The sequence below is a fragment of the Bufo bufo genome, chromosome 1 (genome assembly GCF_905171765.1).
Source record: "Bufo bufo chromosome 1, aBufBuf1.1, whole genome shotgun sequence".
NCBI classification, from domain to species: domain Eukaryota; kingdom Metazoa; phylum Chordata; class Amphibia; order Anura; family Bufonidae; genus Bufo; species Bufo bufo.
This window is the reverse complement of record NC_053389.1, coordinates 619,111,121-619,399,478: the sequence shown is the minus strand read 5'-3', so window position 1 is coordinate 619,399,478 and position 288,358 is coordinate 619,111,121. Positions and strand designations below refer to the sequence as shown.

Genomic DNA, 288,358 nt, shown 5'->3' with positions numbered 1-288,358 from the left:
ATGTTTTGCAGCCATGTTAAGAGATTCTTCTACATCTAATGCATGTGGCAGCTCTTAAAGGGGTTCTCCTGGCTACGTATATTGATGACCTATCCTCAGGATAGGCTGTCGGTATCATACTGGTGGGGGTTCAACACCAGGAGCAGAAGGCTCTGCACCGCTGTGTTTTTGGCGCTTGCTTACTGAAGCTCAGCTCTCATTCACTGGGAGCTAAGCTTCGGTACCCTGGCATGGTTACTAAAGTGTATGGATCTGTCTGCCACCAGCGCCGTACACTATAGTTTCCAGCACTGTGGTAGTCTGAATTAGCTGATGATTGGGGGTGCTGGGTGTCAGACCCACACCAGTTTGATTATTGAGGATAGGTCACCAATATCCATAGCCAGGAGAACCTCTTTAATTGTAAACATTTAGTCTTCTCTTTCCAGGTCCATTCTGCCTTTCTTCCTGAAAAGTAACTTGAAAAGATAAACTTTTTATCTCATGGGTGATAAATTTGTCCCAAAAGACTACATGAAGGCAATCCAGTCAATGGGTGTTGTCCACTGTATCCACTCAGTACTGTCACTGTCATCCGTAGTGTGTCTACCTCACCTTTTCCTAATGCTTCAGTTAATTTAGGAGGAGACCTTTTAGTTACTCTGTAACAGGTACAGAAGTTTCACTTTTCTGCTGCTAATTTTAGGAATGTAAAGTAGTGACAGACACCAGCAGTTGTGTAGTTCTACAGAGAAGTCTACTCTTCCTGGCTTATGCATATTTTGACTTTTTGAAAACTGTTTATTTTACCTCTGAAGTGTAGATTTTGTTTTATTTCCTTTTATGTATAAGAATACTTGAAGCACCAGGTGCTTGATCTGTTTATTTCACTAAACCCATTCAGAAAAGAGTTTCAATTTGTTCATCTCCTCTGAGGAGTGGTATGCGATTAGGTTTGAAACCTATGTGATGGGTATTAGAGAAAATCCTTCCTTCTGTCTCTGTACAGGGCAGTGAAGAATCGGATTACCCGAGTTATAGCGTTGATTTGCGTGAAATATAAAACATTTTGAGTAACTGGTGCTTTTTTTATTTTATTTTTTTATAACTGAACATACCTCAGATACCAGATTAACCTCTGTCACGGAAAAAAAAAAGGAAAATGAGGATAGATTGTCCATTGGAAGTCTTGAGCCACGGACAAAATCCTCATTCTATAGGCCTGAGTTGCAAAAATAAATCATTACCTCAGTAAAAGTTTTATTCTATTTTAAATTGTTTTAAATATTTCAGCCTTTTAAGAGCCAAGTGTTGAGATACATCACTCTGGCTTTAAAAAGGATTACTTTTTTTTTTTTTTTTTTTTTTTTTTTTTTTTTTTATATTTGTGTGGTCTTGTGTATTTTTTTTTTTTCTTGTGTGTATATTTTTTATTGTTGAACCAAAGAACCTCGGGGAAGGGGGGTATGTGTTTTAATCACTATTTGCAGCCTTAGAAGTAAAGTCTGAATTCCAGGCACTCACTGGGCGTCATAAAGAGAGAGAGGGAAGGGAAAATTTGACGCTGGTACAAAGATAACATTTGTTCAGGAAATTTTTAATATTTTTTTTTTTTTTTTGCAGTAAAGTCATTATTAAACGAGAAAAAAAGTTCAACATCTTTGTGTCATCATTTGTCTACTACACATTAATTTTTCTTATGCCACCACTATCAATTCAAAATATCAATATTTATGTGAATATCGTCACGGATTTCCTCTAGTAACTGTTGGGCCAGACACTGACAAGCGAGTTCAAAGCGAGAAACTCTCTGATCCCTGTTCCTCTGACAGGATTGCACAGCATTATAATGATTTATAATGCTGTTACCTTGCAAGACCTGGAATCTATTGAATTATACTGACCTAATGTCATCAGTGTAAGGGCTAGTTCACACGAACGTATTTTGCGTTCCGTCTACAGGCAGTTTTCTGCGTTCCGTATACGGAACCATACGCAAAAATTATGAGTCCTGTCCTATTCTTGTCCGTTTTGCAGACAAGAATAGACATTTCTATAATGGGCCTCCTGTTCCGTTCTGCAAATTGTGGAAGGCACACGGGCGGCATCCATTTTTTTGCAGACCGCAAAAAAACGGCACGGTCGCGTGAACAATCCGTAATTCTGTAGATTCCAGGTCTCTGTCAAAGGAGCAGAATTCAGAACGTGATATCACACTGCCACACGTGAGTTTCTCACATTGAACACACCCGACTGTGTCTGGCCTTAGGGTCCCAACAGTGGAGCCTCCAATGATAATACATTAATTGCCTATACTGTGGATAGGTTATAATTGTTTATCACGGAATGACCCCTTTAAATTTACCCTCTGGTATATATAATTTTGAAAATTGTACAGGGTGGGCCATTTATATGGATACACCTTAATAAAATGGGAATGGTTGGTGATATTAACTTCCTGTTTGTAGCACATTAGTATATGTGAGGGGGGAAACTTTTCAAGATGGGTGGAGACCATGGCAGCCATTTTGAAGTCTGCCATTTTGAATCCAACTTTTGTTTTTTCAATAGGAAGAGGGTCATGTGACACATCAAACTTATTTGGAATTTCACAAGAAAAACAATGGTGTGCTTGGTTTTAACGTAACTTTATTCTTTCATGAGTTATTTACAAGTTTCTGACCACTTATAAAATGTGTTCAATGTGCTGCCCATTGTGTTGGATTGTCAATGCAACCCTCTCCTCCCACTCTTCACACACTGATAGCAACACCGCAGGAGAAATGCTAGCACAGGCTTCCAGTATTTGTAGTTTCAGATGCTGCACATCTCGTATCTTCACAGCATAGACAATTGCCTTCAGATGACCCCAAAGATAAAAGTCTAAGGGGGTCAGATCGGGAGACCTTGGGGGCCATTCAACTGGCCCACGATGACCAATCCACTTTCCAGGAAACTGTTCATCTAGGAATGCTCGGACCTGACACCCATAATGTGGAGGTGCACCATCTTGCTGGAAAAACTCGGGGAACGTGCCAGCTTCAGTGCATAAAGAGGGAAACACATCATCATGTAGCAATTTCGCATATTCAGTGGCCTTGAGGTTTCCATTGATGAAGAATGGCCCCACTATCTTTGTACCCCATATACCACACCATACATTTTTTTTGTTCCAACAGTCTTAGAGGGATCTATCCAATGTGGGTTAGTGTCAGACCAATAGCGGTGGTTTTGTTTGTTAACTTCACCATTCACATAAAAGTTTGCCTCATCACTGAACAAAATCTTCTGCGTAAACTGAGGCTCCTGTTCCAATTTTAGTTTTGCCCATTCTGCAAATTCAGTCCGCCGATCTGGGTCATCCTTGTTGAGATGCTGCAGTAGCTGGAGTTTGTAAGGGTGCCATTTGTGAGTAGCTAATATCCACCGAAGGGATGTTCGACTAATGCCACTCTCCAGTGACATGCGGCGAGTGCTACGCTGTGGGCTCTTGCTGAATGAAGCTAGGACAGCCACTGATGTTTCTTCATTAGAGACAGATTTCATGCGTCCACATTTTGGCAAATCCAACACTGAACCAGTTTCACGAAACTTAGCAAGCAGTTTGCTAACTGTAGCATGGGAGATGGGTGGTCTCGTAAGGTGTCTTGCATTGAAATCTGCTGCAATGACCCGGTTACTGCATTCACCAGACATCAACACAATTTCTATCCGCTCCTCACTTGTTAACCTCGGCGACATGTCAATGGCTGTAAATAAAGAGAAACTTGTAAATAACTCATGAAAGAATAAAGTTACGTTAAAACCAAGCACACCATTGTTTTTCGTGTGAAATTCCCAATAGGTTTGATGTGTCACATGACCCTCTTCCTATTGAAAAAAAAAAAGTTGGGTGGTGACCATGGTGGCCATTTTGAATCCATCTTGAAAAGTTTCCCCCCTCACATATACTAATGTGCCACAAACAGGAAGTTAATATCACCAACCATTCCCATTTTATTAAGGTGTATCCATATAAATGGCCCGCCCTGTAGTTCATAAAATCTCTGATCTTTAGAAGCACAGTAGTCAACTGGGCAGTTTTATCAATGACAGACCGCTCTCTCTGTATATACACAAGGAAGGCTGTCAACCACAGATAAAACCTACCAATTGGCTACTGAGCTCATAAAGAGCAGAGATTCTAATTAATAAATTACAGGTTTTGCTGAATGTTTTCCCATAAAACTATACATCTGCTCTGCATCTCCTGGTTTATAACCTGCAGATTGCAATGCATTTTCATGGTAAAAGGTTCCCTTTTAAAAAGGATGACCTAATCCTTAGAAGTTGTATTGAAATACCTGATATTTATAAGCATCTGGTTTGTGGATGGAGGTTGAGGAACATCAAATTTAAAATGTCAGACACAGCTGGTCCACTTCAATTCTATCACCATTCACCAAGAGAGCTCACTAACTAACATACACCAGTATGTTAGTATTTAGCTCCCATGTTTTTGGAATCCTTGAACTTGGAACTGTTAAATTTATTTGGAAAAGCTGTTGTACTTGTGTGTATTTAAGGAAGCCTTTGTATCCTTTATACAAGAACTTTTTGCTCAGTGGACAGTCAAATTAGTCAAAAGGACAGACCCATAAAAGTAGCCTTGGACAAGAAATCAACAGAGGCCAGAGTTCTGCTCCAGGGAAAGAATTTCTTCAAAGCCGAATAGGAGAACCTACTAAAGTGAGAGAGAGCTTTTCGATCTCATCCAGGGCTGTTCTGAACTATTGTTGATTATATCCTTTGGACATTGGGTGCTGTATATAATAAAGTAACCTAGATTTGGTTTGAAGAATACGTTCTGGTTTTGGAACACGCTCTAGTTATGTGCAAAACGTCCACAGCCTTTCCAGAACAAAAGTTTATATAAGTCACCTGTTTTCTGTGAGAAAACCAGAGGGGTCACTGAGAAGTTTCACTGTGAAGCTTCTGAATGGGTATATAATAGTAATTTATTAAGACTGCTGTTTTATACGCCGGTCTTAATAACCCCTAAATCTTGCAGTGGATCCGCCAAAGTTATGAAGAGGCAGTGGCCTCTACATAACTGTGGCGCATCCAGCGCCAATCTAAATGTAACAGCTTCCTAGCTGTCTTACATTTTAGACCATTTTCTGTGCCTAGAAAAACAGGCATAGATAATGATTAATGAGACAGGCCTGCCGATCTCGTCCTTTTCCCCGCCCACTTTTTTTAGACCCGGCGTGAGTAGGGAAAAGTTGCCGATTGCGCCAGAGACACGCCTAATATAGGTATATTTCTGGATAATAAATGACCCCCAACATGCCTTTTAATAACTTTTTAACAGGAATGTGTCATCAGAAAATGAACTATTGTTAAAAAAAATTATATTTTTTTAAAAGAATTTTTGTTTTAATTTTCTGTCTATCTGATTCATCTGATCATCTTATAAAAATCCAGCAGTGTTTGCAATGGCCCCTAGGCCTAGTAAGTCAAAACTTCCTGTTTTGTACAGGTAACTTTTCAGCAGTCATTACTTTGTCATCACAGGCAGAATTACAATGACAACTATCACCTTTCTATGGATAACATAAGATCCACCTTTCACAATAGGTGATATCACAACTTGAGCTACTTTCACACTAGCGTTTTTGCTTTCCGTTTGTGAGATCTGTCATGAGCTCTCACAAGCGGTCCAAAACAGATCAGTTTTACCCTAATGCATTCTGAATAGAAAAGGATCCACTCAGAATGCATCAGTTTGCCTCCGATCAGTCTCCATTCCACTCTGGAGGCGGACACCAAAACGCTGCCTGCAGCGTTTTGCTGACCGCTTGACGAAACTGAGACGTTTTCTCGGACACAATCTGGCACTATAGATAATGGATCAGTTTCCCATTGACTTTCAATGGAGTTCATGACGGATCCGTCTTGGTTATGTTACAGATAATACAAACGGATCTGTTCATGACTGATGTATGTAGTTGTATTATTGTAACAGATCCGTTTTTGCAGATCCATGACTGATCCGCCCAAAACGCGAGTGTGAAAGTAGCCTTATCTACCCCCCTCCAGACCTCTGCTCAAGTCACAAAACAAGTCTAGAAACTCTCCCAAGTCAAGGATGTCCCCTCAAGTCCATTGTGTCTATGGCCCATGAAGCTGCTCTAGGTCTTGTGGCAAGCATGAAAACGGCATGATTTTTAGGAACCTTTTTTTAAATATAGTAACAAAAAAAAAAAGAATCCAAAGTTCTAAAAAAAAATAAGTTTCACAAAAAAACTTGATTTAACTAATAAGTCTTGTTGACGCATTTTCCTTTTTGTTTATGCATTTACAAGGTTAGTGAATGCTATCAAAACTCACAGAAGAGCAAAAGGAGGAGTTTTCCCTAGACAGGGATGGGTTTGAATCACCAAGAGAATATGAGCATGGTGTATAGTAACATAGAATGTGTCGGCAGATAAGAACCATTTGGCCCATCTAGTCTGTCCAATATACTGAATACTATGGATAGCCCCTGTCCCTATCTTATATGAAGGATGGCCTTATGCCTATCCCATGCAGGCTTAAACTCCTTCACTGTATTTGCAGCTACCACTTCTGCAGGAAGGCTATTCCATGCATCCACTACTCTCTCAGTAAAGTAATACTTCCTGATATTACTTTTAAACCTTTGCCCCTCTAATTTAAAACTATGTCCTCTTGTAGCAGTTTTTCTTCTTTTAAATATTCTCTCCTCTTTTACCTTGTCGATTCCCTTTATGTATTTAAAAGTTTCTCTCATATCCCCTCTGTCTCGTCTTTCTTCCAAGCTATACATGTTAAAGAGGACCTTTCACCTAAAAAAAAAATTCAAACTAAGACCATAGCTTTACTTACATGCCCCCATGATTTCTTGATCGTTCATTTTCTTTTCATACTGGGCCCCCGTTTGTCCGCTATGCTCCCCGGAATAATTCCCGCCGTTTATGTTAATGAGCTAGCCTCAAATGGGCTGGCTTTAAAAGTTCTTCTCGGCGTGCCTTTACATCTTCTCCCTGGCACGGAGCGCATCCAATCAGCGCGCTCCGCTCTTAGCCAGGGAGAAGACGCTCCAGTTCTCGCGAGACTTCAGAGAACTGGAGCGATTTCGTCTATCCGGAGCCGGCGTCAGCTTGCATTCCTCGGTGAGCATCGCAGACGGCAGCAGCAGCACCCGGATCCCGTAGGTAAGTTTGTCAAACACCCCTAGACAACGAGCAAAGTTGTTCATATGTACCCCCCTAGACAAACGAGCATGATGGGGGTTGTCCTCCCTCCCCTATGACAACGAGCATGATGGGGGGGATTCACCCCCCCACCCTATGTCAATAATAATGATGGGGGTGATCCCCCCCCCCCCACCCTATGGCAATACTAATGATGGGGGTGATCACCCCCCTCCCACCCTATGGCAATACTAATGATGGGGGTGATCACCCCCCACCCTATGGCAATACTAATGATGGGGGTGATCACCCCCCACCCTATGGCAATACTAATGATGGGGGTGATCACCCCCCTCCCACCCTATGGCAATACTAATGATGGGGGTGATCACCCCCCCCCCCCCCCCCTAGACAAACGAGCATGATGGGGGTTGTCCTCCCTCCCCTATGACAACGAGCATGATGGGGGGGGGGATTCACCCTCCCACCCTATGTCAATAATAATGATGGGGGTGATCCCCCCCCACCCTATGGCAATAATAATGATGGGGGTGATCAACCCCCTCCCACCCTATGGCAATACTAATGATGGGGGTGATCACCCCCCTTCCCACCCTATGGTAATACTAATGATGGGGGTGATCCCCCCCCCCTAGACAAACGAGCATGATGGGGGTTGTCCTGCCTCCCCTATAACAACGAGCATGATGGGGGGGGGGGGGATTCACCCCCCCACCCTATGGCAATAATAATGATGGGGGTGATCCCCACCCTATGGCAATACTAATGATGGGGGTGATTCCCCCCCCCCCCCTGGCAATAATATTGATGGGGGTTACCCCCTCCCCACCCCTATGGCAATAATAATGATGGGGGTGATCCCCCCACCCCTATGGCAATAATAATGATGGGGGTGATCCCCCCACCCCTATGGCAATAATAATGATGGGGGTGATCCCCCCACCCCTATGGCAATACTAATGATGGGGGTGATCCCCCCCACCCTATGGCAATACTAATGATGTGGGTGATCCCCCCACCCCTATGGCAATAATAATGATGGGGGTTATCCCCCCTCCCCTATGACAACGAGCATGATGGGGGGGATTCACCCTCCTCCCCTATGGCAATAATAATGATGGGGGTGATCTCCCCCCCACCTTATGGCAATAATAATGATGGGGGTTATCCCCCCCCCCTATGGCAATAATGTTGATGGGGGTTACCCCCTCCCCACCCCTATGGCGATAATAATGATGGGGGTGATCCCCCCCCCCACCCTATGGCAATAATATTGATGGGGGTTATCCCCCCTCCCCTATGGCAATAATAATGATGGGGGTTATCCCCCCTCCCCTATGGCAATAATATTGATGGGGGTTACCCCCTCCCCACCCCTATGGCAATAATAATGATGGGGGTGATCCCCCCACCCCTATGGCAATAATAATGATGGGGGTGATCCCCCCACCCCTATGGCAATAATAATGATGGGGGTTATCCCCCCTCCCCTATGGCAATAATAATGATGGGGGTGATCCCCCCCCCCACCCTATGGCAATAATAATGATGGGGGTGATTCCCCCCCCCCACCATATGGCAATACTAATGATGGGGATGATCCCCCCCCTATGGCAATAATAATGATGGGGGTTATCCCCCCTCCCCTATGACAACGAGCATGATGGGGGGGATTCACCCCCCCCCCACCCTATGGCAATACTAATGATGGGGGTGATCCCCCCCCTTTTGCCAATAATAATGATGGGGGTTATCCCCCCTCCCCTATGGCAATAATAATGATGGGGGTTATCCCCCCTCCCCTATGGCAATAATATTGATGGGGGTTACCCCCTCCCCACCCCTATGGCAATAATAATGATGGGGGTGATCCCCCCACCCCTATGGCAATAATAATGATGGGGGTTATCCCCCCTCCCCTATGGCAATAATAATGATGGGGGTGATCCCCCCCCCCCCCCCACCCTATGGCAATACTAATGATGTGGGTGACCCCCCCCCCCCTATGGCAATAATAATGATGGGGGTTATCACCCCTCCCCTATGACAACGAGCATGATGGGGGGGATTCACCCCCCTCCCCTATGGCAATAATAATGATGGGGGTGATCCCCCCCCCCACCTTATGGCAATAATAATGATGGGGGTTATCCCCCCCCCCTATGGCAATAATATTGATGGGGGTTACCCCCTCCCCACCCCTATGACAATAATAATGATGGGGGTGATCCCCCCCCCCCACCCTATGGCAATAATATTGATGGGGGTTATCCTTACTCTCCGCCACTGTTTTGTAGATGGTCATAATATATATATCGGACAGTAGAGGCATTGTCCGAAATAGCACCCCCATCGACCATCTCATTATAACTGTTACTCACACCTTATTACATGGAATTATGTACCCTTCAAATGAATACCATGAATACTATTTTAATTATCAAAATCTCAAATTTTTTATTTTGTTAAAACAGGTATAAGAATGGATAGTGACTCGCATCAAGTATCATCGAGTGCGTCAACAACAAGAGCTGAAAAAGTAAAAAACTTATTACATTTGCATTTTAATTTTGACTAGAATTTATTTGATAATTCTGATTATTTTTTTGTCATGTCTAGTTGGAATGGATAAAAAAGCGTCTCCAAGAAAAATATGGTTGTCCTGACAATTCAGAACCCTGTTTTCCTGAAAACCCCACTAGACCCTCAAACTCGGAGGACAACGTTGAAATTGAAGAGTCAGACTACAGACTTGGAAATAAGCTATGGTGTACTTGTAACAATTGTGAACCAATGCCAACGCCAGTCGAATCAATATGCTGCCAAGAAGTCTCAAATATTGAACCTTATTTAGAAGAAATGGGATGTATAATCGAACATGACTACTTTCATCAATTTTGTCAAGATCGAGGAAAAGTGGAGGTGTCGATGAGGTCAATAGGTCAAGTGTTGCATCCACCCCCGGACAAAGATTTGAACAGGTTAGTAAATGTTTATAAAGGATGGTTCAACAGATTATTGAATTGATTCAGAAACCAGAATTTGGCTTTTCAGTTTCTATTCAATTCTATGTAAACCTGATAATTTGTTTAAAAATATAATTTTAAAGTATTTACTATTTCATTATAGGTTACTCAGAAAAACAGCTTATCGTGGGTTCACATCGTGGATACATGGCTATCTTGGCGTGGCCAAAAGAAGACCAATTCCTTCTTGTGCTGTTTCCGTCATAAGAAAAGTTTTCCCTGACCCAGAGCAGGATTATTGTGGGTTTCTGATGTTTAGAGAAGAGCCAGCGGAGTATCTTGCCATGGAGTAGATAAAGGGCATCTGTCATCATAATTGAACCTATTACAGTGGCTGACCTGTTACGTGTATACTGGTTCCTTGATTTTTTTATTTGTCCAAAATTCACCAACGAATTATGTTGTAGTACACGCAAATGAGACTCTATTTGCAACATTTGGGTCGTCGTTAGACCTCTGCTCTCATCATGGATGCGGAACGGGACACCTTGGAAGCACTACCTTACTGGTTCAGGGGGGTTTCGTCCTATACTTGCAGCGGATAGATTTACTTTAATGGATCCGCCCGTATGACAATGGGGCACACACCTACTTGTAAACTAGGACTAACAGCGACGACAATGTTTCTTATAGAGATTTTTTTCTGTGTCTATTTTCCCTTTTTCTCCCAAAAAATATTAAATAAATCTTATTTTATGACAATAAACTAACTTTTACTTGAATATTGTTATTTATTATATAATAACACTTGAACACGATTGTCGAAAGATAATGAAACAGCATAAAACATGTCACCATTGTTACAAAGTATTTACTATACAAATAAATACATTTCATAAAATTATTTTTAAAATGAAAACTTGGGCTCTTTCAAATGAACGTTTGGTTCTTCACGCTCGCCTATTTTCAGATACGCAAAACACGGATGCTGCCTGTGTGCCTTCCACTATTGGCTGAAGGCTCAGCCCATAATGAACAGACATATTCTTGTACTCAAAACTGCCAAGAAGAGGACAAGTTGCATTATTTTTGAAGGGACTCGTAACAGAGACGGATGCTGACAGCACATGTAGTGCTGTCGGTATCTTTCACTGACCCATTAAAACAATTCATTTGGATATACAGACCGTCTACATAAGCAAGTAAAAGGCCTGTAAACAGAACCATAAAAACGTTCTTTTTAAAGAGACCTAAGTCATACTACCTGTATACACTTGTGCATCCAAACAAAATTTAAAATAAAAATTTAGAACTATATATAAATATATATATATTTTTTTTTTTAACAAGGCCTCCTCCATATCCCCTCATAGCCTTGACCAATCCTCACACAATTTTTTTGGACATTCACATATAAATTTTATTTTTTTAAAAGAAAATATTTTCCCTTCCAAATATATATATTTATATAAATCTGTCCAAAAACTTATTAGATATTTATATATAATTTATTTTGCAAATATTACTTGATATATACCAGGGATGTCAAACTCGTGGCCCTCCAGCTGTTGCAAAACTACAACTCCCATCTTGCCTGGGCATACTACAGCTATCAGGGAATGATGAGAGTTGGAGTTTTGTAACATCTGGAGGGCCATGAGTTTGAGATCCATGATTTATACATATCATACAAAAAATTTTTAGTTCCTGACATGGTTACAGCAAATGTAAGTTGTAAAAAAAGCATCAGAGGTCTCTGCAAGGTTGGGGCTCTTCACACTGCTGTGCGCTCACATGTTGTCCGCTGTCTTGAGTCCAGGTGGTGTCAAGAATTGGGTGGTACTGGTTCTCCACCTGAGTGAGAAAAGTACTGGTAAGGCATTGGATGGAGAGGTAAAGAAGCAGACACAAACCGTACCTCAACGGGATAGTCAAATAACTACCACCTACCGTGGAGACGCTGATACAAATCACACTCCACGGCTAGAGAGCTTTCCTACCATGCGCCGGCTGTCCACCTGTCCAAAAAAGTCTTGAAAGGTCAAGAAAAAAAATATACTTATTAATAAACGCAAATGAAGCATCAGAGGTCTCGGCAAGGTTGTGGCTCTTCACACTGCTGTGCGCTCACATGTTGTCCGCTGTCTTGAGTCCAGGTCGTGTCAAGAATGGGTTGGTACTGGTTCTCCACCTGAGTGAGAAAAGTACTGGTAAGGCATTGGATGGAGAGGTAAAGAAGCAGACACAAACCGGACCTCAACGGGATAGTCAAATAACTACCACCTACCGTGGAGACGCTGATACAAATCACACTCCACGGCTAGAGAGCTTTCCTACCATGCGCCGGCTGTCCACCTGTCCAAAAAAGTCTGGAAAGGTCAAGAAAAAATATATACTTATTAATAAACGCAAATGAAGCATCAGAGGTCTCGGCAAGGTTGTGGCTCTTCACACTGCTGTGCGCTCACATGTTGTCCGCTGTCTTGAGTCCAGGTCGTGTCAAGAATGGGTTGGTACTGGTTCTCCACCTGAGTGAGAAAAGTACTGGTAAGGCATTGGATGGAGAGGTAAAGAAGCAGACACAAACCGGACCTCAACGGGATAGTCCAATAACTACCACCTACCATGGAGACGCTGATACAAATCACACTCCACGGCTAGAGAGCTTTCCTACCATGCGCCGGCTGTCCACCTGTCCAAAAAAGTCTGGAAAGGTCAAGAAAAAATATATACTTATTAATAAACGCAAATGAAGCATCAGAGGTCTCGGCAAGGTTGTGGCTCTTCACACTGCTTTGCGCTCACATGTTGTCCGCTGTCTTGAGTCCAGGTCGTGTCAAGAATGGGTTGGTACTGGTTCTCCACCTGAGTGAGAAAAGTACTGGTAAGGCAATGGATGGAGAGGTAAAGAAGCAGACACAAACCGGACCACAACGGGATAGTCAAATAACTACCACCTACCGTGGAGACGCTGATACAAATCACACTCCACGGCTAGAGAGCTTTCCTACCATGCGCCGGCTGTCCACCTGTCCAAAAAAGTCTGGAAAGGTCAAGAAAAAAAATATACTTATTAATAAACGCAAATGAAGCATCAGAGGTCTCGGCAAGGTTGTGGCTCTTCACACTGCTGTGCGCTCACATGTTGTCCGCTGTCTTGAGTCCAGGTCGTGTCAAGAATGGGTTGGTACTGGTTCTCCACCTGAGTGAGAAAAGTACTGGTAAGGCATTGGATGGAGAGGTAAAGAAGCAGACACAAACCGGACCTCAACGGGATAGTCAAATAACTACCACCTACCGTGGAGACGCTGATACAAATCACACTCCACGGCTAGAGAGCTTTCCTACCATGCGCCGGCTGTCCACCTGTCCAAAAAAGTCTGGAAAGGTCAAGAAAAAATATATACTTATTAATAAACGCAAATGAAGCATCAGAGGTCTCGGCAAGGTTGTGGCTCTTCACACTGCTTTGCGCTCACATGTTGTCCGCTGTCTTGAGTCCAGGTCGTGTCAAGAATGGGTTGGTACTGGTTCTCCACCTGAGTGAGAAAAGTACTGGTAAGGCAATGGATGGAGAGGTAAAGAAGCAGACACAAACCGGACCACAACGGGATAGTCAAATAACTACCACCTACCGTGGAGACGCTGATACAAATCACACTCCACGGCTAGAGAGCTTTCCTACCATGCGCCGGCTGTCCACCTGTCCAAAAAAGTCTGAAAAAAAAAAAATACATTGAAAGGTACAAGCATTTTCAATTTCAAGTGTTTGTGGCACTTTACGATTCACAAATTGCTTTTTCTCAAAAACCACTCTGTAAAGTACATGAAGTGTAAAATATAGATTTTCTAGATTTAAAAAATAGAAAAATACAATAATACTTACCTTATAAATTTTTGATGTCGAGTTGATACCGCATATCCTCTACTTCATTGTTGATCTGCACATATAAAATAACTTTTCAAATAGTAAAAATTAATAACAAGAATAACTATTAAACGTAACTAAACCAGAAAGTAACGGATGAGCTAAACAAAATTTAGGAACTTTTTGAATAAATTTCGGTTTTTATGGATTTTAATTTATTTATTTTTTGCAAAATCTAGACCAATGTTGACGTACAATATCAGCTTTTTTTGGGCGCTCAACATTTGCTATGTTAGGCGGAAGATCGGGTGTTCGACTGTTCCATTCAGGAGTTATGTCTCCCAAGGCTATTTTCAAACAGTCGACTAAAATATTCTCGACATGTTGTACACTCATCGGTTCATAGACGTTTTTCACCGTCCAGCGTTTTTTTCCCTTTGGCAGAATTAATTTTGTTCGTTTGGTACCGATGGGTGCGGAGACTGATGTTGGCACATGAAAAACAGCTTGATCTCTTCCTATATTATTATTATGTGCCAGGATGGCTAGTTTTGTTCGTGCTTCCATGCCGTCAATACCAAAATGTATCCTTTTAGTACGATATTTTAATACTAGACTATGGAAGGCTTCTAATGGTCCCGTGTGGCAATTACGGATCAAGTGGGGAACATCACTGTTAAACTGTTTATTTCGAACAATCTCTTCTAATCTGTGAAAAGCATTGCTTTCCTTTTTTAACCATAAAACAGAACTGTTTGGAATTTCTAATTCTGCATGGGAACATTTTTTATAGTGTTCTCCATCCTCCCACTCATGCTTGTTGACTATGTGATAGAGAACAGAATTCCAACGTTCCCTGAAGAAAAGTTCGTTGTGATCACAAGTTTTCACGGTCCACCAGAAATGGTTTACAATTTTATCAATCCATGGTTTGAGTTCCTGTCCAGCTCTTCCGTTACTTGCCTTTATCAACTTTTTCTTAATTGACTTTGCGTAATGCCAAATGTCAAACTGATGATCTATGTCAGGGTACAACTCACGCATCACCTTTTGTATACTGACATGTCGATCAGAGACAAAGACACAAACGTCAAAGCCATTGGTAATCACTCTTTCCATAACTGTTTTAAAACCGAACTTCTCCATTGCAACCGAAGAATTGCACTGGCTGCGATGAACAACTTCAAAATCGATAATTTTTTCTGTATACAGTTCCATAACAGTATAAATACAATATTTAGCTGAGTGACCAGGACTATCACATTGGCCATCTCCAGCTAAACACATTGGAAAAGTATGCATTTCTTCTTGAAATTTTCTCTTTTGTTGCTGCCAGGCAATATCGATTGCAGGGAAAATAAATCTTGTTTGATATCTATAGAAGGTTGTCTCTGAAAATGTTGTCAAACCAAAAATATTAAACAACTCGTCCACCTTTTGAAAGTTTAGTCCACTGCACAAGATTGATGCTGCCAAAAGGACATTCCCACTCCAAAAACGACCAATTTTTGGTTGGGTATTCCATAATAAAGACTGGTGCCCTTTCCTGCAACTCCCGCAAACTATTAAAGCACTACCCTGTCTTTGTTTGGAAAATGAATTGACGGTCAGATTGCAACCTTCGGGATACTGACACTTCACCTGCCGTAAGAGGATATCTAGGCAACTTTGGTTAATTATGAATTTAGGTTCATTAACCATGTCTTCAACATGTTGTTCATGAAAGGAAGATTCATTATCAGTTTCATCAAAGGACTGTAATGCTAACAAATCAGAGGAACAGTGGCTAACCATCAAAGGGTCGTACGAGGTATCCCTACAATCAAGAACTTCGCCTCCATCTACATGAGAAGTAGTGTACTCATTATCCGACTCATCCATTTCAGCTGTCAATGGAAATATTCCACTAACATTATCATCATCACGGTTACCCACCTGTTCTTGTTGCACCAAGTTGTGGTCATTTTTCCCACAAATTGGAGAAAGAATATTACCAAATGGAATTATATTTTTAGGTTGATTTACAGTAGTGGAACACTCCGGCAAAGGTGTAGATTCTATAACTATATTGGTAAACGGACGTACAGGGGACTGTTCTTCCGTAAGCACAACATTTCGGTCAATACCAATAAGTACAGAATTGGTCAGATCAAAATCTGTCTGAGTGCAAGCGTCCATGAATTTGGTAGTTGGAATTTCAACATTGTCTGTAACAAGTTGAATTTCATGGTATGAAACCGAAGAAGTTTGACCACTAGACTCTAAAGTTACAGATGATTCAGATGATAATGCTCTGTTGTCTAATTGTGGTTCTGAAACTTTTGCTTTAGTCGTTTTTGTTTTAGGCACTTTTCGCTCAAAATCTGATAAATTTTCAAATATGGTTGGCTTTGCACTGTCACAAAGTGCACGGCCACCAACATTGACAATGAAATTATTAGGAGCAAAATGTAAAGAGCATAATCTATACTTATTATATCTTTTTTGCTTTAATGCCAAAATTTCTTCTGCTAGATAATTAACATTCTCAATATCAGAAGGCATTAGCAGTGACAACCATTCTATAATTCTATCCTTACTGTATGGAAAGCTATGCAATTTTATTTCATTGCCATTGACCATTCGCCCTGGGACAAATTTGCAGTTTTTGACCCAACACGTTGAAGGCATTTTGCAAATTCCTGTGAAAAAAAAAAAAGGGATTAGTAAATACATTCTGAGTGCGTACATAATGAAAATTAAATGTTAACTTACCACGTATGTAGTCCGTAAAAATAAACTTGGTATCGTCAAAACGTAGAACTCTTAAAAGATGTATTCCAACGGGGAATAAACTTTGTGCGCAAACAAATTGGGATAATCTTCTTTTTTCCATTGTCGATTCTTTAAAGGAATATTTTTCCGTTCGCTTCTTGTTCAATACTTACCTAATGTATTTACTTACCATCATTCGTGTTAAAAAGTATAAACACAAAAAACAGTTTAACAGTTGAACCGCCAAATAAACTTTTGAAACCATGGATAGGGTTTCCGAACTCCAAAACTTTACGGAACATGTTTCTTCTTCCAGCGAGGAACGTTGGATTGAAACTTACCGGTCTGGTTGTAAAACGCAAATCCTTACCAAAAAAATTAGAAATATTAAAAATGAATGAATAATAAGGAATATATGGGTTTCTATTATTATCATTACTATTTTTTTCTTACTATAACCGAAAAAGTATTTTTGTATTATAATTACCTTTTTCAAATGGTTTAAATTTTGAAAATATGAATAGATTACTAACAGTGTTGAGATCCTAAAAAAAAAAAAAAAAACGATGATACTTGATGCGTCACTATATATTCTTATACCTGTTTTATGGATCTATTTTGATGATTAAAAAAAATGCATTTATGTTATTCATTTGCAGGGTACATAATTCAATGTAATAAGGTGTGAGTAACAGTAGTAATGCGATGGGGGTGCTATTTCGGGCAATGCCTCTACTGTCCGATATATATTATGACCGTCAACAGTGGCGTAGAGTAATGTCCACAACTTATGATTGGAAGAGGGCGGTGGTTGTGAAGCGTATATTTCAATAAATTTGTCCAAAAATGGCTACTATGAATGTACTATGAATGTACTATGAATGGATAATATTTTTTTTTTCACAAAATACTTGCAGTGGTAAAACCTGAGGCAGCAGTAATGTGACAGAGGCTAAAGTGATGATTACAAGCTGGTAAACACAGCTTGGAGTGAATACTTCAAAGACACCAGAAGTAAAGAGATTCCTCCATCAACAAGTAGTTGGAACAGCTTGTCTGGGTGTCTGAAAATAGCAGGAGGGTAAACCATGGCAGATTATGATAACAGGTGGTGCCACAGGGCTTATTTTATACAAAAAAAAAAAAAAAGGACTTGGGGTCCCCCCTAGTTTTCATAACCAGCCAAGGGGCTGTGTGTTGACATTATCAGGGTGAGAAGGTCCATGGTTTTTGGCGCCTTTTCAGACTATTAATAACAGCTCACAGCCACCACAAGAGCAAAACCATAAAATAAAATTGTTTCACACTTGGCGGCAACCTGGCTCTTCACAGGACCCCTTGGGCTTTGGGTACCGGGATAATTGTCTTTGGGTTTTACTTTTGGCACAGTTATGACACTATACCACACGCTGGCTGACAATAAGACCCGGTAAAAGTTATGGTAGCGTCTGGACAGAAGCAGCCATTACTACCAATGTAAGTACTGTAGAGCAAGAATACAAGTAGCCATCTCTGAAACAAGTTTATTGAAACAAAGTAAAGTAAGACCCTGTTGACCATTTTAATGAGTTAATTTTTAAATTTACTATTTTCTGCTCTTCCTCCGCTCAGATGAAGTCCAAGGAATAATCCTAAAATAAAAAAAAATAAAAAAATCAGTGGATCAACATATGGATCCACATATGGTCATACGGAAAGACAGTTTTTGGGAATTCACAGACTAGAATGGGTTTCGTAATGTCCCAGACTAAGAAAAATTAGTCTAAATGGCTTCCTCCATGCAGTGCTATGAGAGGAGGGTGGGGGGGTTTGTATAACCCCCATCATGCTCGTTGTCATCGGGGAGGGGGGATCACCCCCATCAATATTATTGCCATAGGGTGGGGGGGGGGATCACCCCCATCATTATTATTGCCATAGGGGAGGGGGGATCACCCCCATCATTATTATTGCCATAGGGGTGGGGGGATCACCCCCATCATTATTATTGCCATAGGGGTGGGGAGGGGGTAACCCCCATTAATATTGTTGCCATAGGGGAGGGGAGATAACCCCCATCATTATTATTGGCAAAAGGGGGGGGGATCACCCCCATCATTAGTATTGCCATAGGGTGGGGGGGGTGAATCCCCCCCATCATGCTCGTTGTCATAGGGGAGGGGGGATAACCCCCATCATTATTATTGCCATAGGGGGGGATCATCCCCATCATTAGTATTGCCATAGGGGAGGGGGGTGAATCCCCCCCATCATGCTCGTTGTCATTGGGGAGGGGGGATAACCCCCATCATTATTATTGCCATAGGGGGGGGATCACCCACATCATTAGTATTGCCATAGGGTGGGGGGGGGATCACCCCCATCATTATTATTGCCATAAGGTGGGGGGGAGATCACCCCCATCATTATTATTGCCATAGGGGAGGGGGGTGAATCCCCCCATCATGCTCGTTGTCATAGGGGAGGGGGGATAACCCCCATCATTATTATTGCCATAGGGGGGGGGGATCACCCACATCATTAGTATTGCCATAGGGTGGGGGGGGATCACCCCCATCATTATTATTGCCATAGGGGAGGGGGGATAACCCCCATCATTATTATTGCCATAGGGGGGGGATCACCCCCATCATTAGTATTGCCATAGGGTGGGGGGGATCACCCCCATCATTATTATTTCCATAGGGGAGGGGGGATAACCCCCATCATTATTATTGCCATAGGGGTGGGGGGATCACCCCCATCATTATTATTGCCATAGGGGTGGGGAGGGGGTAACCCCCATCAATATTATTTCCATAGGGGAGGGGGGATAACCCCCATCATTATTATTGCCATAGGGGAGGGGGGATAACCCCCATCATTATTATTGGCAAAAGGGGGGGGGGATCACCCCCATCATTAGTATTGCCATAGGGTGGGGGGGGGGGGGGAATCCCCCCCATCATGCTCGTTGTCATAGGGGAGGGGGATAACCCCCATCATTATTATTGCCATAGGGGGGGATCATCCCCATCATTAGTATTGCCATAGGGTGGGGGGGGGGAATCACCCCCATCATTATTATTGCCATAGGGTGGGGGGGGGGATCACCCCCATCATTATTATTGCCATAGGGGAGGGGGGATAACCCCCATCATTATTATTGCCATAGGGGTGGGGGGATCACCCCCATCATTATTATTGCCATAGGGGTGGGGGGATCACCCCCATCATTATTATTGCCATAGGGGTGGGGAGGGGGTAACCCCCATCAATATTATTGCCATAGGGGAGGGGGGATAACCCCCATCATTATTTTTGCCATAGGGGAGGGGGGATAACCCCCATCATTATTATTGGCAAAGGGGGGGGGGGATCACCCCCATCATTAGTATTGCCATAGGGTGGGGGGGGGGGGAATCCCCCCCATCATGCTCGTTGTCATAGGGGAGGGGGGATAACCCCCATCATTATTATTGCCATAGGGGGGGGATCATCCCCATCATTAGTATTGCCATAGGGTGGGGGGGGGGAATCACCCCCATCATTATTATTGCCATAGGGTGGGGGGGATAACCCCCATCATTATTATTGCCATAGGGGTGGGGGGATCACCCCCATCATTATTATTGCCATAGGGGTGGGGGGATCACCCCCATCATTATTATTGCCATAGGGGTGGGGAGGGGGTAACCCCCATCAATATTATTGCCATAGGGGAGGGGGGATAGCCCCCATCATTATTATTGGCAAAAGGGGGGGGGATCACCCCCATCATTACTATTGCCATAGGGCGGGGGGGGTGAATCCCCCCCATCATGCTCGTTGTCATAGGGGAGGGGGGATAACCCCCATCATTATTATTGCCATAGGGGGGGGATCATCCCCATCATTAGTATTGCCATAGGGTGGGGGGGGGGAATCACCCCCATCATTATTATTGCCATAGGGGTGGGGGGATCACCCCCATCATTATTATTGCCATAGGGGTGGGGGGGGGATCACCCCCATCATTAGTATTGCCATAGGGTGGGGGGGATCACCCCCATCATTAGTATTGCCATAGGGGTGGGGGGATCACCCCCATCATTATTGCCATAGGGGTGGGGAGGGGGTAACCCCCATCAATATTATTGCCATAGGGGAGGGGGGATAACCCCCATCATTATTATTGCCATAGGGGAGGGGGGATCACCCCCATCATTAGTATTGCCATAGGGTGGGGATCACCCCCATCATTATTATTGCCATAGGGTGGGGGGGTGAATCCCCCCCCCATCATGCTCGTTGTTATAGGGGAGGCAGGACAACCCCCATCATGCTCGTTTGTCTAGGGGGGGGATCACCCCCATCATTAGTATTACCATAGGGTGGGAAGGGGGGTGATCACCCCCATCATTAGTATTGCCATAGGGTGGGAGGGGGGTGATCACCCCCATCATTATTATTGCCATAGGGTGGGGGGGGATCACCCCCATCATTATTATTGACATAGGGTGGGAGGGTGAATCCCCCCCCCCATCATGCTCGTTGTCATAGGGGAGGGAGGACAACCCCCATCATGCTCGTTTGTCTAGGGGGGGGTGATCACCCCCATCATTAGTATTGCCATAGGGTGGGAGGGGGGTGATCACCCCCATCATTAGTATTGCCATAGGGTGGGGGGTGATCACCCCCATCATTAGTATTGCCATAGGGTGGGAGGGGGGTGATCACCCCCATCATTAGTATTGCCATAGGGTGGGGGGGGATCACCCCCATCATTATTATTGACATAGGGTGGGGGGGTGAATCCCCCCCCCCCCCATCATGCTCGTTGTCATAGGGGAGGGAGGACAACCCCCATCATGCTCGTTTGTCTAGGGGGGGGGGGATCACCCCCATCATTAGTATTGCCATAGGGTGGGGGGGGGTGATCACCCACATCATTAGTATTGCCATAGGGTGGGGGGGGATCACCCCCATCATTATTATTGACATAGGGTGGGGGGGTGAATCCCCCCCCATCATGCTCGTTGTCATAGGGGAGGGAGGACAACCCCCATCATGCTCATTTGTCTAGGGGGGTACATATGAACAACTTTGCTCGTTGTCTAGGGGTGTTTGACAAACTTACCTACGGGATCCGGGTGCTGCTGCTGCCGTCTGCGATGCTCACCGAGGAATGCAAGCTGACGCCGGCTCCGGATAGATGAAATCGCTCCAGTTCTCTGAAGTCTCGCGAGAACTGGAGCGTCTTCTCCCTGGCTAAGAGCGGAGCGCGCTGATTGGATGCGCTCCGTGCCAGGGAGAAGATGTAAAGGCACGCCGAGAAGAACTTTTAAAGCCAGCCCATTTGAGGCTAGCTCATTAACATAAACGGCGGGAATTATTCCGGGGAGCATAGCGGACAAACGGGGGCCCAGTATGAAAAGAAAATGAACGATCAAGAAATCATGGGGGCATGTAAGTAAAGCTATGGTCTTAGTTAGAATTTTTTTTTTAGGTGAAAGGTCCTCTTTAAGGTCCTTTAATCTTTCCTGGTAAGTTTTATCCTGCAATCCATGTACCAGTTTAGTAGCTCTTCTCTGAACTCTCTCCAAAGTATCAATATCCTTCTGGAGATATGGTCTCCAGTACTGAGCACAATACTCCAGATGAGATCTCACTAGTGCTCTGTAGAGCGGCATGAGCACCTCCCTCTTTCTACTGGTAATGCCTCTCCCTATACACCCAAGCATTCTGCTAGCATTTCTTGCTGCTCTATGACATTGTCTGCCTACCTTTAAAGAGGACCTTTCACTTGTAAAAACTATGTGAACTAAGTATGCTGCCATGTAGAGCAGCGCCCGGGGATCTCACTGCACTTACTATTTTTCCCCGGGCGCCGTTCCGTTCTCCCGTTATGCCCTCCGGTACCTTTGCTCCTTAAGTTATAGTAGGCGGGTCTTCCCTTGTCCTGTGGGCGTCTCCTTCTCCTAGGCTGCAGCGCTGGCCAATCGCAGTGCACAGCTCACAGCCTGGGAGTTTTTTTTCTCCCAGGCTGTGAGCTGTGCGCTGCGATTGGCCAGCGCTGCAGCCTAGGAGAAGGAGACGCCCACAGGACAAGGGAAGACCCGCCTACTATAACTTAAGGAGCAAAGGTACCGGAGGGCATAACTGGAGAACGGAGCGGCGCCCGGGTATAATAGTAAGTGCAGTGAGATCCCTGGGCGCCGCTCTACATGCCAGCATACTTAGTTCACATAGTTTTTACAAGTGAAAGGTCCTCTTTAAGTCTTCTGAAATAATGACCCCTAAATCCCTTTCCTCAGATACTGAGGTTAGGACTGTATCACTGATTTTATATCTTGCACTTATCAACATTACATTTTAGTTGCCAGATTTTTGACCATTCCTCTAGTTTTCCTAAATCCTTTTCCATTTGGTGTATCCCTCCAGGAACATCAACCCTGTTAAAATTCTTTGTGTCATGAGCAAAAAGACACACCTTACCATCGAGGCCTTCTGCAATTTCGCTGATAAAGATATTAAACAATATGGGTCCCAGAGCATATCCCTGAGGTACCCCACTGGTAACAAGACCATGGTCTGAATATACTCCATTGACTACAACCCTCTGTTGTCTGTCCCTCAGCCACTGCCTAATCCATTCAACAATATAGGAGTCCAAGCACAAAGACAGCAATTTATTGATAAGCCTTCTATGTGGGACAGTATCAAAAGCCTTACTAAAGTCTAGATAAGCAATGTCTACTGCACCTCCTCCATCTATTATTTTAGTCACCCAATCAAAAAAAAATCAATAAGATTAGTTTGACATGATCTCCCTGAAATAAACCCATGCTGTTTTTCATCTTTCAATCCATGTGATTTTAGATGTTCCACAATCTTCTCCTTAAGTATGGTTTCCATTAATTTCCCCACTATTGATGTCAGGCTTACTGGCCTATAGTTGTCCGATTCCTCCCTACTACCTTTCTTGTGAATGGGCACAATATTTGCTAATTTCCAATCTTCTGGGATGACTCCTGTTACCAGTGATTGGTTAAATAAATCGGTAAATGGTTTTGCTAGTTCACCGCTAAGCTCTTTTAATAGCTTTGGGTGTACCCCATCAGGCCCCTGTGACTTATTTGTATTAATTTTGGACAGCTGAATTAGAACCTCTTCCTCTGTAAAGACACATGCATCAAAAGATTCATTAGTCGTCCTTCCTAACTGAGGTCCTTTTCCTTCATTTTTCTTTGTAAAAACTGAACAGAAGTATTCATTGAGGCAGTCAGCTAGTTCTTTATCTTCTTCCATATACCTTCCGTCTTTTGTTTTTAATTTGGTAATTCCTTGTTTTAGTTTCCTTCTTTCATTTATGTATCTGAAGAATGTCTTATCGCCTTTTTTCCCTGACTGAGCTCATTTCTCTTCTGCCTGTGCTTTAGAAGCTCTTATAGCTTGTTTGGCCTCTCTCTGCCTAATCTTATAAATTTGCCTGTCATCTTCGTTTTTATTTTTTTTATAATTACTAAATGCTATCTTTTTGTTTTTAATGATTTTGGCCACTTCTGCTGAGTACCACAGTGGTCTCTTCCTTTTTTTGCTTTTACTGACAAACATATACAGAACCCATTATATCGTGTATATATAGTATGCCTTAGGGACTGTTCACATCTTTTCTTTTTGCTCTATGTCAAGTGTATCCATTGTAAACAGTAAAAACGTATTGAATCAGGCAAGCGTAGTTCAGAAGTAATTTTTTTCGCTACTTTTTAAATTTTTTGTTGAAGGACAGAATAGTGTAGCATACAATGCTTTTCTGTCCTACAAAAAAAAAGTATAGAAACTTATCCTTTATTTTTATTTTTTTTACACATTGCAGTCAATGATGGATGCAAATGTAAGAGAGTACTTTTCCATCTGTTATTATGCCTTCAAATCTTTACTTAACCAAAAGTGCACATTACTTAAAAATAAAGGAAAGATAACCTTACCATTTCATGTTTGTGTGTTTTTTCATGTACTTAATGTATATATTAAACACAGCAAAAACGAGATGTGGACAGTCCCTTATATCCTTGGCTATGTCTGCTAGATAAATGGATGTTAAAGGCTATGAACCCCTTCTGGGACAATTTTTATTTTATTTGTGATTGCATTTTACTTTTTTTGTGCTAAAAATATTATTTTGAATCTGCATGAGGCCGATTGATGGCTACTGCATGTAAATGCAGGTCTTCACCTCCACAGGCAGTTTATTAGGAAACTTGCTTGACGTGTCCAAAAGCCCCATAAGATATTTTACAGCTAGTCTTAAATTTAACTCTATTGCAGAAATAACTTATAAAAAAATTGTAATAGACTAAATGGAAAAAATATTTTTAGTCCAAAATGAGTAAAAGGAAATCGTTAAAAAAAATTGCCTCCGAAGGTGTTTATAGTCTTTACGTAATATAGCCTGAGGAACAATTGCTTTCACGAATCCCTAAGTGGCACCATGTAATCATAAATGGAAAACTGTCAACTGGAGCTCGACCTCGGGCGGGACCAATCCTTGTGGGTGAACTTATTAAAAGAAGTCTTCAGTTATGGCCCTCGTTTGAAAACTACACAAGGGATAGTATTCTACAGTGAATCACATTGATGGCCCCTTAATTGCAGAATTATTCATTTTGCGGGCATTGTGTGACTTGCAGTTTGACTGCCTGCAATTAAGCATCCAGTAATGTGGTTCACTGCAGTACCTTATCCCTTGTGCAGTTTACTGACTGCCTCTATTAAACAAAAAATAAATGTTTTGGGGAAAAAATGAAATGTTTGGAGATGACAGCAGCTCTAAGGGACACACAAATATATTTGTAACTGATCAAAATACCTTTTAGAAAGGCAACAACCAACACCATCAGGGGGATCCACCCTCACTGATAAATGGGGGAATAGACACAAGTATGGATGCAGCGGCACATTCTCTAAGAAGTTGTGCTACATACAGAGGGGAAACCAAGGGGCTACCATTAGGTTATAACTAGAGATGAGCAAATTTCCGGTTATAAAATTTGTTCGCGATTCGTTTTCCTGGTAAAAAGGGATTTGTGTTATGGATTCCGTTACCACGGACCATAACGCAATTCTAGGATGGAATGCATAACGGAATGCCTTTAGAATAGAAGTCTATGGGCTGCAAAACTGATTCATCCCGTTTCCGTTATGCAGGGGAGTCCTCTCCTGCATAACAAAAACGGGACGGATCCGTTTTGCAGCCTATAGACTTCTATTATGACGGAATCAATAACAGAATGCCTCTAAAGGCATTCCGTCATAGAATTATGTTCTGGTCCGTGATATTGGAATCCATAACACAATTTACCTTTTAACAGTAAACAAAGCGTGAACACCTTTTTTTAAATATGAAATTCGCACATCTCTAGTGATAACAGCAGCTAGTTGGTCCTCAGAACCTTTGTGAAACACTCCTGGTGACCCTCGGATATAGATCTATGAGAGCCACTACCAGATGTTCTCTTCTACCCATAATCTGGTGCTAGGTAGCTGCCTCCTGTGGAACCAAGTACAGTTTTAAGGAATCTATGATCTGCAAATGGCAATTGTTCTTGGCCAGGCATCATCATCAACCTCTGGCACTCCAGCTGTTTAGAAACTACAACTCCCAGAAGGCTTCATTTACTTCTATAGGAGTGAGAAGAACAGCCGAGCATGTTTGAATGCTGGGAGTTGTAGTTTTGCAGCAGCTTGAGTGCCGAAGGTTGCTGATCTCTGTTCTAGGCAATAGTGAGCTTTCCTTAAAACAGATCTGTGATGTCTAACAGCTAATGGGTGCCAGAACTCCTGAACACCTCTAGAATGTTGTGCGATGGCACAATCACATCAGGCAATCTCATTCTAGGGTCAGATTGTGTTAGCCATTATTCCTGTTGGCCTCTAGAGCTGCCTAAAAAATGAATGTGCTTTATCTTGTAACAACTACTATTTACAGAACATTGCTGCTGCACGGATAAAGGAAGTAATTTACCTGGAATTATTTATCACAGAATCAGATCTCGGTGTACCATTCTGCTAATATACTTGTGTACTTTCAAAAGTGATAAACTCAGCATGTGGATTCAGTCCAACAGAACAGTGCGCACTGAAGGTATTTGATGACTGTACAAGATATAGGATAAAGTTAGAAAAATAGAAGATGCACTCCTCAAGGGGGAGGTGCAGTGGTATAAAGGTAAGTACCTGCTAATAGTCAATATGAATGAAACCACGCACTATAAAAGTAGTATGCAATGGTAGATTTAATTTAATGCTCCTTAATACCAAGTAGGTATATATCTCAGGAATGCAATCAACAAAAAATTATTTAAAAATAAGAAAAAATCTAAAACATTAAAAATTATGAACAAATCTCCATATGTGTTATAGATGAAGCACTTAGTATTGTGATTGCTTGGGGAGACGTTTAGGTCCGTTAGACCTTTATCAACTCATGGCTGCAAAGATAGTACAAATAGAAGCATATTAGTGCTAGGAATTGGAAGTAAAAAAAATTAGTCATAGGGAGGGAAGTAAAAGAAAACTCAATAGTAAACTAAATCAGAGAGATTTGTCGGGGGGTAATAATTCAATTAAGAATGATTAATTATGGTCATAAAATAATTAACCATAAAAAATAAAATTTGTCATAAATTCTTAAAATCATGACCTGGTGAATTGTAGTCAACCTAATTGATACAATTCACATCTGAGGCCGACTATTTCCTCAGATACAAAAACACAAATGCAATAGCACTCTGCCCTGCCTCTATGCTGGATGTTGAATGAGGAATTGGTGTACATTTTGACCAAAGCTTAATAAGCCACTCACCACGTCAAGGTCGCCTCTATGAGTGGTCCCTAACACTAGTTCCTACCTGTTTATGGGCCATGATAGCCACACAAAGTCCAGGGAGCGCAGGTACAGCATGCACGCCAGGCACACTCTGCTTTTAACCCCGTCCGGTGCCGTGACAGCTTTCATCGGATCCAGGGATGCAAGTACCAACATGCATGCTGAGCCCACTATATACTTCTCCTGGAGCCAAATGGCTACTGGTAGGCGCTGTAAAAGTAGACTCAGTTTTATACTGACTTTAAAACTAGCCTCCAGGGCAGACTAACTGGTCAGGTGTGCATGACTGCATGGAGTTTGCCACGCCTCTAATATATACTACAAAGAAAAAATGTGGGGGATTCAGTCAGCACAACCTTGTATGCAGGTGCACATCGCTATGGCAAAATACACATACAAACGCAAAAACACATGCAATAGCACTCTGCAACCAGCACTCTGCCTCTATGTTGGATGTTGAATGAGGCATTGGTGTACATTTTGGCCAAAGCGTAATAAGCCACTCACCACGTCTCACCGACAGCTTTCATCGGATCCAGGGATCCCCCACATTTTTTCTTTGTAGTATATATTGGAGGCGTGGCGATCTCCATGCAGTCATGCACACCTGACCAGTTAGTCTGCCCTGGAGGCTGGTTTTAAAGTCAGTATAAAACTGAGTCTACTTTTACAGCGCCTACCAGTAGCCATTTGGCTCCAGGAGAAGTTTATAGTGGGCTCAGCATGCATGTTGGTACTTGCATCCCTGGATCCGATGAAAGCTGTCACGGCACCGGACGTGGTTAAAAGCAGAGTGTGCCTGGCGTGCATGCTGTACCTGCGCTCAGTGGACTTTGTGTGGCTATCATGGCCCATAAACAGGTAGGAACTAGTGTTAGGGACCACTCATAGAGGCGACCTTGACGTGGTGAGTGGCTTATTACGCTTTGGCCAAAATGTACACCAATGCCTCATTCAACATCCAGCATAGAGGCAGGGCAGAGTGCTGGTTGCAGAGTGCTATTGCATTTGTGTTTTTGCGTTTGTATGTGTATTTCGCCATAGCGATGTGCACCTGCATACAAGGTTGTGCTGACTGAATCCCCCACATTATTTCCTCAGATAAATAAGTTCTTTTGACGTGAGATGACGTTAATGATAAACATGTAGTTCTGCATTATACAATAATACACAGGTATAAAAATATGCAGATTTATTGGTTGCAAGGTTATAAAGATATATAAGTAAATAAACACAATGATACATGCAAATGAATATATATAGCGTTAATATAAAGCATTTCAAGCTTAACAATACATGTGAGTGGAAATAACTTGTCACATTATAACCAAGCTATTATTAGGTTAGGATATCAAAATATGAACATAAGTTATATACATTACTTCTGTTCAGAGAAAACCTCATGATATCAGGATGGGCATGTCGAATCCTAGACATCAATATAGAATGCTAAATACATTCCACCCCCCTCTAACCAACTACACATCACATGACTTCAAGATGGGCAAATCCATTGAAGGATATAACTTAGAAGAGATAACTATATCCTTCCACCCCATCCTGGACTATTTTCACATATATTACTTTGGTAAGAATATTAAGACAAATAACAGGGATCTAAGATCTTGCTAGACCATATCTTAAATGGGAAGGACTTGAAACAAGTCTTTCCTGTGGGAATCCATCACTTAGCTTGGCAAAGAATGTTCTATCAATATATATATATATATATATATTGTGGGGGATTAGCTCTTTTCCGGGGGGTTGCAATCACACACTTCTTCACAGACACCAGGATTTAGGGGCCAAACTGTGCTTTATTGTGGCACACGGCATAAAGAAAAACACACAAAGCCAAAATAAAATACCTTGCCCGTCTGGGCCCTATCTAAACACACAGGTTTCCCTGACTCACCTAAAGCGTACCACAGTTCACACCCGTGATGAGATGCGGCTTTCCCAGCCCAACCTCCAGCAGCCTCCAGGCTGCTCCCACACCAGTGTCTCTTGTGGGATAGTGGTCTCTCAGCCCTCCCGGCTCAGACCACACAGAGCCACTCCAGCCTTCTGTGTGCAAGTCCCCCAATGTCCAGGCTATTGCCTAGCCTCGTGTCCCCTCAGCCTTGCCTAGCTGAGACCACACTGACAGAGCCTCACCAGGCCTCTGTCTGCACACTCTCCAGAGTGAGACACACCCAAGATCCAGTAGCAGGATTAAATAGGATCCCTGGACATGAGCATGCCCTAAGTCCCGGACTGGAACCTGGGGAAACACCACCTCAATGTTCACATTGCCACATATCCCCCCCCTCTGTTCAAACCTGTGGGGGTGAACACATGTACCAACTGGATGCTCATGACAGGGCATCCACATTTTCTTGCCATTGCCTGGCTCAACCTTCCCCCTGGAAGATGTGGTCAGCGTCAGAGGCTTCCCTTTATTTTGCCAGACCCATGCCATCAATGCTTGGTTTGTTACCCACACTGACATCTTGCCCAAGAGACATTGTCTACAATGTTCCCATGTCCATGTGAACGGCAGACCCTCTCTTTCTATTTTTTTATCTTTCTCTCTCTTTGACTTACACAGCTGCTTCAGCCGAGCACGCTTCTTATGACTCGCCTCTTTTTGTCTCTTTATTTTAACAGCAGATCGTACGTTTCTTTTTCCTTTACTCTTAGAATTTCGATCTCGGCTTCTGGAACTCCCTTCAGAATATATTTTTATGCAAACGACAGACTCTCTGTTTGACTTCACTGGCTCTTGCAGACGCTTAGGCCTTTTCTTCTTGTCTTTGCGAAGCTCCGTCAGCAGAGCTGGCTTGCCCCCGCTCGCTTCTTTTCCAGCAGTGGTTTTCTCAGATGGTGCCTCAGTTTCAGGGTCTTCTGCCTCTTCACTGCCTCTCCCCACTTCGGCCTTACCCTTGATCTCTGGAACATCCAAGGATTTCTCCCACTTCAAGAGCTCGGCCTTAGCTTCCTTGGCCTCTGTCTCTTTGGCCTTTACTTTATTAGCCTTCTCACCATTCAGGGACATGGCATCATATCCTTGCTTTCTTAATTCCTCCTTCCCTGTCGCATCAAGGTTGGAGGCACTGGGGTCTTCAGCATACTTCTTGTCTTCTGGCGTTTTCTCCAGAGGCTCACCCAGGACACCGGTCTCCTTTTGGGGAGGAGTCAGGAGAGACAGCCCATCGTAATAACCCGGATCCGAAAACTGATCGTTCACCTCCTCGTACTTCTTCCCCAGCAGCCTGCTGGCTATTTGGAAGGCCTTGTATGCAGAGGGGACGTCTTCCAGGCCTAGGCTACACGCTACCACGGGTCTGTGGTCTTCGGCATCCACATCAGCCCCATCATCTGGTTTAGCAGAAGCATCTTCCATCTTCTCTGCCACAGCCAGCACCACAGTGCCACCATCTCCAGACCCATTCTTAACAGGCTCTGGCTTAGACTTCTTCATCTCATAGACGTTCTTCCTGACATCATCCTTTGAGCTCATGAGATCTTCCATCCCTGCTCCGAGTTGTCTGTTCAGCCTCTCACATTCATCTCGCTCCTCAAGCGCTTCTTCAAGGGATCGAGCCGAGGAGAGGGTCTCCTGTTCCAGATGCTCTTCACTTGGCTCTGCTGCAGCCGATGTAGGAGTATCACCATTCCCCCCTGTGGGGGTTTCACGCAGGGTCTCTTTAAGCACTTTGTTTGTATCTACTGCAGTCTTCTTCGGTGACTCTGTGAAGACATCTAGTCCCTTCTCTATCATATCTAGGGACTGTGTGGAGAGAGAAAAATCTTCAGGATTGCAGCTGTACTGACATGTCAGGTCATCTACCCCTGTCTGGGTATGGGTCTCAGACACTAGGCTGCCATCTCCCCACTCAGCTCTCGTCACGTCATGTATAACTGTCGTCTGGCCGCTACTATTGACCACCAGAATTTTGCAATACCTTGACTTGGTAGCTTCCTTCTCGGAGTTGCTAATGGTCACAGCACATATATCGCCTATGTCACTGGTGTCATTATTAACACTGAATTCTAGAGGCACTGCCGAGTTAATCCCTACCTGGGACATTACATTATTGACCATAAAACACTGTGGAGACTGCATGTCCACCTCTGGTACGTGTGATACTCCCTCTAGGACTGCTACCCTTTCTTGCACGTTTACCAGAGTAGGATTGCTCCACTCGGTGCTCACAACATTTATCTGCACTTCTGCATCATTTACATGTTTCTTATCAGCACCATTGTTTTCTATAGGCAATATTCTTTCCCCATGACAGTCAATGTGCAGCTCCCTTAAACCTTCATTTACACGGGCAAGTACAGGTTCTGCAGGAGTTTCGTCACTATCTGCAGAAGTGTCTACCTTGCCCCATAACAACGAAACGTTATCACAACCCAACATCACATCATATAAGAACATATTGGTAACATCAGGTCCACAAGACCCAGTTCTCACTGGAGACTCCCCCTCAGTGAGAACCACCTGCACTTGCTCAGGCTCTCTTTTAGGTGCCTGGTTCACATTACTTATATGCAATTCTTCAAACACCCTGATCATGTCATAAAGTTCTTCATGAAAAATAGCAGATGAAGAAAATAAAGCTTCATCATCATCTACATTTTTATCACCAGGGGGCGCTTCTCCCCTGACCACAGCCTGCAACGGAAAAGGCATGTTATCAACATCAGATATTTCACATGACATCCCACTTTCATTATGCATTTCCGCTAACCTGGCACAATCACCTTGCACCTTATCCGCACCATTGTCACTTCACTTAAAGGATTAGGTACCAGTTCTGCAGGAGTTTTGTCCCTGACTGCAGAAGTGTTTCCACTTCCCCACAAGTCACGGAACAACGGGAAATCATGGCCCAACCGTCCCTCATGCATGAGCGTAGTTCTACCAGCAAGTCCATAAGTCCCAGTTCTCATGGTAGTCTCACACTCAGTGAGAATCATCTGACAATTCTTATTAACTGCATGACTGTCCCGTACACTTAGCATTATATTACTTTCCATATGGTCACACACTTTTGAGACAGTTTCTAGCCTCGGTGACATATCACCCACCGGCCCAGCGGGTAGCAACTGCCGCCTGCTCAATGTCACTGGGTCAGTTACACACGGGATAATCGGAACGATCTTACCGATTGTCGGCACGGATTCAGCACTCACGGGAGATGAGGGGAGTCCAGGAATATCTCCAGCACGGTGATCACCCTTCTCCTTAATATAGTAGTTGCCACGGGAAACGCCTTGGCCTTGACTCCAGCCTTTTTCCAGACAGTCACTCCATCCGCACCCTTTAGGACTTTGCGCACACGTGCAGGAAACATAGGATCTCCTGAGAGCTGCACCACTCTCCATCTCCTTTTCTTCCCGACGGTTGCCCTTGGCAACGGCATATCTCTGCTTTTTCTCTGGCGTTCCCAACACACTGCCAACCTCTGGGAACTTTGTGCAGGGTCCATACAGCGTTGAGGACCCTCTATTTAGGGCTAGCTGCAGCTGCGCCTCCAGAGCCTCTCGCTCAGCATCAAATTTCGCCAACTCACTTGGGGTACAACCCATCTGTTTTACCAGTTTTTCCTGCCGTTTAATCTCCCACGTCCGTCGGACGTATTCTTCCCCGAGACCCATGGCAACAAACAGTCTTGTAGCAGGAAAAACTTTTAGCAGCGAGTCCCCTTTTTCTGGGCTACTGGCCCTTTAATTCACTGCACAGTAACTCCTTTGCAACCCAGCAAAAAGTGTCCAGAACAGCATGAGCAGCACCTGCTCCTTTCAGTGAGGTCGTTGTCCCTAGCAACCACGTTGTTTTTTTTTTTCTTTTCAGCACGGACGTCTGCCCGCATCCTCCACCATATGTGGGGGATTAGCTCTTTTCCGGGGGGTTGCAATCACACACTTCTTCACAGACACCAGAATTTAGGGGCCAAACTGTGCTTTATTGTGGCACACGGCATAAAGAAAAACACACAAAGCCAAAATAAAATACCTTGCCCGTCTGGGCCCTATCTAAACACACAGGTTTCCCTGACTCACCTAAAGCGTACCACAGTTCACACCCGTGATGAGATGCGGCTTTCCCAGCCCAACCTCCAGCAGCCTCCAGGCTGCTCCCACACCAGTGTCTCTTGTGGGATAGTGGTCTCTCAGCCCTCCCGGCTCAGACCACACAGAGCCACTCCAGCCTTCTGTGTGCAAGTCCCCCAATGTCCAGGCTATTGCCTAGCCTCGTGTCCCCTCAGCCTTGCCTAGCTGAGACCACACTGACAGAGCCTCACCAGGCCTCTGTCTGCACACTCTCCAGAGTGAGACACACCCAAGATCCAGTAGCAGGATTAAATAGGATCCCTGGACATGAGCATGCCCTAAGTCCCGGACTGGAACCTGGGGAAACACCACCTCAATGTTCACATTGCCACAATATATATATATATATATATATATATATATATATATAAGCAATTATTTAATGCTTTGCTAGATTATGAGTCTAGATTCTTCTGCAGGTAGAATGAAGCCTCACAATATCCTAAGACTACATCTCAATATGGAGATGATCAATTAATTTAATTATTTATTTATTCACCAATCTAGATGGTATAATTTCACACTATCAAATTAGTCTTAATAAAATGAAATATTATTTTCTGTCTCTCTTACCAAGTCCTAGTAGGAATCTCACTTCTGCTCCTAGGAAAGCTGGGTGGTCCATCAGAGCGCATCTCACCATGGCTTTCATCTTGATAGACCCCTCTAGAGAGCTCCACTTGTTTTCCTCTCTTTTTTTTTTCTCCTTCTCTTCTACCTTCTGTGTATGGTTTATGATCACAAACTTATCAGTTAGACACACCTTCCTAGTTTGGAACTTTCCAATCATTGTCGGATGGGCGTGACCATTGATACAAAAATGGGACATCATAACCTTACCCAGAATGCACTTTTGTTACTGTTGTAATGTCACCTACTCATACCTAGGTGGCACTGCTGTGTAAGCTATTTGCATCATAGTATAAAGGGTTAACTTATGTAAGTCTGAATAAAATGTATTCTATACATTTGACCTTAGAAGCTTTAATTCAAAGCTATAGGGATTAATTCTGACACTTGTAGCAATTAGAGACAGACCTCTAGGAGTCTCTCTGAATGTTTCTCACACTGTTGATTTATGGACCATGATAGTATGAATGGCCTTGTTTTCTCACAGAGATATCAGTACCTCCTGTCATACCAAAGATGTGAATAATTGTTACAAAACACACATCTTCACAGACACTCTTTTAGAGACGAATATTCTCCTAATGAGAAATATATACACTGCTCAAAAAAATAAAGGGAACACAAAAATAACACATCCTAGATCTGAGTTAATTAAATATTCTTCTGAAATACTTTGTTCTTTACATAGTTGAATGTGCTGACAACAAAATCACACAAAAATAAAAAAAATGGAAATCAAATTTTTTAACCCATGGAGGTCTGGATTTGGAGTCACACTCAAAATTAAAGTGGAAAAACACACTACAGGCTGATCCAACTTTGATGTAATGTCCTTAAAACAAGTCAAAATGAGGCTCGGTAGTGTGTGTGGCCTCCACCTGCCTGTATGACCTCCCTACAACGCCTGTGCATGCTCCTGATGAGGTGGCGGACGGTCTCCTGAGGGATCTCCTCCCAGACCTGGACTAAAGCATCTGCCAACTCCTGGACAGTCTGTGGTGCAACGTGACGTTGGTGGATAGAGCGAGACATGATGTCCCAGATGTGCTCAATTGGATTCAGGTCTGGGGAACGGGCGGGCCAGTCCATAGCATCAATGCCTTCGTCTTGCAGGAACTGCTGACCCACTCCAGCCACATGAGGTCTAGCATTGTCTTGCATTAGGAGGAACCCAGGGCCAACCGCACCAGCATATGGTCTCACAAGGGGTCTAAGGATCTCATCTCGGTACCTAATGGCAGTCAGGCTGCACAAAGGCGGAGGTAGCGGTCCTGCTGCTGGGTTGTTGCCCTCTTACGGCCTCCTCCACATCTCCTGATGTACTAGCCTGTCTCCTGGTAGCGCCTCCATGCTCTGGACATTATGCTGACAGACACAGCAAACCTTCTTGCCACAGCTCGCATTGATGTGCCATCCTGGATAAGCTGCACTACCTGAGCCACTTGTGTGGGTTGTAGACTCCGTCTCATGCTACCACTAGAGTGAAAGCACCGCCAGCATTCAAAAGTGACCAAAACATCAGCCAGGAAGCATAGGAACTGAGAAGTGGTCTGTGGTTACCACCTGCAGAACCACTCCTTTATTGGGGGTCTCTTGCTAATTGCCTATAATTTCCACCTGTTGTCTATCCCATTTGCACAACAGCATGTGAAATTGATTGTCACTCAGTGTTGCTTCCTAAGTGGACAGTTTGATTTCACAGAAGTGTGATTGACTTGGAGTTACATTGTGTTGTTTAAGTGTTCCCTTTATTTTTTTGAGCATATTATATAATATACTGGATACATGTCTTCATAACATATAACAATATAATATAAAGTAATATATATATGTCCTACTGATTGTCTTATGCTAAGGACTAACTAAGGCTCATTAAATGAATACATGAATATTATATATTTTGCTTCATTAATAAATGCCTAATTGTATAGGTAATTATTACCAGCTGCATAGAGCTTATCTTTATCTACCGTCATAAATGTATAAGTAGACAAGGAGGATTCTTCTCAGACTGGTACATTCATGAGAAGAATAACACTAAAAAGTAGAAACCTTTGTACGACCTTACTTTGGCCTACTCAAGACATACAAAATTATAAATATAGTCGAGCATGACTCTTAAAGGCAATGAACATCCATCTTGACTAGAATGAATTGGATATCAATGCATTTACCTATGAAAAGGCACAACAGATTGTATAAGTTAGCTATAGTTCCAGGAAGCTAAGAAACCAGGTCTGTACGACACAATTTAGTAAAGGAAATATATAGATAGAGGGCTGAATTGATGTCACAGGGCATAAGATATACAGTACAGACCAAAAGTTTGGAAACACCTTCTCATTCAAAGAGTTTTCTTTATTTTCATGACTATGAAGGCATCAAAACTATGAATTAACACATGTGGAATTATATACATAACAAACAAGTGTGAAACAACTGAAAATATGTCATATACTAGGTTCTTCAAAGTAGCCACCTTTTGCTTCTTTGATTACTGCTTTGCACACTCTTGGCATTCTCTTGATGAGCTTCAAGAGGTAGTCCCCTATAATGGTCTTCCAACAGTCTTGAAGGAGTTCCCAGAGATGCTTAGCACTTGTTGGCCCTTTTGCCTTCACTATGCGGTCCAGCTTACCCCAAACCATCTCGATTGGGTTCAGGTCCGGTGACTGTGGCACCCCATCACTCTCCTTCATGGTCAAATAGCCCTTACTTTCAAAGTTTTCCCAATTTTTCGGCTGACTGACTGACCTTCATTTCTTAAAGTAATGATGGCCACTCGTTTTTCTTTACTTAGCTGCTTTTTTCTTGCCATAATACAAATTCTAACAGTCTATTCAGTAGGACTATCAGCTGTGTATCCACCTGACTTCTCCTCAGCGCAACTGATGGTCCCAACCCTATTTATAAGGCAAGAAATCCCACTTATTAAACCTGACAGGGCACACATGTGAAGTGAAAACCATTTCAGGGGACTACCTCTTGAAGCTCATCAAGAGAATGCCAAGAGTGTGCAAAGCAGTAATCAAAGCAAAAGGTGGCTACTTTGAAGAACCTAGAATATGGCATATTTTCAGTTGTTTCACACTTGTTTGTTATGTATATAATTCCACATGTGTTAATTCATAGTTTTGATGCCTTCAGTGTGAATCTACAATTTTCATAGCCATGAAAATAAAGAAAACTCTTTGAATGAGAAGGTGTGTCCAAACTTTTTTTTTTTCAATCAAATCGTTTTTATTGTTCAAATAAAGTTGGCATATTACAAGACAGTTTGCATCACAATTTCTCTGATATTTTCTCCCCACCACAACTCCAATACACAGAATTGTATAAAACATTATCATATGTCCATATATTTGATACATCTTCCACAGTCATTGTACATAATGAATATACCAAGATAAAAACAAAACAATTACAGAGTAATTTGACTGTTAAAACCCCAACAACTCCCACCCCCATGTCCAAACTTTTGGTCTGTACTGTACGTACAGGAGTAGAGGTGAAACAGAGAGGAAATACAGAACTAGATCAAGTGGTAGACTGAGATACAGGGGTAGTGTATATATTATACAAGGAATTGGAGCGCAAATCTAAAAAATTTACTTGCACATGAATTACATAGTGCCACATTAGCGGAATACCATAAACTAAGCAGAATCCCAAGGGGACTCAGATGCCATTTACGCCCCACATTATTTTCGGATGACAAGGAATTTAGTGCGGTCTCCTATATATCTATTACTACTCACTTCTGCATATCCCTTACATCTTATTGTGTGCCTTAGTTCTCTCCCTCTTATTACCTCATTCCTCCCCTTTTTTCCTGCTTCCCTCTATGCACCATTTTTCCCTCCCTCTACATCGTTTCCACATTTGCCTATTTTCCCCTTTGCTGTCCCCTTTCCCTCTGCATCGTTTATACTTTTTCCCCTCTTGCTGTCCCGTTAGTACCATGTCACACATTCCGACACACACTTGCCCATCCTTAACATGGCCATCTCCCCGATCCGTAGCCACTGCGCCTGCACCTCCCCATTCCTCCTGCGCCCACTTCCAAGATGGCCACCACAACTACATCTCGCTTACGCCGTCCCCACTCAGTGGCCGGATATCCCTGCATCTCTCCCCTCCAGCTAAGTTGCCTTTGATTACTCTCATGCGAAAAGTGTGGTCTAAAGTTAAGCAGGTGAGGGGAGTAGTGGGTATTTGTGAGCTTACTCTGCTTTGGAATAACTCTCTCCTCCCGGAGTTTCTTTCCATACCAGGCCTTCGGGTCTGGAGGGAGAAGGGTATCCTAAGGATAGGAGATTTAGTGGTTGATGGAGTTTTTAAAGCCTTTTCGGACATACAGAAGGAATTCATGTTGGCACGTACACATTTTTACCAATACCTACAGGTACGTCACGCATATGATGCCATGAGAAGGAGAGGAGGGAGGGAGACGGCGGTTCAGGTAGTCAAGTTGGATGCGGCTCAGAAGTATATACTTACAGGCTGTGATAAAAGGGGAATGATATCCATGCTGTATGCTATGTTATTGGATAAGTTTATGGTGCTCCTTCCGCTGTCCAGAATGAAGAAGTGGGAGTCTGACCTTGGGGACATTTCAAGTGACCTATGGAATGATGTATTGGAGGCGTTTCCGCTGGTTTCTCTCAGTGAGCAAGGGAAATTATCCCAACACTTTATTATTCATAGGGTGTACAAAACGCCAGTATTTTTACACTGCATCGGTGTAAGGTCTGATGCCTGTTGTCCGAGATGTGGGGTGGAACCGGCGGATCTGCTTCCTATGTTATGGAGTTGTAGCGTTATAGAGAGATACTGGGTAGAGGTGTTAGAGGTTATTCACCGGTGTATGAAGCTTAGAGTTGAAAAAGACCCCACAGTTTGTGTCTTGGGATATGTCTCCACTTTAGGAGCGGATGAATATAGTAAGACGGCGGTGGGTAGGCTATTATATGTGGCTAGGAAGCTTGTTGCTTTACACTGGATGCAGTCGTGTCCTCCAACCAAGGAAGAATTTGTAGCTAAAGTACATGATATGCTGGTTTGTGAGAAGGCAGTTTTCCTTAAGAGAGGTTGTCCCCAAAAATTTGAGAAACTGTGGGGTACTTGGCTACTTGCTCAACGCATTAGTATGTGATGGTAAAGGTAATATGTGTCATGTCAGGGGTGGTTGGGAGGTGAATCAGGGTTATTCTTGCAGTTTGTGTGTATTTTAAGTTTGTAATTGATGAAACTATGACTGTACACAATGAGTTGTTCCCAACAATTTATTTGCAATGTGTGATGGTCAAGCTGTATGACTGTTGTAATATCATCTTGATTCTCTGTCAATAAATAAAAAAAACTATCTGATTTAAAAAAAAAAAAAAAAACATATACAGGATGTCTAGACCAGCACCATTTATAACAGTGGCAGCCACGCGTCGTTTTGTGCTCCGTTTTGGACAAAACAATAAACCATGTACGGTTTTTGGAACAACATACCTGTGCTACCTTCCTGCAAGGGTATACTCACAGCAGACTTAAATTACATTAATATAACTCATTTTTGTAATTAATCTAATTCAGGTTTGCCCTGTGTAATTTCCTTTTGCTGGAAGAAATTTCGGCATCAACGCAGATGTAAACACCACATGGTTTTTTTGTGCCACATCCAAAAAGCAGCACCATAAAATCAATTTACCCAGACACGCCAATTATTGGGTATGACCTGTGTAAAAAGTGCTTGTTCATCAGAGGATTGTGTCTTTGAGCCGGAACCAAAAACCATCATTTCTATACTGCAGTCTGCTGTGTAAACGGGGATCTGCTGCTAAGAGATCACTTGTCCCCATACAGTGGAGGCGATTTTTGCATGTACATGTTTGGTGTTTGGTTCTTTCCCAATAATTGCCTGAAACACTGGTCCATGTAAAAAGACCTTAAAGGGAACCTGTCACCATGAAAATGCAATGTAAGCTATAGGCAGCATATTATAGAGCAGGAGGAGCTGAGCAGATTGATATATAGTTTTATGGGAAAAGATTCAGTAAAACTTGTATTTTATACATTTAATTTCCTGTTCATTCTGGGCTTTGAAGTCGGGGAGACGGTCCTATCAGTGATTGACAGCTACCTCTGTATACACAGTCATAGAGGGAAGGCTGTCAATTACTGATAGGACCGTCTCCCCGACTTCAAAGCCCAGAATGAGCAGGAATTTACATGGATGAAATACAAGTTACATTGACACTTTTCCCACAAAACTATATACAATCTGCTCAGCTCCTCCTGCTCTATAACATGCTGCCTGCAGCACTGATACCATTTTCAATGTGACATATTCCTTTTAACTCTGACAACCATTGGTTGGCTTTGTCTAAGGCTACATGCACATGACCGTATGTGTTTTGCGGTCCGCAAATTGCGGATCCGTTGTTCCGTTATTAGTTTCCGTTGTGCTTCCACATCCTTTCTGTGTTTCTGCAAATTACGTCCGTGTGTCTTCCGTTTTTTTTGCGGACCACAAAAACAACAGAAGGAGGAAATTGTGTAATTTTAATATCCCCACCCAGGATACTTGTATATAAGCTGGTCATCTGAGTGTTTGGTGGGCATTTTATAGGCTGTGTTTCCAGGTTACAGAGTGTCGTTGTATTCCTTGGCTTTGCTCGCGTCGTATTCTTGCAGTTTGGGTCTTGCTTTCACCATGGCAGATGACTCTGATGATGAGGTCCTACTGCACTGGCTTATTTCTCGGCGATTTGGACAGCAGTGCCTTCTGTTGGAAGAGGAACCGAGGAGAAGGAGGAGATTTTGGGTCCATCCCATTATTTCCCAGCGGTACAGGAAAGGACACTTCCATACACTCTACACTGATCTTTGTCAGCATCCGGAGAAGTTCTTTGAGTTCTGTCGGATGTCAGTGTCTACCTTTGATTGTCTGCTGTCGTCTCTACGTACCAATATGAGGCGCAGCATTTCTCCTGAGGAAAGGCTCATCGTCACGCTGAGGTAAGCAATGTGTTATTTATTGCTAACATTAATGTCCAGTGCTTCTGTCATTAGTAAAATGTTGTTTAAAGTGGGTGATGTTAGACAATGTGCTGATGTAAGCTGAAGTTACCATTGTTTGTTCCTTCTTTCTATGTGCCATTGTGTAGTTAATTTGTTATCTTTTTTTTCCTGCCAAATAACATGCAAAGATTGAAAGGTAGTGTTGTGTTTGCCACGTCATCATCGTGCTGATAGAGTACTCACATCATCCTGCGTTGTCCATACATTGTGCATGGAAATGGCATGACCACAGTAGTCGTAACAGAGCTTGTAGGACTACGGGCCACACACCCATTTTTGTTAAGTTTTTTTGTCAGAAGTGAAACTTTTAAAGTTGTGTTGTTAAAAAGGGACATTTAATTTTTTAACACAGTTTTTGTAAAAAACATTATAGGAAACATATTCATGATGACATAAATATGTTTGTTTAAATATATTCATTTCTACTGGTAACTCATTTGCATCCCTGCATTTTGAGTTTCTTTTGGGAACCTCAATGATTTCTCGGATCGTGCGTCACACTTGCCATGTCATCTGGCATCAACTCCGAGAGACGGTGATGCCACAGCCCAAGGCGGCGGATTGGGTTCCAATCGCTGAGGGCTTCAATCTTTCTGTGCAGTTTCCAAACTGCATCAGGGCAATGGATGGCAAGCACATTCGTGTGAAGAAGCCTCCTCACTCAGGGACCCGATTCTTCAATTATAAACAATATTTTTCGGTAGTGCTGATGGCTGTTGCTGAAAGTTACTACCAGTTTATAAGTATGTTGAGTGCGCCTTTGGAATACTCTCTGGCAAATGGAGGGTGTTTTTGTCATCCATACAGATGGATCCGGAGAATGCTACCCTGGTGATTCAAGCTTGTGTCGTTTTACACAACTTCACCAGGATTCACAAGGCTTCCTCTTCTGTTGACCTGGATGAATTTCCAACGTCATCAGGTTTGGGTTTGGATCTGACCCTGCATAGACGCCCTGCGACTGCAGGCATTGCAGTTCGGGAACTATATGCAGATTTCTTTTCCAGCCCAGAGGGGTCTGTGCCATGGCAAATGGATGCTATTCGTGGCGGGATTTGATTTCTTCTGGGCTTGTTAGTTTTTTTGTTATTTTCACAGATAGATTGTAGAATTTATTATGGTGTAGTTGAGTGTAGGGACTCGCAAGATAATGAGGACCCTTGACGTGGGCTTGCGGGCTGAGGTTTTGGCCCATTTACAAATTGAATGTTCAGATAATTAATAAACAAACTTTGCAAAGTGTGTTTTTGAAAAACATAATTCATCAATTTGCACTATGGACCCCAAAACCTTCTAATACCTCATTAGCAAATTACTACTTTGAAAAGTATGTTGATTATATTAAAATTATAGTACTTGAAGGATAATTTGTGTGTGTTTGTTTTTTGATAATGTGTAGAACTGTAATTTGGGGGAGAATCAATAACACAAGACAAGTGAGTTTTCAAATACTTCTTTGAAATATACTCCTAGCCCCCAAAACAAAAACATACATAAAAGCCATGTATGACATTATTTTTACTTTCATTTTATTGTATAATTAAAAAAATACAACTTTTATAAATAAGAGATCCCTGGTGAAGGATCCTGCTGCATATGAGGGTCCAGGACGTACTTGTCCTGGATCCTGAGCCACTGTTGGATAATGGGCAGGATAATTGGGTTGGGCCAAAGGCTGGTTTTGGCTTCGGGACATATACACATTTTGTGGTGGGCAAGATGGCCCTTGGCTGGGGGCTGGGGATTTTGTGACAACACCACTTGGCGCCTGACCTATTCGATTAGAGTATGTATGTCCCCCTGGTATGGGTGGCCATACATCTCTAACACCAGGGTCAGGGAATCCATGCATGTTGCCTGGTTCTCAACTGGGACCTGCTGCAATCATGGAGCCAGGCCCCTCATCAGAATTTCGTCCCGGCCTTCAGTCCTCTTCTGGACTAGGTACTGAATGACTTGAGAGTCAATAAGTTCTTGTGTAACTAGCCCAGAAGAAGCCTGAGGGGCAGCCCTCCTACGCCGAATCTGTGGCCTTTGGCTTTCTTCTGGGAGAACTTCAGCTGGCCTTGCAGGTTCAAACTACAAATTGGTGTGGTATTAAAAAGCAGGAAGTGCTCAACCCCATATGCAGTGGTGCATCTATACCGAGGGGGGGGGGGGGAGGGGGCAGATCCTGCACTTGTGGCCCGTTGCTAATGTCAATTCCCAGCAAAAATGCATACAATGGAGGATGCCTGCAGTGGACCACAAGAACCACAATGGACATCCTACACAGGATAGCAATTGTGTGTGTCATAAGCAGTCAAAATAACATAACAAAAACAAAGACAGGTGCACTCTGCGGTCTTACTAACCCTCGTACTGGTGTAAAATTGAGAATTAGCCAACATATCCTGCTTGGAGGACATGTCTGAGCCCGAGCACCGCGCCAAAGTTTCTCAAGTAGCTCGAGACCTAACGCTAAACCTACCTGGGCCGTATGGGCAATACCAGGAGCCAGTGGGCGAATTACAGGCGTGCAAGGTCCGACTCAAAGCAATCTCCCAGTAATCTCCAGCATGTGACCATGCATACAATGGGAGGAGGCAGAGAGCTCTGAGACCCACCCAAGACTGGCTGATATAGCCCGGGCCTCACATGTGCACCAGAATGCTGCCTGTGGATGGAAATAAAGGCGGTGCTCGGGCTCAGACATGTCCTCCAAGCAGGATATGTTGGCTAATTCTCAATTTTACACCAGTACGAGGGTTAGTAAGACCGCAGAGTGTACCTGTCTTTGTTTTTGTTATGTTATTTTGGCCTTGCAGGTTCCCCAGGCTGCTGCTCATGTTCTTCTGCGGTGGCTGTGTAGGACTGGGTTCTGGGGAAAACACAGCTGGGGTCTCTGCCCCTTCATCATCGGAATGCTGTGATTCCTCGAGGTCTGGATCATCAAGACTGTTCATAGTACTGTAGGTATAAAACATATGAAAATATATCTTAGACATTTTAAAAAACATTTAAAAAAAATATATAATCCTAGTATGTCAAACATAGTGCTGCATGTCCACAATAAGGTGAGCATGCACAGATTGCACAAGGGTTGTAAATAGGAATGTTCGCAATAAAACCTTTCTGGAAACATTATATAAACCAACAATTGTAGGACTGTTGATTAGGACACTGTGCAAACAGCAACGGAACATTTTGGAGGTAGCTGTGTGTTTGGAGCTGTCCAACACGAAAACTCGTTGACCCGTTTAGGAGCTAACCAAGTTCTGAAATTTGTGTCATGTATATAAATGGGAGAGGGCGCTTCATATTGCTTGGCATACTTTAACAAAAGTGATTTTGGGGCCTTTGCCACGGGTGGGTTGAAAGCCAACATTACAAGAGGCAAAATCCCGAAAACCACTAAAGTATAAAATAGCATGTGAAAAAAAGGTAAAGGTTTATTTTACACACATGTCAAGCGCATGTCCACTTCAACAGTCTACAAAGTCCCACACTTCAAAAAGGCCACTTTTTCAAAATGTATTATCCATATTCAGGGCATAAACACGTTCTGGAGTTACAAACATCGTTTACCCATGATTAGGCAATTGGGGCCACAAAAGGCACTAACTGTGCATCCTCTGTAAAAACATGATAATCTGATGAATAGACGACCGCCATCATATATTGCAGACCAAACCTGGAAGAAAGGTCTTCAATATATTATCATATTGCCCAATGTGTGTGTGTGTATATATATATATATATATATATATATATATATATATACACTTCCTAACATGATTTATTTTCATATATAAACTTACGGCCTCAAATCCATGACTGGCTTCAGAAAACGCAACTGCTTTGTGTACATCTAGTGGCGTTTTCGTGGGGCCCCATCATCACTTCTGCCCATCTCTGTCAGTTTGTGACAGAATTGGTCGCGGCAACTGTTCCATCTAGTTTTGGTTTTCTTTACTGTGAAAACATAAAACATTACAAAATAAATATAATTTCAAACCACAAATAAAATAAAAAAAAGTAACATCAAAAGAGGACAATAACCACATAACTTTCAAATGGGAGAATCCACAGCACATGGTACAGTAGGCCTTCGATCAATGACAGGCCACATCCTACAGTTCACACAGGTCCATGGGCAGGCCACAATAAATAAACGGCATACGCATGGCCCAGTATGAGTCAGGTCTGTATATACAGCTAATGCGTTTCTACATCATCTAGCAGGGATTATACTCTGCTCGTCGTTTATACACTGTCAACTGACCTGCCCAAACTACACACCAGCAAAACAATGTCCTGTCCAACCTGGCGAGGCAGGGGTGGGTATCAGCAGCATTTCAAAACTGACATGATCAGCAAACGCAACACAAAATACACAATAGGGCAATGTCGGACAGTACATGGTGGTACTGATGTGGAGCACTGGATACTAATGTTAGAGAATTGTATGAAGTATGAAAAGCTTTGGGGTACCCCTTTTATCAATAATATTTTATGGGAAGGGTACAGATGTCACCAGATCTATTCTAACAGGCCCACATGAGTCCGAAACCGCATAGTCCGCAGGCTGTGCAGACATTACTACTGTGGGCTGGAGCAAAGGTTGTGACATGCATTGAAACATTGGGGTGATGAGGAAATTGGAAGACAAATTCTATGACAAAACATGCACAGCTCACACCACATTTAAGGCTGTCCACAAAAGGGACATGAATATGAACTCATGCTACTAGTACGGCAATCATTTGGAACAACACAGGGCCAAGACACAAAACGACATCGATAGCACTAACCTAAATCCGCACGACCTCTGTGGTTGGCTAGATCCCATTCAGAAGGCCTCAAGAGTCTTGCCACTTCTTCCCATGAGCTGTCCTTTTTAATGCGGTCGTTGTACACACCGCTCCTTGTGTCCCACAGCACTGGCCGTTCCTGGACCAGGATTATACGTTTTTCGACATCCCAAAGGGGCATTATTTTGGCAAGTTGCACACAATCTCTCCTCACAAATCCTAACTGTTGGCAAACTGCCTTTGAACTTCCTGTCCAATAATTTTTTTTTTTTTAATAAAGCTTCAAGCCCTTGGACACAGGTGGCAACGGATCCGCAAAAAATACGGATGGCTTCCGTTGGGCATCCGCATTTTATGTGGACCTATTGACTTCAATGGATCCGCAAACCATGTTTTGCGGACAAGAATAGTACATGTTATATTTTTTTTGCAGCCAACGGAACGGAGCAACGGATGCGGACAGCATACGGAGTGCTGTCCGCATCTTTTGCGGACCCATTGAAGTGAATGGGTCTGCATCTAAGCCGCAAAAAATGCGGCTCGGATGCGGACCAAAACAACGGTCGTGTGCATGAGGCCTAAGGCAGCAGTTTACACTAGAGTTTTTTACATTAATGGTCATTACTTGGTTACATAATAGCTTATTATCGTATACGCAGTCCCTGCCATAACTACATGAAGTTACAGCTGAGCTCTGATTGGTAGATCTTTACTTAACCCACACTTGTTACATGTTACTTGGCGCCTGTTCCAAAGTTTTATCCCACAACCTCTACATTGCCTTTCCTTACCATTTCAATAGCGCTGACAGGCTACTGAATGTTGACACAGGCTGATGTGAGAGATCCTGCCCACCCCCTCCCCTTTCTAATCAGACCTGTTCTAATGCCCGCTGTGTACATACCTTTCCATCATCCGCTCTGTGAACACAGTGCCTGAAAGTTCTTTCTCAATACTGCCTTACCCCTCAGGCTTTTATGTTTGAGCCTGCAATGGACTCCAGGGACCTTGGAGTGGCATCGTACCCAACTTTAGGAGCCTGGGAAGGTCAGTTACTTTCTTTTCCATTCTTTCTACCTTAGGGCTCATGCACATGAACGTATTTTCTTTCCGCTTCCGTTCCGGGTTTTTTGCGGACCGTATGCGGAACCATTACCCTTCAATGGGGCTGTAGAAAATACAGAAGTTACTCCGTGTGCATTCCCTTTCCGTTTGTCCGAATGGTCGTTCCGCAAAAAGGTATTGCATGTCCTATTATTGTACGCAAATCACAGTCCGAGGCCCCATTCAAGTCAATGGGTCCACAAAAAAATACGGAATGCACATGGAACACATCCGTATGTCATCCGTATTTCATGGATCCATACTGTAGAAATGCTATGCCCAGCCCATATTGCTCATGTGTTTGGTGATTAATAAGTTACTGTTTCTGTATACGATCCGCAAAAAAACCCTGGATGAAATACGGAAACCATACGGATATGTTTTGTGCAATAACGGAACAGAAGAGGACTTAAATCAGAGAAAGAAAAAACTCAGATACGGAACAACGGACCCGTGAAAACCAGACCGCAAAACAACAACAGTCGTGTGCATGAGCCCTTATACTGTATATGTTAACTGCTGTACTGGAAAATGTGTTTCTTCTGTGTGCAGAAATCTAGGTACTGGTGGATATAGTAGATGCTGTTTTTTATATAGCACAAAAAATGTATAGTCTGTATTTTTTACAATGATTAGGCAAAGAAAAGTGAATGATTGTGTTTAGTGTTTTTTTTACTCTTTCCTAAAAAAAGGTCTGTGGCAATCTGAAACAATCTTTGTATGTGACACTTAAATTTTTTTTTTTTTTTTTTTAAGTAAGACTTAGTTCCGTTTTGGATAGATCCCCCACCCCATTCCTTATTGATTTATAAATATAGTCTGAGTCCATCATGCAGTTTCTCCAGCCAAAATCTGGCAGGTACATGAGCGCTTACTCAGTGGGACCTAAATTGGAATTGTCCAGACTTGATATTTACAGGTGACGCCAGTGACTGTCATGGGGGACATGTTGGAATTGAAGGTATCATGTAAACATGCTATCTAATGTTGGGTCCAAGCACAGCCCTGCACCACCGTGTGTTCTTGGAAAGCAGCCATCTAGAATTTTTGTTGCCAGTGCTAGTCAGTGGATGTGCCAGCAAGCTCTGTACAAAACTAGTAGTTTAGTAGGTTTCAAGTAGCTCAGGCATGTCTATGCGAGTACAGGCGTAGGGATACATTGCTAACTCTGCATAGCATTTTCCTGCTCATGACTGCGTCGGTAATGGAAGACACTTGTTCAGTTCATTTAGTTTATACACATATTGTGGCTAGGGCTTTTTAATGGAAACTGATTTTAAGAATTCTTAAGAGATCAGAAAATATTGAAAAAGGATGTCCTCTCGTCAGTCGGAAACTCTGGAAACATTGGGCTATGCAACAAGATATCAATCCAAAGCACAGAAACAAGTCCACTTCTGACTAGCTTACATTTTACAAAATTAGGCCTCATGCACACGACAGTATTTTTTCACGGTCCGCAAAATGGGGTTCCGTTGTTCCGTGATCCGCTTCCGTTTTTCTTTCCATGTGTCTTCCTTGATTTTTGGAGGATCACCAGACAAGAAAAGTGAAAAAAAAATCAAAGTCAAGTTTGCCTTGAAAATGATAGGAAAAAAACAGACACAGATCACGGACGCGGATGACAATCTTGTGTGCCTCCGTGTTTTTTCACTGACCCATTGACTTGAATGGGACCGCGAACCGTTGTCCGTGAAAAAAATAGGACAGGTCATATTTTTTTGATGGACTGGAAACAATGATCACCGATGCGGATGACAAACGGTGCATTTTCTGAGTTTTCAACGGACCCATTGAAAGTCAATGGGTCCGCAGAAAATCACGGAAAACGGAACAACGGACACGGAACCCAACAACGGTCGTGTGCACGAGGCCTTAAGGTTCTGGAGTCCCAGTGGCCTTTTTAAAGTCATAGCTTCAGGACTTTCAGGACCAGACATATCTGTCCCCTGACGCATCTATTTTAGCAACTAGTTGCATCCCTCATGTAATAATTCTGGAGCATCTATTTTTAAGGGCTTACGCACACTACTGTTGCCAAATCGCGGATTCCCAAAACACAGATACCTGCCGCGTGCATTCCGCATTTTGCAGAATGGAACTGCCGGCCCCTAATAGAACAGTTCTATCCTTGTCCATAATGCTGACAAAAATAGGACATGTTCTATTTTTTTGCAGGGCCGCGGAATGGCCATACGCATGCGGACAGCATCCTCCTCCGCCTGCAGCTCTGCCTCTAAGTGCACGGAGAACTTATTTCCATTACAAGACAGAATAATAATAAAGTACTAATTACTAAACTACCAATGATGAAAAGCTGATCATCAGGTGACACATACTGAGGGGCAATAAGTCTTGCAAAAGCCCTATTCACACTTGGTCAATGTAAGGGCTCATTCACACAACCGTATGAATGGGTTCACATCCGTTCCCCAATTTTGCGAAACGTGTGGAGGCCCATTCATTTCAATGGGGCCGCAAAAGATGTGGACAGCACACCGGGTGCTGTCTGCATACATTGCTCCATTCCATGGACCTGCAAAAAAGAATAGGCATTTCTATAATGAGCCGTTCCGAATATTTCGGTAATGCACACAGGCGGCATCCGTGATTCACAGACCGCAAAACACGTCGCAGTCGTCTAAATAAGCCCAAAATCAGCAACATGGAAGCTAAGCAGAAACCAGTATAAAGGAAAAATGTGCACCTTTTTCTGTGCTTTGGACCCACTCTTGGTTTGGCTTACAAATGCTAAAATAATGCCAGCTTCTGTCCAAACTACCCAAATCTGAATAAGGGGTGAGTGGGAGCCTGGAGAGTTATTTTAAAGGGAACCTGTCTGCAGATTCACATGTAGCCCTAACCACAGGCAGCATTCGAAGTCGATTCGCATAAAACTTTGTTGTAATACTGTACGGAGCAGGAACTTCATACAGTATTAGAATGTAGTGGCTCCGATGAGCCGAAGTTATTACATCGCGAAGTCTCGAGAGACTTTGTGTAATAACTTTGTGAATTATTTATTACTGTAAAAAACCTTGATACCAAACTCTGGTTCGGTTCCAAGTGGTACCTTGGAACCGAACCAAAGGCTGAGTCATGTGTCTGATCACGTGACTCTCCATAAGCGGCCATTTTGTGGACAGCACAGAAGATTTGCCAAACAAGGAGACATGGGAATATAGAAAGCGGTACAGAATATCAACAAAGGCTATATTAGTAAGTGCCATATAACCATCTTACATATCCATTGGTTAACTGTAGAAAAACAGACTAGTAATTACCCAGAAATGTAACATTATCCTAGCCAGAGTGGCCAGTGGGGAAGATGAAATGATCAATATGATATTTGCTCATTCGACTATTACTTGAGCACACAATCACTGCCAGGGGCTAACCGTTATTTAGGAGAATGTATTGATTTAGAAAAAGTTTAGTGATTGATAAAAAAAAATTGAATATATAATATTATTTCCCTACTACTCACTGTAATGTATGATAATGTAGCTGTGTGCTCTTCAGAAGCAAATAGGAGACAATAGGCCTTATTTCCATCACTATGCAGCAGCCATGCATGTTTTCATCACTTCTTATCTCTTTACATTCCCATTAATTGCTTCTCTCCCTCCTTTTTTTTTTTCATTGCTTTTAATCATTGTATTATCTTGTGTCTACAGGCTGCACAGTTTGGCCTTTCCCAGAATCCACACTTGCAGAAAATCCACTTTATCACTTAAATAGGCAGCATATGCAAACAGTGTTTCCTGCATTTGACACTTAACCCCCTGAAGTCTGTGACTGCAGCACAGAACTACAAAACTAAAACTCCTAAATATACAAAAAGTTCTACTATTGGCTCTCCAACACCATATTCAAACATTACTCTTTAACCCCTTAAGGACCCCCGCCGTACATGTACGGCGCTGGTGGACGTCACTTAACCACCTCAGCCCCCCTTGCTTAAACACCCTTAATGACCAGGCCACTTTTTACACTTCTGACCTACACTACTTTAACCGTTTATTGCTCGGTCATGCAACTTACCACCCAAATGAATTTTACCTCCTTTTCTTCTCACTAATAGAGCTTTCATTTGGTGGTATTTCATTGCTGCTGACATTTTTACTTTTTTTGTTATTAATCGAAATTTAACGATTTTTTTGCAAAAAAATGACATTTTTAACTTTCAGTTGTAAAATTTTGCAAAAAAAAACGACATCCATATATAAATTTTTCTCTAAATTTATTGTTCTACATGTCTTTGATAAAAAAAAAAATGTTTGGGTAAAAAAAAAAATGGTTTGGGTAAAAGTTATAGCGTTTACAAACTATGGTACAAAAATGTGAATTTCCGCTTTTTGAAGCAGCTCTGACTTTCTGAGCACCTGTCATGTTTCCTGAGGTTCTACAATGGCCAGACAGTACAAACACCCCACAAATGACCCCATTTCGGAAAGTAGACACCCTAAGGTATTCGCTGATGGGCATAGTGAGTTCATAGAACTTTTTATTTTTTGTCACAAGTTAGCGGAAAATGATGATTTATTGTTTTTTTTCTTACAAAGTCTCATATTCCACTAACTTGTGACAAAAAATAAAAACTTCTATGAACTCACTATGCCCATCAGCGAATACCTTGGGGTGTCTTCTTTCCAAAATGGGGTCACTTGTGGGGTAGTTATACTGCCCTGGGATTCTAGGGGCCCTAATGTGTGGTAAGTAGTTTGAAATCAAAATGTGTAAAAAATGGCCGGTGAAATCCGAAAGGTGCTCTTTGGAATGTGGGCCCCTTTGCCCACCTAGGCTGCAAAAAAGTGTCACACATCTGGTATCCCCGTACTCAGGAGAAGTTGGTCAATGTGTTTTGGGGTGTCATTTTACATATACCCATGCTGGGTGAGAGAAATATCTTGGCAAAAGACAACTTTTCCCATTTTTTTATACAAAGTTGGCATTTGACCAAGATATTTATCTCACCCAGCATGGGTATATGTAAAATGACACCCCAAAACACATTGCCCAACTTCTCCTCAGTACGGGGATACCAGATGTGTGACACTTTTTTGCAGCCTAGGTGGGCAAAGGGGCCCACATTCCAAAGAGCACCTTTCGGATTTCACCGGCCATTTTTTACAGATTTTGATTTCAAACCACTTCTCACGCATTCGGCCCCTAAAATGCCAGGGCAGTATAACTACCCCACAAGTGACCCCATTTTGGAAAGAAGACACCCCAAGGTATTTCGTGATGGGCATAGTGAGTTCATGGAAGTTTTTATTTTTTGTCACAAGTTAGTGGAATATGAGACTTTGTAAGGAAAAAAAAAATCATCATTTTCCGCTAACTTGTGACAAAAAATTAAAAATTCTAGGAACTCGCCATGCCCCTCACGGAATACCTTGGGGTGTCTTCTTTCAAAAATGGGGTCACTTGTGGGGTAGTTATACTGCCCTGGCATTCTAGGGGCCCTAATGTGTGGTAAGTAGGTAAATGACCTGTGAAATCCGAAAGGTGCTCTTTGGAATGTGGGCCCCTTTGCCCACCTAGGCTGCAAAAAAGTGTCACACATGTGGTATTGCCGTACTCAGGAGAAGTTGGGCAATGTGTTTTGGGGTGTCATTTTACATATACCCATGCTGGGTGAGAGAAATATCTTGGCAAAAGACAACTTTTCCCATTTTTTTATACAAAGTTGGCATTTGACCAAGATATTTATCTCACCCAGCATGGGTATATGTAAAATGACACCCCAAAACACATTGCCCAACTTCTCCTGAGTACGGCAATACCACATGTGTGACACTTTTTTGCAGCCTAGGTGGGCAAAGGGGCCCACATTCCAAAGAGCACCTTTCGGATTTCACAGGTCATTTTTTACAGATTTTGATTTCAAACTACTTACCACACATTAGGGCCCCTAGAATGCCAGGGCAGTATAACTACCCCACAAGTGACCCCATTTTGGAAAGAAGACACCCCAAGGTATTCCGTGAGGGGCATGGCGAGTTCCTAGAATTTATAATTTTTTTGTCACAAGTTAGCGGAAAATGATGATTTTTTTTTATTTATTTTTTTCTTACAAAGTCTCATATTCCACTAACTTGTGACAAAAAATAAAAACTTCCATGAACTCACTATGCCCATCACGAAATACCTTGGGGTGTCTTCTTTCCAAAATGGGGTCCCTTGTGGGGTAGTTATACTGCCCTGGCATTTTAGGGGCCCAAATGCGTGCGAAGTAGTTTGAAATCAAAATCTGTAAAAAATGGCCGGTGAAATCCGAAAGGTGCTCTTTGGAATGTGGGCCCCTTTGCCCACCTAGGCTGCAAAAAAGTGTCACACATGTGGTATTGCCGTACTCAGGAGAAGTTGGGCAATGTGTTTTGGGGTGTCATTTTACATATACCCATGCTGGGTGAGATAAATATCTTGGTCAAATGCCAACTTTGTATAAAAAAATGGGAAAAGTTGTCTTTTGCCAAGATATTTCTCTCACCCAGCATGGGTATATGTAAAATGACACCCCAAAACACATTGCCCAACTTCTCCTGAGTATGGCAATATTACATGTGTGACACTTTTTTGCAGCCTAGGTGAGCAAAGGGGCCCACATTCCAAAGAGCACCTTTAGGATTTCACCGGCCATTTTTTACAGATTCTGATTTCAAACTACTTACCACACATTAGGACCCCTACAATGCCAGGGCAGTATAACTACCACACAAGTGACCCCATTTTGGAAAGAAGACATCCAAAGGTATTTCGTGATGGGTATAGTGAGTTCATGGAAGTTTTTATTTTTTGTCACAAGTTAGTGGAATATGAGACTTTGTAAAAAAAAAAAAAAAAAACATAATTTTGCGCTAACTTGTGACAAAAAATAAAAAATTCTAGGAACTCGCCATGCCCCTCACGGAATACCTTGGGGTGTCTTCTTTCCAAAATGGGGTCACTTGTTGGGTAGTTATACTGCCCTGGCATTCTAGGGGCCCTAATGTGTGGTAAGTAGTTTGAAATAAAAATCTGTAAAAAATCGCCGGTGAAATCCTAAAGGTGCTCTTTGGAATGTGGGCCCCTTTGCCCACCTAGGCTGCAAAAAAGTGTCACACATGTGGTATTGCCGTACTCAGGAGAAGTTGGGCAATGTGTTTTGGGGTGTCATTTTACATATACCCATGCTGGGTGAGAGAAATATCTCGGCAAAAGACAACTTTTTCCATTTTTTTATACAAAGTTGGCATTTGACCAAGATATTTCTCTCACCCAGCATGGGTATATGTAAAATGACACCCCAAAACACATTCCCCAACTTCTCCTGAGTATGGCGATACCACATGTGTGACACTTTTTTGCAGCCTAGATGCACAAAGGTGCCCAAATTCCTTTTAGGAGGGCATTTTTAGACATTTGGATCCCAGACTTCTTCTCACGCTTTAGGGCCCCTAAAAAGCCAGGGCAGTATAAATACCCCACATGTGACCCCATTTTGGAAAGAAGACACCCCAAGGTATTCAATGAGGGGCATGGCGAGTTCATAGAAAAAAATTTGCCACAAGTTAGCGGAAATTGATTTTTTGGGGTTTTTTCTCACAAAGTCTCCCTTTCCGCTAACTTGAGACAAAAATTTCAATCTTTCATGGACTCAATATGCCCCTCAGCGAATACCTTGGGGTGTCTTCTTTCCAAAATGGTGTTATTTGTGGGGTGTTTGTACTGCCCTGGCATTTGAGGGTCTCCGCAATCATTACATGTATGGCCAGCATTAGGAGTTTCTGCTATTCTCCTTATATTGAGCATACGGGTAATGAGATTTATTTTTTTCCATTCAGCCTCTGGGCTGAAAGAAAAAATGAACGGCACAGATTTCTTCATTCGCATCAATCAATGTGGATGAAAAAATCTCTGCCAAAAAAAAAAAAGGAGGGGAAAGGTGTCTGACAGGACATAGGAGCTCTGCCCAAAATCCATACCCACTTAGCCCGTATGCCCTGGCAAACCAGATTTCTCCATTCACATCAATCGATGTGGATGAATAAATCATTGCCGGGATTTTTTTTATTTTTTATATACAGTACAGACTAAAAGTTTGGACACACCTTCTCATTCAAAGAGTTTTCTTTATTTTCATGACTATGAAAATTGTAGATTCACACTAAAGGCATCAAAACTATGAATTAACACGTGGAATTATATACATAACAAACAAGTGTGAAACAACTGAAAATATGTCATATTCTAGGTTCTTCAAAGTAGCCACCTTTTGCTTTGATTACTGCTTTGCACATTCTTGGCATTCTCTCGATGAGCTTCAAGAGGTAGTCCTCTGAAATGGTTTTCACTTCACAGGTGTGCCCTGTCAGGTTTAATAAGTGGGATTTCTTGCCTTATAAATGGGCTTGGGACCATCAGTTGCGTTGAGGAGAAGTCAGGTGGATACACAGCTGATAGTCCTACTGAATAGACTGTTAGAATTTGTATTATGGCAAGAAAAAAGAAGCTAAGTAAAGAAAAACAAGTGGCCATCATTACTTTAAGAAATTAAGGTCAGTCAGTCAGCCGAAAAATTGGGATAACTTTGAAAGTAAGGGCTATTTGACCATGAAGGAGAGTGATGGGGTGCTGCGCCAGATGACCTGGCCTCCACAGTCACCGGACCTGAACCCAATCGAGATGGTTTGGGGTGAGCTGGACCGCAGAATGAAGGCAAAACGGCCAACAAGTGCTAAGCATCTCTGGGAACTCCTTCAAGACTGTTGGAAGACCATTTCAGGGGACTACCTCTTGAAGCTCATCAAGAGAATGCCAAGAGTGTGCAAAGCAGTAATCAAAGCAAAAGGTGGCTACTTTGAAGAACCTAGAATATGACATATTTTCAGTTGTTTCACACTTGTTTGTTATGTATATAATTCCACATGTGTTAATTCATAGTTTTGATGCCTTCATAGTCATGAAAATAAAGAAAACTCTTTGAATGAGAAGGTGTGTCCAAACTTTTGGTCTGTACTGTATATACAAAGTGTTTGCCAAAGTATATGAACACCGCCGCCTCCTCAGCTCATATGCCTCGGCAAACGTATCTTTTACTGCAGAGGAGAAATCTCGTCTTGCAGCGCCGCATACACCGACTTGTGTGTAATCTGACAGCAGCGCAATGCTTCTGTCAGAATGCACATCAGTGCTGCAGCTAGTCGATCGGTTGGTCCACCTGGAAGGTAAAAAAAACTAAACAAAAAAGAAAAAACCAGGCCGCAACGCAATAAATTTTATTAACTTTATAATAACTTTTGAACAGAACATATAAACTTTTTTTAACTTTTTGAACTGAAAGTTCACTTTTTTGCTTACTGGTGTTTTTTTTTTTGTTTTGTTTTTGTTTGTTTTTTACCTTTTATAGGACAAACCTCTCCTTCCCCATGGGACAATGTGCAAAGCGCAAATCGCCCAAAGATGTGGCGAAGTACATTATGCACTTTATCCCAGGTGAAAGGAGAGGTTTGCAGCAGCTGTGAGTAAAAGGGTCCTAATAGCCCTGTGTGCCTGTTCTGTGAGATGCAATCCCTATGCTAAGTGTACCTGTGTGTGGTACTTCCGGAAACACTCTCCAAAGCATAGGGCAGGGTGGTCAGGGCAGTCAGGACAGAAATAGCGGGTGTCACGCCTTATTCCACTCCTGCTACAGACACAACATCTTTTTCGGGGTGACGGTTGGGTTGAGGCATCGGCAACGACACTGGGGAAATGTCGCTCGTGTAGACGGCTAACTACACTGGTGTATGGGGCCACGGAACCTTCTGGATACAGGAGGTTCTCGATGATCTCTTCCTGAAATTTGAGGAAGGATCGTGTTCTCCCAGCCTTACTGTAGAGAACAAAACTATTATATGCAGCCAATTGAATTAAATATACAGACACCTTCTTATACCAGCGTCTGGTGCGTTGGGAAACTAAATACGGAGACAACATCTGGTCATTGAAGTCCACCCCTCCCATGAGCAAATTATAGTCGTGGACACAGAGGGACTTTTCAATGACACGGGTTGCTCGCTCAATTTGTATTGTCGTGTCTGCGTGAATGGAGGAGAGCATGTAAACGTCACGCTTGTCTCTCCATTTCACCGCGAGCAGTTCTTCGTTACACAAGGCAGCCCTCTTCCCCCTTGCAAGACGGGTGGTAACGAGCCGTTGGGGGAAGCCCACGCGACTAGTTCGCGCGGTGCCACAGCAGCCAATCTGTTTTAGGAACAAATGCCTGAAGAGGGGCACACTTGTGTAGAAATTGTCCACATAAAGATGGTACCCCTTGCCAAATAAGGGTGACACCAAGTCCCAGACTGTCTTCCCACTGCTCCCCAGGTAGTCAGGGCAACCGACCGGCTCCAGGGTCTGATCTTTTCCCTCATAGATCCGAAATTTGTGGGTATAGCCTGTGGCCCTTTCACAGAGCTTATACAATTTGACCCCATACCGGGTGAGCTTGCTTGGGATGTATTGTTTGAAGCCAAGGCGCCCGGTAAAATGTATTAGGGACTTGTCTACGCAGATGTTTTGCTCAGGGGTATACAAATCTGCAAATTTCTGGTTGAAGTGGTCTATGAGGGGCCGAATTTTGTGGAGCCGGTCAAAAGCTGGGTGGCCTCTGGGACGGGAGGTGGTGTTGTCGCTAAAGTGCAGGAAATACAGGATGGCCTCAAATCGTGCCCTGGACACAGCAGCAGAGAACATGGGCATGTGATGAATCGGGTTCGTGGACCAATATGACCGCAATTCATGCTTTTTGGTTAGACCCATGTTCAGGAGAAGGCCCAGAAATTTTTTTAATTCGGAAACTTGGACTGGTTTCCACCGGAAAGGCTGGGCATAAAAGCTTCCCGGGTTGGCGGATATAAATTGAGTGGCATACCGATTTGTTTCTGCCACGACTAAGTCCAAGAGCTCCGCAGTCAAGAACAGCTCAAAAAATCCCAGGGCCGAACCGATCTGAGCTGTCTCAACCCGAACTCCAGACTGGGCGGTGAAAGGGGGAACAAATGGTGCGGCTGAAGTTGGGGACTGCCAATCAGGATTTGCCAGCACCTCAGGGACTCTAGGGGGTCTACGGGCCTGTCTGTGCGGTGGCTGCGACGGGGTAACTATTGCACGTGCCACCGTACCAGCTTCAACTGCCCTTCTGGTGCTCGCCACTTCACCATGTTGTACGGCAGTGCTGGTACTAGGTCCAGGGAGGGCTGCGCTGCTGGTGTATGCCTCACCACATGATCCGACAGCGCCAGCCCCACTCTGCTGCTCTTGAAGCGGATCCTGCACAACCTGTGGTCTAGCGACACGGGGCCGGGTACGCCTGGTGCTATCAGGGACCTCAACCTCCTCGTCCGAACTTTGGGTCAGACTGCCGCTGCTTTCTACAGGTTCATATTCTGACCCGCTAGATTCGTCAGATGAGGGTTCCCATTCCTCATTCGACTGGGTCAGAATCCTGTAGGCCTCTTCAGAAGAATACCCCCTGTTTGACATTTGGACTACTAAATTTAGGGGTATTCCCTGAGACTACCCAAGAAAAAAAGCAAGCCTGTCTTACAAAGGGGAGGCTAGCGAAGTACCGGAGGCCACTGCGATTGATAAAAAATATCAAAACAGATTTTTTTATCGCCGCAACGCTTGGAAAGTGATTGTGCAGTGATCAAAAAAATATTTTTTTTTGGTCACTGCGGCAGGGCGGGCGTGGGTGAACGCACGTGTGGGCGACCAATCAGGCCTGATCGGGAAAACACTGCGTTTTGGGTGGAGGGCGAGCTAAGGTGACACTAATACAATTATAGATCTGACTGTGATCAGTTTTGATCACTTACAGATACTATAAAAGTACAAATGCTGATTAGCGATACTGCGGTGCGGTGGGCTGGGCGCTAACTGACGCTAAACTACCTAACCAAGGGACCTAAACTATCCTAAAACCTATCAGTCAATACCAGTGGAAAAAAAAAAGTGACAGTTTACACTGATCACTTTTTTCCTTTCACTAGGTGATTGACAGGGGCGATCAAGGGGTTAATTGGGGTGATGGAGGGTGATCTGGGGCTAAGTGAAGTGTTTGGTGCTACTCACTGTGATGTCTGCTCCTCTGCTGGAACCAACTGACAAAAAGGACCAGCAGAGGAGCAGAGAAGCCATTTAACACATCATATTTACAAATATAATGTGTTAACTGGCTTCTGATTTGATTTTTTGAAAATCGCCAACCTGCCAGCAACGATCATTGGCTGGCAGGGTGGTGACGAAATACTCCTTTAACTTTTGCGGGCCCACGATGCGCATGCGCGGGCCGGCTTTGAGCGAAATCTCGTGTCTCGCGAGATGGCGCATATATGCGTGACTGTGCGCAGAGCTGCCGCCTCCGGAACGCGATCCTGCATTAGGCGGTCCGGAGGCGGTTAAAGGGGTTGTCCTCTTTTTTTTTTTTGATTAAATTTTTTATTGAGTTTTTCAAATGAGTAGATAAAAATGCGATACAAAAGGTAACAAATTGCAATGTCATGCAATGCCTTATACATTGTAGAGTAATCTCCAGACAAAGGAGGTAACAAGGTATAATTTCATGAGCGGGAAAAAAAAATCACATTGTTTACTTAAGCAAAGAAGGCTATATGAATCTAGGCCTAATAAACATGTACATAACAAAAAAGAAAGGGAAAAAACAAACATAGGGGAGCACAGAACAGTAGGACACAAACAAAGAGGAAAGGCATAGGGGAAGGAGAGGGTAGGGGAATGCGGGATTATAGACTGGCATTACGGAACTCATCTGATCCTCGGAAAGTTTCCCAAGGGCCCCAGGTTTGAACGAATCGAGAGGTGTCCTGAGGAGAAACGCAGATGAGATCTTCCATCCGCTGATGTAGGGCAATTTCTTCAAACCATTCCTCCGGGGAGGGAGGCGTAGGTGACTTCCAATGGCGAGGGACGACCGTTTTAGCAGCCTGTAACATATACTTAAGGAGCGAAACCTTAAAAGCAGGGATGGTCAGATCGAAGATAAACAACAAAAGTGCTTCAGGAGCGTTGGGAATGGCTATTCCCGTCACTACCCGCACAATACGGTGCACAAAGTTCCAGTAAGGTTGCAGGATGGTGCAATTCCACCAAATGTGTAGCAAGGTGCCTTCGTCAGTACAGCACCTCCAACAGCGATCCGAAGCAGATGGAAACCATCTGTGGAGCACAGACGGCACTCTGTACCACCTGGAAAGGACTTTATAATTCATCTCCTGCGCCTTAGTGGAAATTACTGCTTTATGAGAAAGAAGAAAAGCCCGTTTCCATTGAGATGGGGTGAGGTCATTCCCCAGATCACGATTCCAGGCGTGGCAGAAGGAGGGGAGCTGGTCAGAGGTCTGGAGAACAAGCAAGTTGTAAATGGTGGAAATGTCCCTGAAGACAGCAGAGGGGGCAAGACACATTTGTTCAGACACCGTAAGGCTCCTGCGTAAAGTGTGGGTGGCACGTATAGAGGAGTAAAAATGTTGGAGTTGTACGTATTCAAAGTTATGCCTGGGGCGTATTAGAGAGGGCTCCATCAATTGATTTAAGTGCTTCAATCCCGCGGTAGTGAGGACATCACAGAACCGAAGGGGGCGCAATTTAGTAGCAGTGAGGAAGGGTTTCGAAGATTGTCCTGGGCGAAATGCTGGGTTATCAGTGATCGGCGTTAGAGGGCCAGACGTATCAATGAGGAGTGTACGCCGATTAATGGACGCAATTGACGCGAAAGTGTGATTGGCTGTGAAGGACAGTGGGGGGATTTTAAAACCCGGCTTGCCTGCTAACCATGGAAGGACCGTGAGCGCGTATGAGGAAGAGGCGCGTGCAATATTGACCCACGTTTTACTGGAATCTGAACGCAACATGTCCAAAAGTCTGGCGTATACCGCGGAGTAGTGATATAGTTTACAATCTGGCAAACCAACACCCCCAAGTTCTTTAGACCGGGTCAGAACCTCCCATTTTATTTGCGGCCTACCAGGGGCCCACACAAAACACGTGAAACAGCGTCTGAGTTGTGACCAAAAATTGAGCGGTAATCGGATGGGTATGGTTTGCAAGAGGTAAAGCAGCTTGGGCAGTAGGTTCATTTTCAAAATGCTGACCCTGCCGAACCAAGAGAAGTCTCGGCGGTGCCATGCATCTAGGTCTTTCTGGAAGCTTCGTAGAAGTGGGGCAAAGTTTAACTTGAAAAGGGCGGGTAGCTCCGTCGAGATTTTAACCCCAAGATATTTAATCCCCGCCGATGGCCACTTGAATGGGAACGTAGATTTAAGCGATGAGACTAGTGTTTGAGGTAAGGATATATTCAGTGCCTCTGATTTGGTCATGTTGATTTTAAAATTTGTCCATTTACCAAAGAGTGCGATCTCTCGCAGAAGGGACGGGAGGGCGATATGGGGGTTAGTGATATATAGCAAGAGGTCATCCGCAAAGGCCGCGCATTTATGTTCCACATCGCCAATCGTGACCCCTGAGATGTCTGGGTTAGCACGGATCGCGGAGAGGAGGTGCTCCATTACTAGAACGTACAGAAGAGGAGACAGGGGACATCCCTGGCGCGTGCCATTGCGGATGAGAAGGGGCGGAGAAAGGGCACCATTGATTCTAATTCTGGCCGAGGGCTGATGGTAGAGACTCAGTATTTTTCCCAAAAAGATTTGGCCCAAACCCAGTTTAGACAGGACAGATCGAAGAGAGTGCCAAGATATACGATCGAAGGCTTTCTCCGCGTCTAAGGACAAAATCATAAGAGGGGTGTTGGAGACTTTTGCGTGGTGTATAATGTCCAAGGTCCGGAGAGTGTTGTCGCGAGCCTCCCTTCTCGGGACAAAACCCACCTGGTCGTTGTGTATTAGAGAGGGCAAGAAAGCGTTCAATCTATTAGGTAATAATTTGGCGTATATTTTTAAATCTACGTTCAACAAAGAGATGGGACAGTAACTAGCACACAAATGGGGATCTTTGTCATGCTTAGGGATAACCGCGATGTGGGCCATAGTGGATTGGGGGGGAAAGGGGTCTTGGGGAGACACCGCATTGAAGACCTTCACCAGAAAGGGAGCAAGGATGGTGGAGAAAGATTTAAAGAAGCCAGCGGTGAACCCATCAGGGCCCGGACTCTTACTGCCCGGAAGGGTCGCGATCACTTCCTTTAGTTCCCCTTCTGAAAAAGGCGTCTCCAAGGTAGTAGCCTGTTCGGTGGATAATTTAGGACAATCGCTCAACGGGTAGGGAGAATCGTCGGATTCCCTAGCAGAAAGGTCAGGAAGATTGTACAAGTCAGTATAAAAGGACTGGAAGGACGAGGTAATCTCCTCTGTCGTGTGCAATAATTGGTCCCGAGAGTTTTTGACCGCTGGGATATGGGAAGCAGCAATATGACCCCTAAGTGCCCTAGCCAACAAGCGGCCACACTTATTACCGTATTCGTAGAACTTACTGTGACATTTTTGAACTATTCGCTTGTAGGAAGAGTCCAGTAACAGACGCGCGTCCATTCGTGCACTATGGAGGTCTCTGAGCACCGGTAGAGAGAGGGCACGCCTGTGGGCTAGTTCCAAGGAAGCCACTTTCTGCAAAGCAGCCCTGAGTGAGGCAGCTTTTTCTTTTTTAAGGCGCGAGCCATGTTTAATGAGGATCCCCCTGAGAACACATTTAAGGGCTTCCCATTGCATAGGGAGGGGCGTGGGGTCCGAGGCATGATCAGACATGAAATTAACAACAGTGTCAGTGAGATCTTGTGTGCATACAGCGTCGAGGAGGAGAGACTCATTCAGACGCCATGTCCATTCACTTTTAGTTAAGAACGGGAGGGTGAGGGAGCAATACACCGGGGCATGGTCAGACCACAAAATACTGCCAATGGAGGTGGAGTCCAACCATGACAGGGCGGACTGCTGGATTAAAATGTGGTCTATTCTACTATAAGAAGAGTGCGGGGCCGAAAAAAATGTGTAGTCTTTGTCCGAGGGATGTTGCAAACGCCACGGGTCAAGCAGTTGCAGTTGCAGCAGTGCTCTTTTCACTTTCTTAATAGCTGTATAGGAAAGGGTTGCCCGTCCCGAGGAGTTATCAAGCATGGGGTCAAAGGTGAGATTAAAATCCCCGCTAAAAATGACCGTTCCGCGAATTAGGGGGAGGGCCTTGTCCACTAAGTCAATTAGGAATGCAACCTGATTTTGGTTTGGGGCATAGGCGTTAATAATTGTGAATTCCCGTCCTCCCATCAGGAGCGTGAGAATAATATAACGAGCTCCGGGGTCAATGACACAGCCCAGCACCTGGTGAGGGAGAGATTTATGTATCGCTATGGCGACACCTTTTGACTTAGTGTCTGGATTATCTGCAAAGTGCCAGGAGGTGTAATATTTATTACGAATGGCAGGAGCCTTACCGTGCCTGAAGTGAGTCTCCTGGAAGCATACGATCTGGGCCCTTTGTCGATGGAGATGATAGAGCACCTGGGATCTCTTTTCTGGGGAATTAAAGCCCTTCACATTAAACGATGCCAGTTTGAGTGACGTCATACCTGTGACAGGGGGAGGGGAAACACGCAAGGAAAGGACACTAGGGTTAAGGATAAGGAGGGGAAGAAAAATCGACAAACAGTAGGAGAAAAAAAAAAAAAAAAAAGGGGAGTTAACTATCAGGGTCCAAGAGACCAAAGGAGGCAGTCACTAGGGAGCTGAGATTCCCCAGGGGGTGCCTCAAACTACGAGGGAAAGGTGACAGCTTAGGAAGAGCAAGCCAGCCACATTTCCTGACATGAAAACAGTGAACCAACAATAAGTCCCGCCATCCAGACGGGGTCTAGAAGAGAGAAACGAACATGGTTAAACGTGGAGCAAAAGTGTCCAAGACCATTAAACCAACAAAAGCCGCCTAGGGGTAGTCATTCAGACGGCCCGGCCAGTATGATGTCTTCAATGGCAGCCCACCTGCAAAACAATGTAAATACAGTTCCTAAAACAGAAGGAGGAAACAAGGTTAAGCATTATAAGTGCCAATGAGAAGCGAGCACGGGGCTCCAAAAGGGCGTTCAAGTGTCCCAGTCAGCTGAGAATCTCCGGCGACGGTTCATAGGACGCCGTCTTCTTTGCCCAGATGGGGGCATTGTGGACGCTATAGGTAGACCAGATCTGTCGGGCTCAGGTGAACGGGGACGACCCAGTTGGGCGGGTTTAGGGTTCAGTATGGTGGGCCAAGGGCCAATAGTGACAGGCGGCAAGTCCAGAGCCAACAAGAAGTCCGGCAAGTCCTCTGGATTATGCAGAACCACTGCTTGTTTCCTGGGTCCAGCAAAGAGGGCAAATGGATAGCCCCATCTGTAGGGGATTTTGCGTTCCCTCAGGAGATCCAGTAAGGGTCGGAGCGCAGCCCTCTGTGCGAGAGTGTGGCGAGAGAGGTCCTGTAGCAGTTGCAGGGAGGAACCTTCGTAGGATAGAGGCAACAACTGACGTGCGTAGTTCAAGATCCGTTCTTTAAGAGCATAGAAGTGAACTCTGCAGATAACATCTCTCGGCCTAGAGCTATCTGGATTGGGAGGTCTGAGAGCTCTGTGTACTCGATCAATTTCAATGTGGGTGCCCGGCGGCCGTCCCAGGATTTTATTGAACAGTCCGACCAAAGTGGGCATGAGATCAGGTGTCGTGACAGATTCAGAGAGGCCACGGATACGCACATTATTGCGTCGGTTGCGGTTCTCAATATCATCTAGGTGGTAATGAAGCGCATTGAGTTGTTCGCTATGAGAGTGTACCGCATCTTGGAGAGTAGACACTGTAGCTGATAGGGCCTCATGATCACGGACCATGGAGTCGATTTTAGAGTCCAGTACTTTCATGTCAGAGCGGACCTGAGAGAATTCTTGACGGCATTCTTGCAGTATGTTAGTAGCAAAAGCTGATAAGTCCTCTTTAGAAGGTAATGTGCTAATAAGAGTACGCAAGTCCGCCAGCGATGGAGGCCTGGTTTCCTCACTATGCTTGACCGGTGATGCTGATGGTTGCACGCCTAGAGGGGCAGGGGATGCAGCGTGTGAAGCGGGTCGAGCACTGGCCGAGGGACTGTTTGCGGTCACCTGCGGTTCCAGGTGTTGATGGCGCGGACTGTCCCACGATGATCCAGAAGACCAGTGTGGTGAGGCGGCTAAGGAGTTCACTGGAGAGCGGGATGGGATGCGGAATGTATCTAGAACCCCCTGATGAGTGACCTCTGGGCCGGGAGGAGTAAGGGGCAATTGATGTGTCAGCCCATTGAATAGTCCCATCACAGGAGGGGTTGCAGCTGCTGGCAAGCCTGATAGCGCGGGGCCCGTTCCATTGTGAGTGGGCTCAGTAGGGCCTATCAGAGGCTCATGTGGCCGGAAAGAAGGGGCTGCAGGCCTCAGGCCTAGCTCGCCTGTGTGAGCACCAGTGTGTGGGTCTAAGTCCACATTAGGAGGCATTGGCAGATGGGCCGACGGCTGTGTTTGCGGCCCTCCAGCCGGGCTTGAGCTTCCGGCGGGGGGGAGCGATCCAAGATCTCGGGCGGCAGATGGGGAGGACGCCTGGGGCATCATCAGCGGGCGGGGAGACGGGCTCTGGGACCCGCCGTTACCTGTTGCCGGCGAGGATCGAAGAAGTGGAGGCACCGAGGAGGATCGCCGGCTGCATGAAGACCGAGTCGGGCTCTCCAGGGCGACAGGCGGTGAGTGCAGCAGCGGCTTGGCGGCGCCATTTTGCAGGCCTGTGCGGCGGTCTTGGCAGGCTGGAGACAGAGCGGCCGATTGTCTGGCAAAAAGATGAGGTAAGTCTCCTTGGGATGTAGCCAGGGGAGCCAACGGACGGGCTCTACCCTTTTTCACCGATTTCCGCGCCCCCGGGTTGTCCTCTTTTTACTACTAATGACCTATTCTCAGGATAGGTCATCAATATCGATCGCCGGGGGTCAGACACCCGGCACCCCGCCAATCAGCTGTTTGAAGAGAGTGCAGCACTCATAGGAGAGCTACAGTCCACAGTAGTAAGCACGGCGGCACAGCTGCGGGGTATACAAAACGCCAACCACACACTCCAAAAATAAATCCACTACACGTCCACGTCTACAAAATATATAGCAGTATAGCGGTGCACAGCCCTTAAAGAGGCGACATAATCCAATAATAAAAAGAAGAAATGTGGCGGCACTCACCACTGTAGTGTTGCTAAAAGCAGTCCTTTAATCTTGCATAACAATGCTCAGGGTTAGAGGCGGGGGCGGAACATGCAAAGCTCACACATCTCAGCAGCGACGGCACTGCAATTGCAGTGGTGAGCAGGTAAACAAAACAGGAGGCAGCACTCGTCCGAAAAAAAAAAACGGACAAGCCCTTTAACCCCTTAAGGACTCAGCCCTATTTCACCTTAAGGACTTGGCCATTTTTTGCAAATCTGACCAGTGTCCCTTTAAGTGCTGATAACTTTAAAACACTTTGACTTATCCAGGCCATTCTGAGATTGTTTTTTCGTCACATATTGTACTTCATGACACTGGTAAAATGAAGTAAAAAAATATAATTTTTTTTGCATAAAAAAATACCTAATTTACCAAAAATTTTGAAAAATTAGCAAATTTCAAAGTTTCAATTTCTCTACTTCTGTAATACATAGTAATACCCCGAAAATTTTTGATGACTTTACATTCCCCATGTCTACTTCATGTTTGAATTATTTTGGGAATGATACAAGGCTTAGAAGTTTAGAAGCAAATCTTGAAATTTTTCTGAAATTTACAAAAACCCAATTTTTAGGGACCACTACAGGTCTGAAGTCACTTTGTGAGGCTTACATGATAGAAACCGCCCAAAAATGACCCCATTATATAAACTACACCCCTCAAGGTATTCAAAACTGATTTTACAAACTTCGTCAACCCTTTAGGTGTTGCACAAGAGTTATTGGCAAATGGGGATGAAATTTGAGAATTTCATTTTTTTGCCTAATTTTCCATTTTAACCCATTTTTTCCACTAACAAAGCAAGGGTTAACAGCCAAACAAGACTGTATCTTTATTGCCCTGACTCTGCCGTTTACAGAAACACTCCATATGTGGCCGTAAACTACTGTACGGGCACACAGTAGGGCGTAGAGGGAAAGGTGCGCCGTATGGTTTTTGGAAGCCAGATTTTGCTAGACTGTTTTTTTGACACCATGTCCCATTTGAAGCCCTCCTGATGCACCCCTAGAGTAGAAACTCCATAAAAGTGACCCCATCTAAGAAACTACACCCCTCAAGGTATTCAAAACTGATTTTACAAACTTTGTTAACCCTTTAGGTATTGCACAAGATTTAATGGAAAATAGAGATACAATTTAAAAATTTCACTTTTTTGGCAGATTTTTCATTTTAATATTTTTTTCCAGTTACAAAGCAAGGGTTAACAGCCAAACAAAACTCATTATTTATGGCCCTGATTCTGTAGTTTACAGAAACACCCCATATGTGGTCGTAAACTGCTGTACGGGCACACGGCAGGGCGCATGGCGTTCACCATGCGGGGAAAGTAACATGACCGTTTTATAGATCAGGTCATTACGGACGCGGCGATACCTAATATGTGTAGTGTATTTTTTATTTTTTATTTTTATTCAGTGATAAATGTGTTTTTTTTTTATCTTAACTTTTTTCACTTTTTAATTTTTTTTTTTTACCCAGACCCACTTGGTTCTTGAAGATCCAGTGGGTCTGATGTCTGTATAATACAGTACAGTACACTATATAGGGTACTGTACTGTACTTTATTTACACTTTGTCTGAACAGATCTATGCCTTTAGCACAGATCTGTTCAGCACCATGGACAGCAGGATGCCTGAGAAGGCGTCCTGTTGCCATGGGAACCTTCCCCATCTGCTCAGTTGTAGCCACAACTTCGCAGACGGGGAAGGGTAAGGACGGGGCTGTCTGGGGGCTCTCTCCCTCTCCATCGGGGGGCTGCAGCACAGCAGCCCCCCGATGGGAGAGGGAGCGTGCTCCCTGAGCTGTTAACCTTTTCCATACCGCGGTCAGTATGGACCGCGGTATGGAAAGGGTTAAACGGCTGACATCGCATCACCGATGTCAGCCGTTTATACCAGGGTGTCAGCAATGTGCTGACACCCTGGTATACCACTGCACACCAACGAATTTTCAAGGGGAGGAGGGCGGGGGATCGCGATCCCGCCTGCAGCACCGCCCGCCTCCCGCATCGCCCGCACCGCCTGCAACACCCCCCCCTGCACCACCCGCCCACATAAAATCATTCAGGGGTGCAGGGGGGGTTAATAAAACTTTATTTGGGGCATTTTAAAGTTTGATCCCCGATCAGAATCGGCAGAAAGCGCTGCAAACCGCACGTCTGAATTGACCTGCGGTTTGCTGCGATCACCGATACGGGGGGTCACATAACCCCCCCCCCCCGGCGTTGTGTTGTGACAGGATGCCGGCTGAATGATTTCAGCCGGCATCCCGTTCGGATTAACCCCCGCAGCGCCGCAATCTCATTTTAAACTCATGACGTACCGGTACGTCATGGGTCCTTAAGGACTCGGGAAATATGCCGTACCGGTACGTCATGCGTCCCTAAGGGGTTAAGGACTCTGCCCTATTTCACCTTAAGGACTTGGCCATTTTTTGCAAATCTGACCAGTGTCACTTTAAGTGCTGATAACTTTAAAACGGTTTGATTTTTCCAGGCCATTTTTAAAATTGTTTTTTCGTCACATATTGTACTTTATGACACTGGTAAAATGAAGTAAAAAAAAATCTTTTTTATTTATAAAAAAAATACCAAATTTTACCAAAAAGTTTTTAAAAATTGAAAATTTCCAAGTTTCAATTTCTCTACTTCTATAATACGTAGTAATACCTCCAAAAATTGTTATTACTTTACATTCCCCATATGTGTACTTCATGTTTGGATCATTTTGAGAATGATATTTTATTTTTTGGGGATGTTACAAGGCTTAGAAGTTTAGAGGCAAATCTTGAAATTTTTCAGAAATTTTCAAAAACCCAATTTTTTGGGACCAGTTCAGGTCTGAAGTCACTTTGTGAGGCTTACATAATAGAAACCACCCAAAAATGACCCCATTCTATAAACTACACCCCTCAAGGTATTCAAAACTGATTTTACAAACTTTGTTAACCTTTTAGGTGTTCCACAAGAATTAATGGAAAATAGAGAGACAATTAAAAAATTTAACTTTTTTGGCAGATTTTCCATTTTAATAATTTTTTTCCAGTTACAATGCAAGGGTTAACAGCCAAACCAAACTCAATATTTATGGCCCTGATTCTGTATTTTACAGAAACACCCCATATGTGGTTGTAAACTACTGTACGGGCACACGGCAGGGCGCAGAAGGAAAGGAATGCCATACGGTTTTTGGAAGGCAGATTTTGCTGGACTGTTTTTTTTTACACCATGTCCCATTTGAAGCCCCCCTGATGCAACCCTAGAGTAGAAACTCCATAAAAGTGACCCCATCTAAGAAACTACACCCCTCAAAGTATTCAAAACAGATTTTACAAACGTCGTTAACCCTTTAGGTGTTCCACAAGAGTTATTGGCAAATGGAGATGAAATTTCAGAATTTAAATTTTTTGGCAAATGTTAAATTTTTTCCCAGTAACAAAGCAAGGGTTAACAGCCAAACAAAACTTAATATTTATGGCCCTAATTTTGTAGTTTACAGAAACACCCCATATGTGGTCGTAAACAGCTGTACGGGCACACGGCAGGGCGCAGAAGGAAAGGAATGCCATACGGTTTTTGGAAGGCAGATTTTGCTGGACAGTTTTTTTTGACACCATGTACCATTTGAAGCCCCCCTGATGCACCCCTAGAGTAGAAACTCCAAAAAAGTGGCCCCATTTTAGAAACTACGGGATAGGGTGGCAGTATTGTTGGTACTAGTTTAGGGTACATATGATTTTTGGTTGCTCTATATTACACTTTTTGTGAGGCAAGATAACAAGAAATAGCTGTTTTGGCACCGTTTTTAGATATGTATACTTTTTTTTATTTATGTAAGTTTTACACAATGATTTCTTTTTTTAAGCAAAAAAAATCATGTTTTAGGCCCCTTTCACACGGGCGAGTATTCCGTGCGGATGCGATGCGTGAGTTGAACGCATTGCACCCGCACTGAATCCCGACCCATTCATTTCTATGGGGCTGTTCACATGAGCAGTGATTTTCACGCATCACTTGTGCGTTGCGTGAAAATCGCAGCATGCTCTATTTTGTGCATTTTTGACATAACGCAGGCCCCATAGAGACCCATGGAGACCCGATCATTATTATTTTCCCTTATAACATGGTTATAAGGGAAAATAATAGCATTCTGAATACAGAATCCATAGTACAATAGCGCTGGAGGGGTTAAAAAATTATAAAAAATAATTAAACTCACCTTAATCCACTTGATCGCACAGCCGGCATCGCTTCTGTCTTCTTTCTTTGCTGTGTGCAGTAACAAGACCTGTGGTGACGTCACTCCGGTCATCACATGGTCCATCACATGATCCATCACCATGGTAAAAGATCATGTGATGGATCATGTGATGACCGGAGTGACGTCACCACAGGTCCTGTTACTGCACACAGCAAAGAAAGAAGACAGAAGCGATGCCGGCTGCGCGATCAAGTGGATTAATGTGAGTTAAATTTTTTATTTTATTTTTTTAACCCCTCCAGTGCTATTTTACTATGCATTCTGTATTCAGAATGCTATTATTTTCCCTTATAACCATGTTATAAGGGAAAATAATACAATCTACAGAACACAGATCCCAAGCCCGAACTTCTGTGAAGAAGTTCGGGTTTGGGTACCAAACATACGCGAGTGCAAAACGCATTACAATGTTTTGCACTTGCGCGGAAAAATCGCGCATGTTCCTGCAACGCCACCGCACCTTTTTCCGCAACGCCCGTCTGAAAGAGGCCTTAGTGTTTCCATAGTCTGAGAGCCATAATTTTTCAGTTTTTGGGCGATTACCTTGGGTAGGGTATGATTTTCGCGGGATGAGATGACTGTTTTATTGGCACTATTTTGAGGTGCGTGTGACTTTTTGATCGCTTGCTATTACACTTTTTGTGATGTAAGGTGACAAAAAATTGTTTATTTAGCACAGTTTTTATTTTAAATTTTTACGGTCTTAATCTGAGGGGTTAGGTCATGTGATATTTTTATAGAGCCGGTCGATACGGACGCGGCGATACCCAATATGTATACTTTTTTTTTAGTTATGTAAGTTTTACACAATAATATCATTTTTGAAACAAAACAAAAACATGTTTTAGTGTCTCCATATTCGTAGAGCCATCGTTTTTTCAGTTTTTGGGCGATTATCTTAGGTAGGGTCTCATTTTTTGCGGGATGAGATGACGGTCTGATTGGAACTATTTTGGGGTGCATATGACTTTTTGATCGCTTGCTATTACACTTTTTGGGATGTAAGGTGACAAAAAATGGTTTATTTAGCACAGTTTTATTTTTAATTTTTTACGGTGTTCATCTGACGGGTTAGGTCATGTGATATTTTTATAGAGCCGGTCGATACGGACGCGTCGATATCTAATATGTATACTTTCTTTATTTATTTAAGTTTACTTTATTTGGGGAAAATGACGTTTTTGTTTATTTTTACTTGAAACTTTTAATTTTTTGGGGGGAAATCTTAATTTTTTAAACTTTTTTTTTCATTTATTTTTTGTCCCACTTTGGGACTTGAACTTTTGGGGGTCTAAACCTTTACAATGCATTCCAATACTTCTGTATTGGAATGCATTGGCTGTATGAGTAAGGCCTCATGCACACAACCGTTTTTTTTTTAAGGTCCGCAAAAACGGGGTCCGTAGGTCCGTGATCCGTGTCTGTTTTTTCTTCCGTGGGTCTTCCTTGATTTTTGGAGGATCCACGGACATGAAGAAAAATTCGTTTTGGTGTCCGCCTGGCCGTGCGGAGCCAAACAGATCCATCCTGACCTACAATGCAAGTCAATGGGGACGGATCCGTTTGACGTTGACACAATATGGTGCAATTGCAAACGGATCCGTCCCCCATTAACTTTCAATGTAAAGTCAGGAGTCCCTATTATACCATCGGATCAGAGTTTTCTCCAATCCGATGGTATATTTTAAATTGAAGCGTCCCTATCACCATGGAAACGCCTCTATGTTAGAATATACCATCGGATTTGAGTTAGATCGTGAAAACTCATATCCGACAGTATATTCTAACACAGAGGCGTTCCCATAGTGATGGGGACGCTTCAAGTTAGAATATACTACGAACTGTGTACATGACTGCCCCTGCTGCTTGGCAGCACCCGATCTCTTACAGGTGGCTGTGATCTGCACAATTAACCCTTCAGGTGCCGCACCTAAGGGGTTAATTGTGCATATCATAGCCCCCTGTAAGAGATCAGGTGCTGCCAGGCAGGAGGGGGCACATCCCCCTCCCTCCCCAGTTTTAAATTCATTGGTGCCCAGTGCGGTCCCCCCTCCCTCCCCTGTATTACTGTACATTCATTGGTGGCCAGTGGGCCCCCCCTCCCTCCCCTGTATTACTGTACATTCATTCTTGGCCAGTGGGCCCCCCCTCCCTCCCCTGTATTACTGTACATACATTGGTGGCCAGTGGGCCCCCCCTCCCTCCCCTGTATTACTGCACATTCATTGGTGGCCAGTGGGCCCCCCTCCCTCCCCTGTATTACTGTACATTCATTGGTGGCCAGTGGGCCCCCCTCCCTCCCCAAGGTATTCCGTGAGGGGCATGGCGAGTTCCTAGAATATTTTGTTTTTTGGCACAAGTTAGCGGAAAATTATTATTTTTTATTATTTTTATTTTTTTCTTACAAAGTCTCATATTCCACTAACTTGTGACAAAAAATTTAATTTTACATGAACTCGCCATGCCCCTCACGGAATACCTTGGGGTGTCTTCTTTCCAAAATGGGGTCACTTGTGGGGTATTTAAACTGCCCTGGCATTTTAGGGGCCCTAAAGCGTGAGAAGAAGTCTGGAATATAAATGTCTAAAAGATTTTACGCATTTGGATTCCGTGAGGGGTATGGTGAGTTCATGTGAGATTTCACTTGTGCCAAAAAAAAATAAAAAATTTTACGGTGTTTTTGCAGTGATCAGAAAAAAATACATTTCTGTCACTGCGGTGGGGCGGACTGAACGCAAGTGTGCGCACAAGATCAGGCCTGATCGGGCGAACACTGCATTTTTTTGTAGAGCCTATAGAACATGTCCTTTTCTTGTCCGCAATTGCGGACAAGAAAAGGCATTTTCTATTTAGTTCTGGCAATGTGCGGATCCGCAAAATGCGGAAAGCACATTGCCGGTGTCCGTGTTTTGCGGTCCGCGGTGTCTGTGTTTTGTGGATCCGCGGATCCGCAAAACACATACGGACGTCTGAATGGAGCCTTACAGGGGGTGATCAATAACAGGGGGGTGATCAGGGAGTCTATATGGGGTGATCACCCCCCTGTAAGGCTCCATTCAGACGTCCGTATGTGTTTTGCAGATCCGCGGATCCATGGATCCGCAAAACACATACGGACGTCTGAATGGGGCCTTACAGGGGGATGATCAATGACAGGGGATGATCACCCCATATAGACTCCTTGATCACTCCCCTGTCATTGATCACCCCCCTGTAAGGCTCCATTCAGATGTCCGTATGTGTTTTGTGGATCCGTGGATCTGCAAAACACATACGGACGTCTGAATGGAGCCTTACAGGGGGGTGATCAATGACAGGGGGGTGATCAGGGAGTCTATATGGAGTGATCAGGGGTTAATAAGGGGTTAATAAGTGACAGGGGGGGTGTAGTGTAGTGGTGTTTGGTGCTACTTTACAGAGCTGCCTGTGTCCTCTGATGGTCGATCCAAGCAAAAGGGACCACCAGAGGACCAGGTAGCAGGTATATTAGACGCTGTTATCAAAACAGCGTCTAATATACCATCTGCGATCCGTCTGTGTGAAAGTAGCCTACGGCCACGGATCACGGACGCGGATGCCAATCTTGTGTGCATCCGTGTTTTTTCACTGACCCATTGACTTGAATGGGTCCGTGAACCGTTGTCCGTCAAAATAATAGGACAGGTCATATTTTTACGGCCATACATGTGGTATCGCCGTACTCAGGAGAAGTCGGGCAGTGTGTTTTGGGGTGTCTTTTTATACATGTCCATGCTGGGTGAGATAAATATCTCTGTCAAATGACAACTTTGTATAAAAAAATGGGAAAAGTTGTCTTTTAGAAAGATATTTCTCTCACCCAGCATGGGTATATGCAAAAAGACACCCCAAAACACATTGCCCAACTTCTCCTGAGTACGGCGATACCACATGTGTGACACTTTTTTGCAGCCTAGGTGGGCAAAAGGGCCCACATTCCAAAGAGCACCTTTAGGATTTCACAGGGCATTTTTTACACATTTTGATTTCAAACTAATTCTCACGCATTAGGGCCCCTAAAATGCCAGGGCAGTATAACTACCCCACAAGTGACCCCATTTTGGAAAGAAGACACCCCAAGGTATTTCGTGATGGGCATAGTGAGTTCATGGAAGTTTTTATTTTTTGTCACAAGTTAGTGGAATATGAGACTTTGTAAGAAGAAAAAAAAAAATCATCATTTTCCGCTAACTTGTGACAAAAAATAAAAAGTTCTCTGAACTCGCCATGCCCCTCACGGAATACCTTGAGGTGTCTTCTTTCCAAAATGGGGTCACTTGTGGGGTATTTATACTGCCCTGGCATTTTAGGGGCCCTAATGCGTGAGAAGTAGTTTGAAATCAAAATGTGTAAAAAATGCCCTGTGAAATCCTAAAGGTGCTCTTTGGAATGTGGACCCCTTTGCCCACCTAGGCTGCAAAAAAGTGTCACAAATGTGGTATCGCCATACTCAGGAGAAGTTGGGCAATGTGTTTTGGGGGGTCATTTTACATATACCCATGCTGGGTGAGATAAATATCTCGATCAAATGCCAACTTTGTATAAAAAAATTGAAAAAGTTGTCTTTTAGAGAGATATTTCTCTCACCCAGCATGGGTATATGTAAAAAGACACCCCAAAACACATTGCCCAACTTCTCCTGAGTACGGCAATACTACATGTGTGACACTTTTTTGCAGCCTAGGTGGGCAAAGTGGCCCACATTCCAAAGAGCATCTTTAGGATTTGTGGGGTGCTCAGAAAGTCAGAGCTGCTTCAAAAAGCGGAAAATCACATTTTTGTACCATAGTTTGTAAACGCTATAACTTTTATCCAAACCATTTTTTTTTTATCCAAACATTTTTTTTTATCAAAGACATGTAGAACAATAAATTTTGAGAAAAATTTATATAGAAATGTAGTTTTTTTTAAAAAAATTTTACAACTGAAAGTGAAAAATGTCATTTTTTTGCAAAAATTTCGGTAAATTTCGATTATTAACAAAAAAAGTAAAAATGTCAGCAGCAATGAAATACCAGCAAATTAAAGCACTATTAGTGAGAAGAAAAGGAGGTAAAATTCATTTGGGTGGTAAGTTGCATGACCGAGCAATAAACCGTTAAAGTTGTGCAGTGCCGATTTGTAAAAAAGGGCCTGATCACTAGGGGGGTATAAACCTGTGGTCCTTAAGTGGTTAAAATGCCTCGACACAGTGTGTTTGTCTGATCCACTTCTAATTTTGGTAAAATGCTCAGAAATTCTTTCTTTCAGAGTTCTTTTAGTGCGTCCTATATATTGTTTGTCGCATGGACATTGAAGAATATAAATAACATTTTTACTGTTACATGTTAAACACCTGATTGGCGAATATCCATCGAACCTTCAGAATATCGGATTTTAATCGATTTTATCTATTATAAAGGTTGCATATGCCATTGGAATCTGTCACAGCACCTTCATTCATTCAACCTTTTTATTCTTTACCTTATGTAATTTTATTGCATGTTTATATACTTAGTATGCTGTTCTTATTCCAAATTGTTCCCAATTAGAGTGCTATTTATTGTTCTATTATCTGTTAGTCGTCATTGTTTTAGTATTTTATATTTTATTGTTGAATCTGCATTTGGTGTAATAAATATTGTCACCACTATCCATTGTACCTGTATCTCTGTCTGGTCCAGGTGGAGAGTGCTCAGCCTTTCCATTTTCTATACTTTCACACTTGCGTTGTTGGATTCCGGCAGGCAGGTAATCCAATTGTTTTTTGCATGCAAAAATGATCCTTTACCAGCAGCACATCGTGCTGTGTAAATACGACAAGTCAGTATAGGGAAAAGAAATGGCATTAGTTATGGCCCCTCCCTATACTCTGGAGATCTGTGCATGCAGTCTCGTCCACCAGCGATCAGCAGATTGCCGGGAAGAAACACTTCCTTCATGGCTATCTGCTGTAATATTGTCCTGTGTAAAGGGACCTTTAGTTAGTGGAATGCAGGCTAAGCAATTGCCCAGTTCCCCTGTCCAAAAGGGGGGCCCACTGGCACTGTTAACTGCCCCCCATCATGACTGGACAGAGTGCTGATAGAGCATTCTGTAAAAGAGGAATGGGAACATGGGAAGCAGTCTATGAAAATAGGGGAGCATGAGGTTCTGGTTATTTATAACCATTAGATCGATGGGAGTCCGATCACCAGGACCCCAATAATCATGAGAATAGGGGATCATACCCCCAAAAAGGATGGAGAGGTTGGACAATCATGCACACTGCTGCTCCATTTATGTCTCTGCTGGAGATAGTCTAGTACAGCATTGGGCTATTTCCAGCAGTCCCAAAGGGATGAATGGAAATGTAGCTTGGATCAGCCCAGCGCAAGCTGGCCTGTGAAAAAGCATGGAAGACGAAGAGCACATGCATGTATGATGGCAGCGCAAGGAAAGAAATACAATATCATCTTTATTCATATACAAAAAGACTGGACATGTTACCACACTAAAACAATTAGAAAAGCTCTGAACCATTCATAGACCAGGCGCTGGACCCATTGTGAGGTCAAAAAACCCACACAATATGCAAAATAGCTAAAAATGCAGAACAGCATACAATGTACATGACATGACATGAAAGTAATGCACAATATAACAAAGAAGTGCAATAAAGACATACATTCGAGACGTCTATGCTGTGCTACTACCTAATGACCTATGAGAGTGAATGGTGGGGATGGGAACTGCCATATTATTCAACTGTATCGCCGTTCGAAGCGAGTTTAACAGTTGTATCTCCGGTGGCCATAAAGTTTGGTGCCCTAGACAAAATATCCAGGGCCCAAGCCCCGGATGTATTGGTTTAGCGATGCCCTGCATTGGGTAAAGGTAACGTAACCTGTTAAGAATAAAGTGTGCAAGACCTGAAGATGGTCATAGCCCTTGCAAGGAGGGAAAACCAGACATTTTGTCGTTAAGCTGGGCTTCATCAAGGATCATAGAGATGAATCGAGCGGCAGTACCTATGCTCAACCATCAGTTCCATTCATTTCGGGATTACAGGGGCCCATTCTGGTGATCGTGGGATCTTAAAGAAGCACTCCAGGTTTGTTTTCTTTACCTATATAGTGCAGGATAGGCCATTTTTAAAGAATGAGCATCTCTTGTGTATGCCTTGTGTATACCTGTATACCATGGTTTTCCTAATAAATCCTACATTTCCTATCATGCCTGCCTTTGCAGAGACAGAGGGGTGGCGTCTCATCACATTGCACTGCTCTGTGTAAGGCCAGCCATTACAGATCAGTGACATAGCTGCTGTCCCCTCACACTGCAGGGCCTCCATGTTCTCCTATGTGGTGCAGCTTGAGCCTGTCTCCCCTCTCCTGTTGTCTCTCCTCTGGCGAGGCCAGTGTGAAACTACATCTCATAGAACTGCATTACACAGTGGTCTGAAATCAATGGGCTGTCAGGTCCCCCAGGAAAAGAGTCGCTCTTTGTAGCAGTCAACCTCCACTGTAGCCAAGAGAAGAATATTCTGTACAGGGGATCCCCCTCTATTGACTCAAAATTTCCTTATAGGGTATATGAAAATTGATGGATAAACTGGACAACCCCTTTTAGCTAAAACATGATGATGTGCCAGGCTTTTATTGTAAAGGCAGTGTTACACTGGCCGATTGTCCTACAAACGCTTCTTATTGATGATCTGGCCATGTAATACAAATGCTGATTACCCAATGAACTAGGTCATTCATCGGGCAATCCAGATTTTTAAGCAGGCTTAAAAATCAGTGTTTGCCGGCGGCAGATTGTGCTGTCAGTATGGGGAAGAGTGATGGCATACCGATCTCCTCCTATGGAAGAGATTGCTGCATGTAATAGCAGCGGTCTCCTCCGCTGACGAGCAGGTGATTGCCGGGAAGAAAGGCTTTCCTCTCGACAATCACCTGAATGATCGCTTAATGTAATACTGGCCCTAGCGGACTTGAAGAATCAATGTACAATTGACTGGCACAACAGAAGCTAAATACTTCTAAAGGGTTTGGTTGCTTTAACCCCTTAGTGGCCACCCATAAGTGTTTTTACAGCGGTCACTAAGGGGACTTGGGCTGGAGCGCTGCCTTTTTACTGCGGCACTTCAGTCCAAGCTAGCACTATAAAAAAGTGCAGGCACTTCCTGCCCGCAGCTACTGCAGGCAGCTAAGGGCTGGAGACAGTGATCAGAGACTGTGAAAAGCGGTCTCTGATCACATGATCGCCGTGATGCAGTGTATCACGGCGATCATCAAAAATGCCGGCAGCAGTAAACTTTCTCCCTCCTCTCATGTAAGAAAGTCTCCGGTGTGAGGATCCAGTCCCACAGCTTCCCCATAAGAGAAAGCTGGGTCCTGATCTCACCCCACCCCCACTACCCTAACAAAGATGGTGGCGGCGGCCCAGCGCATGCGTAGACTATATGCCGGTCGCCGCCACCCTTACAGTAGTTCTCTCTCCTCAGGAGAGGAGAGAAAATAATTAATTATGCCCCGATCAGCTCCCCCAGCACCCTGATCGGGGCAATATGGCCCCCAAACGTTTTAATAAAGGGCAGTAGCCCCCCTCCCCCATAGAATAAGTGTAAAAAAAATGGCGCAGACATGCATACTGGTTACTGTGCTGAAGATCTGCCTTCAGCACAGTAACCATCAGGAACTATTACTATTGGTCCCTGATCATGTGGTCTCCATGATAAACCTATCATGGAGATCACATCCATTATATTTACTAGCACAGCCAGGACATGGGCTGTGCTTCTCTCACCCCTCAGTGCAGTTGTTCTGTGAGGAGAGAGAGAGATCAGACTTCTGTCCTGGCTGTGCGATTCATTGTGAAAAAAAAAAAATACATTTTTATAAACTGTCTGTCCGTAACCGGCGGGTAGTGGGCGTCCGTCACGAAGCGCCTGTTACAGTCGGTCAGTGGGCATCCGTCATTAGGTGTCTATTAGGGGCGGTCAGTTACCTCCTTTCATTAGGGACCGTGTATCCATCTGTCACTGTTGGTCAGAGGCCATCTGTCACTGTCCATCTGTTAGTCGGTCAGTGGGCATCTGTTAGGGTCCATTCATAATTGTCGGTCAGTGGATACACCGCTACTGACGCTAGTGTAACACCCCAGAGTTGTGTTACTACACGCCTCTACCCCGCTACTATCTCCTAGGAGCCTTTATACTGTCATCAGATGTGATTTTGCTTATGTCCTCCACAAATGTGCATATAAACCTATGTTAAATGTAATTTCTCATGTAATTTGCCTGGTTACAGTAGGTGGCAGCATCATTGGCAGACATAGTCTTAATGTTATGACAGTTCAGAGTGGAACAATCCTGTTCTACTCTGCCCCCCCCCCCCTTCTAGGGAGAGGCGGGCTATTCTGTCTTCCTGCAGCAAGGGAGGGAAAAACCAGTTAGAAGCAGTTTAGTTTTACCCCTGCATAGGGAAGACAGCAAGGACCTAGTCTCGGCTGAGACTTGGCCATATTCCCAGTCTGAGCACCTTCAGCTCAGCTGGATGAAGAAAGCAGAAAAGTACAGGCAACCTCCAGAGTTCCAGGAAGAAAGCATCCCCTGAGAATCCATCTCTGAGATAACTCCAGAGACCTAGGGGAAGCCAAATCCTCCTCAGCTAGTCTGTCTCCATACAGCAGAAGTTACCAGATAAGTGCAGAAGCTAACCCTGCCATAGTTACAGAGCTACCAAGCAGACGTTTTATCCTGCAAGATCCACATTTAAAGCAGAAGTACTCATTCCTGCCAATGATTGCCAAAACCTGCTGGGACCAAGAGACCAAAGCTGTATACAGCTTAGATGAAAGTTATTTCAAGTAAAGAAAAGTTTGAACTTCATCTAAAGGTCTGGACAGTCACATCATTTATTCTGCCAAGTTCCTCTATTACTCCTACTATCACTACACTAAAATCTATTGCAAATGAGCCAGGTGTCCAGCCATACCCAGGTAGGAGACACCGTGACGCAATTATCACTACCCTACAGAGACATTATAGGCCATTACACCACTCTGGCATTCCTAATCTGGGACGTGCGTTATAACACCTTGGAAGGGCCCTGGGATAGTACCCTGTGCTCTCTGCAATTGGCGTCACAAACAAATTCAGGATATATTATCCATCTGACCTTGCCACTGCATTAAAGTGGCGTCAGCGTACCCGTTCCTGGTCATTGCACTAGCGAACATTTGCTTTAAAAAAAAATTCTTTCTGAGCTTTTTAGTAAAAAAAAATTGCTCAGAGGTTATTCAGTGCAGAGCAGGCATATGAATTTCTATGCGCTGAACACTCTGAATCCGACACCGCTTCAGAGGCGGAAATATCTTCAGATAGCGGGGACTCTAGTTCCGCTTCCATCCCCAGACCCCATAGCCTTATGGTGGTAGAAGTCGCCACCTCATCTCATTCTCCACCCAGCATTCCCATCCCTTCTAATACGTGGGTTCCTGCTTCATCATTCCTCTCCCCCAAGTACCCCAATTTTTATCTTTTCCCCAAATTAATGTGGACATCACCAATTTTACCCCTTATGATTTTTTTCATTTATTTGTGGACAATAAAGTCCTGGAGTTAATTGTGCAGCAGACTAATCTGTACACCACACAATTTGCTGTACAAAAGCCCACATCTATTTATATAAGAAGGTGGACCCCCACAAGTGTCCCTGAAATAAAATAAAAAATTAGGGCTTACCCTGGACATGGGTATTGTAAAAAAGCCATCTGTCCGATCCTATTGGGCTGCGAGTACTGTCTACTCAACCCCTGTGTTTGCAGCAGTTATGTCCCGAAACCCTAATGCGGTTTATGCATTTTTCAGATAAATCCCAAGTCCCCCCAGAACTGACCCAGCCTAAATAAATTGAGAATCCTTATTTCCCTCCTAAAGGATTTATTCTTAAAACTATTTACCCCTGATAAAAATCTATCCGTCGATGAATCCCTTTTTAGTTTTAAAGGCCGCCTTACCTTCCGTCAGTTTATTCCCTCCAAGCGTGTCAGATATGGGGTAAAATTATATAAGGTGTGCGAGAGCACAACCGGCTACACCTGCGGTCTGTCTGTATATGAGAGCAGAGACTCCCAACTTAACCCCCCTGGCTGTCCCGAAAATATTGGGACATCGGAAAAAATTGTGTGGGATCTATTGGCGCCATTACTACACAAATGGTACCAGCATACCTCTTTTTAAATCCCTCCATGCTGCAAACAGAGGGGCTTGTGGGACAGTCCGTAAAAATAGAGTGGGATACCCACAACCGCTGGTGTCCAAGCGTTTGGAGAGAGGAACATCCTTCACCCTTGCAAGTGACCAGCTGCTTGCAGTGAAGTGGAAGGACAGGAAGGATGTCTACATGCTCACCACTGTGCACACAGACACAACAATAACAGTTAGGGAGAGGGGGCTACTGCTGACAAACACAAACCGGTCTGTGTGACAGATTATAATAAATTTATTGGAGGTGTAGACCTCTCGGACCAGGCGCTTCAACCCTATCTAGTGGCCTGGTATAAAAAGCTAGCCATCTAACTCATTCAGATTGCTACCTGTAATAGTTTTGTTTTATTTAAAAAGGCCCAAGGAACCCTCAACTTCCTCGAGTTCCAGGAGAAAGTGGTTGAGAGTCTCCTGTTTAAGTACCCTGCACCTGGGCAAGCCTTTGAATCTGAGGCTGTTCGAAGGCTTTCAGAATATCACTTCCCTCACCCCGTCCCTGCCACTGCCAGTGTAACGTTACATTACCCTACTTCGTGAGATTTCCCTACCTCCTAACTTCCGGTCGCACCGCTAATGACGTGAGGAGGCGTTCCTGAGTTTTGACGATCTGCGCATACGCAAACGGACAGTTTAGGGAAAAATCTCACAGCGGAGTTCAGATGCAGTGTCCCATATATATTTATTTAACAGAAAATATGGCCTTGAGATCTCCCTACCCCCACACTGCGCAGGCGCGGAGATCGGATGGATGTTCTGGAGTTAGCCGCGCTTGCGCACTGGGCCGTAATATTTCCCTACTGAGGCTCTCCGGCGCATGCGCAGTGGGACACTGCAGCTGAACTCCGCTGTGAGATTTTTCCCTAAACTGTCCGTTTGCGCATGCGCAGATCGTCAAAACTCAGGAACGTCTCCTCACGTCATTAGCGGTGTGACCGGAAGTTAGGAGGTAGGGAAATCTCACAAAGTAGGGTAATGTAACGTTACACCAGCAAGACATATCCTCAGAAACAATGCCAGGTGTGTAGCAAACATGGAAGGAGGAGGGACACCCGATTTTACTGCCCCAGTTGCCCATCACAACCAGGCCTCTGCAATTACCCCTGTTTTGAGACATACCATACGGTTGCTAATTATTAATTTTATTTAATCCCAAAAATGGTGGGTGCGGGGTCTTTTCAGGAAGTCAATTTATTCTCATTTTCTGTTTAGTTTGTGAGCTTTCCAGGGAGGGAGGGTTCCTTTTGGGATGGGTTGTGGAGCTAATTTTTTTTTTCCAGACATTGGAACAAATTTTACCTTTTCTGATTTTGTTTTCTTAATTTTCATTATTTAATTTTTTATGACTATGCCCTGCCACACAAAGCTGTTAATTCAATTCACATTACTGTATCTTATTTGGAGGATCTCTAATGATTGAGTTGTTCCTCACCAGTACACTAAGGGCTTTATTAAGAATTTTTTTGTGTGGACCTCTTACACCCCACAACACGTCTAGAAATCCTGACATCATTTTGGGAATTAGTGATCCATTACTGTTCCTACAGACGGTTCTGGACACTGTCCTTTTATATATTCTGTAGGTGACTGGTTGTGTGCATAGCGGTTTCTATCTTGCCGGGCAGGGGCCTGTTATGGTGCACCACGTCACTTAGCACATTCGACTCTCATATAGGGAATGATGGGACTAAAGAAACGTTGTACGACCAGTTACTGTCCCTGAATTCCAGCTTGTCATTACAGCCCTATCGGTGTTCTTTTATCTTGTGAACAAACTGGAATTTGCCACATAGTTGGAGACATTTTGCTCCGTTTTCTTGGACATGTTGCTTTTCACTACAGTTCATTATTTTTTTTTTTCTGCAATAAGTAATTATATGTCAGACCAGAACGCTGCTCACAACAGCATCAGAATGACAGAAATGCAGGACAACTGCTTTGTTGGCGAGACATAGTCATACAGTATGTACAGGCAAATGCCTTTTTAGAAATCTACCTCCCTTATAAGTGCACAGCTTCACTTCTCATCTGTACGCGCCACAAAGATTAGAATGTGGCAGTAACAGGGTTACCCATCTAAAAAAAAAATAATTTTAGAATTTCCTGTGAAAATTTTATTAACAATTTGAATAAAACCATATATACTCATTATTTCATCCTATAATAATTTTGCGCTCAGCATGCTCACTACACCACTAGATGCATGCTTTAAAGGATCTAGTTTTTAAAATGGGGTCATTTATAAGGGTTTTCTATCATTTTGCAGCTCAACGCCATTACATGTGTGCAATGGGGCTTGAACCATTTTCAGTTTATTATCTGAAAGGCCCCAGGTGCTCCTTTATGTTTGGGCCATGCCGTGTGTCATGACATAAGATTAGGGCCACAATGGTGGTATTTATGAAGACAGGAGAAATGGGGTGATACTTTTTGGGTTGTACTTCTTCATTTTTATGTGCTGTGTAGAAAAAAACCTGTCTTTAAATTGACACTTTTGTGTAAAAAATGAAAATATTTATTTTTTGCCTGCTTAGCATTAATTTCTACAAAAAACTAGGGGGTCTAAAAATTCACTACACCCCTATATGAAAACCTTAGGGGGTCTAGTTTTCAAAATGGGGTCATCTATGGGGGTTTACTATTGTTTTGGCAGCTCAACGCCATTACAAGTGTGCAATGGGGTCTAAAACATTTTCAAGCAAATTTAGTGTTCTGAAAGCCACTTGGTGCTCCTTTATGTTTGGGCCCTGCCGTGTGTCAAGACATAGGATTAGGCCCACAATGGGGGTATTTATGAAGAAAAAATAACATTTTGGGGTGTACTTCTTCATTTTCATGTGCTTTGTAGAAAAAAAACTGTCTTTAAATTGACACTTTTGTGTAAAAAATTAAACATTTTTTTTTCACCTTCTGAGCCTACTTTCACATTTTGCGTTTTTTTGCAGATCCGCATACATCCGTCATGAACAGATGCGGTTTCATTATGTCTTCTATAGCCAAGACGGATCCGTCATGAACACCATTGAAAGTCAATGGGGGGACGGATCAGTTTTCTATTACTTGCAGCTTTATTCTGTCTGCAATGGGAGAGCAACTAAATGGAATGGAATGGATTTTGGTGCATTCCGTACCACTACAACCACTGCAATATGTTCAGCTCCTGATACCTTATGCTTGTTCAGGATTCCATGGCTGAGTTAAAAATTCTATCATGGAACATCAGGGGACTAGGCACTCCACAAAAGAGATCAATGGTGCTTGCCTTTATCAGAAATTCCAGCCCACAAATTCTGTGTCTCCAAGAAACACATCTCATAACTAACACCTCTCGGGTCCTAAAGAAGCCTTGGGTACAGTGGGCCGCACACTCCTATCACACCTCTTCCTCAAGAGGGGTATCCCTGTTAGTACATAAACAATTACGTTGGGAGGCAAAGGAACTAGTCATTGATACGGAAGGCAGATATGTCTTTGTTCATGCTCTTATTGATAATGAACATTATACCTTATTAGGCATTTATAACCCTCCCCCTGGCTCTATGTAGATCTTACACGCAGCTGCAACTTTTGCGCCCACTTATCCTCATGCTAAAGTAATTTGCATGGGAGATTAAACATGATGCTAGACCCCTCTCTAGACAGATTTCTTGACGTGGCAGATCATCAAATACAAGGAGCCCTTCAAAACTAAAAAGGTTCTTAACTGAATTCAGATGGTTTGATCTTTGGAGGACTAAACACCCCGGGGGCTAGGGTGTACTTCTGCCATAGTGGCGGCCACAACTCCTTAAATCTAATAGATTATATGTTAGGCAATGGATTAGCGATGTTAAATCTCTGATTCATGATATACTTACCTCGGGGGATATCTGATCACTCGCAAATACTAAGCACACTAATACGTATCACCCCCTCAATAATGTACAGAATGAATATACACCCATTCTGGCTTAATCTCATGATCCCTTACCAAATACACAAGTTTCTGAAAGTGCATGAAGAAGAGCCCAACCTAGCTCTTTGTCACGGATGAGGTATGGGAGGGAACACTACACCGACAACAAGAGGGAAGGGAAAAGCCACTAGGCCTCAATGCTAGGGAAAGGGTCACCTCCTATAGAACCCTACTCCTTGCCCTGATTCCTATCCGTATGGGCACACCTTAACGGTAGGAATGCCCATACACCTGGAACCTGGAGACCCTAAAGAGCCCTATTGGTATTGGCAGGGCTTGAGACGATCCGTTCCTTCCCAGATGAACGAACGGCATCTCCCTGAGGCCTAGTAACAACAGACACGGGGAGGGACAACAAAACACAAAGGAACGAGACACTTAACTTCTGTAGTGAGCTGGTTGAGCACGAACTCCAGAGAGGACAACATACCAGCTCTTCCAAAACCAAATGAAGCTATGAACCGCATAGCCAGAAGGGTGAAGTCAGATATATAGGGGTGTAATGACCACTAAGCTACACCTGAAACAAGGGGTGCAGTCACTAACAACAACAACACTGAAGCAAGAGTAATCACAAAGGCTGTTAGATCCCTTCACATGTAGCCAGTCTCTTCGATCTTCTGACATCTGTCACGGGAGGGACACACTAAAGGCATTTCTCTGCTTTTCCTTACATTCCAGCATAAACTATATAAAAAATGACACCAAACACTCAGAAATGGAGCTGGAGTCTCGGTGCGCTGAGCTGGAACAACATTATATCCGTCACCTGACTGATGCCAACAGGACTGCATGGCTCCAGGCGGGCAGACAATACCTAGTGGTACTTAAAGATAAAGCCGCTAGGAAACTTTTCTTCATCAAACAGACCGCTTTCGAACTAGGTAACCATCAGCTAAGCTACTGGCTCAGCTGATTCGACATGACTCACCATCTTCAGCGATCCTAGCGGTTAGGAACCATGCGGGACAGGAACTTAGCACTCAAGAAACAATTATTCGCACCTTCACTCATTTCTATCAAGACTTGCATAGATCCAGTATAACAGTATCTGAAACAGAGATAGCTAGGTACCTAGGAGGCATCTGTTAGAGATGTGTGATTTTTATTCTATATTTTTTGTATCTCTAGGACTGTAACTGGTTAATCTTAAGTTGTTACAAACTTCTTATCTCAGGAGCCTCCCCCCTCCCCTTTCTGCTGTTAGTCGAGCTCTGTCTATGCAATGCTATGAGGAGAAGAAGGGGGGGGGAAGCAGAGAACTGTGCTGTGGGCAGTATGTGTGTCTTCTATCTCCTCACAGATGCTTTGAAGAAGATGTGTGCACTGTGAAAGGATGCTAAGCCAATCCCTTGGCTGGATGAATATGAAACACACATATTACTCACTGCCTATAGAAGAACACCTCTTTGAAGTGTCATATATGACGTGTGCAGTATTATTGTTAGGATAGACGCCATTACAACATGGCGACGATAACCAGATGTTTACATTAGTTCACATTCCAAAGTAGTGCACAGTGCGGAGATGCTAGAGTGTTATCTCTTTTTCTCTTATCTCTTCTTCCTTTTGAGCCAATGAAATAATGCCTGGGCCTCAGAAAGAACTGCCCTCTTCTGAAGATGTTTACTTTCTGTAATAAAGTAGAGATTGCATTGACCATCTATGTGTCAGCGTCTAGTCTCTCAGCCACACGTGGATATTAACCCCTGGGGGGTACTTTGATTCGGAGCACCAGAGTGTATCTTAAAAGGGTTTCTGTCACCCCATTAAACCGTTTTTTTTCTTTTCTTTACTAATAATCCCTATAGTGCGAGCTCATGATACATAAGCAAATTAATCATTTTGGTTCAGTAGAATTTGCTAAAAATCTATTTTTAAAATATGCTAATTACCTTGCTACCAGCAAATAGGGCGGCTACTTGCTGGTAGCAGCCGCATCCTCCGATGGTAATGACGCCCCCTCGGCATGCTGATTGACAGGGCCAGGGAAGGGAATCGTTCTCTGCTGGCGCTGTTAGAATTTGAAATCTCGCGCCTGCGCCGTACCTGTCTTCAATCGGCGCAGGCGCACTGAGAGGCGGCCACTCTCTCGACCGCTCCATCCTCAATGCGCCTGCGTTGATGATGTCATCAAGTACACCCGGAAGAGATTTATTATTAATAATCGTTGGTGGTATAGTGTTAATAACTGTCATTTTTATAAAATTATTTATTCCCATTTCGTTGGTGGTTTTTGTGGCAGCATGCTTATTATGTACATACTTACCTGATTCGAGCATCCAGCGACGTCACCAGACTCTCCGCCTCCTTCCAGCGATGCCGGCGTCTTCTCTTCCGGGTGTACTTGATGACGTCATCGACGCAGGCGCATTGAGGATGGAGCGGTCAAGCGAGCGGCCGCCTCTCAGTGCGCCTGCGCCGATTGAAGTCAGGTACGGCGCAGGCGCGAGATTTCAAATTCTAACAGCGCCAGCAGAGAATGATTCCCTTCCCTGGCCCTGTCAATCAGCATGCCGAGGGGGCGTCATTACCATCGGAGGATGCGGCTGCTACCAGCAAGTAGCCGCCCTACTTGCTGGTAGCAAGGTAATTAGCATATTTAAAAAATCGATTTTTAGCAAATTCTACTGAACCAAAATGATTAATTTGCTTATGTATCATGAGATCGCACTATAGGGATTATTAGTAAAGAAAAAAAAAAAACGGTTTAATGGGGTGACAGAAACCCTTTAAAGGCTTTAATTAAAAGCCGCTTTGTCACATCCTTCTTCCTAAACTCACCATAACACAAAGTGCCCAATTAGATCAACTGATTAGCCTGGAGGAGGTACTGCAAGCGATATCGGATCTTAACAATGGGAAATCTCCAGGCCCAGACAGGCTACCCAAGGAGGTGTACGCTAGATATGTGGAGGTGCTGTAACATTTAATTGTTGGCCACTTTCCATTCGGCGCTAGAGATGGGACGCCTACACGACTCATTTATAGAAGCCACTATAATACTGTTGCTTAAACCCGACAAAGATCCCCTCGACTGCAGTTCCTATAAGCCCATAGCACTGCTAAACGTAGATTACAAAATTCTGACTAGAATACTGGCAACTCGCCTTAACCAGGTAATTCTGTCACTGGTTCCCCAAGCCCAGACAGGTTCCATGCCAGGGAAGTTCACCACTGAGAACATCAGATGGGTTCAGGTAGTTACGCAGATGGGCTATGCCCTGAACTCGGATTGGGCCTTGGCCTTATTGGATGCTGCCAAGGCATTTGACTCTATAGAGTGGACATAGTTGCTAGGCTGCCTGAGGGTCTTTGGGTTTGGTCCACAATTCCTCAGATGGATTAATATCCTGTACAGCAGTCCAGTAAGCAGGCTACTAATAAATGGAGAACTGTCAGAAAGTTTCCCCCTTTACAGAGGAAAGAGACAGGGTTGTCCCCTGTCACCACTCTTATTTGCCCTGGCAGTTGAGACCCTGGCAATTAGGGTGAGGAGTAGTAATAATATAACTGGAGTGACCATGGGTGAGAGAGAGGCCCGCAGAGGACTTTATGCTGATGATATGATCTTATATCTGTCCTCACCTGAGTCGTCCCTCAGCAACGTGGTGGCTCTGATAGATGAGTTTGGGAAATACTCGGGCCTAAGAATAAACTGGGAGTATACATGCCTCTGGGCAGAACAGACTGGACGGGCCCTTCGCATGTAGCTAGATTAAAGGTGGTAGATACATTTAAATATCTTGGGGTAAAAATCACTAAACGACACTCCCAGGCTATATCACTCAACATTTACACCTTAATTGATCACATGTAATATATAAAGCTGAGTGTATGTGTATGTGTGTGTGTCCGCTAAAGGAATCCGTACCGTCACATTTACAATCACGAAATTTGTCACACAGGTATTTCAGGTGTCCGGGAAGGTTTTAGACCAGGTCTCAGCTCTTTAGGATGTACCGTTCCTGAGATATTCCCAAAAAATGCATTAGCCAATAGAAGCTTGGTCCCATGACCCTTATCAGCCAATCGAAGCTCGCAGGTCCTCCAGCCTCCACATACACAGTTTTACTCCAGGTTTCCATAACAACTCAGCCATTTTTCTTCACTGCTGTAGGAGAGCTTTAAAGAAAATCTGTCACAAGTATAATTGCTATTGAAGTAAAGCCATGGCCTAATAGCACTTAGTACCTTATTTCAAGATGTGCATTTGTTCCATCAGTAGATATTTTTATCCTTTAAAAATCCAGTTTATTTGGTATGCAAATGAGCCAGTAAGGTGCCCAGAGGGGCGTCACTCTTGCAGGAAGGAGCCCAGACACGCCCCCTGCCACAATGTGTCCACCCTTAAAAGACTTAAAACCACACCCCCAGGTCCCACTAAGACACCCCTATTCTGAAGGGCACGCCCCCTCCCTGTTCTGGAGTTAGCCGCGCTTGCGCACTGGGCCGTAATATTTCCCTACTGAGGCTCTCCGGCGCATGCGCAGTGGGACACTGCAGCTGAACTCCGCTGTGAGATTTTTCCCTAAACTGTCCGTTTGCGCATGCGCAGATCGTCAAAACTCAGGAACGTCTCCTCACGTCATTAGCGGTGTGACCGGAAGTTAGGAGGTAGGGAAATCTCACAAAGTAGGGTAATGTAACGTTACACCAGCAAGACATATCCTCAGAAACAATGCCAGGTGTGTAGCAAACATGGAAGGAGGAGGGACACCCGATTTTACTGCCCCAGTTGCCCATCACAACCAGGCCTCTGCAATTACCCCTGTTTTGAGACATACCATACGGTTGCTAATTATTAATTTTATTTAATCCCAAAAATGGTGGGTGCGGGATCTTTTCAGGAAGTCAATTTATTCTCATTTTCTGTTTAGTTTGTGAGCTTTCCAGGGAGGGAGGGTTCCTTTTGGGATGGGTTGTGGAGCTAATTTTTTTTTTCCAGACATTGGAACAAATTTTACCTTTTCTGATTTTGTTTTCTTAATTTTCATTATTTAATTTTTTATGACTATGCCCTGCCACACAAAGCTGTTAATTCGATTCACCCCATTTCTCCTGCCTTATTAGGCATTTATAACCCTCCCCCTGGCTCTATGTAGATCTTACACGCAGCTGCAACTTTTGCGCCCACTTATCCTCATGCTAAAGTAATTTGCATGGGAGATTAAACATGATGCTAGACCCCTCTCTAGACAGATTTCTTGACGTGGCAGATCATCAAATACAAGGAGCCCTTCAAAACTAAAAAGGTTCTTAACTGAATTCAGATGGTTTGATCTTTGGAGGACTAAACACCCCGGGGGCTAGGGTGTACTTCTGCCATAGTGGCGGCCACAACTCCTTAAATCTAATAGATTATATGTTAGGCAATGGATTAGCGATGTTAAATCTCTGATTCATGATATACTTACCTCGGGGGATATCTGATCACTCGCAAATACTAAGCACACTAATACGTATCACCCCCTCAATAATGTACAGAATGAATATACACCCATTCTGGCTTAATCTCATGATCCCTTACCAAATACACAAGTTTCTGAAAGTGCATGAAGAAGAGCCCAACCTAGCTCTTTGTCACGGATGAGGTATGGGAGGGAACACTACACCGACAACAAGAGGGAAGGGAAAAGCCACTAGGCCTCAATGCTAGGGAAAGGGTCACCTCCTATAGAACCCTACTCCTTGCCCTGATTCCTATCCGTATGGGCACACCTTAACGGTAGGAATGCCCATACACCTGGAACCTGGAGACCCTAAAGAGCCCTATTGGTATTGGCAGGGCTTGAGACGATCCGTTCCTTCCCAGATGAACGAACGGCATCTCCCTGAGGCCTAGTAACAACAGACACGGGGAGGGACAACAAAACACAAAGGAACGAGACACTTAACTTCTGTAGTGAGCTGGTTGAGCACGAACTCCAGAGAGGACAACATACCAGCTCTTCCAAAACCAAATGAAGCTATGAACCGCATAGCCAGAAGGGTGAAGTCAGATATATAGGGGTGTAATGACCACTAAGCTACACCTGAAACAAGGGGTGCAGTCACTAACAACAACAACACTGAAGCAAGAGTAATCACAAAGGCTGTTAGATCCCTTCACATGTAGCCAGTCTCTTCGATCTTCTGACATCTGTCACGGGAGGGACACACTAAAGGCATTTCTCTGCTTTTCCTTACATTCCAGCATAAACTATATAAAAAATGACACCAAACACTCAGAAATGGAGCTGGAGTCTCGGTGCGCTGAGCTGGAACAACATTATATCCGTCACCTGACTGATGCCAACAGGACTGCATGGCTCCAGGCGGGCAGACAATACCTAGTGGTACTTAAAGATAAAGCCGCTAGGAAACTTTTCTTCATCAAACAGACCGCTTTCGAACTAGGTAACCATCAGCTAAGCTACTGGCTCAGCTGATTCGACATGACTCACCATCTTCAGCGATCCTAGCGGTTAGGAACCATGCGGGACAGGAACTTAGCACTCAAGAAACAATTATTCGCACCTTCACTCATTTCTATCAAGACTTGCATAGATCCAGTATAACAGTATCTGAAACAGAGATAGCTAGGTACCTAGGAGGCATCTGTTAGAGATGTGTGATTTTTATTCTATATTTTTTGTATCTCTAGGACTGTAACTGGTTAATCGTAAGTTGTTACAAACTTCTTATCTCAGGAGCCTCCCCCCTCCCCTTTCTGCTGTTAGTCGAGCTCTGTCTATGCAATGCTATGAGGAGAAGAAGGGGGGGGGGAAGCAGAGAACTGTGCTGTGGGCAGTATGTGTGTCTTCTATCTCCTCACAGATGCTTTGAAGAAGATGTGTGCACTGTGAAAGGATGCTAAGCCAATCCCTTGGCTGGATGAATATGAAACACACATATTACTCACTGCCTATAGAAGAACACCTCTTTGAAGTGTCATATATGACGTGTGCAGTATTATTGTTAGGATAGACGCCATTACAACATGGCGACGATAACCAGATGTTTACATTAGTTCACATTCCAAAGTAGTGCACAGTGCGGAGATGCTAGAGTGTTATCTCTTTTTCTCTTATCTCTTCTTCCTTTTGAGCCAATGAAATAATGCCTGGGCCTCAGAAAGAACTGCCCTCTTCTGAAGATGTTTACTTTCTGTAATAAAGTAGAGATTGCATTGACCATCTATGTGTCAGCGTCTAGTCTCTCAGCCACACGTGGATATTAACCCCTGGGGGGTACTTTGATTCGGAGCACCAGAGTGTATCTTAAAAGGGTTTCTGTCACCCCATTAAACCGTTTTTTTTTCTTTTCTTTACTAATAATCCCTATAGTGCGAGCTCATGATACATAAGCAAATTAATCATTTTGGTTCAGTAGAATTTGCTAAAAATCGATTTTTAAAATATGCTAATTACCTTGCTACCAGCAAATAGGGCGGCTACTTGCTGGTAGCAGCCGCATCCTCCGATGGTAATGACGCCCCCTCGGCATGCTGATTGACAGGGCCAGGGAAGGGAATCGTTCTCTGCTGGCGCTGTTAGAATTTGAAATCTCGCGCCTGCGCCGTACCTGTCTTCAATCGGCGCAGGCGCACTGAGAGGCGGCCACTCTCTCGACCGCTCCATCCTCAATGCGCCTGCGTTGATGATGTCATCAAGTACACCCGGAAGAGATTTATTATTAATAATCGTTGGTGGTATAGTGTTAATAACTGTCATTTTTATAAAATTATTTATTCCCATTTCGTTGGTGGTTTTTGTGGCAGCATGCTTATTATGTACATACTTACCTGATTCGAGCATCCAGCGACGTCACCAGACTCTCCGCCTCCTTCCAGCGATGCCGGCGTCTTCTCTTCCGGGTGTACTTGATGACGTCATCGACGCAGGCGCATTGAGGATGGAGCGGTCAAGCGAGCGGCCGCCTCTCAGTGCGCCTGCGCCGATTGAAGTCAGGTACGGCGCAGGCGCGAGATTTCAAATTCTAACAGCGCCAGCAGAGAATGATTCCCTTCCCTGGCCCTGTCAATCAGCATGCCGAGGGGGCGTCATTACCATCGGAGGATGCGGCTGCTACCAGCAAGTAGCCGCCCTACTTGCTGGTAGCAAGGTAATTAGCATATTTAAAAAATCGATTTTTAGCAAATTCTACTGAACCAAAATGATTAATTTGCTTATGTATCATGAGATCGCACTATAGGGATTATTAGTAAAGAAAAAAAAAAAACGGTTTAATGGGGTGACAGAAACCCTTTAAAGGCTTTAATTAAAAGCCGCTTTGTCACATCCTTCTTCCTAAACTCACCATAACACAAAGTGCCCAATTAGATCAACTGATTAGCCTGGAGGAGGTACTGCAAGCGATATCGGATCTTAACAATGGGAAATCTCCAGGCCCAGACAGGCTACCCAAGGAGGTGTACGCTAGATATGTGGAGGTGCTGTAACATTTAATTGTTGGCCACTTTCCATTCGGCGCTAGAGATGGGACGCCTACACGACTCATTTATAGAAGCCACTATAATACTGTTGCTTAAACCCGACAAAGATCCCCTCGACTGCAGTTCCTATAAGCCCATAGCACTGCTAAACGTAGATTACAAAATTCTGACTAGAATACTGGCAACTCGCCTTAACCAGGTAATTCTGTCACTGGTTCCCCAAGCCCAGACAGGTTCCATGCCAGGGAAGTTCACCACTGAGAACATCAGATGGGTTCAGGTAGTTACGCAGATGGGCTATGCCCTGAACTCGGATTGGGCCTTGGCCTTATTGGATGCTGCCAAGGCATTTGACTCTATAGAGTGGACATAGTTGCTAGGCTGCCTGAGGGTCTTTGGGTTTGGTCCACAATTCCTCAGATGGATTAATATCCTGTACAGCAGTCCAGTAAGCAGGCTACTAATAAATGGAGAACTGTCAGAAAGTTTCCCCCTTCACAGAGGAAAGAGACAGGGTTGTCCCCTGTCACCACTCTTATTTGCCCTGGCAGTTGAGACCCTGGCAATTAGGGTGAGGAGTAGTAATAATATAACTGGAGTGACCATGGGTGAGAGAGAGGCCCGCAGAGGACTTTATGCTGATGATATGATCTTATATCTGTCCTCACCTGAGTCGTCCCTCAGCAACGTGGTGGCTCTGATAGATGAGTTTGGGAAATACTCGGGCCTAAGAATAAACTGGGAGTATACATGCCTCTGGGCAGAACAGACTGGACGGGCCCTTCGCATGTAGCTAGATTAAAGGTGGTAGATACATTTAAATATCTTGGGGTAAAAATCACTAAACGACACTCCCAGGCTATATCACTCAACATTTACACCTTAATTGATCACATGTAATATATAAAGCTGAGTGTATGTGTATGTGTGTGTGTCCGCTAAAGGAATCCGTACCGTCACATTTACAATCACGAAATTTGTCACACAGGTATTTCAGGTGTCCGGGAAGGTTTTAGACCAGGTCTCAGCTCTTTAGGATGTACCGTTCCTGAGATATTCCCAAAAAATGCATTAGCCAATAGAAGCTTGGTCCCATGACCCTTATCAGCCAATCGAAGCTCGCAGGTCCTCCAGCCTCCACATACACAGTTTTACTCCAGGTTTCCATAACAACTCAGCCATTTTTCTTCACTGCTGTAGGAGAGCTTTAAAGAAAATCTGTCACAAGTATAATTGCTATTGAAGTAAAGCCATGGCCTAATAGCACTTAGTACCTTATTTCAAGATGTGCATTTGTTCCATCAGTAGATATTTTTATCCTTTAAAAATCCAGTTTATTTGGTATGCAAATGAGCCAGTAAGGTGCCCAGAGGGGCGTCACTCTTGCAGGAAGGAGCCCAGACACGCCCCCTGCCACAATGTGTCCACCCTCAAAAGACTTAAAACCACACCCCCAGGTCCCACTAAGACACCCCTATTCTGAAGGGCACGCCCCCTCCCTGTTCTGGAGTTAGCCGCGCTTGCGCACTGGGCCGTAATATTTCCCTACTGAGGCTCTCCGGCGCATGCGCAGTGGGACACTGCAGCTGAACTCCGCTGTGAGATTTTTCCCTAAACTGTCCGTTTGCGCATGCGCAGATCGTCAAAACTCAGGAACGTCTCCTCACGTCATTAGCGGTGTGACCGGAAGTTAGGAGGTAGGGAAATCTCACAAAGTAGGGTAATGTAACGTTACACCAGCAAGACATATCCTCAGAAACAATGCCAGGTGTGTAGCAAACATGGAAGGAGGAGGGACACCCGATTTTACTGCCCCAGTTGCCCATCACAACCAGGCCTCTGCAATTACCCCTGTTTTGAGACATACCATACGGTTGCTAATTATTAATTTTATTTAATCCCAAAAATGGTGGGTGCGGGATCTTTTCAGGAAGTCAATTTATTCTCATTTTCTGTTTAGTTTGTGAGCTTTCCAGGGAGGGAGGGTTCCTTTTGGGATGGGTTGTGGAGCTAATTTTTTTTTTCCAGACATTGGAACAAATTTTACCTTTTCTGATTTTGTTTTCTTAATTTTCATTATTTAATTTTTTATGACTATGCCCTGCCACACAAAGCTGTTAATTCGATTCACCCCATTTCTCCTGCCTTATTAGGCATTTATAACCCTCCCCCTGGCTCTATGTAGATCTTACACGCAGCTGCAACTTTTGCGCCCACTTATCCTCATGCTAAAGTAATTTGCATGGGAGATTAAACATGATGCTAGACCCCTCTCTAGACAGATTTCTTGACGTGGCAGATCATCAAATACAAGGAGCCCTTCAAAACTAAAAAGGTTCTTAACTGAATTCAGATGGTTTGATCTTTGGAGGACTAAACACCCCGGGGGCTAGGGTGTACTTCTGCCATAGTGGCGGCCACAACTCCTTAAATCTAATAGATTATATGTTAGGCAATGGATTAGCGATGTTAAATCTCTGATTCATGATAAACTTACCTCGGGGGATATCTGATCACTCGCAAATACTAAGCACACTAATACGTATCACCCCCTCAATAATGTACAGAATGAATATACACCCATTCTGGCTTAATCTCATGATCCCTTACCAAATACACAAGTTTCTGAAAGTGCATGAAGAAGAGCCCAACCTAGCTCTTTGTCACGGATGAGGTATGGGAGGGAACACTACACCGACAACAAGAGGGAAGGGAAAAGCCACTAGGCCTCAATGCTAGGGAAAGGGTCACCTCCTATAGAACCCTACTCCTTGCCCTGATTCCTATCCGTATGGGCACACCTTAACGGTAGGAATGCCCATACACCTGGAACCTGGAGACCCTAAAGAGCCCTATTGGTATTGGCAGGGCTTGAGACGATCCGTTCCTTCCCAGATGAACGAACGGCATCTCCCTGAGGCCTAGTAACAACAGACACGGGGAGGGACAACAAAACACAAAGGAACGAGACACTTAACTTCTGTAGTGAGCTGGTTGAGCACGAACTCCAGAGAGGACAACATACCAGCTCTTCCAAAACCAAATGAAGCTATGAACCGCATAGCCAGAAGGGTGAAGTCAGATATATAGGGGTGTAATGACCACTAAGCTACACCTGAAACAAGGGGTGCAGTCACTAACAACAACAACACTGAAGCAAGAGTAATCACAAAGGCTGTTAGATCCCTTCACATGTAGCCAGTCTCTTCGATCTTCTGACATCTGTCACGGGAGGGACACACTAAAGGCATTTCTCTGCTTTTCCTTACATTCCAGCATAAACTATATAAAAAATGACACCAAACACTCAGAAATGGAGCTGGAGTCTCGGTGCGCTGAGCTGGAACAACATTATATCCGTCACCTGACTGATGCCAACAGGACTGCATGGCTCCAGGCGGGCAGACAATACCTAGTGGTACTTAAAGATAAAGCCGCTAGGAAACTTTTCTTCATCAAACAGACCGCTTTCGAACTAGGTAACCATCAGCTAAGCTACTGGCTCAGCTGATTCGACATGACTCACCATCTTCAGCGATCCTAGCGGTTAGGAACCATGCGGGACAGGAACTTAGCACTCAAGAAACAATTATTCGCACCTTCACTCATTTCTATCAAGACTTGCATAGATCCAGTATAACAGTATCTGAAACAGAGATAGCTAGGTACCTAGGAGGCATCTGTTAGAGATGTGTGATTTTTATTCTATATTTTTTGTATCTCTAGGACTGTAACTGGTTAATCGTAAGTTGTTACAAACTTCTTATCTCAGGAGCCTCCCCCCTCCCCTTTCTGCTGTTAGTCGAGCTCTGTCTATGCAATGCTATGAGGAGAAGAAGGGGGGGGGGAAGCAGAGAACTGTGCTGTGGGCAGTATGTGTGTCTTCTATCTCCTCACAGATGCTTTGAAGAAGATGTGTGCACTGTGAAAGGATGCTAAGCCAATCCCTTGGCTGGATGAATATGAAACACACATATTACTCACTGCCTATAGAAGAACACCTCTTTGAAGTGTCATATATGACGTGTGCAGTATTATTGTTAGGATAGACGCCATTACAACATGGCGACGATAACCAGATGTTTACATTAGTTCACATTCCAAAGTAGTGCACAGTGCGGAGATGCTAGAGTGTTATCTCTTTTTCTCTTATCTCTTCTTCCTTTTGAGCCAATGAAATAATGCCTGGGCCTCAGAAAGAACTGCCCTCTTCTGAAGATGTTTACTTTCTGTAATAAAGTAGAGATTGCATTGACCATCTATGTGTCAGCGTCTAGTCTCTCAGCCACACGTGGATATTAACCCCTGGGGGGTACTTTGATTCGGAGCACCAGAGTGTATCTTAAAAGGGTTTCTGTCACCCCATTAAACCGTTTTTTTTCTTTTCTTTACTAATAATCCCTATAGTGCGAGCTCATGATACATAAGCAAATTAATCATTTTGGTTCAGTAGAATTTGCTAAAAATCGATTTTTAAAATATGCTAATTACCTTGCTACCAGCAAATAGGGCGGCTACTTGCTGGTAGCAGCTGCATCCTCCGATGGTAATGACGCCCCCTCGGCATGCTGATTGACAGGGCCAGGGAAGGGAATCGTTCTCTGCTGGCGCTGTTAGAATTTGAAATCTCGCGCCTGCGCCGTACCTGTCTTCAATCGGCGCAGGCGCACTGAGAGGCGGCCACTCTCTCGACCGCTCCATCCTCAATGCGCCTGCGTTGATGATGTCATCAAGTACACCCGGAAGAGATTTATTATTAATAATCGTTGGTGGTATAGTGTTAATAACTGTCATTTTTATAAAATTATTTATTCCCATTTCGTTGGTGGTTTTTGTGGCAGCATGCTTATTATGTACATACTTACCTGATTCGAGCATCCAGCGACGTCACCAGACTCTCCGCCTCCTTCCAGCGATGCCGGCGTCTTCTCTTCCGGGTGTACTTGATGACGTCATCGACGCAGGCGCATTGAGGATGGAGCGGTCAAGCGAGCGGCCGCCTCTCAGTGCGCCTGCGCCGATTGAAGTCAGGTACGGCGCAGGCGCGAGAATTCAAATTCTAACAGCGCCAGCAGAGAATGATTCCCTTCCCTGGCCCTGTCAATCAGCATGCCGAGGGGGCGTCATTACCATCGGAGGATGCGGCTGCTACCAGCAAGTAGCCGCCCTACTTGCTGGTAGCAAGGTAATTAACATATTTTAAAAATCGATTTTTAGCAAATTCTACTGAACCAAAATGATTAATTTGCTTATGTATCATGAGATCGCACTATAGGGATTATTAGTAAAGAAAAAAAAAAAACGGTTTAATGGGGTGACAGAAACCCTTTAAAGGCTTTAATTAAAAGCCGCTTTGTCACATCCTTCTTCCTAAACTCACCATAACACAAAGTGCCCAATTAGATCAACTGATTAGCCTGGAGGAGGTACTGCAAGCGATATCGGATCTTAACAATGGGAAATCTCCAGGCCCAGACAGGCTACCCAAGGAGGTGTACGCTAGATATGTGGAGGTGCTGTAACATTTAATTGTTGGCCACTTTCCATTCGGCGCTAGAGATGGGACGCCTACACGACTCATTTATGGAAGCCACTATAATACTGTTGCTTAAACCCGACAAAGATCCCCTCGACTGCAGTTCCTATAAGCCCATAGCACTGCTAAACGTAGATTACAAAATTCTGACTAGAATACTGGCAACTCGCCTTAACCAGGTAATTCTGTCACTGGTTCCCCAAGCCCAGACAGGTTCCATGCCAGGGAAGTTCACCACTGAGAACATCAGATGGGTTCAGGTAGTTACGCAGATGGGCTATGCCCTGAACTCGGATTGGGCCTTGGCCTTATTGGATGCTGCCAAGGCATTTGACTCTATAGAGTGGACATAGTTGCTAGGCTGCCTGAGGGTCTTTGGGTTTGGTCCACAATTCCTCAGATGGATTAATATCCTGTACAGCAGTCCAGTAAGCAGGCTACTAATAAATGGAGAACTGTCAGAAAGTTTCCCCCTTCACAGAGGAAAGAGACAGGGTTGTCCCCTGTCACCACTCTTATTTGCCCTGGCAGTTGAGACCCTGGCAATTAGGGTGAGGAGTAGTAATAATATAACTGGAGTGACCATGGGTGAGAGAGAGGCCCGCAGAGGACTTTATGCTGATGATATGATCTTATATCTGTCCTCACCTGAGTCGTCCCTCAGCAACGTGGTGGCTCTGATAGATGAGTTTGGGAAATACTCGGGCCTAAGAATAAACTGGGAGTATACATGCCTCTGGGCAGAACAGACTGGACGGGCCCTTCGCATGTAGCTAGATTAAAGGTGGTAGATACATTTAAATATCTTGGGGTAAATATCACTAAACGACACTCCCAGGCTATATCACTCAACATTTACACCTTAATTGATCACATGTAATATATAAAGCTGAGTGTATGTGTATGTGTGTGTGTCCGCTAAAGGAATCCGTACCGTCACATTTACAATCACGAAATTTGTCACACAGGTATTTCAGGTGTCCGGGAAGGTTTTAGACCAGGTCTCAGCTCTTTAGGATGTACCGTTCCTGAGATATTCCCAAAAAATGCATTAGCCAATAGAAGCTTGGTCACATGACCCTTATCAGCCAATCGAAGCTCGCAGGTCCTCCAGCCTCCACATACACAGTTTTACTCCAGGTTTCCATAACAACTCAGCCATTTTTCTTCACTGCTGTAGGAGAGCTTTAAAGGAAATCTGTCACAAGTATAATTGCTATTGAAGTAAAGCCATGGCCTAATAGCACTTAGTACCTTATTTCAAGATGTGCATTTGTTCCATCAGTAGATATTTTTATCCTTTAAAAATCCAGTTTATTTGGTATGCAAATGAGCCAGTAAGGTGCCCAGAGGGGCGTCACTCTTGCAGGAAGGAGCCCAGACACGCCCCCTGCCACAATGTGTCCACCCTTTAAAAGACTTAAAACCACACCCCCAGGTCCCACTAAGACACCCCTATTCTGAAGGGCACGCCCCCTTCAACTCCTGAGCTGACGGGGATTGAGAAAAATGAAGGTAAAAATCAACTTTTGTCAGCTGCAAGGGTGGGAGGGAGGGTGACTTTCTCCCTGCAGCTTACACTCAGACAGCACAGTACTGCTGTCTTAGGCTCCATTCAGACGTCCGTAGTGCATAGCGGATCCGCAATACACCCTGCTGGCACCCCCATAGAAATGCCTATTCTTGTCGCAATTGCAAACAAGAATAGGACATGCTCTATTTTTTTCCGGAGCTGCGGCCTGGAAGATCGGGGCCGCGCTCCAGAAATGCGGAAAAGCTGTTCAAAAGGACACGCACCCGACCTGGTTAGGCCACGCCCCCTCCCACTCCTCAGCCGACTGAAATTGAAAAAATTAAGTTAAAAATCAACTTCTAGGTTGTGCTAAGCCACGCCCAGATCTGGTAAGGCCACGCCCCCTTCTCTCATCAGCCGACAGGGATTAAAAAAATGAAGGCAAAAATAAACTTCTGTCAGCTGCAGAGGTGGGAGGGAGGGTGACTTTCTCCCTGCAGATCACACTCAGACAGTACAGTGCTGCTGTCTTAGAGTGAGCTGTTCAAAAGGACCCCCCCCCCCCCGATCCAGTAAAGGCCACTGTTAAGGGGGTGGGCCCCTGTGGAGGTCACTGTCAAGGGGGTGGTATGCAGTGAAAGTCACTGTTAAAGGGGAAGGCTGCTGTAAAGGACAAAGTTAAGGGGGTGGGCTGCTGTGGAGGTCCAATTTTAAGGGACGGGGCACTGTGAGGGGGTCAGTGTTAAGGGGTGGGATGCTGTGGAGGTCATGGTTTTGGGGGAAGGGGTGCTGTAGATGACATTGTTATAGTGGATAGTGTTAATATCTTTTAACGACACACACAAACATTAAATGAAATAGATTAAATATACCCGAGCGAAGCCGAGTCCTTTAGCTAGTTCGGAATAAATGTAAAAACTGGAAACCGTTGCCTGTCTCGGTAGCAGGGCGCATTAACTTAATCAAAATGATCATACTCCCTAAGGTGCTATATACAGATCAGCATTCAGAAACGCACATACCCAAATAGATCTTTAAAGAAATGGACTCCTGGACTAGGGTCTTTATTTGGGGCAGATCTCGAGCCAAGTTTAGCTTAGATATATTGAGGCGCTCCAAAACGGAGGGAGGCATTGCATTACCGGATTATTTTATGTACTACCTGGCCGGCCAACTGCGGCTCATGAACACCTGGTATACAACTGAAGACCTGCCCACTTCAGAGTATTTTTTAAAACTATATCTAAATTGTAACACACTATGGTCAGTGTTGGAGGCGACCCCCAAATTTTAGAAGCCATTGTTGCCATTGCACAAATTGCCTCAAACGGTCTGGAAAGAGGCTAAAGCATTGTCCCAATTTACGGAGGTTGTCTTAGACATACCCCTATGGGACAATCAATCCTTGCCGCATTTGCAGGTGGTTATGGGAGCGGACAGATGTAAACTGGCAGGGGTCAAAACCCTTGGTGACATTTCTGATCAGGGAGTAATAATGACATTCATGGCACTGTCACAAAAGTATGATATCCCTCGTACCCACTTCTTCTCATATCTACAACTCAGCGCTGCCATACAAACCAAGTTGCCATATAATGGAAACAGGATCTCTAAGTATCCACTCATAGGAGTTGTCAAAACCCAGGGTCTCAGAGGACTAGTCTTGGCGATCTACTCATACCTGCACACGGGGGGGTTGCTCAGCGCCAGTCCTCCCCCAGCAATAGATAAATGGAAAAGATTGATACCAACACTCACAGAAGAATCTATAACGGTTTTATTGGAATCACATTTACATGTATCACCTGCAGTTAATAACAAAATAATCCAGCTTTACATCATTCATCAGACATATCTCACACCAATTAGACTGCATAGAATGGGCAGGGTGCCTTCCACGGTAGGTAACTGGAAGCGGACTTCTGTCATATGATATGGAGCTGTAACCCGATTGCTGTGTTCTGGGAGGGGGACTGGTCTTCTTTTCCCTTTATTGCCGGTGGGGGTGGCCTGCACCCCTGGGGTCTGCCTGCTGGTAGTGCTGGACGAAGACAGTTGATATCACTATATGGCAACATTCCTGAAAGAATCACTGTTTATGGCACATAAATGCATTGCTCTGAGATGGTATAGCCCCAATACACCGAACTGGACCATGTGGAAATTACAGATAAATAAGATCCTACCTAGAGTTGAGCGAACACCTGGATGTTCGGGTTCGAGAAGTTCGGCCGAACTTCCCGGAAATGTTCGGGTTCGGGATCCGAACTCGACCCGAACTTCGCCCCGAACCCAAACCCCATTGAAGTCAATGGGGACCCGAACTTTTCGGCACTAAAAAGGCTGTAAAATAGCCCAGGAAAGGGCTAGAGGGCTGCAAAAGGCAGCAAAATGTAGGTAAATCCCCTGCAAACAAATGTGGATAGGGAAATGAATTAAAATAAAAATAAAATAAATTAAAATTAACTAATATCAATTGGAGAGAGGTCTCATGGCAGAGAATCAGGCTTCATGCCATAGCAGAGAATCAGGCTTCACGTCACCCACCACTGGAACAGGCCATTGTCAGATATTTAGGCCCCGGCACCCAGACAGAGGAGAGAGGTCCCATAGCAGAGAATCAGGCTTCATGTCATAGCAGAGAATCAGGCTTCAAGTCATAGCAGAGAATCAGGCTTCATGTCATAGCAGAGAATCAGGCTTCACGTCACCCACCACTGGAACAGGCCATTGTCAGATATTTAGGCCCCGGCACCCAGACAGAGGAGAGAGGTCCCATAGCAGAGAATCAGGCTTCATGTCATAGCAGAGAATCAGGCTTCAAGTCATAGCAGAGAATCAGGCTTCATGTCATAGCAGAGAATCAGGCTTCACGTCACCCACCACTGGAACAGGCCATTGTCAGATATTTAGGCCCCGGCACCCAGACAGAGGAGAGAGGTCCCATAGCAGAGAATCAGGCTTCATTTCACCTACCACTGGAACAGGCCACTGTCAGATATTTTTAGGCCCCGGCACCCAGACAGAGGAGAGAGGTCCCATAGCAGAGAATCAGGCTTCAAGTCATAGCAGAGAATCAGGCTTCATGTCATAGCAGAGAATCAGGCTTCATGTCATAGCAGAGAATCAGGCTTCATGTCATAGCAGAGAATCAGGCTTCATGTCATAGCAGAGAATCAGGCTTCACGTCACCCACCACTGGAACAGGCCATTGTCAGATATTTAGGCCCCGGCACCCAGACAGAGGAGAGAGGTCCCATAGCAGAGAATCAGGCTTCATGTCATAGCAGAGAATCAGGCTTCACGTCACCCACCACTGGAACAGGCCATTGTCAGATATTTAGGCCCTGGCACCCAGATAGAGGAGAGAGGTCCCATAGCAGAGAATCAGGCTTCACGTCACCCACCACTGGAACAGGCCACTGTCAGATATTTTTAGGCCCCGGCACCCAGACAGAGGAGAGAGGTCCCATAGCAGAGAATCAGGCTTCATGTCATAGCAGAGAATCAGAATTTAAGTCATAGCAGAGAATCAGAATTCAAGTCATAGCAGAGAATCAAGCTTCACGTCACCCAACACTGGAACAGGCCACTGTCAGATATTTTTAGGCCCCGGCACCCAGACAGAGGAGAGAGGTCCCATAGCAGAGAATCAGGCTTCATGTCACCCAACACTGGAACAGGCCATTGTCAGATATTTTTAGGCCCCGGCACCCAGACAGAGGAGAGAGGTCCCATAGCAGAGAATCAGGCTTCATGTCATAGCAGAGAATCAGAATTCAAGTCATAGCAGAGAATCAGAATTCAAGTCATAGCAGAGAATCAGGCTTCACATCACCCAACACTGGAACAGGCCACTGTCAGATATTTTTAGGCCCCGGCACCCAGACAGAGGAGAGAGGTCCCATAGCAGAGAATCAGGCTTCATGTCACCCAACACTGGAACAGGCCATTGTCAGATATTTTTAGGCCCTGGCAGCCAGACAGAGGAGAGAGGTCCCATAGCAGAGAATCAGGCTTCATGTCATAGCAGAGAATCAGGCTTCATGTCACCCAACACTGGAACAGGCCATTGTCAGATATTTTTAGGCCCCGGCACCCAGACAGAGGAGAGAGGTCCCATAGCAGAGAATCAGGCTTCATGTCATAGCAGAGAATCAGGCTTCATGTCACCCAACACTGGAACAGGCCATTGTCAGATATTTTTAGGCCCCGGCACCCAGACAGAGGAGAGAGGTCACATAGCAGAGAATCAGGCTTCATGTCATAGCAGAGAATCAGGCTTCATGTCACCCAACACTGGAACAGGCCACTGTCAGATATTTTTAGGCCCCGGCACCCAGACAGAGGAGAGGTTCATTAAACTTTGGGTTGCCCCGCAATATAATGGTAAAATGAAAATAAAAAAAGGATTGAATGAGGAAGTGCCCTGGAGTACAATAATATATGGTTAAGGGGAGGTAGTTATAAATGTCTAATCTGCACAAGGGATGGACAGGTCCTGTGGGATCCATGCTTGGTTCATTTTTATGAACGTCAGCTTGTCCACATTGGCTGTAGACAGGCGGCTGTGTTTGTCTGTAATGACGCCCCCTGCCGTGCTGAATACACGTTCAGACAAAACGCTGGCCGCCGGGCAGGCCAGCATCTCCAAGGCATAAAAGGCTAGCTCTGGCCACGTGGACAATTTGGAGACCCAGAAGTTGAATGGGGCCGAACCATCAGTCAGTACGTGGAGGGGTGTGCACACGTACTGTTCCATCATGTTAGTGAAATGTTGCCTCCTGCTAACACGTTCCGTATCAGGTGGTGGTGCAGTTAGCTCTGGCGTGGTGACAAAACTTTTCCACATCTCTGCCATGCTAACCCTGCCCTCAGAGGAGCTGGCCGTGACACAGCTGCGTTGGCGACCTCTTGCTCCTCCTCTGCCTTCGCCTTGGGCTTCCACTTGTTCCCCTGTGACATTTGGGAATGCTCTCAGTAGCGCGTCTACCAACGTGCGCTTGTACTCGCGCATCTTCCTATCACGCTCCAGTGCAGGAAGTAAGTTGGGCACATTGTCTTTGTACCGGGGATCCAGCAGGGTGGCAACCCAGTAGTCCGGACACGTTAAAATGTGGGCAACTCTGCTGTCGTTGCGCAGGCACTGCAGCAAGTAGTCGCTCATGTGTGCCAGGCTGCCCAGAGGTAAGGACAAGCTGTCCTCTGTGGGAGGCATATCGTCATCGTCCTGCGTTTCCCCCCAGCCACGCACCAGTGATGGGCCCGAGCTGCGTTGGGTGCCACCCCGCTGTGAACATGCTTCATCCTCATCCTCATCCTCATCCTCCTCCACCTCCTCCTCCACCTCCTCCTCATCCTCGTCCTCCAGTAGTGGGCCCTGGCTGGCCACATTTGTACCTGGCCTCTGCTGTTGCAAAAAACCTCCCTCTGAGTCACTTCGAAGAGACTGGCCTAAAAGTGCTAAAAATTACCCCTCTTCCTCCTCCTCCTCCTCCTGGGCCACCTCCTCTTCCATCATCGCCCTAAGTGTTTTCTCAAGGAGACATCGAAGTGGTATTGTAACGCTGATAACGGCGTCATCGCCACTGGCCATGTTGGTGGAGTACTCGAAACAGCGCAACAGGGCACACAGGTCTCACATGTCTCACATGGAGGCCCAGTCATTGGTGGTGAAGTGGTGCTGTTCCGCAGTGCGACTGACCCGTGCGTGCTGCAGCTGAAACTCCACTATAGCCTGCTGCTGCTCGCACAGTCTGTCCAGGATGTGCAAGGTAGAGTTCCACCTGGTGGGCACGTCGCATATGAGGCGGTGAGCGGGAAGGCCGAAGTTACGCTGTAGCGCAGACAGGCGAGCAGCGGCAGGATGTGAACACCGGAAGCACGCACAGACGGCCCGCACTTTATGCAGCAGCTCTGACATGTCAGGGTAGTTGTGAATGAACTTCTGCACCACCACTTCAGCACATGCGCCAGGCAAGGGATGTGTGTCAAACCGGCTAGTCCCAGAGCTGCAACGAGATTTCGCCCATTATCGCACACCACCAGGCCGGGCTTGAAGCTCACTGGCAGCAACCACTCGTCGGTCTGTTGTTCTATACCCCGCCACAACTCCTGTGCGGTGTGGGGCCTGTCCTCCAAACATATGAGTTTCAGAATGGCCTGCTGACGTTTACCCCGGGCTGTGCTGAAGTTGGTAGTGAAGGTGTGTGGCTGACTGGATGAGCAGGTGGAAGAAGAGGAGGAGGAAGCCGAGTAGGAGGAGGAGGCAACAGGAGGCAAAGAATGTTGCCCTGCGATCCTTGGCGGCGGAAGGACGTGCGCCAAACAGCTCTTCGCCTGGGGCCCAGCCGCCACTACATTTACCCAGTGTGCAGATAGGGAGATATAGCGTCCCTGGCCGTGCTTACTGGTCCACGTATCTGTGGTTAGGTGGACCTTGCCACAGATGGCGTTGCGCAGTGCACACTTGATTTTATCGGATACTTGGTTGTGCAGGGAAGGCACGGCTCTCTTGGAGAAGTAGTGGCGGCTGGGAACAACATACTGTGGGACAGCAAGCGACATGAGCTGTTTGAAGCTGTCTGTGTCCACCAGCCTGAATGACAGCATTTCATAGGCCAGTAGTTTAGAAATGCTGGCATTCAGGGCCAGGGATCGAGGGTGGCTAGTTGGGAATTTACGCTTTCTCTCAAATGTTTGTGAGATGGAGAGCTGAACGCTGCCGTGTGACATGGTTGAGATGCTTGGTGACGGAGGTGGTGGTGTTGGTGGTACATCCTCTGTTTGCTGGGCGGCAGGTGCCAACGTTCCTCCAGAGGCGGAGGAAGAGGCCGAGGCGGCGGCAGCAGCAGAAGAGGTAGCAGGGGGAGCCTGAGTGAGTTCCTTGTTTTTAAGGTGTTTACTCTGCAGTTCATGCTTTGCATGCAGGTGCCTGGTCATGCAGGTTGTGCTAAGGTTCAGAACGTTAATGCCTCGCTTCAGGCTCTGATGGCACAGCGTGCAAACGACTCGGGTCTTGCCGTCAGCACATTGTTTGAAGAACTGTCACGCCAGGGAACTCCTTGAAGCTGTCTTTGGGGTGCTCGGTCCCAGATGGCGGTGGCCAGTAGCATACGGAATCTCTTGGCGGCGGGTGTTCTGCTTTTGCCCACTGCTCCCTCTTTTGCTACGCTGTTGGCTCGGTCTCACCACTGCCTCTTCCTCCGAATTCTGAAAGTCAGTGGCACGACCTTCATTCCATGTGGGGTCTAGGACCTCATCGTCCCTTGCATCGTCTTCCACCCAGTCTTCCTCCCTGACCTCCTGTTCAGTCTGCACACTGCAGAAAGACGCAGCAGTTGGCACCTGTGTTTCGTCATCATCAGAGACGTGCTGAGGTGGTATTCCCATGTCCTCATCATCAGGAAACATAAGTGGTTGTGCGTTAGTGCATTCTATCTCTTCCACCCCTGGTGAAGAGCTAGGTGGATGCCCTTGGGAAACCCTGGCAGCAGAGTCTTCAAACAGCATAAGAGACTGCTGCATAACTTGAGGCTCAGACAGTTTCCCTGATATGCATGGGGGTGATGTGACAGACTGATGGGCTTGGTTTTCATGCGCCATCTGTGCGCTTTCTGCAGAAGACTGGGTGGGAGATAATGTGAACGTGCTGGATCCACTGTCGGCCACCCAATTGACTAATGCCTGTACCTGCTCAGGCCTTACCATCCTTAGAACGGCATTGGGCCCCACCAAATATCGCTGTAAATTCTGGTGGCTACTGGGACCTGAGGTAGTTGGTTCACTAGGACGTGTGGCTGTGGCAGAACGGCCACGTCCTCTCCCAGCACCAGAGGGTCCACTAACACCACCACGACCATGTCCGCGTCCGCATCCCTTACTAGATGTTTTCCTCATTGTTACCGTTCACCACAATAAGAAAAAAATTATTTGGCCCAATGTATTGAATTCAAATTCAGGCCTTTTTTTTTTACAGGCACCTAACACTATCTGGCTATCTATTTAGGTACTGTATTACACTAATACAGGCACAGCAGTAACGACAGATTTAGCTGAATATAAATTGTAGGCCTAGTATTTAGGCGCTGGATGACAGGTATCCCTTTTACGGACAGAATTAGACTTGAAATCCACGGTAGCGTGTGAAGTTGTTGAGGATGACCCTATCCGCACCTTCAATCTAATATACCCTTTTATGGATAGATTTAACCTTGGCCTGATAGAGCATAAACAACTAATTTAAGGAATTGCTAAGTTGGGAATTGTATTTCAACCCAGAACAAAAACTGTGCTTCAGCAGACAGCAGACAGTATTACAATTGGCTAGCCACAGCTGAAACACCAGATTTAGGGTACTGCTATTTTGGCAATTGTATTTTACCCCTCAATAAAATAGCAAGCACAGCCAAGCCCCTGATGTAGGATATTGCAAAAAAAAACAACACACTATTGATGGTTAAAAATGGACCTGGTGGCAGCTTGTGCTGGCGCACCACAAGACACAGAATGGCCGCCGATCACCCCAGAAAAAAAGTGACTGAAAAATGCTCTGGGCAGCCTTAAAACAGTGAGCAATTGAATAGCAGAGGTTGTATGATACACAGCTGTATATCGATCACTTCAGTAAATAAATCCCTGCCTAATCTCGCCCTAACAGCAGCAGCTGCATCCTATCCCTACACTGATCAGAGCAGAGTGACGTGCGGCGCTACGTGACTCCAGCTTAAATAGAGGCTGGGTCACATGCTGCAAATGGCCAATCACAGCCATGCCAATAGTAGGCATGGCTGTCATGGCCTCTTGGGGCAAGTAGTATGACGCTTGTTGATTGGCTGCTTTGCAGCCTTTCAAAAAGCGCCAAGAAAGCGCCGAACACCGAACCCGAACCCAGACTTTTACGAAAATGTTCGGGTTCTGGTCCGGGTTCGCTCATCCCTAATCCTACCATATATAGGGTTAGTATTTAAACACTGCAATAAACCACAAAAATTTTACAAGATCTGGGGCCTGTGGTGTGGGTCACCTCATACTATGTACTCGGCTTCGAGACTGCGACAAGCCCTGTCGTCAGCTCGAGGAATCGTGGATCAGCCGGTTTAGTGGGGCCACCGGTGAGAAAATGTATTTTATAATACTGTATCAGCCAAGGAGTAAGGAACTCGTAACAATGCAATGGTTGGCTAGAGAAGATGATAATAAGGTCTCTGTACAACTGTTTATAATTTATTCGGTAGTAAGAGTGTATGATGGCAATGTTATTTCATTTTTTGTTAATAAAAGAGTTTAAAAAATAAATAAATTATAACATGAGGTGAAATTTAATTACAGGTTGTAACTGCTATAAGGTTGCTATTTTATTTTTATTTTTTTAACTAAACCTTTAAGATGTCTTAAAGACCAGAATGTTTATATGAGTGGATATACTGATTGGTGAAGAATCTAGAACACATGCATCATTTACGGTGGTGGCAGAACATTTACAGTGTAGTGCCATCTGGTTGTAGATGGGTTAAAAGCAGTGGATGTGCATGACTGCTTTCAAAAATCTAATTAATTTTGACAGTGCTGTGTAAGGATAAAAGAATGTGTCGGAGCTTTTCTATTTCTACCTAAAATGTAAACTTGCAGCGGAGTGATCCCTTTTCATTCCATGTATGACCATTACTAAAAACATTATCCATTTTCTGAAAGGGTTGGTTAATCACTCAGAAGACTGGCAAAGGGTGGAAACTCATTTTGTTCCCTCCCTTCAATGCAGTTGGCACAACAGACAGCATTGTGCATCCCGAAAAGGAGGGAGGAACTTAGCTCAGACCTTTGCAGAAAGGCCCCGTAACCACTGATATCAACCACAGTCAACAAGGTGACCTCTTATTGTCTCACCTAGAAGAAAATCCCTTAAAGAAATGAAAATCTTTTCTGGTTCCTGGAATTCTTAACACTTCAACCTGCCACCAGTCACAGAAGGTGGCTGAAGGTCAGAATCCTCAATTACTGAAGATGACCTTACTCATTCATTTGCCCATGACATGAAGACTGTATTTGGCTCCCTCCATGACCACATCAGGCACAGTGTTAAAGAAGTGAGGAATGATGGACACTGAGCCCCCGATGGCAGAGGAATTAACATCACCAGGGGCTGTGTGTCATTCGGTTATCTTCTTCTGCTCCAAAGGAATGATTGAGGGTGTGGTTGTGTTCCTCTTCATTTGGCTACTGATTCAGGTCCTCCTCAATAAACATCAGGAAGGTGCAGATATTATTTACGCTCTTCATTCTCCAACCTACCATTACTATTCCTTATGGGTTTTATTGTGTTTACATCATCTTCCATTTCTCCAACCCACCTCTGTTATAACTTACCAACTATTATAATTCCTAAAGAATATCTACATATCACTACAGTTAAAGGATATTGATGGGATGTAAGGTAATTTTTTTTATATTTAATAGTATGTCTTCTTTTTGAATTTACATGATAATAATGTATAAGAAATAGCTTGACTGTCTTCTCTTCTGATCATTTCCGTACATTGTTTTCTCTGTAAATCATGGATGCACGAGATGTATTGCTTTGGGCACACAGACACAGAAGATAGTTTGGTATTTTTTTTATACTTATAGTATTCAGTTTTGCTACTTTGTTTTAGGGGAGCAAAGATATTGGGGCTTAATTAAGTTACATTTATAAATGTAAGTTACAGAGCATATATTCTCTTGGAAATAATAAACTGTTTCTCATTGTTTTACTGTCTAATTAAGGTGCAGAACTCTAGAGTTGGCCATATACATTTGTCTAAGTTGATCAAAACAGACGATTTCAATCAAAACGAACATTCGTTGGTTGAAATTTAACAACAATCGTTTTAGCTAACAGATGACAGACCATTATAATTTGAAAAGAAAGTTGGCCATGTTTAATATTTTTGGCAGATAGTTGGATGAAATATCATTTGTGAACATAAGATCTTTCTTTTAAAGAACGTTGCCAGAAAGATCTTTCGTCCATCGCCTGGTTTCATTGAACATATATGGGCAGTTTGAACAACTGTAACAGCCAATATGTACTAAAATCTGTATAGCCGTATCCAGGAGCGGACACAGACAACAGAGGGCCCCTGTGCAAAGAATGTGCCTGGGCCCCCCCAAGCTAAATTCTCAACCTAACTTATTTCCTCCTAACTTTACATACAGTAAAACAAAACATACAGGGTAAGGCTACTTTCATACCTGCAGCTCTACGATCTGGCCACCTGATCCGACTAAGAATACAAGAAATTGGCCGGACACAAACTGCAGCTTGTGGAGGTTTGTGTCCTGCCGATTCTCTGCATTTTTGTTAGATTGCGTCCGGGCCTCTGCCGGACCCTATTATAGTTAATGGGGCCAGTGGGCTTTCCGTCTGCATTCAGCATTGCTGGATCCAGTGAATTTCGGCAGGCTGTTCTCTGCTGGAACAGCCTGCTGAAATCACTAACGCAGATGTCGAAGTAGTCTAATACAGCACAACATACCTCTTACATCCAGTGACATCACCTTAGATGTAGATGTTCTCTGTCTTCATCTTCTCCTTTCAGACCAGACCACGATGATGATTTCTTTCAGCCATCTCTCGTCTCTGCAGAGTTTGACAGACAGACATCTTAGTTTCCTACTTTTCCATTATCCTCCCACCTTCTAAACACCCCATCCCGCCTCCCCCAATACTGTGCCCACTGTGCTCCCCAATACAATACTGTAGAAACAGTCCCCCTGAAAATACTAGTACCACACAGGGAAATGCCCCCTTCAATAATTATTGGTACACAGTGCCCTAAAATAATTGCACCCAGCAAATAGGGTCCATCACTAATAGTGTAAACATAATGTTCCCCAAAAATAATTATTCTAAGCTAATGCTGTGCCAGGGTGCCCCACAAAGTAATAGTGCTCTCCAAAGTCCCACCAATAAAAATAATTATCTGCCAGAGTACACTTAGTGCCCCTACAGTAATAATGTCCCCACTGTGCCCCAGCAGTAATAATGCTCCCATAGTTCCCATACTAGTATTTATGTTCCCCATGTTAATAAAGCCCACCATAATGCCCCCGGTACTAATAATTCTCTTTATAATGTGTGACAGTAGAAAAAAGCCCCCTTATAATGTGCACTAGTACAAAAAAAGTACACTGTGGCAGTATAAAAAAATACCTCCTCCTTGTGCCCCCCAGCCAATGTCCCCATAGTGCCCTCATAATATGTGCCAATGCCACCTACTGTGTGCCCAAAAAAAACCTTTCTTAGTGCCCCCAGTTGAGCTAAGGTCCCCATAGTGCCCTATAATTTACACCAGTATTGAATATTCCTATATAGTGCCCTCAGTAGATGCCCCCATAGTGCCTGACATAATGTGCCAGTATAAAATGCCCCTATAGAGTGCCCCAAGTAGATATCCCCATAATGCTCCTCTCCCCCCTTCCCCATAGTGCCCCCATGTGTGCCAGTATATAATGCCCCCAGTAGATGCGCCATAGTGCTCCTCCTTCCCTTCTCCATAGTGCCCCCCACATGTTCCAGTATATAATTCCAGTATATAGGGCCCACAGCAGATAACCCCATAGTGCTCCTCTCCCCCTTCCCCATACTGGGCAACAGCATAGTGTAAATGAAAAAAATAAACTCACATACTTAGGCCTCATGCACACGACCGTTGTTTGGGTCCACATCCGAGCCGCCGTTTTGGCGGCTCAGATGCGGACCCATTCATTTCAATGGGGCCGCAAAAGATGCTGACAGCACTCCGTGTGCTGTCCGCATCCGTGGCTCCGTTCCGCGGCCCCGCTAAAAAAATATAACATGTCCTATTCTTGTCCGCGCTTTGCGGACAAGAATAGGCATTTATATTGCCGGCGCAAGTTCCGTTCCGCAAATTGTGGAAGGCAACACGGGCGCCTTCCGTTTTTTGCGGATCCACGGTTTGCGGACCGCAAAAAACGGCACGGTCGTGTGCATGAGGCCTTACCTTCATGCCACTTTCAGGAATGCGATGCAGACCTCTTCCAGCCTGTCTCCCACGCTGTACATCATCGCGCCGCCTGCATGGCCTGCAGCCTATCAGAGAAACAGGGAAGGGAGACGCCTCTCCCCTGCCCCGCCGCAGCAATCATCGGTATCACTGTCCTGAGGACGGCGATACAGATGAATATAGAGATGAGCGCTTCCACAATGGAAGAGCTCATTTCCCACTGCCCTGCCACCAACAGCTTGTAATGGGCTCCCCTCCCACACTGGGCCCCTGTATAGCCGAATCGGCTGCACAGGGGGTATGTCTGACTCTAGCCATATCTATGAACGTTCACCAGATGTTTGCGTGTTTAACTGCTGTTAAACCATCAACCAACTTCTATCTAATGTGTATGGCCACCTTAATTGTATGTCTTCCTAAGGCCTCATGCACTATACCGTTGTTTTATTCCGTGTCCGTTGCGCCGTTTTTCGTGATTTTCAGCGGACCCATTGATTTTCAATGGGTCCGTTGAAAACTCGGCTGATGCACCGTTTGTCATCCGCGTCCGTGATCCGTGGTTCCAGTCCGTCAAAAAAATATAACCTGTCCTATTTTTTTCGCGGAAAACAGTTCGCGGACCCATTCAAGTCAATGGGACCTTGAAAAAATGCGGAGGCACACCCGATTGGCGTCCGCATCCGCGTCCATTTTATTTCTATCTTTTGCCATGGCAAAACTATCTGCCAAAACTTGTGCCAATAAAATGAAAAAAAATATATATATACAGGAAGTTTAAGGTCACAGGTTATGCTAATTGCTAGCCACCTGTGCCGAAAATCAGTAGTGTGGTGTGGAAGTCATTGCTGATCGATTTTCAGTCAAAATGCCACGCTGGAATGTAGAGAAATTAATAAATTTGGTACAGGAGAGGCCCGAACTATGGAACACCCGGTCCAGTTCCTATCAGGACCGAGTCCGTAAGGAGGCTGTGTGGGAACAAGTGGCCCGTAGCATGAGGCGGGCCGAATGGGCCAAAACAGATGGCCGAGGCCGGGCAGATTTAGGTAAGTGCTAGCAATGTAGTTGTACTGTCCTTGCCCTGTGTGTGCCACAATGATGTAGCTATAAATTCCATGAGGTCAGAATACTGTATATTTTGTGGCCCAGCTTCATTTTGCATAAAGGCCTGTACATGGTTTTTAAATGAGTCGTGCACTAAATACCATACCCCACCATTTCTAACTTTAAATGGCTGTCCCTCCCTTTGCTACAGCATACAGTACTCATGTATAATAACATGTATGGGCACTTTTTATTTGGTGACACATGTGTCCCTGTTGTGATTGAGCATCTTATAGTTGTCACCCTCACATATTCTAAAGTATTTTAGTACAAATGGCTTGCACGACTAGTTCCCTCCCTCCTGAACTTGTACATTAGTATCCACACACCTGCAGTACTGTACCATGTGCTGTATAATCTTGCCAATTCAGACATTTATGAGATTTGTCTCCTTGATCTAGGTTAACATTTGCACTTTGTTATTTTGTTTTTGATTCAATTTAATTTTTAGTAATTTGTATATTATGTCATTTATTTACAGTCAAACAGACTAAAACCCGGTGGTCTAGTTGCCGGGATCAAATTCGCCGGGAGATTACAAATAAAGGCCGGAGTGGGGAAGAAACCTCCAAAAAAAGGCCCTATCTGTACACTGCCCAGTTGCAGTTTTTGCGACCAGTTATGGATTTGAGGCCGTAAGTATTTTTGATGTTTTATTTTTTTAAAATGTTGGTTAAAATTAGTTCCTAATCTTTGTGAGCAATAGTGGAAAAGAAAGTAATGGGTTGTGTTACGTTGTACTATTGATGACCTATCATTTGTGTAGGTCAGGCATGTCCAAACTGTGGCCCTCCAGCTGTTGCAAAACTACAACTCCCAGCATGCCATAATAGCTGTAAGCTATCCAGTCCTGCTGGGAGTTGTGGTTGTGCAACAGCTGGCAGGCCGCAGTTTGGACATGCCTGGTGTAGGTGATCGCCATCATTTTTGTGGGGGAGTCACACCAGGCACCACCGCTGATGAGCTGTATGATGAGACGACAAGTGCAGTGCGCACATGGCGCCTCCCCTCTCTCTTTTGTTCCTGTGAAGCAATATTTTCACGGTCAATGAACATAGATGTTTGCAATCAGAGCAGGAATAGAGAAGGGAGATGGCACGTGCTCACTGCACGCATTGTCTCCTCATACAGTTGATCATCGTGTTTGCTGGCTGTTGGTCCCACACTAATATAATCTTGTGTACCTATCCTGTGGATAGGTCACAAATCTCAAAAGGTTGGACAAACCCTCCTTTTATTTTTTGGCCCTGAATAGTGTAGCCATTTGATTATGTTTTGATTGGTTATAATTTTTTCCTACATACCTACTATCTTACTTTTGTCTGTTTTTGAATTTGATACCTGTTCTGTACTGTAATTGTCATTTACATAGGTTAAATGGTATATTACAAACCACAACATGGATTCCTAAAAGTTCCCATATAAAATGGCAATTACATAATCCGATGATAATCGAGTATAATGATGCTCCAACTACGTCCGACCAGCAAATTTTAAACTACTACTCCCACCATGGGCTTGTGTTGCCTGGTACATGTTGTTTCTCAGGAAATTATGTTCATTACATCAAGGATGTTTGGATGGTGGAAGCAGGCCACATACAGACGAGATGGACCGAATATCAGCACTGGTTTTGGTCCTTGAATGACTAAACCTCTTTTGGTGCTGGACAGCTCCAAACGCCAAACAATGTATTCCAAATAGTTTCACATTAGGCCTTTACATCAAATATCCAAATGTGTTTTTTTTAAAGTTTAAATTTTTTATTTGTATTATGAACAATTCACATTGAAGGTGTTATTCCTTTTTTTTTAAACCAATATGTGATGTATGCAGCCACACCGTATATATTGTACACACACAGCTGTTTTAACTTAGTAAAAATGATGTACTTTTGCAATGAGGTAGTCAAATGATGTAATATATTTTTTCTTGTTTCTTTCAAATACAGTACTGTGGACAGTCTGGATGCCTCAGATGACTCTGAGACGGCGCGAAGTGAGACACCGGCTTTTTTTCTCCCGCAACAAGTCCAGCCCCAATGCCAGCAGAGGAGCCTGAAGAGTCGTCACTGGCCCAGCCCACCCTAGCAATGGCGAGCCCAGAGAGAGGCCAGCAGCCGCAGCCCAGGCGTCGCCGCCATGTCCCTCCCTCTTCCTCTGGGCAAGCGAATCGTGAAATGATTGACGGACGAGTCATAGAATTCCTTGCCCAGAGGAGGAGTGATGCCATGGAGGAGGCAATGTTAAAGGGACTAGGACCATTAATGAAGCAGGTCACTGCGGACAAGTACCATGAGTGCATGGCTTCTCTGGCCATAGTCATTAAAATGTATTCCTCCCCTTACCAGGGAGACATAAACTCTAAAATAAATGTTTTAAAAAATAAAATATTAAATGCTGCTCATCAGCTGCAAACACGCAGCTACCTCCAGCATCCCCAACCAACTCAAGGGCCATCTCCCCCCCCCAACCACCATTCCCAAGACCCGACACAACATGTGGGTCAGCCAAATTACCCGGCCACTTTGGCAACTGGGGCCACACAACAGGCCCATGTACGCCCACGCTCTTCATATGGTCCTGGGTCATTTACCCAAGACCTCTTTGAACTTTGATATGGTATGTTTCAAAATGTTTTCATAGCACTTTTTAAATATGTGTTTATTATTTATGTATAATTGTATGGTTTTAGTATTTGTGATCCACATATTTTATGTAAAGTTTGTTTGGGAACAAACAATTTGACTTGTGTTAATTTTTTTGATACACAAATCATTTATAGTTCAACACATCTCAAAAACACATAGACACGCACAATAGCTCACAAATAAACACTTTATTTTGAAGAACAACATCTGTATTTTTGGATAATGTGATCATGAGGTATTAGAAAAAAATTTGGACCATATAAGCAAAATACTAAAGATGTTAATGTCAATTAACATTTTGTAGAAAACATCTTTAGTATTTATTTATATGGAGTTTAAAATATGTGATGTCCAAAAAATCTCAGCCCGCAAGCCCACGTCAAGGGTCCTCATTCTCTTTCGAGTCCCTACACTCAACTACCACAATAAATTTTGATTAGCCATCTAGAAATGTAAAAAAAACTAACGAGGCCAGAAGATATCAAACACTGCCACGAATAGCGTCCCTCTCCCATGGCAAGGACCCCTCTGGGCTGTAAAAGTAGTCTGCATAGAGTTCCCGAACTGCAATGCCTGCAGTCCCAGGTCGTCTATGCAGGGTCCTTTCCAAACCCAAATCTGATGACGTAGGAAAATCTTCCAGGTCAACAGAAGAGGAAGCCTCATTAATCCTGGTGAAGTTGTGTAGAACAACACAAGCTTGAATCACCAGGGTAGCATTCTCCGGATCCATTTGTATGGATGACAAAAACACCCTCCACTTGCTAGAGAGTATCCCGAAAGCGCACTCAACATAACGACGGGCACGAGTCAACCGGTAGTTGAAAATACGCCTCCTGACATCCAAACCACGCTTTGGAAAGGGCCGCATAACATGGGGAGTCAATGCAAACCCTTCATCCGCCACGATGACAAATGGAGCCGGTGGACCTGCATATCCGGGCAGTCTTCTGGACTCGGGCAGGGCAAGTTGGTTGGCACGAAGCCGCTCACCCATTCTAGAAGCACTAAAGATGCGAGCATCCGCAGTGCTTCCATAGGCCCCGATATCAACCATTATAAACCGGTAGTTACTGTCAGTAACAGCCATTATAAACACTACCGAAAAATAGTGTTTATAATTGAAGAATCGTGACCCTGAGTGAGGAGGCTTCTTCACACTGATGTGCTTGCCATCCATTGCCCTAATGCAGTTGGGAAACTGCGCAGAAATATTGAAGCCCTCAGCGATCCGAACCCAATCGTCCGCCTTGGGCTGTGGCATCACCGTCTCTCGGAGTTGCTGCCAGATGACATGGCAAGTGTGACTTACAATCCGAGAGATCGTCGAGGTTCCTAAAAGAAACTCAAAATGCAGGGATGCAAAAGAGTTCCCAGTTGCAAGGAATCTGTAGGAAAAAGAAAAAAAAAACATCAGTAAGCAGCAAATCAAAGGGAACATCAGATACATGATTCGCCTATAATGTTGTATACAAGACATGTTTTTAAACAATCTATGTCCATTGTCGAGTAAGCAAAATTTAAAATAGTGATTTTGTGTGTATGAACCAAACACTACAAGCTATTGGGGTGTGGGCAGTACTACCACAACTAAGTTACAACAACTGTGTTTAGACCCTTGACATGCTGAAGGTTATGGGCGACTTAAGAATGATGTGAACATTATGCATGATGATGACAATAGCTGAACACAAATTGGAAACTGATAAAAAGAAACGACGACCTTTAATATTGCCATGTTATGTATCAAGGATTCAAGTAAAAAAAAAAAAGGACATAACAATGTTCGCAATACATTATGGGCAAAGAAAGGTTACTTCAGCAAACAGCAGCACATGTCTAACAGCAGCCATTTCCAGAAACATGTTCCTCCTGACAGAAGCAGTGCACATTACTGTTGAAACTATAAACGTAAAATATTGCTTACCTCAACGTGACGATGAGCCTTTCCTCATGAGAAATGCTGCGCCTCATATTGGTGTCCATGAAGGTAAGGACAGTACGAAGAGACGACAACAAGTGATCAAATGTAGTCACTGACATCCGACAGAAGGAAAAAAACTTCTCAGGATGCAGACGAAGATCTTGGTAGAGGGTATGAAAGTGTCCTTTCCGGTAGCGTTGTGAAACAATCGGATGGACCCAAAATCGACGCCTTCTACTAGGTTCCTCGTCCAACAAAAGAGCGCGCTGTCCCCATCGCCGAGAAATAAGCCAATGCAGTACGACCTCTTCCTCTGAGTCATCCGCCATGGTGAAACAGCAAAGACAAGCAACCAAAAGAACCTCTGTACTCTGTGAAGACTACAGAAAATGGCCACCAAACCAAACTCAGGTGACCTGCATATATACCAGTATCCTGGGTGGAGATATAAAAAAAAAATTCACCCTTGCTTGTTTTCTGACGGTCCGCAAAAAAAAACGGAACACACACACGGAAAAACAACGGAAGCAAAAACGGACACGGATCACGGAACAACGGAACCCCATTTTGCAGACCGATAAAAACAACTGTCGTGTGCATGAGGCCTAAGACTGAGTTTATAGTATGGAGCATTTAGACTTTCTCAATGCTTTGCCGAATCAGACTTAGGCCTCATGCACACGACCGTTGTTGTGTTCCGTGTCCGTTGTTCCGTTTTCCGTGATTTTCTGTGGACCCATTGCCTTTCAATGGGTCCGTTGAAAACTCGGATAATGCACCGTTTGTCATCCGCGTCCGTGATCCGTGTTTCCAGTCCGTCAAAAAAATAGGACCTGTCCTATTTTTTTGACGGACAACGGTTTCGCGGACCCATTCAAATTAATGGGTCCGTGAAAAAACACGGAGGCACACAAGATTGTCATCCGCGTCCGGGCGTCCGCGTCCATTTTTTTCCTATCATTTGCAAGGCAAACTTGACTTAGATTTTTTTTTCTCTTTTCATGTCTGGTGATCCTCCAAAAATCAAGGAAGACACACGGAAACAAAAACAGAAACGGATCACGGAACAACGGAACAGCTTTTTGCTGACCGCAAAAAAATACTGTCGTGTGCATGAGGCCTAAGGCCCCTTTCACACGGGTGAGTTTTCCGCGTGGGTGCAATGCGTGAGTTGAACGCATTGCACCCGCACTGAATCCGGACCCATTCATTTCTATGGGGCTGTTCACATGAGCGGTGATTTTCACGCATCACTTGTACGTTGCGTGAAAATCGCAGCATGCTCCTCTTTGTGCGTTTTCCACGCATCACAGGCCCCATAGAAGTGAATAGGGCTGCGTGAAAATCGCAAGCATTCGCAAGCAAGTGCGGATGCGGTGCGATTTTCACGCACGGTTGCTAGGAGACAATCGGGATGGGGACCCAATCATTATTATTTTCCCTTATAACATGGTTATAAGAGAAAATAATAGCATTCTGAATACAGAATGCATAGTACAATAGGGCTGGAGGGGTTAAAAATAATAATAATAATAATAATTTAACTCACTTTAATCCACTTGTTCGCGCAGTCGGCATCTCTTCTGTCTTGTTCTTTGAGGAATAGGACCTTTGATGACGTCACTACGTTCATCACATGGTCCGTCACATTATCCATTACCATGGTGATGGATCATGTGACGGACCATGTGATGAGCGTAGTGACATCATCAAAGGTCCTTTTCCTCACAGAACAAGACAGAAGAGATGCCGGCTGTGCGAACAAGTGGATTAAGGTGAGTTAAATTATTTTTTAATTTTTTTTAATCCCTCCAGCCCTATTGTACTATGCATTCTGTATTCAGAATGCTATTATTTTCCCTTATAACCATGTTATAAGGGAAAATAATACAATCTACACAACCTTGAACCCAAACCTGAACTTCTGTGAAGAAGTTCGGGTCTGGGTGCCACATTCAGTTTTTTATCACGCGCGTGCAAAACGCATTGCACCCGCGCGATAAAAACTGAACAACGGAATGCAATCTCAGTCAAAACTGACTGCAATTGCATACCTACTCGCGCGGGTTTGCCGCGTTGCACCGGGACGCTTCCGGACCTAATCCGGACACGCTCATCTGCAAGGGGCCTAAAGGTTTTTAGCATATATATCACCTATCCTCAGGATAGATCATCAAATATGTTTAACATATACCTACAAAGATTGTATCACATAATTCACTGGAAATTATTTCATGGGCGACTCATGAATTTCCTTCTGTGTTATACTTTGTTGTACTTGCTTGATCTATTTTTGTATTCTTGTTTATTAATAATAATAATAATAATAATAATAATAATAAAAAAATATGCTTAATATAAAAACATGGGCGGATATTTATCAAAGCTGGTGCAATGGAAAACTGGGTTAGTTAACCATATCAACCAATCAGATTCCACCTTAAATTTTTTTGCACTCCTTGAGAAAATAAATTGGTCGATCTGATTGGTTGCTATGAGCAACTAAGCCAGTTTTCCTTTGCACAGGTTTTGATAAATCTCATTGTTCAAACAATATGTCATATTCTGATGACACATTCCATTTAAGGCTGCTTTCACATCTTCTCTATTGTTTTCCATTCTTCTGCTCAGAAAATGGAAATAACGGATGTGACGGATTCAGCAAATAACTGACATGAATGGAAACTAACCGATCCCATTGACTATAATGGTATCCGTTCGGTTTCCGTTCTGAAGAACATTTTTTAGTGGAAGAAAAAGTTCCTGCATGCAGGACTTTTCTCTCTGCTATTTTTTACAATTTCCCAAACAGAGCTGCTGCTGTAGATGTGAAAGGAGCCTACGGTGGTTATTTTGTCCATCTATAGGCAGCTTCTTGTGGAGTATTTGAAAGCATTACCTCTGATGATTAGGAATAAGTGGGAGATGGATTTTAGGAATATTACTGATGAGCCATGGAATGAGGATCTGGAGCGGACCCACTATCACTGTGCGAAGCCAAGCAAATATCTCAATTGTACCTTTTGCATACAGTCTACAAGACTCCCTTTTTAGGCCCCATTCAGACTACAGTATGGCCAACATGCCTGTTCTGCAAAACGCAAACAGCGGGTCCACAATACACGAGAACCGTCCGTGTGAACTCTGTGCTATGTTGCGGACCCATTGACTTCAATGGGTCTGCGATCTGCAACATACAGCAAAAGATAGGACATGTTAACATGAAGGGCTTCCAAGTGTTTCCGTGGGCTTCCGATCCGTGCTTCCGCACTGCAAAAGATAGGAGTTGCGAATCTCGGACCCATTATAGTCAATGGGTCTGCACCGCAGCATGCAGTTCACACGGCCAGTGCCCATTGTCTGAATGTTCAAAATTGGCATCCGATCAGACTCTTGCTGTTCCAGGTGTGGTATGGTTGAAGCACCTTTGTTCCAGGTGTGGTATAGGATTGAACAAAGTCGGGTTTCTATCTGGAAGGGGATCCTTGATATTATTAAAAGGGTTTACTCTATTAATTTTGCTGCAGAGCCACAACGTTGTATTCTAGGAATTACTGATCTGAATAGGGGTGCGGTGCTGGGTATTCACAAGATACTGTATCAAGCTTGGAAAGCTATTGATTGCAACTCTTTGGATTAACCCTGATCCTCGTACCATTCAAAAGTTTCTCTCTAGAATGAATGAGATGATTAAGCTTAAAAGGTTGGAGTACCTTAGGATAAGTTGTATATGAAAATTTGAGGCAATTTGAGAAAGATGGCTAGATACCCCATGCTAGCCTACTCGGGCCCAAGTTCCATTCAGGTTTGATGTGCAATCAAACTTTGGGGACAATTTTTGTGAATAACACCTAGGTTTTTACTGTTTGGTCTCTCTTGATCTGCAATGTCTCGTACTGTTCCTATGTAACATAGTAACATAGTAACATAGTAACATAGTACATAAGGCCGAAAAAAGACATTTGTCCATCCAGTTCGGCCTGTTATCCTGCAAGTTGATCCAGAGGAAGGCAAAAAACCCTGTGAGGTAGAAGCCAATTTTCACCACTTTAGGGGAATAAAAAATTTCTTCCCGACTCCAATCAGAATAACTCCCTGGATCAACGACCCCTCTCTAGTAGCTATAGCCTGTAATATTATTACGCTCTAGAAACACATCCAGGCCCCTCTTGAATTCCTTTATTGTACTCACCATCACCACCTCCTCAGGCAGAGAGTTCCATAGTCTCACTGCTCTTACCGTAAAGAATCCTCTTCTATGTTTGTGTACAAACCTTCTTTCCTCCAGACGCAGAGGATGTCCCCTCGTCACAGTCACAGTCCTGGGGATAAATAGCTGATGGGATAGATCTCTGTACTGACCCCTGATATATTTATACATATTAATTAGATCTCCCCTCAGTCGTCTTTTTTCTAAAGTGAATAACCCTAATTTTGATAATCTTTCAGGGTACTGTAGTTGCCCCATTCCAGTTATTACTTTAGTTGCCCTCCTCTGAACCCTCTCTAGCTCTGCTATGTCTGCCTTGTTTACAGGAGCCCAGAACTGTACACAGTACTCCATGTGTGGTCTGACTAGCGATTTGTAAAGTGGTAGGACTATGTTCATATCACGGGAATCTATGCCCCTTTTGATGCAACCCATTATCTTGTTGGCCTTGGCAGCAGCTGCCTGACACTGGTTTTTGCTGTTTAGTTTGCTGTTTATTAAAATTCCTAGATCCTTTTCCATGTCAGTGTTACCGAGTGTTTTACCATTTAGTATGTACGGGTGACTTGCATTTTTCCTTCCCATGTGCATAACCTTACATTTATCAGTGTTAAACCTCATCTGCCACTTATCTGCCCAAGCCTCCAATCTATCCAGATCCCTCTGTAGTAGTATACTGTCCTCTTCAGTGTAAATTACTTTACACAGTTTAGTGTCATCTGCGAAAATTGATACTTTACTATGCAAGCCTTCTACAAGATCATTAATAAATATATTGAAGAGAATAGGGCCCAATACTGACCCCTGAGGTACCCCACTAGTGACAGTGACCCAATCTGAATGTGTACCGTTAATAACCACCCTCTGTTTTCTATCACTCAGCCAGTTACTTACCCACATACAGATGTTTTCTCCCAGTCCGAGCATTCTCATTTTATATACTAACCTTTTATGCGGTACAGTGTCAAATGCTTTGGAGAAGTCCAGATATACGACATCCATTGATTCGCCGCTGTCAAGTCTAGAACTTACCTCCTCATAGAAACTGATTAAATTAGTTTGACATGACCGATCCCTCACGAAGCCATGCTGATATGGCGTTATTTGCTTATTTCCGTTGAGATGCTCTAATATAGCATCTCTCAGAAAACCTTCAAACAGTTTACCCACAACAGATGTTAAACTTACCGGCCTATAGTTTCCAGGCTCTGTTTTTGGCCCCTTTTTGAATATTGGCACCACATATGCCACGCGCCAATCCTGTGGGACATTCCCTGTCAGTATAGAGTCTGCAAATATCAGAAATAAGGGTCTGGCTAGGACATTACTTAATTCCTTTAGGATACGGGGGTGTATGCCATCCGGTCCTGGCGATTTGTCTATTTTAATCTTTTTAAGCCGCTGATGTACTTCTTCCTGGGTCAGACAGGACACTTTTAATGGGGAATTTATTTTTGCATTCTGCATGTCATCTGACAATTTATTTTCCTCAGTGAATACATTGGAGAAAAAAATATTTAACAGCTTTGCTTTCTCCTCGTCGCTCTCTGCGACTCCCCCCTCATTACTCTTTAAAGGGCCAACACCTTCAGCTTTATACTTTTTAACATTTATATAATTGAAGAACATTTTAGGGTTGGTTTTACTCTCTTTGGCAATTAATCTCTCGGTCTCTAGTTTGGCCGCTTTTATTTGTTTTTTACATGTTCTATTTTTTTCCTTAACCTTTTATTACCATACGGTATGTACCTCTGACAATGAGTTTTTAGGATGTTTTTAAAGATATCCCATTTTGTGTCTGTATTTGTGAGGACTTTGTCCCAGTTAGTTTGGCCTATGGCCTCTCTTAGTTGGCTAAATTTAGCTTTTTTGAAGTTTGGTATTTTTGTTCCTCCCTGTAGAAACGCTCTTTTGAATGATAATTGGAAGGTTATTACTTTATGGTCACTATTTCCCAGGTGTCCCCCGACCTGCACGTCTGTTGTTCTGTCAGGTCTATTGGTTAATACTAAGTCCAGTATGGCCGTCCCTCTAGTCGGGTCCTGAACCAGTTGGGAGAGGTAATTGTCTTTGGTTATAGCCATGAACCTGTTTCCCTTATGAGATATACAAGTTTCAGTTTCCCAGTCTATATCTGGGTAGTTGAAGTCCCCCATAATAACCACCTCATTATGATTTGCCGCCTCGTCTATCTCGTTTAGTAGTAGATTTTCTGTGGACTCTGGTATATTAGGTGGTTTATAGTAAACTCCTATTAGTAATTTATTGTTGTTTTTAGCTCCATGTATCTCTACCCATAGTGACTCCACATGTTCATGTCCCTCACTTATATCTTCTCGGACTGTGGGCTTTAGACAGGACTTTATATAAAGGCAGACCCCTCCCCCTCTCCGGTTTTGACGATCCTTTCTAAACAGACTGTAACCTTGTACATTAACTGCCCAGTCATAGCTATCATCCAGCCATGTCTCAGTTATTCCCACTATGTCATAGTCCTCCTCACACATCACTAATTCCAGTTCACCAGTTTTATTAGTCAGGCTTCTGGCATTAGTATACATACATTTGAGAGGTTTATGTATATTTTTTACCCTACACCTTTCCTTCTGAATTGTTCTAGTCCCTCCTTCCATTCCTCCCCCATTCTTATTACCTTGCCCCCGGTCTCTATCTGCACTATCTTCCCCTCCTATAACGTAATTACCCTCCCCCCAGTCCCTAGTTTAAACACTCCTCCAACCTTCTAGCCATCTTTCTCCCCAGCACAGCTGCCCCTTCCCCATTGAGGTGCAGCCCGTCCCTACGATAGAGCCTGTTGCCGATAGAAAAATCAGCCCAGTTCTCCAGGAACCCAAACCCCTCCATCCTACACCAGTTCTTGAGCCACTTGTTAATCTCCCTAATCTCCCATTGCCTTTTTTGTGTGGCTCGTGGTACAGGCAGTATTTCGGAAAATACTACCTTAGAGGTCCTTGCCCTCAGCTTTTGACCTAAATCCCTGAAATCATTTTTAAGGACTCTCCACCTACCTCTAACTTTGTCATTGGTTCTGATATGGACCATGACCGCTGGATCGTCTCCAGCCCCTCCCAGTAATCTGTCAACCCGATCCGCGATGTGTCGAACTCTAGCGCCAGGAAGACAGCACACTGTTCGGCGATCACGGTCTTTGTGACAGATTTCCCTATCTGTTCCCCTAATAATGGAGTCTCCCACTACCAGCACCTGTCTGGCCTGCCCTGCTCTCCTGGTTCCCTGCTTACTGGAGCTGACATTCCCCTGACTGGCAGAGGAAGTGTCTGGCTGCAGCAGTGCCGTCCCCGGACTGACATCCCCCTCATCTGCCAAACGTGCAAACTTGTTGGGGTGTGTCAGATCAGGGCTAGCCTCCCTGGCACTCTTCCCTCTACCCCGCTTTCTAACTTTTACCCAGCTAGCTACCTCACTTTCCTCAGCCTCCTCTCTGTCACCCTCCCCCTCATCTACCCCAAAGAGTGCTTGCTCGGTGAGAAGCAAACTCTTTTGCAAATTATCAATGCCTCTCAGTGTTGCAACTTGCCCATTTAGAGACTCGATCTGCGATTCCAAACGGGTAATTTGCTCACATCTAGAACAAAGATATACACCCTCGAATGGCTGTTCCAGGACTGCATACATCATGCAAGATGTGCACTGGACTGCGTTGTAAATTGTGCAACACATACTAAATGGGGATTACAACTGTAAAAAAGTAAAACAGTATAAATGATTTAGATTTAGACCCTGTCTGCTGTAGTTGAAGGACCACGTAAAATTAAGCCAACAACACACAAGGAAATTATATCCAACCTTAGTTTCCAAACTCCTTTTCTTAAACTCCTTATTTTTTAACTCCACTTAATAAGAAGTCACTTAGTAGAGCAAGCCTCAGAAAGAGCAGGCTCTGAAGAGTATAAGTGGCTCAATTTATAGCACCTGGTTGCCCCAGGCACTCGCCTTAATTAAGCAGAGAAAAAAAAAAAAAAAAAACGATTTTAAATGCAAGTACAAAAATACAAACACTTAACTTTCAATGATCTCTGCTGCAATCCACACTCAGCCACCTGCAATCACTCCCACAAAACCACACACAGCTCTAGAACTCCTTATTTTTTAACTCCACTTAATAAGAAGCCACTTAGTAGAGCAAGCCTCAGAAAGAGCAGGCTCTGAAGAGTATAAGTGGCTCAATTTATAGCACCTGGTTGCCCCAGGCACTCGCCTTAATTAAGCAGAGAAAAAAAAAACAAAAACGATTTTAAATGCAAGTACAAAAATACAAACACTTAACTTTCAATGATCTCTGCTGCAATCCACACTCAGCCACCTGCAATCACTCCCACAAAACCACACACAGCTCTAGAACTCCTTATGTGCTGTACACGTAATTACATACTACAAGAAACAAATCTTTTTCTCATGTAGCCCATAAAATTGCAATATAACCAAGTAAATATAGTCAGAAGTAGTTGGGCTAAGACCACACACATTCATCTTCCTTGGTTACCGCAAAGGGAGAACAATTTTCTCTATTATGAGTTTAAAAAAAGGCCCAAATTTTTAACTATCTTTGCCACTCCATCATTTGGACACTATCATCAATATCAGTTGGATAATGTATATTAATCTACATTAACATTTTAGCAAATGATCATCACAATTTCATGGAGTGTGGACTACATACATTACTTTAATTATGAAATCCATGCTGTACAGTAGACCTGAATGGTTAAACCCATGTTGCCTTGTAGTGCAATGGTTCTAGAAGATTTGTGTAATGCAGCATCCAAAGAAGTATGCCAGATGTATCGTATAGGTCTGTACCAGCACTGGAGCATTGTATTACAGTTCTATACATCAGGAAACTGTAATAAGCCCATATGTATGAGGTGCAATGCAATATTAGATTGAAATGTGTTTACCAGCTCCACCTGGTTTTGCAGCCAACGACATTACTTGAAAATAATCTTGGCATTCATTATGGCTTAATTGATACAGAGAATATGCTAGAGAACCTTTTAAGAAACTCCTTACTAAAAAAAACACATCAATAGCTCAGATTCTTTCAGATGTCCATGCTCCAGCAATGTGATAACGACTTACTTAGGCTACTTTGAAACTAGCGTTTTTAAAGGGTTCAGCAAAAACGCTCCCATTACTGATAATACAACCATCTGCATCCGTTGTATTATCTTTAACATAGCCAAGACGGATCCGTCATGAACGCCATTAAAAGTCAATGGAGGACGGATCAGTTTTCTATTGTGGCAGAGAAAACGGATCCGTCCCCATTGACTTGCATTGGGGGTCATGCCGCTCCGCATCCCAGGGCGGAAAGCAAACTACAACATGTTGCGGTTTGCTCTCCGATATGGGAACGCAACTAAAAAGAACGGAATGCATTTTGAAGCATTCCGTTCGGTTCGGTTCAGTTCAGTTTTGTCCCCATTGACAATGAATAGGGACAAAACGGAAGGGTTTTATTTTCCGGTATTGAGCCCCTGTGACGGATCTCAATACTGGAAAACTAAAATGCTAGTGTGAAAGTAGCCTTAAACTAGTATTAGTTTTTATTTAGATAGTCCAAACATATGATGCAACAATGTGCAAATAATCTATAAACTGATCCCTGGTGTAGTTTGCTTTTACGGGGCTGTTTACTATTATAATTTTCTATGGGTTTTGTGTAGACCAGTTGGCCTGTGTAAATACACCTATAAAGTTCTGGACTTCAACACTTCATCATTGCTTAAAAATAATTGTTCTTTCTATTTTTCATCTATACTCTTTGCTTTTAGATTTAGTTTTCTTATCAGTAAAGCTGGAGATTGAAGTGTTATTTTTTCCATGACTGCACTCTGATACTTAGCACAGAGATAATTGTAACATGCACATTATGCACAGCGTCACATAACATACATTTTTGCAGTAGTGTTTTAGGATATCCTATAGGGTAATCTTTGTCTATTTCTCAGGGGAATGTAGTGTTTGTCTCTTTCCCAGGCTCAGACTGGTCACAGGGGAACAGGCGAGTCCCCCAATGGGCCCCTAGTCTCCCACCCCCTGCATAAGTGGCACATGGCACAGTAGACTGACTGCACTACATACAGATATTCTGTGTACAGAATCCTAAATAGGCTATGCGTTCATATAAAAACCTGAGTAGATTAACAAACTACCCAGTTTATTATTATAGATCAGGCATGCTCAACCTGCGGCCCTCCAGCTGTTGTAAAACTACAACTCCCAAAATGCCCTGCTGTAGGCTGTTTGGGCATGCTGGAAGTTGTAGTTTTGCAACAGCTGGAGGGCCGCAGGTTGAGCATGCCTGTTATAGATGAATCAGGTGGGTGAGATGATGTCATGCCCCACTCTGACGATGTGCGGAGGTCGGCCAGGATTGCAGCACGTGTTTAGTGGTTCTTTTGGAGCTGTGCTGGATCCGCCTCTCATCAGGTGCACTGGGTGGGGTCAGTTTAAATAGCACACTAGCCCAGTGCCCTTAGCGGATTATACTAATCATTGTGGTCTTGGAAGCTAGGAAGGAAGGTTAGCTGTCTGCTCCAGCTCAGGAAGATAAGTGTTATTTCAAGTTTGGTTGTTTTGTGTCATCTATCCCTTCCAGGTTCTGTGCGAGCAGGCTGCTCCTATTTCCCTACTTCCCCATCTCAGGGAATTCAGGGTTTTGTCAGCCCAGGCACGGGGAAACCTCATACCTACCTTAAAGGTCTGTAGGTGGGCTGAGCACTGCAGGGAAAGAGGTCAGGGATTAGTTAGGAGGTGACCCTTCCCCTGTCTCTCGCCCAGAGCCTGGTTGGTGCGTTATCTGTTAGACTGAGTGCACGCCCGCCGTGACATTATAATCCGCCATACTGTGACTACCATATTTTTGTGATGGCGTCAATTGATGCACTGGTTGACCGCATGCAGGGTTTATCCCTAGAGGTTGCGGATCTGCGTAGTTCGGTCGCACAGTGTCAGAGGGTTCTGGCATCAGGTACAGGTCAAATTGGTGGGGAGCCTAAAGTCGCTCTTCCCGAGAAATTTACAGGGGGTACGGATGATTTTTTCCGCTTTAAAGAGTCATGCAATTTGTACTTTCGACTGCGTCCATTTTCGTCAGGTAATGAAGATCAGAGGGTTGGTATCATCATGTCTTTGCTTAAAGGGGACGCGCAATCCTGGGCTTTTTCTCTGCCGCCCGGTTCTCTGGTTCTCCGATCGGTGGAGGAATTTTTCAAAGCCCTGGGATTGATTTACGATGACCCAGATCGGGTCTCGATGGCAGAATCGAGATTGCGTAACTTACTACAGGGTAAACATACTGCAGAGGGTTACTGCACAGAGTTTAGGAGGTGGGCTACTGAGTCGGGGTGGATTGACCCCGCGTTACGTAGTCAGTTTTGTCAGGGGTTATCTGAAAGGTTGAAGGATGCCCTGGCTTTTCATGAGTACCCGGATACTTTAGAGAATGCAATGTCTTTGGCTATACGGTTGGATAGACGTATCAGAGAGAGGGGTAAGGGTCCCTCCGTGCAGGGGATCCCTCCTGCGTGTGGTTTTGTTTCTCCTACCTGATCTGAAGACCCATCAGGATCATGTGAGACAGGTTTTGACGATCCTTCGGGAGAATAAGTTATATGCCAAATTAGAGAAATGTTTGTTTGCGGTGCAAGAGCTTCCGTTCTTGGGATACATGCTTTCTGATTCCGGTTTTCGTATGGACCCCGAAAAGGTCCGGGCGGTTCTGGAGTGGGACCGACCAGAGAATCAGAAAGCTTTGATGCGGTTCTTGGGGTTTACGAATTATTATAGAAAATGTATTTCGAATTATTCTACCCTAGTAAAACCTCTTACTGATATGACCAAGAAGGGCGCCGATGTCTCTGTCTGGTCGGATAAGGCATTGCATGCCTTTTCGGCTGTTAAGGAGCGTTTTGCGTCTGCTCCCATTCTGGTGCAGCCGGATGTGTCTCAGCCATTCGTAGTGGAGGTTGATGCATCAGAGGTGGGGGTTGGGGCGGTGCTGTCACAGGGTTTATCTCCTGGCAAGTGGGTCCCGTGTGCCTTCTTCTCCAAGAAGCTCTCGGTCACCGAGAGGAATTATGATGTTGGAGATAGAGAGTTGTTGGCTATCAAGTTGGCCTTTGAGGAATGGCGTCACTGGTTAGAGGGGTCGTCTCACCCCGTTACGGTGTATACTGACCATAAGAATTTGGCTTATCTGCAATCTGCCAAGCGTCTGAACCCTAGGCAGGCCAGATGGTCACTGTTTTTTACCAGGTTCAATTTCGTGGTTACCTTTCGCCCAGGGGTAAATAACATCAAGGCAGATGCCTTGTCTTGCAGCTTTCCTCGGGGAGGTGATTCAGAAGATCCGGCGCCGATTTTGGCAGATGGGGTGGTGGTCTCCGCTCTGTACCCTGAATTGGATTGGAGATGAGGGTGTTGGGAGCCCAGGAGGGGGCTCCTGGTTCTTGTCCCCCAGGGAGGTTGTTTGTTCCTGAGGGCCTACGATACAAGGTGTTCAAGGAACATCACGATACTGTTCTCGCTGGACATCCTGGTGGTAAGTCCACCTGTGATCCCGGAGGTTCTGGTGGCCAGGGTTACGTAAGAGCATTGAGAATTACGTGACAGCTTGTGAAACCTGCGCTCGGTCAAAGGTTGCTCATACTCGACCGCCTGGTTCACTTCTTCCATTGTCTATTCCATCTCGTCCTTGGACGCATTTGTCTATGGACTTTATTTAGGATCTGCCGAGTTCCTTTGGGAGAACAGTGATTTTGGTGGTAGTTGACCGTTTCAGTAAAATGGCTCAATTTATACCACTAACGAGTCTGCCTAACGCTAAGACTCTTGCGCAGATTTTTGTGGATAATATTGTGAAATTGCATGGTATTCCTTCGGATGTGGTCTCTGATAGGGGCACGCAGTTTGTCTCCAGGTTTTGGAGGGCGTTCTGCTCTCGGCTTGGCATTCAACTTTCATTCTCTTCGGCTTTTCATCCGCAGTCGAATGGTCAGACGGAGCGCACTAATCAAAACCTGGAGACCTACTTGAGGTGCTTTGTGGCTGAGAATCAGGAGGACTGGTCCTCATTCTTGTTCTTAGCAGAATTTGCGTTGAATAACCGTAGGCAGGAGTCCACGGGTAAGTCGCCATTTTTTGGCGCATACGTTTTCCATCCTCAGTTTGGTACCTTTTCTGGGTCTGGTTCCTCTGGGATGCCAGAGGAGGAGAGATTCTCTTCTGCCTTATCCTCTATCTGGCGGAGGATTCAAGGGAATTTGGGGAGGATGTGGATTCCGGCAGTGGATGTCAACGCCAGCCGACTGGTGAGGGCTTTTCATAGGTCCCATCCGGATAAGGTTGGTCCGGGGTGTCCGGAGGTCACCCGTAGAAGGGGGGGTACTGTCATGCCCCACTCTGACGATGTGCGGAGGTCGGCCAGGATTGCAGCACGAGTTTAGTGGTTGTTTTGGAGCCGTGCCGGAGCCGCCTCTCATCAGGTGCACTGGGTGGGGTCAGTTTAAATAGCACACTAGCCCAGTGCCCTGAGCGGATTATACTAATTGTGGTCTTGGAAGCTAGGAAGGAAGGTTGGCTGTCTGCTCCAGCTCAGAAAGATAATTGTTTTTTTAAGTTTGGTTGTTTTGTGTCATCTATCCCTTCCAGGTTCTGTGCGAGCAGGCTGCTCCTATTTCCCTACTTCACCATCTCAGGGAATTCAGGGTTTTGTCAGCCCAGGCACGGGGACACCTCATACCTACCTTAAAGGTCTGTAGGTGGGCTGAGCACTGCAGGGAAAGAGGTCAGGGATTAGTTAGGAGGTGACCCTTCCCCTGTCTCTCGCCCAGAGCCTGGTTGGTGCGTTATCTGAGTGCACGCCCGCCGTGACAGATGACTTCTAGGTATAGAGGCAGGCCAGCCAGTATTCTCTTTCATCAGGGACCTGTCTTCTCAAAGTCACTGGAGAGACCCCCATAAACAATCCTCTTGAAGCGTCTTGCTGCTGTGTGAGCAGATAATATTTGCATGTAGCTTTACAGTGGACCCCCAGTGCAAATTTTACTGTTGAGCCCAAACCACCCCAGTCCGACACTGCTCTTCCCAGTAGAGTACTTGAGTAGCCATGGTGAAAGAACTACAAAAATGGGGTCATTCCACAGTTTACGGAACTTTTTCATATTGTTTTTCCTATAGGCGTCACTAAGTGAACCAGTGGTGGTCAATGTATGGGAATCTTAGAAATGGTCCTATGCTGTATCCAAGGGCATCACATTGCATACAATGCCCCCTGCCTGCAAACTAGGAGAGATACAGATGAGTGAGCATGGTCATCTATGTTCACCTATGGTTTCGTCCACTGACTATCATGAAGGGGCTGTGTACTATACAGACTGTGCAGTATTCAGTATACAGATGAAGGAGGGGAGGCAGAGATAGCAGGGTATGTTTGCTTGTATAAAAACTACGGGAGGAATTTATCATGAGGGGAATATCTGAAGTCTGTTTTGATTGAATCTGAGTTGGAATAATTTGCTCCAAAATGTATCAAATGTCAAATATTTTTTTAAGTTTGACACATCTTTAGACCTAACACTTTTGTCTAGAAATGCTACTCTAGTATTTTTTACACCACCCATCATCTAATGATGTGAATTTGTGACTTTTTAAAAAGATCACTGTGTTGTAAAATGTTGCATGTGAGATTTTGTGCAAAATTTTGTGACCTTTGGTGTGCTACGCATTCCAAAGCCGCTTTCAGAAGTGGAGTGAGAAATTGGTCAGGTTTTGCCAGTAAGAACACTTCTAAGTCACATTTTAAAATTTAGGGAAAAAAAAAAGGGTGCAACCAGTCACAATTCAACACCAGGTATCTCCCAGGCGTACTGTCATTGAAATAGGTACAACAATACTGCACTTGCGCTGAATTTATAAAAACCATGCCCCATTTGGCGCAGATTAGTATAGCAACTTCAATCTTAAAATTGACTTCAAATACACCTACAATGATAAATTGCCCCTACATTTTTGTGCAAATAAGTCCAAAAGGTTGCAAAGGATCTATTTTGCGACATTTTAAAGCCAGAAATCTGGAGTGCAGCTAGTGATACATTTCCCACTATATAAGCATACTATTAGGTATCTAATGTCAGGTTTATTTATTTTGCACTTCAAGCTGGATTTCAACTGCCCAATCCTTTTGCTCTTGAGCAGATGTCAATGCTAAAAGAGTCTAGCAGCGGTTTCCTCCGCCTTTTATAACTAGGAACAGACACTTGCCCACATAATGTTGAGATTAATCAACTCGTCCAAGATGCTTTGTAGGTAACAAGATGTTCTAGATAGCGGTAGACTAAAATGAATGCATTATTATGCAAGACTGCAAATGCTGGTAATTTCATACAGCGCAATATCTACAGCGCAGCATCATGACCTTGATAGGTTGTGCTGGCAGCTGAAAGTTATGAATAATACATGGGTTATAGGCCAGGAAGAAATAACATAAGAGAAAACTGTTGGTATAGCTGCGTTACTTTTATATTAAATCCAAATTCTTTTTCTCAGTCCATTTGCAGGTGCTGCTAGGAGCTGGTCTGGCACTTCTATCCTTCTGCCTGCTGCTTGGCTGCGCCATCTGTTGGCATAGAAGTCGCAAGCAACAATCTTCAACCAGCACTGATGGTGGGGACAAAGGCTGTACACAGCAGTGTAACAGAGACATAGAGTTATCTGACTGCCTTGAAAAGCCTATTAATGTTGCCATTCATCAAAGTTATGAAACTGTGGACCTCACTCCTAAAGGTGGGGGCGAAGGATTGTCCCCAACTCAGCAAGAACTGAACAGCATATCTGAGAGGAACCGTCATGTTAGAGCTTCTCTGCCCAGCCTTTACCAGCTTTCATCAAAGACTAAGCGTGCTTTAAAGCGTAGGAGCACTGTTATGGGGGGAAGTTCATTAGATGGGGATTGTGACCGGCTGATGAGGGTGCCACAATCTCGCACTGATCCCAATGGGCTCTCTTCCATCAAGCAAAAGTCTCAGCTACTTGTGCACTTTACTTTATGTTACTCTTTGGCTGATGAAATGTTAACTCTTACAGTCACTGGTTTTTCCAATCTGCCGAAACGGTTGTATCAGAAAAGAGACTCTTTTGTCAAGGCATACCTCCTGCCTGGATTTAGGGAGCCACACGCTGGGCAGACAGTGAATTCAGATGGCATACAGATGTTCACTTTCCTTGGCTATATGCCAGACGATCTAAAGGACAAAACCCTGAGGCTAGCAGTATATGCCCGTGACAGAAGCTCAATGAGGGAAGGCTTCATTGGGGAAGTGCTTTTTTCCTGTGCCAATTTGGACTATAACTCTCAAGCCACATCAGGCTTTACGAAAGAGTTGTCAATCAATAAAGCAAAGCTAAAGAAGGTCAGTGTCGCTCTTAGGCCTCACGCACATGGCCGTTGTTTTGGTCCGCATAACTGCGGCTCAGATGCAGACCCATTTACTTCAATGGGGCCGCAAAAGATGCGGACAGCGTTTTGCGGACAAGAATAGGCAGTTAAATTAATGGCTGTCCATGCCGTTCTGCAAATTGCGGAACGCACACGGACGCCATCTGTGTTTTGCGGATCCGCAGTTTGCGGACCGCAAAACACACAACGGTCGTGTGCATGAGGCTTTACTGCACATTTCATAACTGAGTGTAACATTTTGTGCATACAAAAGGCTGGAAGCATCACAAGCATCATGGGACAATTATGCTTGCTGTCAGTGACAGGCCTCCAGGTTCTAAATTTGTAAGAAATAATGTGCAGTTTACTTTTTTGCTATGACTCCATCTGTAATGTCATTATAGCCAATAGGAAATTATTAGAACCCTCATCACCCCAGGTTGATCTGTCAGACTAACATAATGTAAAGAAGTATCAAAATGGCCGATTCGCCATATTTTTATTGCTTTTCTCAGCCCAAAAATTTGAATAAAATGTAATCAAAAATACACACACACACTCCAAAATGGTATCAATAAAAACTACAGATCATCCTGCAAAAATGAGCCCCCACAAAGCTCAGTAGATATAACTACAAAAAAGGTATGGAGGTCAGAATATGGTGATGTAAAAAAGGTCAGTTTTACCGCATAGGGAGCGCCGTAGGGACAAAATCTGTAAAACTGTGGAATTGCGCTTTTTGTCCTATTCCACCACATTTGGAATTTTTTTCCTGCTTCCCACTGTATTGTATACCATATTAAATGGTGGCACTAGAAAGTACATCTTGTCCTGCAAAAAACAAGCAATCATATGGATATGTGAATGGAAAAAGAAAAAAGTTCTGGCTCCAGGAAGACGTATGAAAAATGAAAACACAAAAACGCAAAAACCTCCGGTATCCTGAGGTTTAATCGCTGACTCCTGCACTTTTTTTTCCTCTTCTAGCTTCTTCCATTCGGCCGCTACCATTGCTGTTAGTTTCAGAAACCGATAGAAGTGAATTGTCATGTGTGCTTTCTCCAGCCCAGTGTCAAAGCCTGAAATTAACTTCCATTGACTGACCACCCACCTGACAGGTCACTGCTATTGGGGGCCGAAACTAATAGCAGACAAATGGGAGAGACTAGAACAAAAAAAAAGACAGTATATGAGTTAGAAATTTGAGGTATAGGCCCTTTATAATTGCAATCTGTATAATTCCTATAAAAATATATGACAATTTGCATGGCTCTATTAGAGCAGCGTTTAACACATTCACACAGCCAATATGCCTGGAGATTTGCTTCTGGCAGATGTTTGCTTGGCTACTTCTGTAACTCCAATGGAACAGAATGGAGGCCGTTGTGCATGTATGAGGCTACCCCTGCAGTCATACTCTGCCTGGATGCGCTGGTCACCTCATTAGGTGGGACAGGACTCGGCATAGACTAGACACATCTAACAGACATTTATGGTATATCCTGTGGAATGTCATTTTTTTCTGACAAATGATTACTTAACATTAATGCAAATAGTCTTTCATCCAAAATGTTATGCCTCCCTGTCCAAGGCTAGGTCTATGTGAATATTGACAGTCAATACATTGCACAGGGCAATAATTGGAAACAAACCATTCCATCCCGATCATTGCCTGGTCATTCACCTTCATTCACATGCAGCAATTTTACTCTCTGTATGGGAATGAGAAATTACTACCACCATACAGATACATTTTTGACAGCAGCACATTCCTGTTTACATAATGTATGATAACTTATGATTTCTTAAATACTATCCATAGTATATTATGAAATACTATCCATAGTATATTATGTACTGTAGAGTTTATATAGCACGATTGGAAGCATTTGCAGTACACTTTTAGAACTTGCACAGTGATCTGAAAGTGATAGGCAATAAGTGTCTCTTTGTAACCTATTGTATATATGTTAATAGAGTTTGAGCGTTTTGGATGTTGTTTTGCCTTCCACATCCAATCTCAAGTCACCTGGACAGATATTGATCCTTCTGCAGCACCAAGTATTAGCCAATCGTATCAAGGTGATGGTACAGAAGGCAACGAACCTAAGCAAACTGACCCGTATTCCTGGAGCCCCTGGTAAGATGCCAATAATCATCAAAACCTCGTGCACAATACACATCTACTTCACATAAGAGGACCTGTCATCTCTTCTGATATGTCATGTTTTCACATAGCTCTGTGTTGTGCTATTCATCTGTTAGGCCTCTTTCACACGGGCGAGATTTCCGCGTACCTACTCGCGCGGGTTTGCCGCAACACATCCGGACCTTATCCGGACACGCTCGTCTGCAAGGGGCCTTAGGCTTCATTTATACGAATGTGAAAAACAGCCGTCACATGCCATTTTCAAAACCAATTAATTAAAGTCAATGGAGCTATTCACATGACCATTTTTTTTACCAATATCCAATGAAATTAATAGGATTGTTCTTAACAGGTGTTTAGAAAGGACCATTAAAAACTGGTACACAATGTAAAAAAGGGTATTTCAGCAATTAAAAAAAAATAATGATACTCAGCTCATCCACTTGCACACATGGGCACCCTTGCTACTCACTGGAAGCAGCAGGACCTGAGTCTCCCTGCGTGGTGACATCACATTATCACACTGGGAGCGTTAGGTCCTGCTGCCTGCCATGTGGAGCTAGAGTCTCCATTTATGCAAGTGGTGAGGAGAATAATATTATTTTATTTTTTTGGGCTCAAGCTGAATGGGGGCCATTAAGGCTGGCAATGGAGCATTATTCCTACTGGGGAACACAAAGGGGGCCATTAATCATATTGAGGGGCACTAACTGGGGCATTAATCATACTGGGGGCTCTAAGGGGTCCATTAATCATAATGGGGACACTTTCAGGGGCATTATATATACTATGAAGGCACTGCAGGGATTGGGATATTAAATAAAAACCCAATGAAATTCATCTGTTTTAATTACATAGTAACATAGTATATAAGGCCAAAAAAATACATTTGTCCATCCAGTTCAGCCTGTTATCCTGCAAGTTTATCCAGAGGAAGGCAAAAAAAAACTGTGAGGTAGAAGCCAATTTTCCCCACTTAAGGGGAAAAAAAATTCCTTCCCGACTCTATTCAGGCAATCAGAATAACTCCCTGGATCAACGACACCTCTCTAGTAGCTATAGCCTGTAATATTATTACACTCCAGAAATACATCCAGGCCCCTCTTGAACTCTTTTAGTGAACTCACCATCACCACCTCCTCAGGCAGAGAGTTTCATAGTCTCACTGCTCTTACCGTAAAGAATCCTCTTCTATGTTTGTGCACAAACCTTCTTTGCTCCAGGCGCAGAGGATGTCTCCTCGTCACAGTCACAGTCCTGGGGATAAATAGATGATGGGGGAGATCTCTGTACTGACCCCCTGATATATTTATACATAGTTATTAGATCTCCCCTCAGTCGTCTTTTTTCTAAAGTGAATAACCCTAATGTTGATAATCTTTCAGGGTACTGTAGTTGCCCCATTCCAGTTATTACTTTAGTTGTCCTCCTCTGTACCCTCTCCAGCTCTGCTATGTCTGCCTTGTTGTACCGTTGTGTACCGTTAATAACCACCCTCTGTTTTCTATCACTGAGCCAGTTACTTACCCACATACAGACGTTTTCTCCCAGTCCGAGCATTCTCCTTTTATATACTAACCTTTTATGCGGTACAGTGTCAAATGCTTTGGAGAAGTCCAGATATACGACATCCATTGATTTGCCGCTGTCGAGTCTAGAACTTACCTCCTCATAGAAACTGATTAAAGTAGTTTGATATGACTGATCCCTCATGAAGCCATGCTGATATGGCGTTATTTGATTATTTTCATTGAGGTGCTCCAGTATAGCTTCTCTTAGAAAACCTTCAGTTTACCCACGACGGATGTTAAAATTACCGGCCTATAGTTTCCAGGCTCTGTTTTTGGACCCTTTTTGAATATTGGCACCACATTTGCTATGCGCCAATCCTGTGGAACACTCCCTGTCAGTATAGAGTCCTTAAATATCAGAAATAATGGTCTGGCTATGACATTACTTAATTATCTTTGGATACGGGGGTGTATGCCATCTGGTCCTGGCGATTTGTCTATTTTAATATTTTTAAGACGCCGCTGTACTTCTTCCTTGGTCAGATAGGGCACTTGTAATGGGGAATTCACTTTTACATTCTGCATTTCATCTGACAGTTAATTTTCTTCAGTGAATACAGTGGAGAAAAAAATATTTAATAGCTTTGCTTTCTCCTCATTGCTCTCTGCAACTCCCCCCTCATCACTCTGTAAAGGACCGACACCTTAAGATTTATAATTTTTACCATTTTTATAATTGAAAAACATTTTAGGGTTAGTTTTGCTCTCTTTGGCAATTAATCTCTCGGTCTCTAGTTTGGCTGCTTTTATTAGTTTTTTACATATTCTATTTTTTTCCTTATAGTTTTTCAGTGCTTCCTCACTACCCTCCTGTTTTAGTGACTTAAATGCTTTCTTTTTGTTATTTATTGCTTTCTTTACAGTTCCATTTATCCACATTGGTTTCTTTTTGTTATTTAACCTTTTATTCCCGTAAGGTATCTTACAATTATATTTTAGGATGCCTTTAAAAATATCCCATTGTGTGGCTGTATTTTTATTTTTGAGGACTTTGTCCCAGTTAGTTAAGCCTATGGCCTCTCTTAGTTGGCTAAATTTAGCTTTTTTGAAGTTTGGTATTTTTGTTCTTCCCTGAAGAGACACTCTATTGAATGATAATTAGAAGGTTATTACTTTATGGTCACTATTTTCCAGGTGTCCCCCAACCTGCACATCTGTTGTTCTGTCAGGTCTATTGGGTAATACTAAGTATAGTATGGCTGTCCCTCTAGTCGGGTCCTGAACCAGTTGGAAAAGGTAATTGTCTTTGGTTATTGCCAAGAACCTGTTTCCTTTATGAGATGTACAGGTTTCAGTTTCCCAGTCTACATCTGGGTAGTTGAAGTCCCCCATAATAATGTCCTCATTATGATTTGCCACCTCGTCTATCTCGGTTAGTAGTAGATTTTCTGTGGACTCCAGTATATTAGGTGGTTTATAATAAACTCCTATTAGTAATTTATTATTGTTTTTGCCTCCATGTATTTCTACCCACAGTGACTCCACATGTTCATGTCCCTCACTTATATCTTCTCGGACTGTGGGCTTAAAAAAGTCATAGACGGACAAAAAATGGATAACACACAGATGCAAAATGGCCATGAAAAACTGACAGCGTATCAGTCTTAATTGCCTAATTCTTCCTGATTATTTAGGAATGAATGGACAACTGGGTGTTACCTTTCTACTTGTCAAAGGGGTGTGTCCCTATATCGCCTGTCACTGTCAGCACTGATTCAATGTCAGAGTGTGTTGAGACACCACCGCAACTGGTAAAACCATGGTAAGCAAGAAAGCTGCAGCACTCATCCAGAAATGTTCTTTATTGTATATGAAGCATATAAAATAAGCTGGGATGTTAATCCATTTTATATGCTTCATAAATAATAAAGGACGTGTCTGGGTGAGTGCCGCTGCTTTCTCGTTTATTTGGAATTACCTACACTTACTAGATCTGTGGTTGCAGAGTACTGTCCAATGTTATATAACCCAGGAGCCACTCACCGCCGGCAGAGCTGTTACTAATTTTACCTTTTGTTATGATTCCCTAGTTGTCAATTTATTCACAAATATCTAGGAGAAATAATGGTTGAAAGGCACAACGCAGTGTTTTAGGAACCGATGCTCCAGAATTGTTATCCCATAGGAAATATAAGCATTTACTAAAACAGACATGTCAGGACCTCAGGTGAAAGATGTTAAAATGAAGAATAAAAATATGTATTATGTTGTATCTCACTTGTATCATTCACCCCTGCTTCTAGATCATTTTGTCAGCATTCGGTTGATTCAGGAGAACCAAGTGATGGACATTAAAGAGACCCGGACAGCGTCAGGTTCCTGTCCAGTGTGGAATGCCCCATTTCTATTTGATGCCCCTGTCGAATTTGTGCAGAGTCCACACTTACACCTAGAATTTTTAGTCATGCAGGTGAGTAGTCAGATAAGAGAATATTGCAATATTGCATTTCTGCATTTTTAAATAGATTCTTTACTTCTCTATTCGCTGTAGTGTGAGCACGTTAGTTATTTTAAACTCTGCAATGCAACATTAATTCAAACTGCTATTTGTGTCAATGTGTAAATGTAAGAAAACTGCACGACTTTTCTTTATACAATAAAAATATGTATTTGCCTAAACTAGAATACCCCATTAAGGCTACATTAACACAAAGGCTGTTTAATCCCAGCCCTTGGAGAGCCCCCATTAGTGGACTTCAATATTATTAATGCCCTTATTAGTGGCCACCAGTATGATTAATTGGAGTATGGTTTTCTTTAAAACCTAAAAGGCCATTCTTTACCTAATGTACCTGTTTTTAATGGCCACTAGACGGGAGCACTCCAGTCTAAATGGCCATTAAAAATGGTCCCATTGATTTCAAACTGGCCATGTGAATAGCCCTATAGACTTTAATCAATTCTAAAAATGGCCGTGTGTAGTGTGAATGTAGCCTAAAGGTAAAGTGAATGATTATGAATGTTGCTGTGGCTCCTCTATTTTATACAATAATTCCAGTCTTTTTCTACTTTTAGCCCAGACATATACGGTAGATTTCTGCAGCTGTCTTTACCTACAATTAATCGTGAGCTCTCTGTGCTTACTTTCTAGGGCCGAATGTACAATCGTGCTCGTATTCTTGGGCGTGTAGTAATTGGTGCTGGTACCTCAGAAGCTGGCATGGCTCACTGGCAGGAAATGTGTAACAAAGCACCAGTGGAGTGTTTCCAATGGCACACAATACAGTCAGATACGTTTTAACATGTTTTATTGCCACTCTATGGAATCTAGAGATACAGGAAAAAAAAACTACCAGACTTGAAAATAGTTTGAAGAAAGTGAAGTCACTGAATTACATAATGTGTTTGTTTCGTATACTATCGGGAAAACGATGATCAAGGCATATTGTACCAATCTTCTTTTATTTATAAGTTTTGGATAACATGATGACACACAGAAACACACAGGCGCTTCTCCAGGTATATAAAATTAATATATACAAAGTTAAAAAAAAACGTAGCTACACACAAGTGCTTGAACATGTGCTTGGACGAACTGTAGAAAATTAATATATATAGTATGTGTTTCTAAGGTAATGTCTGCTTTATGTAAGTATGCATGTAATGTAGTTCGGGAGATAAAAAAAAAAGGCACAAGCCCAGTTCTGTATTTCATCCATGAGGATGTGCATGTCCCATCTGTTTTTCTTTTTGCTCCACATGCCTACTTTTTGCCCTCCATGCAGTGGCGTACCTCCAATAGAGGCAGACCACTCAGCTGCTATGGGGCCCGTGGGTAAAATGGGCCTGCAGTGAATCAAAGGCCCTGCCCCCTAATTACACTCATTACTTTCCAGCTCCAGTATAGTATTCCTATCATCAGTGGAGAAAGCTAAAGGAACTGTGATGATGTCATCACAGGTCCTGTACATCTAGTAAAGGAACTGCACAGAGCATGGTGTAGTTCCCAGGAGAGATAGGAGCATCTGCCAGGACCTGTGGTGACATCATCTTCAGCATCACAGGTTACATTTAGCAAAGGAACTCACAGAGCATGGTGTAGTTCCCAGGTTAGATAGGAGCATTTTACAGGACCTGTGATGACATCACCACAGGTCCTGTATATCTAGTAAAGGAACTGCACAGAGCATCATCACAGGTCCTTCAACCCCCTCAGGATAGGTCATCAATATCACATCGCCGGGTGTCCGACACCTGACACCCTCACCGATCAGCTGGCTGAAGAGAAGATATAAATCCTTATTTATCAAGTGCCCCCTACTTTGTACTTTGAGGAAGACTTTCCTGTTCTATCCTTATTCTTAAGCCTTGAATGATCTAGGAGAATAGAAGATTATACTGTAGGCTCCGGACTTCCTTATTTAATAAAATGCTTTCACTACATATAGGGCACATCTATGCCATCTGTACAATATCTATAAAATAGTGTGACAAAATTAATGTCTACAAGATTTAATTTTGCCTAAAGTAAACTATTTTCTATATCCTAAAGGACTGCACATGATTGTGCACCTCACTGTCATGAACTGGGTGATTCCTGTACAATCATAGTTTTTAAGTGGCTGAATAGTTTTTAATAAGTTCTACCAAGTCATCCAACCTTTGAAATGAAGGAGTCTAAATGGATCATCAAAATACTGTATATGAATAAAACTTGTAAGTGAAAATGCATGTTATGCATCCATATATGGGTTCTATCCATTCCATGGTTAACTGTAAATCAGTCAATATCCTCATACATAGAAGATTTGTTGAACACATTTCTGTGATTGTCCATTTCATCTAAATGAGGCTTGCAGAAATTAATGCGCTTGCCTCCAAAATAACCCCGTTCAGATGAACAGATTTTTAGTCACAGAAATTGATGAACAAAACTGCGGTGTATGAACTCACCTTTACCTGTTGGTATACATTTATTAAATTATATATTTAACATTGCAAGAAAAAGATTTAAGTTAACCTTTTGGTTTCATTTTTGTTACATGACATTAAGACAGATATGTGAATTTTGCTTCAAATTCCTTTAATAATTAATTTCCAGATTTTACTTGGTATATTTGCAGACAGTTGGTCATTTAATACAAGATTGGACATAGTCCATCAGCACAGACTTCAGAGATACAAATACTTCAAGCCAGGCGTACATGAACAGCTCTGTACAGCAGGCTCATGACAAGCTGTTCTCCTAGCAGTTCCATATGTAGGCTGAGCCATGACAGTAACATTTATATGTAGTCACAGCCAGCCGAGAGGAGCAAAGTTAGTTTAGCTGCTGAACTTTATGGTCTAAAACATCAATCCCAGAAAGACAATGATAGATGCTCAACCAGTTTAGAAAACCTGTTCATATGTTAAAGTCAATATCATTGCTATAGTTGAATTTGTATGAGTTGTATGAGTTGCAGTGTAGTGCCATGAAAAACAGAAACGACACATAGATATAAAAAAAATACAAAAGAAAACACAAGTGACAAAATCAAAGATTTACTGTTATAAATTCTATGCTCATCATAACTGATCCATTACAACATGCACATTCTAAAATACATTTTAGTATAGAAATGCTAATTTTGTATAAATATAAGATCTCAGTTATTTAGTAGTGTAACTCCTTTAACTAAACAAACCTGTAGTCCAAAAGTAATGATCACTCATGATAATTTAGGAATACAACTCCATAGCCAAAACCTGTCATTTTAAACCACAGTACATTAACCTTGTGTGAGAAAAATAATAAATATACAAAATAAGTTAAAGGATTGCAATGCATATAGTAAATTTTGTAATCAAAAATGGGGCTTTAAATGACATTCATTATACTTAATACATTTGTTCATCTTTCAATGCTCTTTCTCCATGCATTTGCATATATTATTCTTGAAAATTTTATCAAGACTAGTCTATAAAGATGCACTTTTAAAGGGGTATTCTGAGACTGTACTTTTGTATTTCATGTTCCTCTCTTGCTGTGTGTATTCATTTTCTAAATCATAGTTAGCATCATTTTCTTACTGAGCCAACGATCTGCTCCCTGATTGCATGGTACACTCCAGCTGCTTTCTCCTTGCTCCATGATGCTTTTCATAGTGCACATGATCCTAGCCGTCAATGACAATGAATGTGTCAATCATCACCAATGACATGTTCATGGCCTACCCCCTGCTCTCCTTCACCGCAGTGCATGCGCGAGAATGAATCTCTGCGCTATCGGTGTCAGAGCAGAGAATACTAGCCTGCCCCCAACCCAATCAGCTGACTTGCATGATGTTAGCTCCAGAGGCTGCCTGACTGTGCAAAACACATCAAAACTTGCTTCAAAGGTACTGAGTTAGTGTTAGGATTCTTTCACATCTGCGCTTTCCCTTTCCATAGGACCTCAATAGCGGGGGAAATCTCTTCCGTTTTTGTCCCCATTCATTGTCAATAGGGACAAAACTGAACTGAACGAAATGGAATGCAACAGAATGCATTCCATTCCATTTGGTTACGCCCCCATCGCGGACAGAATAACACTTCATTGTAAGTCGATGTTGGCGGATCAGTTTTCTCGGACACAAAAGAAAACGGATCCGTCCTCCATTGACTTACAATGGTTTTAAAGACGGATCCGTCTTGGCTATTTTAGAGATAATACAACCGGATCCATTCAAAATGGATGCAGACGGTTGTATTATTATGACGGAAGTTGTGTTCAGCAAGTTTTTTATTTTTTTTATTTTGCTGGAGCTGGATGCACTTTGGCGCATCAGTTTTGAGGACAGATGTAAAATAGCATCATACAGAAAACTGTTTCATTAATTTATGTTCAATCTTGTCAGAGTATGGAGGATGGACTAGTACACTATTGCCGGATATATATGAAGAAGCCCTTATGATGGGATAACCCCTTTAGCACATATTTAATGGCAAAGACACCATTTTTGTGATGGTAAATTACTGCAGGCAAGGTATACATGTTTATTTAAATGGGGAAAGCGGAATCATTATTTCCCCTAATACCTGCTGTCAGGAGAGTATCAGGAAGTCCATACAAATTAATTATAATTAAGGAAATAAAACTGCATTATTTATGTAGGTCAACATGTTTGCATTAGAAAATCATTCATGTCTTATTCTAATTATGTCATCATCTCCCTCCAAATGTGTCTTCTTACGTTGTTTTCCGAGGCTGATACGGTCTAGGGGAAAGAAGTGCTGAAGCCCTAGGTGTGAAGGCTCCCTGTCCATCGCTTGATCCCTCAATCTCACCATGGCTTCTTGGACTTAGTGGAGATCCCTCTGTGTAACTCCTCCAGTTCTTGCTTATTGCTCCAGTAATATTAAGCCTCACAGGAGAATGTGTAGCGTTGGTATTTATAGGTGTTGGAGATCTGGAGCTTTGAGCAGAGTCTGTCCAGAACCCTTCTGGAGTTTGAGCTCCAGTTACTGGTGTTAATGATCCATGGCTGCCTGACTCAGCTTCATAAAGATTTCTGGAGCCTCCAGATAAACGGGGCACGGTAGGGTCTGCAGGTTCTTTATCACGACCAGGTTGGGAGATGCTTCTTATCTGTTGGACCTGCTGCTGGAAACGTAGCTTAGCTTCGTAAAGAGAAAAAAATACCACTCATGTAAGAAATACATGGAAAGTAGGAAATGTTTCCATTGTACAAACCCATCCAACCAAAATACTGCAAATAATAGAGGCATGGGAATGCATTTGACAACAAGAGTGTCAAGTCACTTTCTTAAAGCAGACCTTTCATGGTTTTTGTTTATTCTAGATAAATACCTTTACTTGCGGGGTACCTTCTCCCTGGCTGTGACGCTCTCCGCTGTGACTGGATCGCAGCACAGCCAGGGAGAAGGAGACGCCCATTGAGAAACCCTGGCGTCCCCTCCTCCCTGTACTGATGCTTAGTATTAACATACTGAGCGGGAAAAATACAGGGGGGCACAGTGGGGCGCAGGAGCGATATTTTAAAAAAACAGGCAGGGTGGCAGCATCAGCGGGGGTTACCCCACAAGTAAAGGTATATATCTACGATAAACAAAAACCATGAAAGGTACGCTTTAAGCAGACCATCAAAGTTCAAAAATAATTAAGCCAACATGACAAGTAGCGTGCGTTCAGACTGAGCTCAGCTAATGTAATCAACCTATTTCTAATAAATTCATACACATATCTGAAACTATGCTATATAAACACACACTATATGGCCAAAAGTGTGAGGACACACCTTGCCACAAGTCAATTTGAGAAATGTATGATCCGTTATCTCTTTAAGTGCCATTACTGTCAAGTGGAAATATAATACGAAAAAACAGCTCCGCCACAATGAGTAAACCATGCAAACCACAAGTGCTGAAGTGTGTGACATGTAAAAATCACCTGTCCTCATTTGCATCACTCCCTGCACAGATCCATGCCTCCTCTGGAAGTGACATCAGCACAAGAACTGTGTGTCAGAAACTTTATGAAATGGGTTTTCATGGTTGAGCAGCTGCATACAAGCCTAATACCACCATGATTTCAGGCGACAATATGAATCATTTAGTGGGCAAGGGTTTGGTGAGGGCACTACCTACCTGAATGCATAGTGTACTGTACAGTGTACAGTGGCCTCTAATTTACATTGAAGGGCAATGTTAAAGGGGTTATCCAGGAATGGATAATGATGACCTATCCTTGGGATCAGCTATTTCAGGGAGCTGCCGTGCTCACCGGAGCTCTGGTGAGTGCGGCCAGCTCTCAGCAGCTTTTCAAGCACAGCGCCGTACATTGTATAGCGGATGTGCTTCGTATTGCTGCTCAGCCCCATTCACTTCAATGGAGCTGAGCTGCAACTAGGCCTTGTGACCGACGTACGGTGACATAACATGACCTAGGAGGAGGCCACGGCGCTCAAGGAGTGCTGCCCTTTTCTAACAGCTGATCAATGGGGGTCCCAGCTGTTGGACCCCAACCAATCTAATAACGATGACCTATCCAGCGAATAGGTCATCAATATTAATTACCAGTTAATCCCTTTAATGATATAGCAAACAAATGTATTTTACACAATTGTAAGGTTCCAACTTCATAGCCAAAGTTTGAGGAAGGCCCTTTTCTGTTTTGGCATGACTGTGCCCATGTGGACAACGTGAGGTCTATAAAGACTTGGCTTGATAAATCTAAAGTGGAGAAACTTGACTGGCTGCACAGAGCACTGACCTTGACCTAATCCAACACCTTTGGGATGAATTAGAATACTGATAGTGTGGAAAAGTAAAGACCTTCCTTCTATATCTGAAATTGTACCTAAAGTACACTATAACTACAAAATGGAACTACTAGTTGCCAAACGATTAAACCAGTTACCTAGATATAGTGTGAGATGGAAGAAATGGTCTATATTCGTGGCGAGTAATTATCCTTCCTTGCCACAACCTCAAATATAATTAAGAGTCATGCCACAAAAGGATGCTATGCAAACTCGATGAATATGGTGTAGCACTTATTTATTGTTTTGTTCTCTATTTCTTTGTGTACACTGAATATTTTATTGTTATTCCATTGTCATGTCATATAAAACCTTTGGAGTGCACTTCACCTCATTGACAAATCATTGCACTATAATACTTTGTGACGTGTAACCTTTTAGAAGCACTCTGTAATGTTTAATCCTCAATAAAAAATATGTTAAATAACCTAAAAAATAAAAATACGCATAGTGAGCCAGATCGTCTTGTCTAACATTTGTACCTAACCTCAAAAATGTTCTTTTGGCTAAATGGGCACAAATATCCACACACACTTTATGGTAAGCTTTTACAATTGCAGCTATTGTAGCCAAATAAGGGGGCCAACAAAGTATTATGTCCATAAAGGTCATATAGTTGTGATTGTCAGGTGTCCATATACTTTTAGCCAGATAGGGGGGAATTTATCATCGTAGTTGAATTTGCAGTTAGTTTTATGCCTCATTCACATGTCAGTGATTTTGAGCCAAAACCAGGAGTGGCTCTAAACACAGAACAGGAGCAGATCTTTCCATAAGGCCTCATGCACGCGACCGTTCCGTTTTTTGCGGTCCGCAAACCGCGGATCCTCAAAAAACGGAAGCCTCCCATGTGCCTTCCGCAATTTGCAGAACAGAACGGGCGGCCCATTGTAGACATGCCTATTCTTGCCCGCAAAACAGACAAGAATAGGACATGCTAATTTTTTTCGCGGGGCCTCGGAACGGAGCAACGGATGCGGACAGCACACAGAGTGCTGTCCGCATCTTTAGCGGCCCCATTTAAGTGAATGGGTCCGCACCCGAGCCGCAAAAACTGCGGCTCGGATGCGGACCCGAAAAACGGTCGTGTGCATGAGGCCTTATATCTTATGTCTGTGGAGGCTTCAATACTGGTTTTGGCTCACAATCACTGATGGAAATCACTGACCAAACACTGACGTGTGAATGAGACTTTAAGATTGGAGTTGCTAGGCTAATTTGTGGCAAACTTACAAACGTGGCTTATGACTTTTATAAGTTTGGCAGAAGTGTATAAATAGAACTTAAAGGTGTTATCCAATTTCAAGAAAACCCCCCCACATGTGCCGGGCCCCTCACCGGTAATATACTTACCCTTTTCCTGGCGCCGCTCCTGGTCCCCGCACTGCCGCCGCTGCTTCTCCCTGCACACGGATGAAAACATCCGGTGTCGGGGGTCACCCGGGACGCTAGGGAGGCTCGTCCCCGTCCCCACCTGCCATTGGCTGCTCCCCCCCCCCGACACCGGATGTTTTCATCCGTGTGCAGGGAGAAGCAGCAGCGGCGGTGCGGGGACCAGGAGCGGCGCCGGGAGCGGGGTAAGTATATTACCGGTGAGGGGCCTGGCACATGTGGGGTGGTTTTCTTGAAATTGCATAACCCCTTTAAGTTATTTACTGGCAAAACCTGACCAACTTCTTACTCCAATTCTGAAAGTGGCATGAGAAGAGGCAGCTCACAAAAAGTTGCTAAATTTGCATCTTTTGCTACAAAGTGTTGCATACAACAGTTTTACGCCACAAAACTGGTGTAGCATATTTGATAAATGTCCCCCATGGTGTACTTCTAATAGGGAAGCCCTTTTTTAGTTGTCAGATCTCATTGTTCCTGGTGGAAAAACTTGGCATCCAGTTGATGACATAAATGCTATTGGCTGATGGTGTCCCACTGTCTGCCCACATCCAAATGGCCGTGAGGCTTAGCCATGCTAGAAATTTTAGTTCCACACAACCATTGCTGAACTAGAGTACTTGGTAGATGGGCGTTTCAAGCTGACCACATTCATGGCTGTCTGACTTCCTCTGCAGCAGGTACAGTTGAGAAAAGCAACAACAGAGCCCTTTGAATCCATTTCTCCCCGACCATTATACTGTATATACACTAACAAAATATGATAATGATCCATTTTAATATCAGATTTTTTTTTTCAAAGAAAAGTACACAGTCTGTAGTTTATGTTACCATATAAATAGATGGACTTACTAATACTAATAATTTCTAATATTTATTGGCTCATGCTGGATGATAAATTTTTTGCATTTTTAGATACTCTGACACCACATATTTGTTGGCTTACTTTGCACAACATTTTGCCAAAATTTAAAGGCAGTAAAAGTAAAGGAGTATTCCCATCTTGGACTTTTATGGCATATCCATAGGAAATTCTATAAAAGTCCAAAAGAGACATGTATCACTGCATGTATCACTCTCTCCGTATTCAAATCTATGGAAGTTCCGAGAACAGCCAAGGAACTGTGAAAAAGCAAATGCGCTCTCATAGAAGTGAATGGATAGAGTGGTTCAGTTTTTCTGTGTAGAATTTATGCCAAAACGCTGCACCAATCCTGCTGCATATAAGCCCTTCTGTAAAGTAGTTGAAAGGTAGATCTGAATCTATATTCTGCAGTACTTGCCACTTCAAAGCTGGTATTGATTTAACAAATTACTTGCACAGACCTTTCATTAGAGATTCATTTTTTTCTTTCAACATTTTGATTTCTGAAGCCATTGTGGATATCTGTACAGAATAAAGCAATAAAATACAAGTCATTTTTTTTTCACATTGTTAAATATTCTTATCCATCCTCAATTGGGTTTAAGCTTTGGGCATTCACTAAAACTTTTAGTTCGGAGTTGCCCTTTGGATTTCAATGCAGTTTTTATTCTGCACTGAGTGTGAATGGTTTTAAAAAAAGAAATGTATTAGATTTATGCACCATACAGACTATTGATTTGTGTTGTACGGATCTATAATATGGAACCTGCACCTTACCTTAATATGCTTATGAAGGGACGTGGAGTTTATTGTATAATTCTGTGAGGAAAACAATTAGGATATGTTCTACTGCAAGGTGGTTTACCCTGGTATAAAATGTTGCATTCAAGGGGAATACAGTGCCTCACGAGGAGCATCATACAGCAGCACATGCTGAACAGGGTCTGTGCCCAATGCTTTGCCATGTGCATTAGCCTTAAAGGGGATGTCTAACTTCAGCAAATGGCATTTATTATGTAGAGGAAGTTAATACAAGGCACTTACTAATGTATTGTGATTGTCCATATTGCCTCCTTTGCTGGCAGGATTCATTTTTCCATCAATCATACACTGCTCCTTACCATGGTAACGACCACCCTGTAATCCATCAGCGGTGGCCGTGCTTGCACACAATAGGAAAAAGCACTAGCCTATGTGCTGCCCCACGGTCCCAGCCACCAGAGAAACTGGTGCTTTTTCCTATAGTGTGCAAGCACGGCCACCACTGCTGGATTGCAGGGTGGTCATAACCATGGAAACGAGCAGTGTATAATGTGATGGAAAAATTGATCCAACCAGCAAAGGAAGCAATACAAATAATCACAATACATTAATAAGTGCCTTAAAGGGCTTCTGTCACCCCCCATTGTGCAATTTTCATTAGCCGACATTAGCTATTTGCTAATGTCAGCTGAGTGTAATCATACATGTCCTATCTTTGTCTGTGGCTTATTTCTTGTAAAAATCATACTTTTATCCTATGCAAATTTCTTCACTACCAGCAAGTTGGGCGTGTACTTGCTGTTAGCCGCCGCATCTGCCGCTTCTAGACACGCCCCATTTCCTCTTGATAGACAGGGCCAACGAGCGCTCTCCTCCTCCCGCTGGCCCCGTCTGCTGCTGAATTCCCATGCCTGCGCTTGGCAGCTCCTTCGTCAGTGCACCTGCGCCGATTACGTCACACTACACCGGGAAGAGAAGACTGCAGATTATCACTGATGCCGGCAGTCTTCTCTTCTGGGTGTAGTGTGACGTAATCGGCGCAGGCGCACTGAGGAAGGAGCTGGCAAGTGCGCGTCCTTCACTCAGTACGCCTGCGCCGATCGAAGAACGTTACGGCGCAGGCGCGGGAAATCAGCAGCAGACGGGGCCAGCGGGAGGAGGAGAGCACTCGCTGGCCCTGTCTATCAAGAGGAGATGGGGTGTGTCCAGAAGCGGCAGATGCGGTGGCTACCAGCAAGTGCACACCCAACTTGCTGGTAGTGAAGAAATTTGCATATGATAAAAGTGTGATTTTTACAACAAATAAGCCACAGACAAAGGTAGGACATGTATGATTGCACTCAGCTGACATTAGCAAATAGCTAATGTCGGCTAATGAAAATGGCACAATGGGGGGTGACAGAAGCCCTTTAACTTTATAATAAATAATAAATGCTATTTGCTGAAAGGACACAACCCCTTAAAGGCTATCAATAATAAGTCTCCTGCTTCTGGACTAAATTAAAGGCCCCCTTTCACGGGCCAATACAGCAGGCAATTATCGGAAATGAACTGTTCATGCATGATAACAGTCTGTTGGTCAGAGCAGGTGAGAGTTGCATTTATATGCAGCAATTACCTCTTCTGTATGGGGACGCGCAAAATCTCCATAAACCTTTATAGTTTTTGGGCAGCAAATTTCTGTTTCTGCCCGGAAGCGATGATTTAGGTGACTGCACCAGTGATGCTTTTACATGATGAATGTGATGAATGAGCATTTGCTCGTTCACTAGGTGATCAGTGGTACCTTTACACAGGGCAATTATCAGGCAGTGCATTCCTGGGAACCTTCCTTCCCAATAATTGCCCTGATTATTGGTTGGTGTATAGAAGTCTTTAGGCTATGGCTATAACAACTGTTTGTAGCCATGCATCATAAGATTACAATGTTACTAATAATGATAGTGAATGTGGTCAAGCTGCAACCCATAAGCTATGTAGGCAGTAATTCAAACCTTTATTTCAGCGCAACCTCATCTACTTCATTAGTTGTATATTTCACAGTGCGATATTGCTATCATATTCTGCACAGTTGATGTATAAGGATGCTGCATGATTATACTACATCAAAATGCAAAATGTGAAGTAAATATGTATCAACCCAAGATTATTGATAATGACCACCTACTAAGTGCAGACAAAGAAGGGATGCAAGATAATGTCACTTGATATTTCACTACATTGCAGTATCATGCATGCTGTCTCTCTGAAGTGAGAAGGGTGATTTATACTGAATGTACAAAGAAATTGTAACTTCTGTTTAGAATACAGTGGCTTATACGTTATATTGTCATGAACCATGAAAACATTTTAAATACTTGTATGTGAGTTTATGCACATTAAAACTGATAGGTACCAATTATTGAAATTACTGGGAGACAAAAACCATCACACACAGGTAAACAAATAAGAAAAATTGTTTGTTGTCTACATGCCTTATTATAGCACATTTCCCCATGTTTATAACCTACCCCTATTAGCTAGATCAGAGAATAGCTCCTGCCCTAGAGTGCTCAGCATGGCCATCTACTACTAAATTTCACTTAACGGATCCGGTTGCATTATCGTTAAAATAGCAATGACGGATCCGTCATTAACTCCATTGAAAGTCAATGAGGGACGGATCCATTTTCTATTGTGTCCAAGATCCGTCCCTATTGACTTGCATTGTGGGTCATGCCGGATCTGTTTTGCTCCGCATCCCAGGATGGAAAGAAAACTGCAGTCTGCTGCGGTTTGCTCTCCGGTATGGGAGTGCAACGGAACCGAATGCATTTTGGAGCATTTTGTTATGTTCAGTTACGTTTTTTCCCCATTGACAATGAATGGGGAAAAAACGGAAGCGTTTTTCTCCAGTATTGAGCCCCTATGAAGGATCTCAATACCGGAAAATGTAAACGCAAGTGTGAAAGAAGCCTTAGACATGGTGCTGACTAGTCAGAACAATCAGATATTACAGAAGCAATGAAAATTAGGGCTACTGTACTTTTTCAGTTTTTTCTTCAAGCTGCCTTTGCAGTTTGCTGATGTCTTTTTCAACCATTTCTCTTGATGGGTCTTGCTGATCTTCCTGAAGATCTCCATTGTCATTTGATATCTCCTGCTTGGCTTTGACGGATCTCAACACATTCTAGAAGTGAGGGCAAGTTCAGAAAGGAAACACCAGTGCAGGACAATAACTTACATCATGACATACCCAGCCATTTTCAGATTCTAATTAGTTAAATGATCTGTGAAATGAGCCATAATAAGAGCACAAGGGGAACCTGGCCGTCAGCTCTTTGAAGTCTGAATGTTCTCCCCATGCTTGTGTGACTTACATGCTCATAATGCTGGGCCATGACCCAACACATTTTCTATCTTGTCTCATATGAAAACACAAATTGCCCTGATTTATCATGCCTTCCCCCCAAAATATTGTCTTCAAAAAGTAGCAAAATGAGGCTTTCTGACTTTTTGGAAAATTTGGGACTTTTTCCATTTTTATTCCACTCATTCCAGTTTTGAAATATGGGTGGGAAAGTGGGTGTGGCCTTCTATGTTAAAGGGGATTTCCGACATTTTAATACTAATGACTTATCCTCTGGGGATAGGTCATCAGTATTAAGATGGCGAGAAAACCCTTTTAATGAGTTTCACTACAGATTTATTATTGAGACTTTTTTTTAAAGTCACAAAAAAAGTTGTGGACTAGGAAAACTGAAGTAGCTTTTCGAGACAAAAGTGTTAGGTTTAAGGATGGGACAAATTTATCAAACACGTGACATTTGATAAATATGGCATAAAGGGTTTTCCGGGATTTTAATATTGATAACCTATCCTCAGAATAGGTCATCAATATCAGATCGGTGGGGATCCGACACCACTGCCGATCAGAGAAGAGAAGAGATAGCAACGCTCTGTGTAACACCGCAGAGTTGTGTTACTACACGCCTCTACCCCGCTACTGTCTTCTAAGAGCCTGTATATTGTAATCTGATGTAATTTATATTACGTCTTCACATATGTGCATACAAAACCATGTTAAATTCAATTGTTCCTTGTAATTTTCCAGGTTCACCAGCAGGTGGCAGCAATGAATTGGCCAGGTACAAGTCCTAGTTTAGTGTATCTAGGCTGGAATGGATTATTCCAGCTTAGCTCCCCCTCTGTGAGTGAAATGGGCTGTTCCCACATCCTGCAGCATGGGTGGAGAAGGAAGTTAGTGTGCCAGCCACCCCTGTTGGGGAAGGCTGTGTGATAGCGTTCAGGAGATCCCCCTGCATAGGGAAGACAGCAAGGATTTTGTCTCGGCTGAGACTTGATTAAATTCCCAGTCTGAGCTCCTTCAGCCTCAGCTGGATGAAGAAGCAGAGAACCACAGACAGTCTCCAGAGTTCCAGAAAGAAAGCATCCCCTGAGAAATCATCTGTGAGTTAAGTCTAGAGACCTAGGAGAAGCCATTCCTCCTCAGCTAGTCTGTCCCCATACAGAAGAAGTTACAGAAAAGTGCAGAAGATTAATTCCTGCCACAGTTACAGAGCTACCAAGCAGACAAATTATCCTGCAAGCTCAGATAAAAAGCAGAAGCACACCTTCCTGCCAATCATTGCCAAAACCTGCTGGGACCAAAGACCAAAGCTGTATACTGCTTGGATACAAGTTATCTTCAGTAAAGAAACGTTTGAACTTCATCTAAAGGTCTGGACATCATTTCTGCTGCAAAATTCCTCTATTACTCCTCCTATCACTACACTCAAATTTATTGCAAGTGAGCCAGGAGTCCAGCCAGGGCCGGCCTTAGGTGTCCAGGCGCCCTGTGCGAGCTAACCTTGTGGCGCCCCCCCCCCCCCCCCAAAAAAGAAAAAACACTGCTTGTTGCTGGCATCATGGCATAGGCTGGCTGACTATCCAACCAAGTAGTTACCAGCCCACACACCCCAAAGGCCGGTGTAATGTCATACTTCCCTACTTCGTGAGATTTCCCTACCCTCGTCACTTCCGGTCGCACCGGACATGACGTGAGGAGGTGTGCAGCGCCGCGCAGGCGCACAACGTCAGGTTAGGGAAGTTTCACAGCAGAGTGCGCATGCGCCAGGAGTCTCGCCGGCGGTTAGGGTAGGGAAAAACTATGGGCCAATGCGCAGGCGCAGTGATCGGATGGATGTTCTCAGCTGAACACCGGCCGACACTGCGCATGCACCGGGAGCCTCACCAGCGGTTAGGGAAGAGAAAAATTACGTACGGGCCAGTGCTTTTTCCCTACCCTAACCGCTGGTGAGGCTCCCAGCGCATGCGCAGTGTCGGCCGGTGTCCTGCTGAGAACATCCATCCGATCACCGCACCTGTGCACTGGCCCATAATTTTTCCCTACCCTAACCGCCGGCGAGGCTCCCAGCGCATGCGCACTCTGCTGTTAAATTTCCCTAACCCATCGTTGTGCGCAGTGCGCCCCCCCAATATAATAAACATTGGTGGCACAGTGCGCCCCCCCCGACACCCCAGTATAATAAACATTGGTGGCGCAGTGCGCCCCCCCAACACCCCAGTATAATAAACATTGGTGGCGCAGTGCGCCCCTCCAACACCCCAGTATAATAAACATTTGCGCAGTGCGCCCCCCAATATAATAAACATTGGTGGCGCAGTGCGCCCCCTCAACACCCCAGTGTAATAAACATTGGCGCAGTGCGCCCCCCTCAATATAATAAACATTGGTGGCGCAGTGCGCCCCCCAACACCCCAGTATAATAAACATTGGTGGCGCAGTGTGCCCCCCCTCAATATAATAAACATTGGTGGCGCAGTGCGCCCCCCCTCAATATAATAAACATTGGTGGCGCAGTGCGCCCCCCCCTCAATATAATAAACATTGGTGCAGTGCGCCCCCCCTCAATATAATAAACATTGGTGGCGCAGTGCGCCCCCCCTCAATATAATAAACATTGGTGGCGCAGTGCGCCCCCCCTCAATATAATAAACATTGGTGGCGCAGTGCGCCCCCCCTCAATATAATAAACATTGGTGGCGCAGTGCGCCCCCCCTCAATATAATAAACATTGGTGGCGCAGTGCGCCCCCCCTCAATATAATAAACATTGGTGGCGCAGTGGGCAGTGCCAATGAGGGTTAAAAAATAAAAAAATAATTAACTCACCTCCTCCAATTGATCGTCTTCTGTTCTTTCTTTATGACCTGTCAAAGGACCTGTGGTGACATCACTGTGCTCATCACATGATACATCACATGATCCATCACCATGGTAATGGGTCATGTGATGAGCTCAGTGATGTCACCACAGGTCCTGAAGAAAGACCGGCAGCTACGCGATCAACTGGAGGAGGTGAGTTAATTTTTTTTAATTATTTGTTAACCCTCATTGGCACTTCCCACTGAGCCCCCAATGTTTCTTATACTGGGGGGGGGGGGGCGCACTGTGCCACCAACGTTTCTTATACAAATACAGGAGGCGGGTGCCGGAATCAAATAGCCGGCACCCGACCTCTGTGACAGGGAGCTGCGATCAGCGGCAGTTAACCCCTCAGGTACCGCACCTGAAGGGTTAACTCAACTGATCGCAGCTCCCTGTCACAGAGGTCGGGTGCCGGCTATTTGATTCCGGCACCCGCCTCCTGTATTTGTATTTCAGGTCAGTTCTCTTCATTGGTGGCGCAGTGGCCACAGCCCCTCCCCTCCTCCTCCTGTCTCTCTTCTTATTGGCAGCGGCGGGGGCAGCAGACAGGTCAGACAGGGGAGGGGGAGATGGAGGGGGCGCCCCGAGGGAGAACACAAGTGCCGCCTCGCCTGCCGCAGATTACATTGCGAGCTGTCAGCCGCCCAGCGCCCCTGTTACTATGGCGCCCTGTGCGGCCGCACAGCCCGCACACCCCAAAGGCCGGCCCTGAGTCCAGCCATACCCAGGTAGGAGACACCGTTGACACAATTACCACTACCCTATAGAGACATTATAGGCCATTACACCACTCTGGCATTCCTAATCTGGGACTGCAATTGGCATCACAACAAATCAGAACTTTAAATACCCGTATCCTGGCCCACTGCATAAGTAGCGTCAGCGTACCCTGTTCCTGGTCACTGCATCTGTACAAGCGCAGACTTCCCTTCATTGTTTACCTGCTCGCTGTTGACATCGCAGCGGTGAGCAGTGTAATTACAAGAAGCCGTCCCATTCATTTCAATGGGACAGCTCGTTCCTAAACACTTGAATAAGAAGGAGCCATCCCATTGAAGTGAATGGGACGGCTTCTTGTAATTATACTGCTCACTGCGGCAATGTCGACAGCGAGCAGGTAAACAATGAAGGGAAGGCTACACTCACATGGAGCATAGCCTTCTCTTCAACAGCTGATCAGTGGGGGTGCCGGGTGTCGAACCACTGACGATCTGATATTGGTGACCTGTCCTGTGGATAGGGCATCAATATTAAAATCCTGGAAAACCTCAGGCAAGATGGATGCCGCCATAATCATGTTCAGGAAACAGAATAAAAAAATCTGAAATCAGAAAATAAAGTGTATGCATCCAAAGCTTTCTTTTTCCTGGCAAAGGACATTCCGTTACATGCTGTAAGGCTGTAGTTATCCGCTGTTGTAGGTTATATGAGGTGAATGTCAGTTTGTATATAAATTACCTTAACTAATCTGGATTTCTCTGTCCAGTCATCTGCTGGCTTCTCGTCCTGGGGAAATTTCTTGTAGGCATTTGCCAAGTTTTGTTTTTCTTTAAACAAAACCTTGAGCTGCACCAAAAGACATTGCATAGAAAGAGATAAACCCACAGAGAAAAGTAATGTTTCTGATAAAAATGTGTCTACTATTGGCCATCATAACATGTCAACTATCATAGAAATAATACACAGAGTGAAATCTTTATGACAATATGAAACTCTACAACATCAAAACTGTTTATAGACCAGAGCCATCTGTACCGTAGACGCTGTCAACACAACCAGGAAGGAAATGGAGAACAACTGCCGTTGTCCGGTGATCCTACTGATATTGTAATGTCCTAGTGCCCTGCTACAGTCACTGCTATGAATGCTGATAGGTGACTTCAGCCAATAATGTAGATTTATTATGAACATTCTATTTTAGGCATTGGTCCAAAAATGTTAAAAACTGCAGGGCAGAAATCATGCCAGATTTTAGATTTTTCACTTGTAAAAATGATAATTAATAACATCCAATTTATTACAGTATCAGCAAAGTGGATAAGCGGATTTTACAAAAACTCATCCACACTGCAGAAAAAATCTGCCCCAGAAATGAACCTGTGGTGTGGATTTTAATTCCCCAGCATATCAATTTAAAATGTGGATTTCATCCTTTGCACTGAGGAAAATCCGCAACAAATGCAGATTTGCCATGGATTTCAGAATTGCTGCAAAATCCACAGCAGAAATACCACCCTTTGTTGCTGTGCTCCTAGAAACAAACCGCACAAAGTTTTTGTTTTTGCAGTTTTTGCAGTTTTTTTGAGTCAAAGCCAGATATTGATTCAGCAGGAAGGAGATGTATAAATCCTTCCTTTATATTTCCTCTTCCTTTTTGGCTTTAGCTCAGAAGACTGCATGAAAAACTGCCAGAAAAACTAAGGCCTTTAAAAAAAAAAGAAAAAAAAGGCATGTGTGAAACCACCCAAGGCCACTTTCACTCGATCAATATTTGGTCAGTATTTTTCATCAGTGTTTGCAATCCAAAAAGAGGAGTGGGTCCAAAACACTGAAGAGATGGAAGCCCCTGGTTTTGGCTCACAAATACAGATGCAAAATACTTTCCAAAATATGCAGAGTGAAAGTGACCTAAAGTTAATGTCATACATTTTAAAGAACACCTCTTCTCTACCCCAGTTTGCCATTTTATTGCCATTTGTTATGATGGGATTCAGAACCCTTCAGCCACAATTCATACAGTAAAGAATTTACTGTATTTACCACCTCATTAAAGTGGTATTCCCATCACAGACAATGCGTGCATATCGCTAGGATATGCCCCCATTGTCTGACAGGTGCAGGGCCTACCTGTGGGATCCGCACCTACACTGAGAACGGAGCAGGGAAGGTGGTGGCTGGAGGACCCCGGTGTGGCGAAAATAACCTCGCCACTGGGTTTTGGAGGGGCCTGGTTGCCAGCCTCTTGCCCCAGGATTATGGGCCCTCTCATCAGCCCATGCAAAACTTAAACCCCATGGCGATTTGACTGTGTTTGTGGCATCTGAGCGCTCAGATCCAAGCCATATGGGGACATGTGGGGTTTTGAGGTGTGTGACAGAACCATCTGTCTGTGTAATTGTATTGTATGTTATGTGATGGTACCCAGATAGCTAATTTTATTGTATTTGTGTATTCTGAGTGCTATTCACCTAATGATATGCACTCAGACTTGAGCTATCTGGGAATATGTTAAATGTCTGTGTTTGCTGTGAGGGTGTGACATTGTGTGTTTGGGTGGTGATTCCTGTCCTGTTGTTCCCACATGTGTATTGGTGATTTCCCTTTGTCCTGAGAGATAATTGAATTGCTCCTCGGGTGTCTCCAGGGCAGAGAGGAGGAAACCATGATGCATTGTGGGGATGTGTTGTGTCTGTGTATCCTGAGTGCTACGTATCTGTCCTGTGTCACAGTCTTCCTTCTGGTCCCCTAGGGGCGTGTACACCAGATGGGGACCTGCATAAATACGGGCGGGTAGCCCTCAATAAAGTGTTCCTGTTTTACACTCAACATAGAGCCTCGTCTCATGTGTGTGGGGATTGCTATACGTGTATACTCCCCTGGCTATTACTCCTAGCTCTTGTAAGAGCTGTTCCTGTTCCTGGTTCCTGTGGTGGTATAGGTGTCGAGCGGAGTGCTTGGAGTCCTCGGGAGGCACTGGAGGTACCCGGTTGGGGTGCCAGGAGATCCGTTACATTGGTGGCAAGCGGCGGGATCGTTCCCACAGCCAGAAGGACAGCTACAGGAGACACCATTCCATGGATTTTACAATTTGAGGGCAACGCATGTCCTAGTACAGCGACCCTGACAGCACCAGAATGGAAACAGCAGTGGAGTACGATGAGGGTGTCATGGATGACCGAGATGAAGTCCGCAAAGGCATCTGGTACCAGGTACTGGGTATTGTGGAGTATATGCGGGACGAGAGACTCCCCACGGAAGACCAGCGGTTGCAGAAGCGAGTAGCCCTGCGGATGCCCTTCCTGGGAGAGCAGCCCCGGGAGGAATGGGTAAAGAAATTGGAACACCTAGCATGGCAGGAGCTGTGGCTGGAAGATGCCTACCAGGCGCTCTGGTGGTATGGGGCACAGTACCTACCCAGGACAGCTGAGCATGACAAGCCAGAGGGAGAGGAGTTTGATGGTCCTGGCTTGTTATGGGAGACTTTTTCAGAGCTGGAGTTTGGGAGCCCTACACAAGCCCGGTTCAGGGACCTCTTTGAGTGGCGGGAGAGCAGGTATGACTGGGACGACACTCATGAGATTGAGCAGGACCTGGTCCACCTGGTGACCCGGGAGATGGAGCTGGAACAGGGCTATCAGCAGCTGTTCCACTCCAGTGAGAAGGCTCAGCAGGAGAGCAGAGTGTCAGACCCAGGTCCAAAGCCCTTCAGCTGGGAGGATATTGTGTATGTTTACTGGGAAGAACCCCAGGTGGCCGGTGGAGATGGGACCGAGGTCTCTCCACTGCTCCTGCAGGGAATTGGGAGCCCAGTCTCCATTCCCCAGCGGCAGGCTGAGTTACAGGGGGCAGAGACAGTCAGTCCTGTCCCCCAGCGGCAGAGTGTTTCTACAGGGAACAGAGAGCCCAGTCTTCTTTCCCCAGCAACAGGACACTGTATTGGGAGCGGAAACAGTCGGTCTCCCTCCCCAGAAGCTGGAAGTATGTATGGGAGAGGAGCTTGTTACCCCCTCTCCCTATCGGCAGTGTGAATTGCAGGCAATTGGGAGCCCAGTCTCCATTCCCCAGCGGCTGGGTGATTTACAGGGAATTGGGAGCCCAGTCTCCATTCCCCAGCGGCTGTGTGATTTATTGGGAATTGGGAGCCCAGTCTCCATTCCCCAGCGGCAGGCGGAGTTACAGGGGGCAGAGACAGTCGGTCCTGTCCCCCAGCGGCAGAGTGTCCAGCAGGGAATAGGGAGCCCAGTCTCCTTTCCCCAGCAGCAGGACACTGTATTGGGAGCGGAGACGGTCGGTCGCCCTCCCCAGCGGCTGGAAGTATGTATGGGAGAGGAGCTCGTTACCCCCTCTCCCCAGAGACAGCTTAACGCACCAGGGGGAGAAAGTAAGCCCCACAACAGTGCAGATGGGACCGTGGTCTCTGCACTTACAGCACAGGGGGTAGGGACAGTCGGTCTCCCCCTCCAGCAGCAGAGCTGGGTATCCAAAGGGGAGACAGTCGGTCTCCCCCTCCAACAACCAGGCTCCAACCAGGCTTCTTCCATGGTAACGCTGGCACCAGGGCAAAGTACCGCTGATCCCTGCCCACAAAGCAACCTCCACTCCAAGCCAGGGAGCAACACAGAGACCGGGAGTACCAGCTACCAACATAACCATGGTGGACTCACTGGACAGAGACAGGCTACCAAATTCAACAGGTCCAGTATTTGGTTGTGGGTGGGCTGCCAGACTAACTCAGGTACCGACCGGCGTGAGGTCGGGTATCTGGTTAGTCTTCCCTGGGAGGGGGAGATGTGTGGCGAAAATAACCTCGCCACTGGGTTTTGGAGGGGCCTGGTTGCCAGCCTCTTGCCCCAAGATTATGGGCCCTCTCATCAGCCCATGCAAAACTTAAACCCCATGGCGATTTGACTGTGTTTGTGGCATCTGAGCGCTCAGATCCAAGCCATATGGGGACATGTGGGGTTTTGAGGTGTGTGACAGAACCATCTGTCTGTGTAATTGTATTGTATGTTATGTGATGGTACCCAGATAGCTAATTTTATTGTATTTGTGTATTCTGAGTGCTATTCACCTAATGATATGCACTTAGACTTGAGCTATCTGGGAATATGTTAAATGTCTGTGTTTGCTGTGAGGGTGTGACATTGTGTGTTTGGGTGGTGATTCCTGTCCTGTTGTTCCCACATGTGTATTGGTGATTTCCCTTTGTCCTGAGCGATAATTGATTTGCTCCTCGGGTGTCTCCAGGGCAGAGAGGAGGAAACCATGATACATTGTGGGGATGTGTTGTGTCTGTGTATCCTGAGTGCTACGTATCTGTCCTGTGTCACAGTCTTCCTTCTGGTCCCCTAGGGGCGTGTACACCAGATGGGGACCTGCATAAATACGGGCGGGTAGCCCTCAATAAAGTGTTCCTGTTTTACACTCAACATAGAGCCTCGTCTCATGTGTGTGGGGATTGCTATACGTGTATACTCCCCTGGCTATTACTCCTAGCTCTTGTAAGAGCTGTTCCTGTTCCTGGTTCCTGTGGTGGTATAGGTGTCGAGCGGAGTGCTTGGAGTCCTCGGGAGGCACTGGAGGTACCCGGTCGGGGTGCCAGGAGATCCGTTACACCCGGGTTTTCCGGGCTTCAGCCACCACCAAGTGCTCTCCCCGTAGTAGTGAATGGGAGTGCACCGCGCTTGCGCAGCCACTACTCCCATTCATTTATATGGGACCAACGGAAATAGCCGAGCGCTGGCTATTTTCGGCTGCCCCATAGAAATGAATGGAGGGCACCCTCCACAACTTTCAGGGCTCCACAACTTTCAGTGCACCCTCCACAACTTTCAGGGCTCCGTTCAAAGTGTAGGTGTGGGTCCCAGAGGTGGGACCTGCACCTATCAGACAATGGGGGCATATCCTAGTGATATGCCCCCATTGTCTGAGATGGGAAAATCCCTTTTATTACCATTACTCATTAATTACCACCTCATTAACTAACACCTTGATTTCTTTATCAACTGAAAGCAGTAAACTATTAGGCTACTTTCACACTCACGTTTGGTGCGGATTCATCATGGTTCTGCACAGACGGATCCGTTCAGATAATATAAACGTCTGTATCCGTTCAGAACGGATCCGTTTGTATTATCTGTAACATAGCCAAGACAGATCCGTCCTGAACACCATTGAAAGTCAATGGAGGACGGATCCGTTTTCTATTGTGTCATAAAAAACTGATCCGTCCCCATTGAATTACATTGTGTGCCAGGACAGATCCGTTTGGCTCAGTTTCGTCAGACGGACACCAAAACGCTACAAGCAGTGTTTTGGTGTCCGCCTCCAAAGCCCTGAATGGAGACGGAACGGAGCCAAACTGATGCATTCTGAGCGGATCCTTTTCCATTCAGAATGCATTAGGGCAAAACTGATCGATTTTGGACCTGATCTCACAAGCGGAAAGCCAAAACGCCAGTGTTAAAGTAGCTTTACTTATAATACTATTTGAAAACAACTGATCATAGCCTATGTCCAGAAAGGCAAGCTCCAGTCTGGGCAGTATAACCCAGGCTATTTGGAAGATTAATCTGAATATATAATTCCATTCATCTCAATATCTCCTCCCATGAATATACCTTTCTTGTATGCACATTGGAGTTTACATGCTTTTGAGGAAACTTTGATTACTAACCCCAAGGATGGAATTATATTTAATGAGCAGAAACAATATATTACAAAATAAGTAGTTTAACTACTCGGCTCTTTCGATAACTTGCTTTTGGGCTGTTCCTACCAACGTTGGATACTGGCGGTCATGTCTCTTGTCAGAGTTTTTAGTAAATAAAAGGGGTTCTTCGTGGTTTGCACCAAGCCATTGTTAGCATCTGATCTCTGCAGATTAACCTAATGAAGAGCTAGCAGCGCTCCTGTGCAGTGATAGCCAGTTCGCCAGCGAACACATGCGAGCTGCTATCTTAACTCACAAGTCCGGCGAGGCGGTCTGAAACAAATGCGGTCAGCGGGAGCAGGCAGTTCCGAGAACAGCCGTCGGGTGAACACGGCGAACTGGCCATCACTGCTCCTGTGAGCTCAATGTCTGTCCTTCTAAACACAGACCATTAATGTAGAATAGTGTTGAGCGAACTTATGTTTTAAGTTTGGCGTCTAAAGTTCGGGTTCGGGTTATCGGACCATTCCGTGGTAGCGGAATCCATAACGCGATTCTTTGATAACCCGAACTTTAGACGCCAAACTTAAAACACAAGTTCGCTCAACACTAATGTAGAAGTCCTGAAGAACCTCTTTAAATGTGTTGTCTAAGATAAACATATTTTTTTGTAAAAAAATGAGGTTCTGCTGTTTTAGTGGCGATAAAAAAGGCCATTCAAACACTGGTTTTGCAAACAAAAAAAGGCCAATAAATGCCATAAAAAAAACACATGCAGCATGGAACAAACATTATTCATTTCTATGGTGGGAAAATGCCAAATCATGTGTAGGGGCCTTTAAAGGAGTCGTCTCACTTCAGCAAGTGGAATTTATCATGTAGAGAAAGTTAATACAAGGCACTTACAAATTTATTGTGATTGTCCATATTGTCTCATTTGCTGGCTTGATCCATTATGCACTGCCTGTTTCCAGGGGTTATTGACACCCCTGCTATCCAGCACTGGTGGCCATGCTTGCATACTATAGGAAAAAGTGCCGGCCTCTCTGGAGGCTGGAATCGCAGGAGTGTGCATTGGCACGAATGTGGAGCAACCCCCGGTCCGGCCACCTCGTATCTGCGCTGCAGCGGTTGCAGTCAGCCCTTGAAACGGGCAGTGTATATGGAAAAATGAATCCAGCCAGCAAAGGAGACAATATGGACAATTACAATACATGAGTAAGTGCCTTGTAGTAACTTTCTCTACATGATAAATGCCATTTGCTGAAGTGAGACAACCCATTTAAGGTTGCATTCACAGAGGCATAATATGGCACTGTGCAGTACACAAATATTTAGTGGCAGAAAGGGGATCAGAAGGTTTTACAGTTTCTTTAGCAGATTTGTTCTAGTAGGTGACTAGAAGTAGTTTTCAAATGTCTTACCTGTTCTGTTACAAGTTTGTGTTGATTTTTAAGGGTCTCATTGTCCGTCTGCAGAGCCTGTGCCACCTGTTCATTGACTTTAGTCTGCTTCGAGAGGCTCTGTAATTAAAAGAAAATAATTAGGAGAGACAATATCCTGAAGATATGAAAGGAGGATATTGTATAGCAGTGTTAGGCTACTTTCACACTAGCGTTAATATTTTCCGGTATTGAGATCCGTCATAGGGTCTCAATACCGGAAAAAAAACGCTTCAGTTTTGTCCCTATTCATTGTCAATGGGGACAAAACGTAACTGAACAGAACGGAATGCTCCAAAATTCATTCCGTTCCGTTCTCATACCGGAGAGCAAACCGCAGCATGCTGCGATCTGCTTTCCGTCCTGGGATGCGGAGCGAGACGGATGCGTCATGACCCACAATGCAAGTCAATGGGGACGGATCCGTTTTCTCTGACACAATAGAAAACGGATCCGTCCCCTATTGACTTTCAGTGGAGTTCATGACGGATCCGTCTTGGCTATGATAAAGATAATACAACCGGATCCGTTCATAATGGATGCAGATGGTTGTATTATCAGTAATGGAAGCGTTTTTGCTGAACCCTGCCGGATCCAACAAAAACACTAATGTGAAAGTAGTCTAAGGCTAGTATTTTGCTGTTTATTTATATTTTTGCTTATATATCAATATAATTTATATTGTTAAGTACGCATAATTGAGATTCATAACATGAAATGCTGGTAATAAAGGGGAAAAGTCGGAGATTCGGCTCTTACTCTTACTCATAGGAGAAGTAGGGAAGATGACTGCTTCTTTGATAAAAATGTATTAGGTATATATACCTTGAATATAATAAGAATACATAAAGAAAGTAAATACTATAAGACATATAGGGGGTCATTTATTATTAGATATTCGCCAAATTTTGGACAATATATCTGTCGCGGATTCAGTCGCAAAGGGGATTTGCGGCCGAATCTCCGACTTTTCCCCGCTTACACCAAGTCTAAAAAAGAAGGCGTGATGTGGGCGGAGAAGGGGGAGGGCCAGCCTGTCCATATCATTTATCATTTTCAGCGCGTGTTTTAGGCGTAGAAAATGATCAAAATCTATGCCAGCGTCTACGCCGGTCTTAATAAATTACCTCAATAGTTCAAAGGGTGACAAATTAGCTCTTTCTGAGGTTTTAATTGGGTATGTTACTACCACTACATGAGAGAGAAAAACTATATTAGACAGTAATTTTCAAAGGGTTGTCACAACAGGACAAACCACCACCATTTGTCTGAACAGCTGTCATGTAATACAACATTAATCATAAATATATTAATACTAACAGAAGGACCCGGCTTCACACAGGTATATTTCATCTATTTCATTTAATGTTTGTGTGTGTCGTTCAAAGATATCGACACTATCCACTATAACAGTGAACTCCACAGCCCCCACCCCTTAACACTGACCCCCCCCCCCCCCACAGTGCCCCATCTCCCTAAAATGGGACCTCCACAGCAGCCTACCCCCTTAAAGGGGTTCTACAGTTTGTTTTAACTGATGATCTATCCTCAGCATCTGACTGGCGGGGGTCCGATACCCGGGACCCCCGCCGATCAGTGACGTCACGACTAGTATCACTGGCCTAAGCGCGGCTAAACTCTGTTCACTTGAATGGAGCTTAGCCTGGAGCTTAGCTGACCTACAGCAGTGAAGAAAAATGGCTGGGTTGTTATGGAAACCTGGTGTAAAAAAGTGTATGTGGAGACTAAGGGCCTGTGAGCTTCCATTGGCCGATAAGGATCCTGTGACCATGCTGCTATTGGCTAATGCATTTTTTGGGAATATCTCAGGAACGGTACGAGCTAGGGAGCTGAGACCTGGTTTAAAACTTTTCCGGACACCTAATGTACCTGTGTGCCAAATTCGTGATTGTAAGTGCGATGGTGCTGATTCCTTTAGCGGACATACACACATATACACATACACTCAGCTTTATACATTAGATGGAGACAGTTATCAGAAACTGGGATAAAAGGGCTGGCTGACTCCAATAAATAATTTTCTTTGGTGAAAAAAATGAAAAATAAAACATTATATATTGTAACTTTCTAAACTTTACTAATGGCCCAGTTTCAATGTCTGCTGCGTGATCTCCAAAGCGGAGCTTCTGCTGTAAATGAAGATGTTCTGACCCAGGCTCCGGTGGCAAGGAGCACCCCCCCCCCCCTCTCTCTATATTGGTCATGTCATGAAGAGGCTCTCTGTCTGGCTCAATTCATTAGCTAAGCCAGCCCCCCTTGTCTGTCCCTGCATCAGTTGTGATGGAGAAGAGAGCTGGCTTAGCTAATGATCAATGCCCCTTGTAAAGTGTGGTGGAAAAAGTTTCTAAAGCCCTAATAAATGGGGTGTTAAGGCATGTGCTCTAAAATTTGGAGATTATCCGCAGTGTAATTTTTTGCTGAACATTCCCAGTGTTTACAATATCACTGAAGCGGATGGGATTTCAGAAATCTCATCCAGACACTGCGGATAAAATCCAAAGAGTAAACTGACTTGTGCTACAGATTTTCAATCCACAGCATGTGAAATTTATGCTGCAAACAGAGGTCACACAATGGTTTCCGAAAGACTAAAAATATTCCTCTTAGCATTTTAACGGGGTATTTTCAGCCGAGGAGTATGAAATAAGGGTGAAATAGGTTTTTTTCTGTAGTCATATAAGGGCAAATTGTATTTTAGTGGCATCATTTTGGGGTAAATATAATATATATTTTTTTAAATCAAATCGTTTTTATTGAACCAATAAATACAGAGTATAACATAAAACAATACGTTGTATTTTCTTTGCTTTATCCACCGTGTGGAATCAGTGTACAACAGTAATCATAGAAATACCAACACACAGTTTTATCAAGTATCTATACATTGCGTGTACACATGCTAAAACAAATATTTGAGACAGAGAGTTACCAATATCTTAACCTCCCCAACATCCCTCCCCCCCCCACCCTGCCCTAACCCCCCCCCCTCCCTGACAACTGGTCCTGACCATTACGAGCCTATATAACCACGTGAGTATGAGATAACCATTCACTTCACATTTTATCAAACTTCTGAGGACACCCTCTCTTCACATACACCCCTTTTTCAAGTATCAGCATGTCATGCACCCTCCGTTAGAACTCACCCAGTGTAGGCGGACTTCCCTGGATCCACCTCATAGCAATCAGTTTCCTGGCCACATACAGCAACCTCCCCACAGCTACCTTGACCGATTCAGTCCCTCCAATCTCAGACACATACCCCAAAATACACACCTTAGGGTCTTTTTGAATTTTCAATGTCATTTTGCTATTAATCATATTTCTAACATCCTCCCAATAATTACCAACTACTGGACAAGACCACAGCATATGTAACAAGTCCGCACCATCTTCCATACACTTTGGACACTTGTCATCACTTCTCACTCCAATCTTTTTTAGGAACACTGGTGTTTTGTACACTCTATGTATAATAAATAATTGGGACAATTTGCCCTGTTCGCTCAGAGACACCTTGGGGACCCCTTCCAATATATCTTCCCACTTATCTTTAGACATATCCCCCACGTCAGCCTCCCATTTTTTCATTCTTGAAAGCGGAAACCCCTCTAAGAATTTTTCCAGTAAAAGAGCATACAACTGTGATATCAGCCCTCTTTTTCCCCCACCTGTCGGGAGAACAAGCTTATGAACCACCTCCATTTGAGCTATCACACATCCTTTCCGCAGTGTGACCTCAAGGGCATGCCTTATTTGAAGATATTTATAGAACCACTCCCTTGGAATATTAAATTCCTGCTGCAGGTTTTGAAATGACTTACATATCTTGTCCTTAATTAATTGGCCAATTCTCGTCACTCCATAAGTTTCCCAGTTCCTAAGTTCTGGTATGGCAAATAATTCGGGCAACAGGTGATTCTTTCCAATAGGGGAAAGTTCACTAATTCCACCCACACCTCTTAGCTGCTTCACCTTTGCCCAAACTCTTTTCATAAGTTCAATAAGAGGGAGTTTTTCCCTCCCAGCATGCATTCCTGAGCCTTCCAGAATACCCATGAGGTCACGACTGCCCAGCCAATGCTGCAATATCTGCCCAGTCATATCCGGTGCTTGTAGATCAATCCATCCCTTAAAATGCTGACATTGGGAAGCCAGAAAATAAATCCATGCGTTAGGGACAGCCAGGCCCCCTTCCGACTTAGGATACTGCAATGTCTCCAGTTTGATCCTAGCCTGCCCATACTTCCAAATAAGATCCCTAAATATAGAGTGAATTTTCTTGAATCTATCCAGGGGGATCCATACGGGAGCATTATTCAGTATATATAGCAACTGGGGCATCATAACCATTTTTAAAAGGTTAACTCTACCTACCACCGAAAGAAAGAGTCTACACCATGACCTCACTTTAAGCCTAAAAGTAGCCAGCAATGGGGACAGATTAAGGTCTTCAAAATCCGATAGTCTCGGTGTTATATGCAATCCCAGATATTTAAATTTATCCACCCAAGGCACCAGACTATCTACTTGTCTGCCTGACAGGGCCTGCCCATCAATTGGCATCAAAGAGGATTTTTGCCAATTTATCCGAAGTCCAGAGAAGCTACCAAATCTGTCAATCAATGCCATGGCCGCATCCAGGGACGCACCAGTATCGCCCATAAAAAGTAGAGTATCATCAGCGTACATAGCCACTTTATTGTGCAGCCCACCATATCTAAACCCCTCTATATTTGTTGATAAGCGGATATGCGCCGCAAGCGGCTCTATTGCAAGAGCAAACAATAAGGGCGACAATGGGCATCCCTGCCTGGAGCCCCTGGCAAGGGGAAAACAATCTGACAACCCTCCATTCGCTCTAATTCTCGCCTTAGGACTAGAATACAGGACCTGTACCCACTGAATGAACCGCTCTCCAAAGCCCATAGCTCTCAGGACCCCCCACAAGTACCTCCATTCCACACTGTCAAACGCCTTAGCGGCGTCAAGCGCAAGTAAGGCCCTGTCTCCACTGTTATCCGCCGGAATATTTAAACTAGTGTACAGCCTACGAAGATTAATAGCAGTCGATTTCCCTGGCATAAACCCCGTTTGATCCGGGTGTACTATGGTCAGAATCACCTTGGACAGCCTGTTCGCCAACACCTTCGCCAGGAGCTTAACATCAGCCGTGAGAAGTGAAATTGGTCTGTAGGAATCCGGTATTTTAGGATCCTTTCCAGGTTTAGGTATAACCACAATTATAGCTTCCTGCATCGAATGTGGTAACGAACCTGCCTCCAATGAGTGCTCAAACACCTTAAGTAATTCAGGAAGTAATATCCCCTGCAGCTTTTTATACACCTCTACTGGGAGACCATCAGCTCCCGGCGCCTTACCACTTGCCATGTCCCCAAGTGCAGCTTCCAGTTCCTCGAGTGTAATCGGCTCCTCCAGCCTTTCTCTATCCTCCTCTGACAGCACCGATAACTGTGCCTCCTCTAGGAAATCATTCAGAGCCTCATCAGAACTAGATCCAGTGGAAGTATATAGAGATACATAAAAGCTTTTTAGAATATCTAATATTCCTTTCGTGTCCTGGCTACTATTCCCCATGTCATCTCTCAGTTCCTGAATACAAGAGGAGCCTCTCTGGGCCTGTGAGACCACCGACAACAGATGACCCACCTTCTCGCCTTCATCAAAGGATCTCTGACGATAAAATCTACTCTTTCTTTCTGCGGCCTGGACTAAATGACATCTCAGCTGCTCCTGAGCTACCACCAGCGCCTCACTACTAACCATGGTGGGGGATCTGCTAAACTCTCTCTCAGCCTCAGCCACTAGTACATGCGCCTTAACATCCGCCTCGCTAGATCTGGATTTGTGCTTGCTGATTTCTTTCATCAAGACTCCCCTCAGGAATGCTTTCATGGCGTCCCATACACCTGGTATCGAAGCCGTCCCTGTATTGATATCAAAAAATTCCTTAATTTCCAGAGAGATCCCCGACAGGTCACCCAACACATTCAGCCAATGAGAGTTACACTTCCACAGCCTCGGTCCCTGTCTGAGCACCCCCAGGCACAAGTCAATCTGCACCAGAGAATGGTCAGACAACGACAGAGGATGATAGACAACATCCTTAACCAGTGGTAGCATTATATCGTTAACAAGGGCCAAATCTATACGCGATAGCGAATGGTGCGTGGCTGATCTACACGAGAATTCACGCTTATCTGGGTTACGCAATCTCCATACATCCTGTACACCTATTTCACCCATAATATTCCTGAGAGCCACACTCCCAGGTAGACCACCTGCTCCCTCCACCCGGCATCTATCTAGGGAGTCATTCAGCGTGCAATTGAAGTCCCCCACCAATAGCCACGGCAACCCAGGGAAGTCCGCCACAAAGTTCATAATCTCTCTTATTAATGGGGAAGCAAACGGCGGAGGCACGTACACAGACACCAGCACCACTTGTATTCCATCCACCTTACACACAACACACACATATCTACCCTCAGCATCCACACAATCCTGCATATGTTCATACCTAATACTACTATGCACAATCATACTTACCCCTCTAGAATGAGAGGAATGAGTTGAATGTAACGCATGGATCACCCAATTTTTACTCATCCAGTGTAAATCTTCTCCAGTCAAATGCGTTTCCTGAAGGCAACATATAGCCGGCTGAAACCGCCCCAAGTATTGAAAAATGCACTGTCTTTTCCGTGCATCCGCCATCCCTCTCACATTCCAACTTAAAACTCTAATCACCTGTGACATGGTAGAACATCAAACCATACTTGAATCTCACAACCCACTCATACAACATTTGCTCATAGTTCAAGACCTTAACCCTTCCCCCCAGCCTTCTCCCTGCCCCCTCACCCCCTCCCTCCCTCTCATAATCAGGTTACTGTAACTGGGGATCACTGTCCCCTCTGTATCCACTTCACACATTAAAACAGGGCAATCCGAGAGCAACCTGCCCCCCAACCTACAATAAACATAACAGTTTATAACACGTTTCCTCAGGTAGAGAATCCTCCCCACATCTGAGAAATACATTTTACTTTCTCTACCGCCTGCTCCCTCCTCAGGATCTACCATGTGGTAGCATTACATAGTACACTCCTTAACTGGTGCAACATTTAAAGCAACCCTAGAGTGCAAATGCATATATAAAGTGAACAAATGAAACCATATATCTGCCTCCTTCAAGTGTCCAGGGCTCCACTTCTCAATTGTCGCTCGTGGACGTCCAGCCACTGCGCCGCCTCCTCCGGATCTTCAAAAAATCTGGTGGATCCCAATGCCACCACACGCAGTTTAGCAGGAAACAGCATAGCGTACTGGACTTGTAGAGCTCTCAGCCTTTTCTTTATATCCATAAATCTACTTCTCCTCCGCTGCACTTCGTTGGAATAATCCGGAAATATGGACACTTTAACCCCATTCAGGACCATCTCCTCATTGTCCCTTGATTGCCGCAGGATAGTGTCCCGGTCTTTAAAATGCAGGATCTTCGCCAGTTTAGGACGGGGAGGTCTGCCAGGCGGAAGCGGCCGCATGGGGACTCTGTGCGCCCGCTCCACCGCATATAGGGAGGATAGACCTTTCTCATGAAATAGTTGATGCAACCATTTTTCCACAAACTCTGTGGCATTATCCCCCTCCGTCTTCTCTGGCATACCCACAATCCGCAGGTTATTCCTTCTGGACCTGTTCTCCAGATCATCTGTTTTGGCGTATAAAGCAGCTATATCTTTAGCAGTTGTTTTTGCCGCCATTTGCAAAGGCTGAATAACGTCCTCTATGGTGGACACCCTCTTCTCCAATTCAGAGGTGCGCTCAGAAATTTTGTGTAGGTCATGCCTAATTAAAGACACATCCGACCTCAGGCTACCAACTTGCACTGTAAGCACCTTCAGTGTGCTGTTACAGCTGGCCACAGCGGCCATGATATCTTTTAAAGTAGGCTCTGCATTGACCACAGCTTTAGGCCCTACCGCGTCTTATGCCGGCCGTGCAGGGGTTAATGGCGGCCAATTCACCGCATCCAGGGCCTCCCCATCGATGGATCCATCCTCCTGTTCAGAGGAGGTATGAGCGTCCGTCTCCTTTCCCTCGGCCCAATCTCCCACATCGCTATCTGTGCGAGCAAACCTGCTCAGCTTTGCGGCCGCACTCTGGCTCAGCTTGGGCTGTAAGGCCGGCCCCTCTTCTTCCTCGGCGCCATGCCGGCTCACCTCTGGCCTGTCGGATCGCGGCCCTTTACTGGACTTCCTCGGCATGTCGGAGCTCAGAAATTTACCACCGCACTCTCCTGTCACCTCTCAACCACCAGGTAAGGAAGGATCAGCGATTCAGGGGGTTGCTACCACTCGAAAATCAGGATATCTGCAGGAGCTATGTGCGGTGCGACCTACTCCATGCGCTCTCAGGCCACGCCCCAAAATATAATTTATTTAATTTACATATAATTTATTTTTATTACCTTTTTGGGGTGGTAATGGCAAAAAAACTGTTCTGCCATTAGTTTTTGCACTTTAAATGTATGAATTTCACTGTACGGCAATAACTAGTGTGTTGCTCTAATGATATGCAAATTTACCTCTCTGGTCCAGATGTCAACTCCTTACTATCCAGAATCCCACAATGTCTATCTGCTATATCTTCCTTCCCTCCTCTCGCTTTCTAAAACTTAACATGAATAATTATCTTTCCTCCATCTCACTTGGCCCACCCAAAAGCTCTCCCTGGTACCACAAGTCCACTGCTTGGGGTAAATTATAATTCTGCTCTGTTCTTCAAACCACACATCCAAGCCCTTTTCGCCTCCAACTCAAAAACATCTTTCGGATACGCACATTCCTTGACCAGGTATCTGCAAACATGTTTGTACATGCCCTCATAATCTCCTGCCAGTGGCGTACACACATTCCATGGGGCCCCGGTGCAAAACTGATCTATGGGGCCCCACCCGCCGCCGCCCCCCCACTTATGGGGGATATCTGTGGAGGGCACTTATGGGGGATATCTGTGGAGGGCACTTATGGGGGATATCTGTGGAGGGCACTTATGGGGGATATCTGTGGAGGGCACTTATGGGGGATATCTGTGGAGGGCACTTATGGGGGATATCTGTGGAGGGCACATATATAGCATAAGATGCTATATATGTGTCATCCACAGATATCCCCCATAAGTGCCCTCCACAGATATCCCCCATAAGTGCCCTCCACAGATATCCCCCATAAGTGCCTTCTAGTAAAGTAATGTATTGCTCCATAAGTCTCCTGAGCGGCGGCCGCTTCACCACTCCACCACTCCTCACATGGCCGGCAGTGGGCAGCCGAACTAGAGCGCCGCTGCCCGCCCTTCTGCTGCTGTGCTGCCTGTGCGCAGCGTGACATCTCTCCCTCCGTCATGCGCCTCCTGCCCCGCCTGCCTGCTTCATTCATAAAGTGGAAGGAGCAGACAGACGGGGCAGGAGGCGCATGACGGACATTTTGCAAGCAGCTTGAGTGCCGGGCCCGGTCGCAACTGCGACTCCTGTATGTATGCCACTGTCTCCTGCCTAGCCTACTGCAACATCCTCCTCTGTGGCCTCCCATCTAGCTCTATCACACCCCTTTAATTTATTCTCAACTCCACTGCCTGACTAATCCACCTCTCCCTCCATTACTCCTCTGTCTATTCTCTCTGCCACTCTCTTCACTGGCTCCCTGTTGCCCAGAGAATCCAGTACAAAACACTAAGACATACAAGGCCATTCATAACCTGTCCCCTCCATACATCTGTGACCTGATCTCCCCGTACCTTCCCACATGTTATCTTCGATATTCAAAAGACCTCCTTTGCTACTCTCCTCTTATCTGCTCCTCCCACAATCGCCTCCATGAGTTCTCCCATACCTCTCCTGTATTCTAGAGCTCTCTACCCCAACATATAGGATTATCACCTACCATCAAAAGCTTCAAAAGAGACTGAAAAGCCATATCCGTAGCTTTCTACTCTCACCTACTGTATCCTTCCCCATCCCTCGCAGATTGTAAGCCCTTACAGGCAGGGTCCTCTCTCCTCCTGTACCAGTTTATAACTTTTTTCACTCCTATTGAATTTATTTTGCTTTATGTAAGCCCATCTGTTTTCATATGTACAGTACCATGGAATGAATGGCACTATAATAAATAATAATAATAATTAGTGATGGCCAGTTCGCAGTGTTCGCCCGCGAACACATGCGATCTGCCATCTTAACTGACAAGTCCGACAAGGCACAGGTAAGTCCTTACCTGTGCGCGAGCCGGTCAGAAATGAAATGCGGTCTCTGGGAGCAGGTAGTTCCGAGAACGGCCCCCGGAGGCTGTTCTCGGAACTGCCTGCTCCCGGAGACCGCATTTCATTTCAGACCAGTTCGCGCACAGGCACAGGTAAGGACTTACCTGTGCCTCGCCGGACTTGTCAGTTAAGATGGCAGATTGCATGTGTTCGCGGGCGAACACTGCGAACTGGCCATCACTGATAATAATTACGGACCAATAATAATTACAGGCCAACACAATTAATGCGATACCAAATATTTACAGTTTTATGTGTTTTTTACTACTTTTAGACACTGATTGCATGCCTTGTTATGTTGCTGCATTCCAAGAGCCAGAACTCATTCATTTTTGCACTGTTGTAGCCATATGAGCGCTTGTTTTTTGTGGGTTAAGATGTGTTTTTTCATTTGTAGCAATTTTTGGCGTACATGGGATTTATTGATTAGCATTTATTATTTTGGGGGGTGATGGTGAATGGATGCAAAAACAATTCAGTATATTTTTTATTAAGTTGTTCACAGGATTGTTTAAATAACATGTTACCTTTACTATGGTGTGATATCATATATGTGTGGGCATGTTTTTTTTTTACAAAATAAAGCCACTTTTTATGGAAAAAAAAAGTTTTTTTTTTAATATAAACTTTATTAACTTTAACTACTTACTAAAGTTATTCTTGTATTATATACACTGGTATATCTTGTATTCTAATGCATTATAGCCTATAACTGTACCAGTGACAGTCTGTCCATTAGGCTGTGTCTGTGGTCCAATCTAGGGCTTCCTGCACACGACCGTAGGTGTCCCGTTGCCGTATTGCGGACCGCATTTGAGGATCCGCAATACATGGGCATCGTTCCGTGTGCATTCCGCAACACAGATGCGGACTCATTCACTTAAATGGTTCTGCAAATCCGGAGATGCGGAATGGTGCGGAACGGAAGCATGGAACGGAACCCTACGGAAGCACTACGGAGTGCTTCCGTGGGGTTTCGTCCCGTACTTCTGTTCCGCAAAAAGATAGAACATGTCCTATATTTTTGTGGAACGGCCGGATCGCGGACCCATAAAAGTGAATAGGTCCGCGATCCGCTGCGGCTTCCACACGGTCGGTGTTCATGCCATGTTCATGTGCAGGAGGCCTAATAGACATACAGTCATGTTAGGCCCCCGGCTGCCATTCTGATCGTTGATAGTGGCATAGTGAGTCCTCTCTCTCTAACTGCCTAGATGCCGCTGTGTTATTAAAACCTCTGGCAGCAGGTATTACTGGTGGCTTTCAACCTTTGCAATGCAAAGGTTGAAAGAAGAAATATCCTGGCTGCAATGCCACTGCAAAAACCAGCCCATTTCGGGAATTTTTTGTGGTAGTGGATTTTCGACTCCAAGAGTGGCCATACCCTAATAGTTTCTGTCAGTGACATTTACCTCACTTAGGCCTCATTCACATGGCAGTGCTTTGGTCAGTGCTTCCCATCAGTGATTGTGAGCCAAAACCAGGAGTGTAGACTTCATAGAGATCAGGTATAGTGGAAAGATCTGCACCTGTTCTGTGTTTAGAGCCGCACCTGGTTTTGGCTCTAAATCACTGACCAAAACACTGACGTGTGAATGAGGCATTAGGCTACATGCACACGACCGTATGTGTTTTGCGGTCTACAAAAAACCCAAACGGATGACATCTGTATGCCATCTGTTTTTTTTGCGGATCCATTGTAACAATGCCTGAAACGGACAACAATAGGACATGTTCTATTTTTTTTGCGGGGCTATAGAACGGACATACTGATGCGGACAGCACATGGTGTGCTGTCTGCATTTTTTGCGGACCCATTGAAATAAATGAGTCCGCATCCTATCCGCAAAAAAACCGGAACAGACATGGAAACAAACAACGTTCGTGTGCATGTAGCCTTAGGCTAAGTTCACACGAACGTGTGTGATCTGTGGCCATATTGCGGCCCGCAAATCGCAGGCCGCAATACACGGCCACAGTTCCGTGTGAATTCCGCATCACGGATGCGGACCCATTCACTTCAATGGGTCCGCAAATCTGGAATCGCGGAACGGCCGCACGGGACGGGACCCCTCGGAAGCACTACGGAGTGCCTCCGTGGGGTTACGTCCCGTACTTCCGTTCCGCTAAAAGATAGAACAAGTCCTATCTTTTTGCGGAACGGCCGGATCGCGGACCCATTAAAGTGAATGGGTCCGCGATCCGATGCGGCTGACCTACGGCCGGCTATTTGCGGACCGCAGCACAGGCACGGGTCACACACGTTCGTGTGAACTCGGCCTTAGGCACATAACAGGAACACTCTTGTGCTTCCTGATGCAGTATCTAGAAATAGTTACCTTTAGAATATCTTTCAGCTGGTAAAGAGAAGCCAAAGTTTGGTTCTTTTGCTCCTGTAATTCCACATCACGTGATTGGCATCCTGGTTAAAGTACAGACCATGTGGTTAATTTTATATAAATATATAACAATGTAAATTAATACAATTTATGATAATGAATTATTTCCCATCAGGAAAACCTCTGTCCATGTACTCTACTAGGACCATACTACATGTGCGGCTGGTCCTGGCTTTCCCCAGAAAAATCAGTTGAGGGTCTGTAGCGAAACATTTACAGAAGTTTTTGTTGTAAATTGTTATTGTAATGGTTTTTTAGAAAGTGGTGGCATATCGCTGGGATATGCCATAACTGTAAAATGGGGGAAGGAGTCTAACCTCTGAGACCCCCACAAGCATTTTTCACTTTCTGTTTTGCAGGGAACTGCAGTGCAGCCCATTCATTAGGATGGGTCTGGCCTCATTCTTAGGCCCCTTTCACACGGGGGAGTATTCCGCGCGGATGCGATGCGTGAGTTGAACGCATTGCACCCGCACTGAATACCGACCCATTCATTTCTATGGGGCTGTTCACATGAGCGGTGATTTTCACGCATCACTTGTGCGTTGCGTGAAAATCGCTGCATGCTCTATAGAAGTGAATGGGGTTGTGCAGGCCCCATAGATATGAATGGGGTTGGTGAAAATCGCAAGAATCTGCAAGCAAGTGCGGATGCGGTGCGATTTTCACGCAAGGTTGCTAGGAGACCATTGGGATGGAGACCCGATCATTATTATTTCCCCTTATAACATGGATATAAGGGAAAATAATAGCATTCTGAATACAGAATGCATAGTAAAATAGCGCTGGAGGGGTTAAAAAAAATAAAAAATAATTTAACTCACCTTAGTCCACTTTATGGCGCTGCCGGCATCTCCTTCTGTCTCCTTCTTTGCTGATTGTAGGAACAGGACCTGTGGTGAAGTCACTCCGGTCATCACATGATCCATCACATGATCTTTTACCATGGTGATGGATCATGTGATGGATCATGTGATGACCGGAGTGACGTCACCACAGGTCCTGTTCCTACAATCAGCAAAGAAGGAGACAGAAGGAGATGCCGGCAGCACGATCAAGTGGACTAAGGGGAGTTAAATAATTTTTAATTTTTTTTAACCCCTCCAGTGCTATTTTACTATGCATTCTGTATTCAGAATGCTATTATTTTCCCTTATAACCATGTTATAAGGGAAAATAATACAATATACAGAACACCGATCCCAAGCCCGAACTTCTGTGAAGAAGTTCGGGTTTGGGTACCAAACATGCGCGATTTTTCTCACGCGAGTGCAAAACGCATTACAATGTTTTGCACTCGCGCGGAAAAATCGCCGGTGTTCCCGCAACGCACCCGCACATTTTCCTGCAACGCCCGTGTGAAAGAGGCCTAAGGATTAGCAGAGGTCTCATTTAAATAGATTAAAAATTAAGGTAAATATGGCAATAAGTGGTTTGAGGACTGTCAGGCCTCTTTTCCCCTTTTATGATCACAGTTCCATAGCAACTTGTGGTTTGTGCACAGAAACATGAATAATCTGAGGCTAGCTGGATACTGTGGACATGCTGTCTGGAAATCCAGTTGAAATGTTAGCGCTGTAAGGCTACCTGCACACTTTGCAGATTATATGTGTTTTTTCTGCATGGAAAAAGGCAATGTAATACAGTACCAGAAATACAGTACCAGCAAAGGGAATAAGATTTAACACATGTGGATTTTGATGCAAAATTTCTCTTTTGAAACCCACACCCAGTGCATTCAAACGGAGAGGCTAAGCAGGCAGCAATTACCTCTACTGCATGTGGTTGAGCCATGGCTTATTGCAACAGCAGATCAATGTGCTGCATAAACAATGATTTTACCAGATTAGGCTACCTTCACACTTGCATTTTTGCCGGATCCGGCAAGGAACGGGCTGCATCCGTCATAAACAGATCCGGTTGTATTATCTTTAAAATAGCAATGACAGATCCGGCACCATTGACTTGCAGCGTTTTTCTGTCCAGTATGGGAACGCAAACCAAACGGGACGAAATGCATTCTGGTGCATTCCGTTCTGTTCAGTTTTGTCCCCATTGACGGAATGCCGGATCTCAATACCAGAAAAGATAAACGCAGATGTGAAAGTAGCCTTAATGAGCATTTCGCTTATTCATCGGGTGATCTGCGGCAGTGGCACCTTTAGGCCAGTTTCAGGCGTGTATAAATTGCAATGACATAAGGCCAGCAGTCTAATTCATTAGAGGTGACATCGGGCAGGGAAACACAGCATTATAAATCATTATAATGCTGTGAGGTCCTGTAACAAGAGCAGAGTTCAAGATGGGAAATCATGGTCCCATGAAGAGCGTGTTTCTCGTAGTCAACTCTCTACTCTGAAACTGAGCTTACACAGGCCAACTATCGGGAACGAGCGTTAGTACTAACGTCTGCTCCAGATAGTCTGCCTGACAATTTCCCAGTGTAAATGCGGCTTTAGGCAGACTGCCAGACGTAGCTCAGCTAATTAGCTCCAGGCTGGATCTGCACTGTATGGAGAAAGGTAAAAACAGCTTGGCTGCAGTAAAGACATGCCCTGTCTCAAGCTGATCACATTTTTCCACCACCTACAGATTTACAACAAAATACTTATTATTTAGTGGGCAATACAATACAGTATGGGGTTACACTAATAATAATAGTAGGATTTGAGGAACCAGCCAACTGTAATCCCAATGGAGACATAAATAATGCACCAGTCACAGTCAGTGTTCGGCTGCATGGAGCTATTGGCCCAAGGATCACAGTGACATCACAGTGTAGCGGCCGTAGCATAGGAATGAATGAATGGGGTTGCAGCATGACTTACACATGTGCTGCGGCCACGAACCCAGAATTGCAAAAAAACAACAACAACAAAAAAACACTGTTGCATTCTTTTGTGATTATGGGGTCTGTGCAAACGTGTGGGTTGCACTGTGACCCCATTAATTTCTATGTTAGAACCACTAAACCGCGATACCACTGCGATCCTTGATCTATGATCTGCGGTCATAGCTGCAATACACTTGGGTCACATAGCTGCAACAGATATTATTCTAGCCTGAGAAAATCACTCCATAGAAAAGGTGAATTACACATGTCCCACCTTTAATTGCATTGTCTAGTTGCTGCAGGAAGACTTCACAGCGAGGACAATTATGTGTACTTGCTTCATTTTGGGATCCTGCTGGACTCCAACTCTTCAGTTCAGTGTGGGAATCCTTATCAGTATTAAATGAAGAGACTTTTCCATTTTGCTCTTGCATTTCTGCGAGCTATAAAGTCCAGGAGGACAAAGTTACAACATACCAGCATAAGAAAGTAACACATTATGGCAGATTTCAGGTTCTTGCTCACTGCTAACAAACAGACCAAAAAACGGAATACTGTTTAATGCCTAGCTGCTCATCAATGACAATGTGGCCATATTACTGAAGTGAACGCATTGTATATTACTGCAAGTTTTACTGCTATCTGCATGGCGTACGAGATAAATATAGTCAAGCAATGCTTTTTGAAAAAGTATAGTGACTTGCAGAGGATGCTGTCCATGTCCAGGAGACTGTCTTTTTGTTTAAGCCTTTCTTATGTGGCAAGGAATTTCCTCCTGGACTTGCAGTAACAGAACAGTCTGCCGTTGCACTGCCTGAATCGCGGCATTCCAACTCGCTGGAATTCTACCTTGCATATGCTTGAGCATCTGTATGAGTAGCGTAAAGCACTGAATGATTTCATCATGCACCAGACCACCCCAGCAAGTAGCATGTGTTTTGAGTTCAGGTAGTGGCAGCTCATCAGAGATGCATGTCGCATACTCAGGCCCTTAGAAAAGGCCACCAGATTTGTCAGTGGGGACAACTGTGGTATCAATAATGTCACCCCCATGATATTTATCTCACAGCAGACACTCACGCTGATAAAGCAAGGGATAGCAGAAGCTTATGCATCTTGCTGGCCTCCCTGTGGCTGTAAGGGACCCACATGGAGAAAGTCCCAATGAAGGAGGAAGTGGATAATGAGCATGAGGAGCTACCATTAGAGGACTAGGAGAAGGAGGAGTCGCTTGTGCAGAAGGATGAGGCTGATGATGATGACAACTACACTGGTCATGATGAGCAATCATCTGAGTGGGGGGGGGGGCAGAGTCGAAAAGGACTGGGTCCTTTCACATTGGTGAACATGGCAAGCTGCTTACTTGCCTGCTTACACACTGATAGGCATATGGTTTGCATGAAGCAATCTGATGATTACTGGATAGCCATGCTTTTAGACCCTCACTATTAATGCAAAATGGGGCATTACAAAAAAAAGGCCAAATTACTTTACCAGGATACACTGTGTATGCAGCTTGCTGCGGCTTTCAGCAAGCAGATGCCTGCTGCTTGCATGTCTGGCCATGAATCCCCTCTCAACCTCTCCTCTTCAGCCTGCAGTGTTACCTCAGAGAGGGTTTTCAGCATGGCATGGCAGCCAAGCTGAGAAAGTTGTCATCCTCCAGTGTACAAAACATAATATTTGCGAAAATGAACCAGGCATGGATTTGTGAGAATTTTTACAAACCTGGCTCAGGACAATAAATAGATCTGCGACTGCTGATGGTGTCCCATCATGTCACTGATGCTGTCTGCCTACCTATCATCAAGTTCTGTACTGTATGGCTGCTGTTGAGCAATCACTGCAGCTGTTACTCCCTGCTGGTAAACACCTACTGCCCCTTCTATTACCCCTACTGCCACTACACAGCCTCCACTACTACTACTACTACTACCCCAATGCAGCCGCATACATATACTTACTGCTTTGTCTGTTCCATGCTGTGCTGCTACATCTGACACTACTCTGGGCGCTTGTGCAGAACAAGCCACTGTTTCTTTTTACCTTAAAGGCTATGTACGCCTTTGGAGGCAATTTTATTTTTCCATTGGCCTTTATTAAAAATATTGAGATGTTATGTTACAAAGGGTTAACTGTTTTTCTAGCTGTGTGGTACAATCAATTTCACTTTGTGGTCATCTGATAAACCTTATCTCTAAACTTCTAAGAGGTTATACACACTTATTTAAGCCACATTCTTATGAGTGTTTATAATATCAGAGAGCAGAGATAAGGAGTATGTCTGCTTCTGGTCTGACGTAAAAGACAGAAAATCCAAAGGGTGCTACTAGAGCATGTCAGCTCTGTACAGAAAAAATGATGCTATATTTTTAATAAAGACCAATTAAAAAAATAATTTCTAGCTCAAAATAACTACAATGCAATAATAAAACTAATTGCCCCCAAAGGTATACATAGCCTTTAATTTATGTGTGTATAAACAGGGGTAGGGATCTGCCCTCGTTAAGGCATAATTTTTGGACACTTGGATCCAAAACGCCACAGTTTGTTCCCCCATAACATAGTATGTATAAACACCATCTGCCCACAATAAAAGACAATTTTTAGAAGGCTCCTAATGTGAAAATACATAACACATGCAACAGCGCATTGTGTTTATAAGCACACTGTTTGTTCACACCATCAACCATTCGTTTACCCATACCTATATGTCAGGGTCACTCTGTCAGAGCTTAAAGAGGGGAGAGGGGAAGAGAAAGTGCACAAATTTATAAAAAATAAATTAAAAAAACAGATAATGAAAATATATATAAAAAAAATTGGAGTCTTAGGAGATTTCAGAGTGTCATATACCAATTTTCAGGCCAACTGGAGCACATTTGATTTGCGTACAATTATTATTATTTTTAAATCCAACAAATTGGACACAAAACAAATTTCAAGAAGTCCATCAACTCTACTTTGTACCTTCAACTGCAGGGAGGACTTTTCAATGTTCATCTCGGTCTTCTCCATCTCCCTAATCTGCTGGAGATACTTCATTGCATGGTCCCTATGTAAGTTGTGAAAAACAAATTATTTTTGCCTCTTAGTGTCATGCAGCCATTGTAAGTTTAAATGGTCAGTAACTTTTCACACAACTTTGCTTTAAAATATTACAGGTGAATATAAGAACCTTTGTTTGTTTAAGCATGCATGGGATAGGCATAAGGCCATCCTTCATATAAGATAGGGCCAGGGGCTATCCATAGTACTCAGTATATTGGGCAGACTAGATGGGCCAAATGGTTCTTATCTGCCGACACATTCTATGTTTCAATGTTGTAATATATTGTCAGAAAAAAAAAATGATATTCCTGATGAGAATATCCGCAATTGGTATGTTTCTACTGCTGTCCCCAGCACCTACCTAGTGCTGTCAACAGTATAGCATAGTCAAAACAGCTGGAAGACTCCAGTTAAATTTATTTTATGGCTGGAAAAGTGATTCATAACTTACTTCTCTTCCATCTGTTTCTGTAGAGACATGACCAGTTTCTCCAGTCGCACTTTCTCTGTACTGCATTCTGTGTACTATGGAGAGTATAACAAATTATGTGTACATACAAAGAAAATAAAGTGTGTATTAAGACTACTTGTATGTACTGAGTTTCATTTCTAAACACATGAAAGGACCAGACATGTGTTTTACCTTATTAAATGTCTGGTGATCACTGGTTGTTTATATTCATAATCTTCATCACAATACTTATATGCATGGCTGCCATGGAAGAAAGTTGATGCTAGCATCATGTATGTTTTTTTTTACTTGGTTGTAGAATAGCACAGGGGTAGGGGCACTGGGTACTTTTTGTCTCCCTGCAGAAATTCATCTATAACACAGGGCAGATTTGCTGCAGATATTTCTGCAACCGTCAAAAACGTCTGAATACAGTTTGTAAAAATCCATACACCTGCTGCAGAAACAATCCCATTCAGATACATAGAACTGATTCTCAGTTGCAGAAATATATAATTACAAACCTGGTCCCGAGCAGACTCCAGTTCATGATATTGTTCTTCTAGTTCTGTGTCTTTTGTCTTCAACATGTCCCAGACCTTTTGTAGTTCCTCCCGAACTAGCATTAATTCAGAGTCCACTTCCTCCAAGGAGGCCTGATTAAAATATCCAGATAAGAGACAACTGAGGCTGCAAGTATTTGAATGTAATAACAACAGCACTTTATCAACTTATTAAAAACATTTAAAGAATACTTGTACTTTCAGAAAAGTTTTGATATGTCATAGTGGCATTTCAAAGGGTTTGACGGGGGTCTGAGTGCTGAGATTCCTGCCCATCACTAAAATGATAAGTTAGAAGAGCTCACACAGAGTAGCGTTTCTCCTCACTGCTGGTGACGGGCTCAGTGACTTTCTACCGAGCGTGTTTTTAGCAGGGAAGGGGGGGTGACAGTGCTCTTTGTGAGCGCTTCTAACTCATTTTGGCGATCAGCAGGAATCTCAGCAGACCCCCACCGATCAAAATCTTTGATATGTCCCCATGCGATATGAAAATGTTTAAAAAAAACAGGCACACTTTCAAAGTTTCATAATCCATATTAACAACAGGACACAACAGAAATATTTTATTTGATACTCACCTTTATATATCCAGATTTCTTACGTTTTAACTCTTCCAGTTCCTGTTTTACAGGCAGAACAAATGTTTAGGCAAACTATAATGAATACTAGTAATATATGATAACAGAGTGTTGCATAACAAAAAGGAGATCCCTTCATTTATCTTTGCAACATTTAATCTCAACAGTGGAGCTTTTTTGTCTAAAGGGAAAACAATAGGATCTGACTTGTTAAACTTTAACCACAATCAAGCTACCTCTAATTTAGGCCTGAATCAGACTGAAGTATTTTTCATCCATGTGCTTTCTGTATGTTCAACAAACTGCACACAAACAGTAGGCAGTCTGTGTAAAAACAAGCTAAAAGTCAATGGTACAATTCACACCTCACTTTTCTACACAGAACTAAGGGTGTGCACTACTTTTCTCCGTATCTCAAAGAACAAGGATCTGGAAACCACTGGAGACAACTGTCATTGGCAGCTGCCAGGACAATGTCCTACACAGACATAAGAACCACTGCAGACTGAATGAAGCCTAAAGAGGAAATCCTGAAGATACTGGCAGGGTTGGCTGATAAAAATCTCATGTCTGTTGCTCGCTTTAAAGTTTCTCACCTCCTTTAAAGTAAATATAAGTTCATCCTTCTGCTTCTTTGCTTCTTTTTCTTTTTCCAGCTGCTGCTCTAAACTGTAAATTTCAGACCTGAAATCAAACAGAATCATATTGAAAAACAGTGCAAATCCAGAAATAAGAAATCAACTTACTATACTATGGAAATTCATTGTTATCCAATCAAAATGTATAGTTTCTTTGGTTTAAAATGCTCTGTTAGCTAGCATGATGTATGTATTGTGAGGTCCACAAACTTCAGATCTGCAAAATATGGATACAGGCTGTGTGCATGCTGCATTTTTCGCAAAACCAATAGTAGAAATGCTTATTCTTGTCCGCAAAATAGACAAGAAAAGGACAGGTTTAACAATGTGAAGGATGGACAGATGGATGCAGACAGCATTAAGATGACATATGTATGCTGTCTGCATTTTCTTCAGTCCCATAGAAATGAATGGGTCCACATCTGAACTACAAACAATGCGGATCAGGTGCAACAAAATTTGGACGTGTGCATGAGGCCTTATTCAGCAGGAACTACTCCCAGGGCTGATCAGTTTTGATTGACACAGAAGTGTACGGCTCATGATACAGCTCTGATATACATACTATAACTGTACACTGTCTGTGGGTACGTTACATGACCTGGACAGAGCTTTTTATTGAGCTTTATTGTTCATTGAGTAGAAATCTTGGAACGGGTAAGAATTTCATAATGAAAATATATTTTAAAAACTGCATAGCTTTTTGCTAAACAGAAAATACCCTTGACTTGCTGAAACCAGGATACTTACTTAATACATGGGTTAATCGCACTCACCCGCTCAGAATACTGTACTACACTGCCATGTATAGACTGTTTCTTTCTTTTTAGTCAGGAGGGTCAACAGACTCAAACATTGCCCAGTTTAAAAAATAGGTTCTACCAGATAACAAACCTTTGCGATTGGCTCACAGAGCTCTGGACTTCCACATCACCATGACAATCCTGAAATGACATACAATATACATGTATCATTTGTTAGTGGCCTTATTTGAAATAAAATTAAAAACCACCTGCCTAAATTGTGTAGGTCCCTCTTCTGCAGTCAAAACAACTTTGAATTGTAAAGGCATGGAGTCCAGAAGACATGCCATTAGGGAATAATGCTGCCATGAAGGGGTGTACTTTACCTGCAATAATGTTTTTAGGTAGATGGTATATCTAAAAGTAACATCCTCATGATTGCCAGGACCCAGCATAACATTGTCCAGATCACATTGCCTCAGCCAGATTGCCTTGTTCTCATAGTGCATCATGGTGCTATCTCTTTATCAGGTAAGGCTCTGTTCACATTTTCGTCTGACTATTGTAGTTCATCGTATACAGCATTGCCAAATACGAAAGTGTACCGCCGGATTCCCATTGACTATAATGGGATCTGGCTGGACAAAAACCGCTATCATTACAAGGTAACAGCTTCCCCGATCTCAGCGAGAGGAAACTGTTACTAGTGTGGGAGCACACAGCTCCTGCATCTTCACCACTCATGTTCTGTGATCAAAATTGACCACGGCATCTGAGGGGTTAAATGTCATAGATTGTCGTTATTGCAGATCTCAGTTTAAAAGAGCAGAAACCTGCCAGGTATGGCGTCTGCTGTACGGTGGTGGCAGTCAAGGGTTTAATTGCCCTAGCTGTTCTGCCAAAATCTTGTATTGAACAGTTCCAGGACATGCCAATGAGTCTTCAATATTTATGAGCTCCAGGCTCTCCCCGCTCACCTGATGCTCATTGCAGTAGGAAAAAAACCTCTTGATCAGTGGTGGGAAGGAAGGAAAAGGCAGGCAGTAGAAAATGGGTGACAGATTTTCTTTAAAAGGGTTATCCAAGTTATATAATGCCCTCCCCCCATATGCCCGGGCCCCTCACAGAGGTTGTACTTACCTCGTTCCCTGGCACACGCGTCACTTCTCATACCTGCACGGCTGCCATTGCATCTCCCCATTGCGCGGATGAAGGAGGGCAGCCAATAGCAGGCCACGATGGAAACAAGCCTCCCTAACCTCACCCTGGATGCTAGGCCTGCTGTTGGCTGCCCCCCCAACACTGGATGCTTTCATCCACACGACAGGGAGATGCAACGGCGGCCGTGCCGGTATGAGAAGTTATGCGGGTGCTGGGGAGCAAGGTAAGTACAACCGCTTTGAGGGGCCCGGGCATATGGGGGGGCATTATAGAACTTGAATAACCCCTTTACGGTAGCAGACAGGAGTCAGCATGGACAGTTTTTGACTTCACAGCCCCATAAACAGCTTCAGTGCACTTGGTGTTCTGATTCTTTTCTATCATAGTCAGCATTAAAATGTTCAATTTTTTAAATTTTCAACTCAATTCTTTAGGACACCTACCCCTAATGCACACTGTTTCGCTCATGGACTATGTTGTGAATGTTGTGTTTGCACACAAAGACACTGACCTGGCTTCTTCTCTCTTCTGCAAGTTTAGATTCCAGTTCTCCTACCCTGCACTGTAGCATCTCCCGACGGCTTTTCTCCAATTCTAGCTGCTGTCGGCGTGCATCCAACTCAATGCGCAGGACAGATCCATTTTCAGTCTGTGTAGCATACAGTATATAGGTTAACAGGTGCTTTTGTAATTGTTCATTAATGTCATACAACCCCTACCTATAAAAAAGGGTATTATACATAGTGTACCTCCTCCAGGTCCACCAGTGGCATCCTTTAGACATATATACAGTTGAAAACGGCCCCAGGAACCCCCTCCCCTGCCTCCTAATAGGGGATGGGGCAAGCTGGAGGTAGAGAGCCCAGGTCTTGTCACTGTTGAAGGGACCTGCTGTCACAGTGTAGGGGAGGAACACCAGAATGACAACAGAAGGAAAATAACCAGGAACTAGGCCTCAAGGCTAGGGAAAGGGAAATGGTGACCACCTACGGTGACCCTAAACCTAGCCGTGACTCCTGTCAGTATTAATAGACCCTGAAGGTGGGAATATTCATACACTGGAAACCTAGGCCCTAGTTACCCTGAAAATCCCTAGGATTAGTGACAGGGTCTGAGACTACTGGTTCCTTCCCAGATGAATGAACCAGCGTCTCCCTGAGGCCTAGTAAACAATGAGCAAACGGGAACAACAAAATACCAAGAGAAGTACACTTATCTTCAATAGAAAATGGATGAGCAGGAACTCAGATGAGGACCACACACCAGCTCTTTCAACTCCAGGCAGAGAATTTCAACCGCATGGTATGAAGTGTGAGTCCAGACTAAATAGTATTTATCAGCAGCACATCCCTGATTTCACAGTCTGATGTGCTGCCGATAACTGAGCACCTTTTATGATGAGTTTTTCTTCGTTTATCAGCTGAACTGCAGGACAATTACAAAGGCCAATTACTGGGAACAAGAGCGTCAATAAATGTCTATTCCTTATAATTGTCCTGAAAAATCAGGCAGTGTAATAGACCCTTAAATGGCTTGGCCATGTTTTTTACATTTTTTAAAATTCCCCTGACTACATCCAGTGGGACGTCACTGCTGAGGCCAGTCATTGGCTGCACCAGTGAATGGACCCCATCCGTGCAAGAAGTTCACATGCAGTGCCAGAAGTGCAGTGAAAATAGCACGGGATACACAGAGCCAGAACAGGGTGGCGGGGAGCAGGTTAGTATAAAAAAAAAAATGGATTGCACTTTGTTGATCTGAAGACATCAGTGGCTGCAGCACCTTCAGGCTGGGTTTTACACATTGCTTTAAAAAAAAAAAAACGCCTCATAAATGCATTACAAAAAAAAAAAAGCATCAAACCCAGTCTCAGAGTGTTAGTGTGCAGCCTCATGTTCAGGTTTAGGTTTTCATGCAGTTTTTGAGGCCAAGATCAGGAGTAGATAAAAAAAAAAAAGGGAAGTATTATCTGTCCTTAAAGGGAACCTGTCACTATGAAAATTCAATATAAGCTACAGGCAGCAAGTTATAGAGCAGGAGGGGCTGAGTAAATTGATTACATATATATATATATATATATATATATATATATATATATATATATATAGGAAAACCTTCAGTATAACTTGTATTTCATTCATCTAAATTCCTGCTCCTTCTGGGCTTTGAAGTCAAGGATGCGTTCCTATCAGTGATTGACAGCTGTCTCTATATACACACTTATGTCTCATTCACACACCAATGTTCAGTCAGTGATTTCCATCAGTGATTTTTGAGCCAAAACCAGGTGTGGCTCTAAACACAGAACAGGTGCAGATCTTTCCCTTATGTATGTGGAGGCTCCAATCCTGGTTTTAGCTCACAATCACTGACCAAAACACTGACGTGTGAATGAGGCTTTACACAGAGATAGCTGTCAGTAACTGATAGCTGTACATGGGGGAGGTATTATCAGTGATTGATAGCATTCTCTGTGTAAGGCCTCATGCACACGACCGTTCCGTTTTTTTGCGGTCCGCAAAAAAACGGAAGCCACCCGTGTGCCTTCCGCAATTTGCGGAATGGAACAGGCGGCCCATTGTAGAAATGCCTATTCTTGTCCGCAAAACGGACAAGAATAAGACATGTTATATTTTTTTGGCGTGGCTACGTAACGGAGCAACGGATGCGGACAGCACACGGAGTGCTGTCCGCATCTTTTGCGGCACCATTGAAGTGAATGGGTCCGCACCCGAACCGCAAAAACTGTGGCTCGGATACGGACCAGAACAACGGTCAGGTGCATGAGGCCTAAGTGTTTATACAGAGATAGCTGTCAGTCACTGATAGTTGTACACAGGGAAGGTGATAGTAATGATTGATAGTATTCTCTGTGTAAGTGTGTATACATAGATCGCTGTCAGTCACTGATAGTTGTACATGGGAGATGTGTTATTAGTGATTGATAGCATTCTCTGTGTAAGTGTGTATACAGAGCTAGCTGTCAGTCACTGATAGTTGTACTAGGGAGAGGTGTTATCAGTGATTGATAGCATCCTCTGTGTAAGTGTGTATATATACAGTAGATAGCTGTCAGTCATTGATAGTTGTACATGGGAGAGGTGTTATCAGTGATTGATAGCATCCTCTGTGTAAGTGTGTATATATACTGTAGATAGCTGTCAGTCATTGATAGTTGTACATGGGAGAGGTGTTATTAGTGATTGATAGCATTCTCTGTATACATAGTTGCACAGAGAATGCTGTTAAATTCCTGCTCGTTCTGGGCTTTGAAATCAAGGAGACGGTCCTATCAGTGACTGACAGCTTTCCCTTTATGACTGAGTACACAGAGACAGCTGTTAATCACTGATAGGACCGTTTCCTTGACTTCAAAGCCCAGAATGAGCAGGAAGTTAAAAAGGTTTTCCGAGCTTTAACCCCTTTGGGACACAGCCTTATTTCACCTTAAGGACCAGGCCATTATTTGCAAATCTGACCAGTGTCAGTTTAAGTGGTGATAACTTTAAAACGCTTTGACTTATCCAGGCCATTCTGAGACTGTTTTTTTTTGTCACATATTGTACTTCATGACACTGGTAAAATGAAGTAAAAAAATTATAATTTTTATTTATAAAAAAATACCAAATTTACCAAAAATGTGTAAAAATGGCAAATTTCCAAGTTTCAATTTCTCTACTTCTATAATACATAGTAATACCTCCAAAAATAGTTATTACTTTACATTCCCCATATGTCTACTTCATGTTTGGATCATTTTGGGAATGATATTTTTGGGGATGTTACAAGGCTTAGAAGTTTAGAAGCAAATCTTGAAATTTTTCAGAAATTTTCAAAAACCCAATTTTTAGGGACCAGTTCAGGTCTGAAGTCACTTTGCAAGGCTTACATAATAGAAACCACCAAAAAACCACCCCATTCTAGAAACTACACCCCTCAAGGTATTCAAAACTGATTTTACAAAACGTCGTTAACCCTTTAGGTGTTCCACAAGAATTAATGGAAAATAGAGATACAATTTAAAAATTTCACTTTTTTTGCAGATTTTCCATTTTACAAATTTTTTTCCAGTTACAAAGCAAAGGTTAACAGCCAAACCAAACTCAATATTTATGGCCCTAATTCTGTAGTTTACAGAAACACCCCATATGTGGTCGTAAACCGCTGTACGGGCACACGGCAAGGCGCTGAAGGAAAGAAATGCCATACAGTTTTTGGAAGGCAGGTTTTGCTGGACTGTTTTTTTGACACCATGTCCCATTTGAAGCCCCCCTGATGCACCCCTGGAGTAGAAACTCCATAAAAGTGACCCTATCTAAGAAACTACACCCCTCAAGGTATTCAAAACTGATTTTACAAACTTTGTTAACCCTTTAGGTGTTCCACAAGAATTAATGGAAAATAGAGATACAATTTCAAGATTTCACTTTTTTGGCAGATTTTCTATTTGAATAATTTTTTTCCAGTTACAAAGCAAGGGTTAACATCCAAACAAAACTCAATATTTATGGCCCTGATTCTGTAGTTTACAGAGACATCCCATATGTGGTCGTAAACCGCTGTACGGGCACACGGCAAGGCGCAAAACGAAAGGAATGCCATACGGTTTTTGGAAGGCAGGTTTTGCTGGACTGTTTTTTTTGACACTATGTCCCATTTGAAGCCCCCCTGATGCACCCCTGGAGTAGAAACTCCATAAAAGTGACCCTATCTAAGAAACTACACCCCTCAAGGTATTCAAAACTGATTTTACAAACTTTATTAACCCTTTAGGTGTTCCACAAGAATTAATGGAAAATAGAGATACAATTTCAAAATTTCACTTTTTTGGCAGATTTTCCATTTTAATATTTTTTTAACTTTTACAAAGCAAGGGTTAACAGCCAAACAAAACTCAATATTCATGGCCCTGATTCTGTAGTTTACAGAAACACCCCATATGTGGTCGTAAACTACTGTACGGGCACTCGGCAGGGCGCAGAAGAAAAGGAATGCCATACGGTTTTTGGAAGGCAGATTTTGCTGGACTGTTTTTTTTTTACACCATGTCCCATTTGAAGCCCCCCTGATGCAACCCTAGAGTAGAAACTCCATAAAAGTGACCCCATCTAAGAAACTACACCCCTCAAGGTATTCAAAACAGATTTTTACAAATGTCGTTAACCCTTTAGGTGTTCCACAAGAGTTATTGGCAAATGGAGATGAAATTTCAGAATTTCAATTTTTGGGCAAATTTTCCATTTTAATCCATTTTTTCCAGTAACAAAGCAAGGGTTAACAGCCAAACAAAACTCAATATTTATGGCCCTGATTCTGTAGTTTACAGAAACACCCCATATGTGGTCGTAAACTGCTGTACGGGCACACAGCAGGGCGCAGAAGGAAAGGAATGCCATATGGTTTTTGGAAGGCAGATTTTGCTGGACTAGTTTTTTTACACCATGTCCCATTTGAAGCCCCCCTGATGCACCACTAGAGTAGAAACTCCAAAAAAGTGACCCCATTTTAGAAACTGTGGGATAGGGTGGCAGTATTGTTGGTACTAGTTTAGGGTACATATGATTTTTGGTTGCTCTATATTACACTTTTTGTTATTTACAACATTCATCTGACAGGTTAGATCATGTGATATTTTTATAGACCAGGTTGCCACGGATGCGGCGATACCTAATATGTATACTTTTTTTTATTTATGTAAGTTTTACAAAATGATTTCTTTTTTGAAACAAAAAAAATCATGTTTTAGTGTTTCCATAGTCTGAGAGCCATAATTTTTTCAGTTTTTGGGCGATTACCTTGGGTAGGGTATGATTTTTGCGGGATGAGATGATGGTTTTATTGGCACTATTTTGGGGTGCGTGTGACTTTTTGATCGCTTGCTATTACACTTTTTGTGATGTAAGGTGACAAAAAATGGCATTAATTACAAAATTAAGTTACAGTAATGTATGTCAAGTCTGTTGTGTGTTTTTCCTTGCTGGAAGGAAACAGCATGATATGTTGTTTTTTTGCGGCATTTAAGGCTAGGGTTATAAGTCAATGATGTTGCACTACGACATACCACGACTGCGACAAAACAGTCGCAAAAAAGTTTTATTTTTGTGCAACTGTCGCTTCGCTGTCGCAGCATGTCTTGAGATTGACAATCATTACAAAAAATGTCGTGCGACAGACACGTGACAGTGTAGTTGTACCCTTTTTGTTGTGTGACACATGTCGCCGTATAGCCTAAAATGCAGCCACAGGTGGCAGTACCCTCAGCCTGAAGCTACAACTACGGTAGAATTTTTGCAGCACTTTTAATTGATTTTAACTATTAACTATTCAGCTACAGCTGTAGTACAAAGCAGTAGATTGACTTGTATACAATCTAGTGCACTCTAGCTCTCTCACAAGTTAAAACAGTCCTTGAATGGGACGTCATGCTACCTCTGAAGCCAAAACCAGGAGTGCATTAACCTGTAGAGGACCCGCACCGTACATGTACGGCGCTGGTGTATGTGACTTAAAGGGATATTCCCATCATAATGATCACTGTTAAATCTGTTAATCATTTGACAGTGATCATTTTTGTAAATATATTTGATTAACCAATTCCCACCCTTTAGGAGAAAATTCATCCCCACTTACCTCATTGTTGTCATTCGGTCTCCCCTGGTTACGGCCACCGCTCTTCTCCAGAATCCCTGTGGCCACGCTTGTGCAGAAGACTCCTTCTTTTCTCCCGGCCGGGCCGCACACTGTCCTGAATGCGCACGCCACCGCGCATGCGCCATGGTGACTTCTTCCTGGCCAGAATAGTACAGAGCCGAGAACGCGCACGCCAGCTCTGTACTATACTGGCCAGGATAAGTCACCATGGCGCATGCGCGGCGGCATGCGCATTCAGTCCAGCGCGCGGCCCAGCCGGGAGAAGACGTCAATCGAGATGAAGCCGGCCCCCAGCCAGAATCCAGGAAGTGAACGCCGCGCTGGCAGCAGGTAAGTATGAAAAGGCGCCAAGGGAATACCCCTTTAAGGACCAACGCCGTACTTGTACGGCGGGCTGATCGGGCGAGTGCAGGAGCTGCGCCCACCTGATCAGCGGTACAGATCCGGCAGTCACTGACACCCAGGCCCCTGCAGCATACACCGGCATCGGTTAAAACACAGATGCTGGCGTGATAACCACTTGTACGCCGTGGTGAAAGCTGACCGTGGCATGCAGAGGGTTCGCGGAGGGTACGGGTGCCCTCCGCTTCCCCATCGGGTTCCCGCGCTGCAGTGGCGGGGACCCGATGGCAGAGAAGGCAAGCCCGATGCCTTCCATAAGCATCGGAGCTTGCCTTATACGGAAGCCTGTGAGATCCAGCCCTTAGGCTGGGTCTCACAGGCAGGCTGTCAGCATAAAAGCTGACAGCCAATGCATTACAATACAGGTTGTATTGTAATGCATTGCAGAGGGGATCAGACCCCAGAAGTTGAAGTCCCAGAGTGGGACAAAAATTAAAAGTTTATAACAAAGCAAAAAAATGTGTTTTTCATAATAAAAAAAAAGTTTCAAGTAAAAAAAAAAAGTTCCCAAAATAAGACACAAAATTGTAAAAAAGAAAAAGAAAAAAAAAGAAGAAAACCAGACATATTGGGTATTGCCGCATCCATAATGACTGGCTCTACAAAATATCACATGATCCACCCCCTCACCTAAGCGCCGTAGAAAAAAATAAAATAAAAACTGTGCTAAAACAATCATTTTTTTGTCACCTTACATCACAAAAAGTGCAACACCAAGTGATCAAAAAGGCGTATGCCCCCAAAATAGTACCAATCAAACCATCACCTCATCATGAAAAACATGAGCCCCTACATAAAACAATCGGGCAAAAAATAATATGGAGACACTAAAACATGATTTTTTTTTTGTTTCAGGTGTTAAAAGTAAAAAAGTTGACATATTAGGTATCGCCGTGTCCGTAACAACAAGGTATATTAAAATATCACATGACCTAACCCCTCAGGTGAACACCGTAAAAAAATTAATAAAAAAAAAATGGTGTCAAAAAGCTCTCACAAAAAGTGTAATACCAAGCGATCAACTCATCCGGCAAAAAATGGGACCCTACCTAAGACAATCGCCCAAAAAAATAAAAAACTATGGCTCTCAGAATATGGAGACACTAAAAAATCTTTTTTTCAACAATGCTTTATTATGTAAAACTGAAACAAACAACCAAAAAAACTAGTCATATTTGGTATTATCGCATCCGTTACGGATGCTCTATAAAATAGCACATGATCTAATCTGTCAGATGAACATTGTAAAAAACAAAAAATAAAAACAGTGCCAAAATAGCTATTTTTTGTTACCTTGCCTCACAAAAAGTGTAAAACATGATTTTTTTGGTCTTAAAAATGCTATTATTGTGTAAAACTTAAATAAATAAAAAAGTATACATATTAGGTATCGCTGCATCTGTAAGAACCTGCTGTATAAAAAAGATGAACTAACCCCTCAGGTGAACATCAGAAACAAAATAAAATAAAAACTATCAAAAAAGCCATTTTTTGTCACTTTACATCACAAAAAGTGTAATACCAAGCGATCATACGTACCCCAAAATCATACCAATTAAACCGTCATCTCATCCCACAAAAAAATTAGCCCCTACATAAGACAGTCACCCAAAAAATAATAAAAAACTATGGCTTTCAGAATATGGAGACACTAAAAAATCTTTTTTTCAAAAATGCTTTATTATGTAAAACTGAAACAAACAACCAAAAAAACTAGTCATATTTGGTATTGTCGCATCCGTTACGGATGCTCTATAAAATAGCACATGATCTAATCTGTCAGATGAACATTGTAAAAAACAAAAAATAAAAACAGTGCCAAAATAGCTATTTTTTGTTACCTTGCCTCACAAAAAGTGTAATATAGAGCAACCAAAAATCATATGTATCCTAAAATAGTACCAACAAAACTGCCACATTATCCCGGTGTTTCGAAAATGGGGTCACTTTTTTGGAGTTTCTACTCTAGGGGTGCATCAGGGGTCTTTAAATGTGACATGGCAACTTAAAATTATCCCAGTGAAATCTGCCTTCCAAAAACCATATGGCGTTCCTTTGCTTCTGCGCCATGCCGTGTGCCGTACAGCAGTTTACGGCCACATATGGGGTGTTTCTGTAAACTACATAATCAGGATAATAAATATTGAGTTCTGTTTGGCTGTTAACCCTTGCTTTGGTACTGGGAAAAAATTGATTAAAATGGAAAATCTGCCCAAAAAAGGGAAATTCTGAAATTACATCTACATATTTCTTTAATTCTTGTGGAACACCTAAAGGGTTAACAACGTGTGTAAAATCTGTTTTGAATACCTTGAGGGGTGTAGTTTCTAAAATGGGGCCATTTATGGGTTGTTTCTATTATGTAAGCCCCACAAAGTGACTTTAGACCTGAACTGGTCCTTAAAAATTGGGTTTTGGAAATTTTCTTAAAAATGTTAAGATTTGCTTCTAAACTTCTAAGCCTTCTAACATCCCCAAAAAAGATAATGTAATTGACAAACTGATCTAAACATGAAGTAGACATGTGGGAAATGTAAAGTAATAACTATTTTAGGAGGTATCACTATCTGTTTTAAAAGCAGTGAAATCGAAATTTTGAAAATTGGGAATTTTTTCCAATTTTTTTTATGAAATATTTTGACTCAAATATACCACTGTCATGAAGTACAATATGTGACGAGAAAACAATCTCAGAATGGCTTGGATAAGTAAAAGCGTTTTAAAGTTATCACCACATAAAGTGACACATGTCAGATTTGCAAAAAATGGATGGTCCCTAAGGTGGAAAATGGCAAGGTCCTGAAGGGGTTAAAAAAAAAAGAGGTAAGGCAGTGGGGCACATTTACTAAAGTATTTGAGCCTGTTTTTAGTCCAAAAAATACTGTTTTAGGCCTATTGCACATAACCGTATGGCTTTTTCAGTATTTTAGGGTCTGCAAAAAACAGATCCGCAAAAAATACGGATGACGCCTGTGTGCATTCCGTTTTTTGCGAAATGGAACAGCTGGCCCCTGATAGAACAGTACTATCCTTGTCCGTTATGGGGACAATAATAGGACATGTTCTATCTTTGAACGGAACGGAAAAACGGAAATACGGAAACGGAATGCATACCGAGTACATTCCCTTTTTTTACATTTTCCCTTTTTTTGCAGACCCATTGAAATTAATGGTTCTGTATACGGATCGTATACGGAAAGCAAAAAACGGAACATAAACCGGGAAAAAATACACGAGCACCGTTCCGTGTGCATTCCGCATTACGGATGCGGACCTATTCACTTCAATGGGTCCGCAAATCCGGAGATGCGGAATGGTGCGGAATGGAAGCACAGAACGGAACCCTACGGAAGCACTACTGAACATATCCTATCTTTTTGCGGAACAGCCGGATCGCGGACCCTTTAAAGTGAATGGGTCCGCGATCCGCTGCGGCTGCCCCACGGAAGGTGTTCGTGCATTGTGGCCCGCATTTTACGTTCGTGTGCAGGAGGCCTTAGACAGTCTTAAGTTTTGGTCACATTTACTACTGAAATTGCGCCTGTTTTGGAGGCTTTTGCACCTTGTTTGCCTGCCGATATCTGAGCTAATTCAAAAATGTTCTAACTTTTTGCAGAAAATGGCAGCGCTGAGCAGTGGAGACCTGTGATGCCATGGAATTTATGTAAGTGCCAGAGAAATGCTGAGAGTTGTGGTTCTCCCCTGTTAAACCTCCTCCCTGCTTAGTGGGATGGAAATATGTTATTTAACTGGGACTGTATGTTAGAGGGGCTGAAGGGAGGGGATGGGTGTTAGCTACATGGGACTGGATATTATAGAGGACTGGAGGGTAAGGAGTGATGTTATTTACATGGGACTATGTGTTGGAGGAGGCTGATAGAGGGGATTTAAGTTATTTACATGGGACTGTATGTTATAGAAGACTGTAAGAAAGAGATGTTATTAACGTGGGACAGGAGGGAGAGGACTGGTGTTATTTACATGGGACTGCATGGTATAGAAGACTGGAGGTAGATGAGTGAAGTTATTTACATGGGACTGTATGTTATAGAAGACTGTAAGGAAGAGAGGTTATTTACATGGGACTGTATCATATAGAAGACTGGTGGGAGAGGACTGGTGCTATATCCATGGGACTGCATGGTATAGAAGACTGGACTGAGAGGAGTGATATTATTTACATGGGACTGTACTGTATAGAAGACTGTAGGGAGAGGACAGGCATTATAATTTATGGGGACACTACAGAGAAGATTATAACTCCAGGGGGCACTGCAGGGAACATTATAAATACTGTGGGCAGTGGTGGGGGCATTACTACTACCGAGGGCTCCATAGTTGTGCCTTATAGATTGGCCTTATTTCTATTACGGGTGCCTTATTAGTACTAAGGGCACTGTGGAGTACTATGGAGGGGAAGGGGGGCTTCCAACTAGCAGTGAGCCCTGTGACATCACCGGCACTAATGAACGGGCTTTAGCACTGCCCTAGCCTGCAAAGCCACTCATCAGTGCGGGTGACGTCACCGGGAACACTGCTAGCGCTGTAAACAAAACAGCCCTTGCCCTACCCTTTACAGCGCAGGCCAAGGGAGAGCATCGGAGTATGAACTGTCAGAGGGGCTGAGTGAGGCGAGAAGGGGATATGTCCAGGTTCAGCTCTGAACCCGGACAACTGCTTTAAAGGGCATCTGTCAGCAGTTTTGAACCTATGAATCTGGCTGACCTGTTACATGTGCACTTGGCTGCTGAAGACATCTGTGTTGATCCCATGTTCATATGTGCCCACGTTGCTGAGAAAAATTATGCTTTAATTTATGCAAATGAGCTTCTAGGAGAAACGGGGTGTTGCAATTACACCTAGAGGCTCCGGTTTCTCTGCAACTGCCGCTCCCTATCTACTTTGACAGGGCCTGGCAGTGAAAATGTCATCAAAACTGGTCATTTCAAAGTGCAGAGGGTGTGGCAGTTACAGAGAGAGCGGAGCCTCTAGGAGTAATCGTAACGCCCACGTTTGCATATAATAAAGCATCATTTTTCTCAGCAAACCGGGCACATATGAACATGGGACCAACACAGATGTCTTCAGCTGCCAAGCACACATGTAACAGGTCAGCCCTTTAATTGTGCAAGCGTATGATGGAGTCCTGAGGGATATCTGAAGGCCTAGGGAGCATTTTACCGTCAACTATCTAAAAAATATGGACTTCATTGGGGGAAGGAAGCCGGCACTAAAGTGCCTAGGGCAGCATCAAATCTAAATATGGCCTTGGCTCCACAGCAGCAGGATGTAGTGTCACAAATCTGGGCATAACTACTGTGAATGGGGCACATATCTGGGCATAGCTACTGAAAAGGGGGCAAATACCTGGGCATAACTGCTGTGAAGGGGGCACATATCTGGGCATAGGTACTGTGAAGGGGGCACATATCTGGCCATAACTGCTGTGAAGGTGGCATCTCTGGGCATAACTACTGTGAAATGGACCCAGATATGGGCATAACTGCTGTGAAGGGGGCATCTCTGGGCATAACTACTATAAAATGGGCACAGATCTGGACATAACTGCTATGAAGGGGCACATATCTGGGCATAAGTGCTGTGAAGGGGCACATATCTGGGCATAAGTGCTGTGAAGGGGGAACATCTGGGCATAACTACTGTGAAGGGAGGGGGCACAGTGTGGGCATTGCTACTATGTGCAGGTAGAAAGGTGGAATAATTACTATTTGGGGGTATTAAGGGCACTGGGTGTGTATAGTTATGCTTTTGTCAGAGTTAGGTGTGACCTAGTATGAAAAAAATATATATACATATTGTAAACATATTGACCCATATTAACAAGATGTTTTTTATTTTATTTTTAGTCACGTATATATTTATATTTGTATGTGTGGTTTTTTTTTTGGGGGGGGGGAAAGGTCTAGGTACATTCCTTGCACAGGGGCCCTCTGCTGTCTGTGTCTGCCCCTGCAGAGGTCAGTATAATACCAAAGCACTGAAAAGCAGGTGAGCTTGATAAACATGCCCCAGTATCTGTCCTTTATACTTAGGGTGCTGCCACGTGTTGGGGTCTATTGATGCAGTTTGTGAAGCCAAAATCTGGAGTAGGTCATAAAAGGAAATTAGTAATGACAGGTTTTTTTTATCTACTGCTGGTTTTTGGCTTCAAAAGCTGCATTAAAAAGCCTAAACATGGAAGCTTTGTGTTGCAGCCAGTTTGAGCAGGCATCTTAGGAGTCGTGACCTGAATCTTACTGGGTCTCTTTTACCAAAGTGTCTGCCCCACTTTTTTGTCTTATTCTCTCATTGATACCCTTGTTTTTTAGTGTCTGCACTATTTATCAACATTATTGCGCCTGTTTTGTTGTATTTTGTGACGCCTGCACCATTTTCTGATTTTAAGACAAATTCTTAAGGCGCACTTAGGTACGCCTTTTTGATGATACATTTAACATGTGCACCTATTTGTCTGTACAAAGTTGCTTAAAACTACAACCCTCTGGGGGTGGGGTATTTTTTGTCCACATGTGTATGATTATGTGGCGCAATTGAGATTTTTTGCCGCACTTTTTCAGATGTTTAGTGTTCTACAATGTAATATTTGACCCTTTCCAAATAGCTTTTTGTCTAATAAACTTAAAGGGGTTCTCCAGGAATTAAAAATAATGAAAATACTTAAATATTATTTTATGATAAATATATTCACAAATGCCTTTCATTAGGTATAATGGCTAGTTTTCTCTGGGGAGAAATCATTAGGAGAAATAAAATGGCCGCTGTCCTGTCAGTACACACAAAACCTGTCCTAATCATACAGGAGGACGTTACTTCACTACAATGAGCCATAGTGCTGCCTCATCCTCTTCTCTGCTTGTCAGGAATTCTGATCCTTAATACAGGTGAATCTCTGTGGGAATGGAGAAGATGAGGAGACATGACAGAAAGGTGAGGTGTGGCTAATGTGCAGAAGTACTTGTTTACAGTCTCCATTACCACACCCTGTCCTGTCCGTCCTCTCTGTACTTCATGTCTCCTCATGAACTAAATTCCCCAGAGATTCAGCTAAAGTTCTTATCATCTGTATTCAGGATCATAATCCCTGACAAGTAAAGAGGAGGAGGAGGCAGCTCTTTAGCTCAATGCTGCGTGGTAACTTGGCTTTCTGTCCAGGAATTAATGCGACAGCGGCCATTTTGTTTCCCCTGATGATTGCTCCCTAGACAAAATGAGCCATTATAAATAATGAAAGGTATTTGAGAATATATTTATAATAAAGTAATATTTAAGTATTTTCATTTAATTCCCGGAGAACCACTTTAAAGTTTTAGTGGCATATTTTTTCTTTTTGAGCCACAATAATACATTAAGGTGCAATAGTCTCGCACCACAATTGCTAAGTACTATCAGGCGTAAAACGTCTGCGCTGCAAACAAAATACGGCTAATTTAAGATCAGCTGTGCCTCAAATAATAAATCAAACCCTAAATGCGTGCACATGATGGGGGGGGGGAAAGGGCAGAAAATGACGGAGAAAACGGCGAGCTTAGTAAATGTGCCCCACTGTGTTTCCTTTTTATCCTTAGCAGATTTAGGTCTCTTTATCTATAGTTTTGGTGCTTTATTTGTTTATGTATGAGATTGGACCTTTTACAGTAAGGCTGGGTTCACACCTGAGCGTATTCGATAAGCGCTTTTTACAGGCGTTTTTATCGGGCGTTTTTGAGGCGTATTTTGGGGCGTTTTTGTATTTTGGAAACGCGCGTAGTACGCAGGTTTGTGTGATTAACCACAGAGGCATCCAATGAAAAACTGCCACAATACGCGCGGTTCACACCAGATACGCGCGGTTCACACAATACGCGCTGTAAAACGCTCAACAGGCAAAAACCAATGTTTCCCTATGGGCATGGTTCTCACCTGAGTGCTTTACAGCGTGTACGAACGCGCTGTAAAACGCCCTACGCCCCAAGAAGTACAGGAGCTTCTTTGGGGCGTATTGTCGCGCGTAACACCTCTGTTTTTCATTGTACGCCTCTGTGGTCAATAGCAAGAACGCGCGTACGACGCGCGTTTCCAAAATACAAAAATGCCCCAAAATACGCCTAAAAAACGCCCGATAAAAACGCCTGTAAACAGCGCTTATCGAATACGCTCAGGTGTGAACCCAGCCTTAAGGTCCTTTTAGGCTAGATGCACATCTGTGGCTAAATTCAGGTATTCTTTTCCAGCATAGGAATAGAATACCAGAATGACCAGATCTGGCATATGCCGGACACCATCAGTGCTTGACGGATCATATTGACTCTGCTGGACAAATTACTGCTGTTCTTTTTTTGCTGGAATCTGAAACAGAGGCTCCTGCTGGAAGCTCAACTGCAAATGTGAACTCAGCCTTACATGAGCAGATAATCTGGCAATAAACATCATATCGATGATACAGTACAGCGTCTTGCACAGCACTTGTTTAGTACATTTACATGTAGAGATCGTTGTACCGTATGAGGATGAGCTGTCGTTAGTACAATCACTCATCACCGCATATTTTGCATATAGTTGGTAGCTCTACGCCTGTTTACATGGGGAGATGTGCTGCCAAGAAACAATGGGGAGGATTTACTGTTGTGCCAAAAACCTGGCGTCTTTGCTATGTTTCACATTTATTAACTATTTTAGACAACTTTTTACACTTTTTGGAGCAGATTTACATAAAAAGTGCTGTAAGTCCCCTTCTTTGTCCAGCTGTGCGACAATATTTTTCAGGGGCTGGTGTAGTTTTTACTCCAGGCGTACGGACTGAGACAGATGCGCTTAATTTATGATGGGGTGCACGCCTTGTCATAAATTAGATGGATCTTACGGCAGCACAGAGGGGAAAACTAAGACCGGCGTAAAAAGCTGGTCTTAGTAAATGTGCTTCTTTGTGCCTTGTCCAATGAGGGCTGTGACTTAATGGAAAAGGGTGTGGCTTCACGCAAAGTGTGCGTGGTTAGATGTGACATAGAGCACCAAAAATTTTTACTTTTTTTTTTAGGTAAAATAAGCCAATAGGTGGTGTAGTCAGATTAGACAGTCTTAAGATGTGCGGATTCTGGCCATCTGAGGAACGTCCGGCTCACAATAGATCTGTGATATGGACATGAATAGGACATGTTCTACAAAAACTGCGAATAGTGTGGTAGGTGAAAACTTAACACTGAAGTTTTAAGTGCTAGTAATAATAATGGGCAACCATTTGTCTTAGAATGTGAATTAATACATAATTTAATTAATTGATTTAATTATATATTATTTTGCAGTTACATTCACAACAACAAATGCACTATGGTAATAAAATATAGGATTATAGGATTAAAAAAAAAAAAAAAAAAAGGTCACCGTTAAAACAGTCTTCTAGTACATTTTACATCTGGTGGGAGGCAGCTTGTACTACAGCATGTCAGCGCTTGTTAACATATGACTGGGGAGTGTGGGAACGAACAATTGTTAATACGATTGTTTGTCCCCTTACGGTATTCTTTGGTTGGCAGCACATCCCCAGTTTACACAGGGAAATGCACTGCCTGCAAATTATGATTTTTGGTGTCACATAAAAGCTGTGGTCACCCAAGTGCTTGCTCATTTGTCGGGTGATCAGGAGCATGTTTACACGGTCATCAGCCATACTCTAACCACCTTGGCTTCACATACGTTGCATAGCTGCAAGTTGGGTTTAAAAAAGTAGAAAAACCATACCAGAGACAGTTGTCTCACCTTCAGCTTTCTCATCTCTAATTCCAGGTCTGATCGCTCAGTTTCCAGCTCCTTTACTTTGTCACTGTAGAGATAACGTATCCAGTCATCCTCAACCCAAATCATTTAGACAAATATTTTCTACATTCCAGCAGACAATCATTTAAGGCACATAAGGGAGTGCCAGCACAATACATTGTGCATGGACAATATTCATTTGTGGTGCCAGCTCCCGTAAATAAGAAGGGCCTGGCAATAGCTCTACTTACGAAAGGCAGGACATAACATTAGAGGCTACAAAAGACGACTTACAAGCAAAGCTCAGAAAGAAGTACTACGGTAGTAAACACATCACATACCGGTAGTTTCCATGTCTTAATGTTATTGTAGTGTGGATTTTTTTTATATTTAAAACTATTTCCATGTTTTAGAAATCCTTTATTCGGCTCGAAGGCATGCTTGCCAAGCATGGATAAAAGTTGAGTATCACAGATCTCAGGATGAGGAGTATACTGCTTATCGAAAAACCTGGTTTCCATCCTGCTATTGTTGTTTTTTTTTTTTTTTACACAAAAGTGTAATCGTGGTGCACTGGACCATTTTCCACGTCAGTGAATCTTGTTCTACATCCTAGGCTTCCCTTACTTCTATTCTTTGTCATTTGCTACTACTAATGTGAGCAGAAACACAGGACACACAGAGTATAATGCCGGCATATACTAGCTACAGCAGATGTTGTGAGGCAAGAAGACGTCACAAGGAGTATTTTCTGAGCTGAAAAAAACCTGATGCGGAATCTGCATCGGGTGTTTTTTGATGCGTTCTTTGATTCGGTTTTGGCATTGATTTTCATTCCTGCCAATTCTCAATGGGAATTCTAGATGCGGATTCTGCGTCAAGAATGGACAGGAAACTTATTTTTTTCTGTGGTGAGGTTTAAAAGGCGTACTTTATGCCACATTTATTATATGTCGCATGTTGTTTAATGAATTTGTCTAATCATTAAAGGAGTTTTCTGCTTTCTGCATATTGATGACCTAGCATCAATATCAGAACAGCGGGGTCCGACACCCGGCACTGCTACCGATCATCTGTTTGAAGAGAATGCAGAGTTCGTATGAGCCCTGAATTTTCTTCACTGTTTACCTGCTCATCGCCGACATTACAGTGGTGAGCAGGTGTAAATAATACTACGCCATCCCATTCACTTGAATGGGACAGAATGTAACTACAAACTCTCCGTACCACGGCAACTCTTGTTGTTGTGGTGCTTGTATTATCCCACATTTATTTTTATCACACCACTTTGATTTAGATTGTACCACTAACAGACAAAAAATATACGGTTAGCAATAATCATTACATGTATGGCCAGCTATACAGTGCCCATACACATTCAATAACTGCCGGCTAAATCAGTGCTCTACACAAAAAAAAATAACCAGGAGCCATTGGCTCCTAAACTGAAAAATTTATAAACCAAATAAAAATTTTATTGCGAAATTTTAAATGCATATAATTAGAATTTAAAAAAGGAGTAGTGAGCCAGCACTACATATAGGAGAATACAGCACCACATACCTCTTACATCCAGTGACATCTTCTGTCATGTAGACCTTCTCTTTCCTCTTCTCCTCCATTTGACCCAGACCACCATGACAAATTCTTTTAGCTGCATTTCATCTCTACAGAGTTTGTTACACAGACACATTAGATTTTTCAATTCTTTCATCAACCTCCTCATCCTGGTCATCCTGCTGCCACTCCCAATATTGTGGCCATCGTGCTCCCCAATGCCCCAGGTACTATACTGCCAAAAAAATAGTGACCCCAGTAGAAAAAATGTTCCTATAGTGTCTAGAGCTATTATAAATGCCACCTAGAGTGCCCCAGTAATAATAATAAAACCTTAGATTGGGCTCCAGGTAATAATTTATGCCTGTATAGTGTCCCCAAAAATAAAGTCCCCTAATATGTCCCTGTAATAGAAATGCCCCTACAGTGCCTCCCCAATAGTAATTTCCCCTCATACTGCCCCCACAGTAGTAATTTTCCCTACACGGCCCCCACATAGTAACTTCCCCCCTCTCTGCCCGACAGTAGTAATATGCCCCACAACGGCCTGCACATAGAAATTTTCTCCCACACTGCCTCCATAGTAGTAATATGCCCCAAAGTTGTAATTTCCTCCCACACTGTCCTTCAGTGCCCCCCTTCTGGCCAGTAATGTCCCCCAGTGCCTCCCTTCTGGCCAGTAATGTCCCCTAGTGCCCCCCTTCTGGCAAGTAATGTCCACCAGTGCCATCCTTCTGGTCAGTAATGTTCGCCAGTGCCACCCTTCTGGCCAGTACCCTTTGGCCAGTAATGTCCCCCAGTGCCACCCTTCCGGCCAGTAATGTCCCCTAGTGCCACCCTTCCGGCCAGTAAGCTCCCCCAGTGCCATCCTTCTGGCCAGTAATGTCCCCAGTAGGGTTGTTGCAAGTATCGAAATTTCAACACCCAATCAATACTTTTGTCCCGGTATCGATATGATACCGGGATTTCCATTTTTCGATACTGGGCTGCGCTGCTGCGCAGTCTAGTATCACAGAACATGAGCGCGCTGCTGTCGGCGAGCTCATGTTCTCTCAGCAGCACAGGGGAGAAGGAAACAGTCTATCCCTCCCCCTGTGCCGCTGCCACCAATGAGGAGAGAGGGGCGGGTGCACTGCGCCACCAATGATAGGACTTTTCATGGGTCCGGACTTTAAGTAGCAGACTGCACAGAGCGGCGCCCAGAGATGTCCCAGCACTTACTATTATTCCTGGGCGCTGCTCCATTCGCCCGCTGTGCCCCATTACTGTCTCCTGCTCCATATGCTAATTACTATCGGAGCAATGGCGAGGAGACATCAGCTTCTCTCCTGGGCGTTCCTTCTCCCTGTGCTGCGATTGGACAGCGCTACAGCCAGGGAGAAGGCCCAGGAGGGAAGCTGATGTCTCCTCCCCATTGCTCCGATAGTAATTAGCATATGGAGCAGGAGACAGTAATGGGGCACAGTGGGCGAATGGAGCGGCGCCCAGGAATAATAGTAAGTGCTGGGAGATCCCTGGGCGCCGCTCTATGTAGCCTAATACTTAAAGTCTGGACCCATATAAAGTCGTCTTTAACACATTATACAGGAGGCAGGTGCCGGAAGCAGAATCACATAGCCGACACCCTGCATCTGACAGGGAGCTGCGATCAGCGGCAGTTAACCCCTCAGGTACGGCACCTGAGAGGTTAACTGCCGCTGATCTACTGCCAGTACCCGCCTCCTGTATTAAGGGTTAATTATCATTGGTGGCGCAGTGCGCCCTCAACCCCCCACCCCATTAAAATCATTGGTGGCACAGTGCGCCCGCCCCTCTCAACCCCCCAGTATTAAAATCATTGGTGGCAGTGGCAGCTTCTAATTGGAGCCCCAGCTCTGTAATCCTGGGGCTCCGATCAGTTACCATGGCAGCCAGGACACTACTGAAGCCCTGGCTGCCATAGTCAGCTCCCTGCTGCTGTGTGCACAAAGCACAGAGCAGCAGGAAGAGTGTGAGGTCCTATTCACCGTAGAGATAGATCTATTAGGATGAATAGGCCAAGGGATTAGAAGATCTCAGGTTCTAGCCCCTAAGGAAGGAAATAGTTATTAAATAAAAAGTGTAAAAAAAAACAAAACACCAAAATATTAAGTATAAATCACCCCCTTTCCCACTTTCACATATAAAATAAATAAACATATCACATATCGCCACGTCAGAAAAGTCCAAACTATTATAATATTTAAAAAATCTATGCGCTGAACGCCGGAACAGAAAAAATTTATAAACAAAAACTGCGCGATTCGCCATTTTTTAAAATGCGGAATGCACGTGGCTTTTTTGGTTTATTTTTTTTCGTGTGGTATCGAATGGTATCGAGTATTACAATACTTTTTTATGGTAACGAAATCTAATCAAAAATTTGGTATCGCAACAACTCTAGTCCCCAGTGCCCCTCTTCTGGCCAGTAATGTCCCCCATGCCCCCCTTCTGGCCAGTAATGTCCCCCATGCCCCCCTTCTGGCCAGCTATGTTCCCCATGCCCCCCTTCTGGCCAGTAATGTCTCCCAGTGCCCCTTCTGGACAGTAATGTGCCCCAGTGCCACCCTTCTGGCCAGTAATGTGCCCCAGTGCCACCCTTCTGGCCAGTAATGTGCCCCAGTGCCACCCTTCTGGCCAGTAATGTGCCCCAGTGCCCTCTTCCGGCTACTAATGTCCCCCAGTACCACCCTTCTGGCCAGTAATATCCCCCAATGCCGACACTTAAAAAAATTAATAATAATAATCTTTTACTCACCTGTGTCCTTTCGCCGACGCTCACTCGCTGCTGACACGGCCCGGGATGGTGTGACGCAGAGGCGCAGGATGGTGCGATGACGTCATCACGCCCGCCAGCTCTGAGCTTTTTCTACCAAATAGGCCTCAGGCCTTCTAGGCCTGAAGCCTATGACGGCGTAGGGGCAAGGAATTATGGGCACCCGTGCTTCGCCGCAATATTCAGCTGCAGTGCGGCAGTCCACTCGCAAATGGCGACAAGACTAAAAAGTCTTTTAGCCATCTGCAAATTTCAATGCGCATTGGTGACCGTTTTGGTTGCCATCTGGAGCACTGTAAATGATTAATAGCCAATCGCATTTTCTCCTGACTCCACCATACAGGGGTGTATTTTACCACCATCCAAACCAAGCAAATGCTTGTGGCCCCAGAGTTCAGAGGGAACCTTGCTGATCACAAGAGGTTGACTGAAAAAAATTACAAACTAGGGGGAAATCAGGGGCCTTTTCAATACTGTAAAGCAGTAGTATAAATGCCCAGGCTGCACCACTAAGCTCAGAGGGGGACTAAGTGGGCCAACTGGGGCACAGCTTAGTGGTGTGATGGGACATAACTTTGCTTGGGCACCAGAAGTACAAAACCATCTCTTCCCCCATATATATAAAAGCTCATGCACATGACCATGATCGGTCCAGGAAACACGATCTGTGTGTCTGCCAGATCTCCTGGGCCCGACTGCGACTCCCCTGAACTGAACTGTGAGTTCAGTACAAGAGATCCTATATCACCTGACTGCATATATCATAAAAACTATGATGCAGTCAGTTCAGTTCAGGGGAGCCGCGGTCAGCTCCGGAGATCCAGCAGACTCACGAACTGCCAATCATGGTCGTGTGCGTGAGCCCTAAAAGCTCGGTTCAGCTGAGCGTGTATGTCTTTTTAGGAGAAAGCCACTGACAGACATCTCTGGTGGTCCTAGAAGAACAAAAGGATTGTCAACATCATCTATTGGGGGAGAGTCAGGAGATCCTCATACAGTATAGAGTGATAGCTGGTTCTGCTAACAATACACTTATGTCTATGGAGGCATACTATTTCTACTAGTTAAAAGTATATATCGACACCTATCAGTCCTTTTTTTTTTGTAATGTGTTTTTTTGTAATGTATTTTTTTTGTAATGTATTTTCTGATTGCAGATTTTTTTATTTTATTTCCTGCAAATGATTATGGGGGCAGCCTTATTGCCTGATCTGTTCTTAGCAGCATTAAGAAATATGCTTTACAGCACCACCATGGGCCATAGACACAATGGATAGGAGGGGACCACATTGACTTTTCGAGGCATGCTCTGTGACCTGTGCAAAGGTCAGAAAGGAGTAGATAAGCTTTGACTATCAATTACTGCAAATGGTGGATCCTGTGATATCTATCTATCTATCTATCTATCTATCTATCTATCTATCTTTCTAAAAAAAGAAGCAGCAGCAGCACTGGAGCTGACAAAGTGCAAAAATGGTGTCCGCAATCAAGACCCCAATCCACAGGTCAAAGGAATAAGTTCTAGAAGAGATAACAGCATTCCAACTGCAATACTGGAAAACCATTGATTTATTCTGAAATGTCCATAAACATGCGACATTTCAGCTCCCACCTGGAACTCTTTTCAAGCATGCTTGCTGCATGCTTGAAAAATGCTGAAATGTTGCATGTTTATGGACATTTTAGAATAAATCAAGAGTTTTCCAGTACTGCGGTTGGAGTGCTGTGATCTCTTCTAGAACATATATATAATATCTGTCATTCTAATCCTGCTTGTGATGATAAGCAGAAGCAGATAGGTGCAGTAAAGTAATCTGTGCAGACCAAGAAGTGGCGCCTATCATTAGGCTTAGTGGCCAGGCCAAAAAAAACTGCAGGATTTTATGTTTTTTTAAATATAGATATTGAGATGGAAAATGAAAAATAACCATCAAAAATTATTTAAAATTAGTTTTACATAAAAACTGTGTTTAAACAACAGGTCATTTTCTAAGGACACATTCCCTTTTACAAAAAGGGATATCTTTACTGTCTTATAAATAACATATACTTGTAATTGGAAAGGTTAAGCGCAAAAAGCATGGAAGGTGTAGCTGTACAGCGCATTTCAATTGTTGACTCTTCAGGTATCAATTATAAGATGAAAATCCGGTATAGGAATTTTATAGATAAATATGGGCTATTCTTTTGCAGAAGTCTCATTGGGGCCATCAGCCATACCCTTCAAACCACCAAAAAGTGATAGAATTAACCTACAGTGTGGATTTCTGACATTATATTGTCAGTGCCGGTACAACTTACTGAGATTTCTGTAGCTCTCTGTATAACTCGTTCATTTGATCAGTCTCTTCTTCTGTACTCTCTTTCTGTTGAGACACAAACGAAATATGTTCATCTTCATTTCTTCTTTATTTTACCGTACCATTTACCATATTATTATTTGGCTATATATTTTCTAATTATGCAGTGTTGTTAAATTCCCTGGGCCAGCTGGCCCGAACCTTCCTTGGCCCTGCACCCTTCTTTTGCCAGCAGGCTGCAATATTTCATCCCATGTTTTTAACAGAATCTGCGACAGAGAACCCTAATGGAGCCTCCGATGCAGTTGTGAACATAACCTAACTGTTGAATATGTGATTGCCCGAAAATGATAAGATCCAATTCCGTATCAATATGCATGTTTAGTCAAACATCTTATGTCAACAGAATAAGAGGAAGTAAGTGGCTAAAGTAAAAGGGTAAGACAGAAAAATTCAACATGCCTGTCCATCTTGGCCACATTTCATGGCATTTTTATAGTGGGAGAGAGGGAAGCAGCTGACACACATTTGGCACTGCTTCAATTGAAGAAAAGGTAAAAATCCTACATGTTTGATACTTATCCAAGCAGACATCAGCAGATGGCACCACAAACTTCTGACATCATGTAATATGTCTATGGCAAGCATTAGAGTGATGTTCATTTTTCTGTAGATTAAAAGAGCATTTTACCAGCGATCTGTGGAGATGTTCTAGGTGATTGCTTTGCTCCAGTTCTTTTACTTTCTTTGTTAACTGGTTATTTTCATCTTTTAATCTGAAAAAAAAAAAAAAACATAGGACATTGTCATGGGTAGGATATTTTCTATGGATTTCTGAAGTACTATAAAACTTTGATTGACTTTTGGATACCATGGATCTATTCTGCAAGTCTTCATGATCATTATGAATCTCACTGTTGACTATATTTGAAAAGGTTGCGTAGCAGATAGATCAGGGCCAGCGCCACCCATAAGCAGAGTAGGCCACCGCATAGAGCGCACTCTTGCTAGGGACGCCGGCGCTCTGGAGTCTGGCCGCCAGTGGCGTTGCAAGGTGGGTGCGGGCCGCACCGGGGGACACCAGTCTGATGGGGTGTCACTCTCCGGACCCAAGTTCCCAACACCACTAGCACCCGCCCCCTTGTACTTGTGATGCTAATCTGATCCTGTTCTTGCCGGCTGCGCGGGCATGAGTTCAGTCACCTCGGCATGCAATCCCGGGAAGCCCGTGACCTCCCGAGGTGGGTCTCGCAGGATCACGTGCCACAGGACAGGGTTGCGCGCCGCAAGACACTGAACTTAACTGAACTCATGCTTGCGCAGCCAGCAAGTACAGACTGTACAGGATCAGCGACACAAGCACGGGGGAGGGGGGGTACAAACTACATAATGGAGGGCAGTCTGGGGGAAAAATTAACTTGCGTGGGGGCAAAATTACTTAGTGGAGGCAAATTACATAATGGAGTGCAGTGTGGGGGCAAAATTACTTAGTGTGTAGGGGCAAAATTACTTAGTGTGTAGGGGCAAAATTATTTAGTGTGTAGGGGCAAATTCCTTAGTGGGGGGCAAATTACATAATGGAGGGCAGTGTGGGGGGCAAACAACATAATGTGGGGCAGTGTGGGGGCAAATTAATGTGGGGCAGTGTGGGGGGCAAATTACTTAATGTGAGGCAGTGTGGGGCAAATTACATAATGTGAGGCAGTGTGCGGGGCAAATTACTTAATGTGGGGCAGTGTGGTGGGCAAATTACATAATGTGGGGCAGTGTGGGGGGCAAATTACATAATGTGGGGCAGTGTGGGGGGCAAATTACTTAATGTGGGGCAGTGTAGGGGGCAAATCACATAATGTGGGGCAGTGTGTGGGCAAATTACATAATGTGAGGCAGTGTGGGGGGCAAATTACATAATGTGGGGCAGTGTGGGGGGCAAATTACATAATGTGAGGCAGTGTGGGGGGAAAATTACTTAATGTGGGGCGGAGTGGGGAGCAAATTAGTTAATGTGGGGCTGTGTGGGGGGCAAATTACTTAATGTGAGGCAGTGTGGGGGGCATATTACTTAATGTGGGGCAGTGTAAGGGGCAGTATTACTAATTAGGGCATTCTAGAAGGGAATTACTATTGGTGGGACTATAAGGAGCACTATTCCTATGGGGGTACTATTATTTCTTCAGGATAGTATTTGTGGTATTGGGGCCGGGGGACAGCGAGCAGCAGGATAACACTGTGGGGACTCCAGGTTGGGGGATGATGATAGAAAAGTGAGGACACTAAGTGTTTGGACCAAATGGAGAAGATGATGACAGAGAATATCTACATTGGAGGAGACGTCACCTGGAGGCCCTGGATGTGAGAGGTACGTGCTGCTGTATATGTGCAATGCTGCTATTTTATGTTTTGCATATGAGAAAATGTTTACAATTAAAATGTTTTAATGTTCTATTTTGTAACGGGACTGCTGTAGAATATCTAAAATTAGCTGGTCAAGTAAAATGTTGCATGCAACAATCATTAAATAGGTGGCCGACAAAAAAGGGGAGGGTCAAAGGGTGTGGCCAATGGGCGGAGTTAAGGGGGTGGCAAAATTAGCTTTTGCCTAGGGTGCAAAAATCCTTGCACCAGCCCTGAGATAAATGAATACACAGCTACGTTAAAAACAAAACTACTTATTTACTATACAGTGGGATACAATTTCCAACACTGGTACCCTGAGGGGTTGCACAATATTACCTGTCATTACTGAAGCATTGATGACCTGAGAACCTGAAACACGCACCCCCAATCACACATTTGGTGCCTAAACCTACAGAATGACAGTTGCACAGGATGTAACTCCATTCCCTAGTCTGTTTAAAGCTATCCGGGCACTGTCATCATTTGACATACCATAATGGAGGACAGAACGTATTGCACAAAGCATACTTAAACCTTAGCTCGGTTCATATTTCCAGCAACTTTTTTCATTTTTCTGTTTTGTCCAAGAAGTAGAAATATGGTAAAAAATGGAGGGCTGCCATATGATGGACACCAGTAGATCCTGGCTCATTGAATTACACTGAGTTTTGGCACTATGGTGTCCATCACTGTGACGGGAAGAATAGCATTGCATGCTGTGCTATTCTGCACTTTGAGACACTTGTGAGAAATGCACATTGCAAATGTTAGTTGTGCTCGGATCGGCTCATGCTGAGAGGGTACCCTACCTAAGCCTATACTCCACCCCCCCCAACCTAGAAGCAGCAGAGTTATGCCGGAACTGCTTATCGAAGGGTAGCCTAAAGGGGGCTACCCCAATGATGAGACCTGAAAGAAGGGAGGGCTCCTGGGTGGGTTGAAATCGTTCGAACCGACAAGTGGGGGTAGGAGGGCCAGGTTTAAATAGTGAACGCCCCGCCTCCCCTCACACAAATGCGGCACTCTTAATTGCCTACCACTTGTGCTCGGATCGGCTCATGCTGAGAGGGTACCCTACCTAAGCCTATACTCCACCCCCCCAACCTAGAAGCAGCAGAGTTATGCCGGAACTGCTTATCGAAGGGTAGCCTAAAGGGGCCAAAAGAACCATGCATAGGAGTTAGAAAACTTGATAATAGAAACTACAGACCAAAACTCGAAAGCCAATGATATTTCGTATAAGGATCCGGGATATTACGCATGGAACACGCGGAACTGCGACGACCCAACCGTTTGATGACATGTACTGGCACCTAATGCATGGACGCCGTTGCTGCCGCGCCCATGCGGAAGGAATGTCCTGTGATCCAGCGAGGACCGACCCCTGAACCTGTCAACTAACCTGAATGTACGTAAGAAAGGCCGCGGTGGTTAGCCGGGCATTGCCTAGTTCGAGTACGGGAGAACATGCCGCTTGGACTAAATACTACGCAGCCAAGCCTCCAAGGCCTGCACCGGACACCATCTGCTGTCCTTGGGAAAGTATCTGACCGCCACTGGTTGCCCCGGCCGTGACGTCTTGGACGAGGCCAAGGTGAGGACATAGATGGACCCGCGCCGGATGAGCTGACCTTTCCGCAGGCACCCAGCCAGCGTATTGGTGCCCATGAGCTCGCCTGACCTGAGGAATCCATGGAAGGCCAGGTACAAGGCTGTTTCTACCAGAGCGCTAACCTGTGGCCCGAACGGTTTGCCCCTGCAGTTTGCCTGTCACGGCCTGAACAAGCTACCGGTAAATGGCTGACGCCCATGTCGTTTCACAACAGACATCTTGCGCAAACCCTTCAACGCCGCTTTGATCGGGTGGGCGGAGAAGAGTGACGGTAGGTCCGGATGTAGCCTGTACCAATGGTGCTGAATACCTGCCATGTATAGTTAACAATGCTATAGGACAAGTTTAATTGAGAGTGGCAAAAACCCTGACAAAGCCCAATAGGTGAGTGATAGGCCCCCTTGCCCCCTTTTTTTTTTTTTTAATCTCCATGCGTGAGAGACTCTAATGGCGGAGTCCTGTGTGCAAACCTAAAGCGGAGAAGCCATGCGTGAGAGACTAATGGCGGAGCCATGCGTGAGAGACTAATGGCGGAGTCATATGTGTAAAACTAAAACGGAGAAGCTCTGCGTGAGGGACTCTAATGGCGGAGTCATATGTGTAAAACTAAAACGGAGAAGCTCTGCGTGAGGGACTCTAATGGCGGAGTCATATGTGTAAAACTAAAACGGAGAAGCCATGCGTGAGAGACTCAGATGGCGGAGTCATTTGTGTAACCTAAAACGGAGAAGCCATGCATGAGAGATTCTAATGGCGGAGTCATATGTGTAAACCTAAAACGGAGCAGCCATGCGTGAGAGATTTCTAATGACGGAGTCACATGTGCCAACCTAAAACGGAGAAGCCAGGCGTGAGAGACTAATGGCGGACTCGTATGTGTAAAACTCACATTGAGAAGCCATGCGTGAGAGACTAATGGCGGAGTCATATGTGTAACCTAAAACGGAGAAGCCATGCGTGAGAGACTCTAATGGCGGAGTCATATGTGTAAACCTAAAACGGCGAAGCCATGCGTGAGACTCAGATGGCGGAGTCATATGTGTAAACCTAAAACGGAGCAGCCATGCGTGAGAGATTCTAATGGCGGAGTCATATGTGCCAACCTAAAACGGAGAAGCCAGGAGTGAGAGATTTCTAATGACGGAGTCACATGTGCCAACCTAAAACGGAGAAGCCAGGCGTGAGAGACTAATGGCGGACTCGTATGTGTAAAACTCACATTGAGAAGCCATGCGTGAAAGACTAATGGCGGAGTCATATGTGTAACCTAAAACGGAGAAGCCATGCGTGAGAGACTCTAATGGCGGAGTCATATGTGTAAACCTAAAACGGAGAAGCCATGCGTGAGACTCAGATGGCGGAGTCATATGTGTAAACCTAAAACGGAGCAGCCATGCGTGAGAGATTCTAATGGCGGAGTCATATGTGCCAACCTAAAACGGAGAAGCCAGGCGTGAGAGACTAATGGCGGAGTCGTATGTGTAAAACTCACATGGAGAAGCCATGCGTGAGAGACTCTAATGGCGGAGTCATATGTGTAACCTAAAACGGAGAAGCCATGCGTGAGAGACTCTAATGGCGGAGTCATAAGTGTAAACCTAAAACGGAGAAGCCATGCGTGAGAGACTCTAATGGCAGATCCGTATGTGTAAAACTAACACGGAGAAGCCATGCGTGAGAGACTCAGATGGCGGAGTCATATGTGTAAACCTAAAACGGAGAAGCCATGCGTGAGAGACTCAAAAATGTATTTTTTTTTTTTTTTTTTCACTATCAACCACTTAAGCAGCTCTCGTATGGGCACAGCTCTGAGTATGAGCATGAAGAGCATGGTATAACGCAGATCACCTGCACGGACTAACTAACATCCTGTGCCTAAATAACCCCCTTGGAACCTAATGTACGGCCGGCAGCAGGAAGCCAGCCACCGCCTATGATCTGCTCCCCCTGACCGAGCCTAGTACTCCTTCCCCTGATCCCTGCCTACCTAACGGCACGGCGGCCCGTGCCAGACTTTATTGAAGATGAGGAGCCTTACCCCCCAGCCGCGTGGGGAGCTCACGCTGCTCCCTGGCAGAATGCACCAGTGCGGGGGAGCCCCCCTCCTCAGCTAGGGCCAACCCACCGCCGGCTGGACACTCGTACCGCGTGGGGAGCAGCGCCACTCCCTGGCAATGTGCACCGGATCAGAGGGAGCCCTTCCTTTACCGTGGGCCCCGGCCCCCGCTGGTTTGAACCGTGTGCCGCGTGAGGAGCCGCACAGCTCCCTGGCATTGTGCGCCGGTGCGGGAGTGCCCCCCCCTCACCTAGGGGCTGGTTATTGTGACTGGAACCCGCTGGGAGACTCAAGCCTAACTGGAACTACCTGTGACCGTGAAGGGTGACCTCCCAGGCCGTGGCTGACCCACGTGCGTAGTCGTGACGCAACTACCCGTAGATGCCCACCCAGTGCCTGTAGTTAACGGGAGTGCGACCGAGTCTGTGGATGTGACCGACTAGCCCCTGTAGTTGTGAGGGGACCCTACATCGAGAGTAGCGGTAACGGACCATCGCCTGTAGACGTGGTAGTATTACCTCATGAGTCTGTTGACATGAGACTAATGCCTGCAGTCGTGGCCGGTCTTAATAATGAGTCTGTAGTCGTAACGGATTTGTGCCTGCAGTCGTGGCAGGGCTTTAGAGCGGGTCTGTAGTCGTGACAGACTGATGCCTGCAGTCGTGGCAGGACTTTATAACGAGTCTGTAGTCGTGACAGACTGATGCCTGTAGTCGTGGCAGGGCTTTATAACGGGTCTGTAGTCGTGACAGACTGTTGCCTGCAGTCGTGGCAGGGCTTTAGAGCGGGTCTGTAGTCGTGACAGACTGATGCCTGCAGTCGTGGCAGGGCTTTATAAGGAGTCTGTAGTCGTGACAGACCTGGCAAAGCAACATTCCTATCTATACCATTATTATTATTTTTTCTTATTTTATTTTTTTTTTCTTTTCCCCCCCACCAAAGGCCACGACTGTAGGCGCCACCCTGTAAGAGATGCGCCAGAGGCCTGGACATAATAGTCCCCCATCCCCCGTCCCCCAAGCCTATGCAGGAGAAAAGAGGGGGTTGGCCCCCGCATGCACCACCCCTGACTCACCTGGCGGCCATGACAGCCACGAACCCCACAGTATCGTAAGTTAGCCCACCACCTGTGGACCTGAACAACCAAGAACAGACGTGTGAGTGAGCGCACGCCAGCTGGGCGACACTTCACTCATGCCACCGCTCCCTAGCTAACCACCGGATTATTGTGACTGCACCCGAACCAACCCCCTGACTGACCGTATGGGCTTACGGGCGGCCCGGCTGCGTGCGCAAAGTGACGTGGCCAGCCCCCCCCTCCTTGAAGCCCTCTTTATATTTGATCCTTGAACATATTCCAAATTTTATTTAAATATTTTTTTATTTTATTTTTTATACTCCTGCCTTAGTACCTTGCCACTGTGCCTGAGCAGAGGAGCCCTGCACCTGGACTGCAGTACCAGTATGGGCCTGTAGGTGTCGACCATCCCCCGTCCTCTCTCAAGCCAGGACCTGCTGGAGCGCAGCAAGCCAGTGATTCCCTTCTAGGTTAGAATTAACCATTGAAATCATAACTTGTTATACAGTGCACATGTCTGAGTATCTGCTTATCTCGTCTTGCCTGAGTTTGGCGCAGTAAAGAAGACGAGTTTATTCTGCAGCGGATTCCTAGACATGACTGAAAGTCACATAAGCATGTCCACCTTCACAGCCTCGCTAATTGTAATTACCAGGAGAACGTGCATCAGGATTGGCTGCGAGGGATTTGTGCTTCGCCATGTGGAACATTGCATCCCGTGCCCACCGCTATCGACTATTTGTACAGGGAAAGCCGCGGCGTATTAATCGCCTATAGGTTTCGGCTTCCGTCCCCTGATCCTGCAGCTGGACCTCCGCTTACTGATTGCAGCTAATGAATAGATCCCTGTGTGAGCGGACGGCGTTTTCCTCTACGGCGGAACGTTCTGATACGGGAGTGAGTGATATATAACGCTGCGTCGTGGAGCCGACGGCCGGCGTGACCGATGCTCAGGGTATGCGAGCGGACGTCGTGACCCGTCGCTGCTGAGCCACAGGTGGGGGGTGCCTGCCTGGGGGACGCTGCATGTGGGAGCGGGGGTGCTTAGCGCAGGGCCTGGAGCGGATCGGGGTGCCTGTCTCGGGGTGCCGGAAGCGATCGGGAGTGCGGGCAGTCTCCAGCGCAGCTGGGGACCGGTGGCACGCTCGGCAGCCCCACATGTTATACATAGCGAGACGGGTGTGCAAGCCACCCTGCCTACCTAATCACCGTAGCGACGAGCTCGACGCAGCCGATCCCCCGATCCTCCAGTGACGCATGCCCTTCTCTGGCACCAACCCACAAGCCGATTCGAAATCGTTCGAACCGACAAGTGGGGGGAGGAGGGCCAGGTTTAAATAGTGAACGCCCCGCCTCCCCTCACACAAATGCGGCACTCTTAATTGCCTACCACTTGCTGTTACTTCTCCGATCAAATATGATAGAATCCCTTAATGGACTTGTGAACAGAACCTAAGGCAGTTTTTATCAACATGGGGGAAATCTATCATGTGTAGTATTATTTAAATCGGTTTTGCTGGAGGTAACGTTGCCATTATTTGTGACTAATCTAGCAAAATGTTGATACATTTGTCCCATCTTTAAAATGTCTAGATACGTTTCTTCAGTTTTTATGCCAGTCAACTGGCATAAAGGAGCAAGACTGGGTGAAAATTTCAAAATCCGGGCCAAACAGCAAGACACTTTCACTGATAAACAGAACATTTGTATGTGTATATGTTAAAACATAAACTTTATTGGTTCACATTAAAATAAGAGGGTGAATAACTATGACAAGATAATCACGATCAGGACTGACCCTTGCTCAGCTATATACATGGCATGGCTAAATTGGTAACGGGTTGGTCAGAGAGTCCTACTTCAGAAGTACCCCCTATGCCTGACTGCGGGGTGTGAGGAGATTAGTCACTGACTCATAAGTAAACCCTGTGGTCCTGTTGTGACCAACTGCCAATTGCCAATTGTAGCTTGTCGGGTGACGAGTCCAAATCACCTGTAGGGCATTCACCACAGCTGTGGTCGTGATGTAATGCACCTACAGACAAATACCGGACACTGGGGGGACAGAGGCTGTAGGGGAGAGGGGCAGCGCTGTCTGTTTGTCTGTGTGTCGTCCGCTTATGCCCTGAGCTCCTGATGATGTAGAGAAACGCATTGAGCGTTACTGGGCAATATTAGGCACATTCGATATTAGCTGCTAGGATATGGGCGCAGTGCAGTCCTGGACACATTGTTCTGTGAGGTCAGTGCTTGGGGTATTAAATAGGAGTATTTAGGGGTGTTATTCTAGCTCAGACAGTGTGAGTTTATAGTACTCGGATAGAACACTGTATGCAGGATCTAGTCCCCCTCCTTGCCCCACCTACAGCCTCTGTCCCCCCAGTCCCCCTGATGTGCCTTGTGCAAATGGATCTAATTTTAGAACAAATGGTTAATAAATGTGTCCCATACATTTTGAACTAAAATGTACAAATACATAAATGTGGGTTATTGTGTTTAAAATTTGCAGAGTTTGCTAGTCTATGAGTCTTCAATGGTAGGACAGGATTGTGTACTCTCAACACATGGACAACTGCAATTACAATTTTTGTTAAGGCTATATTCCATATTTCTGTTCCATCAGAAGAAAAGAAAAATGGGGAAAATATTCATTTTAATCATCCTTTTTTAAATTGGTTATTTTGAGTATCAGTTGTGCTCAGTTTGTATCAGTTTATGCCAGTTCTGTCGGGTTTCACTTATTTTTTATGGAAGAAATAATCCTGTTTATTGTTCTCCTTTCAAAAAATAACTGAAACCTGATGGAACTGACAAAACACTGATGCAAACATAGCACATCTGGTGCTCAAAATAACCCATTTAAACAAATGGGGATCTTTTTTTATAGCCTTAGGTGAATTTGGTGGTTTAAATGTTGATGATTTAACATTTACGGTAAATACCGTACATGCGGTCAGCTTTATACTGTATATAGTCAACTATAACAAACCTGCTTATAGTTGATCTGAGTTCGCAGAGCTCCTCATTTTCTGTTTGTAGCATTTCACAGTCCTGTAGTAACTCTGTGTTCTACAAAAAGGACAGAGTAGCTGGTAAAAATTCAGAATAAAATGAACCAATTTATGTTTGCTCAAAGACTGTGTAGGTTACTCAATATCCTGCTTGTTAACAACAATGTCAGATGTGTTGAAGGTTATTTTTAGTTATTCTTTTTGGTTCTTTCCCTTTAATTATTACCTTTTAATGTAGGGACCTAGTGATATTACTTATTAATGTTAGTTAGGGATCATTCACAACTGCATTTAGCTTTCCGTTCTTCTTTTCTGTCAAAAGAACAGAAAAATGAAAAATTACCGACCAGTTGTATTTTGATTAGTTTACATCAGTTCCGTCAGAAATCAGTTGTTTTTGGTTGGAGAAATGTCCTGCATGCAAGTCCTTTTCTTCTGTCAAAAATAACTGATGTCTGATGGAATGGACACAAACTGATCACAAGTGATGCTCAAAATCAGTTTTTCATTTTTCTGTTCTTCTGACAGATCAGAACGGAAAGCTCAACGAAAATGTAAACTCAGCCTTAGGGTACATTCATAAATGCAGTCACAGTTCCGGCAGGCTGTTCCAACAGAGAGCAGCCTGTTGGACTCTACAATTCACCGCCAGATCCCCATTGACTATAATGGGGTCCAGCAGTGATCCAGATGCTTTCCGACATAAATGCCAGGTTTCTGCAGATCAAAAAACGTTGCATACAACGTTTTTTGTCCGACGGCCAGTTGACATTTGTGCTGGATCAGGCATGCAGCAGATGCAAACGTACCCTTAGTTACCAGATACAAAGCCCCTTTGTTCTATGTCAGATGACCACCGAGCCCCATTCCCGAGGGCTTAGTTCAATGAACATGCGTACTGCAGACTGGACATTCTGAGGAGGGGACTAGAAGGTGTAAACTTCTATGCATGTAAAAAAGTGCTTTCAGCTACTGGAAAGGAGAGATGTCTGTGTCTAGCTCTCTTTGTTACATGATTGGGTGTCAGCTATGTGCCATTTTGGAAGCTGGCCGACAAGAAGCTTGCCCATTGATTACAGGTTAAAGTGATGTGATCTGTCTAAATATGTCCAAGCCTGTTTTATTCCTGTACCTTAGAATTCATTGCAAAACACCAGACAATTCTGTATGTGGATAATGTCATTGGTTTCAATATTATTGCGGTTTGTTTTCTTCATTTTTATGTTCTGTATCACAGCAGCATTTCAATAAAAATGATTAATGGATTAATAAAGATTTCAAATACCTCCTTTTTAAAGAGGACCTTTCATGGGTCCAGACATTATAAAATAAGTAGCACGTTATGTAGGGCCTAAAGCATGGATCTGATAGCGCTTACTATTTTTCCTGGGCGCCACTCCGTTCGCCCACTGTGCCCCTGTTAAATTCTCCCGCCTGGTATGCTTCTCCCTGGCTGTGACGCTCTCTTTTGTGATTGGACCGCGCTACAGCCAGGGAGAAGGAGACGCCCATTGAGAAACCCTGGCGTCTCCTCCTCCGTGTTCCAATGCTATTAATTAGCACACCAGGCGAGAGAATTTAAAAGGGGCGAACGGAGCGGCGCCCAGGAAAAATAGTAAGCACTATTAGATCCCTGCTTTATGCCCTACATAACGTGCTACTTATTTTATAATGTCTGGACCCATGAAAGGTCCTCTTTAACCCTATCTACTTCTTCCAAACTTTAGTGTCTGGTAAAAAGAATGTATGAAGGCTTGCGATTTATATTCAGGTCATATGTTTGTAAAATAGGCCATAAGCGTTAACAGTCCTTCAGGATATACAGTAAATACTTATTTTTTGTTCATTTATCAGCACTTGCTTGATTCTTATGCCTCTATGATCTTGCTTTTTGCCTGTGCTCCGTCTTTGAACATCCTTGTCATAGGGACTGTGCAAATGCCAGTCTCCATCAATATCATTATACACACATATACATCTTAAAAACACCCACTAGTTAGCCCAATAAGGATGTGGACACTAGCGTGGATACATTTAAAGTAAATTTAAAGAGTACGAAGTATTGCCAAGAGACTATAGGACCTGGTGGAAAACCCGAATTTGTGATAATGTTCTCTGTGCAATTCTCTTTATTTTCAAAGTAATAAATAAGCTTGGGCTACATGGTGAAAAGTAAATACAAGTCAATTGTGAGGTCAAGATATAACTCTAATTATATCCCCCCAATACACCCAATAACAGTGACAATTACCTTAAAGACACTCACAGTTTTGACTTGTTTCAGTTCTATAGTCAAAAATAGAAGAAATGCAGTAATTCACACCTTATCAGAAGCTTTCTGACACTGAGCTCTCTCTTGCTCTAGCAGTTCCTCTGTATTCTTCAAGCTGACAGCTGTCTGTTGCCATCTTTCCTTCCAATACAATGTAATTTGCTGCTGCTCCTGGATTTGGGAACCCAATTGTTCATGTGCTTGGTCTAAAGTCACTTCTAGGTCATGGCAACGGACTTGTAGCTTGTCTCTTTCTTCTTGTAGCTGGCTATGGGAAGCTCTGGAAATTAAAAAAATATATAGACATTTTTGAAAACCATGCAGCATTCACCTACCATAGAAAGCCAAGGAAATGTAAAAAAAATGATCTGGACTCCTTATCTGCAGTACTACTCATTTATTACTGCAGATAATAGTCTTAGATTGTGGTGACCGATCCCATTTAACAATCCAAGCAATTTTGAGACTGTTATCAATAATTAAGGATGAGCGAATCGACTTCAGATGAAACATCCCTATCAATAATCATTTTGTCTATGTACTAACCTATCATGTACCACCCATGCTATGTGGCGCAGTGCACTGATAAAATAGTTCCTATGAGATGAATGGCTTTCCACTGAGAAAATTATTTATAATGTGGAAAATATTAATTTTACAGTATATTCATCTTGCCTAAAAAGCTTTAGGACTGTTGCTGCATCTAGTTACCTGAGTTCCTGGAGGCTCTGGCTATCCTCATCATTCTCCATGACAGCCATCAATGTTTGCTTCTCCTCTAAGAGTTGCTTTCGTTCAGCCTCAAGTGCAGATGCAAGGTTGCTGGAGATCTTATGCTCTGCTTGGGTCTGGTGAAGCTCTTCTAATGTATTCTGAAGACTCTGCTGTATTTGACCCAACTCTGTTGTTAACTTCTCATTCACCTGGTTGAAAAACAGCCACAATTATGGGCTTCACGCATCATATCTTTTCACTTAATAAAAGACAAATTCCAGATAATACCTTCTTCTTATACATATATAATCAGAAGATACATACTGGTAATTAGAAAATGAAATCTTCATTCTATAGCAAATTAGAGATCATAGGCTATGGATAAGTACTGTGGGATATCATTTACACATATTAAAAAGAGAATAAATATAATGTGATTGAGTTTGAGGGATTTATCTGTTGTCAGAAAACAAAATGGAACCATCATGAAAGGTTATGTACACCTTTGGGGGGATTTTTTTTATTTATTAGTGCATTATACTAATGGGCTAAAAATCATTTTTGTTCAATTGGTCTTTATTAAAAATATGGAGTCTTTTTCTCTGTACAGAGTTCTACTAGCAGGATCTGAATTTTCTCTCTGTCAGACAGGGAGCTGATGGGCTTCTTATCTCTGCTTTCAGACCTTATGAGCTCATTGAAGCTCAATCCTTATCTTACTGATAAGAATGTAATTCTTAGTAATTTAGACATAGGGGTTATAAGATGGCCAGCACAAAGTGAAAATAGGATGCACACAGCTAGAAAAACAGTTAACCTTTGTGACAGAACGGCTTTATATTTTTTAATAAAGACCAATTGAAATAATGGTTTTTAGCCCCAAATGAGTAAAATGGGATCATACAAAAAGTGAGTGATTGAGTTCTATAGATTCTACTATACCTTTGTAGACAGCATCAATAGCAATAACCTCCCCTTAAAACATAATAAATACAATTAAAACTGACAATTCTCGGAATTGTTAAATGTTCATTAACTTTTCACACAACTTTGAATAAATCAATAGTACAACCGATCAAAAGAAGCTTTATAATATGTTTTGTCTACTTCTCATGTTATCAGTTGTTTACCCCCACCCCCACCCCTTTTTAACTGCTTTTCCTAATGAAAAATGCCTTAATCCTGTCCTAGATGGGAGCAGCTCCACAGGAGGATCATATTACATATGTCAATGCAAGTCTATGGAGAGGGAAAGTAGAGGATTGATCAGGACACACACAGACAAGCAGACAGCTGAAGCCATGTGAGCTGAAATATAAACTTCCTAAGTGCTAACTATACAGATCAGTACCTCTATGTAATGCCCTCCATGTTCTTGGGGCTGCTTCTGACTAAGAGAAGGTTAGCAAGCAGATTCTCCCCAACTTTCTGTGTGCAGTGGACTGCAGGTAGTCTCCACTGAACTGAAAACTAGACATTTATTATGTACAGAGAAAAACTGCTAAAATACCAGATACAAGTGTTATAATGGCCATAAATAGTGTTATTCCTCATGTACACACACTGTACTATTGATTAATGCAAATTTTGTTAAAAGGTTAGTGACACTTTAAATGTTGAAGAATAGGGGTCGAAAGATATAGTCTTTTAGAGAATTTGCATATTTGTGGTGATTTTCACACTTTTGTTATCACAAGATTTACTAAATCCTTACTTGCTTCAGCATCACCAATTCTTCTTTCATTTGCACCTTCTCTTGGTCTTGTCGATTTGCTTGTGCTTTGGCCCCAACTAGTTCAATATGGAGGTCACTGACCTGGTCATTAAACCCTTCCCGTCCTTTCTGGGCCCTCTCCAGTTCAAGAGATAGTTCCTGTGTGCGTCGATTCAGCTCAAGCTTTTCCTGGTTGGAGGGAAGAGTTTTATGCCAGCTCATGTCAATAAAAGCGATCTTAAGGTATTATTTTTTTGATCAATCTGCTACCATATGTACCTTCAAAAATCGATCTCTGTCGGTTTGAGCAACTTTCAGTCTTAAAGTAAGATCTAAAACTTTCTCGTCCACTCGTAAGACTTTGGAGGACAGAAGTTCTTTCTCCTGTTGGAAGCAACACTTTTAAGAAATGATAAATTCTACGATATGGCTCATTTTTGGAATCAACTAATTCTGTTTCTGTGCTCATACCAGATTAATGTTGTTAAAGTTTAGCTGCAGGTTAGCAAGCTCGTCCTGAAGGTTTTGATGAGTTCGGAGTGTATCCGTTGTTCTCTGGTTTGCTTCATTTGTTTGACTAAGAGCCAGCTGACTACCCTGAGAAAGTGAACTGTGATATATTATACTAGTCACAAAGTCAAAGTAATTTATTATACAGTTACAGTATTTTACAATGTTTAATTTTTTTATCCAATGTAGACTTTTAGCTAAGGCATTATCTAAAAAAGGACAGAATTTCTGCTGAAAATAACTCAATGCTTGTTAAAAACTGTTCAAATTCCAATACTGTTGACACCTTTGCCAGTTACCCTAAAATGGTTTTGAAGATGATGAAAGTGAAATCCTCATCAAGATCACATTCACGGCTTCCGGTTCCGGCGCCGACATGGTGAGAAGCAAGCACTAAGAGCTCCGCTCCGAAAGACACCGCTTTCCACATAAATTCCCTACAAACAGTCTGGGCAGAGTCACAGACCGGACAATCGCGTTACTGCCTAGCTTCACCACCGGTCCGTTGTCCAGATGGGGAGCAAATCTAAGAAAACCACGGCAAAGCCCGGGAAGGCGCCAACTGACACCAATATGGCGCAGCCACCAGAGGAGGAAGTGCCAGCTATGACACAAACTGAGAAGACAGAAGATGCAGGCGCTCAAACCGCGTAAGAGGAAAAAATGGTCATCGATTATAAATTCCTGGCGGTGGAAGTGGCGACACGTATTTTAGAAAGCAGAAGTCGCACAGCACGACACACGGCTGGAGACGCTGGAGACAAGAATGGCGGAGATGGAAGGCGATTATGAAAAGGTACGCAAACAGCTTAAGAGAGCTTTACTGGAGAATGCCAGGTTATGGGAAAAGGTGGACGATCTAGAAAACCGCTCTGGTAGGAGCAACTTACGCATAGTGGGCCTCCCTGAGGCTGTACTGGCAAAAGATCTGGAAGCCATTTGTGCCCGCGAAATACCAGAAGCGCTGGGCCTTGGAGCTAGCTGCAAAGTCGAGAGGGCACATAGAGTCGGTCCCTATAACGCACAGTATGGGCCTGACAGACGCGATAAGGCTGTAAACGCTCCTAATAACAAAGCCAGGGCAGGTCAAGTAATTGTCAAATATCTGGACTACGCAGACAAGGCGGCCATATTACGAGCGTTCAAGCTGAACGGCAAAGCCATTGACATAAGAGGCCACCGTGTGCTAATTTTTGGAGATTTCTCACCGGAGGTGACTAAACGCAGGAGGGCCTTTGCTCCATTATGCTCCACGCTATTCAAGAGTCAGATAAGATTCTCCTTACTATACCCCGCGACATTGAGTTTTTTTTTCCCTAACAACAAGATGGAGTCGTACACGGACCCAGAGGAGGCGGAAATCGCTTTGCGAGATGTTCTTACAAAGAGGCAAAGATTACCAGCCATCACCTATAAGGGTGCAGATCATGCATCTTCACCAGAAGACCTGGAACAATCCTCTTCTGGCCAGATATCACCAGGATCCAGGACTGTGAGAAGGTCACCACGAGATTGTACAATCGCGGACTGATTGATTGATTCCCTTGTAAACCTGCGGGACTGATAAGTATAATGTAGTTCCTGTTACAGTTGAACTTCTTGCTTCTAACGTAAAAGTTGGACTTTGCTATAATATGATAACAGAGGCTCCAGTATACTATAGAAGATAAAGTAAGGGTACTTAATTCTGACCGGGGAAGGAAAAGCTATGAAGTAAGGGAGGGCACTGCACCTTAATGATTGTCAATGGTTGTGTATGCTTTGAATGGATCTCGTTAGGTATAGGGTCAGTAGCTCAGATAACAAGTATAGGGATGCCGGGAGGAAGAGGTGCTACCCCGATACTGATCAGGAAGGAGGGAGTTGTCTATAGAGTGCGGTACATATTAATAGCAAAGGGGTTAATGTTATCATTGTTCTTTTTGGTACTTACTTAATGTACACAGGTGTCTAGGACGGAGGTGGTCAGAAAACGAAATAGTTTCTCTCTATTGTTGGAAAAAAGTGAAGCCAAAACTTAAATGTTTCTCAGAAGTCCAAGGCAATGGCTAGGTATAGGGTGCAGACCACCCTGGGTTGTTCCATTGCCAAGACATCTTAAGGTTATAGTTTTGCATAAGGTTGGGGGAGGGGGTGCGGGAGGGTTACAGGGTTACTTAGAAGATATCAGATACTCTAATGGATAACCGTATAAAAATTGTCTCGTGGAATGTCAAGGGACTGAGGTCTCCCAACAGGCGTAGGCTGATCCTGAAACACCTTAAGCGATTGGGGGCCGATATTGCTCTTTTGCAAGAAACCCATCTCCCGACCGAGGACTACGGAAGAATGAAAAAATATTGGGTAGGGGAAGTATATAGCTCAGGGGCTGTGGGTAGGAAGGCAGGAGTGCTGACACTGCTAAAAAAAGGGCTTCAATATAAAGTGAATGGGCACACACATGATAAACAGGGTAGGGTTTCTAAATTACATCTTACAGATGGTGGAAGGGATATCAGTATCTTCAATGTTTACGGGCCAAATAAATGTGATAGACCTTTTTTTAACGCGCTAACGAGGGATATATCCATAGAACCGACGAAATTGAAAATAATTGCAGGGGACATGAACACAGTGTTAGATGAGAAAGAAGACAGGAGAAGGGGCCCTGGGAAAGTGGGGAAAAAAGGAAGTACTGAAAACAGATGAGCACAACTCATAGCTGACGCAGATATGTTAGACTTATGGAGGATCCGAAACCCAGAAGGAAGGGAGTATACACATTACTCACATGCCCACCAGTCGTGGTCACGACTTGATTATATACTATGTGATAAATCAGGATCACTATGCGTCTCAGATCCACGCATAGAGGACATGATAATTTCAGACCACTCCCCGATATCTGTCACCCTGAGAAGGGAAACTCCCCGAGGATCTGATTTCCTATGGAGGTTCCCAACCGCACTATTCAAGGATGAGGAATAAAATAATTTCCTAAAAGGATGGTGGTTAGAATATGAACAGGAGAATAAGGACATAGGTAACCATCAATTACTTTGGGATGCAGGAAAGTCAGTAATACTGGGGCGGATCATGGCATACATGTTCAGTAAGCGTAAAAGGATAAAGGAAAAGATAGGTCAGTTGAGTAGTGAGTTAAAGAGAGCCTATACCCTTTTCCAGGCCATCCCTACAAATGATTCTCGTATAAAATGGCAAAACGCCAAAATGGATTATGAGGCTTGGCTTAAAAAATGGGATAATTTTGCAACGACAAGATGGGAGGCGCACTTATACCGTTATGGCAATAAGGCAGGCAGACTACTGGCTAGGTTGGCAAAGGGGAAAAGATTGATATCTACCATTCACTCCCTTAAAGGGAAAAATGGAATAGTGACCTCCCACCCGGAAGAGATAAACAAAATCCTGGGAGAATTTATATGCAGCTAACCCTTCTCAAGGCAGAGATGGGAGCAGCTGGCTAAATGGAATTCAAATGTCTAAACTATCGGCTGAGGACCGAGAGATGTTGAATGTCGTCACGTATATTAAAAACTTACCCCTAGAGAAGGCACCAGGGCCCGACGGGTTTAGTGGGGAATTCTATAGAATCTTAGCCCAAGACATAGCGCCGACTCTCTCGCAGATCTACTCAGGCTATATGAAGGGGGACCCAATCCCGTCATTGACTAACACGGCCTACATTAAGGTCCTTCTGAAGCCCGGGAGGGATCCCACTAATCCAGCCTCATACCGTCCAATTTCCCTCATCAATGTCGATCTTAAAATCATATCTAAAATCCTGGCAGATAGGCTCTCAAATTTACTACCTAAATTGATTTCGTCCGCCCAAGTGGCTTTTTATTCAAGGTAGATCGGCAGTGATGAATATTCGAAAAAATGTTGTTGGCATTGGATGAGGTAAAACTCAGACCTGTCTCCCATGCATCCCCGGCCATAATAACCATCGATGCGGAGAAAGCGTTTGACAACGTGGACTGGGGATGGATCGGAGAGGTGTTAAACAAAATGGGCTTTGAGGGGCCATTTAGAAGTTTCCTGAATGGAATCTATTCAAACCCACAAGCTAGAGTTGCTACACCAGGTTTCTTGTCTAGCCCCATACAATTAGGTAAGGGGACGAGACAGGGTTGTCCACTTTCCCCGCTCCTTTTTAATCTAGCATTGGAGCCTTTATCTAGACAGCTTGAGAGAGATACTAGGTTGGAGGGAATCAAAATTGGTAAATCGGGAAGAAAAGTGATAAAACACGCGCTCTTTGCCGATGACTTGTTAGTGTTCTTAGAAAAAACACATAGAGACATAGGTCATCTTTTTGGATTACTGGAAAAGTTTGGCTCCATTTCGGGATTCAAAGTCAATGCAGATAAATCGGAATTGATGTTTATCGGACCCCAAGCGACAAGGCTGCATACAAGGCCTTTAGGATTTCCCCTACAGATAGCTAATCGCTCGATAAAATACCTGGGAATTAACATAGGCAGTACTCCTGACTCCTTATATACATTAAATTACCCACCACTAATCAAAAAAATCCTTGCGGATATTAAGAGGTGGATGACCCTGCCGCTGTCCCTGGGAGGGAGAAGTCAGCTGTTAAAAATGATGTGTGTAGCCCAAGTCCTCTACCCCTTACAGACGATCCCCATCCTACTCAAACATAAGGACATTGATGCATTGGAGAAAGCGTTTAGATCATTTCTTTGGAGGGGGAAAAAATCCAGAATTTCCCTAGCTAAATTGCAATTACCAAAAAATTTAGGGGGGCTAAACTTTCCGGACATAAGAGCATACAATCTGGCAAGCCATTTAAGACATAGTCTGGATTGGATATATTTAGAACACATTATTACACTAATACCAATTTGGAGGAACAATTGGTAGCTCCCTGGTCAATGTCAGCCCTGTTACACACTAAATATTGTGCCTTACCCCCTGAGGCAAAAGGAAGTTTTCTAATAAAGGATACTGTGGCGAGCTGGAAAGCAATCCGTAAGTTGTTCTCACTGCCCTTCACTTTATCTAAGCACATGAGCATATGGGGCCACCCAGAATTTCCAGCAGGGAGGGAAGCTAAACACTTCCAAAAATGGAAGGAGCTAGGGATTAGCAATGTTAGAGATATGTGGGATACACAAAAGGGAAGATATCTCAATTATGAGGAGTTTATAGAGAGATTCCCAATATTATATAATCAGCATCCTCTGGCGTACTCACAAGTCAAGGAATTTCTAACTAAGCGGGTCTTAAACCTAACAAGGGAAATGGGAATGAAGGACTTTGACCTACTGATGGGTCAGGGACTTAGGAAAAAATCACTCTCAGAGCTGTATGGAGGATTGAGAGATATGAAGCAGAGACAAGTAGCGGAAAGCCTCTTCTCACAATGGAGAAAAGAATTCCCATCAGTAGATATAAAACTGATCATTCTGAAAGGGTGGGAGACAATTAGGAAAGTGACACCGAACGAGGGCTGGAGGGAGACGTATTTTAGGATGATACACAAGGCTATTTATGGCTTTCATTTTGCCTCTCGGGTGCCTCAAACAGACAGAATCACAAAATGTCCAAAATGCCATGAAAATGGCACAGATCTATACCATGGCATATGGTCTTGTCCGGAGACAAAAAAGTTTTGGACATCGGTCATTTTCCAATTCAAACGCCACCTAAAAGTGGAGATCTCACTTACTCCAGAGCTTCTAATATTTCAGGTGGCTCCCGAGGGGCAAAAGATAACCCCATTTGTGCATCTACTGCTATTAGCAGCCAAAAGGTGCCTTTTTAGAGAGTGGCTCAACCCTACAGTACCCTCAATGAGTGATGTTTTCTTGCACGTTAAGTCATGTTTCTTGCTTGAGAGGGCAGAAGCAGAACAGAACAACGGGAATTGGGTCAATGTCTTTTTCAGTAGATGGGAAACATTCATAAAAATAGCCCTAAGTAATGAAGAGTTAGTGAAGACAATGAAACCCTTTATATATTCAGAGTGGTACCTAAAAAAGGAGATTATTGAACACCCTGGGGATTTTGCAGATAGATTGATATGTGAGGTAGACTCAGTGGATAAGACATTAGGGAAGATGATCAAGTATGTAAAAGACCTTAAAGTGAGTGGGAGGGAGGGAGTGGGTGGGATAGTTGGGGGTTGTTTAGTAGAGGTTATTGTTTATGACCATATAGAGAAAAAAGGGAGATATCATCATACCTGTAATAATGTATAATACTGTAGGTGCTTATACCATCAAGGCATCTATCAAATTTAATATTTGATATGTACATTATGTGTATTATGCAAAGTTTCATTAACGACATTGTAACCACCTGCATTGAAAAGAATTGAAAAGATATGATTTATTTATCTATCTCAATAAAGATGATATTTAAAAAAAAAAAAAAAGATCACATTCACACTTGCAATGGGTTACTGCTCTTATCAATATGTTTGCAAACAGGGATGTACAGAAATCTCATAAGGCCCTACCAAAATTTAGTATCGGCCACCCTTCCACACCCAGTTTGCCAGTACATGTGCATCAAAAACTCACAGGAAACACAGAACGCAAAGCTCAGTCCCCCGGATTTCTGATGAATTGTAATAAAATGAAGCCGCCCTTGGCTTCACTTACTTTATCTGACTTCTGTGTCAGAATGGGTGCTTCAAGAATATGACACTCATTCTGAATGGTATATTTCTTAATGTATTGACAGAAGATAACTGGCATATAAATCACTGCTTCCCAAACCGTTAGGTTATGCAATGCAGGAGGTAGCAGGTGTTGCTACACAGGTGTTGATCACATTTTCAAGCACCTAGCTCCCATCTGTGGGGTATAAAAAAACAGATTGAAAGCAAACTTTTTTGGCCACATGAAACCTGAAAAATGGGATCAAGTTGTGTGGGATGATTGTGTGATGCCTTCAGTTCAACGACGTGCCGGTTATCACCACTTGTAAGCTGAGATGGACAGAATCATTCAACTGAGAAACCTGGTTTCACCACATGCCTAAGCCAAGATGCAAGCACTGTTCAATGTTGTGTGTCCTGGTGATTGGGAGAACAACGATGAACTGGAATGACAGCAAGATCTGCCCAGAGGAGAACCTCTGCATGGACAGATTGTGTAAATAGAAGAATGGCGCAGGAGCCGTTTTTCAACAGGACAACGCCAAGCCGCATGTTGCTCATGCTATTGTGAGCAGCCTGTATGGCCTAAACACGCTACCATGGCCAGAAGTATCTTCAAACTTGTCTCCCATGAGCACATTATGGATGTTATTGTTGGCAATTGCAAAGGGAGATGCCAGCAGCAGTTCTTGATGATTTGCATGCCCAGCAGTTCTTGATGATTCATTCAGCCTGGCAGAACATTTCTCAGACAACCAGTAATAATCTCACTGACAGCATCCTAAGGGGTGTAAGTGCATGTATTTGTGCGTTTGGCGCTCATAATCGATATTGAATAAATCAAGGTGTTTTGAATATTTTGTTTCCTTTTTTAATCATTTACATATCATTAACATGTCTATTGACCCAGTGATCTTAAGGATTTCAAGACTTTTTCTTCTTAGAGTTTAAATTACAATGTTTAGGTGTGTATTACAAAATTGGCAGCCTGCAACCACCAGTAGGGGAAGCTCAGTGCATAGGAACTTACGCAGTTATTGTAATAATCTCTTTGCACTGAGTTCCCCCTAGTGGCAGCTATGTAAAAATGCAATACTTTTTACGTTGTGAAGACAGGAAGTTCAGCGCCTGTCCCCAATGTTCCAGTGGGCCCCGTAGCAGTCTCGTTAAAGGGAACCTGTCATCAACTTTATGTTGCCTTCACTCAGAGCAGCATAAAGTAGTGACAGACGCGCTGATTTCAGCAGTAAGTAAGTGGTTGCTGAGAACCAGCATCATAATCATTGCAGCACAGGCCTTGAAAAGAGTCAGATCTACCTGAGAAGAGTCATGGTTATTATAGTCTCCTGCTCTCTCACCCGTCTGCTGATGATTGAGTCTTCTCCTTACTTTTCTCCCTAGAAGAGAACTGTCAATCATCAGCAGATGGGTGGGAGGAGCAGAAGCTTATGAATAACTCTGACTCTTCTCAGGTAGATCTGACTATTTTCAAGGCCTGTTCTGCAATGATTATGATGCTGGTTCTCAGCAACCACTTACTTTTAGCTCATGAGTGACACACCGCTGAAATCCGCTCATCTGTCACTACTTTATGCTGTCCTCGGTGAGTTCAGCATAAAATTGATGACAGGTTCCCTTTAAGGTATGCCACTGTTGCATATAAATGTGCCCTCCAGAAGGGACAAAAGCAAATGTAAGATGCAATAAAAGGTGATCATACTGATAGATGTAATAAGATGGCTTAAAATAGCTGAGAAAGCTGTAAATTCACGATGATGCATATTTCAGTAAGACACTAGACATTGTGAAGACTGTGTTTAAGCCTTACGTCAGCGGTATATGTTGGAAAATTTCCTGGTATATACATCCAACTGAAGTCTCCAACATATGCCACTATAGGTATTGGGTGGCTTACGTCGCTGAAAGGATTCCGTTGTAAAAAAAATAGTAGTGGCTTTCTGTATAGAAAAGTGCTCATAGATATGCAAAATGGAGGCCAAAAGGACATCCTTTTCACCTCCTTCGGGTAAATGGAGCCCTATGGATACATTTAAGGCTACTTTCATATTAGAGTTTCTTTTTTCCGGTATTGAAATCCGTCATAGGGGCTCAATACTGGAAAAAACGCTTCCATTTTGTCCCCATTCATTGTCAATGGGGACAAAACTTAACTGAACAGAATGGAATGCTCCAAAATGCATTCCGTTCCTTTCTCATAACGGAGACAAAACCGCAGCATGCTGCGGTTTGCTTTCCATCATGGGATGAGGAGCAAGACGGATCCGTCGTGACCCACAATGCAAGTCAATCGTAACGGATCAGTTTTTTCTGACACAATCTCTAATTACAAGAATAGGGGCACTACTGTGGTGAATGCAAACAGTAACATCTGACTAAACCCTCACACTGATGTTAAAAATTAGACTTTAGCCAGTATATCCTTATATTAAGGACATACCCGAGCCCGCGCACCATGCCAAGGTTTCTCAAGTGGCACGGGACCTAACGCTAAACCTACCTGTACCGTATGGGTAGTACCAGGAGCCAATGGGCAAATTACAGCAGGGTAAGGTTCGACTCACAGCAAACAACTCCCAGTTCCCGCCAGTGTGACTACCCACACATACAATGGGAGGAGGCTTAGAGTCCCACACATGGCTGGCTGATATGCTGCAGGCTTTACAGGTGCACCTAAATGCTGCCTATGGATGGTAATCAAGGCGCATTTAGATTGGAGTTTATACACCTCCACATATAAATATACAATTTAAATGACAAAAATACGTGGTCTCAAAAGGCAGAAAATGCTCAACCCCAAATGCATACAGTGGAGGATGCCCGCAACAGACCACATTATTCCACATCCACACATTTTACCATCTAGTGTAGGATGTCTCTGTGGCACTTGTGGTCTGTTGCGGGCATCCTCCACTGTATGCATTTTTTGCTGGGGATCGCCCTTAGCAACAGACCACAAGCGCAGTATCTGCTCCCCCGAGTATAAATGCACAACTGCATTTGTATTAGGTGTATTTGCACATATATAAGCAACTGAATCAAATAAAAAGACTGAATAGCATAGACATTTACTTAACATCCGTTATTCGGAGTGTGAACTTTAAGAGATAGGTGTAAATCTAAGAAAGGAGAGAAGAGAAGAGTGAGGGAAGAGAGGAGGGTGGGATGGGGAGAAAAGAAGAAAAAAACAAACTAAAAAAAACACCTTTTGGATTCTATGCTGTCAATAATGTTGTATATTTCTGTGAGTTTTGGAACGCAATCCAGTGCTGCCACGTTTTGCGAAATTTGGATACTGTACCTCTTAGAGGTGTTGTCAGGTCCTCGATTCTCATGACCTCCTGAAGTTTGTAGATCCACATTGCTATTGTGGGAGCAGAATTTTGTTTCCACATGCAAAGGGATACATGCTCTTGCGGCGTTCACCATATGTCGTACCACCGACCTCCTGTATGTTGACATGGGGATCTCGCTATGATGGAGTAGGAAGAATGCAGGTGTCTTGGGGAGAGCGCGATTAGTGAATTTAGACGCGATGCGCCATACCTCATGCCAAAAGCTGGCTAGCATGGGACACTCCCAAAAAATATGTAAAATCGATCCTCTCTTTCTCCCACAACGCCAACGTAGCGGGGAGACTGTAGGAAAGAGAGAATGTAACTTGGTAGGGACCTGTACCGCCTGGATAGGACCTTAAAACCTGTTTCCTGTATATTGCTGGCTATAGAGGTCTTATGTGTTAATGTGTAAAGACGTTCTTTCTGTTCAGTTGAATAGGTGAGCCCTAGGTCTCTTTCCCAGTTGAGGATATAGGTAGGAGAGGATTGATTGGTCGGAGAGATGAGTAGGCCATACAATCTAGACAGCGCGTGTCTGATTACCCCCTTCGCATCGCATATTTGTTGAAAGTCTGTTTTGTTTCATACGTATGTGGATGCTGGAGGCAACTCGATAGATTAACTGGGTCCGAGATGTCATTAACTGTTTGAGGAGAGAGCCAGATGTTGGACATGGCAAAGTGATGTGCTCTGAACTTACTGGCCTTCACCCACATTCGGAACGGTCCTAAACTGTATATTTATATGTAGAGGTGTATAAACTCCAATCTAAATGCGCCTTGATTACCATCCATAGGCAGCATTTAGGTGCACCTGTGAGGCCTGCAACATATCAGCCAGCCATGGGTGAGACTCTAAGCCTCCTCCCTCCTCCCATTGTATGTGTGGTTAGTCACACTGGAGGGAACTGGGAGCTGTTTGCTGTGAGGTGGACCTTACGCTGCTGTAATTTGCCCACTGGCTCCTGGAACTACCGTTACGGTACAGGTAGGTTTAGCGTTAGGTCCTGTGCCACTTGAGAAACCTTGGCATGGTGTGCGAGCTCAAGTATATCCTTAATATAAGGATATACTGTCTAAAGCCTCATTTTTAACATCAGTGTGAGGGTTTAGGCAGATGTTAATGTTTGCATCCACCACAGTAGTGCATCTATTCTTGTTATTTATTCTATATATCATTCCACATCCACACATTTAACCATCTGGTGTAGGATGTCTCTGTGGCACTTGTGGTCTCCTGTGGGCATCTTCCACTGTATGCATTTTTTGCTCGGGATCGCCCTTAGCAACAGACCACAAGCGCAGTATCTGCTCCCCCGAGTATAAATGCACAACTGCATTTGGGGTTGACTTTCAATGGAATTCATGACGGATCAGTCTTGGCAATGTTAAAGATAATACAACCAGATCCGTTCATAAGGGATGCAGACGGTTGTATTATCAGAACGGAAGCATTTTTGCTGAACCCAGCCGGATCCAGCAAAAACTCTAGTGTTAAAGTAGCCTTACATAAACTCCAGGGTGTGCTAAAGCTAGGGCTCTGACACAGTATGCACAGAGCCTTGTTCACTGAGTTTTATATCAGGTCATTGACTGTCTGCCTTTTTCCAAGATGTATTCAAGCCACTTAGCCTGACCTTGATCTCCCCTGATTACCTCTCGTAATTTCCTGAGCTCCTCCACAGCATGGTTCCTTTCTGCCTCAAGAATTTTCACGCGATTTCGAAAATATACAAGATTTTCTCTGGCTGTCTTCAGTTCCCGATTCATTTCATCATTACTCTTTAAAAGATTAGAAAAATCAAGAACTTAACTTTAATATTTATATCAGTATGTCATATAGGAAAACAATTATGGCTGACATGTCAATATAGGCAAGACTGAAGAATGAATAAAGACCCTATGGTTATTTCAGCCTGATGCTTTGTATATTTATAAACTTATTTAATTCCTTAGTTTCAGAAATACACTACAAGCACACTTTCTTTTTGTCAGACATCATTTGAATATAACTTTAAATGACATAATTACGGTTCTGCGAGTCGAAGTATCCGAAGTGGACTTCGATTCAAATTTCAGGAAAAATTAGATTCACTGTGAAGCAGAATTTCCTCGTACTTCGTTGTAACAAATCAATTTTCCCTGACATGGCAGTAAAAAAAACATATTTACCTCATCCATTTGAGAGCCAAGAGGCCGCCGCGGCCATCTTGATTGAAGATCCCACATGAAATCTTGTGCCAGCGTGATAACGACATCACACACCGCTTGAGATTTTGCATGGTGTCATCAATCAAGATGGCCACGGTGGCCTCTTCGCACTCAAAGGGATAAGGTGAGTATTATATATATTTATTTTTTTACCAGATTAACCCCTGAAAGCCCTCACTGTTATTCTCAGATGCTGTGATCATTGCTGAACGCAGCATGCGCTTTGTGACTAATTTATTTGTGAAATTCAGCAAAGCAACCAAATCTAATTTTTCAAAACTTCGCCCAACACTAGACATAATATCAGAAAAACAGACACACTGATTATGGTACTTTACCATAGATATTTTCTGGTTCATGAATTCATTTGTGTAGTTAAAATTCTCCAAACTAGATTTGGCCAACATCACTTCCATCTCCAGATTTATAATCCTGTTAAAAAAAAAATATATATTTCACAGTGGCATATATATGGTTAATATTTGTAGTAGTATGTAAAGTAATATTTCAGAATGTTATTTTTGCGTATCGTCCAGTAGATTGGTGATTTTTCTATGCCAAAAACAGGCGTAGGGGGATTGATTAATTCCCTCCTAAAAAGCTCATTTACATGGGTCAATTAACAGGAATGAAAATTGTATGGATACTCGCTCCCGATAATTGCCTTGTGTAAAGATGCTGCCAATCACATGACAAACAAGCAAACACTCATTGGTGAAAGCATCATTGATGCAGACAGCTAAACAGGGATCTGCTGCCAGAAACAATTAATCTGTAAAGGAACAAGTGATTGCAGTTGCGATCTCTCGTCCCCATACAGTGGAGATGATTGCTGCATGCAAATGTCGATAATTACATGCTCAGTCAGCCTATGTAAAGGGAGTAATACTAGTAACAGGGATTTAAATAAACTTGCCTGTCTTGTAGTTCTCCTCGTTGTTTCTTGTCCTCAAAACGGGACACTTCCAGCCAGCCTTTCTCCTTCTCTAACTGGGATAATGAGGACTCTAATTGCTAAAAGATAAATGAAAATATAAGAGGGTGAGTCAAAAATTATCTGCACTCTCGCTGTAGAATTTATTTTAATAAATTTCAGAAAAGACAAATAAGTTTCCAACATAATCCTTGATTTACAATACACTTTGTCCATCTGTCAACAAGCTTTTGTATTTCCTCATTAAAAAAATTTTTTAGGCTGAGATGCGAGCCACAAATGCACCACTGTCTTCACTGTAGAGCCATGGTTGATTTGCAAATGATTTGCCACATAATCCACTGTCACTCGTCTATCTAACAGAATCAGTTCACGTGCACACTCAATGTTGTCATCGGTCGTAGACCTGAGTCCAGCTCCTTCTTCATGGCTGACACTTGTGAGACCTTCCTTGAACTTCTCTATCCATTAATACGCACTTCTTCCCGACAAAACCCTTTCTCCAAACTGTGCACAAAGTCTTCGATAAACATCGGTACCAGACACAACCTCAGACCACAAAAAAAACTAATCACTGAATGCTGCTCTTCTTTCATGCAAAGCATAAGTGGGGTAGCTATTGTTTCTCACACCACAATCACAAATAAAGTGATGTAATAAATTCAAACTGCAAATCCAAAATGGATCAGTTTTGCCCTAATGCATTCTGAATGGATAAGGATCCGCTCAGAATGCATCAGTTTGCCTCCGTTCCACCTCCATTCCACTCTGAAGGCGGACACCAAAACGCTGCTTACAGCGTTTTGGTGTCCGCCTGACGATGCGGAGGCAAACGGATCCGTTTTCACTGACACAATATGGCAGTTCAAGACGGATTGGCTATGTTACAGATAATACAATATGGTGTTCAAGACGGATTGGCTATGTTACAGATAATACAAACGGATCCGTTCTGAACGGATGCAGACGGTTGTATTATCTGAACGGAAGCGTTTGTGCAGATCCATGACAGATCCGCACCAAACGTGAGTGTGAAAGTAGCCTAAGGAGAGTGACTAAGTATATATACTGTATATAGATATAAATACACAGTCTGATGAAACATACATGATTCAGAAGACAAGCGGTATGGTAGAGGCCACATGCACCTCTACACATTAGCCATAATAGGGCTGTATGCATGAGCCCTTAAAAAGGTTGCTAACCTGCTTAGAGCCTGTTAATGAAAAAAATTACCTTACCTTTCTGATCCCCCACCACTCCAGGGAGCGGGCGCAGAAAATTTTCTAAATCTACTCCAGCAAGGGAGCTGGCATAGATTTAGTCCGGTGGTGGATACACCCAATTTATGTAGAGGCTGGCGCATCATGTGCCAGTGCAAAGGGTATTTAGACTAAAACGCCGGTCTAGGTAAATTACCCCAAAAGTATATTTTAAAGTTGCAGAACTTTTAATGTACATTGTGTTTAAGCTTTTTTTTAACAGTATATAAAAATAAAAAACCCTTTTTGGAAGTAGACATTGAAGAATATTATTATAGAAGGAATTTCTACATTATTCTTGGCTGTGCATTTTATGATGAAGATACATTCAATGTATCATTCATACATTCATACATATTGCTATTGTAAAAGCTTTCACAAGTAAACGCTCCCACTATAGTTTTTACCCACTCTTGGTTATGGCTTACAAATACTGATGCAAATACTGCAGTGTGACATGGCCTTGATCATCACACCCTATTTAACCTGTACTTCCAGGATTGGATAAGTACAATAAAATATCTAACTTAAAATACTGTATGACGTTCCAGTGTCCCGCTCGTTTATGTGGAAAAATCTTACTTTTTGCTTTACAGCCAGCAGATCGGTTTTGGCTCTGCTCATTTCTAACTCCTTGTCGCGTTTTTTGAGCTCTTCTGATTGCTCCTCCAGTTTTGATTGAGCCTCTCTTAGATGTTGAACAAGATCTGAACGCTTCTGGGCACTTTCTGACAGAGATGCTCTGAGGTCAATTTCTGATCCACTCCAGCCCTTGCGGCTCAATGGTGGCTCCATGCCAGCCTCCTCAGGGGACCAGGAGGAGAGACGAGAAAGAGAACTTCTCCTTGACAGTGATGGGCTGGATATATTCCTGGTATACTCTGAACTAACTGGAGGTTTACTAGAATTGCAAATAATAAAGAAATGGAATTTTAGCTGCAGTAAAATTGAAATCCTTTGCAGGATAAACCTTTGTGAACCTCCTGACTGTTAGGGATGAGCAAACTTGTGTTTCAAGTTCGGTTACAAGGTTCGGGTTATCTAAGAATTTATGGTCCGTGGTGGAGAAATCCATAACGGAATTCTTAGATAACCCGAACCTTGTATGCTGAATATGAAACACAAGTTTGCTAAACACTACTGACTGTAAAGCGCTGCGGAATATGTTGGCACTAAATAAATAACGATTATTATTACACACAATATTATCATTAATAATGGAAGTGGTCCCACAAAGGACAGTAAATAAATGTCATTTGTGGGACATGGGATTTAACATTTAGCATTGCTATCAGTAATAACATTTGATGTTACTTACTAACACAACTCAAGGTGGATCCTATATATTTGAAACTAAAGCTGGGCATACAGTAGATGGCTGCATCATGAATGACTGGTTGAAAAAGGTTGTCATTCTGAATGGCAACACAATACACAAAAAAAACTGCCAGAAATGTACTGTGAAGTCGCAAAAATTGATGCACACATAGATTAACATTACATTCATAAATTCCTGCTAAATGGTAGTACTAATTCACTCTTGAAGCAGTTTTCCCATAAACAACATGTATCACCTATCAACAGCAGTGGTGTGCATGCGTGACCACCACTCCATTCACTATAGGAAACACCAATCTTGCTAAAGTCCTGCCCTCTCCAATTAATAAATCTGCCCCTATATATTTGTTCTGGACCTGGACAGGTTGCAGTAATTAGAAATGGACGTTACCATTATCTTCAAACACAGTTTTGGCATGCAAGACTTTTCTAGGCCATCACTCTTCACGTTTTAGAAATAAACTACAGTAAAATGAAGGGATTAACGAAGAGCTTTTGCAATCTGCACTAGTGAAATCTTCCTAGGTATAACGCTTTTCTTTGTATTCACAGGGCATTGAGAGTTCATATCATTCTGTACCTATAGCACTCTAGAGTATGGATCCCTCGGAGAGGACTCACAGATCTAGCTCTGTCTGTTTGCCGTGGACTGGGAGGGCGGCGGGTGTAATCTCTGCTGTTCCCCATCCAGATATCTGATTCAAAGTGTCCAGTAGCCTTTATGAGACAAAATGGCAAATGCACACAATTTAATGAAGGGATGTGCTAGGTTTACTAATAGAAGTACCAGCATTATTACATAATTATATAATTCAATGGAAAGCTATGTACATAACTACTGTGCTCTTAATGTTAATCATAAATGGACAGATATAACTTGTATTCACTATTTAAAGGGTTATTCCCATCTTACAATGTGATGGCATATACATGCTATGCTTTTTCCTTTTAAAGGGGTTGTTCGGGTTCAGAGCTGAACCCGGACATAAGCTCCCCTTCACTCATTTACTGTGTCTGAGTGGAGCATCGGAGCATTTCTTGCCCCAATGCTCTTTCTTGCCCTACACTGCATCGCGGCAGGGCAAGGGCTTTTTCTTTACAACTGGTGACATACCAGGCTTCATATGGATATGCTTGGAGGAGACTTCTGCCTAGTTGTTTTACAGGCTATGGTCTGCGCTAAAGACCACTCATTAGTGCCAGTCACCAGATTCACTGCTAGGTGAAAGCCTCTGAATAACATACTGAGAAAAAGCCAGGTATGCCACCGGCAGTAAACAAACAGCCCTTGCCCTGCGCTGCAAGAAATGCTCCGATGCTCCACTCGTACATGGTAAATGAGTGAAGGGGAGCTTATGTCCAGGGTCAGCTCTGAACCCGAACTGATTTATTGTACATCAATTGTAATCCGTTTTTTTTAAAAAATTATAAAATTGGATCATAATATAAGCGTATGGTTGTTTTTTAAAAACACTGCACTTAAATCGAATATTTGCATATAAAGAATAAGATGCGGATTATACAAGTTTCACCTCAATATTTTTCTCCAGCTCAGAGAGAGCATACAGCCTTGGTGATTCCAATCCATGTCTATTACTGCCAAAGTCTTTGGAGTTCCAGCGTGGAGACCTCCTGCCTCCATCCACATGGGGTTGATAGCTGTCACCAAGGCCATACCGGGAGGGCAGACTGACATATCCATTAGATAGCCGGTAAGACATCTGTATAGTAAAATGGCTCTTCAGGAAAGATCATTAAAAAAAAAAATTATTTAAGCTAACTAATGTATCTTTATACATTGTGGTACTTTGGGTTGTTCTTTGAAATCTTCATTCTGTAAAATAAAAAATAAAAAAATGTATACGTCATGACATGCAACAATAAATACGGGAATTTGCCTATGGTTGGAAAGTAACATCAAAGGGGTTGTATGCAAGGGTGTAATTACCATAGGGGTAGACCATGCGACTGCTATGGGGCCCAGGGCAAGAGAGGGCCCAGTTGGGATCATCTCCTCTTCTACTGGGGGTGGAAACTTGGTCAGGGCTCTACCCTCTAAAGGAACAACTTTTATCAAACAAGGCAGTGGAAAAATGGCCCAAGGGTCATTGAAAGGGGTTTAGGCGGAAACCCTTCTGTCCTGTGTCCCCCACTTGGGCCTGGTTTGATCCTTGCTATGGGGCCCTTAACTCCTCCCCTTCTCCCTGTACCAATGCTATCTATTAGAATACAAGGCGCGAAAGGGGAGCACAGCGGGGTAGCCGAGGGGTGTTTGAAAAAAAGAAAGGTTATAGCAGCATACCCCGCTAGTAAAGGTACTTAGTTTAACTAAAAATAAAAAAACTGTGAAAGGTTCTCTTTATTTGTTATCACATATGTAGGATCATGCTGCATTTTTATTTTAACACGGATTCAGTGAGAGGCACACAGAGACACAGCACGGACCAATAAATTTCAGTGAGAGGAACACATTATGAACCCATACATTTCTATGAGCGCTGTATTCCAGATCTGCATTACAGGAAACCCAAATATGGCTGTGTGCATGAGCCCTTTAACTCCACATGCAAAAATTTGCAGAGACAATGCTTAAAAAAGATATCGGACGATTGACAATAAAATAAACCAATAGCAGGAAAAATAATACTAACCACTGGCCTCAGTTGTAATACTTACATGACTGCCAGAGCCAGTCTACATAGTCATCTTGCCTGATCCTGTCAATCAAGAAGGAAAGGGAGGAGCACAGAGTAGCTTAGGCCCGCCCTTGGTGCGCTTAACTGCTCATTTACATATGGATTAAAAGTATTTTTCCTTTACATTGAGCAGAGCTAACCCTAAAAGACATTGGCCGAGATTTACTAATTCCAAAGACTGTATAAGCTTAAAGGGGTTCTCTGGTAATTAAGAAAATGAAAATACTCTATTACTTTATTATAAATATATTCTCAAATACCTTTCATTATTTATAATAGCTCGTTTTGTCTGGGGAGCAATCACCAGGGGGAACAAAATGGCCGCCGTCCTATTTGTTTACACAAAACCTGTCCTGATAACACATGAGAACAAGTTACTTTACAACACTGAGGTAAAGAGCTGCCTCCTCCTCCTCTCTACTTGTGAGGGATTATGATCCTGAATACAGATAATAAGAAATTTAGCAGAATCTCTGGGGAATTTAGTGCATGAGGAGACATGAAGTACAAGGAGGACGGACAGGAGAGACGGTGGTAATGTGTTGCTCTGGCAATGGAGACTGCATACAAGAGCTGCTGCTCATTAGCCACATCCCCCCCTCCCCTCATGTCTCCTCATCATCACCATTTCTACAGAGATTCACCTGTATTCAGGATCAGGATTCCTGACAAGCAGAGGAGAGAGGAGGATGAGGCAGTACTATGGCTCATTGTGGTGAAGTAACTTGTCCTCCTGTATGATTGGGACATGGTTTGTGTGTACTGATAGGACGGCTGCCATTTTATTTCTCCTAATGATTGCTCCCCAGACAAAACGAGCCACTATAACTAATGAAAGGTATTTGGGAATATGTTTATAATAAAGCAATATTTAACTATTTTCATTTTCTTAATTCCCGGAGAACCCCTTTAAGCTGTCTACACCTGCACAAGGTTTACCACAGGGGCTCAGTTTGGATGATGAATGTGGTGCAGGGAGAGACACTTTTTTCTGACTCCATGCCAACTATTGGTTGGCTTACTCCAGAATTGTGGAGAAATTTTGTCTCATAATGGCACATTTTAGGCCACACCTCTTTCTTGTGAAGCTCCACCACTTCTGCTAAGCCAAACCCCTTGTCAAGCATGTTGGAAAAAGTGTTAAACCCTAGATGCACCAAATTGCATCACTTTTTAAACAGATTTTTGGGCACAGAGACATTAGTAAATCTGGGACATCGTGCATGGTTTAAGGCTGGGGCTACATGGCAATTTTGGCTGCGACATCCACTGCACAACCAAATCACTACGCAACAGAGCAACCACTGAACTGAATGAAGTCCCGTTGCGACCTGCAAGTTGCTGCAACTGAGACCCCAGAATTTTAAAAAATCCAGCAGTGTTGGAATTTTTCACGATTCTGGGGTCAAAGCAACTTTTGAATCATGCTGCGACCCTATTCAGTGCAACAGCTGCACTGCTACACAGCAATTCTTGGTAGTGGGATATATATCGTGGCCAAGATCACCGTGTAGCCCTAGTCTAAGAGAGCTCACATACTTTTAAGAGGTATTTTCGTTTTGTGATATTGCTCATTGCTTTAATTTTATAAGATTATGGCTGATGGGCAACCAATTAATAAAACACTTTAGTCTGGTCACTTCTAATCATAGGAAAACTGCAGCTTTCAATCAATTTTTTGTGGGACACATAAGCACCCTTTTAGGCCTTTTTCACACGAGCGTTACAGATTCTCTCAGGGTCTGTTCAGGAAAAAATTGATGGTTTTGCATGCAAGGACCAGGGCTGCATGAAAAACGTAGAATATAGAACATGCTGCGATTCTCACGCAACGCAGAGACATGAAGAAGGGCTGGAAATGTCTCTGATAGCCCGAAACATGTAGACAAGACAAGACTGCTAAATTTTGTATTTCTTGGATGAGTTTTTAACCGCAAGCTGAATAAACGCAATTCCTTTAAAGTGGAGCTGGATTTTTCTCAACTTCTTTCTTAATAAGACTGTTAGTCCGTATACAGTTTCCATTTGTCGGCAGTACATCCCCTGTTTAACCCTGGGCAATGTGATGCTGACAAATGAGCATTTGCTCGCTTATCTGGTGATCGACTGCATGTTTCCATGGGGCAGTGATCAGATGAATGTTTGTTCCTAATCATCAGTCCGTGTACAAGGACAAGGGATACATACAGCCAGAAGCATGATTTGAGCACAACACACAATTACCTTCAGACCCAATTTGTTCAGCCTTATTAACTGTGCCTACAGGAGTTTACTTACCCATTGTTCACTTGAAGAAGGCTCTGTTCATATTACATTTGCTGACTAATTTGGCGTATTGTCCCAATAATTTGGCGTATTGTCCCTCGCTGAGATGGGGCTAAGCGCCAACCACCAGGTGGCTTGGAAATAGCAGGGGGGGCCAGCACTCCACTTTTTTTCCCCGATTGCAGTGCATAGGAACAACGGAAACACCATAGCACAAAAAGCTATACTTTATCCATAACTCAGAAACAGCATAGCTTAGGAACGGTGAGATTGCATAACCCCTTTTTTAAAAAAGAACATATACTCCATATGTATGCAACAGTATGTCTACTCAGTCTGCAGTTTTAATCCCTTAAGAGCCGTCTTCCAAGAGCCACAGCTTTTAATTTTCTGTTCACATAGCTATATGAGGGCTTATTTCTTTATTAAAACGAGTTGTATTTTTTTAATGGCACCATTTAATTTACCATATCTTATATTGCAAAATGGGAAAAAAAATCTGGTCTATTCTGCCATTTATTGGGGTTCACTGTGCACAAAAAAAGTCATAATGAACTTATTCTGTGCTGTTTTTTTGCAGGGTGACCTGTAGTTTTAATTGATACCATTTTGGGTTGCATACAACTTTTTGATCACTTTTAATTAATTTTTATGGGGTGACAAAACCCCAGTAAATTGTCTATTGTTATATATTTTTTTATTACAGGGTTCACCGCACATTATATTTTCATTTTAATAGTTCTGACATTTTTGGATGTGGTGATACATATATATATACACTGCTCAAAAAAATAAAGGGAACACTTAAACAACACAATGTAACTCCATCACACTTCTGTGAAATCAAACTGTCCACTTAGGAAGCAACACTGAGTGACAATCAATTTCACATGCTGTTGTGCAAATGGGATAGACAACAGGTGGAAATTATAGGCAATTAGCAAGACACCCCCAATAAAGGAGTGGGTCTGCAGGTGGTGACCACAGACCACTTCTCAGTTCCTATGCTTCCTGGCTGATGTTTTGGTCACTTTTGAATGCTGACGGTGCTTTCACTCTAGTGGTAGCATGAGACGGAGTCTACAACCCACACAAGTGGCTCAGGTAGTGCAGCTTATCCAGGATGGCACATCAATGCGAGCTGTGGCAAGAAGGTTTGCTGTGTCTGTCAGCGTAGTGTCCAGAGCATGGAGGCGCTACCAGGAGACAGGCCAGTACATCAGGAGACGTGGAGGAGGCCGTAGGAGGGCAACAACCCAGCAGCAGGACCGCTACCTCCGTCTTTGTGCAAGGAGGAACAGGAGGAGCACTGCCAGAGCCCTGCAAAATGACCTCCAGCAGGCTACAAATGTGCATGTGTCTGTGCAAACGGTCAGAAACAGACTCCATGAGGGTGATATGAGGGCCCGACGTCCACAGGTGGGGGTTGTGCTTACAGCCTAACACTGTGCAGGACGTTTGGCATTTGCCAGAGAACACCAAGATTGTCAAATTCGCCACTGGCGCCCTGTGCTCTTCACAGATGAAAGCAGGTTCACACTGAGCACATGTGACAGATGTGACAGAGTCTGGAGACGCCGTGGAGAACGTTCTGCTGCCTGCAACATCCTCCAGCATGACTGGTTTGGCATTGGGTCAGTAATGGTGTGGGGTGGCATTTCTTTGGAGGGCCGCACAGCCCTCCATGTGCTCACCAGAGGTAGCCTGACTGCCATTAGGTACCGAGATGAGATCCTCAGACCCCTTGTGAGACCATATGCTGGTGCGGTTGGCCCTGGGTTCCTCCTAATGCAAGACAATGCTAGACCTCATGTGGCTGGAGTGTGTCAGCAGTTCCTGCAAGACGAAGGCATTGATGCTATGGACTGGCCCGCCCGTTCCCCAGACCTGAATCCAATTGAGCACATCTGGGACATCATGTCTCTCTCTATCCACCAATGTCACGTTGTACCACAGACTGTCCAGGAGTTGGCAGATGCTTTAGTCCAGGCCTGGGAGGAGATCCCTCAGGAGACCGTCCGCCACCTCATCAGGAGCATGCACAGGCATTGTAGGGAGGTCATACAGGCACGTGGAGGCCACACACACTACTGAGCCTCATTTTGACTTGTTTTAAGGACATTACATCAAAGTTGGATCAGCCTGTAGTGTGTTTTTCCACTTTAATTTTGAGTGTGACTCCAAATCCAGACCTCCATGGGTTAAAAATTTGATTTCCACACGTCAAGGCGATCTCTGTAAGACGGGTTCCTAACACTAAATTCTACCTGTTATGTGCCATGACGGCTACCATACAATTCAGGGAGTGTAGGTTCCACATGCATGCTGGGCCTGCTTTAATTTCTGTCATCTTTGGTGCGAAAATGGCCTCCATTATATCCAAGGAATGCAGGTACCAACATGCATGCCGAGCCAACTCCACACCACTCCTGGTGCCAAATGGCCACCAAAGAATGCAATGAGAGTCCACACTATACCTCTCCTGGTGCCAAATGGCTTCCAGTGAATGAGGGAGAGCAGGCTAAGCTATATACTCATACTAATTAAAATCATCCCAGCATGCATGTGGAACCTACACTCCCTGAATTGTATGGTAGCAGTCATGGCACATAACAGGTAGAATTTAGTGTTAGGAACCCGTCTTACAGAGATCGCCTTGACGTGTGGCAGACAGGCTCAAATAATTTTGTACAAAATGTATTTGCCAAGCATCTCTAATTTATAAGTATAGCACTAGCAATTATTATGCATTTTTGTACTTTATTTGGTTTGCAGAGAGCTGTTGCATTGCATGTTTTGTTTTACAGTGTTGTTTTCAGCCATAGCAACGTGCCCCTGCTCATTGGGATGTGCTGACTGACCCCCTTTTTCTTTGCAATATATATATATATTTATTTATTTTACTGTTGTAGTCTATAAGATTTTCATAAACCTGGAAGATTTGCTACTGACCACAGCACCTGACTAGGAAAGGAGTCATCTCTAATCCTGGTCATTGCGGGTAGGTGTCAGCTTTATTACACAATTGACATCTGCCACGTATGGAGAGGTCTCAGCTCGTGAGCCTGCTTCATAAATCCCTTACATGCAAATAATGTATATGTCATTTTGTGTTAAGGGGTTAAAAATGGTATCCAAACATGAAACTCTTTCCTTTAAATCCCAAAAAAGTGTCCTTTCACCTTTGTCAGGATAGTATGTTGTTGGCATACCTTACTCAACTACGCTATTCTATACAGAGCCACATAGTTACATACAGTCAGGTCCATAAATATTGGGACATTGACACAATTCTAACACCACCACAATGGATTTGAAATGAAACGAACAAGATGTGCTTTAACTGCAGACTGTCAGCTTGAATTTGAGACTATTTACATCCAAATCAGGTGAACAGGGTAGGAATTACAACAGTTTGCATATGTGCCTCCAACTTTCTAAGTAATGGGACAGAATAATAATCATACATCAAACTTTCACTTTTTAATACTTGGTTGCAAATCCTTTGCAGTCAATTGCAGCCTGAAGTCTGGAACGCATAGACATCACCAGATGCTGGGTTTCATCCCTGGTGATGCTCTGCCAGGCATCTACTGCAACTGTCTTCTGTTCCTGCTTATTCTTGGGGCATTTTCTCTTCAGTTTTGTCTTCAGCAAGTGAAATGCATGCTCAATCGGATTCAGGTCAGGTGATTGACTTGGCCATTGCATAACATTCCACTTCTTTCCCTTAAAAAACTCTTTGGTTGCTTTTGCAGTATGTTTTGGGTCATTGTCCATCTGCACTGTGAAGCGCCGTCCAATGAGTTCTCAAAGCATTGGGCTGAATATGAGCAGATAATATTTCCAGAAACAGTTCAGAATTTATCCTGCTGCTTTTGTCAGCAGTCACATCATCAATAAATACAAGAGAACCAGTTCCATTGGCAGCCATACATGCCCACGCCATGACACTACCACCACCATGCTTCACCGATGAGGTGGTATGTTTAGGATCATGAGCAGTTCCTTTCCTTCTCCATACCCTTCTCTTCCCATCACTCTGGTACAAGTTGATCTTGGTCTCATCTGTCCATAGGATGTTGTTCCAGAACTGTGAAGGCTTTTTTAGATGTCGTTTGGCAAACTCTAATCTGGACTTCCTGTTTTTGAGGCTCACCAATGGTTTACATCTTGTGGTGAACCCTCTGTATTCACTCTGGTGAAGTCTTCTCTTGATTGTTGACTTTGACACACATACACCTACCTCCTGGAGAGTGTTCTTGATATGGCCAACTCTTGTGAAGGGCGTTTTCTTCACCAGGAAAAGAATTCTTCGGTCATCCACCACAGTTGTTTTCCGTGGTCTTCCAGGTCTTTTGGTATTGCTGAGCTTACCAGTGCGTTCCTTCTTTTTAAGAATCTTCCAAACAGTTGTTTTGGCCACGCCTAATGTTTTTGCTATCTCTCTGATGGGTTTGTTTTGTTTTTTAGCCTAATAATGGCTTTCTTCACTGATAGTGACAGCTCTTTGAATCTCATCTTGAAAGTTGACAGCAACAGATTGCAAATGCAAATAGCACACTTGAAATGAACTCTGGACCTTTTATCTGCTCATTGTAATTGGGATAATGAGGGAATAACACACACCTGGCCATGGAACAGCTGAGAAGCCAATTGGCCCATTACTTTTGGTCCCTTAACAAGTGGGAGGCACATATGCAAACTGTCGTAATTCCTACACCGTTCACCTGATTTGGATGTAAATACCCTCAAATTAAAGCTGACAGTCTTCAGTTAAAGCACATCTTGTTCGTTTCATTTCAAATCCATTGTGGTGGTGTATAGAGCCAACAATTTTAGAATTGTGTCGACATCCCAATATTTATGGACCTGACTGTAGGTTAAAAAAGAGACATGTCCATCAAGGTCAACCTACCTCAGATCAATTATATGGCATTAATTGTTAGACCTTTTATATTTTGCTGATATAGCATTTATCATTACTACCACTTGGGTTACGGCATTCTATAATTTTGCTACTCTAACTGTAAAGAACCTTTTCCCGTATTGGTCTAAATTGCTCCCCCCCATATACACACACATAATGAATGTCCCCTAGTCCTTAGGAAAGTACTTGGAGCAAATACAGGTCCATCTCAATAAATTAGAATATCATCGAAAAGTTAAATTATTTCAGTAATTCAAGTAAAAAAAACTGATATATTATATAGATTCATTACACACTGATCTATTTCAAGTGTTTATTTCTATCAATGTTGATGATTATGGCTTATAGCTAATGAAAGCCCAAAAGTCAGTATATCAGAAAATTAGATTATATAAGGCCAGTTAAAAAAATGATTTTTAATACAGAAATGTTGGCCTACTGAACAGTCTGTATATATATATATATATATACTATCAATACTTGGTCGGGGCTCCTTCTGCATAAATTACTCTATGGCATGGATGCGATTAGCCTGTGGCACTGCTGAGGTGTTTTGGAAGCCCAGGTTTATTTGATAGAGGCCTTCAGCTCATCTGCATTGTTGGGTGTCTTTCATCTTCTTTTTGACGATACCGCATTGATTCTCTATGGGATTTAGGTCAGGGTTTTGTGTTGATTAGCTGATTAGAGTGTGACACCATGAGTCTACCATATTGAGCTTTTTCACATTATTGTAATTTTCAGAGATACTGACTTTTTGGGTTTTGAAGGACGGAGCTGTGTAGCAATGGAGCTACTCTGGAACAGCTGAATGGCAGGGGTGTGGGATGTCTGACCCCTGCTGATCTGATATTGATGGCCTATTCTGAGTATACACCATCAATATTAAAATTCTGGAATATTCTTTTAAAGTATATCACTGCTGATTTATGGGTGTATCATAGGTCAGAGATCCAATGTCACAGGCCCCAAGAGTATTCAGGAAAAATTGGACCTGACAGCACACCAGTGTTACCTATGTACTGTAATGATACTTTATCTAGATCAGATTGTGCTCTGTTCTAGTACATCCTGCATGACAATATCTCAGAGAATTATTTTTTGTATCCTGTAAAATGTCATAATACTGTACTTTGACTATTCGGTAACCTACTTTAATTTGACAAACTCCTGGGAAACATTTCCAGTAAATGTCTAATTTCTATAGACGGCGACAGGAAAGTTTATACACATACATTTCCAAGAGAAATATATTTGACTCTCATAATTATGAACATGTGTCAACTAATGGGGTAATTTATCAAACTGGTGTAAAGTAGAATTGGCTTAGTTGCCCATAGCAACCAATCATATTCCACCTTTCATTTTTGACGGCTCCTTTGGAAAATAAAGGGTGGAATCTGATTGGTTGCTATGGGCAACTAAGCCAGTTCTACTGTACACCAGTTTGATAAAAGACCCCATAAGTGCATACATTCTCATTGTATAGTCTCCTTTCAGTTAGGGCTTGTTCACATGAACTGTCTGCAAATTGCGGATCCGCAAAACACGGAGGCCGCCCGTGTGCCTTCCGCAATTTGCGGAACGGCACGGATGGCCCTTTATGGAAATGCCTATTCTTGTCCGCAAAACAAGAATAGGATATGCCTGATAATTTTTGAGGTGCCACAGAACAGAGCAACGGATGCGGTAGCACACAGAGTGCTGTCCGCATATTTTGCGGCCCCATTGAAGTGAATGGGTCCGCACCTGAACAGCAAAAAATGCGGCTCGGATGCGGAACCAAACCACGGTCATGTGAATGAGCCCTTATACCAACATGTTTCTAAACTGCAATAATATAACAGGATAATGGGGAATTTGACACAAACCTTTTTTTGTGACTTTTTGAGATTTTACACCGCTGATGCCAATTTAGAAAAAAAATGGGTGTGAAAGTGGATGTGGTTTTCTATGATAATTAAGAGCATGATAAATTAATCAACTGTGACTTTATAAATCTTTAAGAAAAGGTTCACTCCTAGGCCCCATACACACAACTGTATCTTTGTTCCGCATCCGAAACCATTCATTTCAATGAGGCTGCAAAAAAAGTGGACAGTACACCATGTGCTGTCTGCATCTGTATATCTGTCCCTCCGGCCCTCAAGGAAGAGAGAACATGTTGCTTGTACATTTTTCAGACAAGAAAAATACATTTCTATAGATGTAAAAAAAAAAATAGCGGCATGTACACAGCCAGTATCCGTGTTCTGTGGCTCTGCGGTTTGCAGACTGCAAAATACATACAGTCATGCTACCTGAAGCTTTACTCTTGTGCAGGGTGGTATAAAAAAATCTCTAGACAAATGTGTTGGGTATAAAAGTGCGCCAAGTTTATGAAATAACTTGCAACATTTGATGCAGATTACGGAAAAACAGACTCAAAGCAAAACTTCAGTAATTTTCCTCATGATAAATTCTCTCAATTACTTTACCACATAGACATATAAGGCTACATGCACACGACCTTATGTGTTTTGCAGTCCGCCAAAAAAAAAACAGATGACATCCGTAGGCCATCCATTTTTTTTTTTGTGGATCCATTGTAACAATGCCTAAAACGGAAAAGAATAGGACATGTTCTATTTTTTTTGCGGGGTTATGGAACTGACATACTGATGCGGACAGCACACGGCATTTTTTGCAGACCCATTGAAATGAATAGGTCCGCATCCTATCCGCAAAAAAAAAAACGGGACGAACACGGAAACAATCAACGTTCGTGTGCATGTAGCCTAAATGACACAAAGATTTACATGAATACAAATTTAGTATGAATATTGAAGCACATATGTGATATAAAGGCAATCTCAATGAACTGTACATGATGTACATATTTTGAGATTACATAGACTTACCTACAGTGCATGTATCACTGGACATTTTTCTTGCACTTCTATCAGCCCACATTGATCTAAAAAGCAATGGAAAGAAGAGAAAGCTTGGACTCGCTTCTATGGTTACAGAAAGCAACAAGTCTGGAGCTGCTCCCTATTTTGATTAACCAGTTCAGATTGTGAAACCAGGCAACAGTCACTACTGGTTGTGGACACACACCCCCACCCTCTTCACTAATGCACCGAGCAGGACACTGCATGCTTTCACCTCTTACAATCCTGAAGATCACTTTAAAAGGAAGACTACTTTATGTTTATCTGATTTTATGCAATTTTAAATACTAACTTGAAGAGTGGTGACTTATAAACGGTAGTATGAAGAATATGGGTAGAGTGACAGCAACACAACGTACAATCTCCACAGACTGATATATGCTACGTAGTTCCATATATGATAGCTAGGGATGATCGAATCGACTTCAGATGAAACACCTGAAGTCGATTTGCATAAAACTTCTTTCTAATACTGCATGGAGCAGTTGCTCCGTACGGTATTAGAATGTACTGGCTCCGATGAGCTGAAGTTATTGCTTCGCGAAGTCTTCATAAATTAATTTGTACTGTAAAAAAACATTTTCGTGGCACCTTGGAACCGAACCCGAGTTCGGGAAATGTTTTTTTACAGTAGAAATTGATTTATGAAGTTATTATGCTAAGTCTCGCGACACTTCGCGAAGTAATAACTTCGGCTCATCGGAGCCAATACATTCCAATACTGTACGGAGCTCCTGCTCTGTACAGTATTCAAACGAAGTATTATGCGAATCAACTTCGGATGTTTCATCCAAAGTCGATTCGCTCATTCCTAAATATAATATCAGCAAAGGGGTTGTGTCAATTCAGAAAATGGCATTTATCATGTAGAGAAAGTTAATACAAGGCACTTACTAATGTATTGTGATCATCCATATTGCTCCATTTGCTGGTTAGATTCATTTTTCCATCACATTGTACACTGCTCGTTTCCATGGTTACGACCACCCTGTAATCCAGCAGCGGCGGCCATGGTTGCACACTATTGGAAAAAGCACTGGTGGTCGAGACTGTGGGAATGCGCAAGTCCAGCACTTTTTCCTACAGGGAGTGCAGAATTATTAGGCAAATGAGTATTTTGACCACATCATCCTCTTTATGCATGTTGTCTTACTCCAAGCTGTATAGACTCGAAAGCCTACTACCAATTAAGCATATTAGGTGATGTGCATCTCTGTAATGAGAAGGGGTGTGGTCTAATGACATCAACACCCTATATCAGGTGTGCATAATTATTAGGCAAAATGGGTCAAAAGAAGGACTTGACAGGCTCAGAAAAGTCAAAAATAGTGAGATATCTTGCAGAGGGATGCAATCATCGAACAATCAAGCGTTTCATTCAAAATAGTCAACAGGGTCGCAAGAAGCGTGTGGAAAAACCAAGGCGCAAAATAACTGCCCATGAACTGAGAAAAGTCAAGCGTGCAGCTGCCAAGATGCCACTTGCCACCAGTTTGGCCATATTTCAGAGCTGCAACATCACTGGAGTGCCCAAAAGCACAAGGTGTGCAATACTCAGAGACATGGCCAAGGTAAGAAAGGCTGAAAGACGACCACCACTGAACAAGACACACAAGCTGAAACGTCAAGACTGGGCCAAGAAATATCTCAAGACTGATTTTTCTAAGGTTTTATGGACTGATGAAATGAGAGTGAGTCTTGATGGGCCAGATGGATGGGCCCGTGGCTGGATTGGTAAAGGGCAGAGAGCTCCAGTCCGACTCAGACGCCAGCAAGGTGGAGGTGGAGTACTGGTTTGGGCTGGTATCATCAAAGATGAGCTTGTGGGGCCTTTTCGGGTTGAGGATGGAGTCAAGCTCAACTCCCAGTCCTACTGCCAGTTTCTGGAAGACACCTTCTTCAAGCAGTGGTACAGGAAGAAGTCTGCATCCTTCAAGAAAAACATGATTTTCATGCAGGACAATGCTCCATCACACGCGTCCAAGTACTCCACAGCGTGGCTGGCAAGAAAGGGTATAAAAGAAGAAAATCTAATGACATGGCCTCCTTGTTCACCTGATCTGAACCCCATTGAGAACCTGTGGTCCATCATCAAATGTGAGATTTACAAGGAGGGAAAACAGTACACCTCTCTGAACAGTGTCTGGGAGGCTGTGGTTGCTGCTGCACGCAATGTTGATGGTGAACAGATCAAAACACTGACAGAATCCATGGATGGCAGGCTTTTGAGTGTCCTTGCAAAGAAAGGTGGCTATATTGGTCACTGATTTGTTTTTGTTTTGTTTTTGAATGTCAGAAATGTATATTTGTGAATGTTGAGATGTTATATTGGTTTCACTGGTAAAAATAAATAATTGAAATGGGTATATATTTGTTTTTTGTTAAGTTGCCTAATAATTATTCACAGTAATAGTCACCTGCACACACAGATATCCCCCTAAAATAGCTAAAACTAAAAACAAACTAAAAACTACTTCCAAAAATATTCAGCTTTGATATTAATGAGTTTTTTGGGTTCATTGAGAACATGGTTGTTGTTCAATAATAAAATTAATCCTCAAAAATACAACTTGCCTAATAATTCTGCACTCCCTGTATAGTTGGCAAGCACGGCCACCGCTGCTGGATTGCAGGGTGGTCGTGACCATGGAAACCAGCAGTGTATAATGTGATGAAAAAATGAATCTAACCAGCAAAGGAAGCAATATGGATAATAACAATACATGGTGCCATATTCAACAACTTAACATTTAAATAATTAACAAATAACGACATACTACAAAATTGGATTAAAATGGCCGCGGTCTTTATTAAAGGGGGGTAATCATAAATATTAACAAATCCATCAATCCTTAAAATTCTCACCTAAGTTAATTAAAGTCCATTAAGGCACTGATCAACAGTCCACCCAGCAAGGCTGAGCAACTAACACCCCCCCCCCCCCATTTAACAAAACCACGACTAAAGAACAGGGAGAGCGGGTGGGGGACGTTCTTCTTGCTTGATCTTCACAAGCAGACAGCGCACCACAGGGTGAGTGCCTCCATAAATACCAAATTCCCACCGAAAATGCAGCTTATCCAATCACAGAACTGGTTAAAAATAGCCCACTGCCCAGCAACTGGACAGCAACCACCTTGACCAATCAAAAGGCTGTCCTGTTGCCGGCTAACTTGAACACCTGAGGAGAAATTTGAGAAAACAGAAAAAGGGTCTCAATGACACTATGAGGGGTGAAATGCCTAATTTTTGGCTCCGCCCCTGTCATGGTGCCATATTCAACAACTTAACATTTAAATAATTAACAACATACTACAAAATTCGATTGAAATGGCCGCAGTCTTTATTAAAGGGGAAGGGGGGGTAACCATAAATATTAACAAATCCATCAATCCTTAAAATTCCCACCGAAGTTAATTAAAGTTCATTAAGGCACTGATCAACAGTCCACCCAGCAAGGCTAAGCAACTAACCTCCAGAAGCCAAGCACGGCATTAGCCAAACTTGGCCCACCCCCCCACAAAACTGCGGCGCTTTCAATGACCAAATGCAAACCAATATTGAAAATATCTAGACCAATATCAGATAAATGGACTAAATCCTCCCGATAAAGTCCCGAAACGGAACTATCCAATTCAAGGTGTCGAAACGACCGCCCATTCAACGAAGGCAAAAAAATATCAAATCCCCTATTAATCCTTTTCCTAATCTTATCTAAAAAACGAAGATGAGGAATATTCCACAAAAAACGAGGAATAATTTCCATAAAAACTAACATAACACCTGGCAACAATTGACTAAAGTAAGACAGATCATTTTTCATGTCTGCCAATAAATCTAAAGTTTTCTTTTTTCCCAAATCATTACCGCCCACATGAAATATAATCACCTATGGCGAAGGGCTGGCCTGAAACTCAGCTTTAAGAATAGGAACCACTTGATTCCAACGCAACCCCCTAAAACCTAACCAATAACTAAAGACAAAAGGAATGTCAAAAAACAATTGATGACCATAGTTACGGACTGAAGCCCTCTTTTCTGCCCAAAAAACAAAGGAATGACCGAAAATCCAAACATTGATCTGTCCCGAACCTGAAAGAGAATTAAATTACAGTAACACCAAATTATGCCTAATATACAACTTGTATCTGTCAGAATCCCACCTTTCGATTCTCTTAATTAAATCATTATCCAAACCCATCCTTGACGCTTCAGTGGCAGCGTCGATACGAAACTAATGAGATGAATAATGTTCAAACTCCAAACACAGAAATGATAAACATTTTTTAAAAACAGCATTAGGCCTCATGCACACGACCGTTGTGTGCATCCGTGGCCGTTGTGCCGTTTTCAGTTTTTTTTCGCGGACCCATTGACTTTCAATGGGTCCGTGGAAAAATCGGAAAATGCACCGTTTTGCAGCCGAGACCGTGATCCGTGTATCCTGTCCGTCAAAAAAATATGACCTGTCCTATTTTTTTGACGGACAACGGTTCACGAACCCATTCAAGTCAATGGGTCCGTGAAAGAACACGGATGCACACAAGATTGGCATCCGTGTCCGTGATCCGTGGCCGTAGGTTACTTTTATACAGACGGATCCGAAGATCCGTCTGCATAAAAGCTTTTTCAGAGCTGAGTTTTCACTTTGTGAAAACTCAGAACCGACAGTATATTCTAACACAGAGGCGTTCCCATGGTGATGGGGACGCTTCAGGTTAGAATATACTAAAAGAACTGTGTACATGACTGCCCCCTGCTGCCTGGCAGGTGCTGCCAGGCAGCAGGGGGCAGCCCCCCCCCCCTGTAGTTAACACATTGGTGGCCAGTGTGGCCGCCCCCCCCTCCCTCCCCTGTAGTTAACTCGTTGGTGGCCAGTGCGGCCGGCCCCCCCTCCCCTGTAGTTAACTCATTGGTGGCCAGTGCGGCCGCCCCCCCTCCCTCCCCTGTAGTTAACTCGTTGGTGGCCAGTGGGCCCCCCCCTCCCTCCCCTGTAGTTAACTCGTTGGTGGCCAGTGGGCCCCCCTCCCTCCCCTGTAGTTAACTCATTGGTGGCCAGTGGGCCCCCCTCCCTCCCCTGTAGTTAACTCGTTGGTGGCTGGTGGGCCCCCCCCTCCCTCCCCTGTAGTTAACTCGTTGGTGGCCGGTGGGCCTTCTCCCCTCCCTCCAACTCCTAATTAAAATCTCCCCCCTATCATTGGTGGCAGCGGAGAGTACCGATCGGAGTCCCAGTTTAATCGCTGGGGCTCCGATCGGTAACCATGGCAACCAGGACGCTACTGCAGTCCCGGTTGCCATGGTTACTTAGCAATTTGTAGAACCATTATACTTACCTGCAAGCTGCGATCTCTGCGTCCGGCCGGGAGCTCCTCCTCCTGGTTGCCATGGTTACCGATCGGAGCCCCAGCGAATCCGACGGTATATTCTAACATAGAGGCGTTCCCATGGTGATGGGGACGCTTCAAGTTAAAATATACCATCGGATTGGAGAAAACTCCGATCCTATGGTATATTAACTCCTGACTTTACATTGAAAGTCAATGGGGGACGGATCCGTTTGAAATTGCACCATATTGTGTCAACGTCAAACGGATCCGTCCCCATTGACTTGCATTGTAATTCAGGACGAATCCGTTTGGCTCCGCACGGCCAGGCGGACACCAAAACGACATTTTTTTCATGTCCATGGATCCTCCAAAAATCAAGGAAGACCCACGGATGAAAAAACGGTCACGGATCACGGAAAAACGGAACCCCGTTTTGCGGACCGGAAAAAAATACGGTCGTGTGCATGAGGCCTTAAACTCCTTTACTGCCAAAACTGGACATATTACTAAACCAACAAGTTGACAGTAATAACTGAACCCCTCCTAAACTGATCCGTTTTAGACTTTCTAATAGAAACCATAACACAAGAAGACAATAACTGAACATCTGACAACACCAAAGGAAAACACGAACGAACATTGGGAGCAACCAGCTCACTAACCCTTAACGCACCAAAAAATGCCACAACAAAAGCAGACCTAAACAACCTAATTTCATAACTCGAAGAGGAACAATGATGCAAAGCCAATACTAATTTAACCAATAACTCAACAGTAATGGGCCTATGAACATCAGGAACTACACAAGCCCTCTTGAAACCTTTCAAAAATTGTTTGACGATAAATGAGCTATTAAAAGGAGGGAGACCATCTAACTTGAAAAAGAAAGACACCCCTGCCAAAGTGTTTTAAACAGCTGAAACCCTAAACCCTCCCTAACTACACTACAAATAAATTCCATAATCAAACCCTCATTACTTACAAAAACATTAGCCTTATTAAATTTTCAAAATAAAGACCCTTTTTTCCAAGATAAAGCATACCCCTTCCAAGTATTAGGCGCCAACGAATTCTGGATCTGCTCACATATCAATGCCAAATTAGACTCCACAGGTAAGGTGGACATGGAATGCCTTTTTTCTCCGCATTTGGAACCAAGGCGTAGAATTTCTCCCACTGTGCGTGAGAAAGAGTATCAGTTATTAAATTAGCTCTACTAGGAATAAATGTATCTTTAAGCCACATATTCTTAAGTAAACAGCAACGAACCAAAAAAACTAAGTAACTTCACCACCCTGCAGTTAACAGCAACTAACACTTCTTTATTGTCAGTATGAACCAAAACTCTCTTATCAGCTAGCTCCTGACCCCACACTATTAAAGACACAACTATAGGAAATAACTGTAATAAGACTACATTTTTAGTAACACCAGCTAACTTCCAAGACTCATGCCAGGGCTCTGCAGACCACTGACCCTGGAAGAATGCTCCATAACCCCACGAACCTGACGCATCAATCATAAGACCTAATGCCTCGGAATCAACAAATTCATGTTGCCAAATACTAGACCCGTTGAAATGAATCAAAAATTCCTCCCAGACCCTTAAATCAACTTTTAAAGATTTAGATAATCTAATATGTGCAAATGCAGACTTAAAGGGAACCTGTCATCAACTTTATGCTGGCCTCAATGAGGGCAGTATAAAATAGTGACATAAATGTTGATTTCAGCGGTGTGTCACTCATGAGCTAAAAGTAAGTGCTTGCTGAGAACCAGCATCATAATCATTGCAGAGTCAAAGCTACCGGAGAAGAGTCATGGTTAATCTCTTGCACTCCCTGCCCATCTGCTGATGATTGGCAGTTCTCTCCTATAGAGAGAAAAGGAGACAAATAGGCAGAAGAATGTCAATCATCAGCAGGTGGGCAGGAGAGCTGGAATTTATGAATAACCATGACTCTTCTCAGGTGGCCATGACTCTTTTCCAGGCCCAGTCTACAATGATTGTGATGTTGGTTCTAAGGCAACCACTTACTTTTAACTTTTAAATGACACACCGCTGAAATCAACTCACCTGTCAATACTTTATTCTACCGTTAGTATGGGCAGCACAAAGTAGATGACAGGTTCCCTTTAACTCCCCTAGTAGCCATATAAAGCCTTCTAGAAAAAACTCTACCTATAGGGATTACTTTGGAGGCAAAAACAAACAAACCTAATAAACTCTGTAATTCCCGCAACGTAGTTTTCTTTACAGACAACATTCTTCTAATAAGTTCCAAAAGCTTCTGAACTTTCTCAACCGGAAGCCGAAATTCTATCGACATGGTGTCAATTGTTATACCTAAGAATTCAATTTCACAACAAGGGAACACAGTCTTCTCTTCTGCCAAAGGGATACCAAAATACTTACAAACTTCAAAAAAACGATTCAACAATAACAAACAAATATCAGACTTAGGGGGACCAACAAACAAAAAATCATCTAAATAATGTAACAAATTACCAGCATTAACTTAAAACATAGTAACCCAATGAACAAAAGACGAAAAAAACTCAAAATATGAACAAGATAACGAATAACCCAGGGCTTGACAAATTTCCTTGGAATCTAGGAGCCAGCTAAAAAAGTTAGGAGCCAGGCGGAGCCGCGTCATAAAGTCCCCAGTAGATGCCCCCATAGTGCTCCCCCCCCCACTTCTCCATAGAGCCCCCCCCCAATAATGCTGTATACCATGTTACATATGCAGTGTACATGTGCTGTATACCATGTTACATATGCAGTGTACATGTGCTGTATACCATGTTACATATGCAGTGTACATGAGCTGTATACCATGTTACATATGCAGTGTACATGTGCTGTATAGTATGGTATATGCAGTATACAGGACCATGATATATGTACAGTATATAGGACTATGACATTCAGTGTACGTGCTGTATACTATGATCTGTATACAGTGTACAGATATGTGGAGAGAATCTCTAAATTGCACATCCTCATACCTATGCTTCTGATATACAACTGTTTTCAATTATCAGCATTTCTTATGATAAAACATGGCTATACAGCGATGCTATCAATCATTTGCTGTGCACTATAAAGAGGCAATTAGTATACAGTTTGATCAAAGCGCATAGGCCCACTTACCGCGACAAGGTTGCCTCTTGTTTAAGTGGGAACCTACTCTAACCATGGCGCAGAGCCGTGCGGCGACCGACACGCCTCCACACCGCTCCAGCAGGCAATGGGATCCAGCAGCCGCACAGCGGCCCCACTGTACAGTGAGGCCACATGGGCCCCGGGTCCCATCACTCCACCAGCACGGCACAGAAGCAGAGACGGCCGCCGTCCAGCGCCGCATGTGAACTGGTGCAAATGGCTCACCTGTTCACAGCCTCTCAGGAACTCCAACTGAGATGTGGTAGGAATATATAAACCCTTTGCAGACTTCTGCTAATTAAAAAGCACCTGAGCCACATGGGGAGGAGTGCTGATTCAGGGGAGGGGGGAATCAGCACTCCTCCCCATGTGGCTCAGGTGCTTTTTATCAGCTAGCTCCTGACCCCACACTATTAAAGACACAACTATAGGAAATAACTGTAATAAGACTACATTTTTAGTAACACCAGCTAACTTCCAAGACTCATGCCAGGGCTCTGCAGACCACTGACCCTGGAAGAATGCTCCATAACCCCACGAACCTGACGCATCAATCATAAGACCTAATGCCTCGGAATCAACAAATTCATGTTGCCAAATACTAGACCCGTTGAAATGAATCAAAAATTCCTCCCAGACCCTTAAATCAACTTTTAAAGATTTAGATAATCTAATATGTGCAAATGCAGACTTAAAGGGAACCTGTCATCAACTTTATGCTGGCCTCAATGAGGGCAGTATAAAATAGTGACATAAATGTTGATTTCAGCGGTGTGTCACTCATGAGCTAAAAGTAAGTGCTTGCTGAGAACCAGCATCATAATCATTGCAGAGTCAAAGCTACCGGAGAAGAGTCATGGTTAATCTCTTGCACTCCCTGCCCATCTGCTGATGATTGGCAGTTCTCTCCTATAGAGAGAAAAGGAGACAAATAGGCAGAAGAATGTCAATCATCAGCAGGTGGGCAGGAGAGCTGGAATTTATGAATAACCATGACTCTTCTCAGGTGGCCATGACTCTTTTCCAGGCCCAGTCTACAATGATTGTGATGTTGGTTCTAAGGCAACCACTTACTTTTAACTTTTAAATGACACACCGCTGAAATCAACTCACCTGTCAATACTTTATTCTACCGTTAGTATGGGCAGCACAAAGTAGATGACAGGTTCCCTTTAACTCCCCTAGTAGCCATATAAAGCCTTCTAGAAAAAACTCTACCTATAGGGATTACTTTGGAGGCAAAAACAAACAAACCTAATAAACTCTGTAATTCCCGCAACGTAGTTTTCTTTACAGACAACATTCTTCTAATAAGTTCCAAAAGCTTCTGAACTTTCTCAACCGGAAGCCGAAATTCTATCGACATGGTGTCAATTGTTATACCTAAGAATTCAATTTCACAACAAGGGAACACAGTCTTCTCTTCTGCCAAAGGGATACCAAAATACTTACAAACTTCAAAAAAACGATTCAACAATAACAAACAAATATCAGACTTAGGGGGACCAACAAACAAAAAATCATCTAAATAATGTAACAAATTACCAGCATTAACTTAAAACATAGTAACCCAATGAACAAAAGACGAAAAAAACTCAAAATATGAACAAGATAACGAATAACCCAGGGCTTGACAAATTTCCTTGGAATCTAGGAGCCAGCTAAAAAAGTTAGGAGCCAGGCGGAGCCGCGTCATAAAGTCCCCAGTAGATGCCCCCATAGTGCTCCCCCCCCCACTTCTCCATAGAGCCCCCCCCAATAATGCTGTATACCATGTTACATATGCAGTGTACATGTGCTGTATACCATGTTACATATGCAGTGTACATGTGCTGTATACCATGTTACATATGCAGTGTACATGAGCTGTATACCATGTTACATATGCAGTGTACATGTGCTGTATAGTATGGTATATGCAGTATACAGGACCATGATATATGTACAGTATATAGGACTATGACATTCAGTGTACGTGCTGTATACTATGATCTGTATACAGTGTACATGTGCTGTATACTATGTTACATACGCAGTGTACATGTGCTGTTTACTATGTTACATACGCAGTGTACATGTGCCGCATACTATGTTACATATTCAGTATACAGGACCATGATATACAGTACAGACCAAAAGTTTGGACACACCTTCTCATTCAAAGAGTTTTCTTTATTTTCATGACTATGAAAATTGTAGATTCACACTGAAGGCATCAAAACTATGAATTAACACATGTGGAATTATATACATAACAAACAAGTGTGAAAAAACTGAAAATATGTCATATTCTATCTAGGTTATTCAAAGTAGCCACCTTTTGCTTTGATTGCTGCTTTGCACACTCTTGGCATTCTCTTGATGAGCTTCAGGAGGTAGTCCCCTGAAATGGTTTTCACTTCACAGGTGTGCCCTGTCAGGTTTAATAAGTGGGATTTCTTGCCTTATAAATGGGGTTGGGACCATCAGTTGCGTTGAGGAGAAGTCGGGTGGATACACAGCTGATAGTCCTACTGAATAGACTGTTAGAATTTGTATTATGGCAAGAAAAAAGCAGCTAAGTAAGAAAAACGAGTGGCCATCATTACTTTAAGAAATGAAGGTCAGTCAGTGAGCTGAAAAATTGGGAAAACTTTGAAAGTAAGGGCTATTTGACCATGAAGGAGAGTGATGGGGTGCTGCGCCAGATGACCTGGCCTCCACAGTCACCGGACCTGAACCCAATTGAGATGGTTTGGGGTGAGCTGGACCACAGAGTGAAGGCAAAAGGGCCAACAAGTGCTAAGCATCTCTGGGAACTCCTTCAAGACTGTTGGAAGACCATTTCAGGGGACTACCTCTTGAAGCTCATCAAGAGAATGCCAAGAGTGTGCAAAGCAGTAATCAAAGCAAAAGGTGGCTACTTTGAAGAACCTAGAATATGACATATTTTCAGTTGTTTCACACTTGCTTGTTATGTATATAATTCCACATGTGTTAATTCATAGTTTTGATGCCTTCATAGTCTTGAAAATAAAGAAAACTCTTTGAATGAGAAGGTTTGTCCAAACTTTTGGTCTGTACTGTATGTACAGTATATAGGACTATGACATACAGTGTACATGTGCTGACACCTCAGGCTCCTTCCTCACTTGGATGAGAGTAGTAGTAATTTGCACTGAGGGCGGGTAGTTACCTGCAGGTGAACCTGAGAGCCACGAGGAGGACGCAGGTCAGCGCTATGGCCCCACACAGCAGGTCAGGCCTCCAGCCCATCAGACACAGCAGCCACTTAACGTGCTGCCAGGCCGGACTCTGCATTCCGCTTATAGAGCAGATGGGCAGCCCGAGCTCGCTGGGGGCAGGACGGAGCTTCTCCTCATCACACCACATCTGTCACATTGGACTTCCGCGGCGTACGCTCAGCCATGGGCAGGGAGCGTGTCCAAAGAGCAGCTGCGTATATGGAACCTAAGGCACCGTCACACATCTCCCTGCTCATCTCCACTCCTGTGCTGCCTCTGGACAGAACGGCCCCCCTCGGGAGCTCCGCACCCGTCGCCCGGGCACCTTTGAAAACGGGCTGACAAATACCCAAGCGCCAGGACCAAATTCCTAGTCGCCATGGTGACCTGGCGTCTGGGATTTGTCGAGCCCTGGAATAACCCATTGGCAAACATTTATCAAAATAAAACCCTCCGTCAAATTGAAAGCCTAATGAGTTAAAACCGTCTGGTCAGATCGGCAATAGGCAAAAGGCCGACTTTATATCTGCTTTAGTCAGTAGACAACCTTGACCAAACCGATTGAGCAAGCTGACGGCCTCATCAAAAGAACTATAAGAGACTGAACATAACTCTCTATTCAATTCATCATTCAGCGACTGCTTATCAGGAAATGATAAATGATGAATTAACCTAAACTCCTTAGCAACTTTCTTGGGAACTAAACCCAAGGGGGATAAACGAAAATCCTAAAATGGCGGATGAGGAAAGGGGCCAGCCACCCTGCCCGCTAACACTTTCTTCTCAATTCTTACGCGAACAACTTCATTCAATTTAACTGAGCTAAGATTCTCAATTCACACACACCCAGGACCTTTAAATTTAGGTACGAAAAAGCCATTCTTAAAACCATTAAGAATTTGATCCGCCTTCTCCCGATTTGGGTACATGTCTAGCCAAGAGACCATGTTTTCCAACTTCACTGGAGTCAGAGCTTTTTTGAAAATCGCGACTAATAACAGCCTGCTGGGGCTCACCAACCCTTTTAAAACAGCGGAACATAGGGTGCGGACCCAAGCAAACCGAACACTCGTGCTTATATTTACAAGAATTTAACCACTTACAAGCTCATTAAAGGCAAAACATAGTCCCTTCTTAATAACATTCTGAGACAGATTGCCTTATGGTTTATCTACTCCGCCAGGTCTCTGAGGAAGCTTTAAACTCAACCATAAGCCCACATCCTTAGTACACTGTCTTAACAAAGGGTGAACTGCCAATTTTTTACGAAATGTTTCATCATACTGAAAACAAGCCAAACCGCCAAAATTGCGGTAGGCCTCAAGGATGGTATCAATATGCTGAAATAAACCTGAATACAATTGAGGGTACTTAGACCCCAAAATAGATGCATAGACACAAAATGACTGAAGCCAATTATTAAATGATCTGGGGAATGCCCTTTTTCTTTCTTCTTCTATTTTCTCATCCACCTTTCTGTCCAACTTAAATACATCTTTTGACGACAGGGGCAATGACAAAATGTCAACATACTCCTGACGCCAAATTTTTTCTTTAACGAACTGGGCAGATGAAAACCCAGAGGAGAAACTTCATATGCTAATGCTTCCTTCAAATAAGATTCTGAAACACCTGCGGTGTTAGTCAAAACTGGCCCACCGCCATCCGGGACAACCATAGTCGCCGATGAGGGATGGTCAGTCCAAACCACAGCCGGTGAAGGCACCACTCCACCTGTGCCAGAAGCCGCACCCTTGGCTAGGTCAGAAAAAAACTCTGCCAAACCCTGCAAAAAGGAAACACTTGATAAAACATTACATTCAATGTTGGAAGGAGAAAAGCTTTCCTACATATGTTCTCACCAAGATCCTGTTCTGTCTTCAGCAGGCAGCTTGACTATCCCCTCAACACCAGGCTGTGAGACCACCTGCCTGGGAGGGGACCACCGGCGCCCACTTACTCCACAGCTTTGGTCCCGTGACGGTGAGTAAGCCACCCTCGGCCTCTTCCTTCTTCCTGAAGTGCGCGTCAGCGCATATTGAGGATGAGGCCCACCTTGCTGCTTTACTTCGTGCTGGGCACACACTCTCTGCTGAGCTCCGGCTACTGCGAAGATCTTCTGCGCCGCTCCTTCTCCTGGATCGCGCTGCCTCTTCCTTCTTATGAAGATCGCGATGCAGGCCCCGCCTCCTTCATCTCTGGCGCTGCGCAGCCAGGCAACTGCGTAGCTACTCCTCCCTACCAACGGTATTAGCTCTTCTGATGATCTGGCTAAGCAGTTCTTCCATTGTGCTCCACTTCTACTGCCGCTGGAACCGAGTTGACCGCAACGTCTTCTTTCTTTTTTCAGCCGGGAACACCGCCGCTTCTTCAAGCCGCCGGCCAATCTTCTGCGCTCTTCCGCCGCCGCTACTGTCTCCTCTGCCGCCGCCACTTCACACCGCAGGGGATGGACGTTCTTCTTGCTTGATCTTTAGTCGCAGACAGCCACCCCAGGGTGAGTGCCTCCATAAATACACCAAATTCCTGCCGAAAATGCAGCTTCTCCAATTACAGAACTGGTTAAAAATAGCCCACTGCCCAGCAACTGGACAGCAACCACCTTGACCAATCAAAAGGCTGTCCTGTTTGCCGGCTAACTTGAACACCTGAGGAGAAATTAGAGAAAACAGAAAAAGGGAAGGGGGCGGGGGAGAAAACACCACATAACTGTGTCTCAATAACACCATGAGGGGCGAAACGCCAAATTTTTGGCCCCTGTCATTAGTAAGTGCCTTATATTAACTTTCTCTACATGATAAATTCCATTTGCTAAAGCGACACAACCCTTTTGCTCACATTATACTTCTATTTATTCATCTTGCCTGACTTATGATATGCTATCATATACAGTACAGACCAAAAGTTTGGACACACCTTCTCATTCAAAGAGTTTTCTTTATTTTCATGACTATAAAGGCATCAAAACTATGAATTAACACATGTGGAATTATATACATAACAAACAAGTGTGAAACAACTGAAAATATGTCATATTCTAGGTTCTTCAAAGTAGCCACCTTTTGCTTTGATTACTGCTTTGCACACTCTTGGCATTCTCTTGATGAGCTTCAAGAGGTAGTCACCTGAAATGGTCTTCCAACAGTCTTGAAGGAGTTCCCAGAGATGCTTAGCACTTGTTGGCCCTTTTGCCTTCACTCTGCGGTCCAGCTCACCCCAAACCATCTCGATTGGGTTCAGGTCCGGTGACTGTGGAGGCCAGGTCATCTGGCGCAGCACCCCATCACGCTCCTTCATGGTCAAATAGCTCTTACTTTCAAAGTTTTCCCAATTTTTCGGCTGACTGACTAACCTTCATTTCTTAAAGTAATGATGGCCACTCGTTTTTCTTTACTTAGCTGCTTTTTTCTTGCCATAATACAAATTCTAAGCGTCTATTCAGTAGGACTATCAGCTGTGTATCCACCTGACTTCTTCTCAACGCAACTGATGGTCCCAACCCCATTTATAAGGCAAGAAATCCCACTTATTAAACCTGACAGGGCACACCTGTGAAGTGAAAACCATTTCAGGGAACTACCTCTTGAAGCTCATCAAGAGAATGGCAAGAGTGTGCAAAGCAGTAATCAAAGCAAAAGGTGGCTACTTTGAAGAACCTAGAATATGACATATTTTCAGTTGTTTCACACTTGTTTGTTATGTATATAATTCCACATGTGTTAATTCATAGTTTTGATGCCTTCAGTATGAATCTACAATTTTCATAGTCATGAAAATAAAGAAAACTCTTTGAATGAGAAGGTGTGTTCAAACTTTTGGTCTGTACTGTATGTAACCACGTAGCATATATCAGTCTGTGGAGATTATACGCTGCGTTGCTGTCACTCAACCCATATTCTTCATACTACCATTTATAAGTTACCACTCTTGAAGTTGGTATTTCAATTTGCGGCGATGCTGCAGGCCATGGTAGCACATTTAGTCCATGCAGGCTGCTCACAGTAGCACGAGCAACATGCAACCTGGCATTGTCCTATTGAAAAATGGCTCCTGGAGCACTTTGGAGAAATGGTCTTACCACTGTTTTCACGGCCAAATCGTTGAAACGCGGAGCTGTTGATGTACCTGAAATGTAGACTAGAGAGGTCCAGCTACGGTACATTATGTCACTCCACACCATAATCAAGGAAGTACAACTGGTGTGACATTTCTTAAGGTCTTCTTATGGCGTGGCCAACATGCTCCCGGCTATTATTGTGTCCGAAACTCACTGCTAAAAAGTATAGACCTGCATTCCAGCCTCCGTTGCTGTCTTGCTGTGCACCATTACAGCCGTTGAGTGCAGCGATAGAGTGAGGTCAATGGAGCACCTGTAGCTGGACATCTGGTTTGTAGCCCAATGTTGTGCAAATGCCTTTGTGTAAACAAGTAAACAAACAGCAACAGGTAAACAGACTAGGCCCCAAAGCTAGGGAGGAGGGAATGGTAACCTCCTAACAACCCCTAAGCCTCTCCCTGACTGCTGACAGTATGAGTAAGACCTGATGGTGAACAAACTCATATGCTGGAACCTAAGTCCTGCTGACACTGAAGCAAACCCTAACTCAGGGAGCGGGTAATGAGACAGCCAGTACCTTCCACCGTGAAGGGACCAGTGTCTCCCTGAGACCTAGAAGCAACATACGCACAAAGGGGAGAACAGGAGGACTTAGCTTGAGACGAGTGGGAAGTAGAGGATCCAAAAACAACCTGTATAACACTCTAGAAGGAAAATATCAACCGCAAAGTCAGCAGTAAGAGGCGGATTTAAATAGAGCCTCTTAAACAGCTAACGAGCAGAACCTATGGATAGGTGGGATCCTGCCCATAACAACAAACAGAAGGGAAACACAGCAAGACCTGTTAGATAGACTCACGTGCTGCAAGTCTATCCGATCTTCTCAGATCTCTCACAGGGCAGGCAGTGACACAAGCCTGGTGCAGGGGTTAAAAAAAACCACTCACCTGTCTTTGATACTCCAGCTCCCTTCTTTTCTACATTCATGTCACTGCTGCCGACCAATCAGTGGCCTCAGCAGTGATGTGTGCAGGCACAGAAAGTGATCACTGCCACATCTGAGGCCTTTGATTGGCTGGCAGCAGTGATGTCCACATGACACTTAGGCAAACCGCGGATCCGCAAAAAACGGAAGCCGCTGTGTGCCTTCCTCAATTTGCGGAACGGAACAGGCGGCCCATTGTAGAAATGCCTATTCTCGTCCTCAAAACGGACAACAATAGTTCATGTTATATTTTTTTTGCGGGGCCACGGAACGGATTGAAGTGAATGGGTCCGCATCCGAGCCACAAAAACTGCGGCTTGGATGCGGACCAAAACAATGGCCGTGTGCATGAGGCCTTACGCAGGGACCGGAAGTGGAGGCGAAGGGAGCTTGGTGCTGGAACCTGTGCACTAATCACAGTGTGGTCAGCTCACACTATGCGTCTTGTCATGCAGGTGATACAAGAGGTCTTGTTGTGCAAGGGGTGGAACAAGTTAAATATCCCAAACGTGGAGGTGATCATAGGAGAGTTCTTTTAAACAGAGAATCTTATTGGATCTTTACTATGAATACCTGTGTACCAATGGGTCTTAACCGCAGGCACGATCTCATACTGCACTATTGACCCTGATACATTGTTGTTTTTTAAAGTCTTTTTAATACTTGTTTTTATGACTTAGAGGTGGAGCTATTGTTGATTGTGTCCACCTGACATGTTTGACCTGCCCCTTATTTAAGGCCAGTGCCTCACATAATTTCATTCTCATGAGTAAGGATCTGTATTTAGTGATCTGAAACGCGTAGACCTGATGTACAGTACAGACCAAAAGTTTGGACACACCTTCTCATTCAAAGAGTTTTCTTTATTTTAATGACTATGAAAATTGTAGATTCACACTGAAGGCATCAAAACTATGAATTAACACATGTGGAATTATATACATAACAAACAAGTGTGAAACAACAGAAAATATGTCATATTCTAGGTTCTTCAAAGTAGCCAACTTTTGCTTTGATTACTGCTTTGCACACTCTTGCCATTCTCTTGATGAGCTTCAAGAGGTAGTCCCCTGAAATGGTTTTCACTTCATAGGTGTGCCCTGTCAGGTTTAATAAGTGGGATTTCTTGCCTTATAAATGGGGTTGGGACCATCAGTGGCGTTGAGGAGAAGTCAGGTGGATACACAGCTGATAGTCCTACTTAATAGACTGTTAGAATTTGTATTATGGCAAGAAAAAAGCAGCTAAGTAAAGAAAAATGAGTGGCCATCATTACTTTAACAAATGAAGGTCAGTCAGTCAGCTGAAAAATTGGGAAAACTTTGAAAGTAAGGGCTATTTGACCATGAAGGAGAGTGATGGGGTGCTGCGTCCGATTACCTGGCCTCCACAGTCACCGGACCTGAACCCAATCGAGATGGTTTGGGGTGAGCTGGACGGCAGAGTGAAGGCAAAAGGGCCAACAAGTGCTAAGCATCTCTGGGAACTCCTTCAAGACTGTTGGAAGACCATTTCAGGGGACTACCTCTTGAAGCTCATAAAGAGAATGCCAAGAGTGTGCAAATCAGTAATCAAAGCAAAAGGTGGCTACTTTGAAGAACCTAGAATATGACATATTTTCAGTTGTTTCACACTTGTTTGTTATGTATATAATTCCACATGTGTTAATTCATAGCTTTGATGCCTTCATAGTCATGAAAATAAAGAAAACTCTTTGAATGAGAAGGTGTGTCCAAACTTTTGGTCTGTACTGTACATGTCTGGATTTTAAGCACTTATTCATTAAAGCATGAACACGTTCTTTGGAAGCTGGATTCCCTTCTTCATTAAAATGAATGGCTCCATATACGGTCTGCAAAAAACCCAAAACGGACACAGAAAAAATATACGTTCGTGTGCATGAGGCCTCACTGCAAGGTTCCAAACCAACTCTGGCATTAACTTCATGACATGCATTTCCATGACCATCTAGCTGCTTGCAAGTCCTACACGAACAAGCACAATGCTAAGCATAGGATGGAGTGGTCTAAAGCCTAACATCGCTGGACTCTGGAGCAGTGGAAACATGGAGTGACAAATCACACTTCTCTATCTGGCACATTGGCGGATACGGGGGGGGGGGGATTGCCCCCTCGCCCGAGCTGCTCAGAAGTGGGGGGCGGCAGGGCACATCTCCATAGTCATCTGTATCGCTGTCCTCAGGATGTGGGGGCTCTTATTACTGGCACGTGATGGGGGGCTCTTATTACTGGCACGTGATGGGGGGGCTCTTATTACTGGCACGTGATGGGGGGGCTCTTGTTACTGGCACATGATGGGGGCTCTTGTTACTGGCACATTGGGGGGGCTCTTATTACTGGCACATGATGGGGGGCTCTTATTACTGGCACATGATGGGGGGGGCTCTTATTACTGGCACATGATGGGGGGGCTCTTATTACTGGCACATGATGGGGGGCTCTTATTACTGGCACATGATGGGGGGTGCTCTTGTTACTGGCACATGATGGGGGGGTGCTCTTGTTACTGTCACATGATTGGGGGGCATCTATGGGGGCACATTTTACTGGCACATGATTGGGGGCACTTATTACTGGCACATGATTGGGGGCACTTATTACTGGGACATGATTGGGGGCACTTATTACTGGCACATTATTGGGGGCACTTATTACTGGCACATTATTGATGGGCACTATAGGGACATCGCAAAATCGCTATATTCCCCTTATGGTGTTAGGATGTTGTGTTTTATTCAATAAATCAACCAATGTCCTTTGGACTAGCTTACACCTATTGTCCTACACCTCCTAAATCCTAAAACTTAACCTTTAATAGTTAATCTTAAACATTACTTATAAGAGTTTTTAAAAATTGCCAGTAGTCACTTAGTCCTATATTTTATACTAGTACTAGCCTCCTGCCTGTAATAGTCTATCTGGGGTGAGACTTGTTGGCTTGACTGGCTGCGTGCTGCCAGTATTGATACAAGCACAATGTGATAAACATTCCTATATATGTTGCCTAGGTGACTTTGCTGAATTAAAACTAATTGGCACATGATTGGGGGGCATCTATGGGGGCACATTTTACTGGCACATGATTGGGGGCATTTATTACTGGCACATGATTGGGGGCACTTATTACTGGGACATGATTGGGGGCACTTATTACTGGCACATTATTGATGGGCACTATAGGGACATCTACTGAGGCCACAAAGAAGGCGTATTTTATATGGGGGGCTCTGTACAGTAGCATTTTATACTGGGACACATTATGGTGGGTACTATAGGGAAGGGGGAGAGGAGTACTATGGGGTCATCTACGGGGACACTAAGAAGGGTATTTTATACTTGCAAATTATGGGGGACACTGAGGGCATCTACTGGGGCACTATATATGGGGAATTTTATACTGGTACATTCTGGGGGGCACTAGGAGGAAGGGGGGAGAGGAGCACTATAGGGGCATTTACTGGGGGCACTATATAGGGGTATTTCATACTGGCACAGTGTGGGGGCACTATGGGGACATTAGCTCAACTGCGGGCATTAGAAGGGGGTATTTTTCACATTATAAGGAGAATTATTTCTACAGGAAGGGGGGCATTATGGTGGGCTTTATTACTCCCCCATGGTATGAGCCCCCTAGTAGCAGCACCATCCTCTCCCTGCTCTGCTATCCCTCTGCCCCTTCTCCAAATCCTTATTATGAAATCTTTCTCATTAGGATAAAACACATCAGCTCCACCGAGCACCCCCGGCCAAAGTGTTAAAGTGGTGTCCAAGATCCCCAAGGGCCAAGCCAAGTAATTGTAAGTTTTCATGTGAAATATGTTTGTTATACACATATAGCCTACACTGTGCCACACAATATACAGTATACCGCTACACTGTGCCACACAATATACAGTATACCGCTACACTGTGCCACACAATATACAGTATACCGCTACACTGTGCCCCACAATATACAGTATAACTCTACACTGTGTAGTCTGTTCTATAAGCACCCTTGTTCTGTGGCGGCAGACAGAAAATAATCTGGAAGTGCCCCTCCTGAGACCAGGCTCTGGATCCGCCACTGATCTGGCAGTCTGATGGATGAGTCTTGGTTTATTGAATGCCAAGAGAACATTACCTGCCTGACTGCATTGTGCCAACTGTAAAGTTTGGTGAAGGAGGGATAGTGTTATGGGGTTGTTTTCAGGGGATGGCTTAGGCCCCTTAGTTCCAGTAAAGGGAAATTTTAAAGAAATAATATTGATGGCCTATCCTGAGGCTAGTAAATCAAAAAGGATAAGCAGCACTCCAAGCCCACCTGTTGGGTAAAGTACACTGGACAGCTGAACAATGGGTCCATAAATTGAAGGTGCACGTGGAAAAGGATCCTGGCTTGAGGGTCCCTTGTAGTATAAACCAGTAGAAGGATCCACAGCACTCGACTGTTTAAATAATCCCTTGAGTTTATTCAGAAGACAGCAAACATTGCGACGTTTCAATGTTACGTTTTCATCAAGTTTGATAAAGACTTAACGTCGAAACGTTGCAATGTTTGTTGTCTTCTGAATAAACTCAAGGGATTATTTAACCACTTAAGGACCACAGGTTTATACCCCCCTAAAGACCAGGCCCTTTTTTACAAATCGGCACTCCACAACTTTAGCGGTTTATTGCTCGGTCATGCAACTTACCACCCAAATGAATTTTACCTCCTTTTCTTCTCACTAATAGAGCTTTCATTTGGTGGTATTTCATTGCTGCTGACATTTTTACTTTTTTTGTTATTAATCGAAATTTAACGATTTTTTTGCAAAAAAATGACATTTTTCACTTTCAGTTGTAAAATTTTGCAAAAAAAAACGAGATCCATATATAAATTTTGCTCTAAATTTATTGTTCTACATGTCTTTGATAAAAAAAAAAAATGTTTGGGTAAAAAAAAATGGTTTGGGTAAAAGTTATAGCGTTTACAAACTATGGTACAAAAATGTGAATTTCCGCTTTTTGAAGCAGCTCTGACTTTGTGAGCACCTGTCATGTTTCCTGAGGTTCTACAATGCCCAGACAGTACAAACACCCCACAAATGACCCCATTTCGGAAAGTAGACACCCTAAGGTATTCGCTGATGGGCATAGTGAGTTCATAGAACTTTTTATTTTTTGTCACAAGTTAGCGGAAAATGATGATTTTTTTTTTTTTTTTCTTACAAAGTCTCATATTCCACTAACTTGTGACAAAAAATAAAAAGTTCTATGAACTCACTATGCCCATCACGAAATACCTTGGGGTCTCTTCTTTCCAAAATGGGGTCACTTGTGGGGTAGTTCTACTGCCCTGGCATTCTAGGGGCCCAAATGTGTGGTAAGGAGTTTGAAATCAAATTCTGTAAAAAATGACCAGTGAAATCCGAAAGGTGCTCTTTGGAATATGGGCCCCTTTGCCCACTTAGGCTGCAAAAAAGTGTCACACATCTGGTATCTCTGTATTCAGGAGAAGTTGAGGAATGTGTTTTGGGGTGTCTTTTTACATATACCCATGCTGGGTGAGATAAATATCTTGGTCAAATGCCAACTTTGTATAAAAAAAAATGGGAAAAGTTGTCATTTGCCAAGATATTTCTCTCACCCAGCATGGGTATATGTAAAATGACACCCCAAAACACATTCCCCAACTTCTCCTGAGTACGGAGATACCAAATGTGTGACACTTTTTTGCAGCCTAGGTGGGCAAAGGGGCCCATATTCCAAAGAGCACCTTTCGGATTTCACTGGTCATTTTTTACAGAATTTGATTTCAAACTCCTTACCACACATTTGGGCCCCTAGAATGCCAGGGCAGTATAACTACCCCACAAGTGACCCCATTTTGGAAAGAAGAGACCCCAAGGTATTCGCTGATGGGCATAGTGAGTTCATGGAAGTTTTTATTTTTTGTCACAAGTTAGTGGAATATGAGACTTTGTATGAAATAAAAAAAAAAAAAATCATCATTTTCCACTAACTTGTGACAAAAAATAAAAAATTCTAGGAACTCGCCATGCCCCTCACGGAATACCTTGGGGTGTCTTCTTTCCAAAATGGGGTCACTTGTGGGGTAGTTATACTGCCCTGGCATTTTCCAGGGGCCCTAATGTGTGGTAAGTAGGTAAATGACCTGTGAAATCCGAAAGGTGCTCTTTGGAATATGGGCCCCTTTGCCCACCTAGGCTGCAAAAAAGTGTCACACATCTGGTATCTCCGTACTCAGGAGAAGTTGGGGAATGTGTTTTGGGGTGTCATTTTACATATACCCATGCTGGGTGAGAGAAATATCTTGGCAAAAGACAACTTTTCCCATTTTTTTATACAAAGTTGGCATTTGACCAAGATATTTATCTCACCCAGCATGGGTATATGTAAAAAGACACCCCAAAACACATTCCTCAACTTCTCCTGAATACAGAGATACCAGATGTGTGACACTTTTTTGCAGCCTAGGTGAGCAAAGGGGCCCATATTCCAAAGAGCACCTTTCGGATTTCACTGGTCATTTTTTACAGAATTTGATTTCAAACTCCTTACCACACATTTGGGCCCCTAGAATGCCAGGGCAGTAGAACTACCCCACAAGTGACCCCATTTTGGAAAGAAGAGACCCCAAGGTATTCGCTGATGGGCATAGTGAGTTCATGGAAGTTTTTATTTTTTGTCACAAGTTAGTGGAATATGAGACTTTGTATGAAAAAAAATCAAAAAAAAAAAATCATCATTTTCCACTAACTTGTGACAAAAAATAGAAAATTCTAGGAACTCGCCATGCCCCTCACGGAATACCTTGGGGGGTCTTCTTTCCAAAATGGGGTCACTTGTGGGGTAGTTATACTGCCCTGGCATTTTCCAGGGGCCCTAATGTGTGGTAAGTAGGTAAATGACCTGTGAAATCCGAAAGGTGCTCTTTGGAATATGGGCCCCTTTGCCCACCTAGGCTGCAAAAAAGTGTCACACATCTGGTATCTCCGTACTCAGGAGAAGTTGGGGAATGTGTTTTGGGGTGTCATTTTACATATACCCATGCTGGGTGAGAGAAATATCTTGGCAAAAGACAACTTTTCCCATTTTTTTTATACAAAGTTGGCATTTGACCAAGATATTTCTCTCACCCAGCATGGGTATATGTAAAATTCCGCTAACTTGGGCCAAAAAAATGTCTGAATGGAGCCTTACAGGGGGGTGATCAATGACAGGGGGGTGATCAATGACAGGGGGGTGATCAATGACAGGGGGGTGATCAGGGAGTCTATATGGGGTGATCACCCCCCTGTCATTGATCACCCCCCTATAAGGCTTAATTCAGATGTCCGTATGTGTTTTGCGGATCCGATCCATGTATCCGTGGATCCGTAAAAATCATACAGACATCTGAATGCAGCCTGACAGGGGGGGTGATCAATGACAGGGGGGTGATCAGGGAGTCTATATGGGGTGATCACCCCCCCTGGAAGGCTCCAGGGAGACGCCTGTATGTGTTTTGCGGATCCGATCCATCTATCAGTGGATCCGTAAAAATCATGCGGACGTCTGAATGGAGCTTTACAGGGGGGTGATCAATGACAGGGGGGTAATCAATGACAGGGGGGTGATCAGGGAGTCTATATGGGGTGATCACCACAGTCATTGATCATGCCCCTGTAAGGCTCCATTCAGACGTCCGTATGCGTTTTGCGGATCCGATCCATCTATCAGTGGATCCGTAAAAATCATGCGGACGTCTGAATGGAGCTTTACAGGGGGTTATCAATGACAGGGGGGTAATCAATGATAGGGGGGTGATCAGGGAGTCTATATGGGGTGATCACCACAGTCATTGATCACGCCCCTGTAAGGCTCCATTCAGACGTCCGTATGCGTTTTGCGGATCCGATCCATCTATCCGTGGATCCGTAAAAATCATACGGACATCTGAATGCAGCCTGACAGGGGGGGTGATCAATGACAGGGGGGTGATCAGGGAGTCTATATGGGGTGATCACCCCCCCCTGGAAGGCTCCAGGGAGACGCCTGTATGTGTTTTGCGGATCCGATCCATCTATCAGTGGATCCGTAAAAATCATGCGGACGTCTGAATGGAGCTTTACAGGGGTGTGATCAATGACAGGGGTGTAATCAATGACAGGGGGTGATCAGGGAGTCTATATGGGGTGATCAGGGGCTAATAAGGGGTTAATAAGTGACGGGGGGGGGGTGTAGTGTAGTGTAGTGGTGTTTGGTGCTACTTTACTGAGCTACCTGTGTCCTCTGGTGGTCGATCCAAACAAAGGGGACCACCAGAGGACCAGGTAGCAGGTATATTAGACGCTGTTATCAAAACAGCGTCTAATATACCTGTTATGGGTTAAAAAAAATCACATCTCCAGCCTGCCAGCGAACGATCGCCGCTGGCAGGCTGGAGATCAACTCTCTTACCTTCCGTTCCTGTGAGCGCGCGCGCCTGTGTGCGCACTCACAGGAAATCTCGGCTCACGCGAGATGACGCCAATCGGCGTTAGTGTGACCTGGGAGCGCCGCAGAGATGACGCCTTTCGGCGTTAGTGTGACGGTAAGTGGTTAAAGGGGTTGTGTTGTGTCACTTCAGTAGAGAAAGTTAATACAAGGCACTTACTAATATACTGTTATTATCCATATTGCTTCCTTTGCTGGCTGGATTCATTTTTCTATCACATTATACACAGCTCGTTTCCATGGTTACAGACCACCCTGCAATCCATCTGTGGTGGTCGTGCTTACACAATATAGGAAAAAGCACCAGCCTATGTGCGCTCTCATGGTCCGGGCCACCAGAGAGGCTGATGCTTTTTCCTATAATGTGCAAGCACGACCACCACTGATGGATTGCAGGGTGGTCTGTAACCAAGGAAACGAGCAGCGTATAATGTGATGGAAAAATGAATCTAGCCAGCAAAGGAAGCTTCATGGACAATCACAATACATTAGTAAGTGCCTTGTATAGTTTTTCTACATGATAAATGCAACTTACTGAAGTGAGACATCCCCTTTAAACGGCCAAGTGCTGTGGATCCTCCTACTGGTCTATCCTGAGGCTAGGTCATCAACATCTGATTCTCGGGATCCCTGCCAAGCAGCTGCTAGAAGTGTCCGGTTGCCTCTTTGTCTGTCCTGCTGGAAGTGTCCTTTTCTATAAACAGCTGCCATGAAGGTATGTACTGGGTTGGCCACAATATTTAGGTAACCCTATTGTCCAAACATCCATCCACCGGTATCAGAAGACCCAGAGTGGGCCAGAAACCATTCTCCTTGTTGCTCCACCAGCCTGACATTAAGTTAGACAAAAAGTTAGGGATATTTGGCTTTTGGGTGAAATTTATGAAAAATATAAAAAGTTCACGCTAGAGTAGTATTATATCATGAAAGTAGGTTATTTAAGTAAAAGCATGCAATGGTGATTTCCTCATCTCAAGTTATTAAAACAAAAGCCAATAACAGTGGTGGGTATAGCCCCACAAAAAATATCAATGTCTCAAAAACTTGTTATGTGGCCTTGAGCGTCAATTACAGCTCAACAACGACGTTTCATCCTGTTCACACATCGACTTATTGTCTGCTGAGGCATGGCATCCCACTCTTCTTGAAGGGCGACCCTAAGGTCATTGAGGTTCTGGGGTACAGAGTTATGAGCCTCTACACGGCAACTCAGCTGATCTCATAGGTTTTCAATGGGATTCAGGTCTGGAAAAAGTGCTTGCCACTCCATTTGAGGAACCCCAGTCCCTAATGATGCGACTCGATAAATTGGCGCATTGTCGTCCATGAAGATGAAATTAGGCCTGTGTTGTTCATGGAGAGGCACAAGGACTGGATTAATAATGTTATTCAAGTAGTATAGGCTTGTCACTGTACCATTTACAAAGTATAGGGCAGTTCTGTATTGACTAGACACACCTGCCCACACTGTAACACCACCACCAAAGGCAAACAGTGGCTGATGCATAACGCTCTCCTTGACGTAGTTGGCGGCCATCATTTTATGCTCAGCGTGAATCGAGTGAGCAGCACTGAGGCCTACTGGTCCCTCGTCCAGCGTAAATGCTCCCTGGCCCATGCAAGACAATGGTCAGGTACCCTTGCAGGTCACCTAGCACGCAGACCACTCTGATGTAAACGGTTCTGAATGGTCTGACGTGACACTTGGGTGCCTCTCACCTCCCTTAAATGTGCCTGGAGTTGTGTGGCTTTCATCATCCGGTTCTGTAAGGCATTGATCACAATGAAGCGGTCATCAGTGTGGGATGTGGCCAAAGGATGTCCTCTTCTATGCCTTTCTGTGACTCCTCCAGTCTCTCTGTTGTAACCTGCTGATGACACTCTAAGCTCAGTGGCCACTTCTGTCTGAGAACATCCTGTTTGAAGCATCGCAATGGTGAGGTACTGGTGATCATTTGTTGGGTGTCGTTTTGGTCTCTTGATGTCAAAATGTGAATAGCATGGTGAGGAGGACTGTTTAAATACCAATTCTAATTGAACCAGGAAATTTATTGGCGAATCATGGGTCAAACACCTGTTGTGAATTTTGCCGTTAAGCTCCTTGTTAGAGAACAGCAAGTTGTACAAAAAGTACTGAAATATTGAACAGTTGGACATTCAAAAGTTTAGAGAAGGTCACATTAAGTTCACCTGTAAAAGTTAGAGTGCATTTTAGGTCCATCCTGAAATTTCACCCACAAGCCAAATATCCCTTACGTTTTGTGAGGAATGTATGTAGTAAAGGTATAGTGAGGGATGAGAATCCATTTTGTATAAACATGTCCTCCATCTTGTGCATATGTGGAAAATTAATAAACCAGCTGCCAGGATGTAGGGAGTCTCTGTGTATATAGTTAAAAAGTGTTCTAGCTACAAGGCCAAGGTAAGCAGCTCCCTCGCTCCCCTTATCAGAGTTTGACATACAAGGGAGAGATGTTCCTTCTGAGTTCAGGATGTACTGGTGAAGAATGTCAACTTTGATATAAGTTGTTGCAGAAACTTTTTAATTATTAGAATTCTGTTGGTATGATGCGGAAGTATTGCCTTTTATGAATAACCAATCAAATCATTCGTTTCGCTTTCCACCCCTTTGGTGGTGTGTCAGATTTGTCTGTGATTATCTATAGTGTTAGGCCTCATGCACACGACCGTTGTGTGTTTTAAGGTCTGCAAATCGCGGATCCGCAAAACACGGATGGCGTTCGTGTGCGTTCCGCAATTTGCAGAACGGCATGGACAGCCATTAATATAACTGCCTATTCTTGTCCACTAAACACGGACAAGAATAGGACAGGTTATATATTTTTTGCGGACTACAGAACGGAGCAACGGATGCGGACAGCACACAGAGTGCTGTCCGCATCTTTTGCGGCCCTATTGAAGTGAATGGGTCCGCACCAGAGCCGTGTGCATGAGGCCTTATAAAAATGTATGCTTGTGTGGAATAAATTAGAGAGAGAATTTGATTCAGCAAGTGTGTCTGTGTCAGATCTCTGAGCGCTCATAAAGAAAACTTCAATTGGGACACCGACAATTATAGAAGAAGGGGTTTTGCCCCAACGGTATCTGGTAGAGTTCTCCATATGGACTATAATGGGACCTGCTCGGTTTCCGGCGTGAACGCCAGGTTTCAGGCGTATAAAAACAGTTTATGCACTCATGCTAAAAAGACTGTCCAGATCCCATTACAAACAAGGGCAGGAACCTCTGGGGGCCATTCAGTATAGGGGGGAATTTATCACCTGTGCTGCCGGAGGATGCACCTAATTTATAATGAGGCACAGGCTGACATAAATTTCAGTTTTTACGCCTGAAAAACTGGCAGAAAAGTACATTTGCTGGCAAAGGTTAGACACCAGGGTTGCCAATCGTCCAGAAATTTCTGGACAGTCAGTAAAAATAGACGTGTCCGTGATTTTTTTGAGACTGGCGGTACTTGATTAGATTATTTAGATTAGATTATTTGATTAGATTATTTTGGTGATAATTGTCATGATTTTACAGCTCACAGTAAACACTGGTAATAAAGTCTTATCAGTATATTGAGCTATAGACATGTATCACTATAATCTTTAGCATTCATTGTGGTTTTCCAAAACACCCCACTGACAACTACTGGCAGTACGGTGAGAGGAGCCGCAGAGTGACGTCACAGAGCTGGAGCGCCGAAATCTCGCGATAGTGTCGGCATCATGTTCATTCCCTGTGCTGGCATCAGCACAGGGAACGAACTACGCATGCGCTAGCTCGCGCATCGCGAAATTTCGGCGCTCCAGCTCTGTGACGTCAACCAGCAAGGAGGAGATTCGGAGGACGCGGGGCGGTGCTGGGCTCCTTTCCGCTTGACCCATCTCCGGACACAGGACTCATATCAGGTTCATTTGCATATTGATCAAAACGGTTTTTTAACACAATAAAAGCGCAGAGCTGTGGGGACTGGGTATTGCAGATGTGCTAGCGGCCATCTAGCAGCCCATGTCCCCAGCTCTATGCACTAAATCCTGGTGACAGGTTCCCTTTAATCAGCCATGCAGCCAATGTTATTGAGACTCCTCTTGTATATCCCTTATATGTACAACTTACTATATATCTAGATATTTGGTAATTATATTACATTTGGATACGCTTGTTACTTTTTTGACATGTGTGCAGCGCCAGGATGGCGCTTTTTCTGTCACTCTCCATTTTTTAACCCCTTAAGGACATAGGACGTACCGGTACGCCCTATTTCCCGAGTCCTTAAGGACACAGGACGTACCGGTACGTCCTGACTTAAAATCGGCATTCCGGCGCCGCGGGGGTTAATCGGAACGGGATGCCGGCTGAAATCATTCAGCCGGCATCCCGTAACAATGCAGGGGGGGGTCATTTGACCCCCCGTATCGACGATCGCAGAAAACCGCAGGTCAATTCAGACCTGCGGTTTTCTGCGTTTCCGGTCCATTCGGGTGTCCTGTGACCCGATGAACCGGAAAAAGACTGCGATCGGTGGCGTAATTATACACCACCTATCGCAGTCCGAGGATTTGGAGAGGCGGTGCTGGCCCTGGTGCTGAACGCCGCTGTCCAGGGTGCTGATTGGAGCAGGGGAGAGAGGCGCGAGATTCAAACTTCCTGCGCTCCTCTCTCCCCTCCTCTTCCTGTCCAGCACCCTGACCGTGCAGCACCGTTCGGCACCAGCTCCTGCGTCCCCCTAATCGCCATCCATCACCCTCCTGCACCCATCGCCACCCAGGTAGGTTAGGGTCAGTGAGGGAGAGGCACCGTTAGGCAGGGAAAGAAGGGAAAAGTTAGAAAGAAAAAAAAAGTTATTTTATTTCAAAACTTTTTTTGATTTTGAGCCAGGGTCCCCACATGCTAGGGATCCTGTGGCCCACCCTAGTACGAGCCGCCCTGGGGTTCGTACTGGTTTCCCGGCCCACCAAATAAGTCCACCGGAGCCCCCTGCCGATGAACTTAGTTGGTGTCCCCCAGTGGACTTTGAGCCTGAGATTCCGGATTTTGCTGGCAATCCTGGAATCCA

The 288,358-nt window shown here is 43.8% G+C and overlaps 3 protein-coding genes across 4 annotated transcripts; 2 read left to right on the top strand and 1 right to left on the bottom strand.

The window, feature by feature from the left end:
* Positions 1–9,675: 9,675 nt before the first annotated feature.
* LOC120985681 (P2X purinoceptor 7-like) lies at positions 9,676–10,731 on the top strand. The gene is made up of 3 exons (XM_040413761.1): positions 9,676–9,735; positions 9,816–10,177; positions 10,326–10,731. The coding sequence occupies exons 1-3, from the start codon at positions 9,679–9,681 to the stop codon at positions 10,513–10,515; spliced, it is 609 nt and encodes a 202-aa protein (XP_040269695.1). The 5' UTR covers positions 9,676–9,678; the 3' UTR covers positions 10,516–10,731.
* Positions 10,732–97,785: 87,054 nt separating this feature from the next.
* Positions 97,786–143,858, top strand: LOC120986216 (synaptotagmin-4-like). The gene is made up of 5 exons (XM_040414658.1): positions 97,786–97,951; positions 136,009–136,871; positions 138,875–139,037; positions 142,861–143,027; positions 143,709–143,858. The coding sequence occupies exons 1-5, from the start codon at positions 97,786–97,788 to the stop codon at positions 143,856–143,858; spliced, it is 1,509 nt and encodes a 502-aa protein (XP_040270592.1).
* Positions 143,859–147,317: 3,459 nt separating this feature from the next.
* On the bottom strand, positions 147,318–258,072 carry LOC120985679 (centromere-associated protein E-like). 2 transcript variants are annotated; one of them, XM_040413757.1, is made up of 31 exons: positions 258,019–258,072; positions 247,025–247,061; positions 246,760–246,948; positions 245,808–245,944; positions 244,472–244,790; positions 242,610–242,707; positions 242,032–242,125; positions 241,139–241,264; positions 229,458–229,583; positions 229,266–229,370; positions 228,987–229,175; positions 227,270–227,481; positions 226,610–226,838; positions 224,265–224,344; positions 214,824–214,908; positions 214,134–214,198; positions 207,485–207,548; positions 191,190–191,327; positions 189,669–189,718; positions 188,733–188,820; positions 188,137–188,178; positions 187,520–187,651; positions 186,996–187,069; positions 186,464–186,548; positions 183,768–183,936; positions 180,601–180,683; positions 167,882–167,980; positions 160,544–160,651; positions 155,901–156,044; positions 152,575–152,635; positions 147,318–148,198 (listed from the first exon to the last, which is right to left on the bottom strand). In XM_040413757.1, exons 1-31 carry the CDS (start codon positions 258,027–258,029, stop codon positions 147,768–147,770), a joined length of 3,870 nt encoding a protein of 1,289 aa, XP_040269691.1. In that variant the 5' UTR covers positions 258,030–258,072; the 3' UTR covers positions 147,318–147,767. The 2 variants fall into 2 exon arrangements, with proteins under 2 accessions (XP_040269691.1, XP_040269692.1); XM_040413758.1 differs by having other exon boundaries at positions 191,235–191,327.
* Positions 258,073–288,358: the final 30,286 nt, after the last annotated feature.

Coding starts and splice junctions, on each gene's coding strand:
- LOC120985681 (XM_040413761.1), top strand. CDS start 9,679: ATGGATAGTGACTCGCATCAAGTATCATCGAGTGCGTCAACAACAAGA. Junction 9,736..9,815: donor CAACAACAAGAGCTGAAAAA/GTAAAAAACTTA, acceptor TGTCATGTCTAG/TTGGAATGGATAAAAAAGCG. Junction 10,178..10,325: donor CCGGACAAAGATTTGAACAG/GTTAGTAAATGT, acceptor ATTTCATTATAG/GTTACTCAGAAAAACAGCTT.
- LOC120986216 (XM_040414658.1), top strand. CDS start 97,786: ATGGAGCTGGAGTCTCGGTGCGCTGAGCTGGAACAACATTATATCCGT. Junction 97,952..136,008: donor ACAGACCGCTTTCGAACTAG/GTAACCATCAGC, acceptor TCTTTTTCTCAG/TCCATTTGCAGGTGCTGCTA. Junction 136,872..138,874: donor ATAAAGCAAAGCTAAAGAAG/GTCAGTGTCGCT, acceptor ATATGTTAATAG/AGTTTGAGCGTTTTGGATGT.
- LOC120985679 (XM_040413757.1), bottom strand. Junction 187,070..187,519: donor TGGAGTCTGCTCGGGACCAG/GTTTGTAATTAT, acceptor TACTCTCCATAG/TACACAGAATGCAGTACAGA. Junction 186,549..186,995: donor CAGAAACAGATGGAAGAGAA/GTAAGTTATGAA, acceptor CAACTTACATAG/GGACCATGCAATGAAGTATC.